Genomic DNA, 249223 nt, shown 5'->3' on the forward strand with positions numbered 1-249223 from the left:
GGTGGGCTTGAGTGACAACGTCTTCCGGCCTAATTGGGCCGTTATGAGGGATGATACCGCTCTGGGCGAGAGCCGAGTAGCGGGAGAGATCATGAGTAAATGCTTGTTGCGAAAGGACAAGCAACAGGTCATCCGTGAGCCGCCAGCCACGGGGGAGGAGGCAGTGCTGTCTTCTCTTTACCAGGTAAGGAAAGGTGGTCAGTTTATTTTACTTTATGCTCATTTTTCCTTCTGTCTATGTATCGCTGATGTTGGCTCCTTTCTGCAGATCTCCCTGTACTACAATGATCTCCTGGCAAAGAGTAAGAAATTCTCTGAAGCCATTACCAAGTCTGAAGAGGAAAATGGGAAACTGGCCCGCGAGGCCCAGGAGCTTCAGACGAACATTGGGAAGGTACAGGAGGAGAAGAAGCTGCTGGCGGAGGATCTGGCCCTGGAGAAGCAGAAAGTGGTCAAGGCTGCCGAAGCCATGGAAGCCCAAAGGAAGAGGGCCAAAGAGAGGCAGGAGGCAGCAGTGAAGGAGGCCGCAGAGGCAAAGGAGGCTGAGCTCTTCAGCCTGTCGAGCGAGGCTTATAGTCTCGGATACTACGACTGCCTCCAGGAACTCCAGGCATGCAATCCAAACTTAGTGATGGATGGTATGAGTTTTCCTGCCAGGCCGAAGATCACTGATGAGGAGCCAGAAGCTGCTGCTACTGCTCCTACTGACATTCCCTCTCTTCCAGACGATGCTTAGTATTTTCTTGTTTTATTTTGTAATGGTCCTTGAGACCCCACACATTTTGACAGCCTCACAAGGCTAATTTTGTAATGGCCTTCGAGGCCCGCATTCTGATCAATGAAATCATACTTGTTCATATCTGATCTTCCTTTTCTGATAAGCTTTGTGCTGAGTAACTTATCCTGCTGGACTGAGAACACCCTTATTTTATAAACTGGGTTTCCAGTGAGTACCCAAGTTTGAGAACTGGGTTTCCAGTGAGTACCTAAGTTTGAGAACTGGGTTTCCAGTGTGCGAGATTGAAACTGAGTCTGCAAAAAGATCATTTATTCACAATAACAAATTTACAAATTTACAAATTTAGTCACCTTTTTAAGCCGGATAGGGACTATTGATAATAGTTCCTGAGATTTTTGGAGTTCCATGCGTGGGGTAATAAGTGCTCCTCCAGTGTCTCTAGCCTGTAGCTCCCTGGACGGATAACTTCTTTCACCCGATATGGCCCTTCCCAAGTTGGAGAGAGTTTTCCGACTTTCGTAGGTTGGGAGACGGCTGCCTTTCTCAGGACCAAATCCCCCGTCCGGAATTCCCTGGAGCGTATCTTGGAGTTATGATAATTAGATACTCTCTGCTTATAAGCGGCGACTCGGATCCGAGATTCTTCCCGGATCTCCTCTAGTAAGTCAAGATTGGCGCGGAGCCCGTCGCTGTTAAGTTGCTCGTTGAAACTGGTGACCCTGGGAGATGGAGTGCCTATATCAACTGGTATGACAGCCTCAGTGCCAAAGGAGAGGTTGAATGGCGATTCACCAGTTGACGTACGAGGGGTAGTGCGATACGCCCATAGAACGTGATAGAGCTCATCTGCCATCGACCAGCTTTTTATCCAATCTCTTCTTTATCCCCTGAAGCAGGATTCTATTAGTTACTTCTGTTTGCCCATTGGTCTGGGGGTGGGCTACCGAAGTAAATCTCTGTTCAATCTTTAGGTCGGAGCAGAACTTCCGAAAGTTCCGGCAGTCGAACTGTTTGCCGTTGTCTGTAATCAAGGCACGGGGGATCCCAAATCTACAAACTACTAATTTCCAGAAGAAATTCTACACATTCTGCTCGGTGATCTGTACTAGAGATTCTGCCTCCACCCACTTGGTGAAATAGTCGATCGCGACTATCACGAACATACGCTTTCCGGAGGCTGGTGAGAAAGGGCCTAAGATGTCCATCCCCCATACTGCGAAGGGGAGTGGACTGATAATCGAAGCCATTGCCACAGCGGGTTGGTGAATGGTGGGAGAGAATTTCTGACACCTCTCGCACTTCTTAACCAGATTCAGCGCATCTTGGTGTATAGTGGGCCAGTACAGACCTCTGAGGAGTACCTTGATCGCCAGGGCTTTGCCCCCCAGATGCTCTCCACAGATTCCTTCATGAGTCTCCCGCAGTGCGTACATGGCGTCACTTGGTCTAAGACACTTCAGATAGGGGAGAGTATATGACCTTTTATACAGATCGCCACCACTGAAGGAGAATCGGACAGCTCTCTGTATTACTTTGCGGGCTTCCTTCTTATCCTCCGGTAGTTTGGTGTTGAGCAGGTAATCGATGATCTCGTCCATCCAACACGGCTCATTCTCAACCTGCATTATTTCTGCAGCTTCTTTTTCGGTGCTGGATCTTTGTAAGAACTCCATGCGTATGTTTCCGAGGGTGGTATACCCAGAGGCAGCCAGTTTCGAAAGCACGTCGGCTTTGGCGTTTTCTGTTCTGGGTACTCTGATGACCTCAAAACTTGCAAACCGGCTGGAGAGTTGGCGAACCTTGGCGAGATATTTAATCATACGCTCGTCTCGAGCTTCGTAGACCCCTTGAATCTGGTTTGCTACTAGCTGCGAGTCGCAGTATGCCTTTAATTTCCGGGCGCTGGTCTGAATTGCCAAGCTCATTCCGGCGAGGTGGGCTTCATATTCTGCTTCATTATTGGATGCACGGAATCCGAATCTCAAGGCATAATCCGCAGTGAACTCATCAGGGCCAGTGAGGATGAGGCCTGCTCCACAGCCGTTTTTATTTGAAGATCCGTCGACATACACTTCCCAGGTCGGTGTGCTGGTTATGGGGTCCTGCTCGGCTGACGGTGGCTTGATTTCCGACTGAATTTCCTCTGCTATACATTCTTCAGGAGCTGCTTTCTCTGCAACTGGGAGCTGTACTGCTTCAGGATCGGCGACCTGCTGGGGGATGGTGCACTCGGCTACAAAATTTGCCAGTACTTGGGCCTTGATGGATGGCCTAAGTGCGTACTGGATATCGAACTCGCTCAGCTCTACGGCCCACTTCACAAGTCGCCCGGAGATATCTGGTCGATGGAGCACTTGCCGGAGTGGCTGATCAGTCATGACCTTTACGGTGTGAGCTTGGAAGTATGGCCTTAACTTCCTAGCGGCCATTACCAGTGCGTAAGCCAATTTCTCGACCCGCTGGTACCTGGTTTCTGCGTCGTGAAGAACCTTGCTGACATAATAGATAGGTTTTTGCTGGCGATGCTCTTCACGGACGAGGACAGCTGCCAGAGCCGTGGAGCTGACGGAGAGATATAGAAATAGCTCCTCGCCCGGCTCCAGCTTTGTTAATAATGGCGGGGAGGACAGGTACTTCTTTAGCTCCTCGAACGCAGCCTGGCATTCCTCCGTCCAGGGTGCGGTCTTAAGTCCCTTGACTGCGCTGAAAAAGGGCAGGCACCTCTCTGCTGATTTGGAGATAAAGCGGCCCAGTGCTGCTTTCATTCCTGTGAACCGCTAAACTTCTCTGATGGTTTTTGGAACAGTAAGCTCCATCACAGCTTTAATCTTTTCCGGATTCGCTTCTATCCCTCGCTGGCTTACCATGAACCCTAAGAACTTCCCCGAACTGACACCAAAGGTGCACTTGGTGGGATTGAGTTTCATGTTGTGCTTCTTTAGGACCTGAAATGTTTCTCTGAGATCAGACACATGGTCCTGCGCACTCCGACTCTTGACCAGCATATCGTCCACATAGACTTCCATGTTACGGCCGATCTGGTTCTGAAAAAGTCTGTTCACCAGCCTTTGGTAAGTAGCTCCGGCATTTTTGAGGCCGAAGGGCATAACTCGGTAGCAATAAGTCCCTTGATCTGTGACGAAGGAGGTCTTCGATATGTCCGACTCATACATCCTGATTTGGTTGTAGCCGGAGAAGGCGTCCATGAAGCTCAATAATTCATGACCTGCTGTGGCGTCAATGAGCTGGTCGATCTTTGGGAGCGGATAGCTGTCCTTAGGACAGGCTTTATTCAGATCGGTGAAATCGACGCAGGTCCTCCATATCCCATTAGTCTTCTTGACTAGGACTACGTTTGCTAACCAGTCCGGGTAGCGAATCTCACGAATGAAATCGGCTTTCAGGAGCCTCTTCACTACTTCTTTTATTGCCTGTCGCCTTTCAAAAGCGAAATGGCGTCTCTTTTGCTTCACCGGTCTACAGGTTGAATCGACGCCAAGCCTGTGTGTGCTGATCTCTGGATCAATGCCGGGCATATCGGCTGGAACCCATGCGAAGACATCTGCGTTGTCTTGGAGAAACTGGGTGAGCTGGTGGTGGATACTGCTGCTGAGGGAGGAGCCGATCAATACGACTTTCTCACTATCTTCCGAGCATAGTGGAATGGAGATGAGGTCTTCAGCGGGCTGAGTCCCCCTGAGCTCGTCCCTTACATCGAGCAGTTCGATTGGCAGTGATTCTACTGTATTTTTTCCTTTCAGTGCCATCGCGTAGCACTCCCTGGATTGAGGTTGATCTCCTCGAACTTCGCCCACGCCATTGGGCGTTATGAACTTCATTTTTTGGTGATAGGCCGAGGCCACTGCGCGAATCAGGTTCTGTCCAGGCCGTCCCAGGATAGCATTATATACCGAGGTGGCCCTTACGACCAGGAAGTTGACCATGGAGAACGCCTGGCAAGGTGGCTCTCCGACAAGGACTGGAAGCTCAATATGCCCTTCAACTTTCACAATCTCCCCGGAGAAGGCGAACAGGTCTGAGTTCGCCGGCTTCAGGCGATCGTCACCTATCATCATCTTCTGAAAGGCATGATAGTATAAAATATCCGCTGAACTCCCATTGTCGACGAGGATTTTCTTTACATCCCAGTTGGCGACGAGCATGGTTACAACCAGCGCATCGTCGTGAGGTAGTATGAGGTTGTCCAGATCTGCATCCGAAAAGGAGATCTCATTCTCCGTCCTTGTCTTCTTGCTGGTCGTGTGCACGACGTTAACTCGTCGTGCATACGCTTTGCAAGCAGCGGAGGATGTGCCCCCAGCGGCAGGCCCACCCATGATTGTGCCAATGACCCCCCTTGACTGAGGCCGGGGTGCCTCAGGCTGCGCAATGGCCAGCTGAGGCGTTTTGTCCCGAGCAGGGGGCTGCTGTGATCTCCGAGGGCTGCGGCCTTGGGGGCTTTTTCCTCTGCGCTCTGTGCTGCGGCCGTCAGTTCGGATATACTTTTTCAAATATCCGCGGCTGATGAGCTGCTCGATTTCTTCTTTGAGTTGCCAACACTCATCCGTGTCGTGACCGTGGTCCTTGTGGAACCGACAGTATTTTGATGGATCTCTCCTGTTTCCTTTGGAGATCATTCTAGCGGGCCACTTCACGAACTCCTCTTCGCTGATCGCCGCCAGTATGTGCTTTCTGGAGGTGTTGAGAGGCGTGAAGTTCTCTTCTCTTCTCTGAGGAGGCGGAGACTTCTCTCTCCTGGGAGGTTTATCCTCCCTACGCTGCTTGGGGAGATTTTTGTCTTCAGAGGTTATCCTCCGATTTGAATTAAGAGCTGCCAGTGTCTCTTCCACCGTGATGTACTCCTCTGCCTCGGTCATGAGGTCCGCCAGTGAGTGCGGGTTTTGGCGAGCTACTGCCCGGCGGAAGTCATTAGATTTTGCACCCGCGAGGAGCGCATTCATAGCTGCTGAGGGATCAAGATTTGGCACTTGAAGTGCCTCCCTGTTGAATCGGCGAATGAACACCTTGAGAGGTTCATTATCCTCCTGCCGCAAGGCCATCAGGGATGCTGTCGTCTTCCTCGGCCTGCGGATACTCATGAAGTGGCGGACCAGATCCTCTCCGAAATCATCGAAGTTACTGATGGAGTTCGGTTTGATCCTGGATTACCAGTCTCTCGCCGCACCAGTGAGCGTCGTAGGAAATGCTCTGCAAAGAAAGCCGTCGGAAGCTCCGTGGAGGAGCATCATTGTTCTGAATGTCTCCAAGTGGTCCACGGAATCTGTAGTCCCGTCGTACTGAGGGACGGCAGGCATTTTAAATCCTCTGGGTGCTGGGGCACCTAGAACATCATCAGTGAACGACGTTCTGCTTGAGAACGCCCTGGAGGCAGGCCGGCTCTGGTCCTTCGCCAGTTCCTCTATTCTATGGTCCATGTCCTCCATTCTCTGCAGCAGGGGATCCGCCCTATGGTCCATGGACCTGATTCTTCCCACAGATTGGCTCGCCGCGGAGCCGGACTGACTCTCCGGACTCCTATGACGAGGCCGGGACCTTACTGGAGGTGCACGATCTTCATGAGCTCGGCGCCTCTGAGCGGAGCGGGACCACGACCGTCGACGGCGGTGAGGCTCCGTCTGGGCATGCATAGCTGTGGGATGATGGACTTGTCGGGTGGAGTGATGAGTTCGGTCCTCACCATGGCGGGATGACTCTCCCCTGTGGGTGTCTGGCCTTTCTTGGATAGATCGCAGGGCTTCTGGAGGAGGTTGAGGAGGTGCCTGAAGCAGCTGCTGATACTGCCCAACGAGAGCTGTCATTTGTTGAAAAAGGGCTTGGACTTGCTCCGGAGTGGGCAGGGGATTTAGGTGTTCTGAGCGAGCAGGGCTCTGCTCGGCGGTAGCAGAAGCTGCTACTACCAACGAGGCGATCCGCTCGCTCCGGGTTCTGCGAGGTAGCGCGGCTTGATCAGTCCGTGTAGTAGGTATCCGCGTGCTCTTGTGCCCTGCCATTTTTTGTGAGATGTCTGAGAACAGCTTTTAGTTCTAGGGTCCCACGGATGGCGCCAATCTGTTAGATCTAAAATCGGTAACAGGTACAGCAGTGACGTAAGAGCTGAGCTGGATGACCAAAGAGGACCGGAGTGAAGTGGGACAAGTAGTGAAGTGGCTGAGTCCTGCTACGAGGGCTGAGTCCTGCACAAGGCAAACGAGGTCAGAAGACCGACCCGGGTTTTACTCCGGACAGGCCCTTCGACACTCAAGTCAGTATGAGCAGGAGTGAAGGGGAGAAGTCTAAGAGTTTTAAGTGGAGAAGAGGGTTTTTTTGCATTACCCATTGGTTTGAGCTTTGAACCCCTATTTATAGGGAAAACCTGGTGAGGTGTCCAGGACAGGTGTCCTGGACAGGTGTCCTGGACAGGTGGCGACCTCTGAGTGGTTAGAGTTCACCTACTCCAGGACAGGTGGCGGCCTGTGAGAGGCTGCAACTCACCTACTCTGGGACAGGTGGCGGCCTGTGAGAGGCTGCAGCTCACCTACTCTGGGACAGGTGGCGGCCTGTGAGAGGCTGGTGTTTTCACACCCCATCAGATGCTATCACTGACTTTCTTGATGATGATGCTTCAAAAGCCCCCTTAATATTGTTGGCTTCCTCCAGCATTTCTTGATCAGGTTCCCTGTTTGGGCTGGGCATTTTCGAAATGTGATAGCATAATGTGTCTGTTTTCTTTTAGAGGTTTGCCTCCCAATTTTGTAGAGCATCTTCTTTCCTATAAAATTTGCTTATCCAGCAACAAAAAAAAAATAGTATTTAAATAGAAAAGATAAGAAGCTACGTATCAAGAATCTTATTAATCCCTTGAACCATTTTAAGCAAAACCCACTTACCTACCAAAAATAATCTCTATTTCAGTCCATTTCTTCCTTGCCATGGGATCTCAACAGTAATTCCTGAGGTAAGAAGAATCTTCAAGTAAGAATTGTCCTCTGGTTTGTCTATCTTCGTAGATCCCAACCCCAAGATATAAGTCTTTGATCTCATTCAGTGCAATCACAACATCTCTCATATCCATTCTTTCTGCTGGTGATTCTATAGAACATGACACACCAATCTAACCAAAGAAACCAAGCACTCTCTACTTATGTACCTGTTATTTCTTTCATCGCCAATTTCTCCTAAGAGCAGTTGTGGGTCTATAATCTCCATCACCTGTTCAGCTATTGCCATCTTAGCAAATTGGTGAAGGCTTAGATTGTTATGAAACATGTCATCAGTTGGTCTCTTTCCTATGAACATCTCCAATAGAAGTATTCCATAACTGTACACGTCTCCATGAATACTAGCCTTGCCACCCATTCCATACTCTGCCATTTATAAACTCACAATTTTGACATAAATAAGTGAAATAAGGAACCATTGTTATATAAAGAGAGGGAATATATTCTACTATGATGGACAAACAATAATCTTATTTGCATCTGAGACATTAAAGCCAATTTTGAAGCATTACTTTGACACAAAACTATTAGAACTATTTGTTTGAATCTAAGGTACTGTATGTATTGAAAATTATATGTATATAATTTTGAGACTGTATCAAAAGAGCTCCATTTCTCTATACAGTAAAAAAATAAAGAACTGATTTCCCATCCAAGGAAAAAGGCAATTAAATTTATTTAGAAATATTTGAAACAAAATCGGTTCTTTTTAAAACATATTCATGAATGGTATAAGCGACGTAGGGAATGTGTTTATAGATGTATGCAGATTTGTGCTAATAAATGTCATGATTTACATGCAATTTGTTTCTAATTAAAACCCTACAAGATATATTTAAATGATAAAAGAATAGAATGGTACCTGGAGCAAGATACCCGATAGACCCCTTTATCTCGATTGAGCTATTTTGATTTCCGGATAAATTAGAGGATGCTTCATTAAGGAACACTGCTAACCCAAAATCAGCCACGCAGGCATTCAGGTCATCGTCAAGTAGAACATTGTTTGGCTTTAGATCACGATGAACTATTGGTGGTTGACAATGGTGGTGAAGATAATCCAATGCCGAGGCTACATCAATGGCTATGTCTAACCTTTGAATGAGTGTCAAATCCTTCGATTGACGTTCCCCTCCTTTTGGATGCAACCACATTTCAAGACTCCCATTAGGCATGAACTCCAAAACTAGAGCTTTAAAATCATTACCTTTAACGTCAATGCTTGAGCATGAAGTTATAATCTTAACGAGATTCCGATGTCTGATATTTCTCATGGCTTCGCATTCCGCCAAAAAACTCTTAGAGGCTCCTCGTTGTTGAAGGTTGAGTACTTTTACTGCAACTATTGTTTCATTGTGGTCTATAATTCCCTTATATACAGAACCAAAGCTTCCCGAGCCGATCAAATTGGTCGAAGAGAAACTATTAGTTGCATTAAGGAGCTCAGCATAAGAAATTTTTAAATGACGATCTGCATTGAAAGAAGTAGGAATGTGTTTCTTTCCTGACTTTATTTTCCATTATAGAACCACTAAGAAACATGATATCAAAATTAAGCATACAAGTGCACCAGTTACTGGGAGTATAACTCTAAGGGCAAGAGAGTTTCTCTGTTTCTTAGTATCTTGGTTGGGGCATGCGGGCAACATCAAGTTTTGGATGCCTCCAAAGAGTTTGCTGTTTCCGAGGACTGAAATTGCAGTTTTATTTTTAAATATTCCTTCTTTTGGTACTTCACCCCCAAGATCATTGAAAGATAGATTCAAATAGTTTAGATTAGTAAAGTTCTCCAAATATTTTGGGAATGGCCCAGACAAAGTATTGTGAGAAAGATCTAGCTCTTTGATACCTTCCAAATTTTTCAACGATTGAGGAATGGTTCCTTGGAAGAAGTTACCCCCCATATAAAGGTACTCCAGACTAAGACAATTTCCTAGCGCGAGCGGAATCTCACCTAACAATTTGTTGTCGGAAATATCCAATCTCTGAAGAAATTTCAGGTCAAAATCTGAAGGTAAGGACCCATTGAAAGAATTTCGGGACGACTTGAGGGAATTCGATAAAGAAGGAAGGCTGAGAACTTGTACTGGTATCGTGCCAGTGAAGTTGTTATCAGAAAGTTCTATTACTTGAAGATATTGACATTTCTCAAGGGTGGAAGGTATAATTCCCTGTAAATAATTTTGATACAAGTAGAGTTCATTCAGACGAGTAAGGTTGCCAAAGGAAGATGGAATTTGACCAGAAAGTCTATTTCTTGACAAGTACAAACCCTCCAACCTGATAAGCTTCCCAATACCAATTGGGATGGCACCAGTGAGAATGTTATTATCCATACCCAGTGCTGTTAAGCTCAGAAGATTCTCAATCCCCACAGGAATAATTCCAAATATCTGATTTCCGCCTAAAGATAGGTGTGATAGATTGATTGAGAGGTTAGCTATGGAGCTAGGCAATGCACCATTGAGATTATTTAGAACTGCATCTAAAAAATCCAGATTGCTACAATTTTTCAAAGATGTAAGGAAACCCAAATCGTCACCACCCTTGGTTCCGAGTTGATTGCGGCCTAAATTCAAGTATTGGAGACTTTGTATGTTTCCTAGATTCAAAGGCAAAGACCCATCAAAATTATTCCCGGAAAATTCGAGTTCAATGAGCCCTGAAGCATTGGATAATGAAACTGGTATGGGTCCTGTAAATTGGTTCTGTCCTACATAAAGATATTGAAGGCTTGACAGAGTGAGGCCCAAGTGGGGTGGAAGGCTACCAAACAATTGGTTCCCCGTCACATCGAAAAGTAGTAAAGATGAGAGATTGTAAAGTGTGGTAGGAATCATACCAGACAGTTCATTGCTACCAATTTGAAGATATTCCAAACCTACTATTCGGCCTAGCTCGTCTGGAATTCTTCCCTCCAAATTATTGTGGCTTAGATAAAGATCAGTGAGGGATGAAAGGTTCCCAACAGAAGGCGGGATGCTTCCTGTGAGATTGTTATACCCATGATACAATATACGAAGTTTTGAAAGAGAGATAAGAAAGTCACTGGGGATTTTTCCAACAAGCTCATTGTGATTTAAGTCGATGGTTTTGAGTTGAGTGCAATGGGTCAAGTTGGTTGGAATCTCACCTTGAAAAAAGTTCCTGCTAAGATTGAGAGTCTGCAATTGGGACAGTCGACCAATTTCTTGAGGGATTTCTCCATGGAATGTGTTGTTCCGGAGGTTGAATTCCGCGAGGAAGGTGAGGTTTGCTATGGAGGGAGAAATTGGTCCAACTAAGTTCAGACCCACAAGCTTCAAGGAGATAACCCGCTGATTTTGGCGATCGCATTTAATGCCATACCAATCGCAGAAGTGAAGAGAATGATTCCATGATCTCAAGATAGCTAGAGGATCTTCTATTTGATTCATGAAGGCGAGAAGAGCAAGACGATCAGTCTCTTTTGCGAGTAATAAGGTGGTAGGAGTGGCGGCCGATTCCAACAGCAAGAAGTGGGCGTGTGAGAAAAACGTGAAAAGGATAAGAAATGAGCAGAACTCTCTACAATGACAACTCACACAGAAAAACTCCATAGGATTAGAGAAAACTCAAAGTCATGAGATACAGAACCTTGGTACTCTGGACTTGAATTTATAACCAAGAGAAGAACACTCATATATGGAGTTTTCAGGCTGTCTACACTTACACATCTATAAGCTTATTGTCAAGCCCCCTACCCTACTGTGTAAATATTGTCCGGTTCTGGTCCTTTTACCCTCCCCGGTTTTGTTTTCCGGCAGCACTAACCGTGCCTGACCCACTCCGCGGGGCCCACCCCTTCGAGATGCTGAAAATTAGGGCTGCAACTTGAGCCGGGTAAAACCCGACCCGCATCGACCCGACCCGAAAATAGCCTGGGTCGGGTTGATGTTTCTTGGGTCTTGGGTCGAGCCGGGTTTAGATTAAAAAAGCCCGCATGAATCTCGGGTCGAGCCGGGTTTGAAGGGGCCCGACCCGACCCGACCCGAGATACTTTAAGTTTTATAATACGTAAAAGCAAAAAACGTAAAAGCAAAAACAGTGACTCTTTCCAAAAACGTATTATACTTAAATTTTATAATACTCTCCCTAATCAGCAAAAGAAAATTAGTATTTAATCATCCCTTTATTTTCTTCTTTGATTATTTTAGTGCTAAACCAAAAACAGGGACTCTTTCATAAACGTATTATATTTAAGTTTTATAATACTCTCCCTAATCAGCAAAACAAAATTAGTATTTAATCAACCCTTTATTTTCTTCTTTGATTATTTTAGTGCTAAACTTTTTAGCCTTCTGTTTCCCTTGTTATGTGCTCTGGGCGAGTCTGATTCTAAAGATACCTTTCATCTTTAGAATAGTTCTAAACAGTGGTTTCATGGTTCTTATAGCCGGAGGCAGAGTTTCGTCCTCCTATGTCTGAAGTTGTCCAAGCATTGGTCCGATTAATGCAAAGGGCAAGCATAGTCAAAAGGCGTTCGAGTGATGAATTAAGGTTCTCATATAATATCCCGGATCATGAGGCGGCGGATATGTCCTTCTAAGTGTCCGAGGTTAAAGCTAAATGCCGTTCTTATGACTTCTTCCAATTTTGTATGCTTGCCTAATAATTGTTAGTTTGTCTGCTCTCACTGAGGACCAACTTGTTGAGGTAGTTCCTTGGACAGGCTCTATCTAAGAACTGTGTTTACAACATCGCTTTGTAGGTTCTTGCCAAACAAGAGTTTTCCTTAAAAAATTGCGTCAACGTGAAAAAACCCGACCCGACCCGACCCGACCCGAGATTTATCATGGGTAGGGCCGGGTTTGGGTCTCGTGGGTTTTCCGGAAAAAACCCGACCCGACCCGACCCGAGATATTTCTCGGGTTGGGTTGGGTTCTTCAAAACCCGACCCGCCCGACCCGAGTTGCAGCCCTACTGAAAATGCGTCTACACAAGAGAAGGAGAATTCACATATACAACCCTTGAACTTTCTGTCTTTTTCCGATGTGGGACCTTACACTTATGCCCTTTTCTAACCTCTTAAAAACTTGATAATAAAAGCACATATTTTCTACAATGAATAGATTGTGTGCATATTTTCTACATGCATTTCCAGTTTGTTGAAATTCCACACATAGACAATATAGAAGTCAGGTTCATTCTCTCAATTTTTTTGGTAGACAAGGTGGGACTGAACGTGTGGAAATGGGTCACACACTCTCTCTAAAATGAATGGTTTTGAGGTCAGTTCAACAACCTAGAAGGTTCATGGAAAGTTCCTCATAAAAAGTCCCTTGTCAAAATTACACAAAGGACATTCAAAGTCAAGGGAGTGCCACACCCCCGGCCCCACTGTGTAAATATGGTCCGGTTTCGGGTCTTTTACCCTCTTTGGTTTTGTTTTCCAACAGCACTATCCGTGCCTAGCCCACTCCGCGGGGTCCACCCCTTCGAGATGCTGAAAATGCGTATGCACAAGAGAAGGAGAATTCACATATACATCCCTTGAACTTTCTGTCTTTTTCCGATGTGGGATCTTACACTTATGCCCTTTTCTGACCTCTTAAAAACTTGATAATAAAAGTACATATTTTCTACAATGAATAGATTGTGTGCATATTTTCTACATGAATTTCGAGTTTGTTGAAATTCCACACACAGACAATATAGAAGTCAGGTTCATTCTCTCAATTTTTTTAGTAGATAAGGTGGGACTGAACGAGTGGAAATGGGTCACACACTCTCTCTAAAATGAATGGATTTGAAGGTCAGTTCAACAACCTAGAAGGTTCATGGAAAGTTCCTCATAAAAAGCCCCTTGTCAAAATTACAGAAAGGACATTCAAAGTAATGCGGGTGCTTAAGAGGGAAGAAGAAGAAAATTACAACTCAAGAACACAACAAGAAAAGAAGAAGAAAATGGGAGCAAAGCTCAACCCAATTGATATTCCATCAATTACATAAGTTAATTAACATCCAAAATCCCATCTTTGACGAAGGAAAGGAGAATGTAAACTTTATAATAAGAAAAGTATGAAACTAGTTTTGTCTATTAAGATGACAGAAAACAAGATGTTTCCACTAATGTTTTCAAAACTAGTATTCAATGCTTTTAGTGCATATAATGATGACTCTATGTTATAGCATAGAAGATATGGACATTTGAATTTTGGTGGATTGTCGTTATTGCAAAAATTGATTATGACTGTTGGTATTTCTTCTTTGAAATATGATAGAAAAGTGTGTGAGGCTTGCGTTTTGGGAAAACATCACAGTGAGCAATTTTCAAGAGGTAAGTCTTGGAGGGCATATAAGCCTTTGATGCTTATACATGCCGATATTTGTGGCCCTATGCAAACTTTATCTTTGAGTGGGAATAAATATTTCATTCTATTTGTTGATGATTACTCAATGATGACATGGGTATATTTTCTGAAACAAAAAGATAAGGCTTTCTCTATCTTCAAACAGTTCAAGGCACTTGTCAAAAATCAAAGTGGTCATTCTATTATGACTCTTCGTACTGACCATGGTGGTAAATTTATTTCCGAAGAATTTCATAATTTCTGTAAAGAAAGTGGAATCAAAAGACAGTTGACAGCGAGCTGTACCCCACAATAGAATGGAGACGCATAGGGAAAATATAGAACCTTTGTTGAGGCGGCAAGGAGCATGCTAAAAGACAAGCGGTTGCCTAATGACTATTGGGCTGAAGTAGTGGCAACAGCGATATACCTATGCAATCGCGCTCCTACAAAAGAAGTTCAAGAAAAAACTCCGTATGAGTCTTGGAGTGGAAGAAAATCCAATGTGAGTCATTTTAAAATTTTTGGTTCTATAGCCTATGCTTTTGTTCCATCTGAAAAAAGACAAAAGTTAGATGATAAAAGTAGAAAGTGTATTTTTATTAGCTATAGTGTGGAGACAAAAGTGTACCGGCTTTATGATCCTATTTTCATAAAATTAATCATAAGTCGTGATGTTATTTTAAATGAAAAAGAAGCTTGGAATTGAAAAAATAATGTGGAAGCCCCCTCATGTGTTTTAAATGAAAACATATCATGTGAGACACCTTCTCTTGAGATTCGTTTACCAAATTTTGATGAGTCACCAAGTTCATTTAGTGATTCCACTCCCATGAGAATGAGAAGTATTGCTGATATTTATAATTCATGTGAGTTTGCCTGTTTTGCAATGGAGCCTTATAGTTTTGTTGATGCAGTGAAAAAGAAAGAATGGTGCGATGCAATGAAGGAAGAGATTGATGCAATTACTAAGAATAACACTTGGACATTGGTGGATTTGCCACCAAACAAAGAAGCAAATGGACTTAAGTGGATCTACAAGTCAAAGTTCAATGCCTTCTGTTCTCTCCAAAGACACAAAGCTCGGTTAGTTACAAAGGGTTATGCCCAAAAGCCAGGTATGGATTTCTTTGAAATATTTGCACATGTTGCTAGAATTGATACTATTAGAACTGTTTTGACTTTAGCAGCTCAAAAGAATTGGCAAGCTTTTCAGCTTGATGTGAAATCAGCTTTTCTAAATGGAGAACTTAAGCAAGAAGTGTATGTGGACCAGCCTCAAGGCTTTGAGAGCAAAGGCATGGAGCATAAAGTGTACAAATTGAAGAATGCACTCTATGGGCTTAAACAAGCGCCACGAGCATGGTATAGTAAAATTGACAGGTATTTTCTTGAAAGCTCATTTCAAAAGAGTGCTAGTGAACCAACTCTTCATGTTAAAATTCATGGTGATGATACCCTAGATGACATGATATACACTGAGAGTTCTCTTGATATGGTTTAGGAATTTAAAGAAGCCATGTTGAAAATTTTTGAAATGTCAGATTTAGGTTTATTGCATTATTTTCTTGGAATTGAAGTTATTCAAGGATCTAATGGGATTTTCATATGTCAGAAAAAATATGCTTTGGATTTGTTAAAAAAATTTGGAATGGCAAATTGTGCACCTGCAAAAACACCTATGAATACTAATGATAAACTTACTTTGCAAGATGTGGTTGAAAAAGCAAATGAGAAGAATTTTAGAAGCATTGTTGGCGGTTTGATTTATCTAACTCTTACAAGGCCAGATATTATGTTTGCAGTTAGCATTATTTCCAGGTTTATGCATAGTCCAAGCAAGCATCATTTTGGGGCAGCAAAGAGAATTATGAGATGCATCCAAGGCACAATCAATTTTGGTGTTGTATACTCAAAAGTCACTAATAATAAATTGAATTGTTTTTTCTGATAGTGATTGGACATGTTTCATTAATGATCGGAAAAACACAACGGGCTATTATTTTAGCCTTGGATCGGGTGTCATGGATTGGGCATCCAAGAAGCAACTTACTACAATGCTCTCGAGCACAGAAGCAGAGTATATTGCTGCTACAACTACAGCTTGTCAAGCAATTTGGCTACAAAGAATTTTGCGTGATTTGAAGCAGGAACAAGGCGGACCTACGTGGACATTTTGCGACAACAAATCCACAATTACCTTAACAAAGAATCAAGTTCATCAAGGGAGAACGAAACACATTGAGATTCGTCATCATTTCATTAGAGAAGTCACTGCCAAAGGAGAAGTTGATTTGAAACATTGCAACACTGAAGATCAAGTGACGGATATTTTCACCAAAGCTTTGGAGGAAGAGAAGTTCAAAAAATTTCATCAGATGATGGGAATACAATCATTCACCTAGTTTGAGTTAAGGGAGCGTGTTGGAATAATTAGGGCTGTGCATTCGCTTATAACCGAACCGATTTTGCCGAAAATAACCGAACCGAAAAATTTCGGTCATCTAAAAAAGGTAATCGAAACTGTAACCGAAATATACACTAATCGAACCGAACCGAAACCAAAACAAGAATTCGGTTGTTCGGTTACTTCGGTTATAACCGAAATGCATTTCCCCATTGAATCTGTAAAATCGATTAAATCTGTAAAAAAAACAAAGAGAAGAACTGCAGAAGGAGGAGAGGGTTTTTGGAGTCCTACCGGGAGCCGGAGAAGAGGAGGAGGAGGAGATCCCACCAGAGAAGAGGAGGTGGAGCCATGGAGGAGATCCCAATGCCCGCGGAGAAGGAGGAGGAGGAGATCCCAATGCCCGCCGGAGAAGGAGGAGTCATCGAAAGGAACTCAAAAGCATTGTTTGGGCAAAAATAAAAGTGAAAAACCTCAAAACTCTAGAAAGCAAATGCCCAAAGAAAACTAGAAAATCTGAAAATGGGGTGTTTTGAGTCTTTTGACTGTTTGTTTATCAAAATTACTAGAAAACCCCTTTAAGTCTTTTAAGTTTCCACCCTTAATACTTTGTCTTTTCCTGGGAATGATGTTTCCCTCCCCTTTCATACGAACTTGAAAATTTAAAATTGACAACCCATGGTTTTAATGAAAATCAGCCCATGGTTTTAAGGAAACCATGTGGTTTTGCTCAAAAGTAGTAAAAAAGCTGTTGGTTTTAATGAAAACCAGCCCATGGTTTTAAGGGAACCATGTGGTTTTAGTCAAAAGTAGTCAAAAGCTGTTGAAAGGCAATGATGAGTGATACATTTTTTAATTCACTAAAAAACAAATGAGCATAGGAAGGGAACAGATGGGACAAATAAAATAGCATATGGCAATCCTCCCCATTCGGTTTTTCTGTTCTAACCAAATTATTTTAATAAAACCGACACCGAAACCGAAAACCGAAATTTATTAGTAATAGAAACTGAAACCAAACCGAATTACCATTTAACCGAACCGACATAACCGACTGAATTCGGTTCGGTCGGTTATTTCAGTTATAACCGTATAGTGAACAGCCCTAGGAATGATAATTCAAACGGTGTCTTTTGGGCCAAGCCAAGCCTACCCAAGTGTTTTTAGTTTGCACGTTAAAGTTGTGATAGAGTCCGGCTATATTCAAAAGTGAGGTTTTTTTATTTGTTCTTATCTTTAACAGAGTCACGCTATAAGTAGATTTCGATTAGAAAACGAAAGCTAGAAACGAGTGTTTTGTGTTGCCGACAGTAGCATTTTTATAAGGATGGCTATGTTAGTAGTTTTATGATGATGAGTGTTATGAATAAAAAAGTGCCGTTTTCTTCTTTCAACAGTGAAACCTCCTCTATTTTTCTTTTTTAAGTTCTTAAAATTCATACAGTGCAATATAGCAGAAAGTCATATTGGGGCCCTCTTTTCAGCACAGTTGAATTGGTACCAGGGTTTCTGGCAAAAGCAGTCTTCTACCTTGCTTTATTTGCAAAAAACAGTCTTCTAGTGTTACAATTTACGAAGAGTCTTCACATTTGAGGGAGCAATACGATTCGGTTGAGATCAGTGACGGCATTCTGAGGCCATGTGGAGGCAGTGGTTGCATCCTGGACCGCGTCCCATAACTACATGAGTGGATATATAGGAATCCAAATCGGGAGAGTCACTAATGTTATGATCTTATACATCCTATGTCTCTGTGTTCTATCGGCTGGATTACGTTCTTCATGTAGCATTCAAACTGAATGACTATGAAATTACATTAATACTTCCACATATTAGGGATAACGAAGGAGACATCTATATTTTTCACAGAGAGATCTTTAGAATTACCACTGCTTACCTTTCAATTTGCCTCTGAACATCAAATGAAATGTGAATAACCCGTCCTCTTCGGTTTGAAACAATGGTTGCTTATGGCTCTATCTGTCCTTGAAACAAGTTTTGTCTTATCCACGTTACTATATCTCTAGAATCAATAATTTTATATGACAAACTATTGAATGTACTAAATCACTTGTTGCCCCTACTGTTCCGTTTTCTGTCGAGGTCTACCCTATATAGGCACTCAAATTGGATTTGTGATTGATTTCTAGGTTTCATCGTAAACCTAATTGTTTACTTCCAATTATGTAAATCAATAGTTCTAACCGCACTCAAATGTATGGCATTTCCCATTGATATAGGAACTGCCCCAGAACCAATTGTATCTCCAATTATAACCCCTCTCGGATGTAAAATATATCTCTTATCATTGTCCCCAAAGTGTATTAGACAAATGTATGCATTTCAATTAGGGTCATATTCTATGGTTACAATGACGGAGTTGATAGAGTTGACACTGCCCCTCGGGATGTCATACGCACGGTGGATTGGCTATATGAACCCTACCAATTTAGGAGTAGTACACTGGTTATATGGATCCCATCAGTGGGAAGGAACGGTAGCCCTATCGACAGGTATGTGATATGTGAGGAACTAGCTAGTTCCGACACGTGGGCAGTCAGTGATAGCAATAACTCGCTTTTTGGAGTAAGCCGAAAATCTTGAAGTTGCATTGTCCTTCGTTTGATTATGCTCATTGATTAAACTTGATATATGATCTTCTTGCATTGATACCTATGTTCTGATATTGTTTGGATCTTGCTACCCTTGTGCTTGGACATATGTTGCGATGCATGTCCTTTGACTATGATAACCACCCTATGAGAAACTCTGTACCCTCATTTTCCATACGATTGGGTTGGCGCAAAACGCGTGCCTGTTTCACATTTGTCGAAAATCCACAAATCAACCATAAGTCAAAGACTCTTTCTTCCCGTCCAATTTTTTTCTCTACTAAACGCGTAGTTACTAGTGAAGAAATGCCCTTGCTCGATAACATTTTTGTCGATTAACCTCCAGTTACAAATGAAATGGCCTGGCCCAATCACCCGTGAAGGTAGAGACTTTCTCAAAACACTCTTTTTTTTCATTTCAATTCCACAACGGCAGCCAAAGTCAAGCCAGTGCTGGCGGGTCCGGCAGCCAAAGTCAAGCCAGTGTTGGCGGGTCCAATACCACCACTACTACTACTCTCTCTCTCTCTCCTATATATAAGATAGTGGGTTATTGCCCTAGTCATCCTTGTCTTCCTCTTGAGAAAATGGCTACAAAGGGCCTTCTTTTCTTGGGTTTTCTCTTGTCTGCTCTTCTGTTCTCAGTGATGGCAGTTAAGGAAGTAGCTGAGAATTCTAAAGAAAAAACAGGTACAGTTTGTGAAGTGTTTTCTATCATTGCCTTCCTTCTAGTTATTCCTTCTTTGTTTTCCTTTCACATCAAATGCTTAATTAGGCTACGTACGTTCCTTTTTCTCTGTAAATCCATGCATAATGTGTCGTGCAGGCGCAGACAGAGAGAGAGAGAGAGGGTCGGTTTTTTTCACACTACAGTGAGCTTTCCCAAGTACAAATATGGGCCACTTCATAGGATGATCCGAACCATTTATTTGTTGGGCCACAACGGAAAAAAAAAGCAACACATAATCCATCTCCACCGGATGATTTTAACGCTCCAATCTATAGTGGACTTCCCGTAAAAGAAACCTCTAGATCGGAGGGTTAGGATCATCCTATTGAGATGATTTACAATGTGCAGGCTATTTACTTTGTTTCCTAATAAATGAATGGTTTGGATCATCCTATGAAGTGGGCCAAGTACAAATAAGGGCTAGTGTATCTAATATTTTTTTTTAAAGTACCGTGGGCCCACTTCATAGAATGATCTGAACCATTTATTCCTTAGGAAACAACATAAAGAGCTACACCCCATAATCTAGCTTCACGGGATGATCGTAACCCTCCGATCTATAGAGGACTCCAGTAAAAAAAAACCTCTAGATCAGATGGTTAGGATCATCCTGTGGGGATGATTTACCGGGCGCAGCCTATTTATACGTCATGTCCTAACAACCATTCTCTGCCCCCCTTGGAGCAAATTCCTGTATCCGCCCCTGGTTTGGGATCATTGATTTGGCAAGGTGCCACAAGGATGTGCATAGCCTACAATTTACGATATTGTCTTAGGCCGTGCTTGTTTTTCCATTTTGAGAACCAATTGTGAATCCAAAACTGATGATAGGACTCAAAATTAATCAGTTTTGGACTCACTATCCGTTCCCAAAATCCGAAGCAAACTGGGCCTTAACCATCCTATTAGAGGACCCTGTAAAGGTTTTTTTTTTCCAGGTTGGGTTAATGTGAGTAATGGTAACACATATTGGATGGTTAAGATTGTCTAATTGCTACTATGAACTATCCTCGTGGTATCCACTAATTCAACTATGTGAAAGTAATGAAATGGCCAAGATGTTAGTTAAACTATGTGAATGTTGATGGTTCGACGTTTGAAAAGGTGGAGAGCCTCACCTTTGAGTTTTACTTTATCATATGGTGGGCCATAGGATGGTGCGTCGTACACATGGCAGCAAGCTGTAGCATGTAGGCCGGGCAGGGTTATAGAGATGCATGTGTTGTTTTTTTGGCGCACTTTGCACTTGATCAGTAGCGGACAATCACGATGTGCCTTGACGCAAATTCATTCACAATCACCATCATATTCTCAAACAATTTTAGTTTTTTAACTGTAGTTACGTCTCAAAGTTGTAGATTCGCTTGGAAAGAAGTTTTTAATAGTCGAATGATTGAGATATTTTATTGTGTTATTAATGCAATTTTAAATAGTGACACTAAGAGATAAAAGTTTTTTATTACAGTTTTCATGCAACAAGAAAGTTGGGATTCACAATTTCAACATCCAAGGAACAGTCGTAGTTGCGGCTCTGACTCTGACGAAAGTTGTATCAAGACAGTAGGTGGTCCTAGTTGCGGCTCTGACCCAGAATGTGTCCAGACAAGATATCCTAAAAAAGGGCCTTGTCCACGATATGGGTGCATTTGAAGCACTCTTGTGTATAGTATAATCCTAAATATTTCAATGTATTGAATTGAAAATATCATGGCCCTGTTCGTTTCAGATTATGACAACCGATTGGCAGCCCCAAATCTATTAATGGACTCAAATTTAAATGTAATTTTGAGCCCAATAATAGGTTTGGGGCTCACAATCGGTTGTCATAATCTCATACAAATCATGATAAATTGATTATTGTTGAAATTATGCGATAAAATGTAAATGTAATAGCAATAATAGCAATAAAGTCTTTGGTAGTTCTCTTTTGATTGTACAATTCCTAACAATCTATCCACAACAAATACAAGAAATTTAAGCTAAAAAGAAGAGTTAAATTTATAAGAAGATGGAGTGCAGATATCATTTCGTAAAGCTAAACCTTCTTAAATTCAAACCAGTGCTTTTTAAATTTGGATCGGGTCAGATTGAGCTTTGGCTAAAAACTTAAATTACTTGTGTCTTTTTTGTTTCTAATTGAAGTTATTATAAGCAAAAATTACTCCTTAATTTGTTTCTAATTACTAATTCATGTTTAAGTAGAGCAATTACAGCATCCGTATAAAGAAAACAAAGGGCATTTGGATTTATATATAGTATAGAGAGATAACACACAACAAAGTGAAAAAATACATAACTACAGAACATACCTCTACTTCCCTCCCCTACAACAAAATTGATTTGCAGAATCAACCAAAACTCTTATACAACATTTCACGGCCACATCTTCTTTGGAACGGAGATCCAGATGGAGCAATGAGACCAAGAGTCTGCATCACCTTCATTCGCCTTACACTTAAATCCTGCGTGTTTTTTTGTAAGCCATTTGCCTGAATAGCAGGTTGGAAATATCACAATATGATGAGCTCAGTTTAAAAAAAACATTGCACCCATGATAGAATAGAACAGTAAGCATATTTGCAGAGCATAGGCTATCTGTTTTGTCATTTTTCTTAACTCTGTTACATATTTAAACATTTCGGGGCTGTTCACCAAGGGAATAGGCAAGCCATGGTTTGCGTTATCCTTTGGTCACGTAATCCTTTGTCCTTGGATAAAATATTAACAGAATAAAATCGGAGACCAGCGGACAAGATAATTACAAGATAAACTTATCCAAGTAGGATAGAGAACCCACGAATGGCTTATCCAAGGAACTCTATCCCCGTTGTGGACAGCCCCTTTGGAGGCTTCACCAGCACCGTTATGGGAGCACAGATCTCTTTGCATTTTCACTGAATATGGGAGACCTGTTTTGAATTTTTTCTTAAACCCATCTTGTTGTACAACCATTTGCCTGGACACCTCAAGGAGGAAGATGATCAAACCATCTCAAAAAATCGCTCCCCACCCCTCTCCTAGCCAACAAATCCACCTTCTCATTTGCGGACCTACAAACATGGTTCAATTCAATATTTGATTCCGCGATTATTTCCTCCATTTCACCAAAAAGAGCCAAGAATCTCCAAGGAGGAACTACCCCACCCTTCAACCACCGGATCACATTTGGAGAATCCCCTTCAACAATTAAATTCTTCAAACTATCCCTACTAACCTTTTCTAGTCCTTGAAAAGCCGCTTTGATTTTCGCCTCCATAGCAACACACTCTCCAATCGGACCGCAAAAGGCCCAAAGCACCTTGCCACTATCATCCCGACATAAGCCTCCCACCCCAGCCGGACCCGGCTTCCCAAAACAAGCACCATCAAAGTTCAATTTTAGCACCCCATTAGAAGGTGATTCCCAGCTATGGACAATGATAGTAGCCCTCTCACTACTAAAACACACTTCTCGCCAACCTTCCCAGAGATCATAAGCCGATACAAACCGAAACGATGGATGACATCTCGTCCATGCTATAGCCACCGCAATAATGCGCATAAACAGATAATGAGGAGATTTGGATACCCCCTCAAACACCCTAGCATTTCTCTCCTTCCATACTACCCACCAAGTAGCAAGCAAACAAACTTCCCATAAGATTTTACCCTTTCTTTTCCAAGGCACAAAGCTCCAAAGATCCAGCAACATCTGAATAGATCTTGGGAATACCCAAGTAATCCCAAATCTCAAGAAAATACGACCCCATATAGTCCGGGTAAACAAACAGTGCATGAAAAGATGATCCACAGATTCCCCATCCTCAAGACAAAGGGAGCAATGATCAACAAGCCACATTCCACGATTTCTTAGAAAGTTAATGGTTTGTATCCTTTCGCGACACACAGCCCAACCAAAGATGCTAACTCGAGGTGAACAATAAAATTTCCATACCTTTGCTGAAAAAGAGGGAGCAAAACAGGGCATCAAGCTTTTATAGAATGATTTGACAGAGAAAATCCCAGAAGAATCCGCAGTCCATAATCTCCTATCCTTCCCTACTCTTTTAATGTAGCAGATATCAAGGAGCCTCTTAAGATCAGACACAGACTCTAGCTCCCAAGCAAAAAAATTTCTTCTATAAGCCGGACACCACACCAAATCATCGCCTCTCTGCACACCACACATCTTTCCAAAATTTTATTTTGTCCCCTCCATAAATTCTAAATCTAATATTCAGGTTAAATGAGAAAGATATTTTTAAAATATCTCTCCACACCGTCAGACCCTTTTTCTTAAAGTTTTCAAGTGATTCCTAACCTCCACACTGACACCCATACTTACTACAAATAACCCTGGCCCACAAATGAGATTGCTCCTCACCAAACCTCCATAACCACTTCCCTAGCAAAGCGTGGTTGAACTCCCTACACCTCCTGATACCCAATCCACCTTCCTTAATGGGCACGCAAACATCCTTCCAACTCACCAGAGAAATGGCTTTTTCTCCTCTGTTCCGCCCCACAAAAATATGCGTTGAATCATTTCTATTCGTAAGGCAACGCTAACTTGGCACTTGAATAAAGACATAAAATATACAGGGATATTTGCCAAAACTGCGTTGACTAAAACCAACCTTCCTCTTCTGGACACTAAATTTCTCTTCCAAGTGTCCAGCCACCTTCCTATCCTCCCAATTATTGGCTCCCATAATACCTTGTTTGGTCTTCCAACCCCCAAGGGCAGACCCAAATACGAAGAAGGTAAATGATCCATCTCACATCCCAGGATCCCAGCCAACTCCAAGGCCTCCTCCATAGGGATATTCAAAGCAAACATCCCAGATTTATGAAAGTTGGATCTTTGCCCCGATATGATTTCATAACATCTCAATATAGATTTCAAATTTAACACTTGGAGTCTCTCTGGTTCACAAAACAAAAGGGTATCATCCGCAAGCTGGAGGTGTGACACCTCCACGCAATCACTTCTAATTCTGAAGCCTTTAAACAGTCCCACCTCACAACCTTTGGCTAGCAACCTACTCAGGATTTCTGCTACAAAAACGAACAAGAAAGGGGATAGAGGGTCCCCCTGCCGAAGGCCACGGGACGACTTAAAGAAGCCAAGAGGGGATCCATTTATCAAAATTGAAAACCACGCAGAGGCCACGCACGACTTAAGCCACTAACGCCATCTATTCCCGAAACCCATCTTACCAAACAAAAAGTCTAAGCAGTCCCATTCCACTCTATTGTAGGCTTTTTCCATATCCAATTTGCATAAAATCCTCTTTTCTTAAGCCTCCGGTAATAATCAATGGCCTCATTGGTAATGAGGGAACAATCCAATATCTGTTTCTTTGCTACAAAAGCACTTTGATAGTCAGATATAATTACCGGTAGGACTTTCTTCAGGTGCTCGGCTAGAACCTTAGCCAAAAATTTATATAAACATCCTACAAGACTAATAAGACGGAAATCAATAATTTTTTATGCCCCCACTACTTTAGGGATGGCTGTATGAGAGCAATGAAGGTAGCCCCAGTACGCATGTCTAACTCCATACCATTGTAAAACTCCTTGAAAAAATCCAGAATATCCTCTTTTACATATTCCCAACATGATTGGAAAAAGGCAAGGCAAAAACCATCCGGCCCCGGAGCTTTATCTTTACTTAATGAAAATACCCCTCTCAATCTCCTCCTCCTCAAAAGGTTTTTCCAACTCCATACACAGAGATAAATCCAGACTCCTAAACTCCAAATGTTCAGGTGTAGGTCTAGATCCCCCTTCCGAAGAATATAGAGATTTGTAAAACCATAAGACAACTTTAGTGATCTCATCTTTACCTGATACTTCTACTCCGTTATCCACCAAAGACTCAATCCTGTTTTTCCTCTTTCTTACACTCGCCATGGCATGAAAATATGCCGAATTTTTGTCCCCCTCCTTTAACCACCTAACTCTCGATTTTTGCCTCCGGGAAAATTCTTCATGTAACAACAGCCCTTTGTGTTCTTTAATTCTACCAAGCTCCTTCCTCAAATTACCACTCCCTTGCCCTGCTTCCTCCAAACCCGAAATTTCCCCAATCCTTCTTTCCAACCAAACTTTACGAGTTTGATCCTTAAGCCTTTGCTCCTTCACCCATGCCCTTAATTTCTCCTTCACAAATCAAAGTTTTTACCAATTCTAACATCTGATGGACCCTCAGATTGATAAGATGCCCACCATCTTCCCAACCTTTCCTCCATTTTTGGAACCAGTAACCATGCAATCTCAAATTTGAACGGGGGAGGATCCCAAGATTCCATCCTTGGATCCAAGATGATAGGGCAATGATCCGATACAGAATGAACAAGGGACCTTTGGATAACCTCCGGAACCAGATTCAACCACCCAGGGCAAATTAGGAAACAATCAATCCTGCTCTGGGATTCACCCCGACTCCAGGTGAAACGGGACCCAGACAACGGGAGATCAATTAAATCATTCTTCACAATGAACTCATCAACTAGCCTCATGTTCTTAACCGATCTCCTACACCCAAATCTCTCACCAACAAACCTAATCTCATTAAAATCACCCCAATACACCATGGATGATTCCATCTAACCCAAATACCATTTAGCTCCTCCCACAACAACTTCTCCTCCGCCCCTAAAGAGGGGCCTAAACCCCCAAAAAAATTACACATGATGCGTCCTCCTTCCTCAAAAGAATAGTGGATAAGGAGTAGTTTCCTTTCCACTCATCCACAAGAGACCACACAGATTCGTCCCAAGCCACTATAATACCCCAGAGGCCCCTTTTGATTCTACAAAGGAGAATCCCCAATCTCCCCTAACTGCAAGATTCCTCAAAACATATCTATCCACCATTTCCAACTTTGTTTCCTGAATGCATAAAAGAGCCGGCTTCCATTTTCTAACCACTTCTTTTACGTGAGCCCTTTTTCGCCAAAGAGCCCAACTCATTTATATTCCATGAAAGAATCTTCATAAGGAACCAATTTTTACATATTTCCTACCATGTCTCCCACTCTTCTTTTGATTGCAATGATTGTATATCTACATATCGATATATGCGCATGGATTCGCCTTTATTGCTGAAAATTAATCTTGGTCATCTCATTCTTTTTTCTTAATTAAATCTTAAAAGAATGTGTCTTACCATTGGACTTTGATTTTGTCTTTGTGTAGACGATTTGGCCACATCATTAGTAGCCTTTCCTATCGGGTGAATGTAAGACGAACCTACAAAAGTTTGCCAAGTGATTTAGAGGTCGGCAAACAGTGAGGCATACCCGCTAGCTAGAGTCAGAGTCAATACACTAGCCTAGGAGTTATTCAACTACCTTCCGCCATGATTATTTTGTATCGTTCTTATTAGTTCCTTTTGTTTGGCTTGTGCTAGATTACCTCGGTCTTTTTTCTTAATAAAATCATAGTCATTAAAAAAATGTCTAACAATCAGACTTTGATTTTGTCATTGTGTAGATAATTTGGCCGCATCATTAGTAGGGCTTCCCATTGGGTGAATGTTAAGAAGATCATAAAATAAATAAATTACACTGATCGTTCCGAGGTCGGCAAATAGTGAGGCATATCGGCTAGGTAGAGCCAGAGTTGAGAGGCTAGCTTTAGAGCTATTCGACTATCTTCCCCATTCTTTTGTATCTTTATTATCTGTTTCCTTTTGCTTGGCTTGTACTCATCACCTCGTTCATTTTTCTTAATAAAAATCAGTGTCATTGAATAAAGGGTCTGACTGTCATTGCCTTTGTATAAAATGGTGAAATTATTTCCTGCCAAGCCTTATTTTTTCACTAGGCTCTGTTTCTTTCGACATAAAAATGGATGTAAATTTTGATTTCTGACAACATAAAACAAAATTTACATCCATTTTTACGTCGAAACAAACGGAGCCTAGTGAAATTCAACTTCTAACAAATTCTCTCTGGTGTATCCATAAAAATAATAGAATGTCATCTTCGGGAGTGATTATGCAGAGGGCCGACGCTTGCCATGTGGTATGGACTACTGAGAGTAGAGAACCGAAGCCAACCATTAGACTTTGATTTGATCACATCATTAGTGTTGGGTGAATGTTCGACGATCTTAAAAAAAAATTCTTTTGTATCTTTCTTACTCGTTTCTTTTTGTTTGGCTTTTACTTGATCACCTCCATCTTTCCTCCTAATCAAATCATTGTGATTTAAAAATTGTGTCCAACTGTCATTGTCTTGTACTAGATAAATAGAAGGATTTGGAATGTCCAATACTTTGGATATTTTTGTCTAAGAGCTCCTTATTTTATAGCTTAGGAGATGAATGGTTTGGATCACCAAAGACTAATTTGACCCAAAATCTCTCACTCACTCTCATATAAGAGTGGATTGATATTACGGTGGTCATATCCTTCTCTTCATTTTAAGAAAATGGTTACAAAGGCAGTTCTTGTCTTGAGTTTCCTCTTGCCTTCTTTTCCTTTTCTCCTCAGTGAAGGCAGCTAGAGAACTAGCTGAGAATTATAAAGAAGAAAAAGCAGGTACCGTTTGGGGGAATATTTCCTATCTTTGCCAGTTTGCCTGTTCATTTCTAATTATTCCTTTTTTGTTTTGTTTTCCATATCTTCTTCATCAAGCACCAAAACTGAAGGCATTTTTTTATCTCTGTCATTCTAAACATCAGTCAAAATCAAAATCGTTTTTTCACATATCCATCTAGTATGTAGTCTCTTGTACAGGTTTTAAAACAGAAAATGCTAAACGTACTACATTCAATTGGAAAAAGTTTATAATGATTGTAACTTGTGATTATATTATTGCAGTAGTTATATGTTACTGATGCTAGCACTACCATGTTTTGATAATTAAATAAAATCAACCTGTCTCTTCCTTTTTAATTAACTTATGAGAGCTTTGTAGGAACTGTAATTACCTTTGATAGATGTTTAAACAATTAAAGGCAAGCTTAGTTAGTGCAGTTATCAAAATATAGTAGTGCCAATCAGTAGCCTAGTTAAATAGTGGTCCATCAATGAACCTAATAGATAATCCTTGTGATCACAGTTACCAAATACGTATTATGAAGCCACTAGGGGAACCTATCACACCTGTTTGCTACGCTGGCCAAGACTGTGTCATGAGTGGAACAGCCGTGAATGAATGAGGGCCATGTCGGTTTGGCTGTTGAGGGGAGCTAGGCTCCACACACATGAAGCATCCTTGTTTATATTATAGTCTTGCTCATAACAGTGTATTGAATAGAAAATCTTATGTAGTAACCAAGTACGTATCTTATAATTTTAATGTTATCGTGACAAATTGAATGTTTTTGATATTATATGATAAAACACATCTGCATTAGCTACCCAAAGTGTTTAAAAACTCCTTGACCTGACAAGGAACTCGCCCCAAGTCGACTCCTTTTTGCCTCGGCCGCGTTCTGCATTCCGCATTTCGCCCTTCAAAGTCAATAAACTCTTTGACTCTCCCGAGTTATGAGTTATGACCGCGTCAACTGCTTTCTTGGCCGCATCCGCGCCGAGTTGACAAGGATTTTTCTTAGCCGCGTTCCGCGTCACATCCGCGTTTTTAAACACTAAGTCACCCAATTAATTCTGGATCGGGTTTTCCTAGTCCCTTAATCAACGGATGTTATCTCTCTTCAGAATGAAACTTGGACCTAATCAACAGATGTGATGCTTTTTTGGGGGTTTATTTTAAAGAAGTATTTCGATGTTGGTATTTTCACCCTTAGATAAGATTCTGACCAAGGGAAATGATATATTCACCCCTTTTTTCTAATTTGGGACGACTAAAGAACATGAGATAAGATTATTGGACATAGATTTGCTAGGTGATTTCGCAGAAAGCCATTTCGCGGCTCACTTTTGCAGGAGAGAACAGCCACCTCTGATAAATTAGAATAAGACAAAATCAGCGGGCAAAAAAAAAATGTTAATTTTTTTAGTTTTTCTCTCCTGCAAAATTGAGACGCAAAATGGCTTTCCTCGAACTTGCCTAGCAAATCTATGTCCAATATTCTTATTTCTCATTATTCTTTAGTTGTCTGAAGCACCTCTTTAATTACCCAACTTACCCCTATTATTTGTGTTACCCACTCTTTAGACACTCACTTACATCCTCATCTTCATCTCTCTACCATACAGCCATGAAATTAGTTAAATTTAGCTTGTTGGACACTTTTAATTCATTAGTTACCCCATACTTTGTAGTTCATTAATCAGACATTTTATTTTCCATTGCAATAAAATTGCTTTTTTCAATTTATGTCACTCATAACATTATCTGTCTTGTAGATCTAGCTTTAAAACAAATATTGCTAAAAGTTTTGATAACAGATTTCATGATGCAACATGAAAGTTGGTTATTAGGAGAAAGACGTCTTTTGAATGCACGGTACCCACTTAATAAGGGCAGACCTAGTCGCACCACTGACCCACACAGGGGAGGACCTGATAATGTTGGACCTAGTTGCAGCACTGACCCACACTGCGTCCAGACAGGACCATCACACAAAGAAAGGCATTGTCGAATTGGCTGCATTTGAAGCACTCACCTTTATATTATAATTTTACTTATTTCAGTGTATTGAATTGAAAAACTTATGTAGTAACATAGCATACTATCATTTTCACGTAATTATGGAAAATTGGGTATTGCTGAAAGGAATTTTTTCACCCCCTGTAGGATTATGCGCCCCACTTTTAACGTGAATTGTGGGCAACTTTAACGCTTTTTGACGTCAAATCACGCTACAAGTGGGGCGCATAATCCTAGAAGTGAGGCGAAAAAATCATCGCCCTTGCTGAAATTATGCGATAAAAAGATCTGTAATAGCATAAGCCCGATATTCCTAATCCTGGTTTTTCTTTGGTTGTTCTCTTTGTTTTCTTTGGTTAATTGGTTGTTCTCTTTGGAGGTACAATTCCTGACTATCTCACAGTTATACCTTATAGAGAATCAATCAATGCTTACATATAGAGCACTTTATTAACTAATCACCATCAAGATGATCCAATGGTGTGATCTCAACCTAATCTAACGGTGAGATCTCATATATTCTAATAAATATAAAAGAAAATGCAGTGCAGATTTCATCTCCTAAATTTAACCTTTTAAAATTCAGGCCAGTCCTTTTTAAATTCAAACAACTCAGTCCTCTTTGTTGGAAAGACCGACCTTGTGAAAGAGACCACTCAGTCCTCTTTGTTGGAAAGACCGACCTTGTGAAAGAGACCACTCAGTCCTCTTTGTTGGAAAGAATGACCTTGTAAAAGGGGAAAAAATACTACACGGCTAAGCTGATTGGAGATTTTATATGTTTTGTGCTTGTGAAGTCCGGAGTATTTTTCAAAAAGTGTGTGGCCCACTTCATAGGATGATCTAGAACGTCCATTTTTTGGGCCACAATGTAATCACATTGTATCCCATAAATCAACTTCATAGGATGATCCTAACCCTTCGATCTATAGAGATTTCTATAGTGTGCAGCTCCTCTACAGATCGGAGGTTAGGATCACCTGTTAAGATGAATTATGGGCTACAACCTATTTACCTTGTGGCCCAACAAATGAACAGTTTGGATCATCCTAAGAAGTTGGCCCACTATACTTTTAGAAAAAATGTTGTGGACCAGCATATAAAATCTCTACAGCAGTTTGGATCCTCCTATGGAGTGGGCCCACTATACTTTTTGAAAAAAAAAATACTGTGGCCCAACAAACCGTATAGTCCAGTATTTTTCAAAAAAGTACTATACGTGCGGGCCACACGATGGGACAATCCAAAACCGTCCACTTGATAAGTTGTGGCCCAAAATCAATTCCATAGGATGATCCCAACCCTCTGATCTATGGAGGTTTCTTCTTTAGATTGGAGGGCTAGGATCATCCTATGGAAATGATTTTTTTGGGCACAACCCATTTACGTTTTGACCCATTAAATGGACGGTTTGGATCATCCCATGGGTACACAACATATAAAAACTCATTCTTTATTAAGAAGTCTTCTTCGATTTAGGTGATTTGAGGGGTTTGGGTTTTTTGTTTTCTGCTGGTTAAAGAGGGGAGGAGCCTTTGAAAATAAATTCTCATCACTGCCTCTTCATCTTCCATCACCCCAAAATCTACAAAGCTATATTGTAAGTTTCTATCTGGAAATGTTCGAAAAAGGGCCCCATGTTTATAGAGAGAAAGATGAAAGTCATGCCTGTCTGTGGGACGGCAATCTGGTCATTGGAGAAAATGCATGCTATTACCTCGATGGCTGTGAATAAGGTTTGGTTTAAACTTCATTAAAGAATAGGATTAATTTGAGTATTGACTAGTCTTCACATATTTTCTTCAATTGCCGCTGGCAGGTTTTTTCAGGATCAATATAGGGGAATAATCTGGAATTAATAATATGCTATAGAGATGATTATGGAGAGGAGCTCTGTGAAGGATATGAATAGGGCCCACATTTCTGCAAGCCAGCTTTGCAAATAATGTACTGTCAAAGGTAAATTACTTGTTCAGTTTTGAGACTGATATGTTCGATTTATAATTTACATTTGTTAAGAGTTGGGTTAATTTTTTAAGGTGTGTTGATTTAATTAGCTGTTCTTTCATTTTTCAAATGGGATTTAATTGATGTATGTGTCTCCCCCCTTCTCCATTGGAATGGGTGTGGCTTTCTTTTCATGTGAGAATGGTGTGTGCATGATGCGTACCCATGGGCCCTTTTCTTGTCAGGCATTGCTCTTAATTCTTTTAATTGCTCTAACCCAACATCATTTCCCTTATGTGTTAGATATAATGGAATTTATGGGTTACATTTTAGAGAGATGCAAAAGCTTTTAACTTTTGCTAACACCCAGTAACATTAGAAATGATGTTGGGCTACAGTCAAAAGCTTTTATTTCCCTACACATAAACACACAATATTAAGGTTTTTCCCCTGTTTTTTACTTCTATGGATCTTCCAAGTGCTTATCAAACGATCACAGGAGCTAATACCACTCCCGGGGGGAATTTTCTTTGAGTGTGGATGAGGGCCTATATATCTATATGTATATAGCTAGATGGGGAAATACTTTTCAATACTAATGAGTACTCATGTCCTTTTTAACTTTCCATTTTAACTATTTTATTTAGACTTTTTTTTCGCAAATGATGTTATGTAATGTCAGTGATAGCGCATAGGCTATTTGGAATTTCATATATGTTGCTTAGGATATAATTTTTGGAGAATAGTTGCCACATTGTGATGGGAGTGGCCTCATTTTCCATTCGTTAGCTAATACTTGCCTCATTGTCATTCTATTCATCCATTTTGTATTTATCTACTGCTAAAATCTTGGATATTGTTTATTTCTTAGTTGCTGCTGTATGGCTTTCTTTTTCTTACTTACGGGTTTCTTAATAGTTTAGAGATATAAGAGAAACCCATATCATAAAGTAGAACCTACTGTGTGGAAATCCTATTAAACTCAAGTTGTTAAGATTTTCTTGAGGTATAAAATGACCAAATATATACCTTTATGTACTTAATTTATCAATCTACGAGAAACATTTATCATAGGGGTTTAGTCGTGTTGGACTTTGGAAAACTCCAGGGAACTTGAAGAGTAACTAACCCCTTAGTCGCACCCGACTTTTGGCTTCCACTCCGAAAGCCGAGTTAGTCGGAGAGTCAGGGATTTAGCCCAGATACCCCCAAAATCCCATTCGCTTGTTAGAATCCAGGAATCCTTATCATTTGGGAATACCTTCAAAATTCTAAACGGACAGTTCCTCTTTTTGGAAAATGATAACAATGCCTCTATTTCATGGAGAAAAAAAGAAAATTAGAAAAACGTAGAAAAAATTATAAATAAAAGAAAAATGACTAAAATACCCCTATCCCATGAAAAAATAACAAAAAAAAAAGGAAAACTAGAAAAACCTAAATGGAAATTTTTTAAAATACCCTAGTGATAAAAAATTACCAAAATGCCGTTATTTCATTATTAAAAATGATCGAAATACACTTATTTCATGCAAAAAAAAAAATGGAAAAAAATCGTAACATATCCCTATGTCATAAAAAATGACCAGAATACCATTATCTAAGGAAAATGAACAAAATACCTTTCTGCCATTGAAAAAATAGAAAAAAAATCAAAATCCTAAAATTCCCTTACGTCTTGGAAAATAACCAAAATGCCCTTGTAACATGAAAAATAAACAAAATATTCTTGTCTTATGGGAAAATTAGAAATAAAAAAAAAAAAGAAGAAAATGTAAAAATTCCTAAAAAGGAAAATCTCTTATTAAAAAAAAGACCAGAATACCCTAATCTCATGAAAAATGAACCAATTTCCCTTAGCTCATAAAAAATAACCAAAATACCCTTACCAAAATAATCAAAATGCTCATCTCATGGAAAATGACCTAAATAAGCAACTATAGGGGAGACCACCTACATGCATCATCTAAACCATTCATTTATTGGTCCACGGCCTAGGTTAGCTGACAATATTTGTTTATTTGAACCCGACAACTGGGGCCCACAACTTTTTGAAGTAATAGTGAAAATCAGAATGTAAAACTTTTCAGGACTTTAAAATCTCCCATTTCTTCATGGCTAATACTGACTCTGAAGTCCCTGCTGAAGAGTTCCGAAAATTCCCCGAAGTCATCCACAGTCTGTTAGACTTTTACTGAAAGAGAATGATGACAAGGATGAGAAATCAATATGTTTATAAAAGATGGTATTATTGGTTTGTGTTGTGGGTCCATCCGCATAAAGAGGCCCCAGACCCGCACGTCTCTCAATTAATAAAAAAGAGAGTCGTGGGTGGGGTTTTCACTCGAGTGAAAAAAAAAAGTCAAAAAGAGAAACAGAGAGAGGAGAGACGAAAGAAAGGAAATGCAAAAAAAAAAAAAAAAAAACCAAAGCGGGTTTTCTCTAGGTGATCTAGGGTTTTTGCTTGGGGGCTAAAACTCTAAAGGGGTTTGGAATCTTAACCTATTGAAGATTGAAGTCTTTCAAGGGCACGAAAGAAGAAGAAGAAGAAGAAGAAGCCAAAACTAGGGTTTTGAAGTGGTTATTGGAGAAGAAGAATAAGATCTCTAATGCTTGGTTCTTTGAGTTGAGAAAGCGTTCTCTTGTAAGGGCTTTTTGAGGTAAACCTGTATTTCCTCCAAGATTTCATTGTTAATCTTCTATTCTTGTTGTATGCCTCAAGTTTATGGAAAACATGAGAAGAAAGACTTTGTATTCCACTTTTCCTTAATGGATTTTATTCGGAGTTTGTCCCGTGGTATTTCCCTTCACATTGGAGGGTTTTCCATGTTAAATCATATGTTCTTGATTGTGCTTTGGTGGATTAGTATTTTGGTGCTTTGTGGTTTCTTGTTCGTGGCTAGTTTCTTGATTCACAAATAGATTTATCCACTGCGGTCAATCCGTGTTTCCCCAACAAACTGGTATTAGAGCCAGGTTGGGATTTTTTTATTCATCTGTGGATAAAAAAGATGGAGGCAAGTACCACATCAAGGATGATTAGCCTAAACAAAGGAAATTGGTTAATCTGGAAAGGCAAGGTGGGAAGACCTACTATATTCAAGAGACCTCTATTTGCCAATTAAGGGAATAGAGAAAAAACAAGAATTCGTAACTGCTGATGATTGGAACAAGTTGGATAGGAAAACTATCGCTTGTATCTGACAATAGTTGGATGATGTTGTGTTCCACCATGTGGCAATACAAACTAGAGCAAGTTCCTTGTGGAAGAAGTTACATGATTTATATGAGAGAAAGACGGTTGGTAATAAGGCGTTCTTGATTCAAAAGCTTGTACACTTGAAGTTTAACGAGAATGTGCCAGTTGTAGAGCACTTGAATGAAATGCAGAGCATCGTGAATCAGCTTGCAGCTATGAAGATGGTGCTAGATCATGAGCTACAAGAACTGTTATTGCTAAGCTCATTGCCTGACAGTTGGGAGACTCTTCTCGTATCCCTTAGTAACTTGGTGCCCAATGGTATTGTCACCATGAGCCAAGTTACAAGCATTTTGTTGAATGAAGTGAGAACAAAATCTGTAGATTCCTAGCATTCCCAAGCATTAGTCACTGAAGGACGGGGGAGATCAAAGGATAGGAAAAATTACTTGCCGTAGCAAATCAAGAGGAAGATCCAAGTCAAGAAGTGGATTGGTTTGTTTTCATTGTAGGAAGCCTGAACATATGAAGAGGGATTGTAGAAAATTCAAAAGTGAGCAAAAGAAAGGAAAAGGTAGTCAAGAAAGTAGAGAAACTCAAGACACCACCGCAGTGGCATCGAGTGAAGTTGTGGTCTTCTCGATATGTGGTGAAGGTTGTGTTAGCACAATGTCTAATGGGTCGAATCGGGTGATTGACTCAGGAGCCTCCTTTCATGCCACCTCAAACAGAGATTTCTTTACCACATATAAGTTGGGTAACTTTGGTTCGGTAAGAATGGGAAATGGTGTATCAAAGATTGTTGGCATTGGTGATGTTGGCATTACTATCAATGTTGGATTCAAGTTGATACTCAAAGATGTGAGGCATGTTCTTGACCTCGGATTAAATCCCATCTTAAGGGGAAAGCTTGATGATGAAGGGTATGTATCACAGTTTGGCAATGGAGTGTGGAAGTTGAGAAAATTCTCTATTCTTGTGGCAAGAGGCAAGAAGTGTCGCTCCCTCTACAAGACAGAAGGTCAGTTATCTAAGGGAGAGATAAATTCCCTTGAAGAATATCTACCATATTTATGGCATCGGCGACTTGGGCACTTGAGCGAGAAAGGTTTGAAAATTTAGGTGAAGAACAGTTCCCTTTCAAAACTCAAGGTGCGTCCTTAACCCCTTGTGATCATTATTTAGTTGGAAAACAACCTTCCAACTACATAGGGTTTCTTTCTCTCATTCTAAAGCTAACCAGAAAACTATTATCCTTGATTTAGTTTATTGATGTATGTGGCCCTATGACTATAAGAACTCTTGGTGGTGCATTGTATTTTGTTTCTTTTATTGGTGATGCATCCATGAAAGTTTGGACCTATGCTATGAAGAGCAAAGATGAAGTGTTTGAAATCTTTCAAAGGTTCCATGCTATGGTTGAGAGGCAAACATCTAAGGCATTGAAATGTCTCCGTTCGAATAATGGTAAAGCGTACACCTCAAGAAAGTTTCATGTTATGGTTGAGAGGCAAACGTCCAAGGCATTGAAATGTCTCCGCTCGGATAATCGGGGAGAGTACACCTCAAGAAAGTTCAAGGATTAGCGAAGAATGGCGTTAGACATGAGAAAACAATCCCTTCCACGCCACAGCACAATGGTGTTGCAGAAAGAATGAACCGCACAATACTTGAAATTATTCGAAGCTTGCTTTCATCGGCAAAGTTAGCTAAGGAGTTTTGGGGTGAAGCCATGTGTACAGCGTACTACCTGATAAATAGATATCCTTCATCGCCATTAGAATGAGAGGTTCCGAAAGAGTATGGACAGGCAAAGATGTGTCATACTCACACTTACGAGTGTTTGGATGCAAGGCCTTTATGCATGTACCTAAGGATAATCGAAGCAAGCTTGATGACAAGGCAATCCAATGTGTATTTTTGGTTTATGATGATGATGGGGGTACAGGTTGTGGGATCCCAAGGTTAAGAAGTTACATAAAAGCCACGATGTGGTTTTTCACGAAGCTCAAAAGATTTTTTATTTTGGTAAGGAAGAAACACCAAAAGAAGTTATAGTTGAGATCATGGTTTTAAATTTCGACCGAAATTCGACCGACACCGAAATGACGGAAAATCGAAACAATATATTATTTTGGCCGAAATTTCAGAATTTAGGTAAAAATTTCGATAGTTCCGAAATTTCACCCAAAAAACTTGTTTTTTTGTAATTAATTTAATATTTCACCGAAATTTCTGTAATTTCGGCTGAAATTTAATATTGAATAAAATAATCTTTTCGGTTCAGTACCAGATTTCGACCGAAATTTCAAAATTTCAGGGGTCCGAAACCGGTACCGAAATCGAAATTTTAAACCTTGGTTGAGATACCAAAACGTCAAGTCCCCTTACCCACAATGATGATGATGAGCAAGAAGTTGATGAAGAAGAAGATCAGACATGGGGTGGTGAGGCCCCTCAAATAGATGAAGATGATGTATATGAGGATGTGCATGGTGATACCGAGCAGGGGGGCCGCCCTCTCAAGAAGAGCCATCTATGTTGAGAAGATCAGAAAGAGAAAGAAAGGCCTCCACTAGATATCCATCATCAGAGGATGTGACTCTCACAGGAGGTGAACTGGAAACCTTTAAAGAAGCCATGACACATGAGCATAAAGAACAGTGACAAAAGGCTATGCAAGAAGAGCTAAATTCCTTGCATGAGAACAAGACCTATGAGTTAGTTGAGTTGCCAAATGATCGAAAAGCTTTGAAGAACAAGTGGGTATTAAAAGTGAAGAATGAAGATGACAAGAAGAATATGAAGTACAAGGCAAGGCTAGTTGTGAAAAGATTTAGGCAGAAAAAGGGAGTTGACTTTGATGAGATTTTCTCCCGTGGTCTAACTGCTAGCCTAGAGTTGGAAGTTGAACAACTAGATGTCATGACTGCTTTCTTCCATGAAGACTTGAATGAAGAAATCTACATGGAACAGTCAGATGGGTTTCATCATTCATGTAAAGGGAAGCGCACATGATTTGCAGGTTGAAGAAGAGCTTGTACAGCTTGAAGCAAGCTCCAAGACAGTGGTATAAGAAGTTCGATTCATTTATGATGCATCAAGGGTACAAAAGAACGGCTCCTAATCACTGTGTGTATGTCAGAAAGTTTCCTGGTAGTAATTTTGTTATTCTCTTATTATATATAGATGATATGCTTATTGTTGGTCAAGATGCTAGCCTCATTGGCAAGTTAAAGAAAGAGTTGAACCAAGTCTTTGACATGAAAGACCTAGGGCCGGTAAAGCAGATTTTGGTATGGCAGTGAAGCGTGATAGAAGAAACAAGAAGTTATGGCTATCACACGAAAAGTACATTGAGAAAGTACTTGAAATGTTCAATATGAAAAATGCCAAGCCCGTTAGCACTCCACTAGCTGGTCACTTCAAGCTGAGTAAGAAGTTGTCTCCAACCAGTAATGAAGAGAAGAAAGAGATGGACAAGATTCCCTATTCGTCAGCCATAGGGAGCATAATGTATGCTATGGTTTGTACAAGGCCCTACATAGCATATACGACTGGTTTAGTAAGCAGATATCTGACAAATCCTGGCAAGCAACATTGGAAAGCTATAAAGTGGATATTGAGGTATCTAACAGGTACTTCAAAACAGTGCTTGTGTTTTGGAAACACATCACCCAAGGTGGAAGGCTATACAGATGCAGACATGGCAGGAGATATGGACAAGAGGAAGCCTACTTCAAGCTACTTGTTTACTTTTGTAGGGGGAGCTATCTCATGGCAATCGAAGCTACAAAAATGTGCTCCATTGTTGACTACGGAGGCGGAGTACATTGTTGCCGTAGAAGCCTGTAAGGAGATGCTATGGCTGAAGCATTTTCTTATAGAGTTCGGTTTGGATCAAAAGGAATACGTAGTCAGATGCGACAGTCAGAGTGCCCTTTGATTTGAGCAAGAATGCTTCTTACCACTCTAGGACCAAGCACATTGATGTGCGGTACCACTGGATTAGAGATATTCTGGAGCATCGATTGTTGGAGATCAACAAGATTCACATCGATCGGAATCCATCAGACATGATGTCGAAGACAGCGCCAAAGGAGAAGTATGAGCTATATAGGGCTTTGGCAGGCATGGGTGCCACGTAAGCATCCAATTCAGAGATCCTCCTTCATTGTGCTAGAGGGGGAGATTGTTGTGGGTCTATCCCTATAAAGAGGCCTCACACTCACACGTCTCTCAATTAATAAAAAAGAGAGTCGTAGTGGGTTTTCACGAGTGAAAACAAACGTCAAAAAGAGAAACAGAGAGAGGAGGGAGGAAAGAAAGAAAAAGAGGAAAAAACCAAAGTGGGTTTTCTCTTGAGTGATCTAGGGTTTTTGCATGGGGGATAAAATACAAAAGGGGTTTGGAATCTTAACCTATTGAAGATTGAAGTCTTTGAAGGGCATGAAAGAAGAGGAAGAAGAAGCCAAAACTAGGGTTCTGAAGTGGTTCTTGGAGAAGAAGAAGAAGATCTCTCACGCTTGGTTCTTTAAGGTGGGAAAGCATTCTCTCGCAAGGGATTTTTGAGGTCAACCCGTATTTCCTCTAAGATTTCATTGTTAATCTTATATATGCTTGTGTATGCCTCCAGTTTTGGGAAAACTTGAGAAGAAAGATTTTGTATTCCTCCCTTAGTGGATTTCTTAGGAGTTTGTCCCGTGGTTTTTCCCTTCACATCGGAGGGTTTTCAACGTTAAAGCGCCTGTTCTTGATTGTGCTTTGATGGATTGGTATTTTTGTGCTTTGTGATTTTTTGTTCGTGGCTAGTTTCTTGATTCATAGATAGAAGGGGAAAATTTATTTGTTGCGGTTAATCCGTGTGTTTCCCCAACAGTTTGAGCCTCTAGCACAATTGGTTGAGGCTTTGTTCTGCGACCTTGATGTCAGAGTTTTAATCCCAGCCTACCTACCAAAAACAATGGTATTCTAAATATCTAATATTGACAATAAGGGGTATTAATAAGTTGCAATGATCATGTTACATTAGAATACCCAAACAAAGTGTATACAAGAATGACCATTGAGGCATTGCCTATCTACTATAGTCCCCAACGATTGATTCTTAGGATTGGTGGCTTGCACTTATATCCACTGCATTCCACTTTCAAGTAAGGGTGCAACTCGAGTCGGGTTCAACTCGATTTTGGGCGGGTTGGGTTGGGTTGCGGGTTGGGAAATGCAAGATGGACAAGTAAGCTTCATAATGGTTGATACTTGGTGCATTATATATTTATACACACACTAACCTGAGTACTATTTCTAAAATTTTAAATTACAGAATGCCACTTGCACTTGCACCCTCAGTAGTGTTCAATCTACATTTATGCACCAAGTTTTCGAATTTCTATATTGGATCCATTAGTTTCTTAACTAGAACTAGTACATCACTATATCATTGACCCTTCATTTCTGATTTTCTATATTGGATCCATTAGTGTCTTAAGTAGATGAATTACATGGCATCCGTGCATATTTTCTAAGGAAAAATATTGGCCGCAAAAGTACAAGTGAGGCCAACATATATAGATGGTCTAAACACGATTCAATATGGAAATCGGGTCGGTCTGGGTTGGGTCGGGTTGGGTTGAGGAAATTGGTCCTCGGGTCGTGTTGAACCCCGCCGGGTTAGGTCGGGCTGGGTTAGAAAAATGGGTTCCTCGGGTTGGGTCGGGTTGAGGCCAACCCGACCCAAACCATCCCGAGTTGCAACCCTACTTCCAAGGTGAATGAAAGTTTGTTATGATTGGTCCACGACAACAATTTTCAGAAAATGTCATCACTATAAGAAGCCTTTTTGTTGGCAAACCTTATCACCAACAAATCTTCTCTTACATAACCTTCTCCTGTGAAGTCAAAGCAAAGTTTGATAAAAAAAATTGAAAGCTGATAGAGTCACGGCAACAAAGTCTAAATACTCACACCGAATCATCTTGATATACATATTAATTCAAAAGTATTTAGTAATTGGAACATTTCCTACATATATTGTAAAGGAAACAAGAGGCCGATTGGTTTCCTAACCATGAAACTTCTAACATTGAGATTTTCCTGATTCCCTCGGATGCTATCACTGACTTTCTTGATGATGATGCTTCAAAAGCCCCTCAATTCAGGTTCCATTAACCTAATATTGTTGGCTTCCTCCAGGATTTCTTGATCAGGTTCCCTGTTTGGGCTAGGCATTTACGAAACGTGATAGCATAATGTGTCTGTTTTCTTTTTGAGCTTCGCCTCCCAAGTTTGTAGAGCATCTTCTTTCCTATAAAATTTGCTTATCCAGCAACAAAAAATAATTTAGTATTTAAACAGAAAAGATGAGAAGCTGCATTTCAAGAATATTATTAATCCCTTGCACCATTTTAAGCAAAACCCACTTACCTACCAAAAATAATCTCTGCTTCAGTCCATTTCTTCCTTGCCATGGGATCTCAATAGTAATTCCTGAGGTAAGACGAATCTTCAAGTAAGAATTGTCCTCTGGTTTGTCTATCTTCGTAGATCCCAACCCCAAGATATAAGTCTTTGATCTCATTCAGTGCAATCACAACATCTCTCATATCCTTTCTTTCTGCTGGTGATTCTATAGAACATGACACACCAATTCTAACCAAAGAAACCAAGCACTCTCTACTTATGTAGCTGTTATTTCTTTCATCACCAATTTCTCCTAAGAGCAGTTGTGGGTCTATAATCTCCATCACCTGTTCAGGTATTGCCATCTTAGCAAATTGGTGAAGGCTTAGATTGTTATGAAACATGTCATCAGTTGGTCTCTTTCCTATGAACATCTCCAATAGAAGTATTCCATAACTGTACACGTCTCCATGAATACCAGCCTTGCCACCCATTCCATACTCTGCCATTTATAAACTCGCAATTTTGACATAAAATACTGAAATAAAGAACCATTGTTATATAAAGAGAAAGAATATATTCTACTATGATGGACAAACAATAATCTTATTTGCATCTGAGACATTAAGGCCAATTTTGAAGCATTACTTTGACACAAAACTATTAGACTATTTGTTTGGATGTAAGGTACTATATGTAATGAAAATTATATGTATATAATTTTGAGACTGTATCAAAAGATTTCCATTTCTCTGTATAGTTAAAAATAAAGAACTGATTTCCCATCCAAGGAAAAAGGAAATTAAATTTATTTAGAAATATTAGAAACAAAATCGATTCTTTTTAAAACCTATTCATGAATCGTATATGCGACGTAGCGAATGTGTTTATAGATGTATGCAGATTTGTGCTAATAAATGTCATGATTTACATGCAATTTGGATCTAATTAAAACCCTACAAGATATATTTAAATGATAAAAGAATAGAAAGGTATTACCTGGAGCAAGATACCCGATAGACCCCTTTATCTCGATTGAGCTATTTTGATTTCCGGATAAATTAGAGGATGCTTCATTAAGGAACACTGCTAACCCAAAATCAGCAACGCGGGCATTCATGTCATCATCAAGTAGAACATTGTTTGGCTTTAGATCACGATGAACTAGTGGTGGTTGACAATGGTGGTGAAGATAATCCAATGCCGACGCTACATCAATGGCTATGTCTAACCTTTGAATGAGTGTCAAATCCTTCGATTGACGTTCCCCTCCTTCTGGATGCAACCACATTTCAAGACTTCCATTAGGCATGAACTCCAAAACTAGAGCTTTAAAATCATTACCTTTAAAGTCAATGCTTGAGCATGAAGTTATAATCTTAACGAGATTCCGATGTCTGATATTTCTCATGGCTTCGCATTCCGCCAAAAAACTCTTAGAAGCTCCACGTTGTTGAAGGTTGAGTACTTTTACTGCAACCATTGTTTTATTGTGCTCTATAATTCCCTTATATACAGAACCAAAGCTTCCTGAGCCGATTAAATTGGTCGAAGAGAAACCATTAGTTGCATTAAGGAGCTCAAGATAAGAAATTTTTAAATGACGATCCGCATTGAAAGAAGTAGGAACATTTTTCTTTCTGGACTTTCTTTTCCAATATAGAACCACCAAGAAACATGAGATCAAAATTAAGCACACAAGTGCACCAGTTACCGGGAGTATAACTCTAAGGGCGAGAGAGTTTCTCTCTTTCTTAGTATCTTGGTTGGGGCATGGGGGCAACATCAAGTTTGGGATGCCTCCACAGAGTTTGTCATTTCCGAGGACTGAAATTGCAGTTTTATTTTTAAATATTCCTTCTTTTGGTATTTCACCCCCAAGATCATTGAAAGATAGATTCAAATAGTTTAGATTAGTAAACTTCTCCAAATATTTTGGGATCGGCCCAGACAAGTTATTGTGCGAAAGATCTAGCTCTTTGATACCTTCCAAATTTTTCAACGATTGAGGAATGGTTCCTTGGAAGAAGTTACCACTCATATAAAGGTACTCCAGACTAAGACAATTTCCTAGAGCGAGCGGAATCTCACCTAACAATTTGTTGTCGGAAATATCCAATCTCTGGAGAAATTTCAGGTCAAAATCTGAAGGTAAGGACCCAATGAAAGAATTTCGGGACAAGTTGAGGGAATTCGATAAAGAAGGAAGGCTGAGAACTTGTACTGGTATCGTGCCAGTGAAGTTGTTATCAGAAAGTTCTACTACTTGAAGATAATGACATTTCTCAAGGGTGGAAGGTATAATTCCCTGTAAATAATTTTGATACAAGTAGAGTTCATTCAGACGAGTAAGGTTGCCAAAGGAAGATGGAATTTGACCAGAAAGTCTATTTCTTGACAAGTACAAACCCTCCAACTTGGTAAGCTTCCCAATACCAATTGGGATGGCACCAGTGAGAATGTTATTATCCATACCCAGTGCTGTTAAGCTCAGAAGATTCTCAATCCCCACGGGAATACTTCCAAATATCTGATTTCCACCTAAAGCTAGGTGTGATAGATTGATTGAGAAGTTAGCTATGGATCTGGGTAATGCACCATTGAGATTATTTAGAACTGCATCTAAAAAATACAGATTGCTACAATTTTTCAAAGATGTAAGGAAACCCAAGTCGTCACCACCCTTGGTTCCAAGTTGATTCCTGCCTAAATTCAAGTATTGGAGACCTTGTATGTTTCCTAGATCCAAAGGCATAGACCCATCAAAATTACACTTAATAAATTCGATTTCTATGAGCCCCGAAGCATTGGATAATGAAACTGGTATGGGTCCTTTAAATTGGTTCTCTCCTACATAAAGATATTGAAGGTTTGGCAGAGTGAGGCCCAAGTCGGGTGGTAGGCTACCAAAAAATTGGTTCCCCGTCACATCAAAAAGTAGTAAAGATGAGAGATTGTAAAGTGTGGTAGGAATCATACCAGACAGTTCATTGCTACCAATTTGAAGATATTCCAAACCTGCTATTCGGCCTAGCTCGTCTGGAATTCTTCCCTCCAGATAATTGTTGCTTAGATAAAGATCAGTGAGAGATGAAAGGTTCCGAACAGAAGGCGGGATGCTTGCTGTGAGATTGTTATATGCAAGATACAGTATACGAAGCTTTGAAAGAGAGGTAAGAACCTCAGCAGGAATTTTTCCAACTAGCTCATTGTGAGTTAAGTCAATGGTCTTGAGTTGAGTGCAATGGCCCAAGTTGGTTGGAATCTCACCTTGAAAAAAATTCCTGCTAAGATTGAGAGTCTGCAATTGGGACAATCGACCTATTTCTTGGGGGATTTCTCCATGGAATGTGTTGTTCCGGAGGTTGAATTCCGTGAGGTAGGTGAGGTTTGCTATTGAGGGAGAAATGGGTCCAACTAAGTTCAGACTCACAAGCTTCAAGGAGACGACATGCTGATTTTGGGGATCGCATTTAATGCCATACCAATTGCAGAAGTGAAGAGAATCATTCCATGTTCTCAAGATAGATAGAGGATCTTCTATTTGATTCTTAAAGATGAGAAGAGCATGACGATCAGTTTCATTTGAGAGTAATAAGGTGTGGGTGTGCGAGAGAAGGGTGAAAAGGATGAGAAATGAGCAGAACTCTCCATAACAACTCATAGAAAAAAACTCCATAGGATTAGAGAAAACGAAAACACTAAGTGCTGAGATACTCACCCTTGCTACTCTGGACTTGCATTTATAGCCACGAAAAGAAAACTAAATATTTGGTTAGCCAACATCCACTAAAGATTTGATGATAAAAGCACAGATTTACTACATGAATAGGTTGCCGAGTGGATGTTTCACGTTTGTCGAAATTCTTCACACCCACTATAAAAGTCTAAGACTCTTTTTCTCCGACCACCTTTTCTCTCTAAAACTAATAATTACTGAGACCGTGTATGTATCTCTATTAAGAACTGGTGAAGGTTCATTGAGATTTCCTGAAAAAAAAAGAAAAAGAAATGATGAGTGGCAAGGTTGTGAGCCGCCCCAAAATACCCTCAAGTTCCCACTCCATGTGTGAAAGAGAGTTGTAATATGAAATAAAATGAGTATTTTACTAACATTGATTGTGTTGGAACTTGAGAGGGAAAGGGAAAAAAAAGAGGAGTTGGGTGGAGAGGAAAGATTTTAGATTGGAAAAAATGAGAGGATTTGAAAGTATTTCGTTCTAAGATATGATGAAGAGAAAAAAAGATATAATAAAGGGAAGAATGGTGTGTTGACGGGAGGAGAATAGAATAAAATTAAAAAAAAAAATTGAAGGAAAGAATTTCTTTTGGGAAATGATATCAGCACAACCATATTTTGATGTTTTATCCAAGGTTTTAAATTTCAACTGAAATCCGAAATTTCGGGTTTCGATGGAGAACGAAACCGAAATCGTGGTAACTTGAAACGTTAAAAAATTTCGACCGAAATTTCGGTTCCCCTAAATTTCGGTCTGAAATTTCAGGAAAATCCCCAAAAATATGGAATTTTGACTTTGTTTAATATTCTCCCGAAATTTTGAGCGACATTACCAAAATTTCGGCCGAACAAGATAAAATATTGCTTTTTTTTATTTCGTCGTTTCAAACGAAATTTCGAAATTTTGGCCGAAATTTTGGTTTCGGTGAGGACTGAAATGCATTCCAAAACCAAAATGTAAAACCTTGGTTTTATCAAACCATCTCGACTTTTTAGTCTTTAAAGAGCTGTCAAAAGGTTATTACATTTCCCAAAAATCTCTCAGAAGCAAATTAAATAAGAAAAGACAGCTAGGTTTTTTGAAAATATCAAAATATGGTTGTGCTAATATGGTTTAACCTTTTTATTAAAAGATACTAGTGGGACGATGCAGAAACCCACTAAAATTTTTCTTGCGCAATGAATTGATCAAACAAATAGTCAGTTTTGTGAATGAATGCCGTCAACATGCACTTGCATTGTTTTAGTCTATGTCTTATTGGCACTAGAATATTTAATTTCTGTCTCCACTATCTCCATCGTACACGTGACGGAGACTCGCACTCAAATTTATGGCCTCAACGAATGAATGAAATGTTAAGAGTTGAAAGAAATAATCAACTGCCCAAAAGTTGCACATATCCGTGAGTTAATTTCATCAATGAGTGTAATACTGACACCATAGTTGGTGCTGAAATCCACTTTGAGGGTTGATGCCTGCTAGAGCTTCAATCTGTGATCTTCCTGTGCTCAAAAACGCGTCTTAGGTGATGCAAAATGCATGGCGTTGAACAAGTCTTCTTTTTTTTTTCGTCATTTTATTTGTGGTATTCTTTTAGGGCATCAAATATTATTCTTTTGACCATATTTGTTATCTTTAGAAACGTTTTTCAATTACCTATCTAGCAAGCCCAAGATCATACGATTTGGATGTGATTTGAGCAAGTTATGAGCATTTTTAGGATATGGTAATTGTCTATGACGGGATTACTATTTTAGAATTATCTTAGTCCTATTTCTTGCTTTTATTTCTGTTACTTTAGATAAAAGATGGAGAATAATTATTAGGCAAGTATTTAGGGTTGCTATTTTTGGGTTTTGGCTCTCTATATAATGTACTTGTGGAGAAAGAAACAAATTGAATAAAGTTTATTTCGTGGTAAATCGAAATTTCGGTCTGAAATTTCAGGAAAATCCCAAAAAATATGGAATTTTGACTTTGTTTAATACTAGTAAAATATGCATGTGCACGGCACGTGCCACTAAGGTATTTTACAATTTGTTTATTTCAATATTTTATTAATGAATTAGTATAATTTTTTAAAATTATTGTTCACATATTGTTCAATATTACTACGTAATTATTGTTAATTTCAGAAGAAATTTAATATTAGAATAATCAAAGAAATGGCAACATGATCAATTAGTAGAAGAAACAGGAAAAAAATTTCTTTCAAAGAACAAATAAACTTCTTTGATTTATTGGATGAAGAAATAAATGTTGTAGGGTGGCATGGATCGAGGGGCTCCCTTCAATTCAGCATTCTTCTTGAAAGAAATGGGATATTTTGTTGCAAAGAGGAGAGAGTATTTGAAAGGCAGAGAGATAAGACCGTAAATGTATCAAATACTTATCACAAACCTAAGCAAATCTGCATCAAGTTTCGAATCTATAAAAAATCAAATCATAATGATAGTTCCAGTAGAACCTAATTCTATCATTTCAGCAACCTATCAACATGCAATTCTCCAATTGCCAGCTTCCACCACCGACCAAGATCTCGCTATATAGCGGTTTCTAAGAACCAAAAAACAAAAAGCATGATAAAAATCTCCAAACCCTATTTCAAAACATCAACAGAACACGCACAACTCTCCTCGAAGCTTTTGATCCATCAGAGAGACTGGGCTCTTAATTAGTAGCAATTTTACCTACTAAGATTGATAAAAAATAAAAAGTAAATCAAGTTAGAATGGATACTATATAGTCTATAAGGATTTTCTTTTGAAAACCATAGGCACCTGATCAGGATTTCCGACTGAGAAATAAAAAAATATACAGAAATAAGAATTCCTACAAATAACATGGCAAATGGTAGGGACATTGCAGCAGTGAAATGGCGAAAGTACCCTAGGCAAATCCGACTTAGTGGAAACTTTTCAAGGCAAGGGCCTCGTGCGATGCACGGGCCAACAAAGAATTGTACAGACCACATCATAGGTTGATCCAAACCGTCCATGTGATGGAACACAACATAAATAGGTTGTGCCCGTAAAATCATTTCCATAGGTTGATCCTAGCCCTCCAATCTATAGAGGTTTCCATAATTGTTGTTCCTCTTAAGATGCCCGGAATTTGTCAATATTTTTACAGGTGTCCTGCATTTGTAATATCAAACTTTCCATAATTTGACCCTCACATAGTGAATAAGGAAAAGTAGTTTTTTCGTCATCGTTAGGGGTGTAACTCGGGTCGGGTTGAGGCCAACCCGAGGAACCCATTTTTCCAACCCAACCCGATATCCAACCTGGCTGGGTTCAACCCGACCCAACCCGATTTCCAATTCGGGCTGGGTTGGGTCGGGTTGACCCGATTTGATATGGTACCAATTGTTGACCACCTCAACTCAAGCCGGGTTGTTTTGGATTTTGGGAACCAATAGGGAGTCACCAATAATAAGTTTTTAACTCACAATCGGTTCTCAAAATCCAAAACAAACAGGGACTAACAATTAACAAAGGTAAATGTTATCCGCACTACTATATTTTGATGATCACAGTCCTCACTTGATTAAAGTACGGTATGGCCCGCACCATACCCAAATTCGGGTTTCGGGTCGGGTCGGGTTGCCCGACACCCCAACCCGATTTGCAAAAAATCTTAACCCCACCCAACCCAAATTCAGGTTGAACCCGACCCGCGTGGGAACATCGAAGAACATCGATGGTTTCAAATTATATATAGTGCTAATGTCCTCACTGCCATATTTTATAATGGCACTACTCATCGTATTTTGATGATCATACTCCTCACTTTATTAAAATGTACGGTATGGCCCGTACCATAGGATGATCCAAACCGTCCATTAGATGGGCCACTACCTAAATAGGTTGTGCCCGTAAAATAATTTTCATAGGTTGATCCTAACCCTCCGATCGATAGAGGTTTCCATAATTGTTGTTCCTCGTCAGGTGCTCGGCATCCGTCAATATTTTGTAACTTGTCCCGAATGCGTCATATAACGTAGTTTTTTCATCATTGTCATATGTCTATATCTCTTTTTCGTAGTTTTTTTCCGTAATTGTCATAGACAGGTAGCAATGTCGGTACTTTTCGTATGCAATTGACGATTGTACCCTCAAATCATTTCTCATTCAGAGAAACTTCTAGCATCAAAATGACGTAAATGCCCCAGCTAATAGGATACAATAGGAAGTTTTTCTAAAAGAAGGGCATGGAATTATCATATGTAAATTATTTTTTGGGAACAATCAATTTATATTGTGGCCCATTAAATGGACGGTTTGGATCATCCTATGATACAGGGTGTACGATTCTTTTGAAAAATACTTGATTGTACAGACTTACACCATAGGTTGTATGCCAAAAATCATTTCCATAGGATGATCCCAACACAGTTACGGGGCTTCCAAAATATGTCATTTATCTATAGATTGTAGGGATGCGATCATCATTTGGGAATGATCAAATGGATGGTTTGGATCAACCTATGGTGTAGGCCGTAAAATATTCACTCCATTTTTTTATAGGTAAGTTGGGGTTTTGTGGGGACCCCTACCGGCTTATTAAAAAATAGTTCACTACATGGGCATACACCATATATATTGTAACAAGAATTTTGTGACAAAGCGTGCAAACCAAAAACATATTTCTTACACTCCCTATTAAAAAAAAAACGTACTGTATAACTTACACCATAGGATGATCCAAACCGTCCAATTGATGGGCCACATCATAAATAGGATGTTCCCAAAAAACACATTTCCATGTGATGATCCTAGCCCTGCAGTCTATAGAGGAACGGCATATTTAGGAAACATTTATTGATTGGAGGGTTGTAATCATCCTATGGAAATGAATTTTGGCACACTACCTACTTACATTGCGGCCCATCAAATGGACGGTTTGGATCATCCTAAGAAGCCATACAGTACATTTTGAAAAACAATACTCACTGTAAGGACTTACACTTTATATAAAAACTCTAATAATCACATCATTTCCCTTTCAATCATGGGAAAACGGGTCAAAGTGACGCAGAAAATTTTACGGGTCATTGGGCTTGGACTCACGGGCCGGGTCGGCCCGCGGGTCAACCGAATTTTTGACGTATGTTTTTAAGTTCTTTTTTTTTTGTATAGGGATTTGCTAGCCACCTTCGCCGAGTGTACTTGTCTGCTTGTCGCCCATCCTTTGCTGCGAAGATTGGTAGAATTACGATTTGTGCAAAGGTGGCTAGCAATACATAATAGCAATAAATAATCATGCGTGAACTAAGTTTTAAATGAAAAATTACGGGAAAATGGAAGCAAAGCAGAAAAATTACGAAAAAAATACCGAACGAAGGTACTAAAATATGGCAATTACGGCCAAAACTACAAATAAAATTTTAAAATTATGACAATTATGGAAAAAAAGGCATAAAAGGAGACAGCTGGCATCTTTTTTTAACTCATGTGCAAGGGCATATGAGAAGCGGAAATGACGAAAAAGTAGTAGTGAAAAAGGACTTATGTGGGAGTTTAACGGAAATTAAGGCGGGACGCATAAGGCAATAGTAGGAAAGAAGCAGACGATTTTTCAGGGATTTTTCCTTTTAGTAGTAAAGGATTCTCCTGAAATTTCGGGCGAGATTACCAAAATTTCAGTCGAAATTTTAGGACAAGATAAAATATTTCTTTTTTTTAATTCGTTGTTTCAAATGAAATTTCGGCCAAAATTTTGGTTTCGGTGAGGACTGAAACGCATTCCAAAACCGAAATTTAAAACTTTGGTTTTATCAAACCATCTCGAGTTTTTAGTCTTATGTCAAAAGGTTATTACATTTCCCAAAAATATCTCAGAAGCAAATTAAAGAAGAAAAGACAGCTGGGTTTTTTGCAAATATCAAAATATGGTTGTGCTAATATGGTTTTACCTTTTTACTAAAAGATACTAGTGGGACGATGCAGAAACCCACTAAAATTTTTCTTGTGCAATGAATTGATCAAACAAATAGTCAGTTTTGTGAATGAATGCCGTCAACATGCACTTGCATTGTTTTAGTCTACGTCTTATTGGCACTAGAATATATAATTTCTGTCTCCACTATCTCCATCGTACACGTGACCGAGACTCGCACTCAAATTTATGGCCTCAACGAATGACTAAAATGTTATGAGTTGAAAGAAATAATCAACTGCCCAAAAGTTGCACATATCCGTGGGTTAATTTCATCAATGAGTGTAATACTGACACCATAGTTGGTGCTGAAATCCGCTTTGAGGGTTGATGCCTGCTAGAGCTTCAATCTGTGATCTTCCTGTGCTCAAAAACGCGTCTTAGGTGATGCAAAATGCATGGCGTTGAACAAGTCTTTTATTTTTTATTTTTTAGTTTCATCATTTTATATGTGCTATTTTTTTAGGGCATCAAATCTTATTCTTTTCGCCATATTTGTAACTTTAGCAAGTTTTTCAATTACCTATCTAACAAGCCCAAGATCACACGATTTGGATGTGATTTGATCAAGTTATGAGCATTTTAAGGATATGGTAAGTGTCTATGACGAGATTACTATTTTAGGATTATCTTAGTCATATTTCTTGCTTTTATTTCTGTTACTTTAGATAAAAGATGGAGAATAATTGTTAGGCAAGTATTTAGGGTTGCTATTCTTGGTTTTTGGCTCTCTATATAATGTACTTCAGGAAAGAAAGAAACAGAGTGAATAAAGTTTATTTTTGGGACATCACTTGTGAAAAGAGCATTGGCTCCTTCACGTGGGTGAAGGAGCGAATCCTCTCACGTGTTATATTGAAGTTTTCTCTAAACCGTGGAATGGGTTTTCAAACCTCTACGAGATTATTTTAGTCCTTTCTTGTGTTGACCTTCATCTTGGTGTTGCTGCTTCACAGTCCCTACATCAGATGGTATCAGAGCACAACTTCCTGGCTATTTCTTTGAGAAATCAAGAAGAAGAATGCTTCCTGGTTATTTTCAAGTGAATTCAACAAGAAGCGTGCTTCCTGTATATTTTCTTATGAAATCAACAAGAAGTCACTGCACCAAACTTCAGAGAACGAGTGACTCCAACAACAAGTGGATATTTTCACATAGTTAGCACTACTCGAAGCCCACATCCATGACGAAGATATCCATGGATCTGAGAGTGCCTTCGAGAGCCCTTTCATGGCTAAGCGTCATGTAGGGGATTACAAAATGATGAAAAAAATGAATGAAGAATAGAAGATTGATGCAGCACCGGATAATTAGATTTGGAGGATAATTGCCCAAAACCAATTAAGCTTTTGGAGTAATTGGTAAGTTAACATGGTATCAGAGCCAAAGGTCTCGAGTTCAAACCTTCCAGATAGCAAAAAACCACATATGCCACGTGTTTGCAAAGAGGGCCACACATGCAGGAGAGTGTTAAAGTATAAAAGATAGATAACTCCTTTCTCTAATAGCTTAAGCTTTTGTAGAAGTTAGTAAGTTAGCACTAATTAAGAGGGATTCTTAGTGGGAAACAAATTCCCAAAGGTTCTCCATACAAAGGGACATGGGGTGAAAGAATTTTGGACTCAACACATTGTGATCTTGCTTAAAAAAATCATGCAACCTCTCTCCCCATCAGTTCTTTCTCTCCCTTTCTACATTTAGCAAGTTCTTGCCTAGTTCTAGATCTAGTTTCTCATTGATTCTAGTACTAGTTCTCCTTGACCTTAGTTTGTGTTTATGAAACCCGAGTAGCCTCTAAGATATCAAGATGAGTTTCGAACCGGAGGATGCCTTCTTCAACCTCCTCCATCTACATAAGCTTTGAAAGCCACTACTTCATTAGTGGGGGGATTAACCCCCCCCTCCCAATTAGGAAAAATCAAGTGGTTAGGGAAAATCCAACCCTTAAACCACTTGGATTTTCCATGGAAATTTTGGGAAAATCCCAAATAATTAGGGGTTCGGGATGATATTTTTTACTCATTAATCCTCTGATAATGAGAGTTTAGGGATTCTGATATTTCCATTTTGGTTAGCCTTTGTTGGGAATTTGAAGGGTTTTCCCAGTTCCATGAATTTTCCATTGAAATGGGAAAAATCCCCTAAACTTCCACCCTATTTATCTCTCATCTAAAGGGCTATTTTTCACTATTGTGTCTCAGCATCAAAGGCCTGAGAATGGGTTTTATCTCTCACGGACTCCAACCCATGGGATTAGGGGGAGAAATCCCTCAAATTCCACGGATTTTCCATGGAAAAAGAGAAAAATCCCATTGTCACCCCTACCATGCATATCCCCTTTATGATTTAAATCTTTTAGATGCCTGAGATACTCAAAGAAACATTTGAATGTGTGTGAATCTTGGGTTGGATGGGTGTAGGCCCCCCTTTAAACATACTTTCCCCGATTGGTCGTTTACTTGATATCTTTGTCGATCGGGTCCCAATCGGCGATCCGATTGGGGAAAACTTGTCTTTTCTTCATAGATGATTGTATGTGTTAAATATCTGATGATGGTGGGTTTTTTTATGTTTCTATTTTACACATTTCATATGAATTTTCTAAAAAAATTTAAAACCAACTTAGAGATCGGGAATTCGCCAGGCAAGTGGGGTGCCTAACACCTTCCCCACACGTAACCAGGCACGGACCCACCCTTTGGGGAGGTAGATTTCCCTTATATAGTCATTTATAGAGTCCTAGGCCCTTATCCTAGGTTGTGACTCTACTCATTCCCCATCGAACCCAGAGCCGTGTGGGGAAGAGCAATACGATTCAGTTTCTCGGTCCTAAAATTTTGTCGTATTGTGGCCATTGATCGGTTGAGAACAGTGACGGCATTCCGAGGCCACGTGGAGGCAGTGGCTGCATCCTGGATCGTGTCCCACAACTACATGAGTGGATATATGTTATGAACCTGATCCAGATCGTAACAGATTTGATCTTCTTAGAGGGAAGATCAGCCTCTTCACCCCCTTCGAGGGAAGGGTCGTTCCTCCTTTCCTTTGCAAAAACACAATTTGGGGATAAATTTCTTCATTCCTCAAGAAAGGCTACGTACAAGTTATTTGTAGAAAATACATAATCTCGATAATCCTTATCTTTAAGACTCCTACACATCACAAACAATTACAAATCAAATCCTACCAACTAATAAATCTAAACTAATTTATTCCAGCCCAAGTGGGACCCATAGAGGCATGTAACAATATATATAGGAATCCAAATCTGGAGAGTCACTAATGTTATGATCTTATACATCCTAGTGTAGACACCCCCATTTTGCTTCGTTCCAGCCAACAAAGGAATTCATATTTATCATGTTGGGTCAGTTTCATGCTTCTCCTCGTTTTACAGTACGTTCCTTTTTGTTCCCCTAGCTCATTCTCCATCACTTTTCCTTTCGTTTCCATTCATGCTTCTCCTCATTTTTGTGTTATTTACATGGATAATTTAAATGCAAAGGGGGATTCGGACAACTAAAGTAGGCCCACAAACAAACGCTGCTAACTTTTCCACTATTATTTTTCTTGATAATTGCACTAACTCATCTTGTCTTTGATCATTTAAAAAGCCACTTCGATTCCCAAAAAGTTCTTAAAATCCAATTGAAAAGAAAAGACAAGCGGTAATAGTGCACTTATTAAAACATTGCGGTCGCATTAGTAGCCTTGACATATGCACCCCTTTTCTTCCTTGGGCCCACACTCTTGGAAATGCAAAAGGTAGTCATGAATATCCTAGAGGAGGCTGACTCAGGGAAGAAAGGGAGGTACAACCCATTTATGTGGCGGCCCACCAAATGAACAGTTCGGGTAATCCATGGACAAGATTTTCTTGTCACAACTTATTTGCGTTGTGTCCCGGCAAGTGATCGGTTTTAATCATCAAACGAAATGGGCGTACATTACTTTTTGAAAAATACTAGTGTACTGCCACACCATGGGGCTGATCCGAACCATTCATTTTGATCCTTGAACAAGGTAGGCCCCCACCCATATTTTTAAAAAGAGTTGTGCTGGCCTCACCATATAATGATCCGAGCCATTTAATTGGGCTGCCAAGCTAACTTGTTAAAACCATTTGAGCAAGGTGAGTCCCACACATATTCTGCAAATGGGGTGATCTGAACCCTCCAATTGCCTCTCTCTCTCTCTCTCTCTCAACCGAACCTACTCCTTTGCGGTTAATCTCTAACCATCATGCCCTTATCTTCAACCACTCTTATCTAATCTCTATTTCTATTTTCCACTTACCCCTCATCCATTTGGATCTCATGAAGATGGCCACCTCACCTCATCCCTTTAAATGTGTGCTATGAAGCTAAATCACACGGTTTTGCAAATCTCCTTATTTCTTTGTACCAATCCATTAGACACTTGGCACACTTCTAGCAAACCCAAATTAGGAAGGAGACTTGAGAATTCCTCTTTTTCTCTTATCTTTACCTCCTTTCAATCAATGGGAAGAAGCCAATAAATCTCTATCCAATAGATAAAGGTCATGTGGTTGTAGATAATGATAAGAACAGAATATAGAAACAGAACAGTGGAATTTGTTGGGCAAGGCACTTCCAGGAAGCTATCTTTAAGATAGTAATTTCCAACGTATAGATGCAGATGGACTCAGAAATTCTATCTCCATGATACAATGCCCAGCACCGAGAATTTTAACAGGACTGCACTTCCTGTATTCTCACGAACCAGAACCCACTCAAAAAATACGTTTAAAAACTAGTATGAAAGTTAGGAAAGAAAAGACTTTAGAAATTCTGGAAGAAAAAGTTTTTCACAAACTCGGATCGAGTCCCTTTTAAAAACTTCGAATAGGTGCAAATACACCATTCTGAAGAGACTCAGAATCGGTGTAAAGACACCCTCTCATGAAGAGATTAGCACCCTTCTAAAGAAGGGGCGTGACTCTTCAAATATAGCCGTTTAACAAAAACTGTTTCGGCTATTAAAAAGTTTTTTGATTAAATGACAGTTATAGCCGTTAGGCCTTAACCGTCTCTATGTCAGCTTTAGATCACCCAAATATGTGGGACCCATGTGTTGGGATGATCCTATGAAGCTAATTTCTTGTGGACACCGTCTCTATGTCAGGGCCTATCAAATGAATGCTTTAGATCACCCAAATATGTGGGACCCATGTGTTTTTGGGTGGCGGACTAGAGAATGATCTCTAGTCGGCCGGACTAGAAACACTTCTCTCATATATATATATATATATATATATATATATATATATATATATATATATATATATATATATAAAAGAGGAAAATGATTGTGAGCTTGAAGCTCATATAGCTTATATGAGCTTGAGGGCCCAAACACATGGGTCCCACATTTTTGTGGTGATCCAAACCATTCATTTGCAAGGCCCCATCATAGATAGGGTATGTACTAAAAATCAGCTCCATTGGATCATCCTAACCCCTACAAAAGCGGAGGGCAAAAATGGGCAGATTTGTGGCAAACGGTGTCTGTCCATTTTGCCCTCCACTTTTGGATGGGTTAGGATGATCCTATGGAGCTGATTTTTTGTACACACTCTATCTATGTAAGGGCCTTTCAAATGAATGCTTTGGATCCTCCAAACAATATGGGCCCACATGTGTTTGGACCCTCAAGCTCATATATGCTATATGAGCTTCAAGCTCACAATCATTTTCCTCTGTATATATATATATATATATATATATATATATATATATACTTGAAGTTCTTTTATGGTGCTCTCTCAAAGAGAAAGAGCTCCAAAGAACTTGAATGAGATGAGAGAAACCATCTCTTATTTATAGATGAAGGAGGGAGAGGTTTGAAACCCAAATCTCCATTTGGGATTCACCAAATTTCAAATACTTCCCACCAAAGCATTTGAAAAGATTCCGAATGAAAAAGATTGAGGGAACTTTGCACAACTTTTATGACTTTGATTTTTCCCTTCAAATTAATGAAGGGAACTTGCACAAGTCTCAAAAACTTTGCTTTTTCCCTTCAAAATATATTATTGTAATATAATATAATTAATAACACCAATTACATTATTAGTAATATAATAATTTATAATATATAACACATGTGGCATTGATGGTTGGCAAGCTCTATCACATCCTAGAGAATAAAAATAAGACAAAACAATAGGGGAAGATGTCAGTGCTTTAATTTCTTCATTAGTTCTTGTTTCTATGCAATGTTCTCCATTACCTCCATGTTTTCAAAGCAGTGCTTATGCCGTGATATCGGCAGTGTTTTAGAAATAAAATGAAAAATGATATCAGTAACATGGTGTCATTAGCCTTGTTGAAGTCGATAAAAGCCAGTAGCACTTGAAAATGAACTAGGAAGAAAAATAAAGGTTGAAAATCTAATAAAGGTAGTTTTGGTTTCCATCAGGGAAAAATAAAAGATGAAACAGTAGCTTTTGATTGATTTGGAATAGCAGCTTTGGTGTTGATCATGTAGTGTAAAAATGGCATAGTGATTGAAGCAAACAAAGAAAAGATACATAACGGTAGCTATGGTTCGGTCAGAGTAATCAAAATTTAAAAAAAAATCAAAATATGCATAACAGTAGGAATAAAAAAAAAGGAGAAAGACAAGGGCCCGACCCGAACTCTAACCCCAAACCGCGACCCGATTCAACCCAAGTCGAACCCGGCCCCAATTCCCAATCATTAAACTTAGGATACCCAATCCTAGAACCCAAACCTCAGATATCTTACCATAGGATACCTTGTCCTAGGACACCTAATCCTTGAATCTCATTTTCAACCTCATCCACGGATAGCTATTCCCAGCATTTGTCCAATCCCCAATCCTTAAACAGTACCTCAAACCTTAGCCTTAGCTTTAACTCATTAGGTCTCCCTGGCATTAGTTCTAGGATCATGTAGAACCTGCAGACTAGGCATATAGAAATTAGCTTTCACTATCATCCAGTACCCAGAACATCCAATCAATCTTCAATTCTCAGGCTCAGTCAACTACATAGGACCCATGCTATGCATTAGGCATCTTAGCTAGGCATTTAGGACTGAAACTCCTGGCCCGCATGAGTATAAATAAATAAGTTTTCAAATATAAAGACCGGTTTTTAACCGGGTGAGAATGGTGCCTAACACCTTCCGTTCTCGTAACCAGGCAACTAACCCAAATCTTATTGGAACGCGGACTTAGTTCGCAGGGTCATTCATGGGTCCTAGGCCTTAACCTAGGTGGTGACTCTGGTCAACCCTTCTCGTGGAATTCGGATCCCTTATCCTTAGTTCACGGAAAAGCGAGGAAAATCGTATACAAGACACATGGATCGAGCAAACACTAACGCCAACAAGCTGCAATGCCAAAAAATAAAACAACACACCTCATGGGTGCACGCCGGATCTCCAGACGGGGCTCCACACCTACGTCTCTGTGTTCTGTCAGCTGGATTAGGTTCTTCATGTAGCATTCAAACCGAATGATTATGAAATTACATTAATGCTTCCACATATTAGGGATAACGAAGGAGTCATCTATATTTTTCACATAGGGATCTTTAGAATTACCACTGCTTACCTTTTAATTTGCCTCTGAACATTAAATGAAATGTGAATAACCCGTCCTCTTCGGTTTGAAACAAGGGTTGCTTACGGTTCAGTCTGTGCTTCAAACAAGTTTGTCTTCTCCACGTTACTATATCTCTAGAATCAATAATTTTATATGAAAAACTATTGAATGTACTCAATCGCTTGTTGCTCCTACTCTTCAGTTTTCTGTCGAGGTCTACCCTATATAGGCACTCAAATTGGATTTGTGATTGATTTCTAGGTTTCATCATAAACCTAATTGTTTACTTCCAATTACGTAAATAAATAGTTCAAACCGCACTCAAATGTATGGCATTTCCCATTGATATAGGAACCGCACCAGAACCAATTGTACCTCCAATTATAACCCCTCTCGGATGTAAAATATATCTTTTATCACTGTCCCCATAGTGTATTAGACAAATGTATGCATTTCAATTAGGGTCATATTCTATGGTTACGATGACGGAGTTGACAGAGTTGACACCGCCCCTTTCAGATGTCATACGCACGGTGGATTGGCTATATGAACCCTACCATTTTAGGAGTAGTACACTGGATATATGGATCCCATCAGTGGGAAAGAATGGTGGCCCTATCAACAGGTATGTGATATGTGAGGAACTAGTTCCCACAGGTGGGCAGTCAGTGATAGCAATAACTCGCTTTTTGGACTAAGCCGAAAACCTTGAAGTTGCATTGTTCTTCGTTTGATTATGCTCATTGATTAAACTTGATATATGATCTTCTTGCATCGATATCTATGTTCTGATATTGTTTGGATCTTGCTACCCTTGTGCTTGGACATATGTTGCGATGCATGTCCTTTGACTATGATATCCACCCTATGTGAAACTTTGTACCCTCATTTACCATGTTGTTTCACCCCTTCTTGATCTTGGCATGCATAGACCCACACTTAAGTAACATGCTATTGTGCATTGGGCTTTGGCTGACTGTAGTTTGTAACATTTTTCAGATTTTGATCCTTGTGGTGCGAACGAGGAGGCGGAGGCATAGGTTTGGGACTCTTTGTTAGTTTCATTTTTGGGACTCTTTGTTAGTTTCATTTGAATCTTAAGATAGTGGGTACTGTTTGAATCATTGTATAAGACTATATTTTAATGTCTTTTTGGGTAGTGGGAGTTTGTGGATGGATTGAGCTATGTAAAACCTTATTATCTCTTTAGAATTTGTTTGTTATGGATGGTTCTGATATTGTTTATGCAAGCCTTGTATACCTGTGGAGTTCTCTTTGTAGTTATATGGCACTGATGTCCTAGGCCGTGTATATGGTGTCGGGGTGTGACACTGACATTTATAACCAAGAGAAGAAAACTCAAATCATATGATATATATGTAAAACGGAATCCTGGATGACGTCGGTGTGCCATGTGGCGCCCCTCCTCAAAAATTGTAAAACTCTCTCTCTATAAGGTGATATATTTGGATTATAGAAAAAAATCTCACCATATCTCACGTTTTTAGCAAAATTGTTTATATTACTCAATATCCGAAGTATATTAGCAAAATTGTTTCTATTTATTGGAGAAAAAATCTCCTCTATCTCCCATGATTTTAGCAAAATTGTTTCTCTCTCTCTCAATATCCTACGTATATTGGCAAAATTTTGGCGAATTTTATATTTTTTGCCCCGTGCAACGCACGGGTTGTTCACTAGTTTAATAATAAAGGCAAAGATTTTCCATACGAATAGGTTGGCGCATAACGCGTGCCAGTTTCACATTTGTCAAAAATCCACACATCCACTACAAGTCATGACTCTCAAATTTAATAATAAAAGCAGAGATTTTCCATACGAATAAGTTGGTGCAAAACGCGTGCCTGTTTCACGTTTGTCGAAAATCCACGCGTGCCTTTTTTTTAATTCCACGAACGGCAGCCAAAGTCAAGCCAGTGTTGGGTCCAATACTACTCTCTCTTTCTCAAAAACTCCTTTTTTTAAAAAAAAAATCCACAAACGGCAGCCAAAGTCAAGCCAGTGTTGGGTCCAATACTACTCTCTCTCTCTCTCTCTCTCTCTCTCTCTCTCTCATATAAGATAGTGGGTTGTTGCTCTCTCTCTCGATCTCATATAAGATAGTTGGTTCTCTCTCTCTCTTATATATAAGATAGTGGATTATTGCCCTAGTCATCCTTCTCTTTCTCTTGAGAAAATGGCAACAAAGGGCCTTCTTTTCTTGGGTTTTCTCTTGTCTGCTTTTCTGTTCTCAGTGATGGCAGTTAAGGAAGTTGCCGAGAATTCTAAAGAAAAAACAGGTACAGTTTGGGAAGTGTTTTCTATCATTGCCTTCCTTTCTAGTTATTCCTTCTTTGTTTTCCTTTCACATCAAATGCTTAATTAGGCTACCTACGTTCCTTATTCTCTGTAAATCCATGCATAATATGTGGTGCAGGCGCAGAGAGAGAGAGAGAGAGAGAGATTTTTTAGGGCTGCAACTCGGGTCGGTCGGGTCGGGTTTTGAAGAACCCAACCCTACCCCAGAAATCTCTCTCTCTCTCTCTCTCTCTCTCTCTCTCTCTCTTATATATATATATATATATATATATATATATATATATATATATATATATATATATATATATATATATATATATGTAAGATAATGGGTTATTGCCCTAGCCATCCTTGTCTTCCTCTTTAGAAAATGGCTACAAAGGGCCTTCTTTTCTTGGGTTTTCTCTTGTCTGCTTTCTGTTCTCAGTGATGGCAGTTAGGGAACTAGCTGAGAATTCTAAAGAAAAAACAAGTACAGTTTGAGAAGTTTTTTCTATCATTGCCTTCCTTTCTAGTTATTACTTCTTTGTCTTCCTTTCACATCAACTGCTTAATTAGGCTACGTAAGTTCCCTATTCTCTGTAAATCCATGCATAATATGTCGTGCAGGCGCAGAGAGAGAGAGGGTCGTCGGATTTTTTTCACAGTGAGCTGTCCCAAGTACAAATAAGGGCCACTTCTTAGGATGATCCGAACCATTTATTTGTTGGGCCAGAACAGAAAAAAAGCAACACATAATCCATCTCCACCGGAACAAAACTTCGCTCCTCAACGTTGAGTAGGTGAACAAAACTTGGTTGCAAAACGTTTTGCAGGAACTTCCTGCAGTTCCTGCAAAAACCTGTATAGTTGAACGTTAGGGCTGCAACTCGAGCCGGGTTTTACCCGACCCGAAAATAGCCTGGGTTGGGTTCAGGTTTCATGGGTTTCGGGTCGAGCTGGATTGAGCATTCAAAAGTCCGCATGAATCTCGGGTCGAGCCGGGTTTGAAGGGGCCCGACCCGACCCGACCCGAGTTACATAAGTTATAGTATGTACATTTTTTTTCTATTGTTAGTTAAAAGTTAAAAGTGAAAACCCACGCACGCACTGTTATTGCTTGGGAGTGTAATTTCTGCTTCTATGAGTTGAGTTGATTCAAGTGTTTGATTCAACATTGTTTGATTGTAATTACAACATTGTTTGATTTCAGCATTATTTGATTCAAGTGTAATGTGAGTGTAATTACATCTTGTTTGATTCAAGTGTAATGTGAGTGTAATTTTTGCTTCTATGAGTTGAGTTGCCTTGCCTTGCCAAACAAGAATTTTCCTTAAAAAATTGCGTCAACGTGAAAAAACCCGAACCAACCCGACCCGACCCGAGATTTATCATGGGTAGGGCCGGGTTTGGGAACCGTGGGTTTTCTGAAAAAAAACTCGACCCGACCCGAGATATTTCTCGAGTAGGGTTGGGTTCTCCAAAACCCGACCCACCCGACCCGAGTTGCAGCCCTATTGAACGTGATAGGGGTACTTCCTACAGTTCTTATGTGGCTTTTTCTCCTTTTCTTCTTTGAACTTGGGAAGATATGAATTCATTGAATCTGAAACATCGGTTCCAAAGGGACCATAAGCTCTACCTCCACCATTGCGATTTTGGTTGTTGGAGCTTTTCTCCTGGCCGCGAGTACGTTTAACCGTCATCTCGCCAAACCAAGCCTCCTGGCCACACATACGTGTAACCGTCATCTCGTCAAATTGAGCATTCATAGCAGAAAACATCTCCTGCATCTTCTTAATCATTCTCTCTTGTCCCACAGAATGCACCTTAGTTTCCAACCGTCAGATCCTTGGATCATCCATGCCTTGCTCTGATACCAAATGTTACGAACCCGAATCCGATTCGTAATGGAATTGTTCTTTTTAGAGGGAAGATCAGCCTCTTGATCCAGTTTGAGGGGAGGATGAATCCTACTTTGTGCACAAAGACACTTGTAACAATTTTCTTCATTTCCTTCATTAAATCTACTGCAATTATTTATAATAACTCCTATGAAATAACAACAACTCGTAGCTATCCTATCTACACTGGCATGCCAAAGAAATTGGTAACCTCCTAACAAATAGCAATAACTAACACCTAACAAAATAGGTAACTCCTTCCCAAATAATTTAGTAGCACTTATCCTACTTTAACCACCACACTCAACTCTATCTAAACCCAATAACTCACCTCCATACCCAATCCCTTAAAAATCTCAACAAAGTAGATATATAACAGCATGTTGAATATTGAAACAGCTCTGCAAAGCGAATTAAAAAAGTGTAGAACACTGTGAATAGTTTATAGAAGCAATTATGCGGCCCCTCTTTTTCAAGAAAGAACTGCCTCCTCCTATGAATTCAACGAATAAGACCAATTCAGCTCTTAGGTTAATGTTTGGTGTTGACAATATTGCCACATCATTAATCCTAGTGGGCCATGTCGATTAGATTAATGTTTGACCATCCTAAAAAACAGTTTGGCGAGCTAGATTTTTTGTTTATAATGATCTCTTTCTCCCAACTTTAATTTCATTTATGGTCTCTCTCTTTCTCTCATAAGATATAGGGTTATTGCCCAGTCATCATTATCTTCCTCTTTAGAAAATGGCGACAAAGGGCCTTCTTGTATTGGGTTTTCTCTTGTGTGCTTTTCTGGTCTCCTCAGTGACGGCAACTAGAGAACTAGCTGAGAATTCTGTTAGGGAAAAAACAGGTACAGTTTGAGAAGTATTTGTTATCTGTCTTCCTTACTCGTTATTTGTTGCTTTTTTCCCTTTCACACCAGAAGCTGATTAGGCCACATTCCTTAATCTTTGTAAATACATGCATAATTTGTCATTTCGGTGCACAGAGGGAGGAAGGGACCTGGAGTTGTGTTGAATTGTCCGAGTTTAGGATCATTGATTTGGCAAGGTGCCACAAGGATGTGCATAGCCTACAATTTATCAATGATCGGATGATCTCAACAGTCCGTTTAGAGGACCCCAAAGTAGTTTTTGTTAAGTTGGGTTAAAGAGAGTAATGGATATCAGACTATTTACTTTGCAATGCAAAAAATTGTCCTTGTTTCATAATTTTTGTATATATACATCACTCTTAACATAATTTGAAATCATTCTCTTGCAGAGCTTTAAAACGAACATTGCCAAAAGTTTTATATATGGGATTTGCCATTGACCATCACAGAAGGTATTTTGCGGACGGGCTGTTTTATAAGAGAGCATCTACCTCAGATGAATTAAATGAATGAGACAAAATCTGTTGAAAAGTAGAGCTGTTCACTATACGGTTAAAACCGAAATAACCGACCAAACCGAATTCGGTCGGTTATTTCGGTTCGGTTAAATTGTAATTCGGTTCGGTTTCGGTTTATGTTGTTGTTAAATTTTGGTTTTCGGTTTCGGCGTCGGTTTTTAATAAAAAAATCCGGTTAGAACCGAAAAACCGAATGGGGAGGATTGCATATGCTATTTTGTTTGTCCCCATCTCTTCCCTGTCATTTGCTTTTTAGTAAATTTAAAAATGCATTGGCAGCCTTGGAACAGCTTTTGACTCATACTTTTGACCAAAACCACATGGTTTTCCTTAAAACCATGGGCTGGTTTTCCTTAAAACAGTGGGCTGGTTTCATTAAAACTATGGGCTGGTTTTCATTAAAACAGGAGGTTTTTATTAAAACCATGGGCTGGTTTTCATATTGCAAATACATGCATACGTAAAACTGCAAATTTCCACTTTGACTCTTTGAATATCATATTCACCCTGTTTTTTAATTGGGACAGCCAACGAATAAATAACTAAAAAAGAGTAGTCACTCTATAATTCTCTCTCGTCTCTTGTTTTTCGTTCTCACGCGGTCACGCCTCTCCGCCTCACAAATTCATGGCCTCCACCTCCAGCCCTCCGCGGCTCCGCCTCTCCACCTCTCGGCGGCATAGCCGATTGTCAAAGACTCCGGGATATTCCTCTCCGCCACTCACAACTCCGGGATCCTTCAATCCCTCGTTGGATAGTTCGATTGCTCACACTTCTTAGGTTTTTCTCTCCCTCAATTTTTTTTAGTTTTGGACCCTTTGCCTTTTGAATAAAGAAAAGTGAACATTGTTTACTAATTCGGTTCTTGGATCAAATATCGAGGGCTGTACTTTTGTCGTACTGGACCTCACGGTCGGACACCATATAATTTCTCATAAAAGGCAAGGTGAGTTAGTGCAATTATCAAAATAATGTAGTGCCAATTTCAGCAGCCTATTTAAATAGTGGTCATCCATATGAACCTAACATATAAAGCTTCTTATTACAGTTCTCATTCGACATGGAGGTCGGGTGCTGCTACCTGGTAGCACGAACTCGCCAAGTTGCGGCTCTTACAGTGACTGTGTCCAGTCAGGACAACCGCATAGACAGCCCCCTTGTCGAGTTGGCTGCACTTGAAGCACTCTCCTTTATATTATAATAGTTCTACTTATTTCAATGTATTTCATTGAAAATCTTATATAGTAAATAAGCATCCTATCATTTTAACGTAAATCATGATAAATTGATTATTGTTGAAATTATAATAGCAATGAAGTTTGGACACCTGATATTTGTACTCGTCATTTTTCTTTGGTTGTTCTCTTTGGATGCTACAATTCCTAACAATCTATTCACAACAAATACAACTAGTTAAAACTAAAAAGATGAGTAAATATAAACTAAAAATGGAGTCTCCATATATAGGATGATCCTAACCCTCCGATCTATAGAGTTTTCTATAATGTACAGTCCCTCTACAGATTGGAGAGTTGGGATCCTCCTATTAAGATGATTTATGTGGTACAAGAGAAAACCTTCAAGTACAAGAGAAAACCTTTAAAGAACATAACCTAAATGTGTAATATTGACAATAAGCATCAAAAGGCTGCAATGATCATTTTATATAAGTATACATATTTGGAATCAAGTTCGACTGCGTGGGCAATCAACGAACAGATCAATCCTAAAGTCCAACTAGAGAACTAGCTGAGAATTCTATTAGGGAAAAAACAGGTACAGTTTGGGAAGTATTTGTCATCTGTCTTCCTTACTCGTTATTTGTTGCATTTTCTCCTTTCACATCAGACGCCGAATTAGGCCACATTCCTTAATCTTTGTAAATACATGCATAATTTGTCATTTCGATGCACAGAGAGAGAGAGAGAGAGGGAGGGAGGGACTTGGAGTTGTGTTGAATTGTCTGAGTTTAGGATCATTGATTTGGCAAAGGTGCCACAATGATGTGCATAGCCTACAATTTATCGATGATCGGATGATCTCAACCATCCGTTTAGTGGCCCCACATTTTTGGGGGATCCAAAGCATTCATTTCAAAAGCCCTTCCATGGATAGGGTGTGTACCAAAAATCAGCCCTTTAAGATCATCCTAACCCTGTCATTTGTGGAGAGAAAAAATGGGCAGCCATTTTCCCCTCCAAGTTTGATTCTGTCATTTGTGGAGAGAAAAAATGGGCAGCCATTTTCCCCTCCAAGTTTGATTGGGTTAGGAAGATCCTAAAGGGAAGATTTTTGGTACACACCCTATCCATGGAAGGGCCTTCCAAATGAATGCTTTGTATCCCCAAAAATGTGGCCCCACTATGGTTTGTGCAGCCATGCAGCTGCACACAAACCATTTCCTAAATGCTACTCTCTCATATAAGATAGTGGCTTGTTGCTCTCTCTCTCTCTCTCTCTCTCTCTCTCTCTCTCTCTCTCTCTCTCTCTTATATATAAGATAGTGGATTATTGCCCTAGTCATCCTTCCCTTCCTCTCGAGAGAATGGCTACAGAGGGGCCTTCTTTTCTTGGGTTTTCTCTTGTCTGCTTTTCTGTTCTCAGTTATGGCAGTTAGGGAACTAGCTGAGAATTCCAAAGAAAAAACAGGTACGAGAAGTTTTTTCTATCATTGCGTTCCTTTCTAGTTATTCTTTCTTTGTTTTCCTTTCACATCAAATGCTTAATTAGGCTACATTCCTTGATCTCTATAAATCTGCATAATATGTCGTGTAGGGGCAGAGAGAGGGAGAGAGAGTAGGGGTTGTGCCACAAGGATGTGCATAGATTAGCCTACAATTTACGAATGATTGGATTTTCTTAGGCCCTGTTTGTTTTTCCATTTTGTTTTCCATTTTGAGAACCAATTGTCAGTCCAAAACTGATTATAGGACTCATAATCAATCACTTTTGGACTCACAATCTGTTCCCAAAATCCAAAGCAAACTGGGCCTTACCTATTAGAGGACCCTGAAGTTTTTTTTTTTTTTTTAAAATTGGGTTAATGTGAGTAATGGTAACACAAATTGGATGGTTAAGCTTGTCTAATTGCTAATATGAACTATCCACGTGGTATCCACTAATTCAACTGTGTGAAAGTAATGAAATGGCCAAGAAGTTAGTTAAACTATGTGAAAGTTGATGGTTTGACGTTTGAAAAGGTGGAGAGGCCTATGTAAAACCCCTCACCTTTGAGTTTAACTTTATCATATGGTGGGCCATAGGAGGGTGTGTCGTACACATGGCAGCAAGCTGTAGCATGTAGGGCAGGGTTATAGAGATGCATTTTAGAAAGAAGTTTTTAATAGTTGAATGATTGAGATATTTTATTGTGTTATTAATGCAATTTTAAATTGTGACACTAAGAGACAAAAGTTTTTTATTACAGTTTTCATGCAACAAGAAAGTAGGGTATTGCTAATGGGCGCACCACTACCACCACGTAGGGGTTCTCCTAGTTGCGGCTCTGACCCAAGCTGTACCCAGCCAGGAGATCCGCATAATTTGCCTTGTCCACCACGTGGGTGCATTTGAAGCACTCTTGTGTATAGTATAATCCTACTTATTTCAATGTATTGAATTGAAAACATCATGGTCCTGTTCGTTTCAGATTATGACAACCGATCGGCGGCCCCAAATCTATTAATGGACTCAAATTTAAATGTAATTTTGAGCCCAGTAATAGGTTTGGGGCTCACAATCGGTTGTCATTATCTCAAACAAATCATGATAAATTGATTATTGTTGAAATTATGCAATAAAATGTAAATGTGATAGCAATAAAGTCTTTGGTAGTTCTCTTTTGATGGCACAACAAATACAAGAAATTTAAGCTAAAAAGAAGAGTAAAATTTATAAGAAGATGGAGTGCAGATATCATTCCGTAAAGCTAAACTTTCTTAAATTCAAACCGGCGCTTTTTAAATTTGGATCGGGTCAGATTGAGCTTTGGCTAAAAACTTAAATTACTCGTATCTTTTTTGTTTCTAATTGAAGTTATTATAAGCAAAAATTACTCCTTAATTTGTTTCTAATTACTAATTCATCTTTAAGTAGAGCAATTACAGCATCCGTATAAAGAAAACAAAGGGCATTTGGATTTATATATAGTATAGAGAGATTACACACAACAAAGTGATAACATACAGTAATTACAGAACTTACCTCTAATTCCCTCCCTTCTACAACAAAATTGATTTGCAGAATCAACCAATATTCTTATATAAGGTTTAGTTCTCTCAGTATCCCCAGCCATGCTCTTTGACAAAATGAGCATGCAAAGAAAATCCCCAAACCTCATACTAGTCTCTGAGTTAACGATCCTGAGAGTCGCCCACGTCGGACAAAAAGGGAATTGAACCCAAGAACAAGCCATCATCGGGAATTTACTTACATTTACATGCAAAAATAAGTAAATGTAAACTGTGGTATTCACAATTCTAGCGCCGTGAGATTGTGGACATTTCACGGCCACATCTTCTTTGGAACGGAGACCCAGATGGAGCAATGAGACCAAGAGTCTGCATCACCTTCATTCGCCTTACACTTAAATCCTGCGTGTTTTTTTGTAAGTCATTTGCCTGAATACAGGTTGGAAATATCACAATATGACGAGCTCAGTTTAAAAAAAACATTGCACCGATGATAGAATAGAACAGGAAGCATATTTGCAGAGCATAGGCTATCTGTTTTGTCATTTTTCTTAACCCTCTCACATATTTAAATTTTGGGGCTGTTCACCAAGGGAATAGGCAAGCCGTGGTTTACGTTATCCTCTCTGCTCACGTAATTCTTTGTTCTTGGATAAAATATTAACAGAATAAAATCGGTGACAAGCAGACAAGATAATTACAATATAAACTTATCCAAGTAGGATAGAGAACCCACGAACAGCTTATCCAAGGAACTCCATCCCCGTTGTGGACAGCCCCTTGGGAGGCTTCACCCACACTGTTATGGGAGCACAGATCTCTTTGCATTTTCGCTGAACATGGGAGACCTGTTTTGAATTTTTTCTTAAACCCGTCTTGTTGTACAACCATTTGCCTGAATAGCAAGCTGGTCAAATTCATCTCAATATACTAAATTAATCAAATGCTATGGGGAATCCACATATATCCCACAGATATGAACTTTCTTTTCTATGAATGGTACCATACATACACTATCAGTCAAATTACAGTTATGTTGTATTTTATTTATATGCATAGTTGAGACACATTGTCTATGTAGAAGTCCAAAGCATTACAGACATGGATAAATAGATGTGGTTGCATACTCAGGCACGTGGGCTATCTGCTTTGTGTTTTTTTCTTAACCCTATCTAGTGTTAACCCATTTGTCCATATGGAGTTGAAGTTGAAATCAAATCAATTCCTTTTTAACTTTTTCTTAGTCTTCGTTACTTCTTATATTTATTTTTTAGTGGAAGAACTTCATAGACTATACTAGTAGAAAACACAAGCAATATAGAAATGGAATATAAGAGGAAGCACACTACTTACAGAGCCTGGGCTATCTGATTTGCCTTGTTTCTTAACCCTGTCTTGCTTTAGGACATTTGCTTGAATAGTAAATGGATTTTATTTCAATTTACTACACCAATCAAAATCACAAGCACAGCATACATGGAAGAATAGCCAAAGTAATATTCAAATGGAACAAAAAAAAAGAATAGACAAAAGAAGCATACTCATAATGACTGCTATCTGTGTTTTTGTTTTTCTCAACTCCATCTTGCTTTAAATTTTTGGAGGCCTCATCTACAGCTTTTCCAGCAGAAAGATCTCTCAGCCCCACCCTTTCACGCACCCACACATCCTGGCATTTTGTTTATGAGCTCCCAGGCTACACATCTAGATCTCAAGAGGCTACTTGTGTGCAAAATACAAGCTCATTTGGGAAAATGTAATAATTGAATAGGAACCCATACACAGTTCTTTATTTTTTATTTTTCTTAATCCTGTCAGGCTTCGGTTTTTTTGTTGGCTTCACCTATGGTATTCTGTGGGGACATTTTATTTCATACACTTCCGCATCCTGTCATTTTAACAATGTTTTTAAATTTCAGTTTCGGTCTCAGTCACCGCAGAAATGGAAATGTTTTGTTTTTTTTTTTCCTTTTTTTTGGAAAAGATAAGAGTAAATTTTTATTAATGAAGCAAAATCCAATTACAGGGGACAAGCAGTTCCCAACAATGGATCGCTCATATCCACATAGGGCGTTACAATTAGATTGTTACAGAGGAATCCAGTAATTCCCTACCCCCAAAAATTACATCACCCCCATCAACCCCTTTTTTTGCCAACATATCCACCACATTGTTAGCAGATCTCCTTCTATGTACCAACTGAGGCCGTATCACACATACCAAATCTCTGATTTCATCAATTTTGTTAGCCAAGCGCCAAGGTCCACCATTAAGGCCCTTTGCCCATGCAATGGTATTGCTTGAATCGCCTTCCCCTAACAGTGGTCTCAGGTTATTAGAGTGAAACCATCTAAGCCCATTAAGTAAACCCATCACCTCAGCTTCGTTCGCATCACAGACCCCTGCCGACCCGTAATATGCAATGATAATGTTGCCATTATGATCCCTGATTACCCCACCAAATCCAGCCCTACCCGGATTCCCCATAGCACTCCCGTCAAAATTGAGTTTAAGCCACCATTCAGGAAGCGGACTCCAAGAAGGAGAAATTTGCCTTTTAGCTTTTTTCTCATTAAAGAAATGTTTTGGTTTCAGTTGGAATTTCCAGTGGAAATCCTGTACAATCACGGAAATGTATGGAAACATATGCAAGTGACGGAATTTTAAGATGAAAGTTCAAGAAATGAGAGAAAAAACACAGATACATACTTAGTAGTCGTCACATAAACAAGATAACCATCTATACTGGTTTAATAACTTCAAAAGCCTAGCGCATGCATGTCTGATAATACAGTACATACCAAATTTCACATGAAATTCTTATAAATTTATGTACACCATATTTCACATGGAATTTAGATAAATGAGGAAAAGGATTGTACGCTCGAGTGTACCTAACCTTAGGTACGCTCGAGTGCCAAATCACATGGGTCCCACATTTTTTTTGGTCATCTAAACCATTCATTTGCAAGGCCCCATCATAGATAGGGTGTGTACCAAAAATCAGCACCATTGAATCATCCTAACCCCTCCAAAACTGGAGGGCAAAATGGGCAGATTTGTGGACAAACAGTGTCTGTCCATTTTGACCTCCACAAATGGATGGGTTAGGATGATCCTATGGAGCTGATTTTTGGTGTGCACCCTATCTATGATGGGGCCTTGCAAATGAATGGTTTAGATGACCAAAAAAAATGTGGGACCCCTGTGATTTGGCACTCGAGCGTACCTAAGGTTAGGTACACTCGAGCGTACAATCCTTTTCCTCTAGATAAATATAATTATGTAATACATTCTGCTATATTATACCACTAATGCACATATGATTTTGATTACGATATGCGTTTCGGTGTCAGTATTGTTTCGGTGGGGGTGGAAATTGGAACATTTCGGTCGTTTAGTGTCGGTTTAGATGGAAATTTAAAACCACACATTTTACCAGTGAGCCCTAGCCAGTAGCATGTCTAAATTATTATTTTCTAGCGGAATTGGTAGAAGCTTTATAGAAATGAACCAGCAACATTACAGCAGCAGTGATAAGCATGGGAGGTGATATCCCTAAGCCATTACAGTAGGAGGTCTAAATTATCTCAATAAGCTATTGCATTTAAACCACAAGCTTAATGAGAAACATAATAAATAGACCCATACTTACGGAGTTACAAGTATCTGCCTTCTGGTTTTTCTCAATCCCATCCGGCTTTGATTTTTTAACTTCCCGAGATTGATCTCTAGTTTTTTCTGCAACGAGACGACACTGCTTTGTTCTTGTTCCCCGTGCAATAGAATCTAGTGGTTTTCTTAGAGAACCTGTGGCCTAATAGAAGGTTTAGACAATATCAATAAGTTGTGCTAGTACAAAAACACAAGCTACATTACCATTAAAAAAACACATACAAAGCACGAATGATGTTAAAAACATGGGGAGAAAACAAGAAACAAGGTGAGAGAAAGGCCACCCACTTCCTGTGTTTTCTTGATCCGATCTTGCTTTGGCTTTTTGTCTCTAGAGGCTTCACCTCTAGCAATTTCTGCAAGGTTCAATTCCAAAACTGTAAGCTCATTTAAGTTTAGGGCGATGATATTTCCACCCCCTCTGCAGTACGCATTCGCCCCCTTATAACCTGATCAGTGGGCAACTTTAACTCTTTTTGACGTCAAATCACGTTAAAAGGGGAGCGAATGCGTACTGCAAGGGAAAGTAAACATTCATGAGATTGTTAAAAGCATTTTAAATTTATATTCAAAATATTACTACTTTTTAGAAACATATTAAAAATATTATTTTATGATAAAAAACAGATGCAATTAGGTAGGACAATCAGAATTTGGAACAATGATAAGCCAGAGGAAGGTGAGGATGATGTCAAGTCATCATGCCCCTTGTGCCCTAGGCGACACATGTCCTACAATGACTGGGACAAAGGCTTGCGATCCCGCGCCACAAATGAATAACCCAAGGGATCTTTAGAATTACCACTGCTTAACTTTCAATTCGCCTCTAACCATCAAACGAAATGGGAATAACCCGTCCTCTTATGTTTGAAACAAGGGGTGCTTCCAGTTCCACCCGTGCCACAAACAAGTTTGTCTTCTCCACATTACTATATCTCTCAACTCAACTCAACTCAACTCAACTAAGCCTTTCTCCCAAACTAGTTGGGGTCGGCTAATGAATACTTTAGACAATTTTCATGAAGGTGAAAGAATCTACCCGGCTCACAATACTATATATCTCTAGAGTCAATAATTTTATATGAAGAACCACTGAACTTAATCACTTATTGCCCCTACTCTTCAGTTTTTTGTCAAGCTCTATCCCGTAGAGGTTTAAATTGGATAAATGATCAATTTACAGGTTTCATCGTAAACCTAATTGTTTACTTCCAATTACATAAATCAATAATTCAAACCGCACTCCAAGGTATGGCATTTCCCATAGATATAGGAACTTCTGTAGCAGAAACAATTGTATCTCCAATTATAGCCCCTCTGGGATGTAAAATATATCTCTTCTCACCATCCCCATAGTGTATCAGACAAATGTATGTATTTCAATTAGGGTCGTATTCCATGGTTACGATTATACTAGATATGTCTTTCATTCTGTCGAAAATCAATTTTATGGTATAGACACTTAAGACCCCCTTTGTGAACTACGATAATGATTCCTCTCGCATTACGAACTTTACCACAATGATGATGTCCATAGATCAAATTATTTCATGGATTGGATTTCAACTGATTGTAACTACTAATATGGATGTTCATTAAGACCATTTACAGAATAAACAAAGATATCTTAAGTGCATTTGAATGTTGTAACAAGCCATCCTTTAGGGCAAGAAAACCTCACACACTGCAATTCAAGGGACTCAAAACCGGAGATGGCGTTGCATTACAAAGACACTGACAGGTCCTTTTACCTTGCTTGTATTGCATAACTATGAGAATTAATTCGGTGCTACTCATAAGTCATATCCAAGGTTTTAAGTTTCGGTTTCGGTTTCCGGCATAACCGAAACTGAAATTTCGGCCAAAATTCGGTAAAAAAAAGAGCATTTCATTAATGTGCTGAAATTTCGGCCGAAATTACCAAAATTTCAATCTTGGAAAAAATGGAAAAAATTACAATTTCCTGAAATTTCAGCCGAAATTTGGGACTCTGGCCGAAATTTTGGTTTCGGTCTTGACCGAATCCGAACGAAATTCTAGCATTTCGGCCGAAATTTAAAACCATGGTCGTATCTACGAAAATCATGGGTATGTTTCTAAAAAAATTGATCATATACAAATACAAACAATCTATATGTGGCTAAAGTGAAGTGGCTGGCTTACCTTCAGGCCCAGAAGCTTTCCTCTTTAACTTAGCACTGGATTTGATTTGAGAAATGTCCTACAGGCACGACTCAACATGATGGAAGAGACTATCAGTTTTTTTCCTTCCGAAGTCATTTCCTCGAAACGAACAGAAGAGAGTTCAGAAACTTCTTGCTGGCAGGCAACAGAAATATTACCTGCTCCAAAGCTTTCTGGAAAAGCTCTCTAACATTATCATTATTTTCCTGAAGAGTCTGAATAGAAAAACATAGTATGATCACATCCACTGAAAAAGAAAAGTAAAACTGCTTTATAAGGAATTATTATTTTTTGGCACCCACATTCTCAAACTCGGATCGGTATTTCATAGGGTCCACATACAAGCTGCGAGAAAGAGAAAAAAATACCAATAAGCTCTATATACGCACAAATCAATTAATTTTAAGATAAAAATACAGAAGTGGGGACAAGAAAAACTGACTATTCATAGCTTCCATATAGTCGAGCAAGAACTTCACCATCTATTTTCTTGTTGATTTTATTACTCCCACTCAGTGTGTTCTCGTCTACAACCTGACAAATAAGAAAGCATTCAATTATTTTATTCAAGCAAACTAATGGTTTTCAACAGTAAACCAATACTACATGTCCGGTTTAATGATATTCATGTATCGCAATGAAAAACAAGGATGATTATCTACCTGGTGAAAACATTTTAAATACCTGGGCAGGCCACCATGAACAATTGTGAATTCTAACCCATACAATATCGCCTAATACAAAATCCTGACTTAGTTGATTATCCCCACATTTGGTGGTCATCCTACCCTCCTTGTCAACATGATTTTCATTTTTTCTCGGTCGCTTCCCTCTCATAATTACGTATCGTACTACAAATAGTTGGAAGTAGCAACCACCTAGATCCAACAGAGTGGTTGAAGAATAAGATTCCATAAATTGAAAAGTGAAGAGCGAGCAAAATTGACCTACATATACAATATTCTCCAAGATATCAAGCCAGTTAAGAAATCTGTTAACATAATAGCAGTTCAAGCAACAAAATAGCACTTCAAAGCACAAATATGACAAGAACGGTGCAGACAGCATAACAACAATAATGTGCCTTGCGCTACTTAGTAGAAAACTGATAGACCAAGCATTGAAAGTTAAAACAAAGATTGCGCTTTTCGCAGACATAATTAACTTGAATTAAAAGCGAGAAGGTGATATACCTACCACATCCACAAAAGAATTTAATATATGCAAAAAAAATGCATGTGTCTTTCACTCATAGTTTTAAAACTCCCCCGCGTCCGCATCGACTTCCCCAAGTTGACTCCTTTTTACCTTGGCCGCATTCCGCGTTGCGCCCTACAGAGTCAATAAAAACTCCTTTGACTCTCCCGAATTATGACTACGCCAGCCGAGTACTCGACCGCATTGTGCCGAGTCGATGCATTCCGTGCCGCATCCGCGATTTACAAACACCTTTTGTAAAAATATCTATCAGCTTCGTTGTTTACAGAGCACCAAACATGTCTAATCTGAATGCCATGACCCTTAGATAATGGATCTCCTCAATCGTGTCCACAAAGTTGAAGTTGTCTCTTAACCATCTAACAACCTTAAGAGAATCTCCCTCAATGATAAGGCGATCTAGCAGGGTCCTGTCGACAAGCAGATCCCGTGGAAGAAAGATTGCTCTTCCGCCTTGTTAGAATTTTCATGCCAATGAGCCCTGAGAAAGCTCACCTAGTCACGCACTCATAACTCCTCAAAAGAACTGTGATACCATTTGGACACGGATTAACGACACTCAAACCATCAAAATTCAACTTCAGAAATCCTAGAGGGGGAACCTTCCTTGGTCTGGCCACTCCTTCCAACAACAGCCTAACACGATCTCATCTGAGGGATTTATAGGAAGTAGTCATTGAGAAGTCTCTAAACAAAATGAGGCAAGTAGCCCACTAGATCACGGCAAAGATGATTTGCCTTTGAATGTTGTGTCTTCTGCTAGATAGAACTTTAAATAGTCATTGTTCCTTTCCTCCCAGATGAACCAAAATACAACAACAAAGTGAGATGCCAAAGGATTCTACCCTTAGAAGACCATAGAGCAAAACCTCAAGCCTCCAAAAGCTCAGCAATATGACGTGGAAAAACCCAATTAACCTTGAAAAGGCTAAAAATGAAGTTCCATATATCGCCTGTGAATCTACAATGGTTAAGGAGGTCAAAAAACTTAGCATCAACGATACACAGAGAAGAATGGTTCACAAAGATTTTTTGTCTATGATACATAGAGCGCAATGTCTCAACAATATGACCTGGAATGATCCAACTTAGCTTTTTGTAATTTTATTTTATTTTTATGTTCCCAAGGTTCTGAATATTGGAATCAAATAATAAATTGTAACAGGGTTCGAATCGTAAATCAGATCGTAATCATAAGATTTTTTCAGGTTTATATATAAAAATGAGAACAATAACTTCAAAATATAAAAAGGTCAAAAACAAGAATAAAATGACTAATTATCTATTTTTCATTTACAACAATTAAATTAAATATAAAATCATATGATTAGTAAACGAAAGCACAAGCCAAATTCATCATACAATAAATCACTAAATAAAGCACAAACTATATTCATCATACAATAACTCATCATATAGTCATTATAACTTGACAAAAATATGCTCAAAGCAACAATCAAATGTCCCTGTTTGTTTTGGATGTTGAGAACGGATTGTGAGTCCAATAAGTTCTCAGAATGCATAACAAATAGGACTTAAATCGTTGTTGAAACAGGGCAAAAACCCGCAGTAGAAAAACTGCGGCAGGTTAGGAAGCACGGCTACTCTTCAGAGGCCCACGCACCTGTATCGGGTGCGTATTGGGTAGCGCCCTGGTACGCACCCAAACAACATGTGTAAAAAAAACGCTTTGGGTGCGTATCCTATGGAAATGATTTTTGGGGTGCAACCTATTTACTTTGTGACCCATTAAATGGATGGTTTGGATCATCCTATGGTGTGGGTCGTACAGATTAAGGCCCAAGATCAAGAGACCTAAGATCAAGAGCAATATAACCTCACTGACTAAGAAGAAGAAGCAAAGGGCTATAGCTAGATGAAACATTGAACGGAAGTATCAATCGAGTATTGCCCATGCCCCTCAAATCATTGTATGAGATTCATATCAATTTAGACGTGTAGTAAATGGAAGCTTAGGGGAGCTGCTGCTCAAGAGAATGGGCAGAATTGCCACCATTGAAATAAGAAAAGCCGCTTAGGTAGGGAGGAAACAACATATGCAAATACATTAACCTCCTATACGCTAGAAAAATTACATTCTCCTTCCCCTTTACAAATTCAACAATATAAAGCTTTATATTATTTGAATAAAATGTTAATCAACTGAGCAAACCCAATCCGATCGTGCACAAATAAACGGAAAACTAGAAATAAGCAAACCAGAAGATGAACACTGAGATTTTGCGTGGTTCGACCAAGATGCATACTATAGCAGCAAAAACCCACCGCCAATAACACCTGCCAAGCTACCACCGAAGAACCCACAGAAAAATCCAAGATCTTGCACAAACAAGATGGAGAAAATATATATCAAGAAACCATAACCACCAAAGGGAAGCAAAACAAACAACCACAAGACAAGAATATACATGATTCACCACAATGGGCTACTCCACGGACAAGGCAACATACAATCTACTATTTAGAACCAAAACAGAACAATGTTACCTCACACCGGTAAAAGCCACCGATAAAACCCTTCTCTCCAACCTTCTATGCAACCCCAAAGCAACCTTCTCTTCTTTTTACCAAGTAGGAGAGAAAATGTTATGTGCATTTTCTATTTTCTTATGATGTATAGCGTGGGTTAGAGTGTAGTTTTTATTTAGTTATGGCTGTAGTTTTTATTCACTTATGGCTTATGGGTTTTAGAGTAGTGGGTGTAGGTTGTTGGTTATGTGTCTTTTAAGTGGGAGAATGGGTAGCACATGTGTAACTACCTTTTGTGTTTGTATTTAAGTTATCTATTTGAATGAAATGGGGAAGAAGAAGATAATTTACAGCAAAGGAGACTTTGTTTAGGAGAGTCATAGCTCCTCTCGAATCGAGCCGTTAGGAGGTCCGGTTGCCTCCAATCAACCTCTTTCTCCCTCTTCTCTCTTTTAGTTTTATTTATTTGCGTTACGACCAATTAGGCACGGGCATCAGAGCCGTCGATCATGTGCCATGGCTGTGTCTTCGGAGCTTTTAGAATCCATACGCAATGATTTCCGGCAAATCAAAGTCCTTGCTTTGAAAATGATGGAAGAACATCGACGATTTGCGGAAAGCTTGGAAAAAATCAGCAAAATGATTAAGGAAATGCGAAAAGAAGATCAAAAGTTGAAACTTGAGAAAGCTATTGTTCGTGTAGAGAAAAGTTCGAGATTTGAAGGCGGCAAAGATAGTTTTGTTGAACATTCTGCCAAGAGTCTTATTGATGTTTTCCAGCCATTTGATCACTCCATTATTTCGATGCCGTGTCATGAAATATTATATTTCTGTTTGAGTTTGATTGCAGTGAATTTTGAAGGTGAGGTTAAATTGATCGTGACCATTAAGATTTGAGATCCTGGTGAAATAAAGATTTTTCTCCAACAAATTCAACCTCGAGGACAAGGTTGTTTCAAGGGGGGAGGAATGTTATGTGCATTTTCTATTTTCTTATGATGTATAGGGGGTGGGTTATAGTGTAGTTTTTATTTAGTTATGGTTGTAGTTTTTATTTAGTTACGGCTTATGGGTTTTAGGGTAGTGGGTGTTGGTTGTCGGTTATGTGTCTTTTAAGTGGGAAAATGGGTAGCACATGTGTAACTACCTTTCGTGTTTGTATTTAAGTTATCTATTTGAATGAAGTGGGGAAGAAGAAGATAATTTACAGCAAAGGAGACTTTGTTTAGGAGAGTCATGGCTCCTCTCGAATCGAGCCGTTAGGAGGTCCAGTTGCCTCGAATCAACCTCTTTCTCCCTCTTCTCTCTTTTGATTTTATTTATTTGTGTTACGGCCAATTAGGCACGTAACATAAAACCCCTTTGGAAAACATTCCAATACAATGTTTGGCTTGCAAAGGAAAAACTAATGAAGAAAAAGTATGGAAGAAGATCACACCTTGAGTAGAAGAAAAAGAAAAACTTTGCTTTTGGTTCACCACAAAAGCCCTCCAAGAGCACCAAGAGAAACCCCCTTTTCTTGCCCTAATTTTCTTCTCTTCACCTCCAAGAAGAACCTTGCTTTTGCTTCACCACAAAAGCATTCAAAGAGTCCCAAAGAGAAAACACCTCTTGTGCCCTAACCTTGCTTCTCACCATTGAGTAGAAGAAGAACCTTGAGTAACTAAGAAGAAGACACTTGCTTTTGCTTCACCACAAAAACCCTCCTAGAGCCCCAAGAGAAAACCCCTCTTCTTGCCCTAGATTTTCTCCTCTCTCAAAACCTCCCTCATTTTCTCTTCTTTCTTCAAACACTTCTTTATACACTCACCAAAATAAGTGATGGTTGCTTAGAAAAACATCCCACATTAAACACCCAAGTGGGACCCACAAATAAAAAACGTGATTATGTATCATTGGTTTAAAACATACATCCACGGGGGAGAACACAATCTTCCACTATGAGAAAATAAAATACAAGGATTACAACAAGATGAATCTGCAAATCCGCAAACCTGCAAACCGCAACCATTTTCCCTTGTCCTTTTAACCAAGACTGTACACAAGAAACCCAGGAAAACCCCAAGAAGAAAATCCCCTCTTCTCTTTTTCTCTCTTCTCTCTCTTTCTCTCTCCCTTGCCTCCTCTTCGCAGCCGTCACACGAAGAGCCTCTGCACCTAGAGAAACTCCCTTTTTCAGGTTTATCTATGTTTTCCCAAAAAAACCAACAAAGACTTCTCATTTTAGTTCCCACTACAAGTAGGAAACAATGCAACTTTCCCAATAACATGCTTAAAGTCTATACATTTACAAGTAAAATAGAAAATACATTAAGCTCCATAGATGTACTAAACTACCATATATACATAATAAGAGGTAATTGTAAAAGCAACCCCAGATCAAACTACGAAACTAGTAAAGAAAATAGAGCAGAAACACAGAACAAGACAAGATTTACTTGATCATGCATGTTCAATACCATAATCTTATCTCAATACAAAACAGTAGAGAAACCCAACACACCAATCAATCAAAAACTATATTACAAACTAAAAAAACAGTCTCTTAAATCAAATGGAACCTCTAATAGCAATATAGCCTTAAGACCTCCAAAATCCTTGACCTCCAAATAGGCATGCAAGTGTACTTTCATAGCAGAATCAAACAAACAACAAAACCCATCACACAGCCTTAAATGCATGAAATAAAAATGGAAATAGAAAAGTTAAGAACATACCCACATGCAGAGCGGGAAATAGGGTGGGAGAGAAGAAGAAGCTTAACTGAGAGAATAGCAAAGCCCTTTCATCTGATTGAAATCAGTCCGTTACAGTCCACGAGGTCCAAAACATGTCAGATTTTGGGGTTGTGTTTTTAGTGGAAAGCCAATGCTCTCCAACCAAAGCCGCATGGCGGACCTTTTAATGAGGGTTTTAAACTTCTTTTTTTTTTTTGGGGGGGGGGGGGGGGGGGGGGGGGTTAGGTATTAAAACAAGGGTATAGAAAATTAGAAAACAGCTATGCAGAAAACCACTATTGAAGCAATTTGTAAAAGGTAGGACTATATTTTTAGGGGTCTGGTTCAACACCCCCGCCCCCGCAAAAAAAAAAAAAAAAAAAAAAAAAAAAAAAAAAAAAAAAAAAAAAAAAGAGGGGTGGGGGGGGGGGGCACCGGGTTGGAATGAGTTTGGGTCGGGTTCCGGTTGAGTTTTCCCAACTTGGGTTGAGTTCGGGTCGGGTTCAGGGCTTTGAGCAACCTGACCTGAGTGAAACCTGACATTTTTTATCATTTTTGTTTTTAGTAAGCTTAAAAAGTTGGGTTGGGTTTAACTCGTGTAGGGATGGAGTTGGAAAAAGGGTTGCTCGTGTTGGGTCGGGTTGAACCTCATAGGGTTCGAACTCGGGTCGGGTTCAGGTTGAGTAAATGGTTCCTTGAGTCGGGTTCGACCCATGCACGACCCAACTCGACCTGAGTTGCACCCCTAATTATTTTGAGAGATTTTATATAGTGTGTCACCATATAGTCTAGAATTTTTCGGAGGGAAGTGATATTGACCCCCTTTTTCTGCTTGGGATAGCCGTGTATTTGTTATTACTCTTTTACACTAGTGGGGGTTGTCCCAAGTAAAAAAGAAGAAAGAAGTGATATATTCCCTTTTTTATTATTATTATGCGTCATCGCATAGTTTAGAGTTTTTCAAAGGAAAGTGAAATATTCCCCAGTACCTAATGTTTCAAGCTCAGCCTCGATGGTTGTTCTTTTTGGGCAAAGCAAGAATTGGAGGAATATTTAGAGATAGAGATAGTACCAGTGCTATCATCTACGTCTTCTCCGGGCCACTTGGAATAATGGACTCTACCAAAGCATAGGTTCGTGCTTTCAACTATGGTATGAGCTTATTTAGGAATCAAATGGAAGACAAGCTGAGAGTAGAATGGGATTCTTCAAATGTCTGTTTGGTTCGAGGCAAGAGCATTGGCCCATGAAGATTATTAGCCCAGTTTTTGGATGAGATTAATTTGATGATTAACAATAGTTTTCTTTCTTTCTTTTCTTTTATTCTAGCGGATCGGTTGGCAAAATCCGAGGCATTGAGGGACTAATTTACTTTGGGTCGGCCCTCTCTCCCCACTAATGTCAATCTGTAATCTCATTATGCCTTGAATATAGTCATCTTTTATCAAAATAACTATAGTCCTTTTGTATCAATGATTCCTTTTCTGCCTCTCTTGCCTTGTTTATCTTTCCTTTATATATACACGCTACAGCCAAGTCATTGGTTTAACAGCACATATAGTTCTAGTGCTAAAAGTTTGGTGATTTGGATCGTTGTAAGAAATGATAAGCAAACATAGTGCTGGCGTTCCACGCAAAAGCAAATAGTCCCACATCGGTAAACTGATGGGGATGGGGATGGGTTATAAGGGAATGGGCACCCTTCCTTTAATGGCTAGCTTTTAGGGGTGAGTTCTACCCAGTTAAATTCCCTACAAATGGTATCATAGCTCAGGGCGTGGTAACCCATGTTTGCCTCCGAGGGCAAGAATGTACCTCGGGGAAGAATGTCCCTCGGGGAAGATATCGGAAACCCCGGTGTAGTATCTCGTGGTTCCCACATTGCCGCCGCGTGTAGGAGCGAGATTGTCCACGTTGCTTCCGCTTCCGTGAGTTCTGCCCGGTTAAATTCCCTACAAATGGTATCATAGCTCAGGTAACCCATGTTTGCCTCCGAGGGCAAGAATGTCCTCCGGGGAAGATATCGGAAACCCCGGTGTAGTATCTCGTGGTTCCTACATTGCCGCCGCGTGGAGGGGCGAGATTGTCCACGTTGCTTCCGCTTCCGCGTGGAGGGTGGAGAATATTGATGGGAGAGGGTGGAGAATATTGATGGGGTTCCATGCAAAAGCAAATAACTCCCACATCGGTAAAGTGATGGGGATGGGAATGGGCACCTTCCCTCTATAATGGCTTAGCTTTTAGGGGTGAGTTCTACGCGGTTAAATTCCCTACACATAGGATGAAGTGAAGCCATTTTTTAGAAAAAGACAAACAATAGAGGGTAGAATTGCTAGGGAAGGGGAATGAAATTTCACTTGCCAATGTAAATATTGCAATTTGTGGAGAATATATACTGTGGCATCCGAGAAATCCACAAATAAAGAATTTCACTAATCATCAATCATACTAATGAACATATCATAAAGAAACAATAGCAACGTGCAAATCTCTCTGAAATACGTAAGTGAACCTTACAAAACAACCAAAACAAATATATGATGTGTAAAACCACTCCTCTCAACGAAAATAAAAAAAAACGTAGAATAATATTTCAAGGCTCCATTCTCTGTAAAGGATGCTCCATTCTCAGTAAAGGATGCTAATACCGTGCAAGTATTAAGGAGGCATATAAAGAGATTGAAAAATGTAGAATTAAGGGCTACTAGTAGCAGTAGGGGGTGGGGTGAGGAAAGGGATGGGTGGAATTTTTAGTGTAGGAAGGGAAGGGATTGTAGTTGGAATGGACGGCATCGGAGGCATCATCGTAATTGGAATGGACGGCATCGGAGGCATTGTAATTGGAATGGATGGCATCAGAGGCATTGTTGTGGGAATGGAGGGGATTGTGGGCAATGGGTTAGAAGGCAATGGTGGCAATGTGAGCTTAGGGAGAGTAGGAATGGGAATCGGAAGTGTCGGCAGTGTCGAAGGCAATGGCGGCAATGTGGGCATTGGTAGTGTTGGAATCATTGGAACAACGGTTGGAGTCTGTAAGAGATTGCGAGCCGCAAGGCTTACATCAAACACTGGAATGAGCAAAGCCAAGAGGAAGCAACAAGCGTAAGAAGCCATGGTTTGATCAAATGGTGTAGGGTGACGAGGATCAGAACTTTTGTTGTGAATTTATAGGAATAACAGTGGTGTGTTATATTGGGTTTTATGTTTGAATGGAGGAAGGGTTGAGTTTATGTGTTATTAGCTCACCTTCTCATCTATGATTTTACAGAAAATGTCAAGGGTAGATGCATATACTTACACCTAACCTTAATTTTGATGTCATTGCCAAAAAAAAGTCATAAGAAGAGAGATTTTTTTGTAAGTTCATTAAATAAAAAAATAGCATTCAGTGGATATCCCATCCCTTAAATAAAGAGTTGCAAAAATTAACTACTAAATTATTCTTGAGAGAGAGAGAGAGAGAGAGAGAGAGAGTAATTTACTTGCCTGTGCCCAAGGTTAGGTAATTAGCCCACCAAATTCAGTATTTTTTACACCAGTGAACCCAGTCATAATACATGTGGCAATGGGTTGACGATGATTGTTTTCTTTATAGGGGTGTTGTTTCTCCGGAATTTTCTGAAAAAGTTTGAAAAGGAGAAATATTTTTAAAGTTTCTTATTTTTTTAACACATGAAAAAAGATAGCTTGAACCAACCCCAATTCAATTTTTATTAAGAGGGACCTTCAATTTATGATGATATCCCTCTAAATTAACCATAATCATATTATTTCGCTCGGCAATCCTATTAAGGGTAAGAGTAGATTCCAACGGGCTAAATACGGGTTAAAACATTTGTTTACCCCCATACCGGAAAACCATGCTTGTTCCAATAGGGTAAAAGATATTTTACGTCCAAATTATATAGGTAACAAATAGTCAGAAATGAGAACATTTTAACGCAATAACGCATGCTCGCCGCCATATAAGAAAATAAAATTATAAATCAATTTCTAGATATAATAAAACCTCACCCACCCAAAATAAAAATAGCAGAGCATTACATCTCCCAAAAGAAATGGAGAGAGGAAAAAACACAAACGCCATCTCCCAAACCAATCCACACGTAAGTGTCAATTGTGAAGAACTGCTAATAAACATGCCTAGTCGCTTAATTATTAGGGATCATTGGGACAATACATAATCCATAGGAGCAAAGTGTGATTTTATGGCTAGTGGTTGAGTCATGGGCAGAGGGAGTGAAAGTTGCTTTGAGTAGAAGAGTGAAAGTAGCCAAACGTGCCCTAAGTCTCCATCATACATGTATTTCATACAGAAGATGATTGCCAAACGTGGTATGTAGACCCCCTTTTTTGGCTTATGTTTTTATATCAAGGGAAATGATATATTTCATTCCCTTTGCTTCCCTGTACCACTCTCTTATAGGGTAAAGACTAAAGACTAGTCATAACTCATAACTCATAAGTACACTAGAGAGGGTGGCCCGGGGAAGAAAAGGGAGTGGATATATCACTTACATTTTATATAATGGGAAACCTTGTGTGAACATATAGAATGGGAAAACTTTGGGTGAACCTTTCCAATTCCTCGACGCCCTGTTTGGATTGCAAGAATTTTCTGAAAAAAGTCTGTAAAAGAAAAAGTTTTCCATAATTTCTTGCTTTTCTATTGTTTGATTACACATGAAAAAAAAAGTGAAAAAAAAAAAGTAACCTGAAACACTGCAGTTCTAGTTTTATCTAGAGGGACAGTCACTAAATAAGCCATAACCATATCATCTTCCCCTAAATTGTCCGAACAAAATGATTTTCCTGAAAAAAATTCTGCTAGAAATATGTCCTGCAATCCAATCAGCAATTTACAAATGAAAATTGCTTCATAGATCATAACCACAAGATCTATGAAGGGCCCGCGTCGTGACTCAAGCCATTTAAAATCTTTAGAAATGAAGTTTTCTTAATAGCTAATAAAATTGAGTTATTTACACTCATGGTTTGTACTTGTACCCCCCAAAAATATTACCAGCAAGAAGAAATAGTTCTTGCACCTAACTTAGTAAACACCTGTATTGGAGGGACCTAAAATATTCATTATATATTGTGTTATAATATAGTTTAAATCTATGTAAATATTATACATGTGGCAACAAATCTTCAACAAAGAAGGAGAAGGAAGAAAACTTAGGTACATACAGAACAAAAAAAAGAAATAAAGAAATGTAGCTGTAGGCCTCTTCCATTTCACATGTACATAATCAAATCTGTTGAACTGATGGATAACCACAATTCTAGCCCATTGCAGTTGGTCCCACCATAACTGAATGATCTTGGAGCTTTTGATTAAATAAGGCATCTTTAGAGCCCACTAGACCTGGCAAACGGGTGGGCCGGGCCGGGTCAACCCGCGGGTGATGCGGGTGCGGGTCACAGGGGTCAGGTCAGGAAATGACCCGCATTTTTGCGGGTCAGAATTTAAGTGACCCGCGCGGCCCGCAGGTGGGCCGGGTCAACCCGCGGGTCACCCGCAAATTCAAACAGTGGTTAAATTCAAACGATTTTTTTAATTTAGGAAAATGTTAAAACTTAAAAGTAGGGTATGGCCAGCACCATGGGATGATCCAAACCGTCCATTAGATGGCTCACAGCCTAAATAGGTTGTGCCCCAAAAATCATTACAATAGGTTGATCCGAACCCTCCGATCTATAGAGGGTTAGGATCAAGTGATCAACCCTCTAACATTCAGATCGGAGGGTTGGGATCAACCTATTGGATTTTATTGAAGGATTGAGATTGTTTGATTGGAGCAATTTGTGGGACTTTGACCTTTTTATGGTAGGACCCACAGTATGAACAGTTGTGATGACCCCCCTATCTTTTTCGCGGGTGCCCGCGGGTTGACCCGACCCGACCCGTGTTTTTGCGGGTTGGGTCACCCGCGGGTTAGTTTTGACGGGTCACTAAAACTCAGACCCGTGCCCGCAAATTTGCGGGTGGGTCGGGTCGACCCGCGGGCACGGGTCGAGTTTGCCAGGTCTAGAGCCCACCTAAAGATTGAAGAAGCTAAATCTTATAGATGGGGATCCACCAAATCAATGATCTCGGTCACAATTGTATTGCTAGAAGTCAAGGTTGACCATTAATATTCTCTTAAGGATGATCATTTGGGTAGTGAATTCATAAATTTAAACTCTCGATTCTTACTGCCTAGTATTTTCTTACTTTTTTGCTAGACAATTTCGCCCACTATTTCAGGAGAGAACAGCCACACAGGCTCACTTTTTACCAAATAAAAGTATACCTAGTTTAAGCAAATGACAGATACATTTCAAACATAGTAAGGATCGTATAACAGTGTGTAAATTTAAGAAATGCATTTAAAACTATTAAACAGGTGCCAAATCTACACATTGCCATAATATGGAAGTGGTAACAGTCGCATATTGGGAAAGTCCTATAGATCCAGTGGTTCAGAAATGCAGATTTTGGACTCAGCACCCTGTATACTCACTTGGGTTGTCTAGTGAGGGAATCTTGCATCAAAAACCTCTGTTATTCAATAGAATCACCCAAAAAAGAAAACCCAGACTTGCTCATTTACTTGGCCATGGTTTTATTGGCGTGCTCAATTCTTTAAGAATTCGGAGTTCACGTTAGCCTCATAGACTTAATGGATGTTGCCTCAGATTTTCTCACGAGTTATATTGAAACTCGCCAGCTACTTAGCAGGGTAGTTTTTGAGACTAGTGGAGCATACTCTATTGTCCCCAATGAAAGATTTTGAGTTGGCTTGGACTTCTTAAATATCAATAAAAAAGAACTATCTACACAGAATGAAATGACTTGCCCTAAGAACTGGCAATCTCATTGCTTCAATATAAACATTATGCTTCAAGTAAGAAGCAACAGTTACAAAATTTTGGTTTGCACCTTGTTTACATCAGCTTAACCAAAAAAAACATACATACATGAAGAGAAGTTCGAGTCTTCTCAAGTGCCAACTCCATCTATATCAACTCTATGGTTTGCACCTTGTTACATCAGCCTGACCAAAAAAACATACAAACATGAAGGGAAGTTCTAGTCTTCTCAAGTGCCAACACCATCTATATCAACTCTATGTCTTCGTCTTTTATGTCGTAAATCATCGGAAGACTGTCTAGAATATCACTGAACTCTGGTTCTTCGTGATATTGGCTATCAAGAGGGACAACTGATTCTTCTACTTGTCCAATTCCCTTGAAAGGTACTTGACAATCTTGTAATCCCACAAAAGAGCCAATATCTCTACTAGCATTTCTGCCTCTACTCCCTATATCCATTTCTACACATATTGCACGATCTTCAACAACACTTTGCATTTCAATGTTCTCTCTAATTTCCCTATTTAATAACAAGTTTTCTGATTCATGGGTAGTAGATATTATCCCATGCGTTTTAGTTTTCATCTCCCTGCCTGTAGGTTTCATTGTTGGTTTGTTTGTCACTTTACTTTTCTTCTGAGGACCAACACCCATTTTTCTGTTCATCGATAGTTTCTTCTTAATTTCTTTCTTCGCCTTTTCCACTAGAGAACTCTTCTGTTTTTCCACATTTTGATCAGTAAAACCCATTGAACTATTCCATTGATTAGTCGACGTCTTCGAAGTGTTAGCATTCCATGTTTCCCTCCAAGGCGAAAATCCCATATTCTGATCAGCACCCAAATTGGGAACAAAAGGAACAGTCCCAAACCCAAAACCCAAATTAGGGTTTTGTCCAGGAATTCCCAAAGGGAAGAAACCCCAAGTACAGACATACTTATCCATTCCTGGAACAAAAGGAGGGAGCGACGGAATCGGAATCTCAGCAGAATGAAAGACCCTCTTACAGTTCTGACATCTAAGATTGCAATTCTCATAATCCCTAACATACTCATAAAGATTACAACAATAAGGACAGGTTGTCCAGAAATTCAAATCTAGGGTTTTGTTCCGGGTCTGTTTCTGTTTTTCCTCTTTAGTGGGTTTCATGGAACTGCTTAAATAGAACTGTTTATCATAAAGAGCTCTCTTCAAGGGATCAGATAACACATTCCAGGCATCAACAACAAGCTTGAATGCATTATCAGCCCCAACTAATTTGTTCTTGCTAGGATGTAAGAGAAGGGCTAATCTTCTGTATTGTCTGTTCATGATTTCAAGGTTGTTAGAACTAGGGTGAAGTTGGAGAATTGCATACCAGTCCATTTGGTTGTTGATTCGCTTCTCGGCGGCAATGAGGACGTCGGAAATGGCGAGAATCCGATCGGCGCCGTCAAGGAGGGGATCAAGATCTTGAGCTTGAATGGCGAATTTCATACCGCCCACGAGATCGCGCGCCATCAAAAGTTTCTCTGCAATTCCAAGTGATCTCTCAGCCTCAGCTCTGTTCTTGCTGTTCTCCATTTCAAGATTAATCTTTTTCTATGAGGGTTTTGAAATGGCTCTCTTTCTCTCTCTCTCTTTGTGGGTTTTTTGTGGGGAGAAAGCTGGAAAAATAGGATTATTAAATGGGTTTCTCTCAGTGTGTTTCTGTTTTTGGTTAGGAAGAAAGCTAAGAAGGTCAAAGAAATCTGATTTTTTTGAAATAGGTCTCTCTCTCTCTCTCTCTCTCTCTCTCTCTCAGTTTCTGGTCTGGGAGATGTTGAAAAGCTAAAATAAATGGGGATTTCGAAATGGGTTTCTCTCCCTCTGTTTCTGTATGAGGTTTTTGAGGAGAAAGGAGGAGAGAAAGTGGAGAGAAAAACAAGGAAAATCTCTCATAAGTCATAAAAGAGCTGAGTGTTTCGAAGAGTGTGCGTACTGCGTAGTGGCTGATGCGTTGTCGATGAGTGAAATCTAATTTCATGCAAAAAGATTTTGATGGACGAAAATGGAAGGATTAGTTTCAAGTAATGACAGATAATAATGTATTCATTTTAGGATATTGATTTTATTTGGGGGGATATTATTGTCTTTGAAGAATGTCAATTTCTCCTATTAGAATCTCTCCCTATGCCTGTCTATGAGATGGGTGATCCTGTTCCAAGAGTTTAGAATGATTATGCAACAAATACTGGGTCCCACCTTGGATTGATTATCTATACGATTGGATGAACCCAACCGTCCGATTATTCTTTCAGAGTGTGGACATGAAGGGCCTTGATTGGATAGATCAGGGGTGTAACTTCTCTACTTCGGATATGATCCACTTATGTAGGTCAAGTTGTTTTTTGAATCAGACCCTCCATCAGAGAGTGTTTTCCTTAGTCATGCTTATGTTGTACACAATTTGGGCTTAGGATTTCAGGAGGAGGAGAGGGTGTTGCTTTGTATAAACGTTGAGAGCATTCAGACACTAATTGGTGCCTACAAGTGGTGAGAGAGGAGTTGGGCGGGTGAAGTGGCTAAAAATTAGGAAACAAAATACATGAAACTAGCATCTCCAAGGGGTGAGAAGGGGCTAAAAAAATCTGTAAACAAAAAAAAAATCTAATCGCCTGATTTTTTTTGCCACTTCTCGTTGCCGTAGACACTAGTTTCCTCCTTTATTTCGTTTCCTGCAACTCATCAATTTATCATGAAAACAAATTCCTGACAGCCAAACGTGCCCGAAAGGTATTTTCAAACAGTGGCACCCTCCATTTGGATCTAGGATGCCCCATCGGATTTTGTTGGTACCTCTGGGACACAATCGGATATGGATCCACCTGTTGTGCCCAAATCCTGTCCATTATTAACCTTTGGATTGGATCACACATTCACACCCCATTGCCAAGTAACGTTATTTCACGAAAAAATTTCCTTGGAAAGTGTTTACTTCAGTTTTTTACTACAAGCTGAAGGATATTATTAAGTCAAGCAATTTCATGTCTATTTTCTTCATATCCTCTTTATTTTGTTTGTTACTTGAGGTAGTCGCACCATATGATGAGACAGATTTTTACCCTCCACATGTCTCACATGTATACGTAGTTGTAATGTAGGTCAAGATAATCCTGGGTCCGACAAGGCTTGACTCATAGCACATGTTTGTACATATGGGACCTACATCAAGAGATGGGCTAGATTGGGCTTTCAATGGACCCCGGATGGCCCGACCGATTCAACTCTAAATAGGTGGGACAACAATTAGAACTAGAAATGCAGTTATTTCATATAAATTCAAGTCAAATCCTAGCCAGAGGTATAACACAGAATATTGCAAAGAATTTATAAGCCTAACAGGAAACAATTTACTTGCTCAAAATTAAACAATTCAAGAGAGATTTAAATGTTCCAAACTTATAATGACATGGTACAATAAATGAAATCAAAAATAACAAAGATCATTAAAATCTGAATGATTTATATGAACGTCAAACTGTTTGCTTTGCTTCATTCTCTGAACTGAATTTTGGAGGGGCGGATATAATTTACCGTGACAAATTGCTCAAGGATTCCATAGTGAAGAGAAAGAAAATCAGTTCCTGAACCTTTATTAATGGGTGCCGTTGCGAAGCACTGGCTTGATTTTTCCGTTTGGGTCCATAGTGTCATAGTCTTTAATATAGTTCCCGAGCCGTGAAAAAAAATTCAACAGAGGACAAACAAATCCACTATCCGTGAAGTAACTCAATATAGCAGTAAAGGCAAGACGTGTAGGCAGATCGACTCATCAAGTTCCCCAATCCTCCACCTGAGAACATTTTGTCCCGCATTGCAACTCATTACCAACATGCCAGCATGAAGGTGTTAATTCTTGCACTGTTCATTTGCCAACTGCGAGTCATCAAAGGCCTCTCTCTTTGGAAAGAACATCTTGGTCCTAAAGAAGAGGACGGAGCATGTGTAAATTCTTGTTGCAGCTACCAAAGATACCCCAATGTAGACACTCACAGTTGCAGTACAAATATACAAGTACCTACAGGAAAAGGATGACATTTAGATTAACAAAATTTACTGCTGACTATGAAATCTGTTGTATTCAGGGGAGGTATCTTGACACACTACCAAACAGAATATTCATAACACGCTTTTAAATTTTAAATAACATTGCTTCCACATACTACATTCTTTAAGCCAGTCAAATGGTCTGAAAGATGACCAATCTTTATAATTAAAAACCATGCTTCCACAACAACCAGTACATGCATGCACAAATGGATGTAACTAATAGGACAAAAGGATAATAAGAGAGGAGGGAACACTGAAAACATGTGAGTTAAAAATACAACTCTAGGAACTCTGAAGCAGGCTAAGAGATTACCTTTAGAAAACCTAAATATAAAAAAATATGCACATGGAACTCTAAACCATGTGAGGTATGGACCAAGAAATGTTGATAGACAGTCGACCAAAGATTGAGAGATTACTACCAGAACAACTAACTAGAGATTCAAGGAGCTGTAGGCGGGACACAAAGAACAGTTGCAAGTCACTACAACATTATCGAACAGTATATAAATTCAAGATGAGTTCGCAAGTGTGCTAGGCAAGGCAATTCTTCCCTATTATCAAGAGATGAACTGTAAGGAAAATCATCACAGGTAGGAACCAATTATTGGATCAGCTCTATCTAACAGCAAAATAACATGGCAAAACCAAATACTTTAATACACTAAGGGAATTCTAGTCAATTAACATATTGACATATTGTATAAACACTAAACCGGGGATAGGAAATATTCTTACTTGGGGGAGAATACACTCCACACAAATAAGTGGTTCCTCATAAGCAGCAATATGATGGTGAATGCAGTCAATGTAACCGAGTTCAATCCCAAGGGCAGAAGACAAGGAACGCCAATCATCCTCTGTAGATAACAACCCAAATCTGCGCTTTGTGACACTAACAAACACTTCATCTCCTTCATCGGTACATACATCGTCATGCCGAGAAGAAACAATAGAGGAGATGCATAAGTAATAATGAATAGCAAGATCCCAGCTAGCACTGTAGAGTGACTAGAGATGCCCTGGTGTACAGTAAACAGTGGTTGGTGGTTAGTGATACAATGGTTAATACAACTCCAAAACTAACGATGAGAATTATGACCCTCACTAGGAATGGAAGCTAGAATCAACTCAGATCAGTAGGCAATAACATTACTATATATGCTCCTGCAACATCAACAGTAGCTAAGTTGTTGCTGTTCCCAAGACCAAAATGGCCCGCCATTCCCAAAAAGTACATGGCGGCAACCTGCGAAGTACAAAATTTTCATTGTCAGATCTTAAAAAGCAATCACTAAATCTGCTGGGAACACAAGAAAGTGCACAATATGAGGCAGTGTATACAATTGATACTAGGAGAAATGGAGAATGATGTGCACAAGCGCGTCAAATTGATATGACCATATGGTTAGAAGGCATATGGAATATGGATGCAGACGTGCAGTCTCTCTCAGCCTCTCACAAACAAAAATATAGCTGTCAAGGAAAGAGGATCAGCTCTGTTGCCAGTTATACGTACCACATTTCATAGTTAATGCATATAAATATTTATAAATAATACATACACCATATTTCATGTGTAATTCATATAAATAGAACCATGTAACCAGATTTGGCTTCAATATGCGTTTTGATTTTAGTATGTATCTCGATGGGAATTGAAACATAAATATTTTGGTCACTTTATTTTGCTTTCGGTGAAAATTTAAACCATTTTTGGAATGCATCCATTACTAAATCTCCGAGCTTCTCATGTTATATTAGTGATTTTGGCCAAAATAAAATATAATCGACACATCGAGTGAAAGAAAGAATCAAAATCTCATCATAGAATTATAACATACATCTTTCACATGGAATTCATTAAAATAGAACTATGTAACATATACTACAGTATACCAGTTGTGGTTTTGGTTTCATTATGCGTTTTGATTTCAGTGGGAATGAAAACAGAAGCATTTTGGTTGTTTCGTGTTGGTTTCGGTGGAAATTTAAAATATTTTTCGAATGCATTCATTGCTCAATCTCTGTGCTTCTCAGTTTATATTAGTGATTGAGGCCAAAATAAAATATAATGGATAACAACGTTGCATCATCAAGCGAAAGAAAGAATCAAAAGTATCATAATAGAATTATAAGATTTCAGGTAATTTTGAAAAAAAGGGCGGCCCAGTGCACGAGGCTCCCGCCATTGCAGGGTCTGGGGAGGGATGTATGCAGCGTTACCCCTGCTTTGCAGAGAGGCTGTTTCCTTGACTCTAACCTGTGACCACCAGGTCGCAATGGAGCAACCTTACCATTGCGCCAAGGCTGGCTGATGTAGGCTGTGAAGAGAAATAGAAGAAGAAGAAGAAGAAGATGGTGGGGCTGGTTTTGGGAAAGAAGGGTTCAAGGGTTAGTGTTTCAGGAGGGTTTAAGAGGGATGGAGTTTAGGGTCTAGACAACAAGGTTGCAAGGTTTCTAAGGCTTGGAAAGTGAAGGCTACTGTTGGGTGTGGAAGATGGTTTCGGATGATTTTGGGAGACTCAAATCTTTTTGCAGATTTGGGAATTTCAGGGCGCCTCAAGATTCGAAACTCGGAGACTCGGATCTTTGCTCTAATACCAAATTGATATAGGCTGTGAAGAGAAATAGAAGAAGAAAGAAGAAACAGAGGAGATTAGAAGTAGAAAAGGAGAATTTAGGGAGGAAGAGAAGAAGAAGAATTCTGCAGGGAGAGTTCACTCAATAATCTCAATAATTCATTTAAAGTTAAGAAATAAGCTGTAGCTTAGCCTACAAATAGGCAATTAAGAGCCCTAAAATAAAGAAACTTCCTAAATTAAGAATCCCTTAAAGACTAAACTACCATAAAAGTAACAAAGACTAAAATAACCCAAATAACATCAAGTAATCCCAAAAATATCCCTAAGAATAATAAAATAACCATAACATAAACAAAAAGATCCCCTATGTGGGCCCACGAGTGCGACCCCGTCTAGAATAAACACGCAATGGGCATTATCTCCATCACTGGCCCTCTCATTTAAGGTATTTTTGAACACGACTCTAAATGATACTAACAATTATTAATTTTTCTTTACATGGGAATACGACTCTCTTTTGTTCAGTTTCATTGTTGATAGGCCCCAATTGAATGGTAAAATTCATTTCATCTAATATTTTAAATTTATACAATTAATACACATAATGCATAAACAGCCAGAAAATGTTCGCAAATGAAATTTCCAGATTTAATAAATTAAGTTTTTCAAGCAAATAGAAGATATAATTAGTTGATATGTCCCAATTGAATGGTAAAATTCATTCCATCTAATATTTTAAATTTATACAATCAATACACATTATGCATAAACCGATAGAAAATGCTCGCGAATGGAATTTCCTAATTTAATAAATTCAGTTATTCTGGCAAATAGAAGAAATAATTAACTACGCACTCCAATATCTAATGACCTTAACATTCAACACGGGAGTATTCAATCAATTATATAAAGAAATCATTTCTTCCCATGGTGACAAAAATAAAGATAGTGATTTATTTTGACACTGACCTCAACCCACTGTTTATGATGGGGTCCATCAGTAGAAAAATATATCATGGTAGCCAGGATTTGCAATAGTAGTAGTAGAATAGGGACTGCATTTACTGGTTGCTGGAGAAGCAACTGCAAAAGGCACCAACAAAGTACATATATCCTTCCAATCAAGTACGCAGTTTCACTCACTCCTAACAGAAGAGACTCAATTTGCAACTCAGTGGAAAGAGAGGCCGAGTTGAGTTCAGTGGACCCACAAGTAGTGAAATTTGTAACGGGCATGATCCATGGTGATGCTAAGTTCGTTCCAATCATTGTCATACCAAGGGTCGCATAGACGATCTGAGCTACATGGTTCTCATATTCTGTGACATGCAAGAAAACCAGGAACCCAGATATAACAACGCTGACCTGGACTACAAGAACAAAAGTTTTCATTGATCTCACTAGATATAGAGAGGAGCTCAAGCCGATAACAAGGAGCACTGAAACTATCTGGAAATATTTTACGGTGAGAGTGCCGGCATGCTCAAGCCAATTGGATATATCAGGAAGATGAGTCCAATTCACACCACCTTGATGCCAACCTCTCAAAATTCTCCCAGAGATGAGCACCCCAATAATAGAACAGAACTGAAGATATATGTTTTGATTTTTCCATCGTAGAGATTTGTTGTCAATAAACCTTGGAACAATTCCTTCATTGGTGTGGCACAATTGACTGGTAGTATAGCTCTTTTGTCCCTTCACTGCATCAAATAATTTTGACACTTGTCCTATCGGAAGGGATTGGATTGTTGTACGGAGAAATATTAAATATATTGTAGAGGTCAGAAAATGCCATATGTATTGCTCTTCCTCTACCATGGAACTTGCACCAAGACTAAAAGTATGAACTAGAACTGCAAAAAAAGTAAAGGTCTCATCTAACCGCCACTTGTAATTATGGTTATTTAAGTCAGGAGACCATTCTAATTGTGCGTGGTAAACTTCTCGGCACGTTCGGAATAGAAGGTTCAGCAGTATCATGCATGATAGGAGCATTAAGGCAACACCAGATGCAAGCAAGTGGAGAGGCTTCTGCACAAGGATGGAACTGTAAAATTTCTATTGATGACTAATTATAAATTGAGGAAAGGGTTCCTGCGCTCGAGCGCAGATAGCTTATCTGTGCTCGAGTGCTGGAAAGGGGGGTGGGGCCACATTGGGGGGCAATCCTAAGCATTCATTTGACAGGCCCCACCGTGAATGGGGGGTGTACAAAAAATCAGCTCCATTGGACCATCTTAGGGTGTCCATTTGTGGGGCCAAAAATGGACAGATACTGTTTGCCCACAAATCTGCTCATTTTTGGCCCCACAAATGGACACCCTATGGTGATCCAATGGAGCTGATTTTTAGTGGACACCCTATCCATGAAAGGGCCCATCAAATGAATGCTTTGGATCCCCCCACCCAAATGTGGCCCACCCCTGTTTCTGCACTCGAGCGCAGGAACCCTTTCCTCAATTGAATTAATGCAAAAAAATTATCCATTTATTTTTGACTTGAAGCTTGGGATAACAAAGTGATATTTACATCAGTTACTTTCCGTGATAACCACTTGGTCGAAGTTCTTAAAAAATCATCATATGCTGCAATAGTGCTCCGAATGTCATCAATATTGTTTGATCTGCATCAAAAAACTATAGTTGAAGCATCATAAAACCATTCACACATAAAGGAACTTATTTTATGATTTAAAAAACAGCAAAATTACATGAAGTGTGTGCCGTTCTTAGATTTCAAGGAACTATGGAAAACCACAGCTTTTGAAAATAAGCAACATAGCTTTTCTCTGATATTGCCATTGCAACTCCTGATTTTCGAACCTTGCTCATGACTAGAGTCGTAACATGGCGAATCTACACACAATACACCGGGCAATTGTGCTTGTAGTAATCTTAGTAACTGCCAAGAATTCAATTCCATTGCTCGCAGCAGTTGCTCATCTGATAAAAAGATTAAAAAAAATCAGCATACAAAACTCGATTTAAAGATGAAATAAGTACCAATGCAAGAAACATATTCAATAAAGAATAAGTCTGTAACCTTCAAAATGGGGTTTGGGGCTAAATAAATGGCACGGGTGGATGAGAACTTCCATCTCTTCGTCACGGATCTCTATTTTGATTAACGGTTCTCCTAGAGGCCTTTTTAAGTCTTCTAGAGGATGAAGGCAGGCATACCCTCTTTCACCCATTCCTGTTCTCTACTGTAATTGATGCTTTTAGAAGAATGATGGAAAATCTTGAGACATGGGTTTGATTGATGCTTGTGTTGCATGGATTCAAATTCGTGTCTCGGGATCTAACAGGGGGGATTAAATTTGTCGGATTCGGTAAACCCCCAAAAGTAGGATTTGTAAATTCATCGATTTTTATTAAATAAAATAAAATTTTTAAAATTTAATGATTTGGAAAAAAACATAAATTATGTCGAAAGGATAGAGAGTTAAAGTCTTAGTGCTATTTAACATACAAAGTAAACAATATGGTGGAAGAATCTATTAGGAGAGCAATACAGTGCTGGTTCAGCTACTTGTGAAGACGTTTGTGCTAACCAGGTACAGCAACCAATCCAATGTTTCATGAAAAGGATAAATCAAATTGAATAGAATGCCATGATGTGAAGTAGAAGGTGGAAAACAGGGGAATTTCTGCACATTATGTAAGGCTAGAGTTTCAAGTGATAGATATGTTCACCCATGGTAACTTCCTTGTGCCTTTTTCGAGTCCAATGAATCCTAAAGAGTTGAATTGAAATTTAAACATGTTCATAATGTTTCCTATAATTTTATCTTTAATATTAAAAAAGAGATAAAAGAGTATTCAATATTAAGTTATAGCGATCATATTTCTAGAATTGGTACAAAGTGAAATAGATGGCAAGAAACCAAATTTAATTGAAGAACATATGACTAATCATAGATTCAATAAAGACTTTCGAAGGGGGTGTAAAAGATTAACGGGCCATCGTAGCCTTTTAATAGCATTCTTTTCTTTTCGCCACAATCAATTTATTATGATAAAACAAAAAAAGAAGAAGAAAGTAAACCGACCTGTCATAGAATCAAAGATTCCTGCAATCAAAACACCGACACTGTTCTTTGGAATAGGAACACCAAAAAGAAGAGCCAATGTTGGTGCAATGTCCACCTAAACCACACAATTAAATAAAAGGTAAGTGGTGGAAAAGAGGAGCACCTCCATGTGATTTTGCAAATGTCTCTTACTTATACAACAGACTACAGATTAAAAAATGAGTGATTAATATATAAAGAAATGTTGTAAATGTGAGGACTTGCTCTCATTGTAAATATTTTCAACACATAAGGACATCTAACATGCATTCGACAAAATAAGCATTGCAAATTTACCATCTTTTCAGTTGAACAATGGCAATTTCCACGGACTATAATGTCGTTTGGGATATCTTATCCTTTGTTATTTATTCAAACTATTCATTGACATTTTTTGGGGGTGGGGGTTCCTGATCTCGATGTGTTGTGAAAGACTAGAATTCACTAAAATTTGATAATGACATGAGACTCAGGGAAATTCAATGTTTGGTTACCTGAAATGTCGTGTCATAGGTTGCCAATGGAGAATTCGGGACCCTTGACCCAAGACCAATAACCAGCGCTAAAGAGTCAGTTTCTTCATACGAGGATCCTCCATGATTCCCACCATTTGTCATGCCATGGTCACTGACTATCATCTATCCAAAAAATGAGAATAAAGAAGCCTGGTTAGCCAACTCAAATTATTGAAATTACCCTATCATCACAAAAATCATCTGAAAAATAGACACGGAAAAATAATATGGATGAATGGACATTAAGTTGATTCAAAGGCTTAGCACGACTATATTCAGACATGCATCAGATTCTAATACTTTAGGATTCGCTACGACACTTCTAGATTTCTTTAATTTATATTTTTCTAAATGCTACAACAAATTTACAATTATCACATGTTTTGAGTTTTACCTTCTAGTAATTTATTTTACATGGAAATAAAATATTATATTTACTTAACCTAAAATTCCCAATATATAACCATATTATAATGTCAAATAATTAAAATTAGCTGAATCCACAAATCCTTATTTTTTTAAGGAAGCAGAATCCAACGCTCGATACCCTTGTTGGATTTCGACACTCATAACATAGATCACTGGTTACTAAACATAGTGAGAAAGAATCTAGTGAAAGAAAGACAGGATATACAATTCAGTAAGAGGAGATAAAACGATGATGTTGATGAGGTGGACTAAACTGTAAGCCAATGCAAGAAAGGTATTAATGACAATAATGGGTATCACTGGTGTTTGAATAGGAAAACAAGCAGCATTATAATGGAAAACTAATGAGAGAACATAATGTGAGAAAACATATGATAGACAATAGATTGAGGATCCTTGGCAAAAATAGAGATAATAGATCGAGGATCCTTAGAAAACACAGAGATAATAGATCAGGGATCCTTGGAAATGCATGATGTTACGGTCCTAAGTGGGGGCCCACCTAGGTATGTGACTGGGTGGGACCCAGCCTGGTATGGGACAGGTTTAGCGTTCCATCAGCTCTAGAGCTTTTGGCTTATCAGTAAGGTACCTAACATTTGGTATCAGAGCAACCACCACGTCCCGTGTTCGAGTCACGGAAGGGGCGACCTGTGGAGAGGACAAGCTGGAAAGGGCTACCTGGTAAAAAAAGCTAGAGTGAAAGCTACCAGAGTGAAGTTGCCACAGAGTGGGCCGCCGCGGAAGCAGTGACATGTGGAAAGGGATACCGGGCTACCTAGAGAAAAAAAAGCCAGAGTGAAAGTTGTCACAGAGTGGGCCGCCGAGGACGGTGGATTCGGAAGCGTGGTGGTATGTTACAGTCCTAAGTGGGGGGCCGCCTAGGTATTGGACTGGGTGGGACCCAACCTGGAATGGGACATGTTTAAAGGGCCTTGCCTAACGCATTCCATCAGCTCTAGAGCTTTTGGCGTATCGGTAAGGTACCTAACACATGGCACCTAGTGATATAAAATGCTTCAACACGTCTAACTCATTTTTATGCCTTTGCATGAACAAGTATTGAATGGAAATTATTAACTGATAAGCAAGACCTAAAGAAACTGCAGCTTTTTTAGAGAATTTCAAGATATTAATCATTTACATCGTTGTCATATGCTCCATGTTTTCACCAATTAAAACCCCTATATTTGAATCTACATGACTTTTAGAAATATAATTTTGAATCCACACAATTTAACAAAAACCTTTAGACATCTTGCCCCCATAGCAACATGATTTATTTCAATTCTCAATTATATTACAATATTTGAGACAGCTATATCTCCAGTCATATATAGTTTTTTACAGCATATGTATCAACTAGCAAGCCTCCGGTTAATATAAACTAGCACATGATCAAAACGTTGTTAAAAATATTTTTATATTCTACAAAGCTATATATTCTTTTTTTTTATCAAGAACAAAGCTATATATTCATTCAATTTGTTCTATCAAAAGATAAAAATTAAGTACTGAAATGAACATATAAGAAATGCAGCATCAAACATTATCGATTTGTAAATGCAAGATACTGAGAACAAAAGTCGCACAAACCAAAAGTGTGCGCTTGTCATGACTGTTTTGATGCAAGATTGTGCTCATATGAATCTTCTTAATAACTTCATCCATCTCCTTCAACTTTGGGGCCATCAAGACACTGGAATTGTTAGATTGTCAAAATTAATACAAAAATTAGGGAATAATTGTGCTAAATGAACCACCTATTAAGCTAATAAAGGTAAAAAAAAAGTTTACCTATATCGTCCACCGATATGCCCAACATGATCTAAGCCTAAATAGTGAAGAATCTAAAACAATAGCTTCAGTTAGGAATGCACCCGCACCATAAATAATAAATTCAAATTTATGAGAAAAAGCTATCATATAAACCTTAAACAGGGTGGTATAATGTTATACCAGAACTTGTGATGTATCATAACTAACCACCATAGAACTAAATAGTGTCCAATCTTAGGGCTTTGTTGCCAGGTTATCGTAAATGGCAATGTCTTGACTCTTGATCGTCATATATAATGAGATCCACGGGAAAGAAAATCACAAATATCGAAGGTGTAGAAAATATAAGTTTAAACTATGTTTACAAACCTAGATAAGCTGTACTGTTCAAGAATAGATTTTATACTTGGCTGAGAATATTAGATGAGATTAGACTTTGAAATGAGAATATGAATAAAAAGGCCAGACAGAAGCTCCACATATTTAAGCATTTATCATAAGAAAAGAAATGTCACTGTGAAATAACAGCACAAACGCCAAGATAGAAAAGACAGACGATAAAGAATAAAAACATTTAAGAAATTGTCAAATGAAAAAAATAAAATAAATGAAACTCGTGCTGTCTGAATAACCATCAAGCAAATACTAAATAGCCTAGCTGACCAAATTGACAATGAAAACATCAATAGATCAAGGCTTGGGTCCTGATGCTTTATACATAGAGTAACACTATAAGACAGTTTCGATTCCAACAACTACTGCAAAAAGTTATTTACCAAGTGTTTTTTTTTTGGAAATTTTAATCTATTGCAAAAAATTTATAATATTTTAGTACAGCAATCTCACTATTGTATTGAAACAATTGAACTGAGCATCGACCCAGGGAAAATACCTCCCTTGTTTGAATCATAAGGTCGGTGTTTGAATCCTCATCCATTTGGACTTGGACCGTCCAGATTCCAACAACAAAAAAAACTACAATGAGAACAATAACCACAATGATGCCCACTATTAAAAAAAAAAATAGGGACTGCCTCATTCTATCGAAATGAGTTCGTGTCCTACTGTTCTGCTCCACTCACCAACTACCTCCCTTTTTGAAATTATGACCCCCCCCCCCCCCCCCCCCGCTGTGTCGATTGCGTCACAAAAAGGAGGAGGAGAGGGAGTTCACAGATTTCAAAGTAAACAAAATTTATGACCCCTAGTGTTTATTGGATGCGAAAAGTGTATCTACTCGACCGAGTAGATAACGTTATCTACTCTGTCGCATGAAACACAGTGGGCCCACATTGTGTGGATGATTAAAAGCATTCTTTTGATGTGCCCTGACATAGATAGGGTGTGCCCAAAAAATCAGCTTCATAGGATCATCCTAACCCTTCGATTTGTGGAGGTTAAAAATGGACAGATCTGTGGAGGTTTATAGCCGTTCATTTTAACCTCCACAAATAGAAGGGTTGGGATGATCCTATGGAACTGTTTTCTGGGCACACCCTATCTATATCAGGGCCCATCAAATGAATGGTTTGCATCAAGGTTGCCAGAGTGGGAAGTGAAAGCGGGGAGTGAAGGCTCTCAGGAAGGTGGGAAGCATGAAGGGTCGAGAATTTTTTTAGTAGTTAAATATTTAAAATTTTAAAAAAAAATAAAAAAATACCCCATCGTTTGGAAGTTAAGATTTTGACCCGACCTGTTTTTTTCAAATTTTGTACTAGAACTGGACAGTTTTATCCACTTAGATTTGGGTCTTAGAACTATTTTTAATAGATTCAAATGGGGGTTATTCCCTTATTTACATGAAAATCTTAAGTACTTAAATGACTTTACATGTAAATACTAAGAAGATGAAGAGAAGAGAACTAGCAAGAGACAATGAGGGTAGATAGGAAACGTGCTTCCCATAGAGTGGGATACGCGTTTCCCATACAGTGGGAATCGAATTTCCCATAGAGTGGGAAATTCTAGACACATGCAATTGAACTGTTGCCATAACCTGGGTCAAGGAATTTCTGGACACAACCCAAGATATCACTAAAAATAAAGTTCACTACAGTAGAATCAATGTCACTTATAATGGGAAAATCATAATAAAAAATGTTACAAGCACTAAAACTATAAATATACCAGAAGATCCCAGTCATTAGAAGTGAGCTCAACATCCAAATGCCGGGTTACATTCTGATCCACTTGTACCGTATCTTTCACCTAAAACAGAGGGAAAATAACCATAAAAGTATCAGAAGTATGTGGTCATGTTCAATAGTCAACCCAAGTGGGAAAATGCATCACAGCCGAAAAAATACAATGAACAGCTGAAGCAAAGCAAGGAAATTTAAATTAACAGTGGAGATAAATTTTGTAATTTAACAATTAATAGCAAAAAAAGAAATGAAACTTCACACACTATCATATACTAGATGAGATCAAAAGCTTAACATGCCCACAAAGCATAGTGGCATTTGTACTGTTTGAAAATCAAGCAGTGGACTATAATACACATACCCACAATTCCATACACTTACATAGAAACTGCTAACTCCATCGTGTCTTGTAAATAATCTGGGAAACAGCTTAATCCATGTCTCATCGCCAAGCATCACCATTTTCCAACCGATACTATGAAATTGGCCTGCAACCCAATGGATTTGAGCAAAAAGTCTGCAACCCAGAAATTGAGACCTCTATTTTATTGCTGAAAATGAGCCTACCATAGCATGTATCCAACTAACCAATAAGATTATCATCTAAGAGAGCTTGAGTGTTAAAATTGAAAGCCACATCTAAGAAACCTCCAATTGCCCCAGAAACCATTGCCTGCAGGTAAACATATACATGAATAGAGTAAATATAAGACCCAGAAACATCTGCCTACATATGATGTCAACAATATAGTATGATAAGATTGTTCAACCTTTAACCGAGGCATGGTAACTGTGGGAGGTTCAGCTTTTGAATGGTACCCAATTGCCCTTCCATTTGATAACAAGGACTGAGTATATGGCATTGCTTCCATCATAGCCTTAGTCGGAGGAAGCCCACCCTTTCCCAGTACAAACTCTGCAGGGAGGCCATCGACAACCTAAACTGACATAATTTATAATTGAAAAAAAAAAAATGAAATCCATTCAAAGTACATAAATATCATATAATTTATGGGCGATGATATTTTCACCCCTCTACAGTACGCATTCGCCCCCCTTTTATCGTGATTTGACATCAAAAAGCGTGAAAGTTGCCCACTGTTAATGATATAAGGGGGGCGAATGCGTAGTGCAGGGGGGTGAAAATATCATCGCCCATAATTTATATTGAAAACCAAGGAGATCATTCATGGAACTTATTTCTCTTGAGGAATAATAATTACATACCATTAATATCAATCGATCAAACAAAGGAGGTATCTCTGACATCTCCTGCAATAAGATCATACCATCAAGTTGCACTTAGACTAGCAAAAACAAGTCTGCATACATGTAAAGATATATCACCACAAAAGTCTAAAGTTCGAAACACACACGGGTGCTTTGGATTTGGCCAAAAGATTTTGCATTGATGAAGTGACTAAGTATTTCTTCCATAGCTATATAGTCAAAAAAATATTAACATAAGCAAAGAAAATTTTCTCTATTAATTTTTGAGGCACAACCTATTGAGACTGTGGCCATCTAATGGACGGTTTGGATCATCATCTGGTGCGGGCCATACCTTACTTTTAATAAAGTGAGGAGTGGGATCATCAAAATACAGTAGTGCTGATAACATTACCATTTAATAAGTTATATAACTCTCCAGATCAAAACAAACAAAAGAATGTATGTATCCGCCAATGATTTTGAATGTAGTGAATCAGCAAGTAATATCTAAATTATATTCAACCGATATCTAAATCAACATAAACCACATATCAATATCAGTAAGGTAAAATCCTAGAATTCACACAATCATAGTCAATATAGAAATCTGCAAATCTGCGCCTATAGCACAATCAGCCACAATTTAGTAAAATAATTGAGTCCATAATTCATCCAAAATAACTGTTTTCACGGTAAAAAAAAAAGGATCAAAGACTGACATGGTAGACCGATCGGAGCTGGTAAGGAGAGAGTGCTCGATCTGTTAGGTTATTGATGGGATCGCAGGTAGGAAAACGGTAGCTCTCAGGACCACTGAAAAGGAGGAATTGAAGGATAGATCTGAAGAATTAGGTCAATCAGATCATTGAATGAAAGTGGAAATATGAGGTATCAGATTACCTGACGCCAGAGAGAGCTGGTTTGACGGGGAAAAACCCTAATACGAAAAGAGAGAGGCCGATGACCTGCAACAGAACGGCCGTGACGGTCCATTTTGCGAGTGTGGCGCAGGTTAGCATGTTCAGAGAGAGAGAGAGAAGAGAATCGAATAGAACCTTAAAGAGGCGGGGTATTTGGCCTGGTTTAAAGAGATTTTATAGGGAGCTGACTTTTTCGCTCCCCTTTAGGATTATACGCCCCACTTGTCACTTGACTTTAACGCTTTTTATAGTGAGTGATAAATTCGCACCACGTGTAGCATGATTCGCACCCTTGGTAAGGTGAATTGACGTCAAAAGCGTTGAAAGGGGTCGTCAATTCACGTTAGAGGGGTGTGAATCATCATACTGGGGGTGTGAATTTATCACGACCCTTGATATATGATGGAATCCCGTATGGCCCATCATTTTTGGAAAAGTAGGCACAACATAAGATGATCCTCTATAGATAGGAGGGCTAGGATCGCGCTATGGAAATTATTTTTGGGTCCACAATCTATTTACGTTGTGGCCCATCAAATGGACGGTTTGGATCATCCTATGGTCTGGCCGGTACTGTACTTTCTGGAAAATACTGGACTATACAGGCTTACATCATAGCTTTGGAGATGAACCCAAGGCTGGCCTGCCATGCTTTAATAATAGGACGAACTTAGGAGCATTTGGGGAATTGTAATAGAATGTGACAGCTGGTTCAATTATAAAAAGACAAGGTGAGTTCTCTCTTATCAACAAAAGATGGTAGTGCAAATATCAGCAGCCAAAATTATGTTTGGCTGTTTATTCGCACTTCAACAAATCGGATGTAAAATGTGAGGCAGATATTTTACAATATCTCACTGACCATAAATTTTACCTCAGTAAATAATTTAAGGGCCTAATGGAGGACACTCCAGCAATAGTTTCTCATGCCAACCATTGTATAATTCTTCAGCACTTTCCTGATACAATCACCAGGCCTTGAATTTCTTACAAACATGTATCATTAACAAAAGGTGAAATATAGATAAATTGTAGAGAGGAGTGATACAATGTGGGTAAGATTAGTCAATACATAATTTAGAAGAGTGGTATCAGTAAACCACTCATTGACCCCAAAAATATCAGGGAGAATAACATTACAGTTCCACACTTGTAGCAAAAAATAATATTAACACCCCTGATACCTTCTTCCAAAGGCATTTGTTTTACTAAGGCATGCATGGCTATTTCTATAAATACTCTGCATCTAAGACTTTACATCTTTCAGTGCCCCTCCCTTTTCAAGTTCATTGACTAAGTCCCTCAGAGAGGGAACTTTCATTGCCAAAGTCCTGTAAAGTCTCGAGTATCTGGCACGAGTTCCATCGGAGGTCCTTGCCAGAGCCAATAAGCTCAGAGCTTCGGGGAGTTGGCTAAAGACTTGTTTCATCTCCTCTAAGCTCATATCTGCGAGAACTGAAGGCCTTGGAACGACTCTTACAATCTCACTGCCTTTTGGGTCCTGCACTCGAGCATCTGCTTTGATGACGAGCTCCGAATTGGAGTTTGCTCCACATTTTATGATAAATGGTTTCGTTGAACCTGTATTGAACTGCAACACGTTCCACTGTGCCACTTCGGTCTCTGCACCAGATGCTAAGTCTGCGGACTGTTGGAGGGTTCGACCTTCTTGTAGAGGGTCATCTTGTTCTGGAATTGACTGCAAAGTTTAATAGCATTGTGGAAAATTAGGTTCAAAACTGACATGAGAAACTCTAACACTAGGTGCAGAAATAAATTATCATTAATAGCAGAAGTTCTGTTCTTCCTTTTCCTATAAGTGGACAAGAATCAAAAAATTTAAATCTAGAACATAGATGCCACAAAAGAAGATAATGCAAAATACATACTCTGCGTGTGTGATTATAATTTTTCATCATAGCGGTCTCGTGTCTGGAGTCTCTAGAGCCTTCTGAGAACCACATTTTGAAGTCACTTGTTTTTTAAGTTACTTAGGGAATCCAAAGATTGAAACCATAATCTCGTGGTTGCATCATAAAGCAACTTCCAACTGAGACATGACTCAAGCCTTAAGACACTAGTTTATACCCCACGGACAACTTTTTCTAGACTAAGATTTCACCCACGATGATCATCTGTCATGACTAGGGTTTCATACAACAATTTCTAATCACTACTTTAAATTAAAAATCTGAAATATCAGGAATCACAATTACAAGTGAACAGGCAATCGAGAGAGCAGGTTCTTCAGCCATATAATATATGAGCTCCGGTTTCATACCATGGGCACTAGTCCATTAGAGGAAATCCAGGGAAGCAATGCATAACACTTATGGCTGCCAACATTTCAGGCGTGGTTGCCACAATTTCTGCCAGTGGTAAAAGGCAGAATAGTGCTCTGATGCTAAGGTACCTGGAGGTATCAAATACTGTGAAGATATGGTAAAGGGATCCTCAAAGTTCTAAAATCTTAGAATAAGGGTACAACAAGGATACAATATATGAGTGTGGTATATGGGTAATGAACTCTAAGAAAATTTTAAAATACTTTAAACAAAACATGCTTTGAATTATGAAATGCACATGCATCTCTTTCGTAGAACAAATCAGCACCTCTTTTCCTAGTTCAGATATCCCACACCTTTATCCTTCTTGTATCAATTTGATTCGGGTACTCTATCTATTTGGAAGGATCCTAGTTTCATAACTCCAATGATACCAAACTTGTTTCCATTATGAAATTATCAGCTGCAAGTGCGTAACAATGCACATCAATTTAAGAAAGCATTGTTAGGTTCATTTCACGTTTACAACTATATTTACATATCTTTTAAGGAAATAATATTCGGAAAGTCTAGTGCACAAAAACATAGTTAGCAAAACTATGTTTTAAAGGGAGTTTCTTTTTTTTAAATTCAAACAAACGTGTTTTGTTGGTGTGCCATTTAAAACTTATACAAAGAATAAAACTCCGTTTTTCGAGGCAAACGTTTTAAACACGTTTAAAATGCGTTTTAAACACGTTTTATTTTTTTTGCCAACTTTCCAATTTTACCCCAACCATATTTTGTAAATGACAAAATTCTAAACTCATTTTTTTGTGTTTCCGTTATTTTTACTACGTTTTTTTTTTTTTTTTGAACCAATCCCGTATTAAACTCGATTTTTTTGCCGTCCCGTTTTTTGGCCGAATCACATTTTGCTAACTATGCTCAAAACATGGTGGATATTTACAGACATACAATTGGCAAACCACCTTCTACTGGATTTTATCTACCTCCAATCTAAACAGGTTGTTCAATTTCAATTTCATTATTTCTATTGATGCCACTTTCAACAGTGTTCTAACTAGGTATGATGAGAGAGGGATTAATGAAGAAAGATTGGGAAGTTGCAAGCATATCAATATAACGAGAGAGAGAGAGAGAGAGAGAGAGAGAGAGAGGGGAGGGGAGGGGGAGGGGGGTTTCTCCGCAAGGTAGTGCAAATATCAGTAGCCTTAAAATATAGTACAATACCATGCGGAGATACGATAAGATAAAAATTGAACAGATCCATAAGATACGATACCATGTTGAGGATGGATGAGAGCTAATGATGCCCAAACACTTCAAGCATAGCGCATGGATACAGCAAGAGTATAACTTCTTACACTTCGTTTTGAACTATTGAGCACAATTATATGATAGAAAGATATTCCTATTTTGAAGTGTCTGGAAATCAAAGGTGGAAGCTGTTCTACTTAATTGGTAAGAAAGGGAACACACCAACTTCCGAAACTCGGTATCATAAGAGGAAGTCAGCGTGAAATCTTATGATAAAGTTTTAAAATAACTGATTAAAGTACTGAAACACACAATGTGAATGTGCAGCTACAGCCTGAAGACAAACGAGATGTTATAATACAAAAAAGTATGATGCACTACTTTAAAACTGTTTTCTGGAAAGAGAAATTAATAATGAAAAAGCTATCTCCTGTTGTAAAAAATTGATATGGAGCAACCATTCAAAAAAAAAAAAAAAAACTGATACAGAGCATACCTCTACTACACTACGAGCATCTGCAATCTGCCTCCGTGCACATGGATGATCAATATCGAGAAGAGAAGGCATCCGCTCTGATAGTTCATCCAGAGAGACAAGCAGCGCTTTCTTCTTGTTTTTGGTCAGCGAGTTTTGAGAAGTTTGTCTCATTATATCCTGTGACCAATGTAGTCCATGATCAACTCAAATTTAAATGCCGGCATTAGATAAAGAGGAATTGTGTTAAGTACCATACCTTGATTTGTTTCAAGATGCCATCAAGGGCTATAAGAGATGCTAGCCGTGCATCTTCAGCTGCAGTAGAAGGATTGTGGATGGGTGAACCACCTTCTTCTTTTGACATCAAGGATACATCACTTCGCATTTGTTGCAAAATCTAGTAACAAAAGGGGAAAAAAATTAAGGTGCCTACTGATAGTAGAAAATCTATAGTTCAAAAGATCATAGAGAGTACACTAAAAATATACGGGATTTGCTAGCGTCCATCGCAAAAGGCATTTCGCGGATGAGTTGTTGCATGTGAGAGCAGCCACATCATGAATGAAGACAAAATCTGCTGAAAAGTGAGCTCGTGTGGCAGCTCTCACATGCAACAGCCCATCCACAAAATGCATTCTCTGATGTACGCTAACAAATCCCAAAATATACTAGTAAACATTACTTGATAACAGTAGATACAATAGAAACCTTTGGATTGGAGTTCGACCAATTACTCCAAAAGCTTGAGCTATTAGAGTTGTCCTTATTTAATCATTTATACTTTAACACTCCCCCTCACGTGTGGCCCCCCTTTTGGGTTGGCCTTACACGTGGATTTTTAATATCAAGGAGTTGTTGGGTTTTGAACCCAAGACCTGCCCGTGAGGCAATAGCTCTGATACCATGTGAAACAACCAGTCACTCCAAAAGCTTAAGCTATTAGAGTCGGCGTTATTTAATATTTATCCTTTAACAATATATACTAATACTGAGAAAGAGACATATACCCAATCCACCGCCTCACTTCTTGGTGTTAAATAGAAATGTGAGAAAAACAATAATTTATTCTCGTCACCCTAAAGCAGGAACACCATCAAAGTCTTTCTTGAAGTATGCGATTATACTTATAGGACTAGCTATTTCATACACCAAGACCAAATAGTCAGTGATAAGTTGTATCACCCTAAAGCAGGAACACCATCAAAGTCTTGAATAAGCATCAAATATATGTCTGCTTTATATTTTCCAAAATTTAGCCATGTTAGAGATGCTAGCATTAGCTTGACCTAAACTCAGCCAGATTATCTATTTCAGGATAGCCATGAAAAAACCGTTGACTAAGTATGTTACGATGAATTAGTTCACTACACAACAGTTGTGGAAGTCGTATACTAACCCAGCTAATGGTAAGAGTTATGGCTGACTATACTAATCTTCATCAAGGACTTATACTATAGCAGAGTCAAAATACATGCCTTGAATCACTATAATATTTTCTGCTGAATATGTTATATAAGCTGACCATCAGAAGGCTTCATTACACAATATTTTATAGCCAACAAAACCATTCCTAATTTCTTGCATATCCTGGGCAATGTTTCATATTAAGTTCTGAATCTTTATCTTGAAGCCGCATGGGCAAACATTCCAATTCAAAACTTTCAACCACGTCAAAGACTTCAACAGACTCATCCAAGACTTTCAGATGGTATCGCTAGATGGATTATAATGCTCTATATAGCACCACAGAGTTGACAACACAGTAATTACCATGTGTTACCTAGAAGCTGGAACCATGAGTGCCTAAAGCGATGTAATGACTTACAGACTTGACAAACACATGAGGAATATGATTTAACTAAGCTGAAATATAGGTTATAGTAGGAAAGGCGTCCTCTGCAAAATCTATAATCAGTAAATGAATAAGCTCATCCTATAATTAGTGCTTTGGGACTCAAAACAGTTCATATTTATGAGATGCTAAAATATGACAAAACCTATACTAAGAACTGGTTCACGTCAGAATGGGCGTATTAATTCACATAAGAATGGACGTACAATACCAAAAGGATTTATTCATCTTCAAGCGAGCTTCAACAATCATACAGTAAGATTGATCTATATCAAGCCCATATCTTTATACAATGTAACTTTATACAATACAATAATAACGATAGATAGTGTGGGAAAACACTTTTGGCACACCAGATGAGAAGGAAAATGGCTACCTTCCTTCTCTTGTGATCAACAGACTCAAGGGCAGAACGCAGCTTATTTACTTGTGCCGAATCCTCTGCCTCTTCCGTTGCCAAGGTACCAGCAATATCCTAATCAAAGACCAACAAATCAAACAAAGGTATAAACAATTTCAATGAGGAGCATATTAATAATCATAAGTTACCTGCACAAAAATCAGAAAAATATAACCTTGATTCTATTGAAGTATTTCAAAGACTAAGTTTATGATCCGTGCATTTCGTCCACTACACAGGATCAGACATGCACAAGAAATTCTAAAGCCCATAATAGCTGCCCGGAGAGTATAGGATGGTATATAACAGATAAAATCCATAGAAATCAAAATGACATAAAAACTCTTTACTATAAATGCTAACAAGATCCATATACCAAGTTGGAGAAAACCAAGGATAATTTGTGTATATTAACTATATTAATTTTTAAGCAGACATCCTCCTGTTATTTTAAAGTATGCCACTTCAAATGCAGGAACAAAGTCACCGAATGAGACGACCATCACACAAACAGGTTAAGCTATAGAGATGACCACTCAAAAATTAAGGTCTCCAAGTAGATAAAATTGGAGGAGAATAGGGGCTTAAAAATACTGAGATAAACCATTGGTATGAATTAGTGACGCATCCTATTTTGGGAACTATTTCTGAAAAGCATTGTTTAAAAACTCAGACTCTAACCAGAACTCGGGCAAGTTAAGGACGAGTTGATTCAGGCGAGTCAATGATTGACAAGTTCAAGTTTTCATTAAATCAGGAGAGTCGAAGGAGTTTTTATTGACTCGATTGGGCCAATCTGGACTCAGAGGACTCGACCAAGGTTAAACCGAGTCGACTCAGGTGAGTCAATGATTGATTTGGAGACTTTTTGCATAGAAGGAAGATTCTTATCTTAGATCATTGTCCATTATGTATAGAAGCTGGGAAATCTGTGGATCATATTTTCTTACATTGCAAGGTGGAAGAGAGTTATGGAGTAAACAATTATGCAAATTTGGCAGTCAATGGGTCCCTGCAAAACTAATGGATCTATTACAAGTTTGGTAGACAGTTCCTAGGAAGAAAAGAGGCAAAGTATTATGGAATGTTTCCTAGCCATTTGGAAAGAAAGAAACGAAATAGTTTTTTATGTGACCTCTAAAAACTCGGCGTTTCTCTTGATTAAAGTCATCGCTTTGATGAAATCATGGGTCAAATTCTTCCAAGATTCATATTTGTGTCCGCCTATGCCTTATGGGAAGATTGGACAGGAGTTTGCTCTAGCAGGAAGAAGAAGGAAAAATAGAGCAAGATTGGACCCCACCTCGTAGAGGTTTTCCTTAAACTAAATTTTGATTAATCTAGCTTGGGAAATCCTGGCCCGGCCGGGATTGGTTGAGTCCTGAGAAACGAACAAGGGGAGGTTCTTTAGGCGTTCATGGGTCCCATTGGTGTCGCAAAAGCCTCGAAAGCAAAGGTGTGAGCAATTCACCAAGGACTAGAACTATTGGCTAGAGATTGTCTAGTTAATGTGGTGATAGAAGGGGACTCCTTGAATGTGATCCTTTGGTTAGGCAAATCAGAGAAACATCCGTGGAGATTTGACAGGTTCTTCGATGAGATGTTTGATTGGGTGAGATCTTCTTCTATAATCTTACATCATGTTCTGCAATCTGCTAACTCGGTCACTGATGGGTTAGCTAGAGAAGAGGTCTAAAAGGAGTCACTGGCTCTTTTTTTACTCTCCCCCTCTTGAATGTATTTTCGTTTCTTGTAGTGTCTAGCACTCTACCTATGTTCCTTTTATTTCTTTCTCTATTGTACTCCAACCATCTCTGTCCTCTTCTTCAATAAAATTGGCTACATTTTTTAAAAAAAAAGGTAATTAGGAGTTTATTAGTATAAGAGCTTGAGTTAATTTATGAAATGTTTTGGAGTCAAATTTCTGTATTTTACTTTCACTCAGAAATTTAAGATGTAGATGCCTAGATGTAACATGAAATCCAGAGCATAAGCCCAGTATCATTGTAATTAGAAGGTGAGTAATTAGGAATCGGTTTAGTATATAAAATTAGGCGATATAGGCAGCTCAAAAAGGACAAATTTTATTACTGAGTTTTACGTTTATTTTGCTCAAATTTTCAGAGCTTTTATATTATTCCCTTGCTGATAATTTCCTATTCAATTTTCCATGTGCCTTGCTACATCCCTTTATTCAATACATTGTTTGGGAAGATTCCAGTTCTGCATAAATGCCTGAAATTTTATGAGTGAAAATTTCAGCATAAATGCCAACAACGAATTGAAACAGAAAACAAAGGAAGAAGGATCAGTTTAAACAAAGAGTAAATTTCAGATGTTAAAATATTTCTCCAGTTTCAAGGAAATACCTTCAGGTGCTGCAATTGAGATGAGTAAACCCGCTTGGCATACTCAGATAAAAGCTGGCCTAAAGCATCGGTAAAGGGAGGAAGTGCGGCACCAAGACCAGCCATCCAACCGTCCATAATTGCAGTTGAAAGTAATTCTAACTGCCCGGTTGCTCCCCCTATTGCATCGGCACCAGTAACAGAAAGAAACTCAAAATTCTCTGCAAGCCAGGATCTGATCTGGCGTTGCAGCTCACCGGCAGGTGTATGGACAAAGAGAGCCGCAAGAGCCTTGTTTCCAACTGCAAAAATTTTGGCTTCCTCAGTTATTTCCCTGAGCTTTCCACCAGTTACATGCTGCCTCCACGTCTCCTGACAGTTTTAAGAAAAAAACAACTAGGTCAACAGTAATCTTCACAAACAAATAAATATGCCAAAAGGGGTATTGCCAGATCCTATATTCAAATAATAACAACTGATCATAAACATGGTTTCAAATTACGGCCGAAATGCCGAAAGTTGGAAGAAAAAAAATCAGTTTCAGTATGGACCGAAACCGAAATTTAAAACCTTGATCATAAACAAAATCCCACTAGAACATCACAGTAAAGAATTTCATGGTATTCCATGTGAATAGTGACATAACATGCTTGATTGTACAAATAGCTTGTGTCAAAGAAAATAAGGAGTAAAGGCACGAGCTGACAAGCACCAAGTAAAAAGTGTTTATAGCATTACCTGATCAATCCCTCGAACCTTCAAGACAATTGATGAAAATTTAGACTTCTTTTCTTGTTTTATATTCACTTTAAATCCATGAAAGTGCTCATCAACCAGAGCATGTCTCCCACTGGAATCATAATGCACTGGAGACCTGCCAGGACTACTACCACGGCTGGAGCTTCTACTGCGGCCAGTATTAGCTTTCTCTAGAAAGCGTTCAACTGGAGAAACCTATTACACAACAGAATGGTGAACAAACGGCCGACTCTCACCTCTCCATTAAAAAAACACTAAGAAACAAAGGTAGCATGTCAAGTTACAAAACCTTGATAGATTGCAATTCCGGTGATCTAGCAAGCAAAGATCTTATGTACAGAATTCTAACACGAGACACAAGCATGGTGTCCATCACTCTCCTCGGTTCCATCTTACGGATAAATGCAAAAACAGCGTCTCTAATTTCAGCAAGTATTTCATGCTCTCGTGCAGCTCCTGCTTTAATGACTGCAGCCAAAACCTGTCACATGATATTATAACAGTTCTTTTTCAGAAATATGGCAAATGTGGAGACGTCAAATAATTAAGATGACCAATAAGCTAAAAAGTAATTCGTAATTCAGATCTTCCACTGTTAATCTCCATCTTTCAAGAAAGAAAATCAACACAAATCCTGCCATATCAAATCCTGGACTAAAAATCCAATCTTATCTTCTGCAGAAAATGGTGGGAAAGCATGCATTTGACTAACCACTACCAATTGCAGGTTGCTCCTGCATACAATGAGTTGACATTTACTGACCAATAGTGACAAGGGGGGTTAGGTTCTGTAAATATCAGGAAGGTTTATATAGTTGATCCCAAATTGAATTTCACCTCCTCATTCACTAGCAGTAGCCGGAAAGCATATTTGTATATCAACAACAATGTTCAAATGAGGTTCACTAAGGCACTTGAGTCTAGTTAATCCTTTCATGTTAAATTTTTTTTTCGTTCATTCTACCTACCCTTGTATCTAGAGTCTAGACACAAGAGTGTTGATACACATTGGCCTTCACACAGGAGGCGTTGGAAAACAAGATCCTGACAAGTGATCAACTGGCTAAGCACAATACTCTGATTAATTGGTCTTTTGTGGAACCCTTTATTTTAACAAGGAAAAATTCATTCAGAAACAAATGGGACTATACCGAGGTAGAACCAAACCAGATAGATAATCCTTTCATCGGAATCTGGCAAGATCACCAGATATATGGGAGAAGGAAATGCCCACCCAAGAGCTTAGGTCACAATTTCTCACAATGATATTGGCAAAGCTCCGTGGTCCCAAAGATTTGTTAGCTGCCCATGATATAACATTCGCTCTCACCTTCTGCCCAAATGTGATTTTCCTTGAATTCATTGAAAGGATTGAGGCCTTTGAGAAGCGAGGTAATCTGTGAATGATCAGATTATAGTTTATCATCACGCACACCCCCCTCTATCCCAGCCAGTCTTTTGTGGAACCCTTGAAGAGGAATTGTTCCATATCTCCAACTGTTGTCAGAAAAAATTTTCTAAAGCAATTAATATTCACTCAGTAACTTAAGATTGGATTCCCCATTTCCTATGTAATAATACTTGTGATGCTACTTGTTGGGGATAAGAGAATTAATCTCTGGTGTATCCTTTTTCATTCTATTCCTTGGAATAAATGTTACTAGCAAACCAATAGGAGAATCACTAGCTGTCATCTTGATTTGAGCGTTGTTCTCCGAGGAATCATCATTCACTTCTCAAAGCTGGTCATTCTTTAGATTGTTTTAGATTGAAAAGTTTGAGACCAACATGTAAATAAATATTCCTGTGAAAATCCCATTCTTGAAGACGGCAGCAAGATATTTGGTCTCCTACTATTGGCCAGAAAAAGGTTAACTGCGACGGTAGAAACATAGACTAATTTGGTGAGGATGAGCTACATATTCACACAGTTTTAACACATTGATTTTAGTCCACTTAACGGGTGAAAGAACTCCTGTCCACTGGAATTAACACATTATCATTATTAAGCAGCGCAGGCACAAAGATGAACATAACTTGCAGTGGTACACCACTATCAAATACTTGCAAAAGGGTTACACAAAATCAACCCAGTGGTATCATGACTCTAGAAAAACAGCTTCTTTAGAAATTTTCACCACATTCGTATGATAAAAGCTCGCGAGCCTATCTACCATCAGCAAATGAAATAACTTTATAGCTATTATTTGTGGACACGGACATGCAATGTCGCATGTCGACACGGAACGGAGTGTCAGACATGGCAAACCCCCTGAATTTAGAAACGGGGACACAGCTACAACACAAAGTGTATATAATCATGATTGTAGATACAAATTCGTGTGTCGGGTTTCGAAACGGATATGAGTTGTCTGACATGGCAACATCTTAAAATTTATAAATAGTGACACGTACATACATATTAAATTACCAATTACTATCCTAATTTGTAGCAATATAAATATGGTATTCATTTAACAAACAAAGTGTCCAAAGGAATGTCAACACGTGTGCACACGCGTGTCTTGTCGGACACGGCAGGACACGTGTGTCAGCAATAAACTCAAAGTGTCGGCTAAATTATAGCTTTATAGGCATACCAGCATCAAAAGCTTGTTTGCTCCATCGGCAATGGTGGCAAGACTATCGTATTGTTCAGGATCGAAGTCCATCAGTGCAGCAGTCAAGTATTCTCCAGCAGGAGTCGTCTTAATTTTCTCAGGGCCTGATTTGACCACAGCAACAGCATTTTCATTCTTATCAGGGATTGGTGCCAATGGAAGAACATCCAGAGAATGTCCTCTGCTACTTCCGCTCCTGCCAATGCATCACAATTCACAACGAAAAATTCTCTATGAAAACAAAAGGCCAAACGAAAACAAGTCAATGAAACAACCACAACAGTTGCCATTTTCTACCAATTACCCGGTATACCTGCCTAGGTCTAGAGACGGAAGATTCCCCCGTCCTTTAGCAAATGGACTTGATACCTACTCAAATATGATAGTGGTAGAGGATAAATTAGAAACTACTAGCAACTGATAAAAAGCATAGCTTCAGCAAAAACCAAGCATATATGTCCAAGGAAAACAAAAATCTCAACAAAACACAAGACTTTACAAAACCCAGCTCGGCCATAAATTGCCAAGAGGAATTTCATTCGACACTGGTAACAATGATATTAACATTTATGAGACAAAACAATTCATGATCAATTGAAATTTATTGCACTTGCATTGTCTGTACCTTAAATTAAATTTTGCAAACTAAAGCATGATCGATGGACACTACAAAAAGTAATGGTTGCTATGAATGTCTCATTTTTTTTTGTGTGTGATTTGCGAGGTAAAGATTGATCAATCGACACTCCAAAAATTAATGGTTGCGATGTATGTCTGTGTATGAGTGTAGACATACACAAATTTATTAGTCCTCATTACACCATCCTTAATCTTGCATCATCCCTCACCCTCCTCTCACTTGGAGAGATTTATAAATTTCACACATGTATATATTTAAGTCTATGCATATATGCTTGTATGTGTATCCGTCGATGTGCATATTTCTTTATCATGATGGTCATGGACATAAAAGGGCATAAAATGAAAAGAAAAAGGAAAACACTACATGAATCCTGTGTTGAAGGAACAGTGAGGATGTGGATGGCATACAAAATCTTTGTTGAGGACAAGTAGTAATAGTTGTTAGAAATAACACAGATTTACAAATTTGTGGCGTATGTCATTAATGAGGCGTATGTAACTCCTTGTATTAGGGCTTTTCATCACCAGATAATACAATCAAACTCCACGAACTTTATCTCCTCTTACTTATTCTTATCGCAAAACGTAATTGAAGTAGGTTTAACATGGTACCTGAGCATAGGTGATCAAGACTCAAAGGCTATCTTCATGCAATACGATAGAAGTACAGCTCCAGCATCCCGAAACCCTGGTTTCCCCAATTTTCTCGTCTCCCAAGTTGAAAAGCCTAGTTTCAGAAACTTCTCTCTCTCTCTCTCTCTCTCTCTCTCTCTCTCTCTCTCTCTCTCTCTCTCTCTCTCTCTCTCTCTCTCCCAAAACCATAGCTTCTTATTTGTTTTCTTTCTATGTATGAAAAATCTAATCTCTCTATATGAGTAATACCAATTCCACCTTTTGAAATTCATATTTCTAGAGCCTCACCTTTAAGCCACTATTCCTCCTTATGTCTTCTATCTCCTTCCTTCAACCCACCCAAAATTCATTCCATTCCTTCAAAATTTCTAAATCCCCATCTCCCTTCCATTCGAAAAGCCATTTTCATTCATCAATCAAATATCCTACCTTTAGACCACAATTTTCTACTTCCCACATTGTATAAATAAAAAATCTCCTTTCTTTTCTTCCTCCATATTCTCGTGAAATACAAAACGCTTTTTTTTTATCAAAATCTTTTCTGTATTTTTCTTGAACTCTTCTCAAACGTGTTCCGATAGTTCCACCACAATTGCCTCATGAAATTATTCCTGAATGCAAACTTTGTAACTATGGTCCTTAGTATCACTGTCATTTACTTGTATATGTAACATTATGAGAAGCAAGGTTTCAGGTTTCGGTTTGTAATTATTGTCCTTGCTATCGCTGCCTGTCATTTATTTGTACATGTAACCATGGTTTTAACTTTTAAATTTCGACCGAAATCCAAAATTTCGGATTTTGGTCAAGAACAAAACCGAAACCCACAGACCACATGTAACTTTGAGACGCAAGGAGTAACTTTGAAAATACAAAATAAATTTGCAAATATTGTGCACTGGCCATGTCCCCAAAAAAAAGGAAATAAATTTGGAAATATTGTGAAAATTTTGAAAATATTGTGCTGGCCATGTCTCTCTCTATCTCTACCTCTCTCCACTTGTGTCTACGGAAATTCAGGAGAGAGAGAGAGAGAGTTTATTTCCTTATTTTAAGGCTTTACCAGAATTTATGAGAGAGTTTTTTTCCTTCTTTTTTGGTTTTCCGAATTTATTTCCTTCTTTTTTGCGTTTACGATTACTTACACCTACTTTTCGTATTTTAAAATTTACACATGGTCCACTAACAATCCGCTTGTCCTTATCATTCCTCTATTTCATATTATCCAGAAACTTCGACCGAAATTACCAAAATTTCAGTCGAAATTTAACATTAAAAAAACAGTGTAAGCGATTTCGACCGAAATTTCGTAATTTAGGTCGAAATTTCGGTTTGGGAGGGGGGCGAAACCGGTAGCAAAACCGAAATTTCAAACCATGCATGTAACAATGCTTTTGAGAAGCAAAGTTTCCGGTGTCAGTTTCAGTGTGCATTTCGGTCATGACAAAATGCAATTTTGGTGGAAATTCTGTAAAATCATGAAAACTTATAGAAAAATATGCAAATTGTGGAGATTGATGATAAAAATTTCAGAAAGAACAAGAAGCACAGACACAGACTCAAAATCCATCGCTTAAGTAAAAAACTACTCAATAGTTTAACAACATCGAACACCTAGTGGCACGCACTATTGTGCTTGTCTGATAATTCAATGCGTACCTGATTTCACATGCAATTCACACAAATATTTATATATTATTACAGAATATATATACTATTACATGATATATAAAAGTATATATATATATATATATATATATATATATATATATATTATGTAATAATATATAGATATTTATAATGGTTATAACAGGTAAAAGCAGTGTTTTAAAACTTGCCGACTCGGCTCGGAACTCAGCGGAGTGGACGCGGATCTGAGGCGGCCGCATTTGGGAGCCCCTGACTCAGCGAGTTTTGGCCAAGTACTCTATGCCATCTGAAACACCAAGCTAACTTTCTGCCCATTTTTCGCACAAAAAACCTCCTGAAACCCTATCTCACGAAGAAGAAGATGGAGAAATGATATTTTCACCCTTCTTTTCTATAGGGACAGCCCCAGTAAAAGTATAAAATAATTATAGATACACTACAAGGGGCTGTCCCGAGTAATACAAAGGGCTGTCGGGAATAAAACAAAGGGGATAATACTTAACTTACCCCTTTTAAATTTCTTGTGCAGAGTGATGTGCAGTGAAAGGACAAGCAATGTAATACACGGTGGGTTTATCTTGTCATCACAGCCTAGCTTGACAGAATGACAGGCATAAACTCATCACTACTATGGCAGCCTACTTTGACTTGTTTTGCAGAATCGTCTTGTCTTTTAGTATTTAAATAAATATAAAATGTTACTATAGTTCCCATAAAGCTCTTACAAGTCAATTAAAAATAAAGGACAAGCTGAAATTGTGCAATTACTAAACATAGGTTGGGCTGATATCGTTCACCTAAATCTAATGCCCAATTTGAAATTGCATGGGTACATGTATGAGTGTCAAAATCAGACATAGGTACTGAGTGTTGGATTTGGCTAACCTCAGAAAAAAGATTAGTCGATTCAACAATATATTTTAATCAATTCCAATTTCAGTTCACAGTTCACACTATAATATGGTTATAACAGGTAATATATGGGGAATTTTAGTATGCCAAAACATGTAATAATCGTAAAATTGTTGTAGTAGTATTTAGAAAAAGGGGGCTTGTCCAAAGCTTTGTTATTTTAGTTAGGTTCAAGTCTGACGGGAATAATATTCTACGACTAGCAACTCATTGATTTTCAAACCGATCCACTTAATATATATTATTTGGTTTACTAATCCTTTATATTGGGATGAGTACTCAAATGTTTTGCCAACTCCTCATGGGGGGATAAATCCATATAATTTTGAATCAGAGCTCTGGATCTTTGTTCATCCCTCGTAGTAATAATATCTTGGGGATTGCAACGATAACTTGGGATATCTACTATACGACCATTAACTAAAATATGTCTATGGTTAACTAATTGCCTGGCTCCCAGAATGGTCGAATCTAGATAAAGGACTTCCAAAAGTGTCGTAGTGAATCCCCAAGTATTGGAATCTGACATAGTTACGTCGCCCATTCAGAAGAATCCATGTAACATAGGTAAGAACGCAGGAGTTTGACACAAATAGTTTAAGAAGATTTAGCATGGCAATCCTGTTGCAACTCCAGTAGTTTATAATAAAAAGATAGCAGCACCGGGAGCAATCCAATAATTGACCGTAAAAAGACCAGACTTAGGCAATGGATCAATTTTGTCAATTTATGCATGAGCTAAGACAAGAACACTTACAGAAAAAATAATTGTTAGGAATATTTAAGGGAATTTGGATCATGGTTTTCTATATGCTCTTGATGGAAATAAAGTAAGTATAATTGATGTGTTTTTTAGATGCAAACTAGGCAGGAAACCCTAACACTAAGAGATGACTTACAGCATATTGTGTACTAGTAAACAATAGCCTAGTTGATTTGAATGACAGTTATTTCAGGAGATTGGTATGTATTCAGTAGGACATGATAAGTTATATTAGACCATCAAAGTGCAATAAAAATATAAAAGAATCCATTGTTTAGTTCCAGAACAAAACACGTCAAGATTGATTTTTCAGTTTGTTAAAAAAAAGGTGACAATTGGTGAGATGGCTCCTTCATGCCAAGCGAAGATCAAGTGGCAGATATTTTCACCAAAGGCCTTAGAAGTGATCATCACTCCTGCTGACTGGCAAGATGTACACGCTCAAAGGAACAATTCACTTGTCGTGGAGTGTTATAATTTATAAATGACAAATAAATTTACAGACTTACGGTGTATATCATTAATGGTAGTTTGTCAATAATTTGCTTTCAGTGACATATAAGACATTGGGAATTTCGGGAAAATGTAATTTTTCAAATTTTTTTCAACAATTTCAGACGAAATTACTGAAATTTCAATGAAATTTGTTTTTTTTTTTACCGAATTTCGGCCAAAATTTTGGTACTTCGGCCGAAATTTGAAACCACGGTGGCAACTGATGTACTATCGGAGCTTGTACCAGGACATGAGATACAGGAAGCCAGTGCTGCAAGTTATAATTTCAGTAGTACAGAGAACTACGAGAGTTGCTAACAGATTACACACAAACACAAAAGGTAACAAGTACAGCAAGTTGTGAACATCTCCTTGAATAACCCAAAGCAGTTCCACTTGAATTAAAACTGATAACATTTAAATGATGAAAGACAAAAAAGCTATTTACTCTGGTGAAGAGATTAACCTGGGGTGATCCACCTATTGATGCTTTATCTGTCAATCTGTCAAACAGCTTCTCATTTTCCTCATGCAACCTCTATGGAAAAAACATTTAAATGTATTACAGTTAAGCCAAAATTTTAAATAATTTAAAAAATGAACAGATGCATCAGAAATTGACAACCAGGAGACATAAATAAAATCAACATACAACCATGATTTTGAACACCATACAGCTACATGCTGAAGTTCAATAATAACATTTTAAAGTTTAAAAACAGAGGTTAAAAACTCGGCCAAGGTACAAGAGAATCCATTTGAGCGATCAAGTTGAAGCTGTCAAGTTTTCTTTAAGTCGAGCTAGTCAAAGGCATTTTTTTTATTGACTTGGTAGAACAAAACTCGAACTCGGGCCAAGGTAAAAGGAAGTCGACTCGGGCGACTCGATCGTTGACTCAGGGAGATTTTACAGTCTTCAAAACTGCAGAACTCCAAACAGATGAAGTGCCAGCAGTGTTAATAGAACATATTAATGGGTTATGTAGGCAAACATAATACCAAAGTTGTACCTGCAACATTGTTTGTAGAAAACTTAAATAGAAAGTAGCACATTACAAGTCATAGCCACCAATTTTGGATTCGGGAATAATTCCACAGGGAAAATGTGTTGCCATTAAAAAAATGGAATAGTTTGAGAAAAGATTGGAAAATCCCATGTGCTATTACAGTTAAAACATATTTATTAAGTATTATTTTATGAGGAATGCTAGACTCACAGGAGCCCTTGCAAAAAATGGCTACAAGGGCTCTCCCATTGGTCAATTTCCATTTATGATGGCACAGAAAATTACAATCATAAGTTCATAACTGTCATAAATGAAATTGACCAATGGGAGAGCCCTTATACCCTTTTTTGCAAGGGCTCCTGTGAGTTTAGCATTTCTCTTATATATATATATATATATATATATATATATAAAATTTAATACAAGTGAATTGCATCGTGTGTTGACCCCAACTAGCTTGGGACAGAGGCTTAGTTGAGTTGAGAATTGCATAATGTGTTGGCTGCGTCATAAAGGTCAAGTTTTAGGCATATTAAATGTGAATTACTCACAAAATTTGTGCTTCATAAAGGTCATGGTCCCAAAAGAAAGCAACCTCCTTAGGAGAAGGGGGCAGAGTCGCAAAAAGATAGAAGACGGGGAGAGTTAACACCTTACTTTTATCTGAATAATAGGATCCGACTAAAATTCCACCAGCTTCGCAGGCGGCGAAACAATCAGGTTTTATACCCAAGAGAGGATAATAAAACATAAGTAATGTTGCTTGAAGACTCAAGAATCCATTCGAGGCTTGGTGGAATCATTTTAAAATCCAATGGTATTATAATGGTTCCTTTTTTTTTGCTGGTCCTATAGCTAACTCTTTTCTTTTCAATGGCATTGATAGTCCTGCAGCTAACTAACATGCTAATCAACACATATCTGAATGGGGCTTGAAACGAACTTAATTTACTTCTCACCATTATATCAATAAGCTCATGAGCTTTCTAAGTAATCAAGTGCCATAAGAAAGACGCATGCCTTCCTTGCCGTTTTTCTAAGATTTTAAATTTTTTTCTGAAATGGAATTTTCTAAAATCTTAATGACAATCGAATTCTGGTCCTGGTCGTTTTCTGCATATCAAAGAGAAGGGACAGCTTTGTCCTACCATTTAGCTAATTTTGGTGTTTCAGGCCAATAATATAACTATTTTGCAGCATATGGCTCTTCTAATGACCCTCAAATGGGTCACAGCTTCATTGTCAGCTCCTTTCCTTTTTCAGTTAATATAATTTTCTTCTACTTCTTTAAAAAGAAAGAAAAAATATATACATATAACACAATTGATTGTTAATAATATTAGCATTATTTTAGCACCAAAACCTGTGATAGTAGCTCTATTGTGGGGTGTGAGAACACGTACACGGTGTGCCACTTCCATCAGCATGCACGGTGGGGGTAAGGCTCATTCAGGTTGCTCTTGTATACATAATACTAAGTATATGTAAAGTGCATAGTTATACACTTAAACATGTAATTATGCAGAAACTGATTTGTTAATTTTGGTATATTTTATTATAAATTGTAAAAATGGAAAGTTAGAAACATTCTAAATTTTTGAAACGGATTTCGTTATAGATTTGGAGATATTTCAATTTCCAAAATACTTGAACTCAACATTTGGGTATATTTTGAATATGAAGAAGCTTCCCTTAGCTAAATCCTAAAAATATGGTATGAGAATATTTTGAAGAATTGTTTGCATTGTGATTTCAGGGCATTCAAAGATATTCTATGTAACGTCGATATTATTACTCTAGATCACAAATAGTACACGATTGGAATCGTTTGCTCTACCACACGAAATGCATGACACAGGTGTAAAGTGGGGGTATGCTTTTTGATAACCCTGATAAAAAGCCCATCAGACACTACTACTGGAGAGACTTGAACTCAAGTCGGTGCCACATATAACAGAATTTGAAAATGTTTGCTTACATAGAAATACTTGAAGCAGCATCTTGCTAGTAGAACAACTACAGACGGAAACCAATTAACAACTTATTTTCTCCAAACATAAGAATATAGAAAAGATTCAGGTTTAGAACAAGGGAGATGATCCCCCCCCCCCCCTCTCGTCCCCCCAACACCCTTTTTGATGTCAAATTATGTTAAAAGGGGGGCGCATTATCCTTTGGGGTGTGTGGGTGGGTTGAAAAAATCATCGGCCTAGAATAATGCTGAAAATATCTATGGAATGGGAGCTGGTACCCCCACCAACTTGTTTTGGCCCTTTCCACTCATCTCTTTTGTTCAGGAACTTTTCATTGGTTTGCTGAGCTATAGAACGGACAAAAAATCCGTAAATAAAAGTGGTGTGTGGTACACCGAACAAAAAAAGTTTGGTGGCAATCCCCTTTCTGTTACAGGATTTGAAACCATTCAATGATAAAGAGAGTATAGAAGAATCATCTACCAACAAATGAACGTGTTCATAACTCATAACCAAAAATAAACCAAACAATCTAAACAACACATTTAATTAAAATAGGCATGTAATGTTTTAGCTCGTAGCACACACCTCAATAAGTGCATCCCGTTTTGAGAGCTCTTCTTCAAGTTTCTTCGTAACTGAAGAATCTATGGTGTTCCTCGTTTCGATGGGAGTTGATAGAACCCCATTAGACTCAGATTCTGACCCAAGAGCTGACCTAGCATCACTAGAATAGATGGCGTCGTTGAGATGTGATTCCATACTCTTAACTTTGGCCTACAGAAGAAAAGATAATGCATTGTTTACCTAATGCAAATTAACGGCAAGAGGGAAATAATTTCAATGATAAAGATCAGACAGAAAAGTTTCCTAATTTTCAGCTGCATTCATTAATCACTACCCTCTGTCATTTCTTCATCTCAAAAACTAAACCAGAAATGCTTAGGGTGAAAGTAATTAACAACAAAAAATAACTTTTTAAAACCATTTGCTTTACCAAGAAATATACAAAAAAAAAAAGTTGTTCCAGAAATATCAAGGTTATGATACTGCACAATGCCTACTAAAGCCACACCGAAATTTTCTAAAAACTAAACTGAGGATATAAATTATTCAATCTGAGAGTAAATGCAACCACCATCCTGTGCATCTTTAGCAAGGTCATCTTCTATATTGATGTAGGACGTTCCTTAAATCTAGGTCTTTTAGTTGGTTTTCCTTTATTTTGGGTCTCTTTTGTTAGTTTGAGAATAGAGATAATGCTTATCTCTAATCTCTCTTGATATGTTGGTTAGAGATAGTCTTTATCCCATTGGGAGATAGGATTCGAGTAGGGTACATCTCTAGTTTCTATAAATAAGAGCAACTGGCTGTGTAAAGATCATCTTATTTTGAATGAAATTTTCAGTTTCCTTGTTTTATCTCAAACCTTGTGGATTCAAGGTCTCCCTAGGGTAAGACGGTGATCTCCCCCCTCCTTCAAGCTTCCGTGCCGCGCCATTTATGCAGCCCATGGGAATCCATACAGTACAGACCATCAGAAGACAACACATAAGTATTGGCCAGGGAAAGAGTGAGACTAGAAAAGAAGCAAAGTCGCCGAGAGGCAGTTGAGCTAGCATGATGTGGCCGTGGTAGCCCATATTGTAGTTTTAGGTTAGTATAGGAAATAAGGGTTATTTCTTTTCTTTTCCATGTCATGTAGGGTTTATCTTCAACAAACAGGAAAAGCCAAGAGAGTGAACTATTCAATTCACTCAATCTCTTCTCTCTCCTCTTCTCTTCTCTCCCTCTCTACTCTAACCTTCCAACAACTCCAACTCGTAGTTTGATCATTGAACTACTAAAGGGTAGTTTACCCCATTCTATTATTTTCTTGCATACAAATTAACATAAACATAATTACAAAAAAAAAAAACAATTATTTACTCTCTTTTCTTTTAACAATACGGAGATTTATAGAGAAAATGACTACAGTACAAAACAAAGTTGCCATACAGAAAAAGCAAAATACATCAGAAAAAGCAAATGTAAGTGCAATTTAAATAGAAACTTATGTTAACACATACGTCAATATTTTGTTATGGTACATTAATATCTTATGGTGAGTCTTGACATTAATGGCAATTTTGTAATTATGTTAATTAGCTCTTATATAAGTGTATTGTTAACTTATCAACTTCTCCCAAAGCTTAAGCTGTTGGAGAAAGGCATTATTTATCTTTTATACTTTAACACTCCCCCGCACGTGTGGCCCACTTGGCCAACACGTGGCACATGTGGTCCCACTTTGGGCCGACCATCGCATGTGGATTTTTGCTATCCGGGAGGTTTGAACTCGAGACCTTTGGCTCTGATACCATGTTAACTTACCAACTTCTCCCAAAGCTTAAGCTGTTCGAGAAAGGCGTTATTTATCTTTTATACTTTAACATGTATGATTAGGGTTGTACATCATACTGAAAATATAAACCAACACAAACCCTACAAATTCTAATGGTTCTCTCTTCCACTCCTCTAGAATCATTGATCACCTAGACTCTGTACCATGTAAAAGGCCTTGCAAACTTGTGAGACAGAGGAAGATGAACCGAGATCTTGTATGTAGACACTCTCGTCCACTATTCCTCAAAGGAGTTTTTTTATTTATTTTGAATGGTGTTCCTCAAAGGAATTAGATTTTAATTTCTAAAAACCTAATCTTTCATTTCCTTCTTTTCTTGTTTTTAGGCACTCTCATTCGCTAATGGACCTGAGGCCTTAAGCTAATATCTACTTCTTTTATTGTCTTTAGGAACTCTCGTCCACTATTGGAGAGGAGGCCTTAGAGTAAATGCCTTCTCCACTATCAAGGGCATCGCAACCCTGATCTTTTGCACAAACTTTCGAGCAGTTTGAACCTAGATCTTGAAACCAAAGTTCCTTTAAAATCCAAAGTTTCACATTGAACCCATACTTACCCATTTGAAACCCTAATCCTCATTGTTCGCCCATTGGCAAAACTAATTTTGTCCTCTCATCCATTCGAACCCCCCAAAACTGTAAAAACTATTTCAAACACTAATCCTCAAATCTTAACAATTCAAAACCCTAGTCCCCTTTTAGTTTTCAACCAAAAATCCTAATCTCCAAACCCTTTCCATTTAAAATCCTAACACCCCATTCCAAACCCTAATTTCACCCTTTGATCACCAAAAACCCTAACCCATCCCAAAACCCTAATGCAAAATCCCACTTTTAATTAGACACCCTAACCAATTGAAACCCTAAATCCTGAACCCTCTTTCTTCCAAAACACTAGTCACTCATTTCAAAAACCCAATTTCCATCTCTCTTCCATTTAAATAGTCGAGCGCATAAATATTCATAAACGCATCACGAACATCCTCCCAACGACAGATTGGCTGCTCACGTCTTCTACGACGGTTCGTTTCAATGTGGTTCCATGAGCATCGGGCTTGTCGTCGCACAGTTTCTTTAGCCCAGTAGATAGTCTCGCGGTGATCATGGCCATTGTACTCATGATATGCGTCTAGAGCATCAATCCAACGTAAACATACATCCTCATAATAGCGAAGTGAGTGCGGCCATTCCAATAACTTTCGTTGTACCCATCAAAAAACGAAATACATGGTGGAATCATAGAGATCGATGACAAAAACTGAAATCAACCGTTTGATTTGTTTGTCATGTCGAAAGGAACACAACGCCTGTCTCGGATCTCAAATCGAATGACGGAAAGGTGTTGATCGGAAGATGGAACGTAATCAACGACTGAGATTGCTCCTGAAACTATGTTGAAGACTGTTGTCTGCTGCTGAAAATAGGCTGTCACGAACAACTTTCGCGTTGAGGTCGAGGGCCAATTTTGAGCAGAAAGGTCTACAAGTTGTCACGAACAACTTTCGCGTTGAGGTCGAGGGCCAATTTTGAGCAGAAAGGTCTACAAGTTGTCACAAACAACTTTCACGTTGAGGTCGACGGCCAATTTTGAGCAGAAAAGGTCCGAATGGAGAGAGAAAATGTGATGGGGTAGAGAGAGAAAGTAGAGAGAGGGAGCGGAGAGAGAAAGTTGAGAGAGAGAGAGAGAGGGAGAGGGAATTTCTCTCTTTTTCCTTTTTTTTATTATTTTTATTTTGTTTTTTTTTTTTGGGAGAGGAGTGCCTGAAGGTAAGAGGGGGGGTTAAATCTAGTAGTACTAATATGCAGGGGGTGCCCAAATGAAGAAAGGGGGTATGGGAAAAGTCCCCCTTTTTTTAACTCACGTGACAATCTGTCTTGTGAAACTTAAAGTGAATAGCGGGGGGGGGGGGGGGGGGGGGGGGTGTCTAAGGGGAAAAAGGAGGGGTGGTGAATAAAGATAACAACTTACTTTTGTAGTAACTTGCTAGGTAAGGAACTTACCTTTTGCCTTTTGTATTCTAAAGGAAACTTGCCTTTTTGCAAAGGACACGTGACTATTTTGGAGAGATTATAAGATGCCTTTTTGTTTCTCTAACTTGTCTAGCAAGTTACCTCTAACTTGTAAGTACAGGTTACCTTACCAAAGCAACTTGTGATTGCAGGTAACTTTACTTTTCACCGGATATATTACCCTGGACTGCCTTGAATAGAAACATAAGGTGAGCAATAGAAACTTTCAGATACGTGTACGTAACCACTTTGGAAACTCACCGTGCAACTGTGGAAACCCAAAAGTATAACAATTGATTTGCTTTTCAGTTTGTGATAACTTGCTCACCGTGCAACTGTGGAAACCCAAAAGTATAACAATTGATTTGCTTTTCAGTTTGTGATAACTTGCGCAAGTTATCCTGCGTTTAGAGTCCTAACTGTTCACGGCAAGCAAATGCTCTCGTTGCTCATCAAGAAACATGAATCTGGGATCATCAACGCAATCTCCTGATTTGAATATGACTTGTCTGTTTGATCTGCTCTCATCTATAACACTTCCTGGTCCTGGTTCATCTGAAAGTGGCCAGTGTCTTTATCAGTAGGTTAAGGAGGATCGAGATGATGAGGATTGGAAAACCGATTGAAATTCAGGGAGGTACGAGGATGGGATATGAGGGTTATGTGTACGAAATATTCTCAGGAGGTGTTTTGATGAGAAAACATGCAGGTGGGTTTGGGGCTGTTAATAAAGAAGGATTTGGGCTGATAAGAAAGGATGATGTGCACTTGAAATAACAGGGAAAGGATGGTGGTCTGGGCCAAAACAGGGGCTGGTTTGTGGACTGATGGCGTAGCTTTGGGTTTTGAGAACAAATTTTCTAGGGTTCGGGTAACGGTGTGATGGTAGGGTCTGTGATTGGTAGCAGATTTTGTGTACAAATCAGTGGGACTCCTCACAGTTAACAGCTGAGAATTGAGAAAAACTTAGGCTGAGAACAAGGTGGATTCAAATTGGATTCGAGAATAGCAAGATGGATTTTGGTCAAAGACTCACTCGTGGCTCTTGGAAAAAACTCGGATCTTTAGCTTTGATACCAAATTTGATGCAGCACCGTGAAGAAAAGTTTAGCAAAGGGGAGAGAAATAGACGAAAGAGAATAGAATTAGAAGAATAGGGGAAGAAGAGACGAAAATAACCACAAGAAGAGACGAATTTAGGAAGAGAAGAGAAGAAATCAGAAGAGAGAAGAAGAAAAACAGAATTGGAGGGAGAAGAATCTTTATTCAATATCAAATAATCATCAAAGTTACAAAAATAAGCTGTAAAGAGGCCTATACATAGGCAAATAAACAACCTAGGAAATAGTAACCTACTAAAACATGAACTCTTAAAGAAGCCTACTAAAATAGGAACTCTAAATAACCAAATGACTAAAATACCCCTAATAAAATACTAATTGGCAAATATGCCACACTTATTTAGGCGTAATATTTGCATCACAAAATTTGATTTGGATCTTTAAAAAGAAATGCACAAGGAACTAATATCAAAAAAATGTGCAGAAGAATTTAAAAGAGTTTTACCTGCAGAACCTGAATTGTCAAGTCTCGTTCCTGTATCTGCAATTTCTGATCTTGCTCCAATTGCAAAAGATGAGCAACTTGATTTCGAAGCTGAGCATTCTGTTCCTTCTCAAGTTTTTGTTTATCTGCCAGCATTATATTCTCCGACTGCAACAAATGAGAAAACTAACCATATCAGTTATGTGTTAACTTACATAATCGTAGGAATGAGTCTTGTGCCTTGCATCAAAACCTATACTGATAAAATCAGTGTGAAGCCCCAAATTAGCATGTGTCTCAACATGCCAGTAATCATTGTTCATGAGCATACAGGTGTTCTGCGGCACCACAGAAATATATAACATGTGGCACAGATAAAACACAAGTATGGATTTGAGAAAAATGGTGAAGTCTCAGATGGTGGAAGGACATGGATACCACATTTAAGTTATATACCAAAGAGATCCAGAAGTAAAGCATAAACCTTGCCTCAAATGGTGTCTCAAATGCCATCACACATGCACCGAATTGTGTAATGCAGTTGAAGTATAGGCCTCAGAACGTCGCTTAGGTGTCACGGTTGTAGTAAAAATTGCAAGCTAAAAAATACCTCATTCCCATTAGTGACTTATATACGGTAGTTATAGGCATGGGAATTGAATAAAGTGCTTTAGTGGTTTATCAACCCCATTTGAGAGTTTTTTCCAATTTTCCCCTATCCGGAGCTCAATAATTGACGCTAATGTTCAAGAGAATCACAAGCCAAAAGTCGCAGACTCCAGAATCAGATTCTTTAAGAGCTAGAGACATTCTCCCCTTCAGACAATTGGTATCAACTACTTTGAGGTTGAAATTTGACAGTTTAGACTATTGACTTAACTTTTTAACTTTCATGATGTGATATTAGATAAATCTAACTCATATTTTTTAATGTGATAGATGAAGAAGCATAATGCAGTTTTATTTTATTGAAATTGAAATTGAATGCAATGGAGGGAGCCTCGTGCACTGGGCTGCCCTTTTTTATTGAAATTGAATGCAGTTTAATTTTATATTTCTAAATGTTCAGTACTTTAAGTTTTATGTGACTTTGTTGTGCAAATTATTTATTCAAGTTTACTAATTACTTCAGCTACTGAGACAATAAACTGAATAACCGATTACCGATGGCTTGTACAGTGTATCATGCACTGTTTCTTCATATAATTTCATAATTTACTCATATATCTTTTAATTGTCCACTATTTCTTTATTTTCAGCTTTATAATTTAAAAAGGCGTTAACAAGAGTCTTATGCCTTATGCCTCTGCCTTTCTTCAAGCATTGATAAACAGACACAAGTGGTAAGTAATGAGCAATGCACGGTTATACGGAACCATGTAAGATACAATAGTGTTTTATATTCTTTTGGAGGCTAAGCTGGGGTTGAATCTATGATTTCAATTTAAACAATATGTAACATTTTAACATAATATGTAGTATGATATGCACAGGGAAATGCAAATGAGAACATGAAAGTATTTTTATTTATTTATTTGAAAGAGATAACACTTCATTAACTTGAAAGAAACCACAAATTAGACCAGCAGTATAGCTTGCCGCCTCATCCACATCCCTAAATACATGGAAACAAGAACATCCAAAACAAATATTAAAAATTTCATCCAAAACATGAGCAAATCTCCAGTCTGCCAATTCTTCACAATGCCTAGCCAATCATGTTCATTAGTCCGCTTCACCCCATGGAGAACCATCTAACCACCTTTAAATATGCACATCCACCTAAGAAAGCCGTTGCCTAGGCTTCAGTAGAATCAGCTCAACAGATTCACCAAAAGTAAACTAAAATAATATCATCCATATCATCTCCAAAAATTCACTGATCTAGGCCGAATTCGTGAGCCTTGCTTTCCCATTTAAAACCCTGTGAAGAGTCTCACCTACTTAATGAAATATCAAATGACTAAGTTACCCTTCACTTGAACCCCTTATTTTAAAAGAAGCAATGTCCTTTTATATCAAAACAAACAGAAATGTTTAAATAACAGAAATCACTAACTGAAAGGAGTCCCTAGGGTCCATCCACATGGACCTTTTGATGGGTGATGCCCCCTCCCCCCCGCCACCCCACCCCACCCAAAAAAAAAAAAAAAAAAAAACCCACCACACACACACACATGAATCAATCCTTGATGGGTCACAGATCACACATGCATCAGCAAAGTACTTAAGGAGCTGCCGTCAATGTTTAACCTGACAGCATAAACAAGGGAAGGCCCAACCCAGTGGGTCTCCTGTCTTTCTCCATCTTCATCTTCACTATCTTCTTCCATTTTAACACGACGTCCTGCGTTGAAATCCCCCAAAAGCCCTTCCTCACAGAAGCCCAACTCACCATTCTATTTTGTATCTCAAATAGAATTCCTCATGCTGGTGACTATTTGCCTTCACACATCATTGTTTACTTATGCAAGCAGAGTTCACAAAGAAAGCCCATAATTCATCAAATAATTCGAAAGAAAAAGATGGTGGGTCAAGAACCAAAAGTAAAACCAACGGGAACTATAACATGTGAACATCAATAGTCGGCCCTACTGAGATGTTCATCACATAAGTTGGCGGGCTACATAACCGAGAGTGATGAATTTTTATAGTGATTTTTATTTAATTTTTAGGCATAGTTTATGTAGGTTATGGTGGGGCTTGTGTTATAAAAACGAGAATAATGTTTTAAGGGCAGCAACATGTATTGTTACTTTATCTCTCTCTAGCATTGTTTGTGCAGATATATTAGATTTACTTGTATGATTGTTCAAGTCTCCAGCATGTTAACCACTTCTAGTAGATTCTAAGTAGATTTACCTGCATCTTCAAGTACATTTTCAGTATAATTACCAGCATCTTCTAGTAGATTCTAAGTAGATTTACCTGCATCTTCAAGTACATTTTCAGTATAATTACCAGGATCTTCTAGTAGATTCTAAGTAGATTTACCTGCATCAGTTACTTTTCATCCATAATGACCAATACACCATGAACGGAGCAATAAGACATTGAATCCTGCCTTATCCCAAGGTCCCTTAATTGAGTTCGAAAATACCCAGTAAATACCAAAGCATCTCAAAACAATCCACCATACTTTCCCCCGTAAATGACACATTATTTTTCTGGACATTCCATAACGCGTTACATTTCAGCAACTTCAAGTATTAAAATAGGAAAAAGGATTGGTAGCCATGACAAAGCTGCCCATCTCGACTTTTAGAAAATTCATAGAGGAAATGTAATTGTCTAGGTTTAAATAGAATGCCATTGCCCTTTATTTCTTTAGGCTCTGTTCGGAAGCGGCATTTAGGCTGGATTCCAACGAGAAAGGAAAGCAGTTTCCACTGATTTTGCCAAAACAGCATTCGGTTGATGTATTCTATCAACTTTCTCGCATGAGGTGGCTTTCCCACGGGCCTACGTGGATGGCCAAAATCACTCGTTCAAAATCCTACGTTTTGGTGGTATTTTGCGCATTTTCCTCTAGAAAGTCACGGGAAAAAAAAGGAAAAAAAAAGGCGTTTCACAAGAAAAGTTTTTGCCATCGTCTTCTCTTCACCCCGACCACGCAACGTTCGGATTCGCAACAGCCAGAAGCAGGTATTTTTCCAATTATTTAAGGGGTTAAATTTTGGTTCTTCTTCCTTCTTTTATTGAGCATTTGTGGCGTGAGAAATGGTTTCGAAATCAGTTGATTTTGATCTTCTTTTGTCTGCACACGGTAGGGTTTCGAAATATGTTGATTTCTTCCTTCATTTGCTTGCAAATAGGATTTCGAAATCAGTTGATTTTGTGATTTGGGTTTCATTTACTTGCAAAGAGGGTTTCATTTGCTTCACAATAGGGTTTCATTTTCTTGCAAATAGGGCTTCGAAATCAGTAATAAATTTGCTTTCAAATAGGGTTTCGAAATCAGTTCATTTGTTTTAAAATAGGGTTTCATTTGCTTGCAAATAGGATTTCGTTTGCTTGCTTCATGTGCTTGGAAACAGGGTTTCGAAATCAGTTCATTTGCTTGAAAACAGGGTTTCACTGAATGCTTGCTTTTGTGTTTGCTGTGAATGGGTTTCCTCAAAATGCGTTTGATGTAACTTTGATTGGGTTTCCTTTGAATGGTTTTGCTACTTTGTTGTGACTGGGTTACAATGGGTTTGCTTTGAATGGGTTAGCTGCGACATGAATTGTACGAGGAATCCTGTGAGGTTTATGGGGAGGACTACGCTACTGGGCAATGGGCCCGTTCAAGAGGCTCGTGTCTTTCTCATGTATGATGAGGAAGAGCGCAGTGAATGGGTCTCCTGGAAGATGGCCCGTTTTATGAATTAGTTTCTTATGATCATTATCTTGGAGGGAATGTAATAATTCATACCTAAATTATCTTTTCAAACTATGTGGTAAACTGTGTTGTTGAACTCGGTAGGTAGGTTTTATATGGTCTTTCCGGGCAGGCAAACAGGAATATACAGTACTTGGCCGAAGTGCCAAAGTCATGCGAATGGGTATAGCTTGGCATGTTTCAAAGGTTACGCGACTCTTGTGGCCTTTGTTTATTTTACATATTTTATATAGCTTTTTTATGACCTTAGGACGTTCAACTTCATTCAGTTAAATGTGTAGACCATGATGCATGCAGTTTATTATGCTTGAAATGTCTTCATATTTTGGGTGGTAAGTTTTCCTAAATTTACAGCAAACAAAACAGTTGATTTATGTTTCCTGGAATTCCATGCACTTTCTCATCCAGGAATCCAGGCAACAGAAGACCATTTTCCAGTTTCCAGCAACTTTCCAGCAAACTTTCCAACCCAACAGAACACCAGAAAACAAGCTTTCCTTTCTCATGAATTCCTTTCCTACATGCCACGTCACTTTCCTTTCCCATCCTTTTTTTTCTCAAGCCCATTTTGCAACAGAACATAACCTTAGGAAGAAAACCAATGCCACAGAGTGATGATTTTAAACAGGTCATTAATGCAAGCTTACTCGAGTCAACTATTACCAGGATCAGAAAAAGTAATGGAAAACAGAAATAAATAAAAGTATAGTCAATTGTGTGCTCAACTAGAAACAGATTCAGGCAAAGTCGTGAAAGAATTCATTTCTCCATCAGAATAGAAATTGTTAACACTGTGAAACAACCAGTTACTCCAAAAGCTTAAGATGTTGCAAAAGGTGTTATTAAATCTTTTATACTTTAACACTCCCCCTCAAGTGTAGCCCCCTCTTTTAGGATTGGCCTACATGTGGCACGCGGCCGTTCTTTTGGGTTTGGCCGTTGCATGTGGATTTTTACTTTTTTTTTTTTGAATAGTAACAGAATTCATTAAAAGAAGACTGAGAAGGTCCCCCTTTCAGCACAAAGACACATACAATCCAATAGAGACTATTACACCCCACCCATATTCAATTAGGGCGGAAGGAAATCAAAAAGCTCTAAAACCTGCAAAGAAACTCCATCTTTTGCCAATTTATCTGCTGTTGCATTAGCAGATCTTCTCACATGTTGATATAGAACCGAAAGCCCTTCTGAACAGTCTTTTATCTCATCAAAGTAATGAAGAAATCTCCACGAAGGATTCAGAGATCCCCTAAGCCATCTTATAACATTAAGCGAATCTCCCTCTACTATGCAGCTGCCCAAATGTTCCCTTTCTATTGTCATAATGCCTTGGTGAACTGCTCTTACCTCTGCTTCATTCGAATCTGCTCTTCCAATTGGACCCGAGAAAGCTTTAACAACCTCGCCGGCGCTGTCTCTCAGGACACCACTGATCCCAGCAGGGCCAGGATTACCTAAACTGGAGCCATCGAAGTTTAACTTTACTAGCCCCTCAGGGGGAGGGCTCCATACCTGAGAAGTAACAGTAATATTCTCTTTACTGTTGCATACGATTCTCCATCCCTCCCACAGTTCGAAAGCCGAAGTAAATTGAAAAAGCGGAAGAGCCTGAGCCCAAGAGATAGTTAACGAAATGGCCTTGATGAATAGAAAATAAGAGGATTTAGCTTTACCTTCGAATACTCTATTATTCCTTTCAATCCATAGCACCCACAATATGGCCATCAATGAAAGCCACCATAAGGTTTTTTCCTTTTTTTCTCCATGGATTGCATGGCCATCCTTCAAATAATTCTTTAAGAGAGGAAGGGAAAACCCAGTTCATGCCAAACCTGTCTAAAATCCTTCCCCATACCTCACGAGCTACTTTGCAGTGGATGAAGATATGATCTACCGACTCCCCTGAAGCAATACACAATGCACAATGGTCAATAATCAGCATCTTCCTTTTCCTCAGAAAATCCACCGTTTCGATCTTATTTTCTATCGCGGTCCAGCCAAAGAAACAAACTCTTGGAGGTGCCTTTATTTTCCATACTCTTTCTGCCAAAGGACTTTTCTCGAAAGGAATCAAACTATTATAAAAAGACTTGACTGAAAAGCAACCTGACGAATCGAACACCCAAAGTCGTTTATCCTCCCCTGATAAGCTGATGTAATTTTGTTCAAGGACCTGGAATAAATTAAGCACCGAAGGCATTTCTCTATCGAAGAAATTTCTCCTGAAAAGAGGTTTCCATATAACTTTTCCATCTATTCTTTCATAACAATCTTTCACTAATGCTGATTTATCCTTAGCAACTGAATAAAGATCAGGGAACAAATTTTTTAAGGGGGAGCTCGAGCACCAAAGCATGGTCCAAAAAGAAATCCTTTCTCCAGAATACACTCTATATCTAACACCTTGATCAAAACTAGAATTTTGACATAGAATATCCCTCCACATTGTCACTCCTGGATTACTCAATCTATTTAAAGAAATCCAGTTACCTGGAGCAACGCCATATTTCCCTGATATCAATTTAGCCCATAGTCTCTCTTTCTCCTCACCAAACCTCCACAGCCATTTACCCATTAAGGCATAATTAACTTGTTTGATCTGTCTAATACCGAGACCTTCTCCTTGAACTGGTTTGCATATATTTTCCCAACTTACTAGAGCCATAGATCTCTTCTGCTCAGATCCCCCCCACAAAAATCTTCTCTGAATCTGTTCAATGCGCTTTGCTACGTACACAGGACATTTAAATAAAGATAACTGGTAAATGGGGATATTAGACAAAACGGCCTTAATCAATGTTAATCTTCCTCCTTTTGAGACCAGATTCCTCTTCCATGTATCAAGTCTTCTTTCAATTCTTTCCACAATGGGATCCTAAGCGCTTTTGTGAGGACGACCCATCCCCAAAGGCAGTCCCAAATAAGAAGAAGGCAGACTTTCCAGAGGGCAGCCCATTATATTTGCTAGTCTAGAAGCATCTGCCTCATCAATATTCATAGCGTACAATCTGGATTTTGAGAAGTTAGATCTGACACCTGTTACTATTTCATAACAAGGAAGAATCGCCTTGAGATTGAGAATCTTTGAGACCTGGGGGGAACTAAAAAGTAAAGTATCATCCGCAAATTGTAAATGCGACACCTCAATCCCATTCTGGCTGCATTTTACCCCGGAGATGAGACCCTCCGAACGTCCTTTCATCATCAGCACACTTAAAGCTTCAGCTACTATCACGAAGAGGAAGGGAGATAAAGGATCCCCTTGGCAAAGGCCTCGCGAGGATTTAAAAAAACCTTTTGGAAATCCATTAATAAGAATGGAAAACCAGGCCGAAGATAGACAACATCTAATCCAACCCCTCCACTTTTCCCCGAAACCCATCCGGCAAAGAAAAAAATCTAACAGAGCCAATCCACTCTATCATATGCTTTTTCCATGTCCAGCTTGCAAATAACACCTTCCTCACCTGATTTTGCCATCCAATCCACCATTTCATTTGCCACCAGTGAGCAATCCAAAATTTGTCACTTGCAGGTGGATTTTTACTATCAAGGAGGTTTGAACTCAGGACCTTTTACTCTGATACTATGTGAAACAACCAGTTACTCCAAAAGCTTAAGCCATTGGAGAAGGTGTTATTTAATCTTTTATACTTTAACAAACACAAAAAGATCAAAAGGCAAAAATAAATAAACAAAGATTGGTATGATAGAAGATTCAGAGCAAATATGTTTCCAAGTTTTATAAATAAATTCAGCCTTGTTCAAAGTTCCAAAAACATAGCCCAGTGTTAAAGATTTTTTTTTGAAAAATTTAATAACACCTTCTCCAATGGCTTAAGCTTTTGGAGTAACTGGTTGTTTCACAGTGTTAAAAATTTCTATTCTGATGGAGAAATGAATTCTTTCACGACTTTTGTGTTAAAGATAAAGAGGTAGAAAAAGGAAAACAATACAACAAGCATTACGTTAAAAGACCTTCAAATCTGCCTGCAGTGTAAGAGAAACTTTCCAAGCCTTTTGGACTTCATTGAAGAGTAGGATGCACTGGTCATTGGCATCTTTGAGCGCTTGCTTTAGTCCCAAAACCTCTTGCTTTAGATCATTAATTTGCTTTTCTTTTTCATACAACTCCTTGCGTGAATCATTTGCCTTCAAAACCCATCATGGATCACAATTAGATAAAGATCACCAAGTTAAATAGCAAATAGGTTTCAGCTAATTTTACCACATCTCTCCATTTCTTAATGGTATCTCGATTTCCAAGACTCAGCTCGGCACTTCGAGTTCTGGCAGCAAAATTCAGGGAGGACATTGTTTCTGATAGATTTAAAGCATTTGGGCAGATATTGACAATCATCAACGTCTTCGAGCTTCCACCTGCAAAATAATGAAAATATAACAACAATAAGATAATTATATATATCATACTAACTTACTTGATACTAAAATGTACCAGTTTAAATGAAAAAGTACACAAAATAATGCTATGTATTAGTAAAATCTGATGTGGCATTGAGAAAAATTGAACTTCAGATCCTCTTTAAAGCAAAACTCAGAGGTACCCAAACCAGACTCAATCTAGTAATCCAAAATGCAACTAATAAATACTTCCACTGAACTCTTTATACACTGTCTTAACAGCTGAGGCGAAAAAACTGAAGGAGTAGTGGTCATGAGAATTTCCATCATGGAAAGGTCATTAAGTTTATATAACTATAATTCCACAAATTGTGGTGGTTCATTTTCCTAAAGTAGAAATAAATAACTCCAGTCTCCAGCACTTGGTGGCATGTCGTTTATCAATTGAATACAGAGGTTCTGAAATTAAATCCTTCTAGCAGGAAAAAAAAATGAAAAATCAACTACAAAACACATTCGAGAAAGAACAGAAAAAAGATCTGTATGCTAAAATAATTTTAACAGTATTCAAGGACACTTGATAACTGAAACTAAATTCTTATGCATTTATTAGTACGTGCCACAGTAAAAATCCCACGATAGATCTGTCAATTCACACACAGAACATTAAATTCAAACCAAAAGAGGAGTCCACAGAATCGTAACTCGTACACAAAAAACTTTCCAATTATCCAATGCAATCTTCATGACATGGATCGTTGAAGGCCAGACTTGAAAGCATTACAAATTTAAGTGATCTGGAATGAAAAACCATTAGCTCCATCAAGAAAACCAGAAATGGGGTTGAAGCTGACAATAAACGCAGAAATGGTGATTCAATGATGCAGGTTGTTGTGATTCTACCAAGGATTTAATGCCTTCCTTGCCTTGCCAAAACCATGACCAGGATAATTATGAGAATAGCAGAGGCGGTGAGGAGAAAACCATCAATACCCTATCACAGGAGACAAAGGCATGATTTTCCTATGGTGAAATGCCAAACACACTTGGAGGATAGGAAAATGAGATACCTTACGGGAGATAGATTCCACGAACAACGAGAAGGGAACAAACCAGTCGAAGCACTTGAAAGGTGGCTGAGGAGAAAAATGGAGGTAGTACATATATTGAAAGCCATGATTCGGGAGATATGGTTAAGATTTAGAGATGGCAACGACTACGAGCAATTTCATGCCGGACTACATCGGAATTCTCGAGAGAAAGAGAGAAGGGCCTTTTCTGTCTCTTTTCATTTTTATGAAGAAACAAAAACACTGTGGTATTAAATTTCCAATGAAACCGACACGTTGCTAGTGGGAATACGAGAGTATGTCCCCGTCATGGGACATGCCTTATTTTGTTCACTTGTAATAATATTTACAATATAACAAAAAGACCTCAAAGAGAAGAGACAGAATAATAGAAAGACATACCATATGACCTCAAAAACCGTACAATTAAACAATGCATAATTTCCAACATAGAGCAGATTAGTTACCATGTCACAATCATCATTTAGACATTCGTTAATCATATTCTCCTTGTCTTTATTGGCATTGCAACAATTATATATTTTAACAAACATTAATTTTACTATCATCAAAATTATCTTCATTGTCATCAGTATTATCATAATGATAACTAGCATGAACCACATACTAATTAACTCGCAAATTGAAGCCATGTGACAGACGCAAAGAAAATGACAGATCTGGATTTTAAAAATGAAAAAGTGAATCAATTACCTAAAGAGTCTCTTAGTATATTTGTAAGCCTCGAGTTGTCATAAGGTACAATATCCTTCTTTGAATTCAAGGAAGACAAAACATCTCCCAACCTAGTAAAACAATGTGAGACAAATATGTGAATTCAACTGTACAACTATATGGAAATCAATCGAAGCATAAGGGAAAAAATAGGAAAAAAGAATCTAGTTTATAGGAACAAATAAGAATTAATGCAATTTCAATTAGAAAAAGGTCTGCTAGCTCAAAAACCAGGGTCACTTAGTTACAGCAAAAAATAACGCAAAACAACAAGACAAACAGCATCAAGAGTTTACCCTTTTCCTCAAATACAAGGGAATATTCAGATCATACATGATCATTCAGAACCAGAAATAAGTGTCTGAGTTTTTAACCACCCATCGGTTACTAATATACTTTTGTTTTTTTGGAATCCATGTTTCTGATGAACATTCGAGTGTTACTACATCTCTGTCTGGAGATCTCAGTCGTTACTACACTTTTATCATTCGGGTGTTACTACATCTCTGTCTGGAGATCTCAGTCACTACTACACTTTTATCTTGATATAATTCGGTGCATGTTTGTTGTTATGGAATCTGTTTGGTAAGCTTTTTTGGTGGTTACCTGGCTCTGCCATTTCTGAATTAGACATATAATGAAGGGTCTAAGGCTGAGCAGTAAAGATCTACTGTCAGATAATAATATCATTTTCCTTTATGCGTGTGGATTTGTATCTATCTTAGGATGGAGGTTGTATAGTATGAGTTGAATATAGCAGTGCTTAAAAACCTCTACTCGAAAGTTGAATATAGCAGTGCTTAAAAACTTCTACTCGGACAAGAACTCGCCTAAAGGTAAAACCGATATAACTCCAGCGGATCAATGATTGATAAGAATATTTTATTGATGGGGGCGATTCAAAGAAATTTTCATCGACTTAGTAAGGAGAAAACAAGTGAACTTGGGCAAGCCAACGATCGAATTTGGGAGTTTTAATCAGTTGTATATGCAATATTGGATATTAATGAAGCATTTGGTATTGAAAAAAAAAACGCTACTATTGAAGATGTTAACAATCTAGTCACGACAGAAACCATCAAATATGGCTTTATGCCAGTGGAGAAACATGGCACATGAGATAAAAATAACAAACATGTCATGATTTTCAAAGCCATAAGCATAAAAGACAATGAAATCTTGGTTTGCAAGGTCAAGAAGTGATGAAGAGTTAAAGAACTTGGCATTCTCCATCATTCACTTCTCACAATTAGCGAAGTCATATAAAGTGCCAAACATTGCACAATTGTTAAAAGGAAAAATTCTCCAATAATTACAAAATACATACGCAGAAAGTGATTTCATCACATGAAGTAAATCAGTTACACGTTCACCGCTAGCATCTTCATCAAGTAAACCTTCACTTCCAGCTAAGTCCACAAGAGAAAGCTTACTGTACAGGTTTTCCTGGGTGACCCAATTGCTATAACATATATGAATCGTAACGACCCTGACATGCAATAACAAAAAGTAGTAATTAAAATCTCCTTGATAAATATATAAAAAAAAGGCTAGTAATATAAGACTAACATAAAAGATTACAGAAGTGAAGGACTGCATTTGGAAATAGGGATTGACCAGATTGTAAAATTATAGAAAAATAATTATCAATAAAGCATGCTAATACATGAAATCAAAGAATAAGAGCATACAGATGAGAAACGTTGCATTTAAAAATGTCTGTCCCCCGATTCTGAAGCCCGACTTTTAGAACCCTAGAGAAGTCCAACGGATTCTCAACTCTCTCTTGCACAAGTTCTACAAAAGAGTCAGGAGGTCCTACACAAACTTTTGATGGATTATTTCCAGATTGAGAAAGCAAATCTCGAACCTGAACAAGATACAGAAACCACCATCAATATATAAAATAAGTCCACACTTGTTAGTTAATATGCACCAAAAAATGCGGGTATTTCGCGTGAAATGCACATAAAACAGTAAAGCATTCCAGCAAAACAAACCAAGAAAAATAATAGATAATACTTGTCGTAGACAAAGGAGGGAATAGAACGAGAGAGAGAGAGAGAGAGAGAGAGAGAGAGAGAGAGAGAGAGAGAGAGAGAGAGAGAGAGGGTGCGGGGAAGAAACCTGTTCATTGTAGAGCTCAAAGGCAGTAACATAAAAATTAAACTTTGATGTAGAAGTTGTATCTGAATTGGATAAATCAAAGAGCTCCTCAAAACTCCGTACAAACAAGCCACGGTCATGACTAGAGCCTTCCTGCAGAAGGAAACACCAAATTATAGCAGCCACATACAGTTTGAAAAACAGGAACTGCGATATGAAGACAATAATGCCAGACATAATGCATAAGAATATACAAAACCTGAAAGGATGAATATGAAATCCATTAACATCATTTGCATGGCATACCCACGTCTCTTTCAAGTAGTGTAACAAACAGAAGGGTCAAGAGATTCAAAATGTATTAGAGAAACACTAGGAACAATCCAAATAAAACAGTGACAGTTGATGCATCCACCTCGTGAAAGAATCGAGTCAGGTTAACAAGAGACAGTTGCCGGAGCAGAAAATTGTGAAAAGAAATGTTACCCAAACACTGAAAATAGTAGCTGCACCCATTTAAACATGTATCTTAAAAATCCTTCCTTTCTAAGTATGAATATATATACACATTGAGTGCCAGATCTATGTAATAAATGCAAACGTTGCCTAGAAACTTGAATACTATTTTGCGGTATTTTTCAGGTCTGTTCCTGAGCTACCATGCATAGGGATGCAACTCAGGTTGAGTTGGGTCACGTTGAGGCCAACCCGAACCCGACCCGAGGAAGAACCATTTACTCAACCTGAACCCGACCTGACCCGACCCAACCCAAATTCCAACTCGATGAGGTGCAACCCGACCCGACGCGAGGAACCCTTTTTTTACAACCCAACCCGAGTTTTAAGCTTACTAAAAAATAAATATGATAAAAAATGTCGAGTTTCACTCGGGCCGGGTTGCCAAAGCCCTCAACCCGAACCCCAAACTCAACCCAGGTTGGGAAAACTCACCCCGAACCCGAACACAACCCGAAGGATACTCAACCCGACCCGACTTTTTTTCGGGTTGCACCCGACCCAAGTTGCACCCCTAACCATGCACGAGTAAAAAGGGATAAGCAACGGTTAAAGCCCGATATGCACAATTAAGAAAGATAACAAGAAGCAAGCCAAAGAAAGGACAAATACCATTTCAAATGTCTCGATGAAAGGAGGAAATGCTTAAGAAGAAGTTCAACAAGGATCTAACAAAGAGCCAGAAAGATATGATAATGTGATTGGAATTTGGAAATGCAGAAGGAACAATTGCAGATTATTGGAAATGCAGAACAGAACTCACGTGAAACACGAGATTGAAGCAAAACGAAAATGTTGTTTTTACCACAAAGTGTGTTCTAATTTCTAATGGTACATCGACAATGTATCGATAGCTACAACTTTAAATGACTGTTGAAGGTTTACCTTGATAGAAATACCATTGATGAAATATCACCTAATAACCAGAGTAACTAATGAGGACAAGCCCATCTAGCACCCTTCCAATAAAGGTCTTTCTCCATTAAGATGGTGTGGAACTTCATTACGTACGCTGCATAGCCAAAGGATTGGGCTAAGGCTATATGGGTATGGGACTTCATCCTTATCAAAATAAGCACCTTCATGTGGTGGTTAGAGACTACCTTTGTAAGGTTGTTTTGCTTTCGCATTTCTATGATATGGTTGTTGAAACCAGAGCAAAATTAGATGGGCTGAGATAATGCAGACCTTAAGGCCTCATCAATATTTGGATTGAATCTGATAACCAAGAATAGGTTTATCTCTTTAGAGGCAACAATAAGCCTCCATGGACTACATATTATTTTCCCAAAGATATGTTGTCCCTCATTTCTAGTATGAATAGCTTCATATCTCACAAGTAAAGAAAAGGGAACTGCGCGGTGGATTCATTGGACAATCATGCTGGTTTTACTAGATTTAATGAAACTTTTTGGAACAGGTTCGATCTCCCAAGAGACACGAGAGGGAATGTTAGATGTGATTAGCTCGGTATTTCTAATGTTCGAGTAAAGTAATTATTTTATATTGTGGTGTGTGGTTCTGTTGTAAAGTTCTTTAATATTTCGGTTGGGTTTAAGAGGGCTAGGTGGCATGTCCTATTGTGCTTATTTTATTTCTATCAATAAAAATTCAAGTGCCGACTTGGGTTCCTAAATAAATTACGGGTGAAGAAAACCAAAGATAACAACCCACAAGTCATCGATATGGGGTCTACCACAGAGTGGTTGAAGGCAAAGGGAAAAAATGGAGAAAAGTGAAGAAAAGCCAGATTCTTGCTAAGTCCTCAAATTCTTCTATGATTTGTATCTTGTGTGCTCTGATACCATGACAAACTGTGCATAATCAACCATTCGTAGAGACAAATGAAGAAAGAATCAGAGCCCTAGGCCTTTGCATAAGAAAATGAGAAATGGGAGAATCAACTCCAGTGACCTGTCTCCCCTTTGTTGCAGTCTTAAACCCCTTAGTTCTGTTAAGTGAATTCACCCATTTAATTTTTCTTATCACGGTCCATACAGTTCCAACCCTAAAGATCAATTAAAAAACAATAATCCAACCTTCCAACAATCAAACTTACATGGTACCGATGTGAGCTACATTGTAAATTTTATTTTATTTTCCGCGAGTATTTTTCTCAATACAGAACTCGCTCCAAAACAGTAACCGAGTAAGCTCTCTTATCATTGGCACAAGAAACATATTTGCAGTCCCAAAAACCATCACCACTTACTATTTTAATTACGAGGCACACTCTGCATTATGACTTATGAGTTAAAACAAATGGTTAGTTGATTCACCGCCATAACCTGACTATCCCCGAACAAACATACTATGCCCTTATGTAGAACATGTGACTGATCGTTAGAGTTATAGGCATACTTGTTTTGACATACATGCATTTTACTTGTATCTCAAGTCTATTCCTTGGTAATTATGAGATAGCAAGACAAGGAATCAGAGTATACAAGAAAGCATACAAAAAAATTGTTATTGCTTAATATTTGCCTCCCATGTTTTGTGGCATCACATGAACAATAAATCTGAAGCAAGGACTTAACAATCCAACAACCATAGTTCAGGAATTGTCTGAATTTGCCCCAAGATATGGCAAACTTACATTGTATTATTTGCAATAAAAAAGAAAATGCAGATAAAAAGAGACAAACCATGGTATGTGTTTTTCCGGAACGAGTTTGTCCATATGCAAATACAGACACATTATATCCATCCAATGCCGATTGAACAAATGGCTGAACATCATGGAAAAATTCACCTGCATGTATTAAGTACAACAAATTCAGATAATTACAAACTAGTAAACAGAAGATACTTGGACACAATCGCTGTTTGTGCTACAGTAATTAATATTATATGAATTCTGATTTTCTTCTTCTTTGAATAGTAATGATTGTATTAAAAAGGACCAAGATGGTCAATTACAATACAGACCCATAGAGAATGGGCCAAAACTGAAAGATTACAATGGAGGGAAACATAAGATATTGGATCAAGGAAGGAGGAAGTCAAACTGCTCGATATTCTCCAAATACACCCCTCCCTCGCAAGCTTATCTGCATCCCCATTAGCTGATCTTCTTATTTTCTTTTTTATTATTTTCTTACTTTATGATTATTTTCTATTTTATTACTAATTTTTTATGGGAGATGATATTTTCACACACACACACACACCCCCCCCCCCTTGCATTATGTATGCGCCCCCCTTATGACGTGATTTGATGTCAAAAAGCGTTAAAGTTGCCCACTGTTCCTGTCAAATCACGTTATAAGGGGAGCGCATGCGTAATGCAGGGGGAGTGATAATATCATCTCCCTTTTTTATTATTTAATTTATTAGTAGTCACTAGCACTAGAATTTTTTTTCATTCGAATCAAATTTTTTTAAAAAATGATCTTGTTCAGGAAGGAAAATAATAACTTTGACTTCTCAAGAAGATCACACATGGAAATCCACGTAATCAGATTCAGAGTTACCTAGTACAAGTAACGTATGTTCTCTTACCTTGTCCAACATGAGGCCCATGCACCCGATCAAACTCAAAATCCTTCTTCAGGTTAGTTACAGAATCATCACCAGTATTTATCCGAATGGTGAAGTCATCAGGAAACTCAGCCACAGAAGGACCCTCGTCTTCAAATAAGGGTCTTACACGACAAAATACCTTAATGTTTCCTGAAATTTTCCATCTTACTTTTCAAATAGATGACAAACACAAACAGCAATGTAAAGCTTAAAACCCTTAAATACAGAAACAATGAGGAACCAAATATTACTTTTCCACACGAATCAATAACAAAAAAAAAATGGATGACGAATATATCAAATTACAAGTGGAAAATTCACAAAAGATAGTACCTTTGGCTGTCAACAAGTCATTAAACAACCTTTTCTTCTCATTGATCAATGGAGCAACTCTGGACTCAGATTCAAAGGCAACTTGATCTGAAATCGCATATGATTTCTAAATCAGTTAAATTAATTTTCCTTCCAGAACATATGACCAATTAAAAGTATAAAACTGTTATGAAAAACAAAGTGTGAAAACAAAATATTTAAGTGATAAGACTAGAACCAAAAAACATATAGCATTGAAAAACTCCATATCTTTGGAGTGTTCATGGGCCAGACCACACAGATCAATCGGACCCAAAATTTACCTTGTAATCAAACCAGGCTTGGATTTGGGCTATTCATTCAAAAGCTTTGCCCAGACGGCCCACAAACAACCGTATAAAAATATTAGTAACCTTACTCAAAGTGGCTGCAATCCAGAATCAAGCGAAACATGATATACAAGCAGGAGCAAGCTGAGACAGCAACGAGAGATGGTTCTATACACAGAGCATCGAGGCAAGGAAAATGTTTTACTACTTGTTAGAACAGTGCCATGAGGAAATATTGGAGTCGTGGGATGTACTTAATGGAACTCTTAGTCTTAACATTTCGAAGGTAAGTATTTCCATTGCTTGGAGATTTGCCCATTGGTTTGATGAAATTCAAGATAAAATAGGAGGCTCAGAGGTTAATTTCATTCATTTAAAGAGATCCACCAACAGGGATGTGGATCGAATGTGGAGGGAAGATGTTTCCAGGGCTATCAGGTTTTTAACTTGTGGCCACCATGATTAGCCTTGATTCGATACTCTTGTAGAGCAAGGGGGGCTCCTTGTATTTTTTATTTTTTTTTATTTTTTTTTAAATGACTTTTATTAATAGCAAAAACCCAAAGCGGACAAGATGTCCCCAGTTACATAAAGGGACAAGCCCTACACATAACACTTGAAACAAAGTTACATAGTTTGATCAAGGAGGAATAACTATAGTTTCCCCATTATCCCGTCCCTCTGTACTTCGCCAGATGATCATAGCCTCTAGCGTGACTCCCTCTTTTGCCAATTTGTCCGCCTCTTCGTTTGCGGAACGCCTTCTATGCTCAATCTTGGGGTTTACTTCTCTAACCAAGTCTCTTACTTCGGCAATCACATTCTGGAGCCACCACGGACCTTTCGACTTCTCCAGTGCCAACGCAATAGCATTAGTTGAATCGCCTTCAATGATTAGAGGATGTGACAAATTACTTTTATACCATTTGAGACCGAATAGCATGGCCCTCACTTCCACCTCATTTGCATCAAAATTCCCCACTGGACCCGAGAAGGACATAATCGTTTTTTCAGTAGCATCCCGTATTATACCTCCAATCCCCGCTTTTCCAAGATTATCAATTGAACTCCCATCAAAGTATAGCTTTATCCAACCCTCCAGTGGCGCGTTCCATTTTGGAAAGGCTTGTTCACCATCTTCCTCTCCCTTATAATAGCGTTCCAGTTCCTCATAATTTCCCCCAAACCATAGCTAATACCACTTTTTCCTTTTACCCAGCTGATGAGATCCACCTTGACATTCATAGCAACCCTCTCATTGTTGTTCTCTTTTTTCACCGAAGATACAATTGTTCCTTTCCTTCCAAACATTCCATATGATAACGTATAGAAGAACTTTCCAAAACTCTTGGCCAATTTCACCGAATAAACCTCCGGTCCAGTTAAGTAATATCCTGCGAACTGTTTTAGGAAACACCCATTGAACCCCAAAATACTTCATCGCACCCGTCCAAATTTTGAACGAAACCTGACAGTGCATGAGTAAATGATCCAACGACTCTCCAGATTGTTTACACAACACACACCATCCCAACATTTGAAAACCCCTCCTTTGTAATCGATCACCCGTGTTTATCTTTTTATGAACCACGGTCCAGGCAAAAGCCGCAACCCTAGGTGGAGCAGCAGTTTTCCAAATGCCGGCCCTCCGAGACACCTTTTTGTTTCCGTTATTCAACGAAGAAAAGAAGGATTTAACCGAGAACTCACCTTGAGCTTCCGGAATCCATACCCGCTCATCAAGTTCATTAGGCGAACAATAATGAACATTCAGATCTTCCAGCAAAGATACAAATTCCCAATTTCCTCGTCCTTCAAGTTTCTAATGAAATTGTCAAATACCATGGATTCGCCGTTTTCTGCAATTTTAAACAGATTGGGAAAAGTTTCATACAATGGCATTTCCCCAATCCACCAGTACATCCAGAATCAGACATAGTTGCCTTTACCGACTCTATACCTTACAAAGTTTTGGAATTCCACCATCAATGAGTAAATTGATCACCAAGCTCCTGACCCCTTTACTACTTTTGGTTTCCGGGCATTCCAATCCCCCACTTCCCTCCCATATTTGTCTCCAATAATGCTATGCCAAAGTGACTCCTTTTCGTTACCATACCGCCACAGCCATTTACCGAGAAGTGATTTATTCCTCAATTTGATTTTCCCAATCCCAAGTCCTCCATGTTTTTTTTGTAACTTCGTTACCCTATTCCACTTCATCAGATGTTTGATTGTTTTTTTCATACCATCACCTTCCCATAGAAAATCCCGCTGTATTTTCTCAATTTTACAAGCAACAAAAGCTGGTACTTATGACATAAAATATAAGGGCATATTTGCGAGTGTCGCTTTGATCAAAGGTACAATGACATAAAATATACGGGCGTATTTGCGAGTGCCGCTTTGATCAAAGTTATTCTTCCTTCGAGAGAAATATATTTCTTCTTCTAAGTAGCTAGTTTACGCTCTAGCCTTTCCACCACCAGATCCCATTGAGCAGCCTTTGGTATCCCAAACCCGAGTGGTAATCCCAGGTATGAGATCGGTATCTCACCTTCCTCACAACCCAGAATATCCGCGTAAAGCATCAAATGTTGACGATCCACATTAATTCCGGCCAGAATACTTTTGCACAAGTTAATTGTAAGGCCTGACATTATCTCGAACCATCGGAAGATTCTTTTGTATAGCTTGTTTTCTTTCATTATTTGTCTATGACTTGAGGACACAGACACAAGTATCGTGTCGGACACGACAAACCCCAAAATTTTAGAAACGGGGGCCCGGCTAAAATAGAAAGTATATATAATCACGATTTGACGATATGGATTCGTATGTCGAATTTCGACACGGATACGAGTTGTCTGACGTAGCAATATCTAAAAATCTTGAAATTGTGACACATATATACACATAAAATTATTGATTACTACACAAAACGTGTCCACACGCCCACATTAACTGTAACATTCCTAGCAGTACATTTAAAAGTGTCCAAAGGAGTGTCGACAGGAGTGACAGCAGGACACGTGTGTCAGCAATAAATTAAAAATGTCGGCTAAATCATAGTTATTTGTACTCTTGACCTTCTTCGTTGCGGGTTATCCCGTTTTATTTCTAATATATTCACCATTCAAAAAAAAGCGTTTCCAAGAAGCTCTAGTCTGGCATAGAGAATAGAAGAGATGCACAAGGAAAGTAAAGTTTGAGAGAGAATAAAATCCATTCTCTTCTTCTTTCCTCTTCTTCCATACGAATTGCATGTGGGAGGATTATTAAAAGTTTAACATGGTATCCAAGCAAGGTTGATCTTGAAAAGATTTCTGTTCATCAATCTAAAACCCTAGTTTTTAGTATTCTAATCTTCCCTTCCAGAGCAGCCCCAAATTTCTTGGATCTTGTGTCTCATCCCTAAACCCTAATTTCATCATCAACAATTCGAACCCTATGGGTATCCGAGTATGGTTGATGTTGGAAAAAACTCTCTAAAAACTAAAACATACAAGGTTTGCTGAACCACTTTAAGATAGACTTAAAATTGTCGAAGAGAACTTCCGCCAAAAATAGAGAATGTAGGAAACCAAGATAGACCTATTATTTTTCTTTCCAAGAAAGTTTAATTCTCATATTTCGGGGTAAGACGTTTAGTTACGCTAGGCAAAAATGGCAGAAACCATTGCAATCTACGCTCGGCATAAATGGCAGAAACCATTGCAATCTCTCTCTCTCTCTCTCTCTTTCTCTCTCTCTCTCTCCGCCCAGCAGCAATACCACTGCAATGGCATAAATGAAGGCAAAAATGGGGAAACCCAAAACCATTAATCTTTACAGAAAACTCACAACCTTATTCTTCACAGAAAACCCACAACATTAATTTTCACAAAAGCCCAAAATAACCTATCTTTAAAGAAATGGCAGAACTTTTTCAACCGGAAGGATTCGTGTCATCCTTTGGTTTGATCCTCGCTTTACAGAAAACCTATGCCACACCTTTGCCACTTCCTGCAACCTTACCTCTTTTACCTTCTAACGAGGGCGAGTAGATGAACTGCTAAAAAGTCTCTTCTACTTGGCATGATTGATAGTGATCCACGACGATGGAAATGGAGATTTTCCTGATCAGCTGAGAAGCTTTTGTTGGGAAAGGTGGACAATCAACGACACTTCTGCTCCAGATTCAGCCTCTCTGCCCTCTCTACCCTATCCAAACCCTCCTTTGTAGAAAATAACCAGATAAGACGCTAGATCAACCCTTAGAAGAAGGAACCTTCTCTCGGGATGCCGCTCCCACCTCTGAACCTCGATTCGGCACTCCTTAAGAAGGAGCTTCCAGGAAGCACGACCCCAAAGAGTGGGAACTGCTCGCATGACGCTCCCAACATGCTTCTATTACTCCATAAGTCCCACCATCACCAACTTCCATGCATCAAACTCCTCCAACTCTTCAAAGTACTTCATTGGAGCAAGCACAAAGGCTTGTGGATCTTCAGAATGCACGAGGAACGACGCGCTTCCAAACTTAGATGGTTAGAAATTACTCTTCAAAGACGGTTAGAAATTACGGGTTTTTGATGTACTTCATTTTTGAAAGATACATATGAATATGGTTAGAATTATTATTTTTTGATGTACTTGAATTTTGAAAGATATATAAAGAAAATATTACATTACACGCTCCCATGGCACTCCCAAACTTCTAGACCACAAGCTTCCCCGCCCCCTCACCTGCACCCGCACCCACACCCGCTCCGTGCTTCTAAGGATCAACCATTCAAAAAAAAGCTGCTAGATCAACGGCACACGGGCCAATATCTCAGCCATGGAGATCCCGCAAGCTACTTGTTAAACATGCACTAAATCTAAATGGAAGAACGTAAAATTCCAGAAAATTGTTGCAGATGAACCAAACGCTATAAAAAAGAAATCCATAAAAACAAAAACAAAATAAAAAAAGGTTTCCAGGATAATTTTATATCATCACAAACCCCTAGCTCTATCCCTCTCAACCATTCGAGTACCTAACCTTAGCCACGTCTATCTTTTAATCCCAAATCCTAGCCATAAAATCGCATGTGATACCCAAATACAGACACGAGAACGGAGATTCGACTCTTCATTTTCCATAATGTAAGGGACAGATGTGGATACAGATATCTCAAGCCATGAGATAAGATACAAGACATCTATAAATAAAGCATCATAAAGCTTAACTAAATTTAACTAAGATGATGGAATTAATAATAAATTTGATATAATATATGTAACCCCCACGTAATCAAAATTATAATTGCAAATATGTAAAAATAACAAGCCAAAAACATGAGAGTTAATTCGAACACAAAGCCAAGTTTGAGACGTGGTAATTATTTTCACAAATAGAAGTATCTATGAAGTATCCAGTAGGAGTATCTGTATCGTTTCATATCAGATACTATACATTGGGCCTCTACAAGGATCTCGGTACCATAGAAAATCAGAAAAACATAGATATAAGTCAACCTAAACTAACTTAACTCTTAAATCTTAATACATTTCAAAACACAAACATCTGTGGAAACTCATCTAGAATGCAAATATATTTTATTTTTTGGTAGGTGGAATGGCAAGAAATCGATGTCGAGACCACAGCGTGACCTTGTCCAAAGTGCTACATTGAATATCAAAATTGTTGACCTATACAATGAGAGAAGAAAGTTGTTTGCAAGGGAATTAATGAAATGGGATAACGCATATCAATTGAAACACATAGCAGGTAGGGGAACGAGTAGATTTGCCTCTAGAGAGTGGTGCAACAGCAAGAAGATCAATTCTTTAGCTTTTTCTTCAACGTTGCTCAAAGGGGAATGCTGAATGAAACATTTTCAAGCGAACCATTTTGTAAGGAACAAAGGAGTTACATGGTTACCCCAAGGACATAAAATCCATAACATGTAAGAGATAAGGTCCATCCAATTTAAGTGATGGAAAAAATGCAACCTCGTCTAATCTATTTTCACATTACAGATATTCTAGCCAAGTACTCCCCTTTGACGCAAGTACTCCCCTTTGACAAACCTTGCCTGATGGTTAGATCAGCAATGATCTGGCCCCGGCCATCTAATAGATATTCTGGCAAAAATTCAGCTCCTACAGCTACCCAATGAGTAGCTGTCAAATCCGGTAGGTGACTTTCCGAAGATGAGTCTGGAAGAGACATGACATAATGCTCTTTCCTATTCACAGTCTTCCTGAAAACAGCATCCTCCTCTCTGTCCCATGGAGTGTTCTTGAGAAGAAGCGCATTCTCACCAAATATTTTGGACTATGCTATGTTTCTAGACGCATTCAGCTCTGGTCGATGTCTCTCCCAATATGGGTCAGCCAGGGTTCGCCTTGATAGAAGCTCCTCAGAATCTCGAATGGGGTGGCAACCCCCAACCCCCCAAAACAAAGGATAAAACAACCAGATACTCCTCTCCTATGTATTCAACCATGATATTGAATAGCAAAATGGCTTTCTCTACTCTTCAACCAGAAAGCAAGCCGCATCCAATAGTTTAAAGGCTGCTGTCATTAGAAGAACCCGCGATAATTTCATAGCTTTCCTTGCCAATGTGGAAAAACCCCATGTTGGTCTGGCATTGAATAGGCATCCCACGATTTTCATCCATTTCGAAGGGAGAGATTTCTGATCCACAGGCGTATCCGACCATCTCCAAAGTTACAACGTTCGGCTTCCAACATGACAAGAAATCATTCCTCTCAGAAATTCGGCATCCTCCTCTCTGATTTACTATGGAAAAGTATCTTTCCATACCCCATTTTAGATATTGAAACCTCTATTTTCCAGACTCCTTTGATCCATTTGAATAGACAGATGAAATCAGGGTTCAATAGGGAGAAGCTCCCTACCAGACACTTCCTCAGCCTATTGACCATCATAGTTGGCGTTGCCGCAAGAATAATCAGCCTATCCTTACCGTCTTTGTCGACTTTCAAAGTTGGGCATGGGTAGAAGATGGTATCGGTCCTGATTGTATTGCTTTTGCGGGGAAAAAGAAAAGGTCCCCCAAAATGGATGAAGAAGAAGATATCCAGGCAGGTACTTTAGAAGGAGGTGCAACTGCAACCATAGTTGCCTGAGTGAGACGCGAGAGCAAGAAGCGATGCGGAAAGCGAAATCAGGAGGAGAGGGTTTAGAAAAGAGAAAATACAGGAAGCGAAGAGCTCTAAAGATAGTAAAGAGAAAATGTGTGGGAAGCATTGTAGAAAGTCAACATGATGCATATAATACGCATTAATGGAAGCAAACAAGAAGAATATAGAAAGAGTAGGATTGTAGGGAGGAAGGGTAAATATAGGTAAGGATTACAAGTAGAAAAGAAGACTTTGTGCGCAATTAGAACTATAAGTTTTAGAAATGTACAGTTTCACATGTTTTATTCATGTATATTTAATTTTACGTTTTTGGAAAAAGACTCACATAATTTTTCCTTGAAACATAAGATCAATTCTCAAGTTTTAGATGCATTCTTTTTTAAATATGTTCCTGCAACATTATCAAAATGAGAAAATTATTCTTTTAAGAAGAAATAATCACCTAAATAGGAAGCATTGTACTCGTAATTAAGAGGAAAAGCGTAGGAAGCTCCTGGGAAGTGCGCTTCCCTTTAATTTGGGAAGCGAGAAGAACCTAGCTTCAGAAGCAAGTTCCCACGAAAGCGAGCTTCCTCCTTATAAAATACAGACAGTAGACCACTTGCATGGTCATCATATGCTGATTATCGACCATTGCGCGGATGTTTATCCATTGCAGATTAGCCATGGAGGTCGGAGTAGAATCTTGAGTAGATTTAGCATATCTTGGGTCTTACCATCCAAGCTCATTGTCCTAGTAAACGTGTTGGCCCATATCCCCTGGCAAAAGAAAGGGAAGATCCTTTGGAATGTCATACTGCTAGCGGGTCTTATGGAAGGAGAGGAATGATCGAATCTTGAGAGGTTTGGTAAAAAGTTTTTATAATATATTCTTGAAAATAATTAGCCTTAACTATTTCATGGATGAGAATTCTCTTTAGTTTCAGGTTTGTGCATACAATCTATGGAATGGATAGAAGGAGATTTGTTCTAGTTTTGACCAAGGAATCATGATCACCCAGGAATGGGAGCCGTCGGATCCAGGTCATCTGAAGCTTGATTTTGATGGGTCAAGTATGGGAAACTTGGGGCCAACCGGAGTAGGCGGACTGCTTAGAAATGAAAATTAATCGGCATTATGGGCCAATCCGGATCCCATCGGGATCACCAACTCTAACGACGCAAATGTTATACCAGTCCTGTAAGGGATCAGACCGCTCGAGAGTGAGCTTATGGATCATGTGGTCGTGGAGGGCAACTCCCTTAATGTGATAGGTGGATAAAGAGGACCCATGCCTTCCCTTGGAGATTCGCTCCTTTGAAGAGATTCGGAACAGTCCATTTGCTTTTGTCGATTCTCTATTTGTGGGCTAATTCTTCTGCATTGACCATCTCAGTCGTGGGCTTTCCCACTTTTATTGCGTTAATATAATTCTTTTTCATTAAAAAAAATTACGGGTGCAGCTATAGGTGCCTCAAATTCCTTACAAAGCAGCAACGTCCTTGACAAGCAAATGAGAAGGAAGAGGCAGGAGCCTTCACTGAGGGGAAATTGAACACAGAAACAATGTCAAGAGCTTCATGGCCATAAAAAAGGAGCTTTCCTATGATTCGTGGACACTAACTGAAAAAAGAATACACAAGTGAACTGTTGGAAGAAAACACAAGAGCTATCTACACCATGAAGCTCATGGCGATGGACTTTGTAGCTGTTGCATGAATCGTGAAGGGTAAGTATCTCCTCTTCTTTTTTCTCAACCTTCCTTCTTCTTCCTCCTCTTTTTATTTTTCGTCCTATCTTTTTCTTTTTTGCTTTGGGCAAGATCTTATACCTATGTTTTTATTTGATATGACATCTGCCGGTACGTGGGTGTATTTTTAAAAATTACTGTGGGGCCACCTTGTTCGAAGATCAAAACCATTCATTGGCTGGCCCCAACGTAAATGGGCTGCGCCTCAAAAATCAACTCCGTAGGATGATCCTAACCCACGATCTTTATAGGATTCTATAATGTGCTATCCCTCTACAGATTGGACGGTTAGGATTAGCCAACAGAGATGATTTTCAGGCACAGCATGTTGGTGTTGGGGCCCAACAAATGAATGGTTTGGATCTTCGAACAAAGTGGGCCAGTGTATTTTTTTTAAATACACGCACCTATGTGCGTTCCCTTTCTAGATCGAAGGGCGAGAATCATCCAATAGAGATGATTTTTGAAGCACAACACACTAACGTTGGACCCCAACAAATGAATGGTTTGGATCTTCAACCATGGTTGGCCCCGCTGTATTTTTAAAAATATGCACATGTGTCGTCCCTTTACAAATCGGAGGGCTAGGATCATCCTATGGAGATAATTTTCGAGGCACAACCCATTTATGTTGGAGGCCCAACAAAAGAATGGGTTGGATCTTCGAACAAGGTGGGGCCCATTATATTGTTTTAAAATGTGTGCATCTATGTGGTTCTGTTCTTGTTTTTAGTCATGTCCATGTTTCTAGATTTTGGGGGGTTGTCGTGTCCGACACTCATGTTCATGTTCATAAATCATAAAAGTTTTCAGGCTTTCAAGTTTCAAAAGAGACTTGGTAGTCAGTGTGGGGAAGAGAAATTGTTAATTTGTGAACCGAGAATGAGAAAGACAGAGAAGGGGGAGAGGGGGTGAGACTTGTATGGGAATGGGGAGTGGGAGACTTCATTTCCTAAGATTAAGAAAGTCGAGGGGCAGTGACATTCTCTGCTTTTCCAATGGAGAATAGGGAGAATTCAGGAGGGTGGGATCCTTTGCCCAAAGAAGGGGAATCAAAGAGGGTTTGGGAATGACGGGGTTGACCATCTAAGTAATTTTGTAGTATGTCAATGGTTTCCTTTTAACAAATTCTAACATTAAAAAAAGCCTTTTTGCTTCAAACAAGTTCTCGTCTCGTATGAATCTTCCTCTTTTTTTTAACGATTCCGCTCCCATGAATCTTCAAGATATAAAATATGATAACTAAAATATAAAGCAAAAGCAATAATGCATAAGTCAACAAAATGTAGAAAACAGCAGAAAATTGTATGGAAGTTCATGGTAAGTAGTGTGACAGTACCATTATATGTGATTAAAAAACAAAAAAATATATCAAAAAATTTATTCAACATATCGCTATCTAATGGCATTAGTCATACTTGCTTGAAAAGTTAGAGATGCCATAAGTAACAACCAGTGTCAGCATGCAAACTTTCATACCATGAGCAAAAGCGGACTCTGCATGATATGCATCGCAAGGAAGATATTCACACTACCCAATTCTTACAGGTATACAAAATCTAGTGTTCTTTAAACACTAGAGCTGAAAATATTACATGACACAAGACATTAACAACACACCCTTCTAAAATCCACAAAAAACTTCCTAATAGTCATTGCATAAAAGGAGCTCCCTTTAAGTCCCCCACAGGAAACCATAAATTGTATTTTAATGCTTTACCTAGCTTGCGAGCCTTGTCTGCCAGAAGACCCAGGTAGCGTGTAATTCGATCAAGTTTTGCATGAGAGTACTCTTGCAGGTCACTGGCTTCCTGTCTCAGCTCCAAGTAATCTTCTCTTGCATGCTATCAAAACATGTGTTACAAGATCGTAAGATTAATGGAAGAAACAATTAGTTACTATAATAAAACAAAAAATGAATATGATGCCAGACATACGTAGATCCATACCCAAACACATCCTAATTCTAGACTGACATTACCTTGCCACAATGTTTCTCAAGTTATGACTAGCATTATCTTTTGGAGATCTAAAAAGAAGAAGTATAACAAGAGTGCAGTTAAAAAAGGTATGAAATATATTGTTATTATAGAGAACAGATCCGGAAGTAAAGAATTAATAAATTATAGCAGCAAAATAGATGAAGACTTGAGGATAGCCCAAACAAACTGCAACAGAGAATGGAACCACCCTTCACATGGAGCGTTAGTTCTCATTCAAGAAAGTCGATTTGGTAAACCAAGATACCGTTTACAAATCTAGAACAGATGGTGTAATGGGGATTCTTAATGCTTCCCATCTAGTGGAGAATGATATCCCCACTTGAAGATCTATACTTTGGATCTTAATGGCTAAAGCTAAGAATAGGGGCAAGCCCCTTAGCCTGGGTAACTGGAATGCCAATGGTTCTCCAATCTAATGTAGTTCAAAATCAGTTTTGAAACCTTCATGAAATGCCTGAGCTGTGCGACACAATATAAACAGACACGTGCACGACACACACATATATGGGTGAAATTGCACTGAGCAGCCACAAATAAATCTCTCACTGATGTAAAACTTTTATTGCAATGAGCACCCAAAATAAATCTCTCCATTGCAGAAATCACTAGAAACACGAGGCCTACAGCTGAAAACTCCCATCACAAGGAGAAAGCACCCGCAGAAACAAAGATGAATTCCCTCTGGTGGCTGCTGAAACTCCCAATACAGCCCCCGCTATCCATGGCTTGTTCAAGATGAGAGGGAGGTTGGCCATCAAAGATGAAGGAATAGCTCTACTTATCCCTCTTAATATGTATTTCTGATCGGGCTGATGTTTGTTTGGTCCCTCTCACACAGTCACAAGCCCGATCCTTGGTATGTTCCCTCATGCCTGGCTTAAAGTAACCTTGCACTGAAGTCATTCAAAGAGATGACAATGGTAGAGTTAAGTGTAGTTACAAGCCTCTTTGGAATTATCTGAGCTATTTAGAGAGATGATGGATTTGCCATTGGACTTCTCTTAATATAAATTGTCTCGCATCCATCAAGAAAGAAATTACAAGGCTGATATACCAGCCAATCATACCAGCTCTTGTAGAGAAGTATGGCATCACATGACCATATTATTAGTTTTAGTACGCCTGATTTTTTCTTTTTCTTTCTTTCATTACTCGCATTCTTGTTTTTAGTTGTCAGGGGCTCTTGTAAAGTTCCTATTTATGGGTGTTAGTTATTGGTTATTGCCTATGTGTCATGTAGTCGGGTTAATAGGGTAGTGACATCGCAATCCTTTGTGCTTGTATTTAAGAAGTTATATCTTAATGAAAAGGAAAAGAATTTGTAACCAAAACAGAAACCTAAGTTTCAGGAGAGTCATGGTTCATCTCAAATTGAACCTCTGGAGGTCTGGTTGCCTCGAATCAACCCTTCACCTCTCTTTTTCTATCTTTTTCATTGTTTATTTGTGTTACGGCCAATTAGGCACGTAACAACAAACCATTTCAAAAAATAAACTTTTGAAAAAAAAAATCTTATCCAACTCTAATACAAAACAATAATTCAACACCAAACTTTGAAACAACAGATATGCTTCATATCATACTATTAGTCGTAACTGAAAAATTAACACATCATCAGATAAAGGAAATGGATCAAAATAAAATGCAAGTAAATAAGATCCACCTCTATCATTCAAAAAATAATAATAATAAGATCCTGCACTGAGACACAATTAGGGACAGAATAAGACGTTCATACCGTGACTTGATCCTTCAATTTCTGAATCTTCGAGGTAAAAAAATGCCTCGAAAGTTCAGAATGAGGCAAAACTGGCGTGGCGGAAATCGAATACCTCCGCATCAAAGGCTGGGGTTTCTGATCGTCTCGCTCAAACGACTTTCTCGGTTCGAATCCTGGAATTTCCCAATTCCATTTCTTCTGCTCTCCCATCTTTTAATCCCCAAACCTATTTAGCCACAAACCCTAAATCTCAGACCTAAATGTAGAAAAACAATAACAGAGCAAAAAATACAGCAATACGAATCGAAATCATACTCTTGTACAAATAGAGAGAGAGAGAGAGAGAGAGAGAGAGAGAGACCACAAACCCTAAATCTTAGATGGAAAAAAACAATAACAGGACGAAAAATACAGCAAAACGAATCAAAATCATAAAAATGGGAATGAAACTAAAATGAGTAATAGATTCTCATACAGATATAGAAAGAGAGAGACTACAAACCCTAAATCTCAGACCTAGATGGAGAAAAACAATAACAGTGGAAAAAATACAGAAAAACGACTCGAAATCATCAAAATCGGAACGATAATAAAATGAGATAACAGATTCTTATACAGAGAGAGAGAGAGAGAGACTAACCAGAGGATCTTTTTTTTTTTTCCTCGCTTCGAGATAGGGTTTTTTTTTTTCCCTTTTGGATCTTACTATTTCTTACCTCTTCTCCCGCCCACTCCTCTCAAATATCCATAGACACGCTATCTATTTTGTGTCACACATGTTTCTCGAAGAAGAAGACACTCATCTCAACTATCTTCCACTCAAAATAAATTAATAAAATCTTTTTTTCACTCCTTTTTTGGCATTTTGGTTTTGCTTTTTGAAGGTAAGAGTGGAATTGTTGTAGTTAAATGCTGTCTTTCACTGCGGTCCCTATGTTTGCTCTTCTAAAAACCAACATAATTATCGTGGGTGTTCGTATCAAGATCGCTTTAAATAGGGAAGTGATATATTTACCCCCTTTTATTCCCTGGGCCACTCCATTTAGTGTGTTTATGAATTATGAGTACTTTTTTTTACAATAGGAGGAGGTGGGCCAAGGATGGTTATATGGGCCTGCATAATTGGATGATCTAAACCATTCATATTTAAATAGGTTGTGCCCCAAAAATCCTCCAATCCACTTGGTAAAGGGAAATGATATCAGCACTGTCATGTTTTGTTATTTGGATTAATGACTGTTACACGTTAGAGAGTTGAAAATATGACAAGAAAATGCTGCTTTTTGAAAATATTCGAATAAATGCCATTTTTTAAAAGAAACGGAATTTAAGGACTGAAATGCCCCTAGCTTACTTTACCCATTCGTTTTACCTATTTAACTCTAACTCTAAAATTTTCCTACTCGAATCAAACGCCGAACAAGTGAAGACGAGTGAAACTCCGCTTATCTCCGGTGAAATCTTCTCGTTTCTCTTGCGAATCCTCCTCGTTTACTCTGAATCTTGGATGGAGAAGAGAAATCCCAAGGCTTCACCTCGTTTTCTCTTACTCACACCGAATCGCGGTAAAAAACTCAGCAATTTCTTTGTTGCATTGATGTTTTCATACTCTATGATTTCTTGCATTTTTTTCTGCATATCTAGGGATATTTGGATCGATTTAATGTGAGTTTGGGATTTTATCTTCATGCTGAATTTGGAGTTTTGCATGGCAAAAGGTGTTATTCGGAGCCAAAAGGTGTTACTCAAAGCCAAAAATGTGTTATTCGAAGTCAAAAAAATTGTCACTCAAATCCAAAAAAACTCTCTTGCATGAACGCAAAATGTTACTAGAAATTATAAGTCTTGGTCGAAGCCAAAAGGTGTTACTCGAAGCTAAAAATGTGTTACTTAAAGCCAAAAAGATGTTACTCAAAGCCCGAAAAAATCTCTTGCTCTAAGGCAAAATGTTACTGGAAATTATAAGTCTTGGTTGAAGCTAGAAAGGTGTTACTCGAAGCCAAAAAAATATTTTGTTCGAATGCAAAATGTTATTGGAAATTATAAGTCTTGGTCGAAGCCAAAAAGGTGTTACTCGAAGCCAAAAAAATATTTTGTTCGAATGCAAAATGTTACTGGAAATCATTTTGTCTTGGTCGAAGCCAAAAATGTGTTATTTGAAGCCAAAAAGGTGTTACTCGAAGCCAAAAAACTATTGCCTGAAAGCATAAAAGTTATTGGAAATCAAAACTCTTGGTCGAAGCCAAAAAAGTGTTACTTGAAGCAAAAAAATGTTACTCGAAGCCGAAAAGATGTTACTCGAAGCCAAAAAGATGTTACTCGAAGCCAAAAAACTTGTCCAAAGGCAAACAACGACTGTAAACTTGTCCAAAGGCAAACAACGACCGTAAACCGAAAAGGCTAGTCGAAGCAAAAAACATGATAATTGAAGCCAAAAGATGCAAAGCCTTATACAAGCAATTTTCGCTATGAGTAACTATTTTTTGCTTCGACTAACTGTTTTTTTGCTATTTTCAACGCTACATACAAATTTTGGGCCATCTACACCAATGTACAACAGGAAAACAATCAAATCCAAGGAAAATTATTTGGAGAAGAGAAAATCTCCGCAAAAAGAAATAGGAAATGAAGATTTTGTATATTTGGATAAGAGAAAACGTTACAAAGAGAATCATATTTTGTACATTTGGAGGAGCAATGAGGATCTGTGGCCGGTGAAATGAAGATTTTCGCCAAAAAAGAATCCTTCAATCACCGGAATAATGAGGATTTCGCCAGAGAAGAACCCTTCCGAGCGTCTCTGTAGAAAGGAGCATCTGAGAACTTGAGAAGAGTAAAATTGTAAAACCTAAAACTAAAAGAGTAAAGTTACTTAAAGGGCATTTTCTTCCTCAAAAATTATTTTTTTAATAAACTAGCATTTTTTAGAGTTTTTTTAAAAGCCAACATTTTCATGACATATTTTGAACTCTCCAGCGCGTAACAATAATTAACCCTTGTTATTTCCACTGTCCTTTTCTTTTATCCTTAAATTGTCTTTTCAGAGCATTTTGGAACTGTAATAACATTTTGACGGCCCTTTTAAATACTAAATGACCAGAAGCTTCTGTAGAAATATCAACACAGCAGTGCTAATATCATTTCCCTTTTTTGGCAGTTAGGTTGTGCCCCAAAGATCTTCTCCATTGGATGATCCTAGCTCTCAGATTTGTGGAGGTTTATATATCATGTTGTCTACAGTACTGTCTACTTTACAAAAAATATAACAGAGATTTAGGGTCATCCTATATGGTAAAAGAACTTGGCTGCGCAGGGACTTCGGAACCTCGAACCTCCTGCGCAACGCACTAAAGTCAAGGCAAACAGGGGGTGTGGCAATATCAATTCCATGGTCTAATATTACTAAAACTCCTTGTTTGATATTTCCACACCCCCTATTTTCCCTTGATGTTAGTGTTGCGCGCGTTGCGAAGCCATGTTTTGTTCATCCTATGGAGAAGACTCTTTGTAGCACGGCCTATTAATTGTGTGGGACCAACAAATGAATGGTTTAGATCAGGGAAATATATATCCTTTTTTCTTACTTGGGACAGCCCCCTCTGATGTAAAAGAGTAGTCATAAATACCCTAGAGGGAACTGACCCGAGTAAGAAAACAGGTGAATATATCACCTCCATTGAGATCATCCAATTATGAGAACCCTATTGTAATCATGGGTACACATGAAAGGCTCCATAAAAATTTAGCACAAGTCATGTCCAAAAAATGATTTGTAGAAAAAATTTCTAATGATATTCGCACTACCATGTTTTGCTAAGGAGACAAATACTTCTTATCTTTTCCTTCTAAATTTGGCAACTATGAACAAAATAATAGTGGGTGAGACCGGTAGACATGATAGGAGAGGCAGCGGAGGAGAGACTTGAGTTGGTGAGAGTGGAGAAAGCCGTAGCAATCCCTAAAAACAGTAAAAAAATCAATACCCACTTAATATGGGCATTTTGTTTCTCCCACTCCCCTTATCTCTCACAACTGAGCCCACAAATATTCAATGGAATGTTTTTCCAAGGTTGCCAAACATAGCCTTAACTTCAAACCTAACTCAAAAATACCTATGCTTTTAAATATAGCAACATATTGGCTGATATGTTGTTACATATCGACACCCTTCTGATATAGATATATGTTGGAAAATTAGATAATGGATCTGATCTATGGTTTATTCGAACCCAAAAAATCTGCAACTTGAAATGAAAAAACTTTTTCTGTTTGGAAACCAGAAATAAAATAGAACTTATCTGTTTGGTTGAAAACCCTCTGGAAATCAAATTGAAAAGAATAAGGTTGAGTCGTGCCACTGGTCACTCTCCTTAAGAATCGTATCCGCCCCCTACTGGTGCAACCGGGATTTGCGAACCGATGCTCCAAAATAAAACAGCCGAAATTGGCCCCAGTTCACATGCACTCGCTGACTGGTCCACTCAGAATCACCAACGGAACTGTGCTCAGAATGAACGGAACGAAGGAGGAAGAAGAACAGAACAGAAAGCCTTGAGTTATAAATTTCAGAATGTGCAAAAACATCTGTGTAATTTATGTGTCCAAATCAATCTGTCTCGTCTCTTTTTATAGATCCGAGGAACCATTACATGGTGACCAAATCCGTTTTAGGTCCAAGGACAAAGCCATCTCATTTGCGAGATTGATAGGCGCAAAAATAATAAGAAGAAGACATCTTAAATGGGGTGCAAAAATAACAACATGAAGACATCTTGAACGCCATTTTATTGATCATGCTTGATCAAAGTGATATCCACCGAACCAATTCATTAATTCATGACTGAGGCAGTAATGGACACCAAAAAAAAAAAAAAAAAAACAAGAAAATGAGCATAATAGTACAAAAGCATCAATGATCAAGGAGGTAAATAATCAAAATCTCTAGCGCAGGTCTAGACACTCCAAAGTGACCGGACCTCGGTCCGGTTTAGACACTCCAAAGTGAGCTCGGTCCACCCCTCCATTCACAGACCTCTGAAAGAAACTATAGCATCTCTGATCAAATCGGACCGAATCTGATCAGTTCTGATCAAACCTAGTTAGACGGACCAATTCAGGCCTATGTTAAAAAGGGAAGTGATACATTCGCCCCCATTTCTTCCCCAGGCCATCCCCTCTAGTGTATTTTTTTTTTTTTTATTATTATTACTTTGAATGGTTCCCCTCTAGTGTATTTATTTTCATGACATATTCCCAAGTAAGGTTTAAATGATCAAGGACCTAGGATCTTCCGATCGAGGTTCTCAACAGTCTTTGGCCAGACATGTAACAGTCAGGTCGAAGGACCAGATCACATCCACATGGCACAAGCAGAGCCCAGAAAATATATGTTGGCCACCATATGTTCAGCATGTTTCTTTCCATGCAAAACAAACATTTCTAAACACAAAAATACAAGCCGATGTAAACAAAGCCAAGGCAATGACGGGGGATTAAGAACAACTGTCCCTTTTTATCTCTTTCGATAACATTTGATCCAGCCGAACCAAGACACCAAGACAAACAACATAAAGCCCATTAAGAGAATTCAACCTATTTTAAAAACATTTAGCTGATATCAATTTTAACAAACCAAATCCTCAATATCAGACTGATAAAACCCTGTAAGAACTCAATCCTTTTTTTAGCAAAAACCCAACTACTATCAGCAACTGTTTGATGACAGAATGGAGGATAACATAGAAAATTCGAAAACTTATGATGAAGAATTAGAGGCGACAATGAAAGAATTAGCCAACACAAAGGAAGAGCTCAACAGAGCTAGAGAAAGTGCCATGCAGTCCTGGTTAGACTCAAAGCCTCTAACTGATGAACTCGAAAAGCTCCAATCAAGCCTAGCCAAAGCCAAAAACCGAGTCTCAATAGCCAACACAGCCATTCACGCACTCGAATCCCAACTCGAGACGACAAATGCAAGCATCAAATCCAAAGAGGAGGAAAAAACAGGCTCTAGGCTTAAAATCGACGAAATAAGTCGGGTTTTGGATCAAAGCGGCGAAGAAATGGTGAGACTTCAAGTAGAAATAGATGAGGAAAAAGTAGCAAGAGCCAATCTTAAACAAGAGCTTAGACTTAAAAGACAGTCTCTACAGACCTTACAGCTCACACACAGAGCAGTGAGAATAGAATCAGAAGCATTTGGAGCATCGGCAGCAGCCGCAGTTCATCACATTAAGCATTATGAAACGGAGAACAAGATGCTTGAACTCTCTAATGAAGAGCACTATGCATTAACTAGAAAAGCTGTTGAGGAGACTGCACTTGCAGAGTGGCGTGTATCGGTTTCAATGGAACAGAGGCAAATAGCTGAGGTGAGCAGAAACGAGGCTTTACGAAGGTTTAACAAACTACACGCACGAAACCCATCAAGGACGGGTATTCAGGTGGATGAGATAGTTGAAGAGGAAGAGAGTATAAAACAGGCAGCAAAAGAAGAGTTAAGACTCAGAGGAGTAGAGGGCAAAACGGTCATTAGAAGTTCAACTTCTCTACCGGATCGTCACATGCAAGCAAAACCAAGTGAGAAATCTCAAGAACAAAAGATGAGAAGATCAAAAAGCAGTAGAAATAAGAAGATGGGCAGGAAAACGAAACAGTCCATTTTACAGAAAATAACAAGTTTCTTTGTACGAAGCACAAGGAGATTTTTCGGAGGATAGCATGTACTGTACTTTACTTTAGCAATTCATGTCAGCCAAACAATTAATACACTGTCCACAGTGAAAATTTCGCAAATATTCAGATCAAAATTGGTTCAAGCATTGGTGCGGGTGTGTATATTGCTCGTGGAATCTGGAATTCTTCTCCCAAATAAAAAACCTGGCAGTTGGAAAAGCCATTAGAAAAATCAAGTTGAGCTATAAACAAGGATCACAAGAAATAGAACTTGAACTTCAAATACATGGACTCTGCTCAAGATAATCAATGCTTGCCATGGAAGAAGCTTGAACCAATCGACGGTAAAAGCTTAGGATAGAGATTGAGAATTTTGACTTGTAAATGCTTTGAATATTTTTTGCCTGTATAACCATCCCAAACAGAATAATAGTTAGTATATACAATGCCATATATCTGAAAGGTTGACATTGGAATAAAGTTTATAACCAACAAAATTCTAATATTTAGAAAAGGCTTCCTGCATACCCATAGTACTTCAATGCTTATTTGAACATTTTGGAATAAGCTTTTTTCTCCAGCTCACGTCTATCGGTAATCTGTAACCCATTTTGAGATTTCATAACAATGTCTAAAATTACCAGAGCCCTAAAAGTTTTGCTTTATGTCAAGAACACTGACCTTCTTCTTTGCAGCAGCAAGCTCCTTTTTAATCCCTCCTGAAATGCCACAAATTAAGACAATTACAGATATTAACATTTTAGAATCTGCCTACCCATAACAAAAGCATGTGGAAGCAAATTGGAACCCACAGACCATCGTTTGGCTCTAACTCTAATGCTTTCCTGAAGCTTTCAACTGCAGCATCTACATCATTAAGCGCCATGTACGCCTGACAGATTAGAAAGAGAAATATTAGCATCCTAAACAGTAATTAGTGTATCATTTTACGAACTTATATACAATAAACTTTTGAGAAAATTATATACAGGAAATTAGGTTTAACAAAGGACTTTTTCCACACATAATCACACACAGAGGACATGCCATAAAGTTCTTCAGCAGAGACATTGCAAGATATTTGGGGCTTTTATGACCAGTTGCACATCTGCTCTGTACGTTGAAACTAGGACTCCCATTTTGAAACTTCTCGAGCAGTTCAGCAGACTACCAGTCCAGCGTGACAATGATATAAAGATTTCTATTGTAAGATATATTAAATTTTGTCACTCTTCATCAGTTTTTTTTATTGCCATATTGGTCGATTCATTTAGTCAAAATGTAATTTCTTGTTCGTCGACATGACGAGACCTATATTTTGGTGCGTTTTTCTTTTCTTTTGCATTATTCATGACCTTCGTGGTAGCAGCATGATTAATCACAAGAAGAAAGAATTTCCCATTCTGATGATCAGTCGTAGAACAAACATCGGATTATTTCTAACGTTTTAGGGTGTAAATATCTAAGCAATTACTTTAAAAAAAGAAGAAGATTGACAAGCCACTAACTCATCCAACGTCCATAAACCATAAACATGAAATAAGGTAACAAAATCCCCATCTAAGTAGACGATACTAACCTGACCTTGACGAAACAACGCTTTCACATTCCCCTCTCCCTCACGCATTGCAAAGTCCGTGTCCAACAATGCGCCGTTTAAATCTCCTAGTTTCAACTTACAGGCCTAAGCATATGACGCGTATTAGAGAAACAGGATAAAACCATCATTAAACAGAGGCCAAGATCATATAAATCCAACCAACTGCCAGTTGATAAAGTCTAAATGAGAAAAATATAAGAAAAAAGTATTATACTAAAGATGCATCCAGCAGTCTGCATTCAAAGATACAAATAAATTCGATAAAACAAACGCACGCTAAAAACATTCAAGAAACTTCTTAGCCATTTGTTAATTTCTATAGCAGATTCAGGATATTTGAGAAATGTTTCTACTTTCTAGGCATGTATGGAGCAACTGGTAAATTTTGGAGACTCTATTGCCCAATATGTTACTTACTCACTGAAATATCCTTAGAAACTACACAATGCGAAAATTAATTAAACTCCAATTTGAACTGAGTGATTGAAGAAGGAAAAATTAATAAGATAGAGAACACATTAAAGCAAATGAAACTTTTAAAGTTTAAGCTAGTGTTTCAAAACTCAGACTCGATGAGAACTGGACCATAATATTAAAAGAGAGTTAAATCAGGCGAGTCAGTGACTGACATGGTCAATTTTTCATTAACTCGAGTGAGTTTAAGGAGTTTTAATTGACTTGGCAAGGCAATATTCAGACTCAGACAAGAACTCGGTCAAAGGTAAAAATGCGGTGTTAAAAACAATGGGCCATGCAGGCTAGGGATGTCCTTTACTAAATTTTGGTGGGCCATGATTGAGCTCAGACATAAAGGCAACAAGTCAATGACATGATTAGTCTGAGAAGGGAAACTGATAAATTTTGTCACACAAGTATAAGTCAGCACCAACCAAGCACACTAACATCTCTAGATTTTTGGAAACGGTAGAGGGATCTATAGTTTCTAGGAAACTGATGAGCAATATCTGAATTGAATCTGACAGCGAGGACAGCCATGGCCCAAAGGAACAAGGACAAATGGTTGGTGACACATCAATTAAGCGGATTTAATTTTAAACTCCTCAATTCGTTGACAGGTATATCTTGTTGCTACTTTTCCAAAACATTTCTTATAGATTAGAAATTAAAATAATTGATAAAAAAACTGGAGTGTACATAACTTTCTCTTTTATACCCATTGTATCCCCTCCCTTCACCGGTCATATATTGTTTAGAGGAAGAGGGATGTTGGCAATGGGCCACGACCAGTTTGGTGATTATCTAGTGGAGTGCAAAACGTGTTGACGGCCAATGAGAGAAGGGAGACATAAACCCGCCCTCCCCCTGATGAGGACTGGGTCCCGACCAAATATTAGCAAAAAGGATTGAAGTTTTTTTTTGTTTTGAATAATGAAATCTGTAACTCATTGGCCGGCCACCGATCATGGTGGAAGGCGACATCTCATGAAATCTGCAACTATCAGGGTGACACAGCCATTGGATAAAGTTCTTGGAATCTTCTTTGACGATCTGAGGCTCAAATAGAAGGTTAGCCCACAATTAAAAAAAAAGGGCAGGGGTTTAGGGAATTCTAAGGAGAGATTTTAGAGAGGGAGAGGCGGGATGTGATTTGATAAGCCCAACTTTTCTTTTTCTACAAATTTTAAAATAAATAAACCATTAAAGCTAATTTCCTACGATATTTTCATTAGTTTTCTGAATTTTATCTCTTTTTTTTCACAATTGATTAGCATGCACAAATCGGGCAATTTTGTCAGATTTACTCCAGGAAATCAATCGGCTCAGTTGGACATTTGGATGATTTCATACTTAATTTTGATTTTTGAAATAATAGTGCAGGACATATTTAATACTAAGAGTTTCTCATCCACCAAATGGTTAATGGAAAGCTTACAGAACTATTTGTAAATATCTGTGACTTTGTCTTCCTCAAATAAGTGCTCCTCTCTGCACAATCACAGAAACGGAAATCAGGCAAGCGTGCAATGGTATACAGACTAGTCAAAAGAAATTATTAACACGAGCAGTAGATTTTTTTTTTAATTATTAACACAAGAGCAGTAAAAATGAAGGGAAAGTTGAAGAGAAAGTCCTATAAGACAGCTGTAAGGCCAGCCATGCTATACGGCTCAGAATGTTGGGCCACTAAGAAGCAACATGTGCATAAGATGAGTGCAGCGGAGATGCGAATGCTTAGATGGATATGCGGCTACACAAGGTTAGATAGAATTAAAAATGAAGACATTCATAAAAAGATGTGTGTGTGTGCGTGGGGGGGGGGGGGGGGGGGGGGGCACCAATTGAGGAGAAGATGAGAGAGCATCGCTTAAGATAGTTTGGACATAATCGAACGTAGGCCTTTGGATGCTATGGTGAGAAGAGGTGACTCATGCCAAATTGATGGAGTAAAAAGGGGTAGGGCAGACCAAAAACAACTCGGGTAGAAACAGTGAGGAAAGCCTTGATAGCTAGGAACATAATAAAGAACATGACCTTATATAGGATACAATGGAAGAAAATGATCCACGTAGAAGAACCCAACGAGAGCCGGGATTAGAGCCGTGTAGATTCCTTTCACCTTCTTCATGAAATTTTTCTAAAGGATTCATTTAGCAGACCCCAACTAGTTTGGGACAAAGGCTTTGTTGAGTTGAGTTGAGTTGAGATTAACACAAGAGCAGTAGAATATAATCATTCACAAGAGCATAGCCGACCCCAACTAGTTTGGGACAAAGGCTTAGTTGAATTGAGTAAGACAAGAGCGGTAGAATATAACCATTAAAAAAAAAAGAACAGCAGAATATAAAGAGACTAAACGGTTCACCTTCATCGATCTCCTCCTTCTCCCAGCAAATATCCAAGTAACGCAAAGCCTTCCGGTACTTCCTAAGGGCCATCTTGTAATCTTGTTTCTGTATTCAGCAACAGCTCAGAAAAAGTTGTATAAGTATAATATAATGGCCAGTGAAAGCAAATAGGTAAACACAGATACATAATCCAAAAAGAGAAGTATTTGTGGCAAGAAATGGTTCATGCGATGGTAAAAATGGGACAATTGGAAAGATTTGCTATTTTTTTTTTTAAAAAAATAGCCTTCTGTGTTGAAAAAAAGGACTATCCAGATTTGCTACTCTAATCAAATATTTTGATTACGGTAGAAGGTAGGATTGCACATCGTAAAAGTTCAAATTGAACAAATTCTTGCAGCACAAAAATGGAACACAATGGTGCTTAACTCAATCAGAGCAAATCGATTTGTTTTGAGAAAAATTATAAAAGAAACAACAATACCGACAATAAGAACGATTATTGCTAAACAGAATCATATGAATCAGAATCACGAATTTATAGGTCTCACCTTGAAGTGTTCATTACCAATTTTTTTTGCAGACTCTACTGCATCTATCCACCAAGAAATCTCAGATGGCTTCTCATCAAGGTCAGGAGGCCAATCAGGATACACATCACCATCTTTGAAAAAATTTGAAATGCCATCATTCCCCCCTTCAGGAATCTCTCCACAATCTGCGATCACAACATCAACAGTGGGACAATCCCCTTCACCCAAGGGAGCATGCTCGATGGAACGAACCACTCCCATGCCTTTAATTACTCTCCCAAATACTACATGTTTCCCATCTAGATGAGGTGTCCGAGTTGTGGTAATAAAGAATTGAGACCCATTTGTGTCGGTGCCAGAATTAGCCATTGACAACATTCCTTTCCTTTCATGTTTCAGTTCAAAATTCTCATCCTCAAATTTCAAACCATAGATGGATTCTCCCCCTGTGCCATTTCTAGCAGATATATCTCCACCTTGTAACATAAAACCTTTGACGATGCGATGAAAACATACACCCTGTAATGAATGTTTAGTGACTATTAGTAAAGTAAACTCAACAATGCTAGCTTAAAACAAGTATTTCTAGATCTTAAGAGTCAGACTTCATATTTTGCTTTTGTAAGAGGTTATGGTCAATGTTTTAAATTTCGGCCGAAATACCGAAATTTTGGATTTCAGTGGGGGCCGAAACCAAAGTCCCAAGAACCCGAAATTTCGGAAATATCCCAAATTTCGGCCGAAATTTCAGATATGTCGAAAATTTCGGCCAAAATTTGGGAATTTTTTTTCACAAATTTACTATTTTTCCGAAAGTTACCGAAATTTCGAAAAAAAAATGTAATTCCTTTTTTTTTCCGAATTTCGGCTGAAATTTCGGAATTTTGGCTGAAACCGAACCGATTCCGAATTTAAAACCTTGGTTAAGAATTAAGATACTGTAGGATCACACCCAATTTGAAACCATAAACTAAAATAGATCATATCCATTTGCGGATCAGGTAAGTTCCTATAATACATGTAGATTCTGTCGAATTTAACACAGAAAAGCCAGTTATTCACCACCAATTGCAACTTGCGAGAGAGAAAGTGGGAAGCAAGTGCAAGACTAAGTGATGCGGGAAGCGAAAGTGGGAAGCGAGGGGCTCAAAAAAGAGAAAATGCGGGAAGTGAAAAAGCACTAAAGAAAGTAAAAAAAAAGTGTTGGAAGCGTCATTGAAATTCAACATGAAATATGTAAGGAGCCTCGTTGGGATTTTGAAGCCAACAAGAAGTACAAAAAAAGAGTAGGATTGTAATAGGTTAGGGAGGAAGGGTTAATATAGGTAACTTTTTTTTTTGAAATGGCTTAATATAGGTAAGGATTACAAGTGGAAAATAAGACTTAGTGACTAATTAGAATTATAAATTTTAGAAATTTACATTTTCAAGAAAAGATTCACAGAATTTTATTTGAAACTTCAGATGAATTTTCAAGTTTTAAATGCACTATTTTTTTAAATATGCCCCTTCAGACTTACCAAAATGAGAATATTCTTTTTGCCAAGACATAATCACCTAAATAGAAAGCATACTCTTAATTAACAGGAAACGCGTAGGAAGTCTGGGAAGCACGCTTCCCTTAAATTTGGGAAGCGGGAAGAACTTGGCTTCCGAAAGTTTCCGATGAAGTGAGCTTCCTATCAAACAAGTAAGTTTTTTATAACAATGAAAAAACATACATTTTGAAGGTAAAAGATGGGGAGTGGAATTGAGGTTAAAATTTTTGTGATTCGACTCAGTTGTGACTCGTCAAAAATGATTGTGAATGGGAAATGAAGATGATAAGGAAGAAGGCGAAAGAACAAACCTTTTAAGTTTTATGAGATATCGGAATCATGCAGAACTTCCTAGAAACAGGGATGTTCCATATATAATGAAAGACTTAAAAAGGCAATTGTCTATATTCAATGGGAAATTCACTACAAATCATAGGCCTAGGCAATGTTTTGAAAATCAAAATCGAATCGTAAATCGTAATATGCGTCGAATTGCATCGGATAGTAAATGTAAGATTCATTCAGATATATATGTATGTATTAATGTGTGTGTGCATATAATATAAACAAATAAGAGAATGCTAAAACAGCTAAGTATTCATTTTTCATCTAAATCTATTAATTTAATTAATAACTACAATGATTAGCTATCACTATTATAATACGAATTGTTTGCTAACTAACTTGCCACATACTATTCATCTATTTCCCATCCAAACCCATACATATTGGATAATAATCTTAAAAATAATTGTTAGAATATGTAAGATTCGCCGTTGGATCGGGTTGATATAAACCATTGGATCGTCATGGTGGTGGATCAGGCAAGTTGATTCAATGAGGCAACCTAGCTAGATTAGGCAGTTAGAATAAATTAGTGATTATGCTAGATTAGCATATTATGCTTTTATCCCTGTCCATGTTTATCACAATATCTTTCTATGCATCTCTATACTTCCCTTTTTTTCTCTCTTTTATTGCTCGATCCATTTCAGTTGAGGTACTTCTTCGAGGTGTGTGCCTGAAATTGATTGCTCTACTCACCTGAGGCCCATTCTTGCCCATTTAGGCTCATTCTTGCCCATTTCGGCATTAGTCATTTGTGACTCATTTCTTGCCCATCCCGGCATTGGTCCATAGTGACCCATTACTACTCGCCCATCGAGGCTCGAGTTTTGTCTAGCCCATTGAGGCTATGATTTCTTCTGATTCATCTCTTTGCAACACATCAACAAGCGGCGTCTTCTTCGGCAATATATATTCAGCAACAACATCATGCGATATTCATCATCAAATTTTGGCAATGCACTTCAAATCAAATGATGCTATTTTCTAACCAATAATTTTAGTGGAAAGTTCTATTTTCATATTAGAGAATTTTATTGTAATCAAACGTATGTCGATTTTTCAATCCACATACATTTGAGGTGGGCATGTTAGAATATGTAAGATTCACTGTTGGATCGGGTTGATATGAACCATTGGATCGTCATGGTGGTGGATTAGGCTAGTTGATTCAATGAGGCAACCTAACTAGATTAGATGGTTAGAATAAATTAGTGATTAGGCTAGATTAGCATATTCTACTTTTATCCCTTTCCATGTTTATCGCAATATCTTTCTATGTTTATCATGTAAGTGCTCTATATAAACACCGTTTATTCTCTTTGCAATTCACCAAGAATTAGTGAAATCTCATAACTTGTCAATAATGGAGACAGGATCATGTCAATTCTCAATGTCTTAAACATCAAATGACAAATATCAATGATAAAAAAATGGTAAGTCATCGATGTTGTCTTCATAATAGTGGTCTCCCCCCTTGATGTATGTAATGCCCTCAAGCACATGCACTGTGCTTGAATGGTTCAAACTAGTTTGATTCGTTTGAACTCATCCTCCTCTGTCTTTTTCCTTCTCACTGGGTTTTCAAAGGTTTCTTCGAATGCAGAAGGAAAATGGGGTATTTCGAATAAAAGTTCTATTTTCTTTTATACAAAACTTAATTAGAAAAAATCGCAAAAATATTATGAATGGTACGATTTACGATAGAATTGTAAGATTCAATCCAAAATTGGAAGATTAATGCAAATTAAAATTCAATTAAGAGATTCAAATCGAAAACCCCAACATTAGATTTGAATCGTAAATCGTAAAATTTACAAAACAATGGGACTAGGATCATCCAATGGGGAAGACTTTTGGGGTCTAGCTCATCCAGAGTGGGAAGCAATTTTTGAACAATCGGGATCATCTTGTGCGTGGCCCTACCTGTAACTTTACTCACCCATATCATTATTTTAAATAATGCAAATTAAAAGCCATTTTATTCTTCAAAATAAATAGAAAATTAAAGGAGATCTTATCTAGAAGAATAAGAGATTTTGGGTATTGGAATACATGATTATAATGCCAAACATTCCTTCTATATTTGGTTTTCCTATGAATTTCATGTTAAGTATTATAAACTACATTCAATCAAATGACTTCCAATAAATTATGCCTGATCTACTACTCACTATAGGATGCCTGATCTATACTACTCGCTATAGGATATCCCAAATGGAGCTATAATGGCTAGTTTGCAAACGGATATTCCTCAAAAATAAATGGCAACATATTAACATGTGATTGCTTGAAGTTAAAACCAACCTTGAGTTATTTCCTAATAACATGTGATAGCAAAAGGGCTTCCTACATTTTCGGAAAAACATAAGAAAGCTCCCTACAAATTAAAAATAAATATCCAAAAGGGTTTCTCCTAAATTTTAGAAAAAGCAAGGAGATACCTATTTTGTCTGTGTATTTCCAAAGATATTCCAAAGAGAAAAAAAAATTAGAGAAGAGAAAAGGCGTCCCAAGGTCAACAACTAACAAAAGCAGCATCCTATTTGGAACTAATCATTCGAGCCCAAAAGACCCAAATAGCCCTGCTTTTATAGAAAACCAGAGGATAACCTAATGTAAACTAGTGATATTTCAAAATACAAAGGGCATTACCGTCTTTTTCGCATAATCAAAAGCATGAGTAAAGCCGAATCGAATCCAATCAATATAGAAAAGAAGAAACAAATAGAAACCCATTCCAAAAAAAAACCCAATAAAAATTTCCAGTTTTCAGCTTTATCCCCACACCAAAAACAAATTAAGAAACAAACCCATTTCAAGAACCAGCTCTATTTCTTATGTCTTTTAGCTTTCTCCCCAAAACCCATAAAAACAGATTATAACACAGACCCATTTCAAGAACCCACTCTATTTTTTCTGTCTTTCAGCTTTCTCCCCAACAAAAAAACAGATTCTGGGACAGACCCATTTCAAGAACCCACTCCTTTTTTTGTCCTCAAACAAAAAACCAATAGAGAGAGAGAGAGAGAAGATAATAAATTTGTAACCTTGTAATGAAGAGGAACTCCAGTATTTGGTCCAATCCCTTTCTCTCCAGTACAAAGAGCCCTAAAATTCTCTGCAGTTTTGGGCACAACATCCTTATAAAGCTCTATCACTATCCTACCTTCAAGCTCTCCTCCAATACTAATATCCAAAAAACACCTAGGGTTTCCCATCTCTCTCTCTTCAAACTTGAGAAAAACTCAGAGAGGGAAAAAAAAAAACCCTAGTATTCAAATCAAATGGTAGTATTTATGAGGGGTGATTGCTAACTTACGCTGTCTGTATGTATTGTTTTTCTCTGGGAATAATAAGATCTGTTGCTTCTGTTTCTCTCATTATTTGTGGGGCCCAGTTTTTATGATCTAACTACTAAATCGTCGGCCATGATGTGGGTCCTACAAATTTGTACGGTTGGGATTGTTATGGTGACGTGGATGGGCCCGGCATTTCACAATTAACGTGGGTTTGTTTTTTTTTTTTTTGGGTACTTGGTTCTTGATGTTTATAAGTTTTGTTTTTTTGGTGTTTGGTTGCCAACTGGCACAGATGTAATGAAAGGTTTTGGATTTGGGAGATGATATTTTCAGCCCAATGTAGGATTATGCGCCCCACTGTTAATGTGTATTGTTGGCTTTTTTACGTCAAATCAATTAAAAGTGGGGCGCATAATCCTATAGCAGGGGTGAAAAACATTGCCCTTTGGATAGATTATCTCTCTTCTGTTGGGTACTATGTAGTTGACCATTTAAGAGTAGCTTTTTGTTTTTGTCGGGAGCGTTTTTAGGAAGTGGATACCAGAGTGGAGAACTCATCTCATGGCATTTTTGCCGTTTGGTGGCTCGCGGGAGCTCCTGAAAATGTGGTTCGCCCTATTTTTCATTCGTACTCTCGGTGGATGATTGCAAACTAGGGGTGCAACTCGGGTCAGGTTGGATCGGGTTGAGCCCAGCTCTAACCCAACCTGAGATAGCATTCTGTCAACCCTAGCCCAATCCGCTTCCAAATCGGGTCGGGTTGGGTTCGGGTTCATCTTGGCCAAATAGAAAAAACAAGTAAAAAACATAACGCTAAGTAAATCATGATAAAATCAGAGGATGGTGGTCGGGATGGGTTGCCAAGGCCTCAACCTTAACCCAACCCAAATTTAAATCGGGTTGGTGTTTCCCAACCCAACCCAAACCAAAATTGTGCTGAACCCGTCAGGTTCGGGTTGAGCCTGACCCAAGTTGCACCCCTAAATGCAAACTATGGGTTTCACGCGGGGCATATATGTGCAATCGACTCACCAGATTGGTACTGTGTCAAACAATAGTTAGCAAAACGTGATTAGGCAAAAAAACAGCACATGAAAAAATCGGGTATTAGTTAAAAAAATATAGTAAAAAATGGAAACATAAAAAAAAAGGGAGATGATATTTTCAAACCAACCACCAACCACCCCCGTGCTCCCCGCATTACGTGCACACCCCCTTTATAACTCGATTTGACGTGAAAAGTGGGCAACTTTATGTCAAATCACATTATTAGTGGGTGTGCAAGTCCTGCGGGGGTGAAAATATCATCACCCAAAAAAAATGCATTTAAATTGAAATTTACAAAATACCGTGGGGTAAAGTTGAAAAGTTGGCAAAAAACATGTTTAAAATGTTTTCCTCAGTTATTTTACCATAAAAGTTTTAAACGGAGTATTAATCCAGAAACAATTAAATCGCGTTTTTTCAAACAAAGAAAGAATCGTTGTTTAAAAAGGCATTTTGCCAAATATGGTGTGGGCATGTGAGTTTTTATATGTGTAGGCATGTGAAGTCCAGTATTTTCCGAAAAGTACAGTGGGGCCCACTTCATATGATGATCCAAACCGTCCATTTGTTGGGCCACAATGTAAATATTATCTATTGTATAGATCATCTCCATAGGATGATTCTAACCCTCTGATCTATAGAGCAGACCCACCACATATCAGTGTTACTATCATCCTATGGAAATGATCTATAGGGTAGATCCTATTTGCGCTGTGTCGCCACAAAGAAACGGTTTGGATCATTCTTTGAAGTGGGCTCCACTGTACTTTTTAAAAAATATTGGAATCCATGTGCACACACCATTTATAATCTCTTCAATGGGTAAAATGAGACGCAAGATTCAACAATTTTGATTTTCTAGTTTTTAAATGATGGACGAATGTGAGTGCGCGTTTAGTTAAAAATAATTGCATTTTAAACCACATTATTGGGTAATCTAAAGTCATTCATTTTGTCTTCGGGTCATTTCCCTTTCACTTTTTGCTTGTCATAGACCACCATGTGCCTCTATGGATAGCACCATAATCGGTCCTTATTTGTAAATTAGATTATTTTAAGTTATTCTCTTTTGCTTGTCATAGACCAATAACCCACCTTGGAAGTCATTAAGGAAGATAGAGGTATGGTGTTTGCACTTACATGCAAGTATTTAGAAAAAATATATAGTAAGGTACTTATTATTATTATTATTGAAATTGTGGATTATATTTAATAAGGGAGGAGATAATCGAAAAACTCTAAAGCCGCTCTACCCACTCATGCACGAGCAAGGGGATCCGCCTCTCCATTTGTTGACCTCTTTACATGATTAAAACAGACTAATGACCCTCGATCCAGTCCAAAATCTCATCTAGGAAAATCTCCGAGGATTTGGAGATCGACCTTCCAAGCATTTGATGGCATTTAGAATCTTCTCCACTATGAGATTGTCTAAATACCTTCACGACATCAATCTTATACGCCGGAGGATAGCCCTTACTTTTGCCTCAAATAATAAAAAGCGCACTTATTAATTGATGATCCGAACCATTCGTTTGTTGAGCTCCTCCTTAATTAGGAAGTGCCCAGAAAATCATCTCCATAGAATGATCCTAACTCTCGGATATGTAGAGGCTCTATAATTTGTCGTCCTCGGAGTGTTAAGATCATCCTATTTAAAAATATATATATACAGTGGGGCCCATATTATTTGATTATCCAGACCAATCATTTGTTCGGCGGACTTAAAAGGGTTGTGCCTAAAAAATCATTCCCATAGAATGATCCTAACCTTCAAATCTATAGATGTTCTACAATATGTCATCCCTCTTTAGATCGGAGGTTCTACCTATGGCGTAGTGCAATACAAAATCGAGTTTTCTTAACGTGAGTGGTGATAGTTCAAAATGATCTTTCCATGTTGTTAGTCTAATTAAAGACCTCCTCGGATTGCAAACATAGATTTGCTAGGGAATTTCACGGAAAGGCATTTCGCGGCTGACTTTTGCATGAGAGAACAGCCACCTCAGATGAATTAAATGAATAAGACAGAATCTACTCTAAAATGAGCAGGTGTGGCTGTTCTCTCATGAAAAAGTCAGCCGTGAGACGCCTTTTCGTGAAATTCCCAGCAAATCCCAACTATGTCATTTCTAAAACTATTAGGGCCCGTTTGGATACCGTCCATTTTGTATTTGGATTTGGAATTGAGTTTTGAATATAAATTGAATAGATCCGGCAGCTCATTTAGAGGGAGACAGAGAGGGAAGGGGATACTTCCTAGTGGAGGGGAGAGGTTGAGGAGCAAAGAGGGTGAAGGAAACTCCCAGATCTATGGATTTCTAATTTCTTATTTCCACAGTAAACTTAGAAATCTGATTTTTTTTCACTGTCAACTGCTGAATTAGAAATCCAAGAATTTGATCCGATCCAAATTACAATGCAAAAAGGTCAGCACATGTGAGAAATCCAAATCAAAATCTTCTCGGCATCCAAACGGGCCCATACTGTATTTAATTATTTCCAGGAGAAAGCCCTCTTAACCCTAATTGGTATATGTGTAAGCTTTTGTGTTCCCCACGTGAAACGAGGCCTCTGAGCCCTTATTTGTATGTCGCCTACCTAACAGCGTCACTTCATATTTAATTATAAACCATGTGCATATAAAATCATATTCAAAGAAGCATCTTTAGTGAAGGAAATTTTGTTGCGGACAGCTAGGCCGATCATGGTTGTGATACCAACATTAATCCAATTTATCGGGGTTGAACTACTCTCCCAAAAAACTCTAGAGGAGCTTATTTGATACCACCAATTATGTATTCCTTATATTCACACTACCTAACTAACAAAATTGTTTGTTTCTCTGTGAAGGGGTTCTTAATCTTCCTCTTCAATCTTGATGGGTTGTCAATGTTCTATGTCCTCCTCTTGTAACTATTTTTTCTTATCAATAAAATTTGGGAAGTGATATTTACGCCCCTTTTCATCACCAGGGACACCTGGTGCCAGTATACCAATGACTAAAGGGGGCCTAATGTACTTGATGTCAGAAGAATCTAGTGGCCTTGATTGCCATGTACACTGGCGCTGGGTGTCCCTGGTGATGAAAAGGGGCATAAATATCACTTCCCTAAAATTTTAAGGTGCCACTTCAGGTTCCAATGAAGAAGTATCCAATGAAGCTCTAAGGTAATGGCATGATAATTTATTTTTAAACATTAGGTGATGGCATAGTAAGGGCCTATTTCGGTCCTTATTTGCAAATATGATTCATTAAGGCGACGTTGGAAGCTATTATTAGCTAACATAAATATAAAATTATTTATGACCATTATTTGCATATAAAATCATATGTGAATCCGACTCGAGGGATATATCATATTATACACAAACAACTTTTAGGAGTATCTAAAAAGGCCTTAACTCTTTGCGGCGACCAGCCGTGGCCGTGCCGTGGATACCATCAAAATTAGTTCTTATGTGCAAATAAGGTTATTTTAAAGGGAAGTGATATGTTCTCCCCCTTTTCTTCCTAGAGCCAATCCCCTCTAGTGCATTTATGACTCCGCCTGGCCCGGGGAACAAGAGGGGGTGAATGTATCATTTCCCTATTCTAAATTAATCTTATTTTCAAAGGGGATATTAAGATCACTTTGGAAGCAATTAACAAAGATATAAACTAATATAATCAATTATCTGCAAATAATATTATATGCAAGTAAGAGAACAAGCATATAATATTATATGCAGATAACTTTTAGAGGTATCCAAAGTGGGCCTTGGAATTTTTTTTGTAGGTCACGAGAAGTTGATATGGAAGGAGCCAATTGAATATATTAATGGAATAGATTAAGTGTTATGTGTTAGGTTGCTACCAACCAAATTAATAAAATGGGATTTGGTAGGCAATTTCATGGAAAGCCATTTCACGGCTCAGGAGCGAAGCTTTAAATTTGGGTTTTAATTTCGATTCCGGCCGCCCCAGAAATGGAAATGTTTTGGTTTCAGTGGAAATTTTTGTGGAAATCCTATAAAATGAAGGAAACGTATGTTTTAATGATAGAATTTAAAGATGAAACTTGAAGAAAGACTAGAATAACCATAAATACGGAGTTAAAAATCATTATATAAGCAAGATGCCGTAATGGTTTCTAAATCACATGCATTGTCGCATGTCAAAAATAGCACCTGCCAAATAAATTTCACATGCAATTCATATAAATATTTATAAATAATGCACGCACCACATTTTGTATTCACTTCGTATAAATATAATTATGTAATACATACTAATATAGTACACTTTTGATTTTGGTTTAACCATTTTCAGTTTCAGTTGGAAACATTTATGTCATTTCGTGTCAGTTTCATGCTCACGAGAGAACAGCCACCTTAGATGAGTTAAATGAATAAGACAAAATCTGCTAAAAAGTGAGAACACAGTAGCTAGCTCTTCTCTCACCTGTAAAACTGAGCAGGGAAATGTCTTTCTTCGAAATGGCCTAACAAACAATATTTCTTTTGGGAACCTTGATATTGAGTTATTGACTTTATCAATCTACATTACCTACTAGAAGCAGCATGATTGGACAATTGGACCTTTGTTCTCTGGCTCGATGGTGATTTGAGCATAGCCTAAAGATTGCTTTGATCAGACAATCTTAACCATCCAATATGATTGGTTCGTAGATGGACGACTTTGATCACGAAGGCATATTTTTATCTTTAGGGGGTTGTTTAATTGTAGGAAGGATTGTCTTGGATAAGATTTATTTCAAGATGAGAGTTATCCATTTTTGCCACAATTGTCCATGATAAGATCAATTGCACAAAATAACCCTTTATCTTTACAGAAAGAGGATAAGTGCTATTCTTCCCAAAAATGGAATTTTACCTATCCTTTATATCCCTTGATCAATTAGGTGTTTTAATGGGGTTTTTAAGGCAATTGGAGCCTCTTGTATCTGCTTGAGAACTTCCTAGTTCTCTGCCCTGCCAGGACCCTTCTTTTTCACATTAAAGCCTTTAGAAGAAAAGTGATTTATGGACAGTTTGAGCTGTTCAAACCCAGGAACACCGCTTAAAAATTCATGATATTTGAGTGGTTCAAGCCTCTTGCATTTACTAGAGTTGTATGATACGGCTAAATACAGATCAAAAGTCAGTACAAATACAATTGTATGACTCCTTCCTTTCCCCAACTCCCTCTCTCTTTGAACTCCAATACAGATCAAAATATATACAAGGAACTTGGAGAGATGTATTCCCTTTCGGGAAAACAGTGCAGAAGGATCACATTCCCACAGCCGACAACCAAAAAGCTGAAAATAAGCACAAAGGAAGTGTAACTGGAAGGACCCATGTGATAAGATGAGCTTTTTTTTTCTCCACTCACATCTGAGAGCAAAAAAGCTGAAAAATAAGCACACGGGAAGTGTAACTGGGAGGACCCACGTAACAGATGAGCATTTTTTTATCTACTCTCAAGCTTGGATTCACTGACCCCTACCCACATATATAACCTTCATTTCTTCGCTCTACCTTCTCCTGCCATAAAGTCCTCCAGAAGAATGGTGACGCGGTCGCATGCCACCAACCCTATGTGCTGCGTCCCACATGCCACGGCCGACTGGCCTACTCCCACCCGCCTGCACCCAATTCGTCGGCTGAGCCCCAATCCCATTGTTCTCCTCCTCCCTATCATTATACTCCAAAATCAACCTCTTAATGTTCTGCTTCTCTTCAAGCTCTGCAGCCTCTTTCTGTTTTGTGCTCTGAACGAGCGAGCAATCACGGGGAATAAACATCTGTTTTGTTTGTTGCTTGTTTCCCCTCTTCACTAAAACCTTCACACAAACCTTGTTGTTCCCTCCCCCACCCTCTTCATCCAATGTCTCGTCTCCACTCTCCCCCTCCACAGGTCTACTGTGGTCCTTGTACCCCTCAAAAATGTTCATAGGTATCATCATGTTCAGAGTTGGCCGGCCACGTAAGTCGAGCTTTCGTGAATCCAAGCTCTCCTGCATCAGCGCCTTTAGTTCCTTCTCAAAGTCGGCTTCTTCTTGAGGATCTACTTCTACTAGCTTTTGTCTGACTTGGACGTCCTCATCTTCGTCGGATCCAATGGGCCCACCACCATCGTCGTCATCACTGTCGCAGCCATCTTCATCTTCATCTGAACCAATGGGCCCCTCCATATCAATGCTGCCACTCTCTGTATCACTATTGCTTTCTACCTCTTCATGGCCTCTGCCATTTTCTTCAATTCCATTTGCTGAGTGTTGTCCGTTTGCTGCGTGGCTAACCATCATTTGGGCGTGTGATTTGTGGGATTCAGTATCAGTGGGTTTGTCACTGTTGGTCTTTTCAGTTGAGACCACACGCTCGTGCTCCTCTAGTTCAATTAGGGCCGCATTAACTTCCTCGATGGATGTGTACCTAGTCATATTAGGGCGTAAATCTCCAAAAAGATCCTGCATATGTTCCAATTTACAATTAACCCACTAAGTCACAAAATGATGGGGAAGATAAAAGATATGTGAAATCTAAAGTTTTTAGAGTTCCATTGAATCATACAGGCAAATACCTGCATGTGAACCAATAAAAAAGGAGAACTAATAGTAGAAATTGGATATCCAAAAAAATCTTCAAAATGATAATCAAAAGTAAATCCAAACACAGCCACAAACTTTCAAGTAATCTACGTCTAAAATCTAAAGAAACCTTTTGAGAATCATTGAAGTGATAGCTCACCAGGAAACTCCAGGCAGCTTATAACAAGCCTTTAAAGTTTATCTAGAATGAAAGATCAGGTGGGACAGACGAGGTCAAAGAAACCCACTTGCCGTTGCATAAACATCCTTTCTGCAAACTAATCTTGAACGAAGAAAGGATGGCGAGGAGGCTGAATTGGGAAGCTAACAAGATGGTGGGCATCTGGCTGGTGGACGAAATGATCGCTAGCAGAAAAAATCCGGGATTCTTGGCTCGGGTTCCGGAGGATCTCCTCATTGAAATGCCAGATTTCCAAATCCAGCACATCCTGGGAGTTAGAGAAGTGCTCGGCATAGGTATGATGTGGGCTTGGTTTGAATCGTGCTAGGTCTGCCCAAATTAGGACCGCTAACATTTTCTGCTCATCCGTATTTATTTTCAAGATCTTCGTTGAAGATCGCAAAGGTGGTTTTTGGTAGTTTTTTAGGGGTTTTAAGAATGATCCTATAGAAAGGTCGCAAATTTTGGAATTTTTTGGGGAATGGTGGATGTAAAGGGGATGGGATAGGGGGAATAGTTTTTTGGAATTTTTCTTTTTTCAGGGCCCTGGAGTTATCTCCTAGGCCATCATACGATAGGTCCCTTCTTCATGTAATTTTCGTATGAATTATTAATATATCTCTGTCACTTTTCAAAAAAAAAAAAAAAGAATGAAAGATCAGCTGAAACTATTTTGAAGGTTTGATGTGATAGTATTAGCAAGTTAGTTCCGTTGATGAGCTATCTTTACCATACATTGGTAGATTATCTACAATTTTTTTTGAATGGCAAATAAAAATTTCATTGAAAAGGAGACAAGAGGGTCCCAAATTTACAAGCGAAGGAAAAGAACAGGATTCAAGAGTAAAAATACATAAAGAAAAAATACAAGGAAAAAAATCGAAAAGCTCAAATCTCTCCCTAGAGACTCCCTCTCTAGCAAGTTTGTCTGCATCCCCGTTCGCTGACCGCTTAATGTGGTTGAAGGATATCGAGTGGGATCCAATACTATCCTAAATCTCATCAAATAAGTCATCAAATCTCCAAGGTGCTACATTGATAGATTATCTACATTGGTAGATTAATGACATTGGTAGCTCACTTGAGAGGGCACATTTTTTCAGAACAGCTTTCTAAGGGAAGGAAAAACAATAGAATGTTTTAATGTCTTATATTGTCTTCCTCAATTAGAAAATAGAAATTTCTTCCTTTTTGGTAAGTTGTGACATTTTCATTTGGCTACTGATGTTGGCACTACCATGTTTTGATAATTGCACAAACTCAGCTTGTCTTTTATTATTTAAAGAGCTGCCAAAGGTTATCACAATTCCCAAAAAGATTCATAATTAAAAAACAATTCCAGAAAAGCTCTCAGAAGCCTATTAAAAAGATAAGACAAAGCTGAGTTTGAGCAATTATCAAAACATGGTAGTGCCAACATCAGTAGCCTTAATTTATATCATAGATCCTACTCTAATTCCTTTTTTTTTTTTTAATTTGTCCTTATTTCATCATACTATTTTCTTAATTTCTTATGATTTTCTTGGGAATATTTAGAATCCTTTTCCAAAAAAATATTGGGTATTAGCCAACAAGTGTCACATGTCACTGAATTTTGAGTAGTCTAACAAAGCCATATCTCTAATGCTTAAAAACATGTGTAAAAAGAAATTTGATGAAAAGCATGCCGACTTTCTTTGTTGTTTCTGTTGCTTCATAGTGTTGAGTGATAACAATCAGATTGATGTTTTAATGACGAGGAAACTGTGATCATAGAGTCAAGCCTTTCACCGTTTAATGAGCAGAATGATATAACTCAAATCATGTTTGTAATTTCAGAGTCAAACGATAAACCAGGTATATTACATATGCCAACTCTAGCCCCCAGGAAACTTTCAATCTTGCTATTAGACCTTAAATGATATACTAATATTAATGGGGATTTGCTAGTGTCCATTGCAAAAGGCATTTCGCAGATGGGCCATTGCATGTGAGAGCAGCCACCTCGTGAATGAAGACAAAATCTGCTGAAAAGTGAGCCTGTGTGGCTGCTCTCACATGAAACGGCCCATCCGCGAAATGCCTTTTGCGATGGACGCTAGCAAATCCCATATAAATGATATGCGTTCAAGTACTTCTAATGAAGTAGCATAACTAACCTGAATGTCAAACTCAATATCTAATGGCATAGAACCTTTGCTGATAACATATCTCTGGAAATACACCAAGAATCGGTCAAGCTTTCTTTTCGAAGAACCTCTGTCAAAGTAATGGCCACAAGTCTGGAGAAGTGTTATAATCATTCTGATGCGGAAACAATCTTCAGGTGGGTCCAGCACATCTTGCTTTATAACACAAAGAAAGAAGTCAGCCACTTGATTAGGATATACCGTAGTGGAAAATCATACTAAAATAAACACAAATAAAAGGAAAAGGATCAATAGATAATGAGCACACATGCATAAATAGAAACTTCAGGTAAAGCGCAAAAAGAAGAAGAGACAAGAATGCATACATGGAAAGTTTATCAAAGAAGCCAGATTTTATTAATAAAAGTAAAAAACAGAAAAAATAAATTATTCCTTTAGAGTCTACATCAAAGTCCTAATTCATTAAATCAACAATGGATACTTCACAACCTACATCCATCACGAGATTAAGAATAGTGCATAAAGAACCACAAAAGCCAGAGTCATCCAAAATCAGTTCGTACTGGTTAAAACTTGAGGAGAATCTCAATTGAAGTTACTACTAACTGGAGCCCAGAAATTTCACCCCTACAACTAACAACGAGGCAGAGATTGGCTCAACTAGTTGGGATTCCCCAATAACAACATTGAGCAGATCACATTTCAAGCAATGACAAGCAGTGAAATAGCTCCTAGGAAATTGGAAAGTCAGGATCAAGCACTCAAATCCGAAAGTTGGGATTATTTAGATACTACAATTTTTAAATGACGCTTTTCCAATTTCACATAATATTACTAACATCCCCAACTTTACAAATAGTTCCGACTCCTTTAGTACCCAAAATATTATAGCAACAGTGATACATATCACCAATATAAACCAGATGATATATTCATCAAAATGGTGCTCTGCTTCTATAGTCTAAACAATGGTTGCGACCAAATTTCTACAGATGAAAGTATGAAACCATTAAAATCCAATAGTCAAGGTTCACAAAATGCACCTTGAAAATCAAATAGTCAAGGTTCACAAATGCAACTTTTCAAAAATAAAAATAAAAAGGGTTCACAAAATGCACAAAATGGAGTCCATGAGTAGATAATTAGAAGGAAAACATAATATTACCTCTGCTGTCCCATGGCCAAAAACAACAATCAAATACAGTGTTTCAAAAATAACAGATGATTCAATATGTTCATAGTTGTACAGCTCTCCTAAGAACCGCATGTGAGCTATGCGTTTTTGCTGCATTCCGTAGTCATTCAACTCCAATCCCACCCTAATCTCCTCCAAAACCTGAAATAATAATGGTGGGAATTTAATTCAATGTCAATATGAACTCAATCGTTATTGGATAAAAGTATTAGTAACACTAGGATCATAGACACTCCTCTTTTTGTCACAAAATTTTCTTGATAGGAACTTGCAATACATTAGGATTAGTTGAGTCCTGATTGAACAACAGATAAGTATTGCTTTAAAACAACAATTACAGATAATAATGATAAAAAGAAGGGGCTGCTGTTGCCAGCAATGTTAGTTTGTCCTATATGTAAAATAGTAAATAAAAGTAAATCAGGCAACACAAATACAAGGTTGGAAAAGCCTAAATCTAAGGGTTATGACAATACCAGCTTCCTAAAGATAATCAAATTGATTTCCAATTGACTGAAGTAATATTGAAGAGCAAGTAGGCGACCAATATGACTTCACTCCAAATCAAATGCAGATTCATAAAAAAAGACAGAGATGGTCAGAAATTACAAATAAGAAATAAACAATACAACACAAGAAGTAACACCCTCAAGAGGGAAGAAAATCAAATCTCTCCAAAGACTCCAAACCAACCCCCCTCTTAGCTTGTGAATCCGCCACTTCATTTGCCGATCTCCTAACATGATTGAACTCAACCTGAGAATCTCCGATAATTTCTAGGATCTCATTAAAGAAGTCTGCAAACCTCCACGGAAACTTATGAGAACCCAATAACCATCGGATAACATTTATAGAATCACCTTCCACTACAACATTATTAAGATATTCCCCTTCAAGAAGCTTTATTCCTTGATGAGCAGCCCGAACTTCCGCCTCGTTCGAATCGGCAATTCCAATAGGCCCGGCATAAGACCAAATCACCTTACCCTTATCATCCCTTAAAACCCCACCAATACCAGCCGGTCCAGGGTCATCTAAACTTGATCCATCAAAGTTAAGCTTACACGAGCCATACCCCGAAGGTTCCCAATCTTGAACAATATTATTACTCCTTTCAACACTCGAGCACACCTCTAACCATCCATACCATAAATCAATCGCGAATACAAAATTAAATAAAGGTAATGACTTCGCCCAAAATATAGTTAACGCCGTAACTTTAGAAGCAACAAAGCTAGCACTTTCATAAATGCCTCTAAAAGCTCTAGCATTTCTTTCTCTCCATAACGACCATATAATGGCAAGAAATGATAGCTTCCAAAGAATTTTCCCCTTCAATCACCACGGAGCAAATTGCCAACTCTCTAGAGCCTAGGCCATACCCCTCGGAAAAACCCAATGCACACCAAACCTCCCCAACACCATTCCCCACACCTTTCTCGCAAAACTACAATGAAGAAGCAAATGGTTCGCCGACTCTCCATCTTCTTGAAAAAGGGTACAAAAATTAATAATGATCATCTTTCTATCTCTCAAAAAGTCAATCGTTTGAATTCTCCCTAATATGGCCGCCCACCAAAAAATAACAACCGAAGGGGGAGCCGGGATAGACCAAACTTTGGCAATCACAGGAGCAACAGGAGAGCGCAGTAAATGGCTGTAAAAAGATTTAGATGTGAATTCACCTGCAGTGTTCCAAATCCAACCCTAGCATCCACCCCATCCCTCTTAATATAACAACTCTTAAGAACATCAAAAAGCCTGGAAACCGATATAAGTTCTCTATCAAAGAAATTACGCCTAAATGCAGGAGTCCATATAACCCTCCCTTCCATCCGATGTTTAAGGGCGTAATGCTTCAAGCAACCTCAAATGCAGATTCTTGAAAGTATCAAGTTGGAAAAAAATAATAATTTGATCTAGATCAGCTTCAATGGAAGATATGAACAGGTCAAAAGCTCAACTAGGCAAAAAATTGTAATGCACAATTTATTTTATTTTTTTTGTGAAACAGTAACGCAACAGCATTGGTCATTACACAATACACAATCCTCTATGGTGTGCATATTCAGCTGCTTCTTTGACACTTCATAATGGGTGTCATACTCGTGTGTAATACATATTACTGAGAGACTGATCCATACTATACACAATCAACAAAAGTTTTGAGATAATATATAGTATTACTGAAATTAAGTATTTTAAAAAATTATCAGAGTGGCCAAATCCCATTAATATTTATATATCATGATTATCATAAGCTTTAAAGTTAATGGAAGGATACCGGAAGAAGACATCGCTGTGCCATCAAGACATTGTGGTGAAAAAAATGATGGTATCTGGATTCTAACAGTATATTCTCCTATCATAAAGTCTGCAATTTCAAATTACACATAAAATGGCTCTAAATTTACCAAAAAAAAAGAAAGAAAGAAAGAAAAACAACATTTCTTGAAATAGAAACACTCTATACATGATAATACCTCAAATGCAACAGAAAAACAAGATAATTTTTGTAAGGACCAAATGATGATTAACCACAAGTACAAAACAAAAAGAACAAACCTCATCAACAACTGCAACTGCAAATTCATCGTGATAGCGACTCAGGCCCGCGGTAAGTGAAGCAATCAGGTGAACTTGACTATACTTTCCCTTGTGAACTTTCATAAAGCACTTCAAAAGATATGGTTCACATTCATCCCAAGGTAATTTACGGAGTTGCCTCAGAACATGCTCAATGGACGACTTATCCAGGTCTGAGAAAAGCAACTTTCTGATATACTGCAGGCGCAATATTAAAATAATTTAGAATAGTACGAAAAAGCATATCGAAGTTAAAGTAATTTATAGGAAACCATACAGGTTTCTATAGAGAAACATATAGGTTTTCTATACCTGGTGTAATGGTGGGCGAACTTTAGATACACGGGCAGATCGTTCAGGTGGTTTGCACAAGTAATAAGCATTTTCCACAAGAGTACTATGACGAGAATCCAAATTTTTTACATTTTTCAATCGCATCAATGTCTCCAACATGTTTGCCATGCGTATTGTAGTTTCTGGAGAACGATATAGAAAACGTCCACATGTCTCAAGAAGGTTGCAAGCAACATCTATATTGTGATGAGTAAAATCGTCTAAACAGGCCTGCTTAGAAGAAAGAGATCCAGTCAGAAGAAGGATTTGAGTTCAGCATTGCAAGCTAAATGCTTTTTGCCAGAATATAGATTCCACAGTCAGTTGCTATGATAGATTACAACAGCCATTATATAAATAGGTACTTTAGCAGATACAGTGAAGGAGGATGTAGGTTTTTCCTATATAAATACATGCATACATTTTTTTTTGAATGGTTACATGCATAAGCAAATAAACAATTTTCTTCAACCCATCAATATCTCACCTTTTAGTTCATACAAAATCTTGGAATTTCAACCATACACACACACACACATGCACACACACATGTACACATGCACCCACATGCTCATGCGCATGCACATAGACAAAGATAACCATTTTGGGGATATTTGAATAAGAAAGAAGCTTGTTTGATGCAGGTTTGTAGCTGCAAGTGGCTGTTGATGGAGTTTTCTTTCCAGAAAACATCTGTTTGAAAGATATCTGCAGCTATTTACTGCAACTTTTCTTAGGATATGATTTACGGTTGTATTCAACCTAGTCTAGATCTATTTCTGCAGCAGTTCTTCGTCTTTTGAGTTTGGTATCAGTTGAAAGGTTAGTTACTGTGATTACTGAAGTAATTTTTCTCTACTAGTTGATAACAGATTTGAAATATATTGCTGTTAATTATAATCAAGAGCTTCTCATCGACATTTGGTTCATATTTCCGTTATAATTCGCATCAACGTGTCCACACATTTGTAAAGAATTGATATATGCAGATAAAAAAATTTCAAGATTTTTTACTGCACATAATTGCATTCATTCCACAGACAAAAAAGATAGCTTTTATACAACAAACAAGAAATCCATATATCCCAAAAAACTAGAGAGAAACTGAGCAACGCAGGATGAAGAAAGTCTATGTATTGTGCAAAATGCCACTAATTGAAATTAAAGAACATAAAATAATAATTACAAACAAATAAAAAAGGAAACATGGAAAAGCAAAGAACAAATCAGATTAACTATTGTATGCATCAACAAAGGTTTACATGGCAGAAAAATGCTTCACCTACTCAAAGGAGAGTAGATTGATGTCCTAAACAAGCCAAATGTTAGATTCAAAGGTACTTAAACTCTTCCTGTGAACTAAAGACATTACCTTCAAACAACTAAAGACAAGTCCAGCTGGTGCAATTCGGAATTTGGACAACTCTCCAATAAATCTTATGTTCCTGATCTTTGTTTCAATGTTCATTTGATCCTGAAGCATGTTCAGAACAAAAGAATGAAAAGAAAGAAGAGAGCGACAACTCGAGGAAAGAGGCATTTTAAAAATAAATAAAAAATCTAGGAAAGAAATGAAATTCAACATATAGGATACAAGAATACATAACAGATCAAAACCAGTTCTAACAACTTCTAATTGGTCTAACACATCATTCCAAACTCAAGCGCACCTTTTTATTTATCAAAAAGTTGAACTCCTCCTCCAACATCTGTAGAAGCATAGAAGAGACATCTTTCATACATGTTGACAATGTTGCTACCATACGAGAATAGTATGGAAGTAATTCCAAAGAAGTTCTAGGGATGTTGAACAAAGCCCGCACAAGCTTTTTTCGATTTGATTTTGAGTTCAAGTAACAGAACTCAACCTGCAAAAGGTAATTTTTTAAGCAAAGAAATTCATGATTAATCCACAAAATAAAATGTCAAATATTTCAAATAAGCACAGGTAATGGTAATTACAGTCAACTGATCAATAAGGTCACGGCTCACGCAACCCGGAAGCCTCTGTAACAGACCATCCAAATTTGTTCCATCAAGGCCTTTCAGTTTCTCTTTCTCAGTTTCGCCTTTCCTTTCACCATCTTTTTTCTTCACTTTCTCTCTGTCCAAATCTTTAATCTTTTCTTTATCTTTATCCTCTTTGTCCTTTCCTTTCTCATCAGTTTTTCCCTCCTGCAATGAATCGGATCCCACATATGCCTCTGTAGTGTCTTGTACTGCCAGGTGAACTTGGTCCGGCTCTGATGCTGATTCCTGCAAACAAAAATACTTCAGTAAGTGGACAGACAGAGAAAAGTAAATTATCTGAACAGAGAAACACATACATAATACTATTTAGGATACGCACAGAGGCTCTAAATAAAGGGAATAAGACGGAGAAAAAGCATTTATACTAATGAAGGGAGAAATAAAACAATAAAGAACTGCTGAGATAATACAAATGGGAAAAAAGGGGAAAAATGTAAACCAAACATTAAAACCTGTACAAAATGGTTATGGACAAAAAAAGCTCACAAGACATTTGGGGAAGAGATGAACTATAGAGCAGATTGCATGGTTATGACACTGACAATGAACAATAGTGGCACGCACAAAAAATCATTGCAACTGAAAGAATTTATGCACGACTAACAAGGAACCTGTTGAAGTTATTTTCTTTATGATGTTTAGCATAGGCGATAGTATAATGTTAGATTAGTCTTTTTCTTTTTATTTCACTTGAGATTGACAACTATGTGATTTCTTTTCTAATTGAATTGAAAAAATACAGAAGGGAGAAAATTCAGGAGATTTCTTTTCTAATTGAAATGAAAAAATACAAAAGGGAGAGAAATCAGGAAGTTGGAATATTCACTTCTCCAAACACCATGATTTCTCTCTCTTTTCTACCCTATTCTCTTCCCTTTTGTTCAACTATTCTCATCTTCAACTCCCAACCTTATTTTTTGTGACATGGTATCAGAGAACAGATATCATCCATGAATTCTCTTCCACCTCGTCTTTTCTTTTACTTATATTCTAGATGCATCTATTGAAACCCTAGATTTGTCTTGTGCAAAGAAAACATGAGTTTGTGTGTTTTTGCGCCTAGGTGTTTGCTACTGATTTGTGGCCTCTCTCTCCGCCAGTCGCTCTCGTGAAGGCTCGCTCTTGTCCATCTCAGCAGCAATAAGCTTCTCATTTTTCCATCTCTTAAACCCCCCACACAACACCACCACCACACCTCCACCCCCACACAACACCACCACCACCAAAATAATAATAATAATAAATTCTAGCTTTCGTTACCTCTCCAAAACCCTTGCATAGAAAAGCCCCTTTGGGGGTTCAACAAGGGAAGAAAAAAGCTCCCCTTTTTTTTGGTTGGAGAGGAAGGGACTGAGACTGAGGGAGAGAGCGACCCACGCGGCGGGGGGTTGAACTGTTTCAGTGCCTATCTGTTCAATCTTTTATTAATGAAAAATCCCAGATTCATTTGTAAGTTTATTTTTTTAATTTCCAATTAATTATTCCAAATTATAGGATTTCTTCTACTTTTTGATCTGCTTTAATGGTGGAAACTCGTTTTATTTGGCTTAGGGTTTGGGAATTTCATATGAATTTGATAAAAAATGCTTTTTCCTTCGAATTTCTTCTTTCATTTTTCATTTCAGGTTTTGCTTCGGACATGTATGTATTGTAATAATGGTGAGGAGCAATGTTTAGGTCTGGAACTTTCTGATATCCATGTTTTAGGAGCTTGAATTTCTTGTCCTTTTCCTGAAATGGAGTACTTTTGATCCACTTGTACGGATATGGCCATATGGGGAATTTCAAATGACTGGTTTCATTTTTCTCTATTTTTTTAAATTTATACACTATTTTTATTGTTCTATTTCTGTTTGTTTTCCGCTGCAAAATGCTGTTTTAGGATATTATGAAATATTAAAAGTGCATTATATGCACATATAAGGATTAAATCTATACTGATGTTAAAGAGGTGGGAAACGAATTTTGTAAGCAAAAGGCAGATAGAATGAGGTAACAAAAGGCAGTGGTTGAGAAATCAGTTGAAACAAATGCAATGACGCCTTCTAGAAAATCATATAGAAACATATTCCAAATGTTTCTAAAGATATAGGCTCCCAAGCTGATAACGTTTTATTAATAATATTCTAAAAGACCCTATAATGTGTCATTCATGTGGGGTAACATAAATAATTTGAAACATTTATAGACACATGAACGCTTCTTTCTTTTTCCTTATTTTCTTTGTTTTTTGTATATAAGAATGAATCTTGAATCTCTGATCAGCATTACACGCTTGAGTGCATCACCACTAAGGCAAAGGGTCAAGTTGAGGACACATGGACAATTGGATACCTCACAGGTGTCGAATGGATGGTCCAAAAAACTTTGCACAAATATTTCACGCTATGATTCCCAGAAATGAATACAGAGAGCAAATACAACTCTAAGCATTTCCAAAATCTAGGGCATACATCCAGACACAGGTATCACACACCATTTGTTACAATACAGGATATGTAAGAAAAAAGATAGAATACTCAACTAGATTTAACTTAGAAAAAGTTATACTTAATGCCTACAGCATCTACGTGACTCAAATACTAAAGTTTAAATTGCAAATATGCAACCCTAATCAGATAAACTGTCATCGATTTGAAGCATGACATTTAATTCAACAAACAAGAAAAAAAGAAGTAGCAGCATCATAACAGAGATGGTAAATCCTGCATATACAGTACTTGCGATTCATAAGTTCTGGGACACTGCTAAAAAAATCATGCTTTGAGAACTCTATCTGTACTAGTATAGATAATCACACTCAAAATAATTAGTTTCTCGCGTCACAACTATTTTAATTCACATTGTATCTCATCTCTTCATTTTGATAAAGTTTATTTCAACAGATAAAAAGTTAAGAACATCATACACCAAAATAACACAAAAATATAGTGCAATATAAGTCAGTGAAGATAAGTAGCGACTAGGAAATAATTTTTTCTGCAACAATAAATTCTAAATGATATTTTTCTAGGCTAATAATACTATTTTCACAATATTAGATGGTAAAGGTGAAGTCAAAGCACAAAAATAGCAATCAGACCACATCCTTACAGTTTGTTGCTCTTGTGTCTTGGATACTTGCTCTGTCATCTTTGGTTCTACTTCTCCCAATAATACAGCGGGAACAAAAGCTCTGGATAAAACATGGTGCAAACAATACTAAGTACACAAGTAATTAACACATACAATGAGTGAAGATAACTTGATCACCAAAATATTATAGAGTAAAAAAATGTGGAACTGGCAAGTCAGAAAAGACCGATGCCAAACATACCTAATAAAAAAAACCTGGAATTAGAAAGTCTGAAAAGACGGATGCCAAACAAACCTGAGATCAGGTAAGCATTCATAGAAGGACCTCGTATCTTCATCATCCCAAATAGGTTCAAGAATAGAAGATTCTTTTCCAGAAACGGAAAATGATGTGTCCTCTCCAGTTGTAACTCTAGTGTGACCATCTTCTGGCATTACAGGGGTTTGAATTTCGAGTGCTTCGGCTAAGCTGTGACGAAAAAAAGTAATGAGAATGTGAAATGGAGAAATAATAAATAGAATTATGAAAAATAATAAGAACGACTAAGCCCATGTATGGATTGCGGGAATTCGACGGAAAAGTTTGGAAAGGAAAATATTTCTAAATTTCTCACTTTTTTCCACTTACAAAAACAAGATAACTTGAACCAACCCTAGTCAATTTTTACTTAGAGGCCTTCATTTTATGATACTATCCCTCTAAATTAATCATAATCATATCATTCCCCTCGGAATTGTGGGGAAAAAATTCCCAAGAAAATTTTTTCCATCAAAAATGTTTTCCTTGCAATCCAAACAGGGCCTAAAGGAATGAAGCAACATCTTAAGAAATTGTATTTACCACGTGTCAGTGATGGAAGAGCAAACAAACATGCATTTTGAAAAAGATAATTGCCCAAATGAAAGGGGAGGGCGTACCATGTTTGATAGCCCAGCTCCCCTGTCCCCCCTCCCAAATTTCCCAAATGAAAGGGAAGTGCACTGAGCATTTCCTATATGGAAGATCTCCTTTTCTTTTCCTTTTTAATATAAACCATTGCCATTCAAAAACAAAGACAAGACAGGGAGGGGTACCATATTAGATACGCCCCACCAATTGCCCAAACGAAAGGGAAATAAACTGAACATTTCCTATATGGAAGACCCCAATATATTGATTAAGGTATGATACAATTGCTAAGAGTTAGTTATAGGAACCGCATGACATCACAGATCTAGAGCTTACATACAGTAAGCTTACAACATCTTTAAACTCTGCAGGAGTTGTCTACAGTCTGGACTCTGGATAAAAGGAATAACCACACAGATTTTACAGAAAAAGGAATGATGACAAACGAGGTATTTGACACCCTGTAGTAAAATTGCAACGATCAAACCATTAAAAAGCTAACTAAAAGATTACACTGAAAGTGTAGAAACAATTTAAACTTTAAGAGGAACAGGAGAACAGTTATCATGGAAACATACGTAGACACACCGCGGAATAAGTGGTCAAAAGATTTCCGAAGCTTTTCATATGCATTCACATTTTCTTCGCTGAGTTCCCCTTTCGCATTCAAAACCTTCGCATTTTCATGCTCCATCTGCCTAAGTGCCTGCAAAGTAAAAGAATCAGCAAATACATTATTTACAACAAGTTCTCACATATAGCCAGGAAGAGAATAAAGAATTAGATAACTTAATAAAGAGAGAATAGATAAATACAGATGCATGGTAATCAATTCCATTAACTAGGTCCAAATTGGTATTTGATAAATTCCATTATAAAGAAAGAATAGATGATTACCAATATGAGTAGATTGAGAAAAAGAAATTGACTGCAAAGTAAAAGAATCAGCAAATACATTATTTACAACTAGTTCTCACATATAGCCAAGAAGAGAATAAAGAATTAGATAACTAAATAAAGAGAGAATACATAAATACAGATGCATGGTAATCAATTCCATTAACTTAATAAAGAGAGAATAGATGATTACCAATATGAGTAGATTGAAAAAAAAAAATTGACCGTGAATAAAGATATCATAATTCTTACCGCATGTTCGGAATGGAGGAGGTCGGCAGAAGCGTCATAATAAGAGTTAATTGCTTTCCTAAAAATTTTCTTTTGATCCGCTGTGACATTAAGGCCATTAAAAAACTGCAATGCATTTTATCAGGAAGTCAAGAGTTGAAGAAGAAGAAAACAGAATTCAAGACTTCTAGAGGGCAAACAAAATTACAGCAGGCGTAGACCAAAAAATGTGTAAGCTGATGAATATAAAATGAAATTTGGTACCATTCCAAAAAAAAAATAGAAGAAAAATTGGAAACCAAAGAGATTTCAAAATATTCAGGAAATTGTTAAGTTAATTTTTCATACACTTTGAGAAAGAACTTGAGATAAGATATGTAATTTCTGATGAAGAGAGGAAGGAATAACTAGCAATCAAGTATTGCAAGTTCAATGTTTTAGTCTCTAACCTGCTTTCTCCATCATTCCTCTCACTGTAAATATGCATGGGTCACTAGGAAAAAAACGTAACAAATGACATGTTTGACATTAGTGTGGTCTTTCAATCATTTTTACATGGATCTGTTGTATGCGTGATTTATGCATAATAAGAATTGTGGTTATATTTTGCTTCATCCATGAAATGCGGTTACCTACTATACTGTATTTATATAGGGAAGCCCCCTCTTATTTTTTATGGGGATGGACAGAGCATAGTAGCCAAAGGAAGTTAAATTTTCAACATCTGTGAATAAAATGAAAGGTGCGTCTTTTTCTTTAGGGCCATTATATAGGGTGCAGTTTAAAAAACCTAGAGGACAGTTACGGGACACCTACAAATTCTCTCTTATCTATAACCATCAACCTCCCCTCCACCTTTCACATATCTCTCTAAGACATACATATAACTCTCTTTTTCTCTATAACTCCTTTCCAACTTTCTCACATCCATACTCTTTGCAAACCCCTTTAAACAAAAATAGCTACTCAAGCAATGAGGCTGATCACATGCAGGTGATAAGCCACATTAATTCCACATAAGACTCAGATAAATGTAGGCCCTATTTATTTGCCAAGGTGGATGTATGATATGAGGCAAACAACCAGGGTCGGTGAGGAGTTGCTCTGCATTGTGTGATTAAGAGACAATAGATCTAATTTGAGATTGACTTAAGCCTTATTAAATAACAAAACATGTGTACCATACCAAATGTGATGATGACCATTACCAACAGGTACATGATTAATCAGTATTCTTATTACCATGCGAAAAAATCATTACTTTAGGTCATGTTTTAGGCCTATAGTCTCGCAGAACATCAAAGAACCATCCAATTCATTTATACTCCATCCCAACCATTATAACTCCGAAAGCCAACTAGAAATCTCATTTCCATGTTCTGCTTGGGTTCACAAAAATGATAAAGAACTTCTTTGAGTTTATAGAAACTTACAAGCCAATAAAAACTGAAGAAAAAAAAAGTTTTTTTGTTGCAAGGCTATGGATTTTTAAAAAAAATAAGTATTTGGAGTACTCAATCCAAATTTTCATGAGATGCAAAAAGAAAAATATTGAGGTTGCACTTAAAACTCAACCCTAGTATCAACAGAGCCAAGTCCCCCCGTGGAGGTTCGAGGCATTTTTTTTTATGAGATCTTTGATAGGATTAGTGGATCGTTTGTAGTGTTCAAGCACGTTAGAAGATCCACTAATGGCGTAGCGGATAGGCTTGCCAAAGTTGGTGTGGGGAAGTTGGATTTGATAATGTTTAATTTCCTTCCTCCTTGATCATGTTTCTTCTCCTTTTTTGTACTCTTTTTTTCTTGTTTTTAATCTTGGGTGGACCATCTCGGTCTTCCCCTTTATTGAATGGAATTGATACCATTCAAAAAACAAAAATTATCAACAGAGCCAAGTCCCATCATAGAGCTCTTAGGTAGTTAAATGAGCTTTCAAACATTGTTTGTATACAAAAATCCAAGATCAGTAATGATCAAAATACAAAAAGAATAATGGTAAAATAATAATAAAATACAATGCAGAAGATGTGCAAGTTGTATACTAGCATATTATAATTGCATTGCATCAACTCAGGTTCTTTATTAATAGCATATAAAAGTGTTCAACATAAGATGAAACAAGAATTAATCTGGAAAAATAAAATAATTAAGCAAAAAGTTATATACTAGCTTATTATAATTACACTGCATCAACTCAGGTTCTTTACTAATAGCGTAGGAAAGCATTCAACATAAGAAGAAACGAGAACTAATCTGGAAAAATAAAATATTTAAGCAAAACTAAGTTTGACATTAGAGTTAACAATGAGGAACTGAATAGCTATGTAATGCTAATTATTGCTAGTACCTCTTCATGAATTTCTTGTACAGATTGAGGGAGTCCTAGAAATATTTTTCCTTGTCGAGTAAAACTCGTAATAAGAGATAAATTCATCTGGGTTGTGTCCCTATCCTTTAAATACTCCAAACTAGTCAGGTCCTTAATAATATTTATGAAAATGCCTGCATCCTCTATAACACCAACAAAATAGAGTTCCATGAGAAGTTTTAGAGAGCTGCGCTTCTTCATTGCCTTGAGGCTCTTATCTATATCCAAATCATCTCCAGATTTTCCAGGAAAGAAGACTTTCAAGAGGCCTTGTATCAGGCATGGTGCGAAATCCATGTACCTTTGATGAAGCAAAGAGCATACCTGTAAAATAGAGACAAATACTCAAAAAACTTATTTATAGGGATGTCGTATTAGCAAGTATACATGAGAAGATTTCATAAAATTAATGTACTAAAAAAAAGGATACAGACCGAAAAGGTCACATATGGGTATAAACAGGCTGTTTCCATGAACAAGTTTCATGTCGATCCTCGTTATTCAGTACATAAACCAGTCCCATAGATCAAAATTCGATATGATCTAAGTTATACAGCAAAGATAACTTTATGAGATATTGGTTTGTGGGGGGTGCGTGGGAGGGTTTGGTGGGGGTGGGTTGGGGGTGACCGAGGTACATGGGCCCCATCCTGGGTAGGGCTTCGGTCACCTGGGCCATCCCGAGTAGGGCTTCCTATTTTTGCATCTCCATATCATTTGTTCTAAAAAAGAATGAGTTTCGAGGCAAAAAGAATTTGAGTTTCTACGCAAGTTTTATGCTATCTACATAACCAACAGGAAAATGTTCATATTTCCATTAACTCACTCTTAAGTTGCCATTTTCTAGGGATGGAAGAACTTTATCATAAACTAAGAAGTGATGAAAAAACAAAGAATTCAATGCATATAGATAGCATAAGAAGTTTAATAAGAAACACCTGAACAGCTGCTTGTATATCTGAAGTCCTGAGCTTGGCATCACAGATAGCCGTTACAGCTTCACTAACAAATTTGCTCAGGTTAACACTTTTTAATTCTTCTATCATCACTTCTCGTTGCTCTTCATTTATCTGTTTAAGCTTTTTAATAACTGCTGTATTGCGCCTAATGCTGGAGTCCAGTGTCCTGAGGAAAGCTGAATCTGGAAACCAAATTGCAATTTATTCAAATTTTTAAGCAATACAACAAGCCACCTAGCACTAGTCTAGAAAGGTAAAAACAAGAAATCAATTTCATCCCCTAGCTTTTCTTGAGCAGACCATTCAGCTTCCCCTCTCTCATATATATAACATCACATGTAAAAGAGCTCTACGAATTATCAGAGTTGATGTAATAACCAGTTTATGTACACGACATAACTGAGATTCTCCCCATGTAGAAATAAACAAACAGAATATGCACAGTGAACTCAACACAGATCAACTAATACAAAGTTGATAGACAGAAAGGTGACCTCAGAGCCATGACTAAAGAGAATAAAATCTACTTTCAAGTGGATCATTCATCGCTTTCATGTGGCTGAACCATGGCTAACTCTTTCTTTGATATGTTTGCCAGAGATATAGGTTATGGTTCCAAGGTTTCAGGCTTCGGTTTTGGTATGTCTTTCGATCGTGACGGAAATGGAAATGTCCCGGTTTCAGATGGTAATTTTGGTGGAAATCCTGTAAAATCTGAAAAAACGTATGGAAACATATGCAAATGATAGACATTTACGATGAAACTTTAGGAAGAAAGATGCCTGACGAAGGAAGATCAGAGGCGGTGAAACGTATCCATGGTTTTAATTTTCCACCAGACACGAAACGACCGAAATGCTTCTGTTTCTATCCCTACTGAACTAACACCGAAACGACACGAAATACATAAACCAAAATCGTAAGTGTAAGTGGTATACTATATTGGGATGTATAAGATAATTATATTTATATGAATTGCATGCAAAATGGGGTGCAGTGCTTCAAAAGCAAAATTCTTCTCGCTTCCCAAATTTAGGGAAAGCGTTCTTCCCACATGTTTCCTCTAAATCAAGAATACGGTTCCTATTTGGGTGATTTTTTTCCTAGAAAAGTGTTTTCTCCTTTTAATAATGCTGAAGTGTGTATTTCAAAATATATTATATTTAAAACTTTAAAATATCTTGAATTTCAAATAGAACTTACGTGGATCTTTTTTCAAAAACTTAACATTAAATCTATATGAATAAATCATGCAAAACTATAAATACTTAAAAATTGTATTTCTAATCAGATGTGAAGTCGTCTTTACTACTTGTAACCCCTAACCTACATTAACCCTCCCACCAACTAGCTATAACCTTTTATCCTTGTATAAAGTTGGGGCTCTTATATTTTATATTCTCGGTGGCATCTTTTTATAAAAGATATTAGAGCATATTAAGTATTAGAAAATAAGTCTTTCAGCCGATTTTTCTTGCAATCTCACCACCACTTAAATTCCATTTTTTTTTAGCATCTAATACTGAGAGAGAGAGAGAGAGAGAGAGAGAGAGAGAGAGAGGAGGGAAAAGATGAGTTGATGGTCTGACAGTCTTTTGGTTAAAAACATACTGTATAAACACCCCCTCTAATTCTGTCAGAATACTAGTGAAATGAAATGAGATTAGGATCTGTGAATTTTGACACATGTTTTCTTTTCTATTTTCTTTTTTCTCTTCCTTCTCCTATGTTGTACCTACATATAGTATTGTAAAATATATGTACTTTGAACAACATTTTCTAAGACAATACTCTCTTATATCTTATATCACTAGATTTTTGTATTTTTTCTTTATTAAGTATTAGAAAAAGAAAGATTATAAATTACCAACGTAGGAACAATGTCGGTTCCTGCTCTGATAATAGCATATAAGAGATTACAAATTTATGGAGCATTAATTATGAGAGCCCTAATTGTATGCTTCTTTTTTGCTTCCAATGAGGCTTATTACATGCATCATGTTGACTTTCAATGATGCTTCATTCATGTTTCCTCCCACTTTGGCAACTATGATCATGACCATATGACCACCTATATTAATTAATTTACACATGTACTAAAATATCAAAGCCATTTCAGAAAAGTGGTTCTTGTGGCCTTGCAGGATTCAAATTGCTGCAATGTAGAGCAAACTTTGGATCAATTGAGGAAACACTTAGATGATCATGACCATATGACCACCTATAATAATTCTTCTATATATGTACTAAAATATCAAATCCATCTCTGACAAGTGGTTCCTGTGTCTACCAACTAGGCCTTTCAGGATTCAATACATGTACTAAAATATCAGACATTTTAGACAAGTGGTTCCTCTGTCTACTAACCAGGCCTTTCAGGATTCAAATTGCTGGAACGTAGAGCAATCTTTGCATCCATTGATCTTTTGAACTCCTCAAGACGAGCAGCTGTTTCCTGTAACAAAGAATGATCAAATGTTAACAAACCCACTTCTTACACGTGAAACTTGTAACCTAGAAGACTATTACACTAGATAAAAAAATTCAATTTATTCATAATTTGAGTAAATGGTCTATATGAAACAGCCCAACAGCCATGATCATCCAACAATATCCAGGGGACAAATACAGTAAAAAAGCAGCACAAATATCGAAAAGTGTCACGCCATTGCGCTGCAATCCATATGACGAGAATGAGCAAAACAATGTTCTAGCAAAGATGTAAAGCTACAAAAAGATGCAAAAGAGTAATGCGATGCTCCCAGGTTGATCCCAAGTAATACGGTCGGAAAAAAAAAGATTAACAAAATATAACAAGAAAGCAAACCCCGGGATTGAGCCTCTACCTCAATGGTCAAGGCTTTGTGCTTCAACCTAGAGGTCAAAGGCTCGATCCCAGCTTACCTACCAACAAAAGGAAGTGGTATATTCGCCCTTCTTTAATATTCAGATTATAAAAAAAAAGGCAAAACCACAAGCTTCCAGGGCCATATTAGGCACTGCATCTCATTTCCTTCTTTTCAATAAAGTTCACTATTTTTTTCAATTTAACAATTTTGCACTTTAGTTTATCAAATATCCATGGATTGCATAGTAAATCCATGCATCCATGGATCTTTGTCCTGCATTAGGGGGGGGGGGGGGGGGGGGGGGGGGGGGGGGGGGATTCAATGATGTTAACTACCTTTTTAGTTGTGTTCTACTTCTACATCCATGGAGATCCACAGATCTTTGTTGTTCGTTCTAAGAAAAGAAATAAAACCAGAATGTGAATGCAATCACAAAGCTGTTCACAGAGATGATACATGCATGAACTGAAATGAAATGCTGTCAGAAGAATGTAACACATAGGCAAATGCTAGTATGAACTACGAGAAACCGCTAAAGGCATCAATGCTTATAGACACAAATGCACTGACAGAAATATGAATTGACATACACAAACATAACCACAAATATTTATAAAGGCGAGGAAAACAAAATGATTTACATGCACTCAATTCCATAAGAAATCACAGGACAAGTGCAGTATCAGACCATCCATGGCATAATGAAAAAATTAAGCTTACCTCGTCATCTTGTTTGCCATGATTTTCTTCAACTACACGACATTCGTCATCTGGATGTTCCATACTCTTGGCTGTATGCTTGATCTACAAAAGGCCCATAGACATTTCTAATTAGCAAGGAAAAACATTTGTAAGATCAACCAAAGATTAGAATCTAACACATGAGTTCTTCCAACTGCTTAGCGTGAGAAAAAAGACGACTGTAAGTGGGATAACATTGAATTCCACAATAGGAGAATGACACCAATTACTCTAATGGATGGCCTTTAAATGAGTGGTCTGGAAAAAAAAGTTATGAAAACATGATGTCCATGGCGAGAAAACTTTCGTTGATCAAAGGGTTAAGATCGTATGAGAAAGAAAAACTCAAATTGCAGAAAGCTTTCTTGTTTTAAACCCTAAACAAAGCTGAAACGAATTGGAACAATGAGTAGCCATTAGGGACACCATTATCCAAACTAAAACCCTCCTTCAAAGGAATTCAAAGAGGATAAGAGGATTGAAACAGCAGAAAGCTGAAATTTCACAAAAAAAATAAAGGCAATATCTGAAAAAAAAAAACTCAAATTGCAGAACGCTCCATCAAATAAATAAATATAAACCTCGATCGGATTTTTTAAGTACTGAAAACTGCATTTTCCGAATGGTTCTTGAGCAAACCCTAAATAATCTTCTAAATTCCATGTTCAGATAACAAACAAACCCTAAAAACGAGAAAATTGAAAAGAGATAACATATACTTGAATTTAAGAAGAGGAACAATAAGAAATGATAGATTTTCAAACCCTAGAAAACTAAGGTTCCCTTTTTTCTACGATCAAAGAAGGGAAACCCTAAAAACAAGAAAATCAAACTCGACGCAAAGTAAAAACGAATCTAATTTACCTTTTTTCCCTTCAATTCGAAGACGAAAACCCTCAAAGAAGACCAAATCCAAACGCTATTATAGAAGTATAATCAGTTGCTCCGAGAACAATATAAAACAACCTCAGCGAGAATAATAATAAATAAAGAGTGGAGAGAAGGGTAAATGAACAAATCATCTGCAAAATGAACGGACTAGATTTAGAGATTAAATAAGGGTAAATTAAATATGAACCGTTGGATGAATGTTGGACTTATGGTTATGGAACTGGGCTGAAATTTGTGGCTCACTCAAAGTTGGGCTGTGTCTTAAGACTGACTTAAGACTCTTAAGCAACCACATGCTTTATTAACCCACCCACAGAGAGCTGGGTTTGGCCTAGAGTATATAATTACTTGGGTTGGGCTTTGGCCCATTAACTGCACAGAATTAAAATTGGGCCATAGTTGCTTTTCTTAACATCCACTTTTAGGCCTTTCCTAACAAGTATTTTTAGGCCCATGCCTATCACATGGATGTTGTCGGATTCGTTGATCTCATCCGACTAGAGACCACATGGCCGTTTGGATAGATTTTACAAGTTAAAACATGTATGTTGTAAGCTAGAACCTGGATTGTACATTTTCATGATTGATTTTACGAGTTAAAACCCGTGTTTCTATAAGCTAAAGCCTAGATTGTGCATTTTTCATGACCGTAAAATAAATGTTTTAGCTTATAAAATGCTTCTGGAGTAATTGGTTGTTTCACATGGTATGAGTTATTGCCTCACGCCATGTCCTGGGTTCAAAACCTCAACAACTTCTTGATACTAAAAATTCATGTGTGCCACAAACCCAAAAGAGGGGCCACATGTCGCGTGTATGGCTAACACAATTTGGGGTATATTTATGTCCTCTCAAGTTCAGTGTGAACCAAATTTTTATATGAGCATGTGGATCTTGAAACTTTAAGGCCATGCTTTGAGGCTTTCTCATTGTGAGAGCTAACCCAATTTGGTGTATATTGGTGTCCTCTCAACACCCCCTACTGGGCCATGTTGGGTTTTTGCACGGTAGGGCTAGGCCATGGCGGAAGCGTGAGACATAGGGCCATGGTGCATGGGCTTCGATGGGCCAAGTTGAAAGGCCACGGTGTGAAGGTTTACTAAGGGTGTGTTTGGCCTACCGTTTGAAATAGCGTTTAAAACGCCGTTTTGTAAAATGGCATTTTGGTCCAAAACGGCATTTTCATGTTTGGTTGGCCAGATCAAAATGGCGTTTTAAACGGCAAATAGAGGTATTGTGTGTTTGGTTGCAAATGCCCGAAAACGAAGTTTTAGTGGTAAAATGACAAAAAAGGGCATTGCTTGGTTGGCCTCAATGTAACTCAACTACTCTCTCATTAGGCCCAATATTAAAAGGTCATTAGGATCTCATTCAAACACTATTAAAATTAAACATCATTGCCAAAAAAATAAATGGCTATACATTTGGGGTTCTTCTCTTTCTTCTTCTCAACAGCCGGATTTGACGGACGAGTGAAGGCGCTGAGGCAGTGAGGCGTGAGAGGGTTTGCAATTTTGCAAAGTAGATGAAGAAAGTAAGAAACTAGGAGTGAGAAACTAGGGTTTCTTTTAATTCTTCTGTCTTTAGAAAATCAAAATTAAGAGATCATATAATGATATCAACAGCCCCTTGTTTTGAATTAAATATTAACAATTTAACAAATTTGTATCCTCAAGAATGATATTAACACCCCCACTTTTTTGGTATTTGACGTAACACATAAAATCGTGCGCTTATACGTAAAAATGGGTTTTGGTGAGGGCAAACATGTAAAAACGCACAGCCCAAAAACTTTGTTCAAAACGGCGTTTTGCAAACGGAGGCGTTTCAAACGGTGGCTTCGCACCCAAACACTCCCAAACGGCCGTTTGGCCCCAAAACGGTATTTCAAACGCCAAACGATGTTTTAAACGGTATGCCAAACACGCACTAAATGAAACAAATCCTTAGCGTCGGGAAATGTTATCAGCACAAGCATATTCTGATATTTGCACGCACCCAGTCCTCTCTTCTTTAATTGGCTAGTGAGTGTTTTTTTGGAAATGTAATAACCTTTTGACAACTCTTTAAATACAAAAAAGACAAGATAGATTAGCAAAAATAACAAAATATGCTTGTGCTGATATCATTTCCCAAGTCCTAAATCTTGACTTTTTATCTCCTTGTTCCAAGTGATTGATATAGGCACTGTAGGGGTGCAACTCAGGTTGGGTTGGGTCCGGTTGAGGCCAACCCCGACCCAACCCAAGGAACCCATTTTCCAACCCAGCCCAACCCAACCCGACTAGGGAACAATTTCCTCAACCCGACCCAGTTTCCATATAGAATCATGTTTAGACCATTTAAATCGTGTTTTATTTTCTGATTTCTTGGAAACTCAGAAAGAACTGAGTGTATTTGTGACTTTCCCCAAAAGTCTTCACTATTAGAAGTCCAAAAGTGACTAAGAGTCTAAAACCGAAAATATTACTAAAATTTGGAAAAGAAAAGAAAACTTACCAGGAAATGGCCGGGGTTGCCCAACCCGAGTTCAAACCCAGCGGATTTCAACCTGACCCGACCTAATTTCCATATAGAACCGTGTTTAGACTCTAAATCATGTTTTATTTTATGATTTTTGGGAAAGACGGAAAGAACTACGTGTATTCGTGACTTTCCCCAAAAGTCTTCACTATTAGAAGTCCAAAAGTGACTAATAGTCTAAAACCGTAAATATTACTAAAATTTGAAAAAAAAAAAAAAAACAACTTAGCAAAAAATGGTTGGGTTGCCCGATACCCCAACCCCAGCCCGACCCAACCTGATTTTTCATTCGGGATTATAAACTCCCAACCCACAACCCAACCCAACCTAAAAAAAATCAACCAACTAGCTAAAAAATCGGGTTGAACCCGAACCAAGTTGCACCGGCAAGGGTGTGAGTGTGCAACTCGACCTTAACCCAAACCCAATCCAAGGAACCATTTACTCAACTCGAACCCATACCGGGTTCCTACCGGATGAGGTTCAACCTGACCCAACCCAAGGAACCATTTTTTCCAACGTGACCCGAGTTCAAACCCAAGCCAACCCGAATTTTTAAGCTTTAGATGTACAAACTAAAAACAAAATGACAAAAAAAAATGTCCGGTTTCACTCCGGTCGGGTTGCCCGGCCCGGCCCGAAAGTTATCCTACCCGAACCCGACCCGAGTTGCACCCTCGCACCTGGAGTGTAGCACAAAGCCCTAGTCCTACTCGAGTGTAGGCACATTAGAGAGAGAGAGAGAGAGAGAGAGAGAGAGATGAGTGTGTTCGGTGGGGATAGCTGGGCGAGAGAGGCGAATCAGAGGAAGAGGAGAGTCGACGTTCTAATGCTCGACCAAACAAACAAAGTTTCATCTTCCTACAAGAAGCTTTGCAATGGAAAGTACGCGTGCCTCGTCTGCCCTAACAACCCCGTTCTAGATTCCCCTCTCATGCTCTCGGTACGTCTAAAAACCCCTCGGAAAGGAAAAACCCTAACCCTAATCTTCGTTTTCTCTTTAAATTTCTTTCCGGTACATTTTTACTTCTCTTTCTCTTCTGTATGTATGACTTTCAAGAACAGAAATCATAGCCTTTTTTTTCCAGAAATTTCTCTTTCAGAAACAATCGAGTTGAGGGTAGGGAGGGAATTGCTTGATAAGATCCCCAATTGAATAAGACAAGGATCTTTTTTTTTTTTTTTTTCAATTGGATGTTGGTGCAGAACCAATTAAAAACTCTTAAATTTTTTTTGATTAGTACTTCTAAGAGTTATTTTTCGTTTCTTTTACTATTTTGCCCATTTTATAGCCGTTGTAAGGGCGATTTATGACTTTTTACCCACCCAACAAATGAGAACTATAAAAACACATCGAATGTCCTATTTTCATCACTCCTATTCTTCCTCAAATCCCACCTTATGGAAGCTCATAGCAGATGAGAGATGAGATGAGAAATTTGAACAATTCAAACTTGATTCTTATCTATAATATTTATAGTTAGCATTTGATATGATGTATGATTAACTTCATTAGTGTTTTGTATTAAATTTGACATTAATTAGGCCCAGTAAGAGCCCATTTCATACCTACCCAAATGTTTTAAATCCTAAAATGTAAATTTTTATCAAATCTGGTCGATATATATATATATATATATATGAGGAAAAGGATTGTATGCTCGACCGTACCTAAAGTTAGGTAAGGTAGAGTGCCAAATCACATGGGTCCCCCATTTTTGGTGGGCATCTAAACCATTCATTTGCAAGGCCCCATCATAGATAGGGTGCATATCAAAAATCAGCACCATTGAATCATCCTAACCCCTCCAAAACTGGAGGCCAAAATGGGCAGATTTGTGGACAAACACTGTCTGTCCATTTTGGCCTCCACAAATGGATGGGTTAGGATGATCCTATGGAGCTGATTTTTGGTATGCACCCTATCTATGATGGGGCCTTGCAAATGAATGGTTTAGATGCTCACCAAAAATGTGGGACCCATGTGATTTGGCACTCTACCGTACCTAACTTTAGGTACGGTCGAGCATACAATCCTTTTCCTCATATATATATATTTTCTCATATGAGAAAACGGTTCCTACACATATGTGTAGAGAGTTCTCTACACACTAGCTTAAAATACAGTGGGGGCCCACATTGTTTGGGTGATCCAAGCCATCCATTTTAAAGGCCCTCACATAGATAGGGTGTCTACAAAAAATCAGATCCATAGGATCATCCCAACCCTACGATTTGTGGAGGTAAAATGGATGTCTTTAAACCTTCACAAATTAGTCCATTTTTTGCCTCCACAGTTCGAATGGTTAGGATGATCCAATGGATATGATTTTTTGTGGACACCCTATCTATGTGAGGGCCTTAAAAATGAATGGTTTGGATCACCCAAATAATGTGGCCCCCGCTCTATTTTAAGCTAGTGTGTAGATAACTTATATACACATGTGTGTAGGAACCGTTTTCTCATATATATATATATATATATATATATATAGAGAGAGAGAGAGAGAGAGAGAGAGAGAGAGGAAACTGTTGGTGAGCTTAAGCTCACCGAACTTATGGTGAGCTAGCTTGCCCAATCACATGGGGGCCCACTTTGTTAGGATGATCAAAACCATTCATTTGAAAGTCCCTTACATAGATGGGGGGTGTACCAAAAATCAGCTCCATAGGATCATCCTAACCCCTCCAGTTGTGGAGGACAAAAATGGACAGACACAAATCTGCCCCATTTTTGTCCTCCACAAATGGAGGGGTTAGGATGATCCTATGGAGCTGATTTTTGGTACACCCCCTATCTATGATAAGGCCTTGCAAATGAATGGTTTGGATCACTCCCCAAAATGTGGGACCCATGTGATTGGGCAAGCTAGCTCACCATAAGTTTGGTGAGCTTAAGCTCACCAACAGTTTCCTCATATGTGTGTGTATATATATAACATATGTGTAGATAAGTTCTCTACACACTAGCTTAAAAAACAGTGGGGGCCACATTATTTGGGTGATCCAAACCATTCATTTTTAAGGCCCTCACATAGATAGGGTGTCCACAAAAAATCAGATCCATAGGATCATCCTAACCATTCGAACTGTGGAGACAAAAAATGGACTAATTTGTGAAGGTTTAAAGACATCCATTTTACCTCCACAAATCGTAGGGTCGGGATGATCCTATGGATCTGATTTTTTGTAGACACCCTATCTATGTGAGGGCCTTTAAAATGGATGGCTTGGATCACCCAAACAATGTGGGCCCCCCACTATTTTTTAAGCTAGTGTGTAGAGAACTCTCTACACATATGTGTAGGAACCGTTTTCTCTCTCTCTCTCTCTCTCTCTATATATATATATATATATATATATATATATATATATATATATACTAGTAAAAAACCCCGTGCGATGCACGGGCCGACAAAGAACTGTACGGACCACATCACAGGTTGATCCAAATTGTCCATGTGATGGAACACAACATAAATAGGTTGTGCCCCAAAAATCATTTCCATAGGCATAGGCTGATCCTAGCCCTCCAATCTATAGAGGTTTCCATAATATGTTATTCCTCTTAAATCGGATGGTTAAGATCACCCGATAGATTTTTTATTAAAAAAGCATAAATGAGCGGGGTAGGATTGAAATTATGTGGCTTTAATGGGTGCCTTTATTAAAAAGCATAAAGGAGGGGGTAGGATTGAAAATATGTGTGTTGAATGGGTGCCTTTGTTAAAAAAAGTCAAAAAAAGTGATGTGTAATTCTACAAAAAATTCTCTTATTTTCTCTTCTACTATATAGTATTAGATATATATATATATATATATATATATATATCTTAATTATTTAAGAAATCTCCAGTCGCCTTTTCCAAAACGGATCAAATGTGGGTACACCCCTTCCCACTGAGCCAAACAAAACACCAAACGAAACGAGATTCATAACTAAGGTTGTTAACACCTCACTTTAAAAAGTGATTTACTTTGCAGGTATTTTACATCTTTTAGTTTGTGTGTTCTTACTGCCATTATTTTTAGTTGCCGTTTTCTTTTATTAAAAAACAAATATTTTCTTAGAAAGAAAAAAGATGTTCAGGGTTGAGATGACTTGAAGCAAAAGAGTGCAGACCCAATCAAGCTATTCAAAGAAGAAAACAATCATTAAAGCCACACAAGAACAGTAAATCACTATTTTATAGCAAAAGGAAATAAAGGTCTCAATGTAAAGCTCCGGTAAATCCGCTCCTTCTCTAGCTAAGGTGTTAGCAATGTGATGTAGTACAAACATGTGCAGCAGTTAGAGCATCCTAAGATCATCAAAATCTATGCAAGGAGAGGGAGAATTGAGAAATTGTATGAAAATATCTTTGATCACAAAATCAAGGTTTTCCGAAGTGATCATGGGGTCAAGTTTAAAGGTTCATTTTCTCACTTTTTAAAAAAAGGTGGGATTGTTCACCATTTTTCATGTCCCCATAGACGTAAAAAAATGTTGGTGTAACAAAAAGAGTGTCATGTTGAAACATGAATTTCACTATTTTTCCTTAATCCATCCAAAAGTTGTATTTTCATCTCGGAACCTGTACGGTTCTCTTTTTTCATATTCAGGGGATCAATAAAGATTATCACCACAAACATCACAACTTGATCTTGATCAATGTGTCTCCCTCACCTGAGAGGTTCTTCTTCTGCGTTCATCTTCAACCAAACCATCTATCTCTGCCTCTCATACTATTCTAGCTGAACCAAATCAGACAATTGATGTATTGGACATTGTCTAACTGAACTAAGCACATTAAAATTCTTTGGTTTAGAGGGGTCAATATCATTTCCTATCTGCGCCCAACTACTACAATTGGACTGTTATGCTCAATCAGTCCTTTATGAAGTATAAGCTGTAAATCATCTATTCCATGGCGTTTTTTTTAAAGGCTCTATTCCATGGTGTTACGAATGAAATAATGAATTACCTCCATCACTGACCAGTTTGTGTATCCCAGCTCCCACACATGGAAGTTCTAAGACCGGAGTAACAAATCCCGATATGCCACATTTATTTTTCCTTGGCGATTGTGAGATTGCAATTTTTGAATGTCTTGCTTGGCTCTAGTTCTCAACATCTGTCGGATGATTATGAAGATGGATATTGTAGGCTTCATTTGAAAGTAATTTTCACCTCTTTTTATAATAGTCGCCGGCAGAGCCCCTCCCAAAGATTTTCTTTTTTGAATGATGGCCCCTCCCAAAGATAACTTAAAGACTATCAGCTGTCCTCCATTGTATAGTGATATATGGCTTTGACCATCACCAGTTGAGTGGGTGTAGTAGTTGTATTGGTGTAGACTGTTGAAGAGACTCCTTATCTGCATTAGTAGCATTTATAGTGCCCAACAAAGACTAGTAGACCCTTTTCCTTGCCACATAATACCCACCTATTACCCTACAAACAAGTCCCACGTGTCCATTACTCCATTATGCCCCCATTGTAGTTAGCCTGATGGAATCTGTGCTACTGGGTTTCTGATGGAGACCATTCTAGTGCTCATTTTGTAATCTTTACGTCTCTTCTAGGTGTCTATTAAGTCCCTTAAGTTATAAGAGGGGTAAATCTGTCTTTTCCCACCAATATCATTTGGTTTCTTTAAGTTTTAAGTGTTTAAAATGGGGCTCACATGTTTATTATAAAAATATTAAATGATATGGGTATTTAAGTCATTTGTAATTAAGTGACTACAGGGGCCCACATTGCAACATAAGGGCGTCCTTGTGAGTTAGTTTACATGATAGCTTTGAAGAGTCCTAGTTTATTTGTAGTAGGATTAAATAGAGTCCATGTAAAAGGAGAAAGTCCTGGTAGTAGAGTGAGTAGTCTAATTAATGGAGGTTGAGTGTGCCTTGTGACATCTTTTTATTTTATTTTTTATTAGCAATAACCAACAAGGACTAGTTTTTTCTGCCACTTCCTTAGAATTTCGAGGGAAGTACTTTGTCATCAATTGAAAAGGCCTATGGGGTTAGCTACCATGATATGATTGAATAAAATTGAGTTTATACTCCCAAGCTTGGTTGCCAACCATCTCTCTCTCTCTCTCCCCCTCTCCCTCTCCCTCTCCCTCTCCTCGTTAAGGGAGCATCAGTCCTCCCTCCTCATTCCTTTTCATTACATCTCTCTTCCTATCTCTTCTCAGAAAAGTAATTTGCGCATCAGTTTCTAAGCCCCAAAGGTCTTATAGATGGCTGGAGGACTTTCTGAGTTGGATCAATCAATTACAAGTTGATAACTTAGTGTTGCTGATCCCACTAAAGGAAAGAAGAAGATCACTTTGCATAAATCCCACACCCAATCTTTGACTTGTTTTCAATGCATCAGATGGAATTATTTGTTCTCTGTATATGGTATTTGTAGTGCTGGCTGGCTGCATTCCCAGGCTCATAATTTTTAACTTGTAAATACTTGACTATTTAATGTGGAAATCAACATTTGGTCATAGTTTGGAAGCAAGGGCGTTGTCTGATATTATGATTGTTCGTTCGGTTGGTTAGAAACAAATAGACAATAGTTGTAGCAGAGTGATTCCATGTATTGGTGAAGGGAAATCCTTTTTTTTATGAACGGTGGCATAATTCATTAATAAGGGGGCGTCTGAGTAAGTACACCCCAAGGAAAAACATTAGAGACCAAACAGAGTCTAGAGCTCTTTGATTTCCTTCCTCCATAATTGGGGTGTACTACCTTTATTTTGTCACTCTGTTTTCAGTTTCTGATCACAGCCATTCTTTTGCAGATGCATAGCAAGGGATCACATCATTTAGCTTCTGAATCCAGACTTAACGAAAGGGAATTACGTAAACAGCTAGAAATTAATAAGAGAATAGCCTTATCAGGTGATTCCACTGGTGCTGTGAGTTCAAGAAATTCCAGCCATTGTTTTGAGCCACACATCAAGCCGTTGATTGAACACACAAGGAAAGCGACTTATGAGGCAATTCATAACCAAACGTATGAACTCGGTGTTACAAGTAATAGCCATAATGTAAATTTCCGTGGGGGTAATGGTTCTTTCTTTGATCCGAGTCCTCACCCTTCTTCTAAGTGGAGAAAGGAGCCATCACCAAGTGTGAAACCTGACTCTAATAATAATGAGAAAAATATTATAATGGCTACCGAAGCAACGGTTAAGATGCTTGCAGAGCAGCAGGTGGAGGTTCGGGAACGCCGTGAGAAAGAACTCAAGTTTATAGAGGCAGGTTGGAAACGTGACTGCCATGGAGGGTGGTTTAAAGATGAAAATGTGAGTATTCTTTTTTATTTTTACAAATATTTTATATGGTGTATGAGCGTCCAGTGCCCGTGCAGCCCCAAAATTTTTTGGTCCCCATCGTAGATAGGCCCTGCCCAAAAAATGGGGGCCATAGGATGATCCTAACCCTTAGATTTATAGCCCTCATTTTTAGATGGCACAGTAAAGAAAAACTCCTCAAATTGAAGGGTTGGGATCATCCTGTGGCCCCCATTTTTGGGGCACAGCCTATCTACGCCAGGACCAAAAAATGAATGGTTTAGATCATTCATTCATGTGGGCTCCGCTGTACTTTTTGGGCTGCACGAGCACTGCATGTGTGCACACCATATAAAAACTCCAAAAAATACCAGTCTTTCAGAGAGTTGGTAGTTGTCTAACCAATCTTCAGCATATTGATCCATGTAGATTCTTGGAACTAAAATTTTAATTATTTCAGGCATTTTGGTCTTATTTTCCAATTACAGGTTGAATTTGATTCAGATGAGGAAGACCCAAATGTCTGCCTTTTTTAAAGTTGGATTTATTGTTTTTGATCAATGCTGGTGGTGGCTATGGATTTAATTACAAATGTTTACATCAAACACTGACTGCAATCGTGCTTTGGGGGTACTTGATCAGGTGAATACCAGCATTCCTTTTTTATTGTCTCTGTATATTTCTATGTTGTTAAAATGTTGTTTCTGATAATTGTGAAAAACCTACAAGGCTACAAGTCTACAACTAACATATTCCACAGGCCTATTGAAATATGGTTCTTGTCCAACACATTGTCTGATAGAGTCAAAGTATCTCCAGATGCTTAGAAGTAGACAGAAATGGGTAGGATAGAAAAAGAATACTGGGGATAGTTAATATCTTTTGTGATAGCACAAGTGCACAACAACATAGTAGAATAATTAATTATTGTGGGGGGATGCCAATCATGCTTGTAGTAAATACTGCTGTTTAATTGGGGAAAGTTAATGATTGATGAAATCTGTTTTTTCATTAACTCGATAGAGTCATTTAGTTAGGAGAAGGTCTGGAACGCTTTGGTCCTTCAAAGTTAGAGGTTTTTGCCACGACTGCGGTCAATTGAAAGATCAACACACAAGATCATCTAAAAAAATATGTTTTTGGATAGTCAGTAGGTGTGTTTTGTGCATTGAATGTGGGGAAACAGTAGAGCGTCATCTTGTACATTTCAGGCTTGCTAGGACTGTTTGGGGCTGTATTTTCAGGTGGTTCCCTCGGTAAAAGAATAGCAAGCTTTCCATGCAGGATTTGCAGATTGACTGCTGAGAAGAAAATCAATCACAAGATAAGAATCTGATTCAATCCAAAGGTGGTGCTGAATGGTCTAATAAAAAATAGCTCTTGGTTGCTGACTTTTAGTTTCTGTATTAACTTCAGATTCTTCACTAACAGGGATGCTTATTATCCACAATTATGTCCAAATCTTGACATTATGTTTTTGGTAGATTATTTGGCAGCCACATGGAGTAACATGAGCAGGCAAAAGTACAAGAAAGGGGCATCTTTTTGATGATCCACACCATTGATCTATTGGGTCCCACTCAATAATATCCCGCATAAAAATGATTATAACTTTTGATCTGTTTCTCTTGGAAATTATACAATAGAATATGATGCTTTTGGTTGTAAAAGCTAAGCCCCACGGGGAGATGACTGAAATGGTAGGGGTGTCAATGGACCATCCGAACCCGAACTTAAACTGACATGATCTATACGCATTAGCAGGATCCCTAGACACATTTTGAATCCTTATCATAGGATCCGAAATTTTTTCCCCATCGGATCAGACAGCTAACTAAAACCTGTGAGCCCTAATTCCCATTTTATATATTACTTTATAAAAAGATTGAGGATCTTTTTATAACTTTTAAGTATTATTTTAGGGGTATTTTAGTAAATAAAGCCATATGCATTTTTTGGGATGATTCCTAATTTCAGTATTGTCATTCATCTCGACCTGGTCTTGAGTCACCAACTTCTCTTCTTTCTTTAACCATTATTAACCCACTGTGTTGTCACAGGTCACCTTTGCCGCTGCTGCAGCTGCAGCTGCCGCTCGCCCTCGCTGCTACTGTGTAATATAACTGAAATATGTATAGAGAGTGAGTGATTTTATTTTTATTTTTTTGAATGATTAGAGAATGACTGAATATATGTTTTCATGAATACATTATTTGTTGTCATTGAAAAAAAATGAATACACTATTTGTTCATCATTTGGTTATAACTAAATTTGTTGTTATGATGTCATTAACTGCACTATATTCTTGTATATAAGATTAGAATAGTTTTATTCTTTCCAAGCATTGTTTTACATATTTAAAAGTTTAAATTAGTCACTGATAAAATACTAAGGAAAATGATTTCAGCGCTCCAATGCTTTGATAAACATGCTCTCACTTGTTTGTTGTGTAGCTTTTAAATGGCTTTAAGAGCCTTTTGAGAATGGTAATATCCTCTGACATCCCTTTAAATACTACACGACAGACAAGTGGAGCGCATGTTTATCAAAACACTGGGGCGCAGAAATCATTTCCCAATACTAATTTATCTTAAAAATACCACATACACTTCTTAAAATTCTAACTACTTACAGTGCAAGTAGGGCCTACTAGGGTTTGATTTGAAATGGACCTTGACCGAAACACACAAAGTAGGGTTCAAAGGACCGATAATGGATTTGAATGGAATGTGACTAAGACATAGTTGGATCCGATCCGAAGTGGATCAGCTGACACCCCTATGAAAGCGTTAGCCGAATTTTCCAGCGCTCTTTTGTTTGAGACTTTGTTATTCTCTCCTGTATTTGTTTTTCACCTAACTTGCCAATTAAGAGATGTGCAGACTTTTTTCGTGGGAAACTTTCTTGGGAGACTTTGTTTTTCTTTTTCGCTAAACTTGCCTATTAAGATATGTGCAGACTTTATTATTCTCTCCTGTATTTGGTTGGGTTACCTGCGGGTCATGCGGGTGCGGGTCAAACGGATTGGGTAAAAAATGGCCCGCATCCCTACGGGTCAGCATTTAGGTGGCCCGCACCCACTGCGGGTTTGTTTTGGGTGAATTATAGCAACAACAACAGAAGAAGAGACTTAGGAAAAAAAAAAAATGCCTGGAGTACCCTCATTGCAAACAAGCCCTTGTCCCTTTTATACTAGGTTGCATTTCCTCTTAATCTAGACCGTCCATTTATCTTTTTCTTTGATCTCACAGTTCGTATGGATTGCTTTTCTACCCTCCAAAGAGAGAAATCCCCTATTTTATCTAAAAACTGCTCTTTGTTGCGAGTTAGGAAATGCGGCCGGTAGCTACTCGAACGAAAAAAAAAAAAAATTTTAAAAAAGAAATGCGGGTACCTGCGGGTTTACCCTATCTCACCCGTGTTTTGGTGGGTTGGGTGACCTGCAGGTCAATTTTGACGGGTCAATCAAATGCCAACCCATGCAAGCAAATTTGCGGGTGGGCTGAGTAGACCCGCGGGCACGGGTCGATTTTGCTATGGAAGTGCTGGGCTTGTAACGTACCCGACAAAGTGATAGTTGATCGCAACATATTTGGTGCATGCATGAAAGAAAGGATTAACCTCGTGATATGTAGTGCTGAACTGCTGATGTTGTCACATGGGAGAGGATGTCATATTTGGAGTCGAATTCCCACGTCCATGAGGTACGCTGAACCCAAAATAGTGGTCATGGCTCTATATTAGGCTTTGTGTTGAATATGAACATAGGCTGCTTTTTTAGAATACATTATCGTGAGATTTGGGCCAAGGTATGTGGAGTCACCAGTGGTAGAGCACCGGTCATCAGGTGACATAGCCCAATCAACTTGAGAAAGCATGAAAGGTGAAATCTTGTGAGGCACGAAAAGTGAGGCTATGATCGACTGTGCCTTTGACGTAGTGAAGTACACGTTTGACGCCTTCCATATGTGTATTAGTAGGCTTGTGCATGAATTGGCGAACCTGAATGGCATCATAGGAGAGATCCGACCTTGTCATTGTGGGACATTAAAGAGCAACTATGACACTTCCGTAAGTAGTAATATCAAATAGAGGATCCCCATCTATGGCAGAGAGTTTGGAGCTGGTGATTGGAGGAGTGGAGACAGGTTTGGCTACTGCCATATCAAAACATTGGAGAAGCTTAACTGCATACTTGGAGTGAGTCAATGTGAGATATAACAGAGTGCATGATACTTCCATACTCAAGAAGTAGTGTCAGTTGCCAAGATCAGGCATATTGAAACATTGAAAAAGATAGTCGATAAGAGGCGTAATGCGGCACTATCGCTTCCATTGATGACAATCATCTGCATAAATAAGGAGATATATGGATTCGTTGATTGTTTGTTTGTAAAAGAGAGACGAGCCACTTCAGTTGCAAAAGAGACCATGGTTGTGAAAGGCGGAACTGAAGCAAACAAATCAATCATGAGGAATTTGTTTAAGACCTGATGGGGTCCAAACTCAGCGATGGGGTCCGAACTCAGCAACCAATTGGTTGTTGACACGTGGCCCTCACAGGGACCACTGCAAAGCCAACACCTGTCCCTGCTAGGTATGACACCTGGACCAATCAGGGACTTCCACTTGCCCCTACTAGGTATGAGACCTGGTCCATACAGAGGCCACCACCTGTTCTGGACAGGTGGCTCAGAACTACCACCTGTCCTTGACAGGTGGCTCAGGATCACACTATAAATAGCCCTCATTTGTGCTAAGGTGAGGGATCTGAAATAAAAAACCCTAAGCTTTCTGCTCTGACATTGCTCTGCACTCCTGCTCATACTGACTTGAGTGTCGAAGCGCCCGTCCGGAGCAACCTCCGGGTTGGTCTTCTGACCCTTTGTCTTCTTGTCTGTGCCCTTGTGCAGCGCAGGACTCCACCAGCCCTTCAGCTGTGGCTTGTCAGATCAGCTCTTCCGGCCCTACCATAACCTGTTACCAATTTTAGACCTAACAGATTTGGCGCCATCCGTGGGACCCCGCAACAAAAGGCTGTTCGGAACCTCACTTAAGCAATGGTAGGGAAAAACGGAAAGCATGTGCCAACCTCCCGGACGACCCGGGCTACAACCCCCCGCGAAGGAAGAAGCGAGCGACTGGCCTCGCAGATAGAGATCGGGGCGGCAGGGGAGCGAAGTCCGACTCGCTCGGACCGTTCAGACCCTACCCCAACCCCGAGGGAGATGCAGGCCCTTTTCCATGAAATGACTGCTGTGATTGCGCAGTTCAGGAATCCGGCCCCCGCACTCCAGCAGCACCCAGCCGAGGCCTCTCAGCCCACGCAGAGGAGGGGAAGCTCCCGCAGAGAGCACACGCCCCCGCCCTGAGAACAGACTCGTCACTCTACAAGACGAGATCACCTCTCCCGGGACAAGCATGTGCGCCCCGAGCCTCGCCTGCATCACCGGTCACGATCTCCTTCCGTACAAAGGCATGACAGCAAGAGAGACGCCACGCACGGAGAGGGATCGCGGCATCGGCGAAGGAGTTCGGCCAGTCAGTCCGGATCGACTATGAGCCCGCCAGCAAGAAGAGAGAGGCCCGTCCACCGTGCTGAGGAAAGAGACGACCCGATGTTACGAAGGATCCAGCAGATCGACCACCGGATTGAAGAGCTCGCTAGAGAGCAGGGCCGACCTACCTCCCGGATCTTCACAAGCGCTCAACCATTTTCAGACAGAGTGCTCAGCGCGGAGGCCCCCGCGGGCTGGAAGATGCCGCAGATCTCGCAGTATGACGGGACCACCGACCCCGTGGACCACTTGGAGACTTTCAGGACCGCAATGCTTCTCCACGGGGCGTCGGATGGATTCCTTTGCCGGGCATTCCCCACCACGTTGACTGGAGCAGCGAGGGACTGGTACTCGCGGCTCAAACCCAGGTCCGTGGATAATTTTGATGATTTTGGGGACGACCTGGCCCGTCATTTCATGAGCAGCAGAAGACCCAGGAAGACGACGGCTTCGCTGATGGCCCTCAGGCAGGGAGATGATGAGGCCTTGAAAGTGTTCGTTGGTCGCTTTAATAGGGAAGCCCTTCAAGTTCCCAACCTGGATCCCTCCGCGGCCACGAATGCCCTTCTGGCCGGCGCCCGATCAACTGACTTCAGGCGAGCAGTGGCCCGGCGCAATCCGCAGTCCCTCGCAGACCTGATGGCCGGGGCGGAGGAGTACATCTCGGTGAAGGAAACTCTCGCCGCCCTGGACTCTGCTAGCAAGAGAAGGCCTGAGGAGAAGAACCCTACCAAGCAGCGTAGGGATGATAAGTCTCAGAAGAAGGAGAGAAGCCCTTTCCACAAGGAGAGAAGCCCTTCTCGAAAGGGGAGAAGCCCCCACCCGAGAGAGCATTACACGCGGTTGACCGCGTCCAGAGCACAGATCCTGGCAGCCATTCGGGAAGAGGACTTCATCCGGTGGCCGGAGAGGCAGACCTCGTCGACAAAAAGAAATATGTCCCAGTACTGCAGGTTCCACAAGGACCACGGCCACGACACCAACGCATGCCTTCATTTGAAGGAGGAGATCGAGCAGCTGATCAGCAGAGGGTACCTCGGAAGGTACTTGAAAAATGATGGCAACAAAAGAGAGCGCAAGGACAAGCCGAGGCCCAGAGGCAGAAGCCCCCGGGGCGCTCAACCTCTAGGCGACCGCATTCAAGCTCCGGCCCCGGCCAGCCCCCCTCCTCAGGTACCTCAACCTCAACCTCATGGTGTTATTGGTACCATTTCAGGAGGGCCGACCGCAGGAGGAACCTCTTCATCAGCCCGCAGGACTTATGCCCGGCAGGTCAACGCCGTCCATACCTGCAGCAAGAGGGCCAGGCTAGAGAACGTGATATCCTTTTCAGATGCAGATCTCGACGGCCTGATCCTTCCGCATGATGATGCCCTGGTCATCACCATGCTGGTGGCGAACTGGGAAATGAAGAAGATCTTGGTCGACAACGGGAGCTCCGCAGACATCCTCTATTATCACGCCTTCGAGCGGATGCTGATCGGAACCGACCGTCTGAAGCCGGCCAACTCTGATCTGTTCGGGTTCTCCGGAGAAGTTGTCAAAGTTGAAGGGCAGATCGAGCTTCCAGTTCTTATCGGGGAGCCGCCCTGCCAGTCCGTCGCCATGGTGAACTTCTTGGTGGTAAGGGCCAAGTCGGCCTACAATGCTATCCTGGGACGCCCCGACCAGAATCTCCTCCGAGCCGTTCCCTCCGCCTATCATCAGAAGATGAAGTTCAGTACACCAGGAGGCGTAGGGGAAGTCAGAGGGGATCAGCCCCAGTCGAGGCAGTGCTATGCAGCGGCACTAAAAGGGAAGAATGCGTCCGAGTCGACCAGAGGGTTGTCCAGAGGGTTGTCCAGATCAGCTCTGCCCTGCCAGAGGCCGCGCAGCAGGATCTTGCTCAATTTCTCAGAGCCAATGCAGATGTCTTTGCCTGGGCTCCTTCAGACATGCCCGGCATCGACCCTGCAATCAGCACCCATGAGCTCGGGGTTGATCAGACCTGCAAGCCCGTGAAACAGAAGAGGAGGCACTTTGCACCGGAGAGGCGAAGGGCCATTAGAGAGGAGGTGGAAAGGCTTCTGAAGGCCGACTTCATCCGCGAGATCTAGTACCCGGACTGGCTCGCGAATGTTGTGATGGTGAAGAAGTCTAATGGGAAGTGGAGGACCTGCATAGATTTTACAGATCTGAATAAGGCCTGCCCGAAGGACAGCTACCCGCTCCCAAAGATCGATCAGCTCATCGACGCTACTGCAGGTCACGAGCTGCTAAGTTTCATGGACGCCTTCTCGGGATACAATCAGATCAGAATGTATGAGTCCGACATTCCGAAGACATCCTTTGTAACCGATCAGGGGACTTATTGCTATCGAGTTATGCCTTTTGGACTGAAGAACGCAGGAGCCACCTACCAGCGGCTCGTCAACAGGCTGTTCAAAGAGCAGATCGGCCGCAATATGGAAGTATATGTGGACGATATGCTGGTCAAGAGCAGAGCTGCCTGCAATCATGTTGCCGACCTCAAAGAAGCGTTTCAAGTCTTGAGGGAGCACAACATGAAGCTCAATCCGACCAAGTGTACGTTCGGCGTGGAAGCAGGCAAGTTTCTGGGCTTCATGGTAAGCCAGAGAGGGATAGAGGCAAATCCTGAGAAAATCAAGGCGGTGATGGAGCTGACTCCGCCCAGAACTATCAGAGAAGTACAGCGCCTGACCGGATTAGTAGCTGCCCTGGGGCGGTTCATCTCTAAGTCCGCAGAAATATGCCTTCCGTTCTTCAACGCAGTCAAGGGTATAAAAACCGTGCCCTGGACTTCGGAGTGTCAAGCGGCATTTGAAGAGCTGAAGCAGTACTTGTCCTCTCCGCCATTGCTGTCCAAGCCAGAGCCAGGAGAAGAGCTGATTCTGTATCTCTCAGCGGGACCTTTGGCAGTTGCAGCAGTACTGATCAGAGAGGAGTACCACCAGCAAAAGCCGATCTACTATGTCAGTAAGGTCCTTCATGATGCAGAGACGAGATATCAGCGAGTCGAGAAGCTCGTATACGCCCTCGTTATGGCGGCCAGAAAATTAAGGCCGTATTTCCAGGTGCATACGATCAAGGTCCTGACGGGACAGCCCCTCAGGCAGATCCTCCACCGTCCAGACACTTCAGGCCGACTTGTGAAGTGGGTCGTGGAGCTCAGCGAGTTTGACATCAAATATCTGCCCAGGCCAGCAATCAAAGCTCAGGTTCTTGCAGACTTCATAGCTGAATGTACAATGCCAGATTCAGACCCCGGGTCAGAAGCAGCGCTTCCTTCAGAAGCAGAACCGGTTATATCCGAGCAGCAGACCGAAGCCGAAGCGGTTCCGCTTCCCGGGCTTGAGAGTGCAGCTCCACCAACCAGCCCGCTTCCATGTTCTGAAGAGCCGCTCTGGGAGGTATATGTCGACGGATCTTCAAATAAAAGTGGCAGCGGTGCCGGACTAGTTCTCACAGGACCAGAGGACTTTGTCCTGAATTATGCCCTGATGTTTGGATTCCGTGCGTCAAACAATGAGGCAGAGTACGAGGCGCTCATCGATGGAATGAACCTCGCCATTCAGGCCCGCGCTCAGAGACTAAAGGCGTACTGCGATTCACAGTTAGTCGTATGTCAGATCCAAGGAGTATATGAGGCCCGAGAAGAGCGAATGATAAAATATCTGCAAAGGGTCCGTAGCCTGGCCAGTAAGTTCGGAAGTTTTGAGGTCGTCAGAGTCCCCCGGACTGAAAATACGAAGGCTGATGTGCTCTCAAAGCTAGCGGCATAAGGCTACACCGCTCTCAGAGAAATCCGTATGGAGTTCCTAAAGACCTCCAGTATTGATGGCCAGCCCGTCGTAGTAATGCAGATCGACGATGAGCCGTGCTGGATGGATGAGATCATCAGATATCTGCGCAGCAGAGAGCTCCCCGGAGAGAAAAAAGAGGCCCATAAAGTCGTACAGCGGGCAGCAAGGTTTTCACTTGACGGCGAGACTCTATACAAGAGATCTTACACCCTCCCGTACTTGAAGTGTCTCCGGCCAACTGATGCCCTGTATGCCCTGCGAGAGACCCATGAAGGAATTTGTGGAGAGCATCTTGGGGGCAAGGCCCTCGCCATCAAAGTCCTTCTAAGAGGCCTGTACTGGCCTACACTGAGACAAGATGCACTGAGCCTTGTGAAGAAGTGTGAGAAGTGTCAGAAATTTTCTCCCGCCGTGCCAATGGCTCCGATCATCAGCCCTCTCCCTTTTGCTATATGGGGAATGGACATCTTAGGTCCTTTTCCGCCGGCCTCCGGAGGCCGTGAGTTCGTCGTTGTCGCCATCGACTACTTTACTAAGTGGGTAGAAGCTGAACCTCTGGCCAAGATCACCGAGCAGAACGTCCAGAACTTTTTCTGGAAATCAGTGGTGTGCAGATTCGGGATACCCCGGGTCCTCATAACAGACAATGGCAAACAGTTCGACTCAAGGAACTTCAGAAAGTTTTGTGCAGATCTGAAGATTGAGCAAAGGTTCACTTCCGTGGCACACCCTCAGACGAATGGACAGACCAAAGTGACGAACAGGACTCTGCTGCAGGTGATAAAGAAGAGACTGGATGATAAGGCCGGACGCTGGGCTGACGAGCTGTACCATGTGCTCTGGGCGTATCGGACTACCCCACGCACTGCAACGGGTGAGTCGCCTTTCAATCTCTCCTTCGGAACAGAGGCTGTGATTCCGGTTGACATCGGCATTCCTTCCCCAAGAATTGTTAACTTCAATGAACAGCTTAATGGGGACGGGCTCCGTGTCAACCTCGACTTGCTTGAGGAAGTCCGTGAGGAGTCACAGATCAGAGCCGCATCGTATAAGCAGAAGGTGTCTAGATACCATGATACGAAGATCCGACCAAGAGAGTTTCGCGCAGGCCACCTAGTTTTGAGGAAAGCGGCCGTCTCCCAGCCAAGAAGGGTGGGCAAACTCTCCCCGACTTGGGAATGGCCGTACCGAGTCAAAGAGGTCATCCGTCCAGGAAGCTACCGCCTAGAGACACTTGACGAGCAGCTGCTGCCGCACGCCTGGAATTCCAGAAATCTTCGAATATACTATCAATAGTCTTTTCCTTTGCCTTTGAAGACCTGTAAAGAGTCTCTGTAATTAAATTTCAAAAAAGAAATAAAGTAGAGTTGTCTCTAAACTGTGTCCCTCACTTTTGAGTCACTAGTATATGCCAGCTCCCCCATAAAAAGACTCTAAGTGTTTGCAGACTTACCTCTCATTCTAAGTGTTTGCAGACTTAGAGAACGGCAGTGGTGCACTCCGGCGCGTCCAATTTGGTGTGAAGATCAGTTCCAACCACATGGACCCGCCCTAGTGGAAACCACCTCAAAGACCTGCCCGGACTGGCCGCCCAGAGCCTTAGCCGGACAGGATATGGTGCAATCGCTAAACGCCAAAAGACCTGCCCGGCCTGGCCGTCCACAGCCTAAGCCAGACAGGATATGGCGCAATCGCTAGACGCCAAAAAGACTCTAAGTGTTTGCAGACTTAGCTCTCATTCTAAGTGTTTGCAGACTTAGAGAACGGCAGTTGTGCACTCCGGCGCATCCAATTTGGTGTGAAGATCAGTTCCAACCACATGGACCCGCCCTAGTGGAAACCACCTAAAAGACCTGCCCGGACTGGCCGCCCAGAGCCTTAGCCGGACAGGATATGGCGCAATCGCTAAACGCCAAAAGACCTGCCCGGCCTGGCCGTCCAGAGCCTTAGCTGGACAGGATATGGCGCAATCGCTAAACGCCAAAAGACCTGCCCGGCCTGGCCGTCCACAGCCTAAGCCGGACAGGATATGGCGCAATCGCTAGACGCCAAAAAGACTCTAAGTGTTTGCAGACTTAGCTCTCATTCTAAGTGTTTGCAGACTTAGAGAACGACAGTGGTGCACTCCGGCGCGTCCAATTTGGTGTAAAGATCAGTTCCAACCACATGGACCCGCCCTAGTGGAAACCACCTCAAAGACCTGCCCGGACTGGCCGCCCAGAGCCTTAGCCGGACAGGATATGGCGCAATCGCTAAACGCCAAAGGACCTGCCCGGCCTGGCCGTCCACAGCCTAAGCCGGACAGGATATGGCGCAATCGCTAGACGCCAAAAAGACTCTAAGTGTTTGCAGACTTAGCTCTCATTCTAAGTGTTTGCAGACTTAGAGAACGGCAGTGGTGCACTCCGGCGCGTCCAATTTGGTGTGAAGATCAGTTCCAACCACATGGACCCGCCCTAGTGCAAACCACCTCAAAGACCTGCCCGGACTGGCCGCCCAGAGCCTTAGCCGGACAGGATATGGTGCAATCGCTAAATGCCAAAAGACCTGCCCGGCCTGGCCGTCCACAGCCTAAGCCGGACAGGATATGGCGTAATCGTTAGACGCCAAAAAGACTCTAAGTGTTTGCAGACTTAGCTCTCATTCTAAGTGTTTGCAGACTTAGAGAACGGCAGTGGTGCACTCCGGCGCGTCCAATTTGGTGTGAAGATCAGTTCCAACCACATGGACCCGCCCTAGTGGAAACCACCTCAAAGACCTGCCCGGACTGGCCGCCCAGAGCCTTAGCCGGACAGGATATGGCGCAATCGCTAAACGCCAAAAGACCTGCCCGGCCTGGCCGTCCACAGCCTAAGCCGGACAGGATATGGCGCAATCGCTAGACGCCAAAAAGACTCTAAGTGTTTGCAGGATTAGCTCTCATTCTAAGTGTTTGCAGACTTAGAGAATGGCAGTTGTGTACTCCGGCGCGTCCAATTTGGTGTGAAGATCAGTTCCAACCACATGGACCCGCCCTAGTGGAAACCACCTCAAAGACCTGCCCGGACTGGCCGCCCAGAGCCTTAGCTGGACAGGATATGGCGCAATCGCTAAACGCCAAAAGACCTGCCCGGCCTGGCCGTCCACAGCCTAAGCCGGACAGGATATGGCGCAATCGCTAGACGCTAAAAAGACTCTAAGTGTTTGCAGACTTAGCTATCATTCTAAGTGTTTGCAGACTTAGAGAACGGCAGTGGTGCACTCCGGCGCGTCCAATTTGGTGTGAAGATCAGTTCCAACCACATGGACCCGCCCTAGTGGAAACCACCTAAAAGACCTGCCCGGACTGGCCGCCCAGAGCCTTAGCCGGACAGGATATGGCGCAATCGCTAAACGCCAAAAGACCTGCCCGGCCTAGCCGTCCAGAGCCTTAGCCGGACAGGATATGGCGCAATCGCTAAACGCCAAAAGACCTGCCCGGCCTGGCCGTCCACAGCCTAAGCCGGACAGGATATGGCGCAATCGCTAGACGCCAAAAAGACTCTAAGTGTTTGCAGACTTAGCTCTCATTCTAAGTGTTTGCAGACTTAGAGAACGACAGTGGTGCACTCCGGCACGTCAAATTTGGTGTGAAGATCAGTTCCAACCACATGGACCCGCCCTAGTGGAAACCACCTCAAAGACCTGCCCGGACTGGCCGCCCAGAGCCTTAGCCGGACAGGATATGGCGCAATCGCTAAACGCCAAAAGACCTGCCCGGCCTGGCCGTCCACAGCCTAAGCCGGACAGGATATGGCGCAATCGCTAGACGCCAAAAAGACTTTAAGTGTTTGCAGACTTAGCTCTCATTCTAAGTGTTTGCAGACTTAGAGAACGGCAGTGGTGCACTCCGGCGCGTCCAATTTGGTGTGACGATCAGTTCCAACCACATGGACCCGCCCTAGTGGAAACCACCTCAAAGACCTGCCCGGACTGGCCGCCCAGAGCCTTAGCCGGACAGGATATGGTGCAATCGCTAAACGCCAAAAGACCTGCCCGGCCTGGCCGTCCACAGCCTAAGCCGGACAGGATATGGCGTAATCGCTAGACGCCAAAAAGACTCTAAGTGTTTGCAGACTTAGCTCTCATTCTAAGTGTTTGCAGACTTAGCTCTCATTCTAAGTGTTTGCAGACTTAGAGAACGGCAGTTGTGCACTCCGGCGCGTCCAATTTGGTGTGAAGATCAGTTCCAACCACATGGACCCGCCCTAGTGGAAACCACCTCAAAGACCTGCCCGGACTGGCCGCCCAGAGCCTTAGCCGGACAGGATATGGCGCAATCGCTAAACGCCAAAAGACCTGCCCGGCCTGGCCGTCCACAGCCTAAGCCGGACAGGATATGGCGTAATCGCTAGACGCCAAAAAGACTCTAAGTGTTTGCAGGCTTAGCTCTCATTCTAAGTGTTTGCAGACTTAGAGAACGGCAGTGGTGCACTCTGGCGCGTCCAGTTTGGTGTGGAGATCAGTTCCAACCACGGACCCGCCCTAGTGGAAAACCACCTCAAATACTCTAAGTGTTTGCAAACTTGGAGACAGAGGTGGTTCACTCCGGCCAATGACATCCGGACAACCACTCCGGCTCGGCAGAAAGACAAGGAAGAAGCACAGACGTCATAAATACAAAAAGCAAGGCAGCCGTACAGACAGTTAGCCAAAATTGAATTTGTATTCATATTACAAAAGTGCTCTTTTCGCCGAGCTGGCTTACAAAGAATGAGCCTCGTGGGCCATTACAAAAATTTACAAACTAAAATTAAAGATAGGAGGAAGAGGGCTGCCATTCAGGCCTCCCCGTTGGCCACCTCGTCGGTGACTGCCTCTGTAGTAGGGGCTGCAACCTGGCCGGCCTCGGCGGTTGGAAGGGTGACCTCGGAAGCCAGAACGACTTCCTGTTCCACCTCGACGGGTTGGGAGGAGTCCAGTTCGCCTTCTTCCTCCTCGTCCTCTTCCTCCTCTGGAGGTGCATACGGGACGGTCAGTCCGTCCAGAGAAATGTCGGGGTGAGCCTTCTTCACCTGCTCGGAGCAGAGAAGGAACCCCGCCTTATAGGCTTGGAGGCCCAGGTTGAAGAATTGTGTGTCCTTCCTCTCTTCGGTTTTCTTCACGGCCTCCCGCACTGCCGCTTTCACGGCCGCCTCGATAGCCGCCTTCTCCCTCTGACCGGCTCTCTCCCTCGCAGTTAGGAGATCCTGCACGGCCTAGTTTTTGACCCTCTGCACCTCGTCCTTCAAGCTGTTGCATTCGGCCTCTTTGACCTGGACGGCTTCGGTAAGCCCGTCCTTGTCCTTCTGGAGCTGGCCCTTCTCGGACTCTATCTGTGTGAGCGTCTCCGAGAAGAGATAATGCTTCTTCGCCATATCCCTAGAGTACACCTGGAGCTGATAGAGGGCGGAGGCGATCGCCTCTGCACAGGTCTCCGGCGCCTCTTTCTCGACTTCCCGTCGGTCGCGTGGGAGGACGCCCTGGTACATCAATTCTGTGGCCACCCGGCTATCCCCCAGGCCGGTGTCCGTTTTCAGCACCGCCCAGTTTGGGCGGAAGACGTTGTCGCCTCTCACCGCCGTGGCGGCAGGGATGCCCAGGACCGGCCCGCTGTGTTGGGGCTCTGTGACCCCTGCAGATCCGGAGCTCTGTCCGGTGAAATTTGCCCGGCTCGGCTTCACGGAAATCTTATGTGTCGCCCGGTTGCTCTTAAGAGGTTCGGCCAGTGCGACCATCGCCGGAGTTGACTCCGGCACCTTTCTTTTCTTGCCCTTGGGTTGGGGCTGCTCCTGCGTTGGGGACGCCTGGGAGGTCTGCTTGATTTTGTCCAGCATGGACATCTGCTTCACCATTTCTGAACGTGAAAACAGAACAGAGTTAAAAAAAAAAGAGAGAGAAAGGAACAGTTCAAAAAATAAGAGCTGGCCTAAAAGAGTCTACGTATGTGCCGGCGTCGCACGGTTGATTCCGAGCTCTACCAGGACGGCCTCCTCGGAGAACTCCGAGCAGTTTATTTGACCGCGCTTTAGCTCTTCTTTGATCAAAGCGAAGGTCATGTAGTCATAGCCCTTAAGGGCTGGCTTCCGACTAAGGTTCTGGGTGTCCGGCGTTCTCCATTCCAACGAGAACGGCCAGTGGGAGCCTTGCTCGGTGTCCCCAGCATAGAAAAACCTGTTCTTCCATGTGTGAATGGAAGTAGGTATACCAGTGATCATTTTTACTTCGACCCGTTGGTTGATGTAGATCCAGCCGCCGTCCTTGTGCCTCTTCACGTGCGCACACATCCTGAAGACGGGCAGGGTGGGGTTCCTACGGAGCCGAACTCCCAAAAGGTGCAGGAAGCCGACCAGCGTCCTCCAAGAGTTCGGCACGACCTGTGTAACCGCCAGCCCGTAATAATTCAGCACATCGACAAAAAATGTATGCAAGGGAAGCCTGAGCCCGGCCCGTAAGGCTTCTTCGTATAGGCAGAGATCTGCACTATCGTTGCTGGCCCGGTCCCCCTCAACGGCCGCCCTCAAAATGTACCGATCAGGGATACAGTATTTGTCCCTGACGGCCTGAAGTTTGCCCGGCCCCAGATGATTCACCTCGTACAGGGCCCCGACGTTGTACTGTGGGTTGGCCTCCATCCGTGCCTCTGCTATCACCTCAACGGGCGCGCGCGGCAAGCGAGGAACTACCGCTTCAACGTCTTCTTCGTCGTCGCTGGTTTCTACCCGGTGCGGTCCGTCCCCACGGACCGGGATTGTGTCTAAGTCCACAATCACTTCCTCTCCGCTCTCCTCGTCTACTACAATTATTATCTCCTCGTCCTCAACACCGGCCTCCGTAGGCGAGGCCGGCCTCGTCCTCTCCGACGCCCCGGACCCCGTACTACTAGTCGAACCGGACTCCTTTGAGCCAGAGTCCGACTCGGAACTAGTGCTAGACATTAAAAGGGAAGAAAAGAAAAGCTAAAAGAAATTACCGAGCTGAGGTGTTGACCGAAGATCTCCGGGCTCACTGATCTGTGGTGGGCAGAAATTTGACTAGCCGAGCAGCAGAGAAGGAGAGAAGAATGTGAAAAGTGAAAAATGAGGAGTAAAAACTCCGGTATATATAGGCTTGGAAGAGCGGGAAAAATCCCGCCCTTTTCCCACCAGCCGGAGTGCGCCACGTCACCTACCGCATTAAATGCGCCGCTCGCATTAAATGCACCGTCCGCATTAAATGCGAGGTACAAGTTCCAAAGTGATAACGCCAAAAGACCTGCCCGGGATGGCCGTCCACAGGCTTAGCCGGACAGGATATGACGCGTTCGCTAGAAGACAAAATTCTGCCCGCCATAGCCGCCCAGAAGGCTTAGCCGGACAGGATATGACGCAATCGCTACGCGACAAAATTCTGCCCGACCAAGCCGCCTAGAAGGCTTAGCCGGACAGGATATGACGCGTTCGCTAGAAGACAAAATTCTGCCCGGCATAGCCGCCCAGAAGGCTTAGCCGGACAGGATATGGCGCAATCGCTACGCGACAAAAGACCTGCCCGGCATGGCCGTCCAGCGCCTTAGCCGGACAGGATATGACGCGTTCGCTAAACGCCAAAAGACCTGCCCGGCCTGGCCGTTCAGCGCCTTAGCCGAACAGGAAATGGCGCAATCGCTAAACGCCAAAAGACCTGCCCGGCCTGGCCGTCTAGCGCCTTAGCCGGACAGGATATGGCGCAATCGCTAAACGCCAAAAGACCTGCCCGGCCTGGCCGTCCAGCGCCTTAGCCGGACAGGATATGGCGCAGTCACTAAACGACAGCGGATCTGCCCGTCCTAGCCGCCCCGCCCGGCCACGACGCCAAGGAGGTTTGGCCGGCCAGACTTCTGGTTCAAATTTCGACCGGACTGGATTGCACAGGGGCTCCTGCCCGGCCGTGCTCCTTCAGGCCAAGTTTCAAGGCCGGACCAGGCCGCCCAGAGGCCCCTGGCCGCCGCAGTTTTTCCTGACCCCTGCCTGAGGCCGGCCTCAGCTGCCCAGAGGCCTTAAGGCCGGCCAGATGCTGTTTTGACCCTCTTTTTGCTTTCCCTAGCCGCTGTCACCACTCGGAGAACCAGGGGGCAACTGATGGGGTCCGAACTCAGCGATGGGGTCCGAACTCAGCAACCAATTGGTTGTTGATACGTGGCCCTCACAGGGACCACTGCAAAGCCAACACCTGTCCCTGCTAGGTATGACACCTGGACCAATCAGGGACTTCCACCTGCCCCTCCTAGGTATGAGACCTGGTCCATACAGAGGCCACCACCTGTTCTGGACAGGTGGCTCAGAACTACCACCTGTCCTGGACAAGTGGCTCAGGATTACACTATAAATAGCCCTCATTTGTGCTAAGGTGAGGGATCTGAAATCAAAAACCCTAAGCTTTCTGCTCTGACATTGCTCTGCACTCCTGCTCATACTGACTTGAGTGTCGAAGCGCCCGTCCGGAGCAACCTCCAGGTTGGTCTTCTGACCCTTTGTCTTCTTGTCTGTGCCCTTGTGCAGCGCAGGACTCCACCAGCCCTTCAGCTGTGGCTTATCAGATCAGCTCTTCCGGCCCTACCATAACCTATTATCAATTTTAGACCTAACAAGACCGTATATTGCTTTCTTGAGATATTAAATATGTGAGATTGTGAGGCGGGTGAGGCTTGTAAATCCTAGAGGTTGTGACATATATACCTCCTCATGGTTGTGCTGACGTCGATTAGTCGTAGCAACCATTGATTGGAACACACCATAGTGAGGACGGGGCATATGGTAGGCAAAAGTCGATGCCCATTGCTGTTGGAAGCCATTGGTGACGAGACGTGCTACGTGTCTTTTTACAAAACAGTTGGCTTGTAGCTTGGTTTTGAAAACCCATTTGCAGCCAGCCAACAATGTTGGCATCAAGAGGAAGAGGAACCAAAGGCCGCATGTTATTGCAGAGGAGTGCATTAAACTTAGCCCGACACTTCAGTAGGATTTTAGATGCTTAGGTAAAGCATGCGGGGTCCGGTATGGGGACATATGTTGCGAGAAGAGAAACCGTGAATGATGTTTGGTAGCAAGCCATACTTTAGGTTTGTGGATGCCATCCTTCAGAAGGGCTACCATGGGATGTGTGTTGGTAATAGGTGGGTTAGCAACTAAAGCAATGGAGGAGAGATAAGTTGCTAGCTAGGGATTGGGGCCAGTTAAGACAATGATGGACGGGGGGTTATATGGGAGGTAAGAAATGGGTAATGGTAGTCAATGATAATGGTTTGGAAGGTAAAATCTATTGTAGGGGTGTAAAGGTGGATGAGGGAGATGGCGAAGAGGCTTTCAAATGGGAGATAAGTTTTATCACAACAAACACAGCAAGTGACATAACTTGTAACCTTTTTTAATCAATCCCAACTAGTAAGGATACATTGGTGTATGCTTTGATCTACTTTAGATTTGTTATATGGGACAAGTAGTGGCCCACTTTTAAAATTTCGGTTTCGGACCTTTGGAAAACCAAAATTTCGACCGAAATTTGGTATTAATTAAAAAATAATATTTAATGCATTTCGAAATTTTGGACCGAAATTCCGAAATTTTGTAATATATATATTTTTTAAAAAAAATATCAATTAACCGAAACTTCGGACCGAAATTCCAGAAATTCTGAAATTTCAGGAAATTTCGGTTTCGGTTAATTGTTTTTATTTCAAAGAATTTTTTTATATAATATAAATGTTTTTATTGCAACTAATAACAACTAATAATCATCCTTCACAAGAGGTTAAAAGACAAACAAGAACAAAGAAACTGATAATGCCACCCCCTCTGTTACCATATTAAACACCTCTTCTTTATTTCAAACTTATCCCCTTAGCTGGTATAATCCCCAAAATAGGCAACACAAAGCTGTCAACAGCCCACGAGGAGAATCTCAGTTTAAAAGTTCAAAATAAAAGAGATGGGTGCCATTATCAAAAAACGGGGTAGTGCATCATCGAGCCGTCTTAGACAACGAAGACGCCACGCAGTTCCTAACCTCCCTCGCTATAACCTCTCTCATTGCCTCATAAAACCCATCCGGAAACTCTTGGCGAGCCGGGTTTGGACCCGGTACACCGGATTCGGTCCGACCGGGCGGGGCGAGACTCAAAGTCGTCATTGGATCGGACGATACAAAAGACCGAAACGCCGATACACGACACTCTTGTCGGGGTCTCTTATTTTCAGTCTCCTCGTCTCCCGATTTATCGGGAGTCGTCTCATAACTCGCCGATTTCCTCTTTAGCGTGGAGTTCCAATGATTCTTCACGGCATTGTCTGTACGGCCCGGTAAGAGTCTCGCAATGGTGGCCCACCGATTCCCATGGCGCGCGTGAGCAGCTAGAATGGTCTCATCTTCGGACTCTGAAAAGGGTCGGTGTTGGACTTCCGGACTCAGTTGGTTACACCATCGGAGCCTGCAGGACTTACCGGACCGGCCCGGTATGTTCCTACTTATAAGAGACCAGTTTTGAGGGCCGAGTTGGGTAACGAGTCGAGTGAGTGACTCGTCCTCTTCTGGGCTCCATGGGCCTTTGATTTTTTCAATGGTTTCTGAAGAGTAAGAAGAAGAGGAAGAGGGGGAGTTTGTGGGGATTTCGGCCATGGTTAGGGCGGGGGGATGAGGGCAAAGCGTGTATTATATATAGTGAGAGAAAAGGCCAAAAGGAGGGGGTACGAGTATCAAAATAAGGGGGGCTAAGAATAGTAAGATTACATGCGTTTAAAGCTTGATTCGTCGGTTTCTTAGAAAGTCGCTTCTTTCGCAATTTTCAGTTTTAAAACGGGAAATGTTATATTCGGTGCATTTTCTTCCTTGGGCCACCCTCTTTTAGTGTAAAAGAGTACACTAGATGGGGCTGGCCCAGGGGAAAATGGGGTAGAATATATGACTTCCCTATGTCGCTATTTCGGGGAAGCACCGGGCCGCCGGCAGTTTTGAAATCTTTGAGTACACCTAACTTGCGCCGAATGCATTAGTTGTTGTTTAGTTTCTAATTAGCCATAGCGGTTGATTTTATGATGGGCCCAGAAAATTGCACCATCCAGACCGTTGATTTAATCAATAGATTAATCAATCTAATGTTCCTAATTGTCCTGATCGATAGATGAAAGTTGAATTAATAGATGGTTAGGATTATACCATCACTGTGATTGTTTTGATCCAACAAAAGGCGCAGTCATATCGATGGTCTTATTCTTGCTAATACGCAGAAATTCTAACTCTTCAATGAGTTGTTTTCACATGGTGTCTGGACGTACATTAAAGTACACCCGAAAAAAAAAACCATGTAGGGCCCACATTATTGGATGATCCGAACAGTTCATTTGTAGGGCCCAAGTTCAATCAGATCAATGAGATCAAAGGCCTAGATCATCAAGCACGTGCCTAATGTTTGAGACAGTGAGAGAGAGTCAAGCTTGTCTATGTTTTGATAATGGCACTCAACTCGTTGCTTTATAATTCTGTCAGTGGCATTTGTGTAAATTTAACGGAATTTCGTATAAGATATTATTAAGTCACTATCATATTTCCGCTCTTTTTTTTTTTTTCTACTTCTGTTCACACCTCACGCCTCAAAATCGGCGTTTAAAACATGGAGATCTGTTTGAACGTTTCTATACGACAACAGGTGGGCCCCATACTAGAGTCTCCTAATTTGATCCAACGGCTGACATAAAAACTTTTCTCAATTTAAAATTCGATATTAGAATATGAAACCCTTTTGTACGGGCAACTGGGGCCCACGCCAGGCTGGGAGAATCTCACGTGATTGGGTCTTAAGCGGTTGACTGGAGTAGACGACAGAACGAAGGAGGTCATCATTCTCCGCCGCCCACGTGGCGCCTTCTTTCCCGCGCTTTTTTCCCGGAAAACGGAAGTAGTTGGGCAGTTGGAAGGGAGCCCGTTTTGTCGTTTTCCTATTTACAGCCGGCACGCAATTTTGCTTTGCCCCACACCTATCTGCTTTTTCTGCTGCCGACTTGAGCGGTGACGTGGGTGATGACGTGGCTCATTACACGTCATCGTCTTTGCGATACCTTATCTACTGCTGCCACCTGTGATTGGTTCTTGTCGTATCTGAACATTACAATCGATCTGTACCGTTGATCAGATGTTTCTGCTTTTCGCTTTTTTACATCCTTATTTTGAAGTGACTCCTAAGAGGTCCCATATTCACATGGGTGGTTAGGATCCATGAGTGATGCTCAATCTTGGGAATTACCTCCAAGAATAGTGGTAAGTAGTGTTTGGTTGCACGACATAGACTCGAAAAGTAGGTGAATAAGTAGGGGTGTCATTACTAATACGGACAGTGAAGAGAGAGATGTGGGACAAATAGATACAAAAGTCACCATTCCCAAGATTTTTTAACCAAAATTCTTAGCACAAATGCAATAATTACCTTGGAAACATGCTAAGCAGTCTCATGGGAGTTCATTGCAATATTGACAACAAAATGGAGAATGGCATATAAAATCCCTTCAAAATGTCGATGGCTGCCAAGAGTTTGTGTAACAAATGCCAAGCAAAACCCCTAAGCCACCGTGGCTTTAGCGTAACCAAACACACTAAAGAAAACTTAAATTGTAGGATTCCGCCAAGAAAAGTTTAATGCCGATTTTTGTTGCCCTTTATCAACCATAAGAGTAGATTATTAGTCTCCTAATGATAGGTGGTCCTTATTTCACAATGTCCCCATGTGGGACCCAAAATTGCCTTCTATTGTTTGCAAAGTGACATTTTCTTTCATTGTCTTCTGTAATAACAAAAAAAAAAGAAAAAAAAGAAAGAAAAGGAATTAGTTAATTTTTTATTTTTTTGAGTATCGCAATGTATAGGAGGTAACTTCATGGAGTAGTTTTAAATATCGCAATAAACCCTTATATATAGTTATCGGTATCAAGACTAGAGTAGTGATTCAAAGGTGGTTAAGTATGACTATAAGTAATTAATAAGTAAGATATAATATAATGAATAAAAAATAAATAGATTCTGATAAATTCTAGATACAATGATTTAATTAAAATTAAAGCATGACTAATAAATAAAATATGAAGCAAATGATGAATGATTAAATCCTAAATCCAATTAATAGGACTAAAAAGACCCAAAAAGAAAACAAAGAATAAAGATATAAATAAGTAAGTAAATAGGTAAATAATATCCAATATTCCTTGTTATTTAAATAGTTTCTAGAAGACTGTAGAGCATATGCTATTTTTCTTGTTTTGAAAGGTAGAGATAAAGGAGGAGAAGAGAGAGATGGTAGAGGGATAGGAATGTCTCCAAAAAGGAATCTTCTATGGGGATTAGTTTGAGAGAGAGAGAAAGAGGAGCAAAGAAGATAATTTGGAATTTTATTTAAAAGGTCTGCTGGGCGCTTCATATGCATGAAAGAATATTTTATAGAGAGAAACTTTCTTTAAAAATCTAAAATTTAGCTATGGAGACACCCATTTTGAACAAGCAAAAGTGAGACCCAATGTATGAGCTAGACTGACCCATCTCATTATGTCTCAAAAAGTGCAGGGTGTTGCCTGACTATTCTCTTCCTTCTTTACCAGGCCTAGAAGAAAATAATAAGAGGAGGAGGAGAGGGGGGATGTTGTTTAAGGGATTATCATCATTTATTGAAGGTCCCACTAAATAATACTTGATTCATGCTGGTTAAAGTTATTATCTTTCATGTGTAATTAAATAATGAAAAATAGGAAAAGCATTTTTTTTGAATGGCTGGAAGAGCTGTTACTTTCCCAACTTTTCCTGCAATCCAAACAGGGCCTAACTTCTTTGATTAGCTGTTGAGAATTTGTATGGAGATTTAAGTTGTAACTGCCTCTAAAAGCCAATCGAACAGAAAATGAAGAAGAGATCGCAAAGACTTGCTAAGCAAAGATGAGCAAGGATTGTTGCTGCTCATATTCCTTTCTAGATGTCCATCTCTCATTGGAAAACACACACACACACACTGATACACCCATATATGGGAGTGTTTTTACTATAAATTATAAATTAAAGGGCCAGAAAATAAGATTTTAGATTTTAGATTTGTAATGATTTGTTTAAATTTCTAAAGAGAGAAACGTTTGGGTGGGAAAATAACATATACACAAAAAGGAAAAACTACCTCCCAGGTCTTCCTATCTTGTCTTCTAAATTTGTGTTTTACAAGTTCTGTTTCTTCCAATTTTAAAGCTTTTGACAAGAAGCATTTCAGTTGGGCAAATTGTTTGGTATAGATCGATCAATGATCATATTCGCCAGGTCTGAGCCGATGCAAGTACACCATCAAAGACAATGTAAAGTGGTATTCTATCCTGGATATAGGTTGCAAAGTAGGGGCTACGGCACTTGTAAGGGAAGGGCGGCAATTGCCCCCCTTAATTTTTTGGGAAAGATCAAATATACCTTTATTGGTGAATGTCACTGAATCCATTTATTGTTCTTTGACTTATACAAGTTATAAATGCACATTGGTCCCGTTCCACCAGTGGGGTTTGCAAGAGAATTTAACATTCCACTTTTTGACGAATGATAGACTGAAGGGCACCCTTGCAAAAACCAGCTCCAAGGGTGGCCCCATTGGTCCAATCTTAAGAAAGTGATCCACTTTCTCACTTTCTTAAGATTAGACCAATGGAGGTGCCCTTGTAGCTGGTTTTTGTATGCCGCACTTCATTCTATCATTCCTCACTTGAATATGTTTTGTTCTCCGGAACAAGATTGAAATATATAGCCAAGGGCATTTTAGCCGAAGTGATGTTTACGCCGCTGGTGATGGAATATATATAGAGGGTTTTTTTTGGAAACTATAATATTACTTTCATTTGTTTGGAGAAAAAAAATTACTATAATTTTTGCCTCCCATGTGCAAAATTTCTGGCATCGCCCCTGTTGCAAAGGAACCTAATTGAGTACCAATAGTGGTGGGGGCTTAATTTATCTTAAAGGGTAGTGTTAAACTAGTAATGTTCCTCGACCACTCATATTTTCATTTCTATCATATTTGGTTTAATCCTCGTTTACGGATTTTTGAATTTCATATCACTTGGATTTTTTACTACTTGGGCCTCCAATAATTATTAATGCTGGTGGCCTCATTTTACATAAGATATTAGAGAGTATTAATAAAAGACAAGTGTTTGTCCACCTCCCCTATCCCTATCCAAGTTGCATTTGGAAAAAAATCCAACTCTTGTCCTTGTCCTACCCATGCTTGATGTACAAAAGGTTCTACACGTATCTATCTGGCAAGAAAAAAAAATCTGGCAACCTCCTACTCTCATTGTCAAGTGAGAGTCAAGTGTCAATGCCTTGCATTTGCCATAGATGTCGTTGCCATTGTCACACCAGAGAATGACTGCTGTAAAATCTTCACAATGAATTCCACAGAAGAAACTGAAGAATACTTCCTATGCATGTAGCATATACTTACATACAGTAAAATTTGAACAATTTCCTAAAAAGTACTCTCTTATGTCTTATATCATATATCAGTGGATGAATTTTTGTATTAGGTATTAGAAATAAAGAGTAAATTATCAGTAGTGGAACAATGTTGATTCCTGGTCTACACACTAAGATATAAGAGATTATAAACTTATGGAGCATTAATTATTAGAGCCCCACACACCCCAAACTACCCAATAGTTATTACAAAACATATATAAAACCATAGGGTGCAAGTTATCACACATTAGGTCACCGGCTAAGTGGCTCCTATGATTAGGGGTGCAACTCGGGTCGGGTTGGGTAGGGTTGAGGTCAGGATGCCAACCCGAGCAACCATTTGTTCAACCCGACCCCGACCCGACCCAAGTTCAACCCAACCCGAAATTTTAACCTTAAAAAATAAAATAAAAAATTATTAAAAATGTCGGGTTCACTCGGGTCGGGTTGCCAAAGCCCTCAATACGAACCCGACCGGAACTCAATCCAACCCGACTTTTTTCCGGGCTGAACCGGTCGGTTTCGGGTTGAGCCCGCCCAAGTTGCACCTGTACCTATGATTGATATGAAGAGTTCATTTGATAGACCTTGCTTTGGATCCGACAGTCGTAATAAACACTCTTGCGTCGACCAGTAACTAACCTGCGGGGCAGCGAGGCCCAAGTTGATCTCCACCCCTTTGGTGACCACCTCATATGCTTATCTTAACGAGGAAAAGTTTGACGCCAAAAATTGACAATACATGGAGCATAAAAGGACTTCTTGTAGGGCCTCGAATTAGAAAAAATACCTTGTATTGTTCTTGTCCCATTGCTAAAACATGGTTGTGCAGATATCAAGAGCCTATATTATAGAGGGCTTTTTCCAGCATTTCCACCATTTTTTCTCTTTTTGATAAAAATGAGTGAATTAATATCCTTTTTTGTATTTGTTATATATCAAGCGGTAAGAGGAGTAGCGCGGCACGAGCGAGTTGATGGTTAGAAGTGGCTAAAAAATCAGTAAAAATATCAAATTTTGAGCGAAGTCTTTTGTTTCCAAGTTTTTCAGGCTTTTCTTGCCCTCCTCGCTCGGTCCCTCTCGTATCTATCCATCTCCTACTGTCCCTCACCAGTGGTTAAGCTAATATCCCTAAGGCTTCGTTTTGATTGCTGGAATTATTTTGGAAAAGTGTGGAAAAAAAAAACTTTTCCGAAACCTCATGCTCTTCCACTGTTTGATTACATATGAATAAAAGTGACTTTAACCACCCCAGTTCAAATTTTACTCACAGAGGCTTTTGATTGATAATAATACACTTAAAATTTATCATTTTGCTTTAAACCGTGGAAACTAAGAAAAAATGATCCTTAAGAAATATTTTTCTTGCAATCCAAACAGGGCCTATGAATGTTTCCATGATAATTGCTTAAGATATAATAAAAAATAAAGTTGTTAAGATATAATCTCAATTAGAGTTGTGATTAAATAATTAATAGGGTTGTTGTTAAAGAATCAGTTTTGAAGTGAAGTGGGGAGGGATTTTAGGGAGAGATTGGACCCCGAGAGAATGATTGGGGAAACTAATGAAAGAGATAAAAGTGAAGGTTTTTAGCTGTTTGGAGAGATTAAGGAAACTAATGAAAAAGAGAAAGTGAACGTTGTGTGCAACGTAGGATTTGGACACCACCTTGGTAACATTAACCCCTCTTATTGCTATTATATAATAGATAAATTTGTGCCATCTAAATAAAAAATTAAATAAGCAAAGAACCTATTATCTTTCCATGTAGCAAACATAATATGGGATTTACTAGGGACCATCGCAGAAGGCATTTCTCCGAACGGCTGTTGCATGAGAAAGCAGCAACCTCAGATGAATTAAACGAATAAGCCAAAATCTGAGCCTATGCGGCTGCTCTCTCATGCAACAGCCATTCCGAGAAATGCCTTCAGAGATGGTCCTTAGCAAATCCCACATAATATTGATATGAAAATTGCTAAAAAAAATTGTAAGGCTCTGCACATTTTGCACCCATACGTGTGCCATGTGGATGTGATCATATCCCTTAATCCTACCGACGACCATAATATTCACCTAAATGTACATAATCTTTACATTTATCAGATGAGCCGTCAAATATCGATTAGGATTCCACCAAGCAAATCTCAGCCATTGATTCTTATAATCCTTTATCTTACGCATCGGATGTCGGTCTAGTTTGAACCAAGACAAAATTAAGAGTTAATTGCCTCTTATTGTTTCATGATATCAACGGTATTGATTGCACTTACATGGCCCCATGATAAAATTATCTTGCCTTGATATTTGATTGATGATAAAAAGATGCTATTTTATAAATTTGATAAGATCATAGACTAATGTTTCCATGCTATTTTATTTTTACGAAAAACATGCTAGTTTATAAGTTTGGTAAGAGCATAGACTAAAATTTCAAAACATCGAAAATATTATATATTTTGTATACTAATTTTCAAAAGCATGCGGGTCTGCCTAATCTCAGCTTTTCTTGCCAAATAATTGATTTAGGTTCAAGAATAGTGATAAATTGATTAGATAAAACTAAGATCATAAACTAATGTTCATTCAAAGAAATTAGAAATGGTCTAAAGGTTTTGATTTGAAATTATAGATGATCAGTGGAAAATTATATCAACAAATCCTGTACTTTGTGTTTATTGTAGTAGAGAACAAGATAGTAAGAGTGGTTTCACAAAAGTGGAATTGGGGGAGTGAGTTTTCATGTTGGATTACAAGCAATTTACATAACAAGAGAAGAATGGCATCAAGATTTTTCATGAATTTCTCACGAAGAAGATGCTAAGCTCCGGTCCACCTGTGCCATCGGGATTTATCATGTAGAAGGCTTCGGAGTCTTTCGATCCGATCACCCTCTCGAAGGGAGCCCTAATGTAAGTCAATTCCCCATCGGCAACTTCCTTCTCCGATGGACAAGGAAGAACTCCGGCGCCCATCGAAACACCTCGCAAGAGCTGCATGACATGGTTTTCATCATCGGATGTTTGTTTTCTTTTGATTGAATAACCAATCTTACGACCATTGAAATAGACGGCCCAAACTAATTCATCCAAGAGTTTTCTCTTGTGGGACCTAGTCTCACTCTCTAGTGCAATTCTCACCAAGCCTGATTCCATTTCCTTGTGCAATGTGGTTGTGAGGATGGGTAGCTCTATAGCAAAATTCGGTGCGAATTTCGGGTCCTCTTGTATGGCCAAGTTCACCCTCCCTTTACGATACCCGAACAAAGTTCCGGTTGTCACAATGTTAGAGAGTAGGGTCTTGCGTGGACGTCCCAATAGTGCCACCATTTTGCACCCGGAGCTCAATAGGGGGAATAGTTTGAACATTCGAAAGAATCCGCCCATCTTTGATCGCCGACCACCAGATGTTTGCTCGAGCAACGACAAGATTGCCCGATTTTCCATCGATTGGCACGGGGGAGAGAGTAAATGTGGCATGGGGGGGATTGGTGTTTGAGGCTTTAATTTGCCTTGGTGAGGAATACTAGAGAGGAATGAATTGGGTACTTATGGGGATCGTAGAAGGGATTGATGGAAAGGATGCAAAGGGTTTGATCATATATATAAAGAAATAGAGTGGGTGGAGGGTGTTTGAGGCTATCTTGGTGAAGAATACTAAAGGGAGGGGGTGAATGGGGTGCTTGTTGGGGCCTTAGAAGAGATTGATGAAAGGGATAGAAAGGGTCTGATAGTTCATTAAGATAGAGAGAGAGTGTGTGTGTGTGAGAGAGAGAGAGTGGGAGACGGCTAGGAGATGAGAAGAGAAGAGAGAGAGAGAGTGAGAGAGAGAGAGAGAGAGAAGGTTGATGTTGTGTTTCGTGGAATCTTTGAAGTGGGGGAGGGAGACCATCCAAGTTGGTTATGGAGAAAAGCTGATGTGACCAAGTTTAGTGATGGAAGACTTGGTGGTGAATGTGATATGTTAAGGCAGATTGGACCACTAGTTGTGGGAAAGGAAAGAGAAAAAAGAGCCTTTGCTTGCTAGTTTGCATGTGCTTCTCTGAACACATTACATTGAGTATCTCTATCATGTACACTTTTGTGCTTTCCATCCCATCTAAAACACCTTCACTAATTATTGAGGTGCACCTCATCTTTAGGTGCACATCATCTTTCACTAAAGGGTAAATAACAACTATCTTCCTTATTTCTCAAGCATATATGAACTGCCTGGTGTAAACACTGAAACCTCCTTGATTAATACAGTGATTAAACTAAACATAAAGCTTTGGCGCAATTATATAAACCTTACTAATCAATTCAAGGACCTTAATGATCCTAAAGTTACATAACTTAGTCTTCTTTTTTTAAAATAACTTTCTTGAGTCTTTCTGTCTTTTGAGTTCGTAGGGAAATGAATCAATGATACCACTTTTGTTTATCTTTTCCTGAAAATGACTGGATTTTCAACTCCAATTGTTTATCTTTTTCTTTAAAATTGAGCTATTTTCATGAAAAAAAAAAAAAACAAAGAAAAGGGGTGGAAGTATCATCTCCGTAACCACAGACACATACATATTAATACTTGCTTTCAAAAGCTATCCAGAAACCCACCGAGGCATTGGCTCTTCGGCATAAAGTCACGGGTTGGCTCCATGTTGACGAGTGTTCGAATCCCGCCCCCGACTTGCCTGATACACGTGGTGAGTGGGTCGTTGCGTGTATCCGTAGGGACTAGTCCTACTCCCGAAGGAGGTGGGGACATCCTACGTCATTAAAAAAAAAAAAAAAAAAGAAGCTATCCAGAAGATCTTTTGTGGCCCACTTTATATTTTTGTGTGAAGGAACCAAAATACTAGAAATCAAAGGAACAATAGTCTCTGCTTTGATGCATATACTTTAAGAGAATGCATCTTTGCCCCCTAAAAAGGTAAAAAAATCATGAATGGATAGAGTTAAACTAATAGTAGAAAGGTTATTTTGAAAATTTTAAAAACAAAAAGTAACGGTACAAAAGGGTAAAAGGTAGAACATTAATAAAACATAAAGGATCAATCATGAAACACCTTTTTCCCATTTTTTTTAGAAAAAAGATATAATTTCTAAGGGAATGTGAACCTCACTTTTTAAAGATGAGGTTCAGACTAGTTACCGACTAGTTGCCGGATGGGTCTCTTATCTTCGTGACACCAAGACTACTTGCTGGTGGGTCAAATCAGATATCATGAGTGGAAACATAACCCAAAAATTCACATTGTTCCTATGATCCTAGCTATCTCATTGCTCAATCAGTGTGTTTTTTGGGCAAAACAAGAGCAACAATTTTGTTTTTGAGATGGTAACATTTTACTAAGGAGAATAAAAGGGAACAAGAGATTGAGAGAGTAAAGAGAATACTAAGAAGCTCAAGAAAGAGAAAGAATAACCATAATCAAGGTGGTAAAAAGTCAAAAAACTCAAAGCGAATGATGATTGATCGACCCCAGCACGAGTAATATCGATTATAGGAAAATTAACACAATTTACATCTCTAGAAAAGATCGATACCATTCGGAGTGATATCAATTATTGTGTGCTATCATTATTGAACATAAGGCTTTTCGGATGTTTGTGAGAATTCATCCAAGCAAAAGGAGTTCGAGTCAGGTGAGTCAGTGTGTGATGCGGTGAGTCAAAGGAGTTTCAGCTGACTTGATAGGGAAAAAACTCAGACTCGGATGAGAACTCGGCCAATGTAAAACCGAGCTGACTTGGGTAAGTCAATGAGTCACCTTGTGTGCAATGACGACAAAGCAATGAATTATCTCTCGAGGAAAGTTCCTATTTATGAATTTTAGTTGAATTGAGGAAGAACAATATAACAACGTCTTGTCGGATGCTCTCGACACAATCAAAATGATGATTTTGTAGAGTTTATAATGATCTTGACCGTTCATTTGGTGGGCCTTACCATGTATTTGGGTGGAAGTTAGTGGTAGGCGGTAGGCCTTATGTTACCAACAAGAAGGTAGCACAAGAGGATGATAGCCATTACAACAAGGGTAAATGGACCCTAGCTGTGATCACATATGGTGCTAGAAACATGAGAAAAGATGGGGCCGGACCCATTCATCCTTGTAAAATAAGGTTTCTTTAGACTTTGCTTCTTAATTTCGACGAAAAATGGGTTTAAAACAAATTTTACTCCATTTTTAAGTGGAAAAATGGACGTAAATTTTTTACGCCCATTTTTAAAAATTGTAGCAGCCAGTAAAATGATTATTTCACCCCCCCCCTTTTTATGTATTTCCAACCCCCCCTCTTGTTTGCCTTTTTTCCTAAAAAATAACTACATTTACACTCCTCATTGTTTATCTTTTCTTGAAAATGAAGGTAATTTTAAGAAAAGTCATTTCCAAGAAAAGACAGACAAAAGGGGTGGAATGGTGAGGAAGGAAATATCATTTGCAATTGGAAAGTACAAAAATTAAGAAAGAAGTGGCATTATTGATTATCAAAACTATGGAGTGTGGATACATTACCGACACCTCTCCTCTTTCAATTATTATTGTTAGGAGAGTGTGCCCTGTTTTGTTCATCTACTGATTGATTCATTGAAATGGGTTGCCAGTGTTCTATAAAAGGCTTGTACTAGATTGATAGACATCTCACCCTTTCGCATGTGAGAAAGTACTGGGTCTCTTATTATTGTATGTCATTTCAATGGTTTGATGTGAAAGCTTTCTCACACCCTCCAAAGGTTCGAAATACTCTGGAGATCCTTATCTCTTCTAACATCAGATGGTGATTCTATAAAACAAGATATGAGTTTGAAAAAATGCCATGAAAAAGACTAAACTTTGTGAATTATCTATGAAAAACTTTAACCTTTCTTTTGGGTATGTAAGATGTGATTGGGATTCATGACCTCAGCATGGGTCCTGCTGTCCTAGCCACATGGGTAGAGGCTCAACCCTAATCATCATATACACTTATATAGGTGAGTCCTCGTGGCACTACAATAGGTTTAGGTCTATTATCTTACTCAA

The 249223-nt window shown here is 39.3% G+C and overlaps 12 protein-coding genes, 2 long non-coding RNA genes and 2 pseudogenes across 37 annotated transcripts; 4 read left to right on the forward strand and 12 right to left on the reverse strand.

Moving 5' to 3' along the window:
- Nucleotides 1-986: 986 nt before the first annotated feature.
- On the reverse strand, nt 987-1592 carry LOC143847894 (uncharacterized). Its single transcript, XM_077356682.1, has 2 exons — nt 1183-1592; nt 987-1032 (listed from the first exon to the last, which is right to left on the reverse strand). The coding sequence occupies exons 1-2, from the start codon at nt 1590-1592 to the stop codon at nt 987-989; spliced, it is 456 nt and encodes a 151-aa protein (XP_077212797.1).
- A 6063-nt stretch (nt 1593-7655) lies between these two features.
- LOC143848037 (LRR receptor-like serine/threonine-protein kinase EFR) lies at nt 7656-11198 on the reverse strand (annotated as a pseudogene). The gene is made up of 2 exons (XR_013235284.1): nt 8600-11198; nt 7656-8103 (listed from the first exon to the last, which is right to left on the reverse strand). The product of XR_013235284.1 is annotated as an LRR receptor-like serine/threonine-protein kinase EFR (transcript).
- Nucleotides 11199-22171: 10973 nt separating this feature from the next.
- On the reverse strand, nt 22172-81442 carry LOC143848038 (uncharacterized). Of its 9 annotated transcripts, none has more exons than XR_013235287.1 (10): nt 81289-81442; nt 75501-75694; nt 75259-75350; nt 75119-75161; nt 74975-75031; nt 74796-74853; nt 72921-72988; nt 72613-72774; nt 70311-70626; nt 22172-22286 (listed from the first exon to the last, which is right to left on the reverse strand). XR_013235287.1 is itself a non-coding variant. In XM_077356816.1 (9 exons), the coding sequence occupies exons 1-9, from the start codon at nt 81311-81313 to the stop codon at nt 69246-69248; spliced, it is 813 nt and encodes a 270-aa protein (XP_077212931.1). In that variant the 5' UTR covers nt 81314-81442; the 3' UTR covers nt 68882-69245. The 9 variants fall into 9 exon arrangements, 6 of the variants coding, with proteins under 6 accessions (XP_077212931.1, XP_077212930.1, XP_077212932.1 ...); XR_013235285.1 differs by lacking the exon at nt 22172-22286 and adding an exon at nt 68882-69359; XR_013235286.1 differs by lacking the exon at nt 22172-22286 and adding an exon at nt 69275-69386.
- Nucleotides 25009-26378, reverse strand: LOC143847895 (uncharacterized). Its single transcript, XM_077356683.1, has 3 exons — nt 26043-26378; nt 25467-25944; nt 25009-25235 (listed from the first exon to the last, which is right to left on the reverse strand). The coding sequence occupies exons 1-3, from the start codon at nt 26376-26378 to the stop codon at nt 25009-25011; spliced, it is 1041 nt and encodes a 346-aa protein (XP_077212798.1).
- LOC143848039 (uncharacterized) lies at nt 31841-32444 on the forward strand. Its single transcript, XR_013235288.1, has 2 exons — nt 31841-32085; nt 32169-32444. It is a non-coding gene; the product is annotated as an uncharacterized LOC143848039 (long non-coding RNA).
- On the reverse strand, nt 41456-45621 carry LOC143848036 (putative receptor-like protein kinase At3g47110). 5 transcript variants are annotated; one of them, XR_013235282.1, is made up of 3 exons: nt 42894-45620; nt 41919-42396; nt 41456-41799 (listed from the first exon to the last, which is right to left on the reverse strand). XR_013235282.1 is itself a non-coding variant. In XM_077356810.1 (3 exons), exons 1-2 carry the CDS (start codon nt 45571-45573, stop codon nt 41969-41971), a joined length of 3108 nt encoding a protein of 1035 aa, XP_077212925.1. In that variant the 5' UTR covers nt 45574-45620; the 3' UTR covers nt 41456-41799; nt 41923-41968. The 5 variants fall into 5 exon arrangements, 3 of the variants coding, with proteins under 3 accessions (XP_077212925.1, XP_077212924.1, XP_077212926.1); XR_013235283.1 differs by having other exon boundaries at nt 41456-41811; XM_077356810.1 differs by having other exon boundaries at nt 41923-42396.
- LOC143848936 (uncharacterized) lies at nt 65273-66093 on the forward strand. Its single transcript, XR_013235507.1, has 2 exons — nt 65273-65713; nt 65816-66093. It is a non-coding gene; the product is annotated as an uncharacterized LOC143848936 (long non-coding RNA).
- Nucleotides 81443-88078: 6636 nt separating the features above from the next.
- LOC143848393 (uncharacterized) lies at nt 88079-90071 on the reverse strand. The gene has a single exon (XM_077357334.1). It carries the CDS (start codon nt 89663-89665, stop codon nt 88346-88348), a length of 1320 nt encoding a protein of 439 aa, XP_077213449.1. The 5' UTR covers nt 89666-90071; the 3' UTR covers nt 88079-88345.
- Nucleotides 90072-91421: 1350 nt separating this feature from the next.
- On the reverse strand, nt 91422-105956 carry LOC143848550 (Alkaline-phosphatase-like family protein). 5 transcript variants are annotated; one of them, XM_077357502.1, is made up of 17 exons: nt 105813-105956; nt 105632-105725; nt 104928-104972; nt 104471-104638; nt 104289-104373; nt 104082-104188; nt 103684-103764; nt 101575-101627; nt 101374-101476; nt 99328-99471; nt 98813-98909; nt 97472-97703; nt 97291-97384; nt 95728-96792; nt 93330-93422; nt 92912-93195; nt 91422-92141 (listed from the first exon to the last, which is right to left on the reverse strand). In XM_077357502.1, exons 1-17 carry the CDS (start codon nt 105929-105931, stop codon nt 91973-91975), a joined length of 3033 nt encoding a protein of 1010 aa, XP_077213617.1. In that variant the 5' UTR covers nt 105932-105956; the 3' UTR covers nt 91422-91972. The 5 variants fall into 5 exon arrangements, with proteins under 5 accessions (XP_077213617.1, XP_077213618.1, XP_077213619.1 ...); XM_077357503.1 differs by lacking the exon at nt 105813-105956 and having other exon boundaries at nt 104471-104616; nt 105632-105726; XM_077357504.1 differs by lacking the exon at nt 105813-105956 and having other exon boundaries at nt 104471-104643; nt 105632-105718.
- Nucleotides 105957-106835: 879 nt separating this feature from the next.
- Nucleotides 106836-162707, reverse strand: LOC143848453 (kinesin-like protein KIN-14B). Of its 4 annotated transcripts, XM_077357402.1 has the most exons (25): nt 162480-162707; nt 162441-162449; nt 161819-162026; nt 159798-159921; nt 148900-148986; nt 148546-148716; nt 147690-147796; nt 144547-144678; nt 144111-144289; nt 143747-143908; nt 142399-142490; nt 140481-140632; nt 140231-140404; nt 131890-132036; nt 126499-126687; nt 123397-123468; nt 118140-118204; nt 117815-118031; nt 115504-115695; nt 115194-115409; nt 114477-114827; nt 112084-112182; nt 110112-110252; nt 109874-110032; nt 106836-107531 (listed from the first exon to the last, which is right to left on the reverse strand). In XM_077357402.1, the coding sequence occupies exons 3-25, from the start codon at nt 162008-162010 to the stop codon at nt 107079-107081; spliced, it is 3873 nt and encodes a 1290-aa protein (XP_077213517.1). In that variant the 5' UTR covers nt 162011-162026; nt 162441-162449; nt 162480-162707; the 3' UTR covers nt 106836-107078. The 4 variants fall into 4 exon arrangements, with proteins under 4 accessions (XP_077213517.1, XP_077213518.1, XP_077213516.1 ...); XM_077357403.1 differs by lacking the exon at nt 162441-162449 and having other exon boundaries at nt 162517-162707; XM_077357401.1 differs by having other exon boundaries at nt 162441-162706.
- Nucleotides 162708-168438: 5731 nt separating this feature from the next.
- On the reverse strand, nt 168439-178633 carry LOC143848573 (peptidyl-prolyl cis-trans isomerase CYP40-like). 4 transcript variants are annotated; one of them, XR_013235417.1, is made up of 10 exons: nt 178349-178631; nt 173434-173934; nt 172900-172987; nt 171970-172022; nt 170055-170159; nt 169292-169367; nt 169157-169194; nt 169004-169074; nt 168793-168879; nt 168439-168679 (listed from the first exon to the last, which is right to left on the reverse strand). XR_013235417.1 is itself a non-coding variant. In XM_077357537.1 (8 exons), the coding sequence occupies exons 1-8, from the start codon at nt 178517-178519 to the stop codon at nt 169021-169023; spliced, it is 1086 nt and encodes a 361-aa protein (XP_077213652.1). In that variant the 5' UTR covers nt 178520-178633; the 3' UTR covers nt 169003-169020. The 4 variants fall into 4 exon arrangements, 1 of the variants encoding a protein (XP_077213652.1); XR_013235418.1 differs by having other exon boundaries at nt 168762-168879; XR_013235419.1 differs by lacking the exon at nt 178349-178631 and adding an exon at nt 177743-177853.
- A 6054-nt stretch (nt 178634-184687) lies between these two features.
- LOC143848040 (regulator of nonsense transcripts UPF2) lies at nt 184688-207700 on the reverse strand. The gene is made up of 17 exons (XM_077356820.1): nt 207551-207700; nt 206666-206749; nt 205464-205551; nt 203076-203278; nt 202117-202461; nt 199791-199895; nt 199220-199347; nt 198048-198221; nt 197771-197852; nt 194609-194902; nt 194317-194514; nt 194019-194120; nt 192626-192877; nt 192293-192511; nt 189698-189868; nt 188542-188727; nt 184688-186102 (listed from the first exon to the last, which is right to left on the reverse strand). Exons 2-17 carry the CDS (start codon nt 206726-206728, stop codon nt 185167-185169), a joined length of 3546 nt encoding a protein of 1181 aa, XP_077212935.1. The 5' UTR covers nt 206729-206749; nt 207551-207700; the 3' UTR covers nt 184688-185166.
- A 3121-nt stretch (nt 207701-210821) lies between these two features.
- Nucleotides 210822-219645, forward strand: LOC143849114 (uncharacterized). The gene is made up of 4 exons (XM_077358159.1): nt 210822-211043; nt 216880-217386; nt 217863-218016; nt 219435-219645. Exons 1-3 carry the CDS (start codon nt 210861-210863, stop codon nt 217908-217910), a joined length of 738 nt encoding a protein of 245 aa, XP_077214274.1. The 5' UTR covers nt 210822-210860; the 3' UTR covers nt 217911-218016; nt 219435-219645.
- Nucleotides 219646-225974: 6329 nt separating this feature from the next.
- Nucleotides 225975-228496, forward strand: LOC143847896 (uncharacterized). Its single transcript, XM_077356684.1, has 3 exons — nt 225975-226508; nt 227706-227795; nt 228491-228496. The coding sequence occupies exons 1-3, from the start codon at nt 225975-225977 to the stop codon at nt 228494-228496; spliced, it is 630 nt and encodes a 209-aa protein (XP_077212799.1).
- A 7975-nt stretch (nt 228497-236471) lies between these two features.
- LOC143848582 (transcription factor MYB44 pseudogene) lies at nt 236472-237390 on the reverse strand (annotated as a pseudogene).
- A 7471-nt stretch (nt 237391-244861) lies between these two features.
- On the reverse strand, nt 244862-245950 carry LOC143848478 (MIZU-KUSSEI-like protein (Protein of unknown function, DUF617)). The gene has a single exon (XM_077357432.1). The coding sequence runs from the start codon at nt 245691-245693 to the stop codon at nt 245010-245012; it is 684 nt and encodes a 227-aa protein (XP_077213547.1). The 5' UTR covers nt 245694-245950; the 3' UTR covers nt 244862-245009.
- Nucleotides 245951-249223: the final 3273 nt, after the last annotated feature.

The sequence above is a fragment of the Tasmannia lanceolata genome, unplaced genomic scaffold, assembly GCF_043159265.1.
Source record: "Tasmannia lanceolata isolate RefF3 unplaced genomic scaffold, GAP_Taslan_0.1 ptg000016l, whole genome shotgun sequence".
Classification (NCBI taxonomy): domain Eukaryota; kingdom Viridiplantae; phylum Streptophyta; class Magnoliopsida; order Canellales; family Winteraceae; genus Tasmannia; species Tasmannia lanceolata.

What these genes read in the sequence shown, in the direction of transcription:
- LOC143847894 (XM_077356682.1), bottom strand. Translation starts at nt 1,592, where the DNA reads ATGGCAGATGAGCTCTATCACGTTCTATGGGCGTATCGCACTACCCCT. An exon ending in ATCCGTCCAGGGAGCTACAG is followed by an intron (nt 1,033 to 1,182) that starts GCTAGAGACACT and finishes ATCTTTTTGCAG; the next exon opens with ACTCAGTTTCAATCTCGCAC.
- LOC143847895 (XM_077356683.1), bottom strand. Translation starts at nt 26,378, where the DNA reads ATGGTGTATTGGGGTGATTTTAATGAGATTAGGTTTGTTGGTGAGAGA. An exon ending in TTGAGATTGCATGGTTACTG is followed by an intron (nt 25,945 to 26,042) that starts GTTCCAAAAATG and finishes TGATTTGTGAAG; the next exon opens with GAGAAATTAAGGGCATGGGT. An exon ending in GGAGGAGGAGATTGAGAGGG is followed by an intron (nt 25,236 to 25,466) that starts GTATTTTCATTA and finishes TTAGTCTTGTAG; the next exon opens with GATGTTTATATAAATTTTTG.
- LOC143848036 (XM_077356810.1), bottom strand. Translation starts at nt 45,573, where the DNA reads ATGGAGTTTTTTTCTATGAGTTGTTATGGAGAGTTCTGCTCATTTCTC. An exon ending in TATCGGGTATCTTGCTCCAG is followed by an intron (nt 42,397 to 42,893) that starts GTAATACCTTTC and finishes TATAAATGGCAG; the next exon opens with AGTATGGAATGGGTGGCAAG.
- LOC143848038 (XM_077356813.1), bottom strand. Translation starts at nt 81,313, where the DNA reads ATGAAAGGGCTTTGCTATTCTCTCA. An exon ending in GTTCATGGTGGCCTGCCCAG is followed by an intron (nt 75,351 to 75,500) that starts GTATTTAAAATG and finishes CTTATTTGTCAG; the next exon opens with GTTGTAGACGAGAACACACT. An exon ending in TCCAGAAAGCTTTGGAGCAG is followed by an intron (nt 74,854 to 74,974) that starts GTAATATTTCTG and finishes TCGTGCCTGTAG; the next exon opens with GACATTTCTCAAATCAAATC.
- LOC143848393 (XM_077357334.1), bottom strand. Translation starts at nt 89,665, where the DNA reads ATGGAGAACAGCAAGAACAGAGCTGAGGCTGAGAGATCACTTGGAATT.
- LOC143848550 (XM_077357502.1), bottom strand. Translation starts at nt 105,931, where the DNA reads ATGCTAACCTGCGCCACACTCGCAAAATGGACCGTCACGGCCGTTCTG. An exon ending in CCAGCTCTCTCTGGCGTCAG is followed by an intron (nt 105,726 to 105,812) that starts GTAATCTGATAC and finishes CCTCCTTTTCAG; the next exon opens with TGGTCCTGAGAGCTACCGTT. An exon ending in TGGAGTGTATTCTCCCCCAA is followed by an intron (nt 92,142 to 92,911) that starts GTAAGAATATTT and finishes CTTTTCCTGTAG; the next exon opens with GTACTTGTATATTTGTACTG.
- LOC143848453 (XM_077357403.1), bottom strand. Translation starts at nt 162,010, where the DNA reads ATGGGAGAGCAGAAGAAATGGAATTGGGAAATTCCAGGATTCGAACCG. An exon ending in TGGGCCTCATGTTGGACAAG is followed by an intron (nt 147,797 to 148,545) that starts GTAAGAGAACAT and finishes TAATACATGCAG; the next exon opens with GTGAATTTTTCCATGATGTT. An exon ending in TATACTAAGAGACTCTTTAG is followed by an intron (nt 140,633 to 142,398) that starts GTAATTGATTCA and finishes ATTATTTTGCAG; the next exon opens with GTGGAAGCTCGAAGACGTTG.
- LOC143848573 (XM_077357537.1), bottom strand. Translation starts at nt 178,519, where the DNA reads ATGGGAAACCCTAGGTGTTTTTTGGATATTAGTATTGGAGGAGAGCTT. An exon ending in GAGTTCCTCTTCATTACAAG is followed by an intron (nt 173,935 to 178,348) that starts GTTACAAATTTA and finishes CATTCATTACAG; the next exon opens with GGTGTATGTTTTCATCGCAT. An exon ending in CGTTGTTTCGTCAAGGTCAG is followed by an intron (nt 169,368 to 170,054) that starts GTTAGTATCGTC and finishes CTAATCTGTCAG; the next exon opens with GCGTACATGGCGCTTAATGA.
- LOC143848040 (XM_077356820.1), bottom strand. Translation starts at nt 206,728, where the DNA reads ATGGAACATCCAGATGACGAATGTCGTGTAGTTGAAGAAAATCATGGC. An exon ending in GAATGCTTACCTGATCTCAG is followed by an intron (nt 197,853 to 198,047) that starts GTTTGTTTGGCA and finishes TGTTTTATCCAG; the next exon opens with AGCTTTTGTTCCCGCTGTAT. An exon ending in ACCTTATTGATCAGTTGACT is followed by an intron (nt 194,515 to 194,608) that starts GTAATTACCATT and finishes TACCTTTTGCAG; the next exon opens with GTTGAGTTCTGTTACTTGAA.
- LOC143849114 (XM_077358159.1), top strand. Translation starts at nt 210,861, where the DNA reads ATGAGTGTGTTCGGTGGGGATAGCTGGGCGAGAGAGGCGAATCAGAGG. An exon ending in ATTCCCCTCTCATGCTCTCG is followed by an intron (nt 211,044 to 216,879) that starts GTACGTCTAAAA and finishes ATTCTTTTGCAG; the next exon opens with ATGCATAGCAAGGGATCACA. An exon ending in GGTGGTTTAAAGATGAAAAT is followed by an intron (nt 217,387 to 217,862) that starts GTGAGTATTCTT and finishes TTCCAATTACAG; the next exon opens with GTTGAATTTGATTCAGATGA.
- LOC143847896 (XM_077356684.1), top strand. Translation starts at nt 225,975, where the DNA reads ATGGCGGCCAGAAAATTAAGGCCGTATTTCCAGGTGCATACGATCAAG. An exon ending in GAATGAACCTCGCCATTCAG is followed by an intron (nt 226,509 to 227,705) that starts GCCCGCGCTCAG and finishes TTCAATGAACAG; the next exon opens with CTTAATGGGGACGGGCTCCG.
- LOC143848478 (XM_077357432.1), bottom strand. Translation starts at nt 245,693, where the DNA reads ATGCCACATTTACTCTCTCCCCCGTGCCAATCGATGGAAAATCGGGCA.